Source organism: Homo sapiens, chromosome X (genome assembly GCF_000001405.40).
Source record: "Homo sapiens chromosome X, GRCh38.p14 Primary Assembly".
NCBI classification, from domain to species: domain Eukaryota; kingdom Metazoa; phylum Chordata; class Mammalia; order Primates; family Hominidae; genus Homo; species Homo sapiens.
The window spans coordinates 87,490,212-87,778,569 of record NC_000023.11 but is presented as its reverse complement, the minus strand read 5'-3'; the positions used below and the strand labels follow the sequence as shown (position 1 = coordinate 87,778,569).

At 36.0% G+C, this 288,358-nt stretch overlaps 1 protein-coding gene, 1 long non-coding RNA gene and 1 pseudogene across 4 annotated transcripts, besides 5 other annotated features; 2 read left to right on the top strand and 1 right to left on the bottom strand.

Moving 5' to 3' along the window:
- Positions 49,905-54,642, top strand: LOC124905233 (uncharacterized). The gene is made up of 2 exons (XR_007068363.1): positions 49,905-50,126; positions 54,358-54,642. It is a non-coding gene; the product is annotated as an uncharacterized LOC124905233 (long non-coding RNA).
- On the top strand, positions 74,264-75,297 carry RPSAP15 (ribosomal protein SA pseudogene 15; annotated as a pseudogene).
- Positions 75,654-75,854: a silencer, noted in NCBI's record as "peak7403 fragment used in MPRA reporter construct". NCBI's record gives its function as "represses an SCP1 promoter by STARR-seq MPRAs in K562 erythroleukemia cells {active_cell/tissue: K562}" and the evidence as "EXISTENCE:reporter gene assay evidence [ECO:0000049][PMID:32103011]".
- Positions 91,110-91,641: an enhancer, noted in NCBI's record as "OCT4-NANOG-H3K27ac hESC enhancer chrX:86941929-86942460 (GRCh37/hg19 assembly coordinates)". NCBI's record gives its function as "activates a minimal SCP1, AML or CMV promoter by ChIP-STARR-seq in primed H9 embryonic stem cells {active_cell/tissue: H9 hESC(primed)}" and the evidence as "EXISTENCE:reporter gene assay evidence [ECO:0000049][PMID:30033119]".
- Positions 98,274-98,821: an enhancer, noted in NCBI's record as "OCT4-NANOG-H3K27ac hESC enhancer chrX:86934749-86935296 (GRCh37/hg19 assembly coordinates)". NCBI's record gives its function as "activates a minimal SCP1, AML or CMV promoter by ChIP-STARR-seq in naive and primed H9 embryonic stem cells {active_cell/tissue: H9 hESC(naive and primed)}" and the evidence as "EXISTENCE:reporter gene assay evidence [ECO:0000049][PMID:30033119]".
- On the bottom strand, positions 108,520-260,768 carry KLHL4 (kelch like family member 4). Of its 3 annotated transcripts, XR_938403.3 has the most exons (12): positions 260,255-260,768; positions 164,526-164,693; positions 164,000-164,136; positions 160,442-160,638; positions 156,147-156,359; positions 152,774-152,960; positions 146,136-146,360; positions 144,659-144,821; positions 142,795-143,007; positions 113,635-113,806; positions 111,690-112,095; positions 108,520-109,241 (listed from the first exon to the last, which is right to left on the bottom strand). XR_938403.3 is itself a non-coding variant. In NM_019117.5 (11 exons), exons 1-11 carry the CDS (start codon positions 260,674-260,676, stop codon positions 112,036-112,038), a joined length of 2,157 nt encoding a protein of 718 aa, NP_061990.2. In that variant the 5' UTR covers positions 260,677-260,768; the 3' UTR covers positions 108,520-112,035. The 3 variants fall into 3 exon arrangements, 2 of the variants coding, with proteins under 2 accessions (NP_061990.2, NP_476503.1); NM_019117.5 differs by having other exon boundaries at positions 108,520-112,095; NM_057162.3 differs by lacking the exon at positions 111,690-112,095.
- Positions 260,037-260,812: an enhancer, noted in NCBI's record as "OCT4-NANOG-H3K27ac hESC enhancer chrX:86772761-86773536 (GRCh37/hg19 assembly coordinates)". NCBI's record gives its function as "activates a minimal SCP1, AML or CMV promoter by ChIP-STARR-seq in naive H9 embryonic stem cells {active_cell/tissue: H9 hESC(naive)}" and the evidence as "EXISTENCE:reporter gene assay evidence [ECO:0000049][PMID:30033119]".
- Positions 260,813-261,588: an enhancer, noted in NCBI's record as "OCT4-NANOG-H3K27ac hESC enhancer chrX:86771985-86772760 (GRCh37/hg19 assembly coordinates)". NCBI's record gives its function as "activates a minimal SCP1, AML or CMV promoter by ChIP-STARR-seq in naive H9 embryonic stem cells {active_cell/tissue: H9 hESC(naive)}" and the evidence as "EXISTENCE:reporter gene assay evidence [ECO:0000049][PMID:30033119]".

Genomic DNA, 288,358 nt, shown 5'->3' with positions numbered 1-288,358 from the left:
TGAACAGACTGTCTCGCTGGAATTCCAGGCACCACTGAGGTATGAAAAAAAACTCCTGCTGCTAGCTGGGTGCCTGCCCAAATGGCTGCCCAGTTTTGTGCTTGAAACCCAGGGCGCTGGTGGTGTAGGCACCCAAGGGAATCTCCTGGTCTGCAGGTTATGAAGACTGAGGGAAAAGCATAGTATCTGGGCTGGAATGCACCATTCCTCATGGCACAGTCCCTCACAGCTTCCCTTGGCTAAGGGAGGGAGTTCCCTGACCCCCTGCGCTTCCCGAGTGAGGCAACGCCAGAAACTGCTTCAGCTCACCCTCTGTGGACTGCACCCACTGTCTAACCAGTTTCAATAAGATGAGCTGGGTACCTCAGTTGGAAATGCAGAAATAACTTGCCTTCTGCGTTGATCTCGCTGGGAGCTGCAGACCAGAGCTGTTCCTATTTGGCCATCTTGCTAGCCACACCTTTAGGATGTTTTCTACAACCAAGTCAGAGTGATCATATTTTATTTTTTAACTATAGCTAAAACACCACAATCAGACATAACTTGTTATAAGCCTTAGTTTGGAAGTGGTTTATTTCACCTTTGCTCATGTTGCTTTGCCAGTAATTCAGTCACATGACCCCAACTGACCTGCATGGGAGGATGGACAACGTATACATGACAAAGAGGAAACAGAATTTTTGGAGTACAACTAGCAGTCTGCCACAGTTATATCAGTTGACCAAAGGTGAATACTAATGACAATTGAAGTCGAAAGAGAGAGATTATTAGTTAAAATGATTCAGATAGAGTTCATGAATAAAATAGAACTTGAATAGAACCTTTAAGAATATGTGGAATTTTGGCCAGCCGCAGAAGCTTATGCCTGTAATCCCAGCACTTTGGGAGGCCGAGGCGGGCAGATCACTTGAGGCCAGGGGTTCAAGACCAGCCTGGCCAATATGGTGAAACCCCATCTCTACCAAAAATACAAAAATTAGCCAAGCGTGGCGGCACACAACTTTAATTCCAGCTATTTGGGAGGCTGAGGCAGGAGAATCGCTTGAAGCCAGGAGGTGGAGGTTGCAGTGAGGCAAGATCATGCCACTGCATTCCAGCCTGGGTGATAGAGTGACACTCCATCTCAAAAAAATAAAAAAAAAAATAAAAAGAATATGTGGAAAGAATATGTGGAATTCAGTTCAGTGGAGAGATGAGGAAAGACTAATGCAAGCATTCACTTACTAAATTAAATGCAGGCAATAAATGTTTAAAAATCCTTAAAGTAAATATGTAATAACAGATAGAGTTAAGTGTTAAGACAAAAAAATCAGAGTGGTATAAGTGGGAATAATGTGGGGGGTTAATTTAGATTGGAGTGGCAGGGAATGCCTACCTGATGAAGTACTATATAAGCTGATTTCTAAGAATCAGTGGAATTTCATCAGTGTAAGGTGTTCTTTCTTCATAGTGTTTTCTAATTAGTGCTATGAGTCAGATTGAAATAAGATTATACTGAGAATTGTCAAGGAAACTTCATGAGTTTGTGGTATTAGAAAGCACATAACTTGAGTTTGAGCCATGATTTGCTCCCTGACTCTCTGTGGCACTCTGAAGAAGCTATGCAACTTCGGTGTTTTGCAGTTATCTTACTAACATATGAGAGGACAAGGGCCAGAATTCTAGCTGCTTCAAAATGATAGATGAATATCTAATTCTAAAATTGAGTGACAATGTTGTAATACAATTTGATATATTGGAAAAAGTTTTTGCTTAATATAAAATTAAACAAAGAAAGGAAGAACCACACACCGATACTCAATTTACTAATCTATGAGGAATCAGTTTATCAGATTTGATTCACGCATGCACATATGTGTGTGTTAACAACTGCTTTTAAAATTTTTATGTATCTCTTCTATGCATTAAATTGGCTTATGCATTAAATTATTTCTACCTTGCCCTCTTAATGTATAAAACCATCTTCATTAGAGATATTACTTCAAATAAAATGAATTTTTCTTTTGGCTTGCTTTTACTTATTATACAGCAGTGCACTTATGATAAATATTTTTAACATCTCCAAAAAAATCTTAAAGAAAGCAATCAAATGTGTGAATTCTATATGCTCCCTTTATGATCCTCTGTGCTAGAATATGACAATAAAGTTCTAAGGCACGGCAGAATAAAAAAAATACAATAACCTTGGGTACCTGAAAAGCCACTCACCTGCCAACAACATCTGTCCTGGGAGGCTATATGAGCCAGAAATATATTTCTGTTGCATTTGAATATTACACTTTGTAATTTATACTTGTTACCACCTTATAATTTTATTTAATAGTTTCATGTGTTTGTTTCATTTGCCCACCTAGATCATTGCTTTAAGTTGAAGAGAAACAGGTTAGGGCTTTCTAAATTGTGAGCTTTATAATGACACTAATTTAATTTCAAACATATTTTATGTGACTCATAGTGTTAAACATGGCAATAAGCACAAAAAATAGCAAAATTATATCCAAATAAAAAAGAAAAATTTGTATAATTATATTGCATCATATTGGTCTCATATCGGTCAGCTGTTAAACCTAGCTGTTCCGTCAACTCAATTTATGGTATTTTCTCTGACTTATCTTAATTTATTTCATTCTGGATCCCAATCTTTATTCCCATTTCTACCTAGTTTTAGACGTTTTGACTATGTCTAAAGTATCTTTGCTAGAACTCTTCCTCTTATATTTGATTAGAGAAGTTAGCTCCTCCAAATTTGATCCCTGGAGCTGGGCATGGTGACTCATCCTGTAATCACAGAACTTTGGGAGGGCGAAGCCAGCAGATCACCAGAGGTCAGGAGTTTGAGACCAGCCTGGCCAACATGGTGAAACCCCGTCTCTACTAAACATACAAAAATTAGCCAGGTGTGGTGGTGGGCACCTGTAATCCCAGGTACTCAGGATGCTGAGGCAGCAGAATCACTTGAATATGGGAGGCAGAGGTTGCAGTGAGCTGAGATAGTGCCATTACACTCTAGCCTGGACAACAGAGCAACACTCCATCTCAAATTCAAAAAAGAAAATGATTCCTGGAGCTCTGTATGACATAACATATATAACTTTTGGCTGTTGTACTTTCTGGTTTCAGTTCAGATACCTATCCTTTCAGCTCTATTCCTTGGCAATCCATCATGATACCTGCCTTGGCTATTGCTCCTGAGCTGGCTAAACCCGCTTAAAAATTTGAGGGTGTAGGAGAGACAAGCAAAATATTGTTTAGATTTGATTGTTTAGATGGCTTCAGCAGAAATTTTGTTTAACTGACAACCTCTGAAGAATATTTATCTCTTGATGTTTGCAGTTTTCACAATATCAAATATATATGCAATTTTTTTTTTTTTTTTTTTTTAGACGGAGTCTCCCTCTGTCATCCAGGCTGGAGTGCAGTAGCGTGATCTCGGCTCACTGCAACCTCCGCCTCCTGGGTTCAAGTGATTCTCCCTGCCTCAGCCTCCCATGTAGCTGGGATTACAGGCACCCGCCACCATGCCCAGCTAATATTTGTATTTGTGTGTGTGTGTGTGTGTGTGTGTGTGTGTGTGTGTATTTTTTTTCTTTTCTTTTTTGAGACACAGTCTCGCTCTGTCGCCCAGACTGGAGTGCAGTGGCATGATCTCGGCTCATTGCAAACTCCACCTCCTGGGTTCAAACAGTTCTCTACCTCAGCCACACAAATAGCTGGGATTACAGGCGCCTGCCACCACGCCCAGCTAATTTGTTTGTATTTTTAGTAGAGACGGGGTTTCATCATCTTGGCCAGACTGGTCTTGAACTCCTGACCTCGTGATTCACCCTCCTTGGCCTCCCAAAGTGCTGGGATTACAGGCGTGAGCCACCACCTCCGGCCTAATTTTTGTATTTTTAGTAGAGACAAGGTTTTGCGACGTTGGCCAGGCTGGTTTCGAACTCCTGACCTTAGGTGATCCGCCCACCTCAGCCTCCCAAAGTACTGGGATTACAGGCATGAGCCACTGTGCCCAGGGTATATATGCAAATTTAAAGTAAAAAGTATAGACTATTCAGAACAGTGGGAGAAAAAATATATTTTGTTTACCTGGATATTTGATTACAATTTGAAAAGATATGCTTTTTGGTATAAGGCTAGATCATGAATGGTGACTTCTAAGCACCTTACATGCTGAACCAGAAAACCGAAGTCAATTTGAAGCATTTGAAATTGAAGATATGAGGAACATGCTATTATACACAGTGTAGATTTATGCAATTTTATGACTTTTTAATGACATTTTTGACCATATAATTCTGCACAGTTGAAGTTTATGCTGATTAAATTAGAGAATACAAAACTCAACAGATTTTATCCATAAACCATGCATTTTATTAGAAATAATGAAACTAACCTCTGATTTTACTGGCCACATGCATATAATTTGCTTGTAATTATGTTAAAAAGCTTTTGATATAACTATTACTAATAAATTCTTACATTGGCATTTAGGGCCCAAAGCCTTAAATTAAAATGAAATTAACCCACTTTTCCCTTTTCCCATTTTTAGCCACATTCTGTATAATAATGATGTTGATGATTGTTCTAAATTCGCAAGAGCCAATAAAAGACTATCAAAACATCAACCTTCCTCTAACATCACATTTGGTGATTACTATTGATGTAAATCCCAGGAGACTCTATTAGCACACTGCAGATAAAAACATTACTGTGATATGAGATAGCAGTATGGGAGTTTTTTCTCCATAATGGCCTGTGTCATGAAGAAAATGTTTGGAACATTGAGATTCACATTGTCAAATCAAGTGCAAAGTAGGACTCAGAATATTCAAATGTTATAAATTGAGATAAGAAGTTACATAATGAGAAACTCTGAGTTAATCTTTTATGTTTATTTTAATCTGAAACTTATGTGGATTCTGGATTTGTAAAACATTAGTCTTAAAACATCCTTATAGGGATAATATTTTCTTTTTCAATCATGATCTTTTAGCTGTGTTGATACATAAAAAGAAAAGATGGAAGGAAACTTTTAAAATTAAAATTGAACCAAACCAGAACATTAACCTGTGGGTTAATATTAATCTAATCCTGGAAAGCTTTGTATTTTCAACTTTTAAATCTGCTTAAAATAACTAGCCTTTTTCTCTAGTTTTCTGCCATTATACCTATTTAAATATAAAAATATACATTACAGCATAGAACATAAATATCATAAATGTACACTCATGATGGAGGTTAAAGTTTATCTTAAATAGGAAAGAACCAAAGACTGAAAGATGAATTCACACAAAGAGGGTTATGCTATACATAGAAATAAGTAATATTTTAACCACAAAAAGGTCACTTTTATAAGTAATCACTAGGATAATGTCCATATAACTATTTTCCTGCCCCAAGAAAGCTTCAGGCCCAGGCCTTTCAGATCTCAAAAAAGGGGAAATCTCTGAAAATTACTGGTGGCTTGATAAAAGAGGTATATTTGATGTCCCGACAATGATGACTTATTATTTTTAAGAAAATGTGTCTAGCAATCACACTTCTTGTTGTATAGCTGAAGGAAATGAAATCAGTATCTCAAAGAGATATCCACATTCTCATGTTAATTGCAGCATTATTCGTAATAGTCAGGACATGAAAACAACCTAAGTGTTCATCTACAAATAAAACATGCTGTGTGTGTGTATACACATACATACATATATATGTATATATACTAGAATATTATTCAGCCTCTAAAAAAATATTCTGCCACTTGTGACAACACAGATGAACCTGGATAACATTAAGTTTAATGAAATAGCCAGATACAGAAAGGTAATTGTTGCTTATTATCCCTTACATGTGGAATTTAAAATAGTTAAACTTAGAGAGACAGAGAATATAATGGTGGTTGCCAGGAGCTATGGGGTGGGGGAATTTGGCAGATGTTGTTCAAAGGATACAAATTTTCAGTTATGAGATGAATAAGTTTTACTAGATAGCTAATATACAGCATAGTATATTAATACTATGTATATTAATATATTTAATACACTTATTAACTATATGATAGTTAATACACTTATTAACTATATGATAGTTAATACACATATTAACTATATGATAGTTAATACACATATTAACTATATGATAGTTAATACACATATTAACTATATGATAGTTAATACACATATTAACTATATGATAGTTAATACACATATTAACTATATGATAGTTAATACACATATTAACTATATGATAGTTAATACACATATTAACTATATGATAGTTAATACACATATTAACTATATGATAGTTAATACACATATTAACTATATGATAGTTAATATAGTATATTAATATAGTTAATAACATTGTATTGTATACTAGAAATTTGCTAAGAGAGTAGATCTTAAGTGTTCTCAACAGACACACAAAAATGGTAACAATGCAAGGTGATGTATATGTTAATTATCTTGATTGTTGGAATTATTACATGAGGTTATATCAAATACCACACTGTACACTTTAAACACATATAATGTTTTATTTCTCAGTTATTCTTCAACAAAGCTGTAAGAAATGTGTCTACTTGATGGGATTGAAGCTAAAAGTTAATGGTAAATATTTTAGTTAGATTTTGTCATTTTCACTATCATTATTAATATTTGGAGCTAATCACTCTAGCAAGCTTATAAAACTATAAATGGTTTATACAAGTGCCATAAGTATCAAAAGAAGCTGTAGTATTATGACCAGTTAATAATAATTTGGGTCTTTACTGGAAAGCATTAGATATAAATGAATTAGTGTAATGAACAGACTTGCAATAAACCAAGAATGACATAGATAGGTAAAGGAGAGCATAACTGGAAATCTGAAATGAAATATAATTATATCATATTAATAATGCTTATGGTATTTATAGTGAGCGGTATTAAATGTTATTAAAATTAAGTAGCTATAAAATTTTCTAAATAGATTAATGCAATCATTGCATTAGGAAACTTGATCACTGTGTCCAAAAATGGAGCTATTGATTACTTCAGTATGAATAATCACTTATAATAATATAGTTAAATTGCCTATAGATAATATTTGAAGAAAAATGTCTTGTTAATGATTGTACAGAGGATGGAAAATACAGAGATCTGTTCAGATTGCAGTTAAGGAATCAAATAACATTTTTTAAAAAATTAAATTTTATTTGTTTGCTTGCTAAATCCTACATAATATTAGTAATGCAGCATAGCAAAGGCTATGCTATTAAAAAATGTGTATACTTGTCTAAATTCCTAACATAGGGAAAACAGTTTCTCTTACCTTTCCCTTCTCACTTAAAACAACTACACAAACATAAGTCAGTCAATAGAATGGTTATTAGTATCATTTTATGCTAACAAATTAAGATTACCTAAATAAAATTTTATACATATTTATCTACTGAAAAGTTTCAAAGTTTTCTGTACAAAGAGAAAGCATGCTCTTGGTAAGAGGAATTATACAACTTGTATTTGGGGGAGAATAGTTCAGAGTTGAAGGGCAGACCTAGATTAAGAAAAGTGGAAGAATAAATAAATAACTCTAAAGTGTGAATAATCAAAAAATATTTTATTAAATTCAAGATGTAGATCATAACATATTAGTTTAGGGTATAAATCGTTTTGATGAAAAATTATTCTATTTAATGAAAATGAGTCACAGACAGATGGAAGTCTCTGTTGAAAATATCACAACCCTCATGGAAGTCCAGGAAAAGGTGGTGACAATAAATACAGAGAAAAAGTAAAGACCTTTCTATTAGTCTGTTTTCACATGGCTATAGAGAAATAATTGAGACTGGGTAATATATAAAAGAAAGAGGTTTGACTCACAGCTCCCCATGGCTAGTGAGGCCTCAGGAAACTTATAGTCATGGTGGAAGGTGAAAGGGAAGCAAGCTTGGACCTTTTTACATGGCAGCAAGAGAAAGAAGTGTGTGAAGCAAAGGGGAAGCAAAGGTGAAGCAAAGGGGGAAGAACCCCTTATAAAACCATCAGATCTCATGAGAACTCACTCACTATCACAAGAACAGCATAGAAGAATCACCCCCAGGATTCAATCCCCTCCCACCAGGTTCCTCTCCAGACATGTGGGGAGTATGAGGATTACACTTAGAGATGAGATTTGGGTGGAGGCACAGATCCAAACCATGTAAACCTTTTTACTCAATTTTACACATCATTTGCTGTAATTACACTGATTCCTTCATTAAATTGATATTTTCCAATATCACCAGACAGTCTGAAGGACTCAAAATTATTTTATGTTAACTGAGTTTTTCAAACTAAGTCATGGGTGAATTTTATAGTGTAAACTGCTGCTATTTTAACCTGCTTAATAAATGTTATGTCTGTTAAAATTTTGATTTTTTTGAAACTGGAGCTTTCATTATCACTTTGATTAAAAAGTTTAAAACTGTTTTTTCTCCCAAAACCTCTCTAGTAAAAAACAATCAAAAAGTCAAACCCTAAATCAAGAAAGGTAAATTTTCACAGGTGAATGATAGGGGCACTTTATAAATGGAAATATTAATAAGAATGTCCTCAGCATTCTAGAATTGTGTCAAAAGGCAACATACTGATAATACCTTTATGTTATTGCAAGCTTCATCTTTTAATATTAGTTGTAAATTTAAATTTTCCTGAATATATTGTTATAAATACTCATTGAGATATTTCTTCTATGCAATCTACCCAATATTGGTTAAAAACAAAAATTTTAATTGCAAAATCACTGAAAACCAATATCAGTAATATAAGTAACTTGTACATAGAGATAAATGCTATATTTATCTTGCTTTTCAAAATCCATCAACTGTTTTCTCTTTATTATAATTGCATTTGTTTATCTGTCTTTTAGTAAAGTACTATCTGCATTTAGTAAGTTGTAACTTGTAAAGTATTTTTAGTGTTTTACAAGATAATCTTAGTTTAGATTGTTGGTGAGCTGGTTCTAGAAAAAATAAATCCAGAAAGCAACTTATATTACAAATGAAATGTCGAAATGAATTAAAATAAACATTAGGCATGAAAATGAGAAGAAAATTTTAAATACGAGGTGCAAGCTACAGTATTTTATACAAAAAATTATAGTTTGTTTTATGTTTTACAAAAATGTTTAATTTTTAAAGATGCTTAATTGGCAAATAATATTTTTAAAAATTCTACTGTATTTTATCACTATTGCTAGGGCATATTTTAGGTATAAAATTATTCACAAGATATAAATACTCCACACTCCCTGGGAAAATTTTTGAAACATATTCTTTACATATTAGTGACAGTTTGTGAAGATGAGACTTGCTAATCATAGTTTAATATTGTGATTTCTCATTTCCTTTTGTTTACCTAAGGAGATGCATAATACTACATTTAGTTCTATCCAAATTATAGCTGATTCAAATAATGGGGTTAGCATTTTGTAGAGATTTCCTTTCATAAAATCATTGAGATCCCTGTTATTTATTTTAGTTTTAAAATTTATAAGGAAAGTAGGTAAGCTGCATTCAAGGAATTAATTAGAAATATCAAAAACAGTACTCACAGAAATCTTTTAAGTTGTTTTGAAAATAATGGTGCCTAGAAGCATTACTGAAGCCATTTTTGAGGTAAATTATGCTGATTTTACATAATCATTATCTATATCTACAAAACATTAACTTTTTTATGTATGTTTTTGTATATACATATATTACAGATTTCAAAAAGGGGTTCATGAATAAATTACCAATTTTACTGGTTTCACAATTACTATAATTCAGCAAGTCAAAGTGCAATGAAAACAATTATTATTTATAAGCAGGATTGTTTGGAATATATATTTTGTTTTTTGGGTGTGTAAAAATCAAATATTTCTGTAACAAAAGGTTGCTTCAGGATTTACAAAGAGTGTTTGAAATATAGTCTATAGTGTTTTAATGCCACATTTCTAAACTTCATCCAGAAGTTCATATAATTGATTCAGATAAAGGTGTTTATTTTAATTTATAAAGGTATTTATTTTAAATCTAAAGAGTAAATTAAATAGTTATTTGAGATTATTTCTTCTGTAAGTCCTTGAAAGCGTCTGAATCTGTTGTTAAATAAACATGTAGGGTAGTTAGAAAAAATCAATAACCATTCTCATGATACTCTCACTTTATTTTAAACCATTCACCTGGAACCTGCTAGGGTTCATGATAATTTTTATTATTATATAATTCTACATTATTTTGCTTACATTTAATCTCTAGTTTCTATGCATAAATACATTTAATATTGAAATACAAATCACACTGAGAAATATAAAATGATAATCATGCAAATTAAGATGACCTTAATCACATCCAAAAATTCATTAACAAAATCAAAATCGTATGCCAAGCATATACATGAATTTCTAGCGATTATAGGAAATGCAAAGAGTGAAAATGTATTGCAAAAGAAAGTTATATATCATGTCACTATTTTATTCAATTAAAGATGGCTCACACCCATAACATTTTTGTCATAAATCTTAAACCTAAATATTCTATCCTGTAATTTGCAAATAAAACATGATTATATAAAAATTAATTTAATTCTTAAAATGTGAAATACATGAGTAACAAACGTTAAATCCTAAAATAATTTTATTGCTAGAAGAGCCAAGATTGCTGAGTAGACTTCCAGGAAGAGCTTTTCCCATCAAGACAAACTAGATCATCAAGTAGACTGGCACACTATGAACATATCTTTGGAAATAAGGCATTGGAATGTGGATATGGGGAATACGCAGCCCCTGGGGTTAAATGAGGAGGAATCTTGGAACTCTACACAGGATTGATAAGCACCAGGACTTATTCATGGTGCTGAGCAGCTCCTAGAGAAGGAGTGAGTAAAATAGGCTTGGAGCAGCCCACTCTCACCATGGGCCTCTGGGATCCAACTGCAGGAGATTCTATAGCCCCTACAGACAATTGAGTTGGCAGAGGGAATTCTACAGAGAGTTGGGAGAGACAAAACTCAAGTCTGCACAGAGCCTAGAGAGTTTGGTGAAGAAACAGGGGCAGTGGAGCATGACCATGGGTGACCATTCTCCAAGGCTTGTCATATTCCCTTGGTGGCTTTTAACCTGTGTTAGGAGCTGTACCTGGAGAGAGCAGGGCTGTCTTGCCTGCAAGATGGAGGCAGGAGTGTTGAGCTGAGCACTGACCCCTGAAATCATCCAGAAATAAAACCAATCAACTGAAACCAACTTAAACCACTGTCAAACAATAAAGGGTGTCAAATATTATAAAAGAAAAAAGCACCAATCAAAAGACAGCAAATGCAAACATTAAAGAAACATCAGCTCACATCGATGAGAAACTATCAGCAAAAGAATTCTGGCAACTCCAAAAGCCAGAGTGACTTCTTACCTCCAAATGACTGCACTAGCTTCCCAACCATGGTTCTTAACCAGAAAAATGACTAAAATGACAGACAAAGAACTCAGAATCCAGATGCATGATCAAGAAGATGGATGAGAATTTTGAAACCCAATCCAAAGAAAGCAGTTGATATGGTTTGGATTGTGTGCCCACCCAAATCTCATGACAAATTGGAAGAAGACAGGTCTGGTCACAGGTGATTGGATCATGGGGGTAAATATCCCCCTTGCGGTTCTTATGCTAGTGAGTGAGTTCTCATGAGATTTGATAATTTAAAAGAGTGTAGCACTTCACTCCCTACTCTTTATTTCTCTCCTGCCACCATGTGAAGTAGGTGCTTGTTTCCTCTTCCCCTTCTGCTATGATTGTAAGTTTCCTAAGGTCTCCCAGTCATGCTTCCTGTTATGCCTGCTGAACTGTGAGTCAATTAGACCTCTTTTCTTCATAAATTACCCAGTTTCACATAGTTCTTTACAGCAGTGTGAAAACAGACTAATATAGAAAATTGAAACCAGGGCAAGGCATGATGGTTCATGCCAGTAATCTCAGCACCTTGGGAGGTCAAGGCAGCAGGATCACTTGTAGTCAGGAGATCAAGACCAGCAGGGCGAACATGGTTAAACCCCATCTCTGCAAAAAAATACAAAAATTAGTCAGGTGTGGTGGCACGCTTCTGTAATCCCAGCTACTAGGGAGGCTGAGGTACGATAATCACTTGAACCTGGTAGGCAGGGGTTGCAGTGAGCCAAGGTCACACCACTGCACTCCTGGGCAATGGAACAAGACTCTGTTTCAAAAAAAAAAAAAAAGGAAGGAAGGAAGAAGGAAAGAAGGAAAGAAGGAAAGGAGGAAAGAAGGAAAGAAAGAGAGAAAAAAGAAAGAAAGAAAGAAAGAAAGAAAGAAAGAAAGAAAGAAAGAAAGAAAGAAAGAAAGGAAAGAAAATTGAAACCAGGAGTGAGGCACTGCTATAAAGATACCTGAAAATGTGGAAGCAACTTTGGAACTGGGCAACAGGCAGAGACTGAAACAGTTTGGAGGGCTCAGAAGAAGACAGAAATATGTAGGTATGTTTGGAACTTCCTAGAGACTTGTTGAATGGTTTTGACCAAAATGATGATAGGATATAGACAGTGAAGTCCAAGCTGAGGTAGTCTCAGATAGAGATGAGAAACTAATTGGGAACTGAAGTAAAGGTCACTCTTGCTATGCTTTAGCAAAGAGACTGGCAGCATTTTGCTTTTTGCTTTTGCCCTAGAGATCTGTGGAACTTTGAACTTGAAAGCGATGATTTAGGGTGCCTGGAGGAAGAAATTTATAAGCAGCAATGCATTCAAAATATGACCTAGCTGTTTCTAAAAGTGTAGGCTCATATGCATTGACAAAGACATTCTCTGAAACTGGAATTTATATTTAAAAGGGAAGCAGGGCATAAAAGTTTGGAAAATTTGCAGCCCAGCCATGTGGCAGAAAAGAAAATCCCATTTTAGGAATCTAATTAAACTAAGGAGCTTCTGCTCAGCAAAAGAAACTCATCAGAGTGAACAGGCAACCTACAGAATGGGAGAAAATTTTTCCAATCTACCCATCTTACAAAGGTCTAATATCCAGAATCTACAAGGAACTTAAACAAATTTATGAGAAAGAAAACAACAACCCTATCAAAAAGTGGGCAAACGATATGAACAGACACTTATCAAAAGAAGACAATTATGCAGCCAACAAACATATGAAAAAAAGCTCTTCATCACTGGTCATTAGAGAAATGCAAATCAAAACCATGATGAGATATCATTTCATGCCAGTTAGAATGGCAATCATTAAAAAGACAGGAAACAACAGACTCTGGAGAGGATGTGGAGAAATAGGAACACTTTTACACTGATGGTGGGAGTGTAAATTAGTCCAACCATTGTGGAAGACAGTGTGGCAATTCCTCAATGATCTAGAAGCAGAAATATCATTTGACCCAGCAATCCCATTACTGGGTATATACCCAAAGGATCATAAATCATGCTGCTATAAAGATACATGCACATGTATGTTTATTGCAGCACTATTTATAATAGCAAAGACTTGGAACCAACCCAAATGCCCATCAGTAATAGACTGGATAAAGAAAACATGGCACATATACACCATGAAATACTATGCAGCCATAAGAAAGAATAAGTTCATGTCCTTTGCAGGGACATGCATGAAACTGGAAGCCATCATTCTCAGCAAACTAACACAGGAACAGAAAACCAAACACTGCATGTTCTCACTCATAAGTGGGAGTTGAATTATGAGAACACATGGACACAGGGAGGGGAACATCACACACAGGGGCCTGTTGGGGGGTGAAGGGAAAGGAGAGGGAGAGCATTAGGACAAATATCTTATGCATGCTGGGCTTAAAACCTAGAAGACAGGTTGATAGGTGCAGCAAACTTGTATACCTATGTAACAAACCTGCACATTCTGCACATGTATCCCAGAACTTAAAGTAGAATATATATAAAGAAAATCCCATTTTCTGGGGGAGGAATTCAAGCCAGCTGCAGAAATTTGCATAAGTAAAGAGGAGACAAATGTTAATAGCCAAGACAATGGGGAAAATGTTTCCAGGACATTTTAGGGACCTTCACAGCAGCCCCTCCCATCACAGGCCCAGAGGCCTAGGAAGGAAAAATGGTTTCAAGGGCCAGGCCAATATCCCAGCTGCTCTGTGCAGCCTTGGGACATGTTGCCCTGTGTCCCAGCCACTCCACCTCCAGCTCTGGCTAAAAAGGGCCAAGGTGCAGCTCAGGCCATGGCTTCAGAGGGTGCAAGCCCCAAGCCTTGGCAGTCTCTAAGTGGTGTTGGGCCTGTGGGTACACAGAAGGCAAGAGTTGAGATTGGGAACCTAGATTTCACAGGGTGTATGGAAACACCTGGATGTCCACACAGAAGTCTGCTGTGGAGGTGGAGCCCTTATGGAAAACCTCTACTAGGACAACGTGGAGGGCACATGTGGGTTTGGAGCCCTCATACAGAGTCCCCACTGGGGCACTGCCTAGTAGAGCTGTGAAAAGAGGGCCACCACTGTCCAAACCCCAAATTGGCAGATCCACTTACAGCTTGCACTGTGCATCTGGAGAAGCTACAGGTACTCAAAGTCAGACACAAAAGCAGCCATGAGGACTGTACACAGCAGAGCCACAGAGGTGGAGCTTCCCAAGGCCTTGGGAGCCCACCCCTTGCAACAGTGTGCCCTGCATGTGAGAAATATAGTCAAAGGAAATTAATTTAAATCTTTAAGATTTAATGACTGCCTTGCTGGGTTTTGGACTTGCATGGGTCCTGTATCCCCTTGGTTTTGGCAAATTTCTCCCATTTGGAACAGGAGCATTTACCCAATGCTTTTGCCCCCGTTGCATCTAACTAACTTCTTTATGATTTAACAACAAGGCAAGGAAAAAGGGACTTGCCTTGTGTCAGTCAAAAATGACACATTGGACTTGGACTATTCGGTTGATGCTGGAATGAGTAAAGACTTTGGGGGACTGTTGGGAAAGCATGATTGTGTTTTGAAATGTGACAAGGACATGAGATTTGGGAGGGACCAGGGGTGGAATGATATGGTTTGGGTTTGTGTTCTTACCAAAATCTCATGCCAAATTGGAAGAGGAGCCTGGCAGGAAGTGATTGGATCATGGGGACGGACTGCCCCTTTACTCTTCTTATAATAGTGAGTGAGTTCTCACAAGATCTGATGAATTTTTGTCTGTTTGCTTGTTTATGTGTTTTGAGATGGTGTCTCACTCTGCCACCCAGGCTGGAGTGCAGTGTTGTGATCTCAGTTCAGTGCAAACTCTGCCTCCCAGGTTCAAGTGATTCTCCAGCCTAAGTCCCTCAAGTAACTGGGATTACAGGTGACTGCCACCACGCACAGCTAACTTCTGTACTTTTTTTTTTGAGACCGAGTCTCACTCTGTAGCCCAGGCTGGAGTGCAGTGGCACAATCTCAGCTCACTGCAAGCTCTGCCTCCTGGGTTCACACCATTCTCCTGCCTCAGCCTCTCAAGTAGCTGGGACTACAGGTGCCCACCACCACACCCAGCTAACTTTTTTTTTTTGTATTTTTAGTAGAGACAGGGTTTCACCATGTTAACTAGGATGGTCTCGATCTCCTGACCTCATGATCCACCTGTCTCGGCCTCCCAAAGTGTTGGGATTACAGGCGTGAGCCACTGCTCCTGGCCTAACTTTTGTATTTTTAGTAGAGATGGGGTTTTACCATGTTGGCCAGGCTGGTCTTGAATTCCTGGCCTCAAGTGACCCTCCCAAGTTGGCCTCCCAAAGTGCTGGGATTACAGGCATGAGCCACCACACCCAGTATGATAGTTTAAAAGTGTGTGGCACATCCCCCTTTACTCTCTCCCTCTATCTCTCTCCTGCCACCCTGTGAAGAATGTCTTTGCTTTTCCTTCACCTTTCACTATAACTGTAACTTTCCTGATGCCTCCCAGTTATGCTTCCTGTTAAGCCTACTTAACTGTGAGTCAATTAAACCGCATTTCTTCATACATTATCCAGTCTCAGGTAGTTCTTTATAGCAATGAAATAATACAGCAGTAAAATGATTCAAGAGTTGAAAGATGACATAAGCATTTAAAGAAACAACCAAACTGAACTTCTGTAACTGAAATATTCACCAAAAGAATTTCATAATGCAAGCAGAAGCACAAAAAAAAAAAAAATAGAAAAAGAGGCCAGGCACAGTGGCTCATGCCTGTAATCCTAGCACTTTGGGAGGCCGAGACAGGTGGATTGCCTTAGCTCAGGAGTTTGAGACCAGCCTGGGCAACATGGTGAAACCCCGTCTCTACTGAAATACAAAAAAATTAGCTGGGCATGGTGGCATGCACTTGTCATCCCAGCTACCCGGCAGGCTGAGGCAGGAGAATCACTTGAACCTAGGAGGCGGAGGTTGCAGGGAGCCGAGATCACGCCACTGCACTCTAGCCTGGGTGACAGAGCAAGACTCTGTCTCAAAAAAAAAAAAAAATAGAAAAATGTTAGGAAAGAATCTCAGAGCTCAAATACTGCTCCTTTGAATCAATGCAAGCAGACAAAAATGAAGAAAAAGATTTAAAAAGGTACAAAACCTCTGAAAAATTATGGGACTATATAAAGAGACCTAACCTATGACCACTGAAATTTATGAAAGAGAGGAAGATAGAGTGAGAAACTTGGGGAACATATTTAAGAATATTGTTCACAAAAATTTCCTCAAACTTACTGGAGAGGCTGACATGTCTCTCTGAAGTCAGGAAATTCACAGAACAACTGAGAGATACTCTACAACATGACCATCCCAAAACATGAAATCATGAGATTATCCAAGTTCAATGCATAAGAAAAAATATTAATGATAGCTAAAAAGAAGAGGCAGGTCTCATATAAAGGGAACCCCATTAGGCTAAGAGCAGATATTTTAACAAAAACCTTATGACCCAGAAGAGATTGGAAGCATGTTTAAAGAAATAAAATTTTAATCAAAAAATTTTATATTCAATCAAATGAATCTTCATAAACAAAGAGGAAATAAAATCCTTTTCAAACAAATGAATGCCAAGGTAATTTATTACCACCAGACGTGCCTTGCAACAGGTCCTTAAGGGAGTACTAAACATAGAAACAAAAGATCTGTACCTGCCACCACAAAAATATACTTAAGTACATAGCCCATTGACAGTATAAAGCAATTACACAATCAAGTCTACATAACAATCAGCTAACAATACAGTGGCAAAATCAAATTCACACGTATAAATATTAACCTTAAATGTAAACAGGCTAAACATCCCACTTAAAAGACATAGAGTGGCAAAGTAGATAAAGAAGCAAGATCAACTCTGTGCCATCTTCAAGAGACCCTTCTCATATGCAATGACATATATAGGCTCAATGTAAAAAGATGAAGAAAGAACTATCAAGCAACAGAAAACAAAAAAGAGCAGGGCATGCTAGCTTCTTTCAGACAAAATAAACTTTAAACCAACAATTATTAAAAAGAGAAAAGAATGGCATTACATAATGATAAAGGGTTAAATTCAACAAGGAGACTTAACTTTCCTAAATGTATATGCACCCAACACTGAAACACTCTGATTTATAAAACAAGTTCTTAGGCACCTATGAAAAAGCTTATATAATCACACAATAATAGTGGAAGACTACAACATCCCACTGACAGTATTAGATCATCAAGGCAGAAAAGTAACAAAGATATTCAGGACCTAAACTTGACACTTGATCAAATGAACATAACAAACATCTACAGAATACTCTACACAACAACAGAATATAAATTCTTCCCATTTGCACATGGCACATACTCTGAGATTGACTACATACTTAGCTATAAAGTAATATCCCACAATTTTTTTAAAAGCTGAAATCATAACAACCACATTCTCAGACTACAGCACAATAAAAATATAAATCAATACAAAGAACATACCTTGAAACCATACAACTACATAAAAATTAAACAACTTGTTTCTGAATGACTTTTGAGTGAACAATAAAATTAAGGCTGAAATCAAGAAATTTTTTTAAACTAATGAAAACAATATAAAACATACAAGAATCTCTGGGACACATATAAAGCAGAGTTAAAAGAAAAGTTGATAGTATTAAATACCCACATCAGAAAGTTAGAAAGATCGCTAGTGAGCAACGTAAAATCACACCTGCAAGGACTAGAAGAACAAGAACAAATCAACCCTAAAGCTAGAAGTAGAAAATTACTAAAATCAGAGCTGAACTGAATAAAATTGAGACAGGAGAATGTATAAAAGAGATCAATGAAATAAAGAGTTGTTTCTTCACAAGAATAAAAAGAATTGATAGGCCAGTAGGTAAATTGATATGGAGAAAAAAAAAGAATGTCCAAATAAACACTATCAGAAGTGACAAATGGGGAAGTTACCACTGGACCCACAAAAATACAAAAATACCTCAGAGACTATTATGAGCACATAATAACACATGATAATCTCAATAGATGCAGAAAAGGGTTTCAATAAAATTTAATATCCCTCCATATTAATAGCACTCAACAAACTAGGCATTGAAGAAACACACCTCAAATAATATGAGCCACCTATGACAAACCCACAGCCAACATCTTACTGAATGACTGAAAACTGGAACCATCCTCCTGGAGAACCAGAACAAGCCAAGGATGCTCACTCCCAGCACTCATATTACCAATAGTTCTGGAAATCCTAGCCAAAGAAATCAGAAAAATAAAGAAATAAAAGACATCCAAATAGGAAGAATGGAAGGCAATCTATCTCTCTTCACAGACAATATGATTCTATACCTATAAAACCTCATGGTCTCTTCCCAAACGCTCTTAGAACTGATAAACAACTTCAGTAAAGTTTCAAGATACAAGGTTAATGTACAAAAACTAGTAGCATTTCTGTACAACAATAATAATAATAATAATAAGCTGAGAGCCACATCAAGAAACTAATAACATTCACAATAGCCACAAAAAAGAATAAAATACCTATAAACACAACTAATTAGGTAAGTGAAAGCTCTCTACAATCAGAATTACATAACACTGCTGAAAGAAGTAAGAGACAACCCAAATGCAAATCCATTCTCATGAATTAAAAGAATCAATATTTTTTAAATGACTATACTTTTTATGGCTGAATAGTACTCCATTGTGTATATGTACCACATTTGCTTTATCCTTTTGTCTGTTGATGGACACTTTGGTTACTTTCAAATTTCAGCTATTGTGAACATTATTGAAACAAATGTGGGAGTGCAGATATCTCTTTGATATACTGATTTCCTTTGTTTTAGGCATATGCCCAGCAGTGGGATTGCTGGATGATATGGTAGCTCTATTTTTAATTTTTTGAGAACCTCCAAACTGTTTTACACAGTGGTCATACTAATTTGCATACTCACAAAAATTAAAAATTAAAAAAAAATGTAGCTATACTATCCAAAGCAATTTATGGGTTCAGTGCTGTTCTTAACAAACTACCAATGCCATTTTTCACAGAATTAGAACAAACTAATCTAAAATTCATATGGAACCAAAAATAGTCTGAATAGTCAAAACAATCCTAAGCTAGAAGAACAGAGCTGGAAACATCACTTTACTCAACTTCAATCTGTATTAGGAGGTTACGGTATCCAAAACAGCATGATATTGGTACGAAAACAGACACATAGACCAAAGGAACAGGCTACAGACCCATAAATAAAGCCGCTCACCTACAACCATCTGATCTTCAACAGCTTCAACAATGACTAGCAATAAGCAATGAATTCCCCATTCAATAAATGGTGTTGAGGTAACTAGCTAGCCATATGCAGATAATTGAAATGGCACACAGACTAGAAAAGAACCTAGGAGTCATGATGGCAGGAGTAGTCAGAGGAATTCTCCACTTATCCCTTCCTTTTACCATATACAAAAATTAAACCAACGTGGATTAAATAGTTAAATCTAAAACCTAAAACTATAAAAACCCTAGAAGAAAACCTAGGAAATACCATTCTGGAATAGGACTTGGCAAAGATTTCATGACAAAGTATCCAAAAGCAATTGCAACAATGCAAAAATAGACACATGGGACCTAACCATAAAAAAAAGCTTGTGTACAGAAAAATAAACTATGAACAGGGTAAACAAACAACCTACAAAATGGGCAAAATATTTCCAAACTAGGCATCTGACAAAAGTGTAATTTCCAGAATCTATAAGGAACTTAAATCGACAAGCACAAAACGAACAACCCCATTGAAAAATGGCCAAAAAAAATGAACATTCTCCTCAAAAGACATACATGTGGCCAACAAGCATATGAGAAAATGCTCAACATCACTAATTATTAAAGAAATGCAAATCAAAACCACAATGAGATACCATTTCACATCAGTCAGGATGGCTATTATCAAAAAGTCAAAAAATAACAGATGGTGGAGAGGTTGCAGAGAAAAGAGAATGTTTATACAATTTTACTCAAAATGTAAATGAGTTCAGCCACCAAAAGCAGTTCGGAGGTTTCTCAAAAAATTTGAAATGAAGTTACTATTGGACCCAATGATCTCATTACTGTGTCTATACCTAAAGCAATATAAATCTTTCTACCAAAAAGACATACGCACTTGTTCACTGCAGCAATATTCACAATAGCAAGTCATTAAATCAACCTAGATGATCATCAATGGTAGGGTAGATAAAGAAAATATGGTACATATACATTATAGAATACTTTGCAACCTTAAAAAAATCATTTTCTTTGCAGCAACATGGATTCAGCTGGAGGCCATTATCCTAAGTGAATTAAGGCAGAAACAGAAAACCAAATACCACATGTTCTCACTTATAAGCGAGAGCTAATTTTATATATGATTTTTGGCCACAGGTGTGTCTTATTTTGAAAAGTGTTATGTCCTTTGCCCACTTTTTAATAGGGTTGTGTGTTTTTCTCTTGTAAATTGGTTTAAGTTCCTTATAAATGCTGGATGTTAGACCTCTGTCAGATGCATAGTTTGCAAAAATTTTCTTCTATTCTACAAGTTGTCTGTTTACTCTGTTGATAGTTTCTTTTGCTGTGCAAAAGCTCTTTAGTTTAATTAAATCCAATTTGTCAGTTTTTGCTTTGAGGTGCTAAAAGAAGAGAACACGTGAACACATGAGAGAAACAACACATACTGGGGCCATTCAGAGGGTGGAGAGCGGGAGGAGGGAGAGGATCAGGAAAAATAACTAATAAGTACTAGGCTCATTACCTTGGTAAAGAAATAATCTATACAACAAAGCCATATTACGAAAGTTTACCTGTGTAACAAACCTGCATTTGTACCCCTGAACCTAAACTAAAAGTTAAAAAGACCCATGAATATATTTATATTAAATATATAATATATATTTATGCCAATAAATAAGTGGGAGCTAATCACTGACTACACATAGACACAAAGATGCGAACAATAGACACCAGGGCCTCCTTGAACAGGGAACGAAGCAGGATGTGAGTGTTTTAAGTACAACCTATCAGGCACTGTGTTCACTACCTTGGTGAAGAAATTATTTGTACAGCAAAACTCAGTGCCACACAATTTACCCATGTAATAAGCCTGCATTTGTACCCCCTGAACCTAAAATAAAAATTAAAATAAAATAAAATATACTTTCAAAAAAATTAAATAAAATATAAAAAAAATTATTTATTTTTGGTGCAAAACCCAGAGTTAACTCTCTGTCTCTTTGTTACTATACATTATGTCCCAAAAGCAAGCACAATTTTTTCAATAAATCATACTTGTGCTTGCATAATACAAATGAAATAACATGTGAGTGTTGAATAATCTGAATTGACTTGCTCATCAGCCATCCTAACCTTCTAATGTGCATTGCTGTATTGCGAGTCTGAAAAGCTAAAAATTATCATTTTCCTATTCTGCTTACAGCAGAGATATGAATTTGTTTATCCAATCAGATACATATACATAAATTTTAATTTGAAAATGAGTTTAGTGGAGAAAAATTTATGCAAGTTTTAAGACATCCATTTGGCTAGTGAAAATGGTAGAATAGGCAACATGGGTCCTTGGCCATCAACCTTCTTATTCAGAAGCAATGGCAGCTTAAATGAGATAGTTTATGTCTCTCTCATGCAAACAAAGACAAAGTAGGCAGTTAAAGGACAAAGTTGAGGCAGGAGAATCGGGTCTGAAGGCAGAGAACTTAAGACTGATTCATGCTGACTTCCTAGAACTGAATCAAAAGGAAAACCCTACATCTCCCCCCAAGTGACAAAAGGATCAGAGGCTACTCCCTTTGCACCCCCACCCCCTTTTCTACTGAGTCTGGTCATGTGCCATGTCCCCATGTGTAACTTTGTAATTTCACTTCAGCCTCCGATTGGTTGTCTCCTGCAACCAATCAGACTGGTTACAGGTCAAGTCTTCATTTACATAGCATGTAGCCAAGTAACCAATGGGAAACCTCTAGAGGGTATTTAAACCCCAGAAAATTCTGTAACCAGCCCTCTCTAGCCACTTGCTCAAGCCGGCTTCCACTCTGTGGAGTGTACTTTTGTTTCAGTAAATCTATGCTTTCATTGCTTCATTCTTTCATTGCTTTGTTTGTGCATTTTCACCAATTCTTTGTTCAAAACACCAAGAACCTGGATGACTCATAGTCAAGACCCTCCCCTAGTAACATATTTTGGCAAGCCAGCCAGGAGTAAGCCCAAAGTTTGGGATTTGTTTTTCTTCTCTTCTCATTTTCCTTTTTCCTCTCTGCTTCATACAGGGGAACCCTTTTCTCTCTCTCTTTTTCCCTTTCTAACTAGGAACTCTTGATAGGCAGTGCCTAGGCACGAACACGACTGCAGTTTTCTGGCTGGTGCTACTCTCTGATGAAACTGAAAGGTTTCCATGTGGAAGCACCTGACCACCAATGCCTGGTTCGGGTGCGGGACCTGAGTTCTTTTCCTTTTTGAAACTCCTTAGTCTTTCAGTGGCCATTTCTTAGTAGCTCCTTGGTAATTGAAAGCAACCCGGCTAGGTCTACTCTTCAGTGTTTCCTGAAGGCCAAGGAGTGAATGGGGATAGCTGCCCTGCCCAGAAATGGGAAGGACTCTTTTCTGTCTTTTCCAGTTATAGTCCCTGATCCCTATGTTGATGCAATTGGCAGTGGCTGCTCGTCCAGGGCAAATTCACACACATCTCAGGAAAGTTAAACCCACTTTTCTTATGATAAATTATCCTATAAAGTTATCCTGTAATGGCAAAAGATAATGTATCTTAGGCATTGTTACCTCTCTTCTCCTACTTGATCTACTTCACTGGCTAAGGGCCTTTGGGACCAACAAGGTTTAGAATACATTCTACATCTTGGACCTCCACTGAAGGGACCACATAGCTTCATGGTCATTGCTTTGGCATCAATTTTCTTGCCCTGAATCCCACAGAAATTCTCAACCCCAGTTTTTTATATACTCCTTGGACCTTTCCGTAATGGGGAATACCCCACCAACCTTGGTACTGTTAACTCTGCAATGTTTGGGAACCTTCATTAAATCCAAGAAGATACAGCCTATCTAAACGGTGGGATGCTAAAAGTCAAGGATTACACCTAGGAGGCAAAGGAAAGCTCATAGTAGGCTATCACCTCTGCAGGAAAAACATACAAAGTGGCCCTAGTGCCCACCTAAGGTCAGAGATATCTGACACTCTAAGATTAGACCCCAAAGTGGGATGTCCCAGGGGATCCAGCTCCAGACCTCAACCTATCCAAAGTGGATGCCCCAGGTAGAGGTTTTAAGGTCTAGTACTAAGGCCTCCTTAGAATTTTCTCTGTCTTGCAGACCATTGGAATCTGAAGCTCCCATCAGCCACTACATCTGTGAACCTGAAGAAGACCTGAAGTACCTGTTTAAAAGACAGCCAAAAGATAGGTAAATGCCTACTAACTTTCCTTGGTGTCTTTGTTGCATAGTTACTGTAAGCTGGATAATAGTAGCAATTTTTATATTTTTACAATTCAGTTGCATTCTTCCAAATAGGTGGAATCCCTTCTTTTGTAACAATTAAGCAAAGTGTTTTAATTCATTTTTATAACAAGCATTCCTTACAGCATAGGTATCCACCCCCTGAAGTTCCCATTTTATAGAACAACAACAACAACAAAAAAAACACATAAAACAAGTATTTTTTGTTGTTGTTTCTTAATGGTCACTCACAGCCTGTGTATACTGGGACCATGCATATTGGGAATTAGCTTAATTTTACAGTGGGGCCTCACTTTATCCCTCTGGCAATTAATGGATTCTGGGTATTTATTAAGAACTTTAAATTTAATGCAAAGACTGTTAAATACCACCAGCCCAGCTCTGGTAAAGGACTGTTGGCATTGTTTGTCTCCATTATTATTCAAACACATTACCATCCCAATCCCAGCCTGATCTTAAGCCCTTGAAAAAAATAACCTACAATGGCAAGATGAGCAGTAAACCTTCTCCATTCCTCTCAGAGCAACCTTTCTGGGGTTGCATCCTCACGGAAACCCATTTTGGGCCCAATATCAACAAACACTGAACTAAAATTCTAGTCACCACTTTGTTTTAAGAAAAGTCAACATTTTGATCAGACTTGAAAAGTCATCAATGCAACTATGCCCTGGAAATTAACCCCTCACACAATCATGTAAGCTATGCATTTACCCAAACTGCATCATTTAGAAAACCTGTACAGTTTTAATGGAAACCATCCTTAGATATCAAAACTTTAAAGGATATATAGTCTAAGTACTGTCAAGGCAAGCCCATTAGTTGTGTTCATATTTTCTCTTGGCCACTTTAGCAGGGATCTGAACCACTTGGGAAGGCGAAAACAAAGAGCTGACCCATATGTTCACCATACAGAACAATTTCTGTCTTGAAAAACAAGGAGCCTTTTTCCTGTGTGCAACTAGTTCCTACTTATGCTTACCAGCCAATTGAACTGGAACCAGTATACTTGTTTATTTAGCCCCCAAGATTAATATAGCTCCCAAAAATCAATCCCTCATTATTTCTTTAACTGCAAACACCCAACACAAATGAGCCATCAACTCATACCCCTTTTGGTAGGACTAGGAATAACGGACTAGGAACAGGAGCTCGCATCCTTGCAACTTCCCTATCCTATTACCAACGCTTGTCCGAGAATCTTTCAGACAGCTTGGAAGACATTACCCAAAGTACTGTCATCATACAAAATAAAATGGAGTCCTTGGCAGTAGTCACTTTACAAAATAGAAGGGGACTGGATCTCCTTCTGAAAAAGGTGGCTTATGTCTTTTTCCTAGAAGTATGCTGTTTTTATGTCAGGTAAATAGATAACTTAGCATTTGTCAAATATGTTGATCATTTCAGAAAACAAACTCTAGTTTTACTGATCTTTTCTGTTATTTCATTAGTCTCTGTACATTTATTTCTGTTCTAATTTTTATATTTCCTTCTTTCTCCTACTTTGGGCTTAATTTGTTCTTCCTTTTAAGGCATACAAATGGCTACTTGGTATATAAAGCATGCTCATTATTATTAATCATCAAGGAAATATAAATTGAAACCATAATATGATATAGAATAGATATTACCAACAAAGAGAAATAATCAATTCAGTTTAAAAATAAATATTGATAGGGAAGTGCTAATATTGCCATTTTTTTAAATGTTCTCCATCTATTTTGTAATACTTTTGTTCCTCTTTTTCTCTCTTGCCATTTTCATTTGTGTTTCATTGAGTTTATTTTTTTTGGTAGTTCTAATATTTGTTTTCTTCCTTATTTTCTTTTGTGCATCTTCTGTATGTATTATTTTGGTGGTTACTATGAAGCTTACACAAAACATTTTATAGATATAAAGGTCAATTTTAAGCTGATAACAATTTAACTTTAATCATATCTACATTTTTACTTCTCCCCTATACTCTTTGTGTTATTGATGTCACAGATTACATCTTTTTATAGTGTATATTCGTTAACAAATTTTTGTTTTTATAGCCATTCTTAATACTTTGTTACTTAACTTTTATACTAAATTAAGTGTGATTTACACACCATCATTACCTAATTACACTATTATATATTTGTCTATATATTTACATTTGTATGGTGAGTGTTATACTTTCATATGCTTTTGTGTTGCTTTTTAGCATCATTTTGTTTCAACTTGCAGAACTCCCTTTGCCATTTCTTGTAAGGCACGTCTAGTGATGATAAACTTCCTTAGCTTTTGTTTGCCTGGATAAATCTTTAACTCTCCTTCATTCTTAAAGAACAGTTTTGTCAGGTATAGTCCTCTTTGTTGGCAGTGTTTTTCTTTCTACATTCTGAATATACCATTCCACTCCCTCTGACCTGACACATTTCTGCTGAAAAATTTGCTGTTTGTTTTATGAGGGTTCCTTTGTCTGTGACAAAGTGCTTTCCTCTTGTTGGTTTCAAAATTCTCTTCTTATCTTTGACTTGTGGCAATTTTGACTAGGTGTAGACTTCTGTGGATATATTGTTTAGAAATCTTTTGGCTTTATTAATCTGGATGTCCATTTGCCTCCTCACATTTAGTAATTTTTCAGCCATTATTTTTTAAGTAAGCTTCTTGCCTTTTTCTCTCTCTTCTCTTTCTGAGACTTCCATAATGGATCCATTGATTTGGTTGATGGTGTCCAATAAATCCTACAAAATTTCTTCACATTTTTCATTCACTTTTCTTGTTGCTTCTCTGGATAATTTCAAATGACTTGTTTTAGAGTTTGCTGATTCTTCTGTTTGATCAAGTCTGCTCTTGAAACTCTCTTTGGGATTTTTCAATTCAGTTATTGTATTTTTCAGCTGCAGATTTTTTGTCTCTTTTATATGGTTTTCATATTTTTGTTGATATTTTTATTGTGTTCATGAATCATTTTTCTGTTTTAGCATTCTATTTGTGTTCTCTTATACCACACTGGTCTTTTCAAATATGATTATTTTGAATTATTTGCCAAGGTTTTTATAGATCTCCTTTTGTTTAGGCTTGGTTACTAAAGATTTATTTTGTTCCTTTGGTAATATATATTTCTTATTCTTTATATTTCTTGTAGTTTTGTGTTGATGTCTGAACATTTCATGAAACAGCCACCTCTTTCAGTGTTATGGACTGATTTTGCCAGCATAAGATCTTCACCAACTGACCCTGCTAGAGATTCTGGTATTCTAACTATCCTTTTATTTTGATGTGTCCACTCCACTCTTCTCCCTACTTTCTGGAAAATTAGTCTAAGGATTGTATGCCTTCCACCAATCCCACATAGCCATACTAGGTGCTGAGATCTGCCTGCGCCTTTTTCCCAAGGGAGTGCACTGAGATGCTGGAGCATTGAGCGTAAACTTCACTTCTCTCCCTCTCTCCTGTAGGAGAAATCTCAGGATTGTCCACCTTCTTTCAATCCGCAGAGCCAAGCCAGCTGCTAAGAGCCATATAGGCTGCTGAGCGCCATGCCGAGTGTTGAGACCTGCACCAGCTGCTGAGATCTGCACATATGTGAGATTTGTGTGCCAACATATGCATGCCAGTTGCTGAGGACCATGTGTCAGCTGCTAAGATCCCCCCTACACCTCCCCTTTTCTTTGCTCTTAGCTACTTTCAGGCATTCCAACTATGCAGGTTTTCCCAACACTCTGAATGAGGTAAGACAGAGTGTTCAAGTGTTCTGGGCACTTCCCAAGATTTGGTCTCTGGGAAGTGCCCAGGAAAGCTGAGGAAGTTGTGATCATACTTAGCTCTCTCTTTTCCCTGGGGGAGAAACCACAGGCTGAGGGAACCTCTCTAGGCATGGAGCTGTGATGGCCTGCAGAAGGGATAATGTGAGTAAAATAAAACTGCTTTTCTTACCCATTTTAATACAGTGCTCTCAGTTTTGTACTTTTCTCGGGCACTGCAACTTCTTCATTGAATTCTACAATTCTCAATAAGGCATGTTGATACATGTATATTTGCCAAGTCAGTGTTTTTATACAGGAATTCATGCTGTGACTTCTTATTCTGCTATCTTGCCAATGAATTCCGGTACATTTTAATGCATGCATACAAGGTTACAAAACTATATTTCCATTTTGTAGTTTCAAAGCTTATGTAGAAAGTCTGAAAAAAAAATTTTCCATAGGCTAATGTATAATAATGAATGAATGCACTATTTCCTTGCATAATATATTTGGTAATGCCATAACTTAAAATTACAACTGACTTAGGATCATATTTTAAAGGCATATTTTTAAGTCTCAATAATATAAAAGACAAGATAATGACATCCCTTTTTAAGGGCCTCCAAAAGCTTAGTAAATTTTATTTTAAACTGATTTTAAGGATATAAAATGAGACACAAAAGGCAGAATATAAAACCATGTATACAGTATTACCCTAATACACATATACGAGGGAAAAAAATCATACATAAATATAATAGTGGTTATCTCCGGTATAACTAAGGTGATTTTTATTTTCTCACTTGTGCCTTTTGGTACTTTGTATTATATAATAAAATATTGTGAAGATATTTCTTAATAACCCAATTATTATTATGTTTTTGATAACTCGAGAAACTAGAGTATTTTCAAAGCAATCTTAAAAAAAATCTATTAATGTGAACTGAATAAAAACTTTTCTTCCCTTTGTGTGTGTGTGTGTGTGTGTGTGTGTGTGTGTATACACATGCACATGTATTTTCTTGGTAATATCAAAATAGAATTCTGAGTTATGAATAAGCTGAAAAGAATACTTCTAGGTCTCAGAGTCTCTCGTAATGGGAAGATTATTTATTCAGGGTGGTAATAAGTGGTTTATTCAAGGTAGTAATAATTCAGTTTCAACACAATAAATAGGCCAGGTCAAACACAATCACTGGTCCAATTTTACTGCATGAAATACAAATAAAATTACAAGGAATGGAAATCAAGTTCTGTCTTTTGCTACGTTATAAAGTTGTATAAGTCTTAAGGTGGATGATAGATGGAAGAATGAATTGTGTACACTGCTGCCACTGAAATGGTGTTAATACATTTGAACTTCAAATACAGTCGAGTTCCTGAAGCAATACATGACAGACTAGGATCCTCCTGGATTGTCAGTGTTTTCATTTAAGTCCTATATTATTATCTTTGTCCCTTTCTCTCGCAAGAAGTAAATCTTAAGACATTCTACTTTCTCATCAGTTCTTCCCATACCCAATTCCAGTATATGCATAAGTCTGCCCTCCACTCTTAATCTGCTTGTTTCAGAATTGCTATTTATTTCTAGAGTAGGGTTGGTTAGAATTGTACAGTAATTGTAAATTCCTTCTTTTGTTCTGTAAACTCTTGAGGATAAGAACAATGTCTTATTTAACTCTTGTTGTTATCTGTTATCTACAAGCATATACACATTGATTTTCACATAACAGATAATCAGTAAATGAATGATGTAGTAATTTACCGGTTTAGTAACCTAGTAATTTCTAGTAATTTAATAACAGGAATTTCTAGGTTTTCTTCCTGGTTTCTGGCAAGCCCAGGGAGAAGTAGAAAAGCCTTCAATCAGAATTGAAGGTTGTTTCACTAATAGTAACTTCCAATTTGGCTCATTATGATAATACTAAATTTCCTAATTAGTTTTCAGTATATATTTAGACAGCTGGTAATGAAATACCAATTTAAAAGCATGACCATTTCTATGACTTCAAAAGACTCAGCATGTCCTGTAAGAAAGCAAGCATTAGTTGAGCTAGTCTGATTTTTGACCACACTCTAATTTATGCCAATAGAAAATATGCATTAACACATTGAGCTGCTGCTAAGTGCTGAGGTCAGTTGTGCATTTTATAGTTCAGCTGCATAGAAAGAATTTTATTGCTTTTCATAGCCATGCTGCAGTAAAAAGGGTTTTTTATGATGTCACAGAAAATTAATTGAGGTACATTGCCTAGAAACTGAAAAAGGTCATATGTGGAATATAACTGACACCCCATAACCCCTATTACTGATTACTAAAATGCAAATTAGCGCTCTTCATTTCCCTATGAGTAGCACAACTGTTCTTTAAATTTAAATTACAATTTTATTTGCTTACACCATTTAAACTTAAAGCTTAATCTGTTTTTTCCAAGTAATGTCAATACAGCTTTACAAACTGTACATCGGTATTCATACAAAATATTTGAAAGTTACAATTCTATCTGTATAATACACAGGAAAAAGTTAATATTTATAGTAATAGCTTATTTGATGAATTTATCATCCTCCTTTGCTTACATTTAATCATGTGTTTTGATATATTACCCCTACACTAAAGAAATGCAGAACATATGAAAAGCCAATTTTAAACATAGATATGAGATAAAGCCCAAGAAATATATATCACAAGAAATGTTATTTAATATTGCCAACAAATCTTTTTACTGTTAACAGATCACGTATAGAATTTGGCAGTATCAGACCAATTATTTCAATTTTAACATATATAATTTTCCACATGAAATGACTTCTGTCTGCTTTGCAAACAACGGAAATGATAGCAAAGAGTGAATTTTGTCATATCACATCATCCGAGAAAGGCATGATTGGCTGATTCTGCTCCAGTTCTCCAAAGCCCATTGATATGGCCTATGGAGTCTTAGAAGATGGAGAACTTTCTCTGTATTAACTTAAAAATGAAACTAACTCTTGAATGCACGTCTGCCTGCACATAGCACAAAGTTTTTCAGCTGTGAACTCAAAGCGAATGCGGTAAAATGATAACACAATGCATGTTAAAGAGCTCTGACAGAAAAGTGAGGAAACAATTCAAGTTCATTCAAGAGACGAATAAAGGCCGGGTGTGGCAGCTCATGCCTGTAACCCCAGCACTTTGGGAGGCCGAGGCGGGTGGATTACCTGAGGGCGGGAGTTCAAGACCAGGCTGGGCAACATAGTGAAACCCCATTTCTACTAAAAATACAAAAATTAGCCAGGCATGGTGGCAGGCACCTGTAATACCAGCTACTTGGGAGGCTGAGATAGGAGAATTGCTTGAATGCAGGAGGCAGAGGTTGCAGTGAACTGAGATCACAGCACTGCACTCTAGCCTGGGCAACAAAAAGCGAAACTCCGTCTCAAAAAAAAAAAAAAAAAAGAGAGAGAGAGAGACAAAGAGGCTATTCTGCAACCATTTAGAGATCTATATATTCAGGGAAGATAAATTATGCTTATACAGTGTGGTATTTGCTTTATTACAGTTAACCACAAACGACAGATTCACATCATTTCTTATATTCATATACCTAAATCTTTTCACTTGCCCAGTGTTTCTCAAATTTTAATGTGCATATGAATCACCTGAAGTCTTGTTAAAATGCATTTTCATTCAGCAGGTCTGGGATGTGGCATGGAGTCTGCATTCGTAACAATCTTCCAGGTGATGCTGATACTGCCAGTTTAAAGATCTCACTTTGAGTAGCAAGACTCTAGAAAATAAACAATGTACTTCTTGCCTTATGGATGTAACTTACTGCTCAATACCATGGTTCTCAATTCCACCTACACTAGAGCTTTTTTTATACGTAAAGTTGTTCAGGCTCCAATTCAGACCTTCTGAATAAGAATTTTCAAGGTTAGTGTCTCTATATCTGTTTTTTTTTTTTTTTTTGACACTACACAAATGTTTTGTATACAGAGTTAAGAATTACTCAGACATTTTCAAATTCATGATTAAGAATAAAAAATTGTTATTTTGTGATTTTTCTCTGTGAGTCAAAGGTTGCATGGTATATGACCATGTTATTTGCAGTGTATGTTAATAATGTACATACATATTTCGTGCAACCTGGCTCAACATATATTACTGAAAATGGCAACAATGGGAATGAGAGAATTTTAGCATAATGATCAAACACATAGTGTACATCCAGGGTCTCTTTAAAATAGCCTTTGCATCATTGCAGGATTATTAAGCATGGTTCCATTGGGGAGTACACATATTCAGACATAGATTCCTGTCCTAGAACCCGGATAAAACCACCGCATAGATTATCATGCATACAGATTTCCTAATTCTTCTTTGATCGCACACCTAATATTTCCTGTCTAGGATATATAACTAAAAATCCTCCATAAGATATTATACTCTGAAAAACATGTCAGGGCAATTATAGAAATAAAGAAAATACCCCTTTTATCTGTAGAATTGGCATTTTTAAGTCCATCAAGGTTTTGAGTTGAACAAATTTTTCATGAGTCAGAAATTCATCTCTAAGCATCAGTAAAACACATAAAATTTGCAATTTAGTTATGAAAGGTTTGGGATGAAGGTCATATTATTTCTAACAATATTTTATTTGAAGAAGATGGAAACAGCAAGAGAAATATTCTGATGGCAAATAATGAGCTCTGCCATAAACACATTTAAATAATATAAAAATATAAATGACATAAATGCAATTAATACTATAAATTGATCATATACATTTCTGATATTAAATTTCAAATGAAAACCTATTAAATATAAACCCAAATTGTCTACTATGAAACTATATTTTATAATGAGTTCTACTTTGTTGCTCTATCAAATCCTTGATGAATCAGTATTGTTTCTTGTGACAAAAGAAGAAACCTTGATTTAGATATGCATACCTCTATTTAAATTCCAGATTACAACATTGCCATAATTATTGTAAAACTTGTGATAGAATGCAACCATTGTTCTGAATACAGACAAATAATGTAATGCTCTTGATCACATTTTCAACATTAACCTGACACTTTTAACAATTAGAATGTTAGATAGCCATTTATTGTGACCTTCCAGTGGTGTGCTGGAGCTAGCTGACACAAGCTTATGAGAGCTAATTATAAACATATCTTCCCAACTCTGTGTTCAGTGACATCACATAGATAACCTGAAATTGTCCATAGTGGGCATCTTTACACAATGGAAATAGTTACACTTCGGAAATTGACAAACTCTACAAATTAAAGCTTTTCTCTTTTTCAGAAAGCTGGATATTAAATATTTACCGCACACCATTGGACCCCTCATATATATCAGACACCCTGCTAGACAATTTACATAAATTCATTGTTATTTTAACCTCATAATGACTCTATGAGGTTAATATTATTATTTTTATTTAAAAATGTGGAATCTAAAGCTCAGAGATGTTATTGTCACTTATAGGTAATAAGTGGCAGAGCCATGATTAGAACACAAATCTGTCTGATTACAAAGCTCATATAAATATAAATATATCAGATTGTGCATTGTAACAAGGTACCTAAATGTTCCGTATGCACAGTAAGCTTTTTAATTTTTTGTACCTTTAATTTTTGTGAGTACACAGTAAATGTATATATTTATGGGATACATGAGATGTTTTGATATAGGCATGCAATGTCAGATAATCACATTATGGAGAATGGGGTCTCCATCCCCTCAAGCATTTATCCTTTGTGTTATAAACAATTCAACATTAAACTTTGAGAAGTATTAGTCTAAACCATTTTAGAATGCAAATGGTGTTCATGCCTACATATCTGTCTTGTAACATTTTAAATATAATTTCCATTTACCTTACCTCCTTTTCCCATTTTGGAAACTCAGATGTTTAGGACAATGTTATTTGATAAAAATGTTCATTTTTATGAAGACTTCACTGTGGCCATAAAGAAACTGGAGCCAGGGAAATAAAATTGGATAACAAATATATAAAGTAGGTGTTAAGTGCCTGTATGAAAATATACCTGGTTATAACCTTGCATATCTTCCATAGTCTTGAAAGAGATAAACTGGAGTATTGCCTTGAAAAGCTTCTCAAGACCAGTTATACATAACTACGGAATTATTTGACAAGAGAGGAAATGCTAACTATTCTTTTGTGAATTCTTTTTAGGGTTGGATGAAGATGTAATTGTAAGGAAATAGAAGTGGTGACTAATGTATAGGTCACATAAGCTTCTACTCTGCTTCATTATTTCTTCCTAAATTGCTCTAGACTCTTGATTACAGATCATCCATGTAATTGCTAGCATCAGCATAAATTATTTCATACAGTATATTTTAGAAATTACATCTCACCTCTAAATGTTTTGATTAGCTGATGTTGAAACCAATGTTAAAATAAGTTCATACATTTATCAATACAATTCTCTTTAAAATGCAAGCTTAGCCTGCTCATCAAGTGATAATAGAGAAAAGTTGAAGGACTTTGGCATTAAATATTTTCAAATAGCATATATTGAACTAATAAGATTTTGCCTTCATTCCCTTTAATCTGACATATTTTTTTTCATAATTTAGACAAGTATTTTTACCATAATTCTCCCTGCCTTTACAATTGTTAAAAAGCAAATTACATAGACATACAGTACTTTGATGGTTTTTATTCATCTTTAGCCTAAATATATAGTGCTCTGATATTTTTTACCACCATTTGCCTTTAAATTCAAAAGGGTTTTTTGTTGTTGTTTATTTGTCTTTAAAAATTACATGATCACCTCTCATTCACACGTGCAAAGCAAAAACTAAACGTCCACTAATTAAGAAGCTGTCACTTGTATCTTCTTGGTGTTTTTCTGTGTTAGTATATAATCTTGAAAAAGACTAACACTGAATAAGAGAAGCCTAACGAATAAGTTACTTGACAGATTTCCTTTATTCTTTGACTTCTAACAATCATTCTGGCCTATCTGTGGGGCTCTAAACCTAGGTTAATTTATTCCCACCAGTAGATAATTTGTATTTCAAAAAATTATGGAATGATTTGGAGATTTATGTAGCCATCAAAATGGACCTACAGGTCTGGGTTATTTGGAGTCCCAATCACCTCAGGTTGACCCAAACCAATCAGATACTTCATTATTCATCTTCTGACCTGGCGTTAAGCTGCTTTGAGCCAGTCCAGAACAACCATTACAATTTAGCATTTCCAGTATCAAGTATAAGGCATACACTACAGATCCTTTCTTTTGTATCCATTCTTTTGTTTACCTCATCATTCCATTGATCACATAAATCATTTTATATGAATTATAAAATTGACATTGCCTGTGCTGAATGTAATTGATATTGGGGTGTCAAATAGTTGTCTAATGAAAAGAGTAATTAAATAATAACAATGTAATATTTTATAATTTCCTTCCTATCGGTATATGATAGAAGGAATTAGATTTATACCTAAGCATTCATCCAATAAGATTTGGACATGTATTACCTAAATTAATTGCCTTGCCACTAATCTAGTCATACATTACTGGTTAAAAAAACAAAACAAAACAAAAAAAAACTAGGTTTACTGTCTTCTAAATAAAAAAGCCAAGAGTGACACATTCCTGGAGTGTGGAAAGAATCTTAATCAAGCTTAATTACCAACTATGGAATACTAAAAAGAAAATAAGTGTAAAGTGTTTGGTCTTAAAAATAATGGAATTTTTATAATTTTACTTGTCTTACTGATTTGAAATAAAAAGACAAAATTTTTTTAAAAATTTATTTTCTTTAAGGGAATAAAAATGAAAAAGCTGTAATGAACTAAAGATCTGTAAATAAATAAAAACATGACCAGATGTTTATTAAGTAAAGCAAATATAATACTGTGTTTTTACAGTGCAATGTTTCCAAGCAGGATTTACAGTCATTACTTGGTGAAATGAATTGTATGTTTGTGTCCTGCACAAATTCATATGTCAAAACTTTAATCACCATGCGATGGTAGTTTGAGGTGGGGCCTTGGAGATGTAATTAAGTCATGAGGCATGAATGGCAGTAGTGCCTTTATAAGAAGAAGCTAGAGAGCTAGCTGGCTCTCTTTCTGCTACGTGAGGATACAAGAAGAACTGTGAGAAATAAATATTTGTTGTTTAAGCCATTCAGTTTATGATATTTCGTTATAGCACTCTGAGCTAAGACATTTGATATGCTGACTTGATGAGTAGCAACAATGTGTGAAGAATCATCTCATTTCCCATGAAAGGATGGGTTAGAAATCATTTTTAAGATCCCATAAGAAAAGTAAAATGAAGGATGATTGGAAATACTAGATCCTCTGTATAAGTGTAACATAAAAAAAGGGGTAGAATCAGATTATGATTTTAGGTTAAATTAAGCCTTAGAAATTTGAAAAATCAATTTTCAAAAATAATTATTTTATTACAAGTTCAATAACTTCAAACCTTAAGGCTGGAAGATATCACTTGATTATTCTTTTTACTATTTTAAATCAATTTCCACACTTTTTTTTTTTTTTTTTTTTTGAGAAGGAGTCTTGCATTGTCACCCGAGCTGGAGTGCAGTGGCACAATCTCGGCTCACTGCAACCTCCACCTCCCAGGTTCAAGCGATTCTCCTGCCTCAGCCTCCCGCGTAGCTGGGATTATAGGCGCCCACCACCATGCCCGGCTAATTTTTTGTATTTTTAGTGGAGACAGGGTTTCACTAAGCTGCCCAGGCTGGTCTCCATCTCCTGACCTTGTGATCTGCCCACCTTGGCCTCCCAAAGTGCTGGGATTATCCCAAAGGGCTGGGATTACAGGCGTGAGCCACCATGCCCGGCCAATTTCCACACATTTTAATTGGCAAGATATGTGGAAATTTAATGTTTTGACTTGGGTCACAGCCATACACATTGTGAATTATTTTCACCATCCTAACAATGTTCTTCAGATCTATGCAATATACACTTTTAAATAGTACAATTACATATTATGAATAAATTTCTCTGGAAGGGCATAGTTATTGAAATAAAAATATATGTGCACATAAAGCATATATATTCAGAAGTATACTGAACATTTACCAGAAAAGTTTGTACAACTTTATAAAATGCTTCTTCAAGGTTTGTGAAGTTAAATTGATATCAAATATTTGTTTGAATTATCTTTTTCCAAATAACTAGAAGTTAAAGCCTGTGTATTTCCAGGGTTTGAATAAACGTATAATGAATTTTTTATTTCTTCTTTCTAAATCTACCTTTATAGCTGTAATAAATGCACAGTACATTGATGAATTTCTTAAATCACTTAGGTATTATATCAAATTAAAGTATCTGAAGAAGAAAAATGGACTGTTTGATCTTTGCTAGAGAAAAACAATGATTCGTTTTATCACAAATCACTCTCTTTTCTTTGATTTAAAAATGATATTCTGGCTGGGTGCAGTAGCTCACGCCTGTAATCCCAATCCTTTGGGAGGCCGAGGAGGGCGGATCACTTGAGGCCAGGAGTTCCAAACCAGCTTGGCCAACATGGCAAAACTCCATCTCTACTAAAAATACAAAAATTAGCCGGGTGTAGTGGCGCTTGCCTGTAATCCCAACTACTCCGGAGGCTACGACAGGAAAATAGCTTGAACCCGGGAGGCAGAGGATGCAGTGAGCCGAGATCGGCCTGGGTGACAGTGCCAGACTATCTCAAAAATGAAAATATACATACATAAAATAAAAATAATAAAATAAAAAATAAGAACGCTATCCTGGCATTTTGTCCAATCTCCTATGTTGTCATTCATCCACAGGGTGTTTTGCAGGTTACTATAAGTCAATTACACAACAGGTTTATGAATTTGGGAATGAATTCTAACATATGATGAATTTACACACATTTCCACAGCTTCAAAGAGAGTCATGGAGACTCTTCAGGATTTCAATTGAGCCAAAATGTATTTAGCCCAACTAGAAAAATAAGAAGATAAATATGTTTCTTGCCAAAAATTTGTATTATGGAACTTAATTAACTGTATTTTAAATTTCCAAAGTAACAGCTCAAAATTGCATACTCTGAGGTAATATGTTTGTGGAAGAAGGCATTATTATAGTTCAATGGAGGAAAAAAATGAATAAAGTTATGAAAGAGAACGTGATAGTTGGTATAAAAAATGCTGGAACAATAGCTGGAAAATTGAATCCTTACCGGCACTCACTATAAAGAGTAAAATTTGGCATGCATGAAATAAGATGCTACTTTACTTGTAATTTATCACTCAGTGAGTCTGTCTCAGTTCATTTAATTTCACTTTCATGGTACTTACCCTTTCTCCTTTTTTATTCCCCCTAATCTTAAAGCCACAGGCATGCTCCCTTCTTTTTGCTTTATCCTTTCTCACTTCCTTTAGTCAGCTTCAGCCTTAATCAGTCCAGCATTACCATTACTTTTTATAAAGTTAAAAAAAAAAAAGCTTGGTTTCTAATTTTAAGGCTGAGATATGTTCATTTTATTAAAAAAGATAAAAAGAAGAAAGATATTGACTGCCATTGCACTCCAAAGAGAGATAGCCGTTGTTAATATTGTGTTATGTTTCCTTCTAGTCATTTTGGTACACATATATTTACAAAGTTAAGATCATATTGTATATATACTTTCAATCATGGTGGTTTTATTGAATGTCATATCAGAAACATTTTCTACCTCACAGTTTTTCAAAAGTTCATTTTAATTGCTGCATATTATTTTGTTGTACAAATGTATTCTAATTTATATGACCAGTCGACTATGTCATTTCATTTCCTGTGCTATTAAAAATAACATTGTGTGAACAGTAATGAGCATAAATATTTTTATTTATATGATTATTTACTTAAAAATAGGTTTCTAGAAAGAAATTGGTGGGAGAATTCTTTTTTTTAAGGCACTTGATATTTTACTAGGTTTCTTTCCAGAAAGGATGTGCTAATTTACATCCTCATTAGCAAAATGTGAGACTTCCATATTTTTTTGATGAAAGACATACAATTCATCCTTTTTATTGGTCAAACTAAACAAATTAGTAGCGTTATATTAATGTTACGCTTGAGGAATTACATGAAGTGCCCTTTTTTATCTTGCATCTGAGCAGACTGATGTACTTGCTCTAGCTTTCAGAAGGAAACGCAATAAACTTGTGGAATCATGAAAGAGTATTCTCTCTTGGGTGAATTTGTTTTGGGAAGTAGCTAAATTCTACAAGTCTTCCAGGAACGTGTGGGAAAATTTCCAACTCTGTGGGGTTTTTTTTAATTTTTACTATCAAAGACTTTGATCTGATGACACCAACCTGAATTATCCCAATTTCTTTATTGCACAGTTCATACTTTTAAAAAATCTATTTTTCTTTACTAATACTTGATATTTTAGAGCCCAGTCATAGCATTTAGTTACATGTAGTTTAGTATGTGTGTTGCATTTATGTTTATATCTCCTGCAATGATTAAAAGACACTGAGAGCCAGGAACAGTGGCTCACGTCTGTACTCCAAGCACTTTGGGGAGGCCAAGGTGGGTGGATCACCTGAGGTCAGGAGTTCGAGACCAGCCTGCCCAACACGGTGAAACACCGTGTCTACTAAATACACAAATATTAGCTGGGCATGGTCGCGGGCACCTGTAATCCCAGCTACTCAGGAGGCTGAGACAGGAGAATCGCTTGAACTCAGGAAGCGGAGGTTGCAGTGAGCCAAGATAAAAAAAAAAAAACAGTGAGAAACAGGGTCCATATTTATATTTATATTTTCGTAAGTTTTGTAGAACACAAAATGGCAACTTAAAAATAGTTAAGGTAAATCCCAGGTGGGCTGAAGAATTCTGCTCAAAGAAAGAAAAGGAGAAATGTGCAAAATACCACTGCATATGCTTAGTTTTAAAATGTTATTCCAGAAATGTAGGGAGTGTTGATAAATGTTTTCTCTGAAAAGAGGGCTATTAGCTGTCTCCGTCTTATTCTTGTTGCTGTAACAGAATACCTGAGACTGGGTAATTTATAAAGAAAATACATTTATTTCTTATAATTCTGAAGACCAGGAAGTCCAAGGTTGAGGGACCACATCTCATTGCCTTCTAGTGAGTGTCTTGTGCTGTGTTATAACACAGTGAAAGGCATCACAGGACAAGAAAGACACTAAACTGGCTTTAATAACAGATCCACTCTTATGATAACTGACCCATTCCCATAACAACCATTAATCCATGAACAGATTAATCTATTCATAAGGGTGGGAACTTCATGACTCAATCACCTTTTAAAGTCCCCACTTTTTAATGCTGTTCTCTTGATGATTAAGTTTCAACATGAGCTTCATGGGGTACAAAGATTCAAAGCATAGCAGTAGCCATATGTTACATAAGTATTCTTATTGAATGACTCCTGAGATGTGCTCTCAAGATGGAGACATTATTGCATTGTTTGAACAACTCCTTGGAACAGAAAGCCTGCCCACTTCAAAACTGAAGTATAAAACAACAACTCAAAGCTGTATATCATAGATGACATGATTAAGAGCATATATATATATATATGTATATATATATATATATATATATATATTTTTTTTTTTTTTTTTTGAGATGGAGTTACACTCACTCTGTTGCCCAGGCTGGAGTGCAGTGGTGCGATCTCGGCTCACTGCAACCTCTGCCTCTTGATTTCAAGCGATTCGCCTTCCTCAGCTTCTTGAGTAGCTGGGATTATAGGCACACGCCACCACACCTGGCTAATTTTTGTATTTTTAGTAGAGACAGGGTTTAACCATGTTGGCCAGGCTAGTCTCGAACTCCTGACCTCAAGTAATCCAACAACCATGGTCTCCCAAAGTGCTGGGATTACAGGCGTGAGCCACCACACCCAGCCAATAGCATGTATATTAAAGATAGATTGCTGGAGATTAAATTTTTATTTTACTACTTACTAGCTGTGTAAACTTGGGCAAGACACTTTCTGTCTCTGTACCTCAGTTTCTTCATCTGAAACATATGGAATAATAATAGTATTTATATCATTGGGCCATTGATATGATTAAATTAGTTAACAGGTAAAATATGTTTAGTACTGTGCCTGGTTAATATTAAGACTTTATGAATATTTACTATTATGATCATATGCCATGACCAGGATTCACTAACCGTTTTACTTTTTCTTTCTATCCTAAAGTAGAAGCAGGAGACACAATAGTATTTTTGACCTGCTTTGTTTGCTTTCTTTTTCTAATCTGGTTCCTAGACCCAACTGGGTAAGCAAGCAGCTCTCCTTCATTCCTTTCAAATCACATTTTTTTTTCTTTCAGAAAATTCACTGATTGAGTCATTAGAAAGAGAGCTTCAAAGTAGAAAGTTAAGTTCTGGGACATACAAAATAACTCCAATATATATTGCCACTCTAGAGTGACTTTCCTGTGAGCCCTTACCTTGAAGCACATTCTGTTTCTTTATGTTATTATTTTGCATAGACAGTGAAACTATAAAATACCGTAATAAGATGCATACAAAATTTAGTCACTTACAATGGAGGTTCTGTTATTGTGAGCTTAATAAACTACCACCAATGTTGGTAGCCCGAGTAGCAATCTGTAAGGTAGCCCAGGGTCTTGACCACACTCTCCAAATCTGCTGTGGTTGTACCTACGATGTGGTGCCACTCAGTGGTAGATGTTTACTGTGTCTAAAGTATCTATCAGGATGATGATTCTGGATCTTGTCACTGGTTGGGCTTTTAGAACAGAGGCAGTGATTCTAGAAGTTCACAGTCTGAGTTCCATTGCCTCCATCACACCCACACAGACACACGCGCACACACACACACACACACACACACACCCTACATAAGCATATAAAGTCACAAAGACCCCTGTGTCAGGAAAATAGATTATTATGGCCAGAACAGCAGTAGCAAAATAAGTATCTTATTGCTGGCTTCCTGAGTCCAATTTTCACAGACTACATAGTGAGAACCAGATGTTACGAGTATATGCAGTGAGTTTGTATCACAGAAGAGGATCTCTAACATGATGAGACTCAGAGCTTATAAGGGACAACTAGAACATACGCTTTTTCTCATCTCTAGAGGGAGTGAGATACCTCATCTTTACTCTAGAATGCCAAAAATTCCTCTCCAGTGAGGTGAGGTTAAGATCTCCAGATTTATCACCCTGGCATGTAGGAAAATGTTTCCCAGGAGCTAAATCTCCAAATCACTCCAGAGCAATAAATTTCAATAAACATATTGAAATATTTTTATAGTCTTCATTTGAAACTTCCTATTAAACAAATGCATAGGTGACCCAAAACACCCTAATTCATTACTTTATAATGAGACACAGTGGCATTTTGAGCTTGATTATGCACATTTTTCAAAAACCATGGCATTGTACTTCTTTACTTTTTGCAATTACCATGTAAACCCTCAAATGACGTAAGTATGTCATTATCAATGGTACTCTAAAAATTTTTCTTTGAATTCTTAAGCAATCTAAAGGAAAGATTATAAAACTGTTTTTAAATAGTCACATCTTGAAACTAGAGTCCAAATTCTAAAGGATATGTGAAAAAAAATGTGTTTCAGTGGAAAATGATATATTGTAAAGAGTACAACTTTCTGACTTATCTGATTCAGATTCAACAACAGCTATATTACAACTGTGGCAATTATAAATAACTGATAAAATAGAAATAATTATTATCTACAAACATGAAAATTATGACTTATAAAGATTGCATTTCAATTTCTTTTTCCATTGTAGAAGTTAGTTTTGCCCCCATTTGTCTATTCATTTTAAAACTGTTGATCTATAAATGTGTCTGTATGTTTTATTCTTCTTTGAATTAGTTGTAACATCTTACCAGTTTTTCATTAATAGGTTAAATTAGATCTTTAATATGTGTTTATTCCATGCCTGAGAGTCATGGTTTTATCTTTTTTGTTAAAAAATTCTTTAATATGTAAAATAATTTAAAGGAAACAACAGAGTTTGTTGTGTTATGATTTTTAAAATATAATGTCAAATGAAGAGTAAAAGGAAATAATAGAAATTTAAAGGAAGGAATCATCATTGATTTCAAGAGTAGTTAAAGAGTTTAATCAGAGAGGTGGTACTTATAACACAGTCTTTGTAGGAAAATTATGATTGGAAAGGTAGCATTACATTCCAGATGAGGGCAAAGATTGAACAATGGCATTAAGGTAGGAATTTAGATGGGATTCATGGGGCAGTATAATGGATATAGAAAGCAGGCTGATGGGCATGCTTGCATCAACAGAACATGGGAGGCATGATATTAGCTGTTGGAATGAGAGTGAAGGTACAAAAAGTCAGGATAAAAGTCAACTTGTGGGTGATGCTTGGGAAAGCAGTGATGGCCCTATGATGAAATCGCATTTTTGCTTTAGTAGAAGTAGAATTAATTGTGAACCACTACTCATGTAAATATGAGTGGGCCAGCAAGTCATTTGTTTCCATGCTTGTCTACTTTGCTTTATACCCACTCTCTACAATATACTCGACAGGGCAAAATTTATAGTGAAATGAAAATTTCTTGTTTATTAACTTAATCTTGATCTTATACAAATATGCTTGGTAATTTTATTTAAAATAATAGATATTTTCATATATAACCAAGTTATTCTTTCAAATCTTATTGAGATCAGCACATTAGGATCTTTCCTTTGCAATAAAAAATAGTATACTAAGTTTCCTATCTATTAGATGTCATATTAGATGGGGAAAGAGGAAAGTCCTCTATTTTACAATGTTTTAATTAAATTTATTTGAAGAAAACATTACCTAAAATCAGACATATTAATCACATTTCTAAATATGAGCAACAATCCACATTTAGGAATCCTGATATCAGATTATTCACAATGTTTTCTAATTAGTGCTATGAGTCAGACTGAAATACGGTAATACTGAGAATTGTCAAAGAAACTGCATTAGTTTGTGGCATAAGAAAGCACATAACTTGAGTTGGAGCCATGATTTGCTCCCTCACTCTCTGTGGCACTCTGAAGAAGCTATGAAACTTCTCAGTTCCTTGGTTATCTCACTAGTATAATGAGAAGACAAGGACCAGAATTCTAGCTGCTTCAAAATGATAGATGAATATCTAATTCTAAAATTGAGTGACAGTATTTTGATACGATTTGATATGCTGGAAGATGTTTTGGCCTAATATAAAATTAAAGAAAGGAAGAACCACATATTGATACTCAATGTACTGCTCTATCAGGAATCAGTTTATCAGGTTTGATTCGCATGCACACGTGTGTGTGTTAACAACTCCTTTTAAAATTTTTATTTAGCTCTTCTATGTAGTTTCTCCTCTTGGCTTATGCATTAAGTTATTTCTACCTTGCCCTCTTAATGTATAAAACCATCTTCATTAGAGATACTCAAATAAAATGAGGGGTTTTTTTTTTTGGCTTGGTTTTACTTATTACATAGCAGTGCACATAAGATACAAATATTTTTAACTTCTCCAAGAGAACCTTAAAGAAAGCAAGTCACTAACTTTTTGTCTTCTACTGGAAATTGGTGGTCTAACAAGAAAATATAAGTTATTTTTTAAGAACTGTAGTTGGTGATCACCATAGTGACCTAAACAATTCTTACCTTTTCTACAGTTTATTCAAACTTTCATTCATTTTGTTGCCAATTACTTCCCGTATTCTCTATTTCCTATACACTCCCTATTAAGTTACAGCTGTCTAATTTCCACCGCCAATTCATTAAAAAATTACCAGCTTTCTTACCAAATCCAGGGAATGTTTCTGTATTTCTGAATGCTATTAACCAATCTCATTTTCCTAGAAATAATCACAATGCTTAGCTTTGATGGAATTTTAATTTCCTGATACTCATCTTTTTTGCCACTCCATCCTTTGCTTACATTTTCTCTTTCTACCACTTAATTATGAGTATACTCTAAATTTCATAAGTACTCCACTATTCTTTTTTTTTTTAACTTATATCTTAGGTTCAAGGGTACATGAGCAGGTTTTTTACATAGGTAAACTTGTGTCATGGGAGTTTGTTGTACAGATTATTTCATCATCCAGGTGCTAAGCATACTAACCATTAGTTATTTTTCCTGATCCTCTCCCTCCTCCCACCCTCCTATTCTTGATAGGCCCCAGTGTGTGTTGCTTTCCATGTGTTCCTATTATTTAGCTCCCACTGATGAGTGAGAACATGTGGTATTTGGTTTTCTGTTCCTGCATTAGTTTGCTTAGGATAATGGCCTCCAGCTCCATTGATCTTGCTGCAAAGAACATGATCTCATTCTTTTTTATGACTGCATAGTATTCCATGGTGTATATGTACCATATTTTCTTTATCCAGTCTACCATTGCTGGACATTTAGATTGATTCCATGTCTTTGCTGTTGTGAATAGTGCTGTGATGAATATATGCATGCATGTGTCTTTATGGTAGAACGATTTATAATCCTTCAGGTATATACCCAATAATGAGATTGCTGGGTTGAATGGTACTATTGTTTTAAATTATTTAAGAAATCACCACACTGCTTACCACATTGTCTTCTTTCTTATTTCTTCAACTACTTCTCCATGCAAATGATTCCCAAATTAACATATCTATGAACATGCATTGCAGTACTTCCGAGGACATATCCAAATGAATATTATACTGGTATCTCAAACTCAAAGTGTCTGAAACTGAAATTAATGTTCTAGTTAAAGTAGATCCCCTCTCTATCCAAATTATTTGTGTAATTTTCAGTTTTCTAGGTAAAATTTTTGAAGCTATTTAAATTCATTTATTTCTTTTTCTTCTAAGTCCAATGTCTAACTCAGATTTTTATGTTTTTTGTTTAAGTATCTCTCAGGTTTTCCTTTTTCTCTCTTGTTCTGCTATTCACTCTACTCCAGACTTGTGAAGTCATACTTGGATTACTGGAATGTCCTCTTTATTGTCTTTCTTCCATATACCACTGGCCTTGCACTCTCTTTTGGCATAGTGCTCTTCCCAAAGCATTATTGTCATTTTGTCATGCCTTTGATTCAAGAACTACTAATGCAATATTTTTATTTGCTTTCTTCTTCTTTTTAAAAAATGTATGTCATGTATGTCCTTCTTCTCAAAGTAGAATATGAGATAAAATTGTAATTGGATTGTGTGTAACTCAAAAGATAAATGCTTGAATGGATAGATACCCCATTCTCCATGATGTGCTTATTTCACATTGCATGCCTGTATCAAAACATCATGTGTACCCCATATATATAGAACTATGTACCCAGAAAAATTAAAAATTTAAATGAAAAAATTTGAAAGGGGACAAAATTATCTGAATAGTTGAAGATTTTAATTACTTGGGTTCTAAGTAATTATTCTGCTGCTCTAGATTTTTGCATGCTCTTCTACTCTAATTCCAATTCTTTTTTATCTTGTACATTGAAACATTACCAGCTATCAAAAATAGGTCTGAAAAAGTTTTAACTTCATTGCAACTCTATTCTAGTTAAAGTAGATGTGCTTTAGGGACTTAGAAGGTGTTAACTAGCAGTGCATCATCATCTCTCCAGTAGAGGGAGAGTAACAACCACTTACTCATTCTGTCATCAGAGAACCAGGCACTTTAGTGCTTACCAAGTGGTAAATGAATGTTGACAATTTTCTACTTACATTCATTTATAGAAACAGCCTGTTCTTCCCCCAGCACTGTCCTTTTTCTATCTAGTACTAAGATATGCCACTCCCCTTCTGACAGTATAACCCTGAATATAAGAATCTGAATTACATGAAAGGTTCATTAGTGTTACGTTCTGCAGAACTTAATTTGAATAAATCAAATTATATCTTGGTAATGAGACTACTAAATTTTAATGTTCTATTTAATGAGGAGTAAAATACACTCCAAAACAAACTGAACAAGTCTTTCTGACCCAGAAGCTTTTGGCGATTAATGCGGTTAATTGACTGATGTAAAAAATAGGGACAGTTGTGCATTATTCAACTAATTTTTCAGGAACCTCTGGAGCAAGCCAGATGTTTAGGATAGAATGGAAAGCATTCCTAATAACCTGGGAGAGCCAGAGGAAATAAAGAAGTCTCAACTATGACTGAAACACAGTGTAGGATATGGCTAGCTTGTTTGTAAAGTCACAAAATCATATGGTAAAAATCTAAGTGTTTTGGGGGGTGTGCTTGGTTGGAGTCAGGTGCTGATATACAGTGGATTGCCTGACATCCTACTATTTTTTTATTTGTCATTAAGACTCTGTATGCACTTCTGTTTCAACTAATCTTTCCCTTGCAAAGTAAAATGGAAATAGATTAGTTATAAGCCAAGATACCTTCTTTTAGAGATAATGGAACTTAATTCTTCCAGTGAACTCATTGCTTTTACTACATATAGGAAAAGGTCGACAAACAAAAGAGAATATCTTGAACATATGATGAAATGTATATGGTACAAGGGGTATTACCTAGGGCTTGAATTACTTTATGAAGTAATTTAAATATGTGTTTTTGGTCTACTATGTTGTCATTGTAAATTTTCTAGGTACGTGAATTATTGCTCATTTTATACTTGACAGTTAACCTGGGTTGTAACAGCTTTTCTCAAGTTAACAAAAACATTTGAACTTCGTATTACATTTTAAAATTTTGGAGTGTTTTTAAGAAAATAACCCATACGTTCACCTAACAATGATTTCTGCACTTTCTTTACTCTGTAGTTGTCAGTTAATAGTTGCGTGTGCTTGTATTCTGCAAGACAAAAGGATATTCAAATAGCAATATGATGACGATCAAATTAGCTCTTGGAACATGAGCATTGCCATATACTGACACTACTTCTCTGTGGTATTTTTTTTTTTTTGACAGAATAGAACAAAATTTCCTGCTGAAGTACATTTAATCTAGTTGGAGTGAAATTTCTGAAAATAAATATGAATACATTAAGAATTCATATATCATTTATATTTACTCATAATTTTCCATTTAAAATGTCAAATTGTATTGAGTTTTTTAGAATTCCATGTAGTCGTGGTACTATACAATATGATGTGTGAAAAGTATGACAGAGTAAAGAGAATAAGATATTGATGTTATTATTTCTCTTCTATATTGAATAACATCAGTTTCAGTTGCTGTATTAGCTAACTCCATTAACACTAATTTTGAACTAGTATATAGTAATGTAGGTCAAGGTAAGGCAGAAATAACTGGAAAAGAGTATATACAATTTGTGCTAATTGAATACCAACCAAAGGCATACATGCCAATCTAGTCCTGAAGAAAATTCCATTTACATAATGGTTTGTTGAAGGCAGCAGTTTTGAGGATAGATTAAAAATAATATGTGAAGTCAGGTTTCCATTGCTAGGTTTGCTAATGCAAACTTGAAAGAGGGTGAAAAGGATGGCATGCTACCATCTTGGCTTGAGATGTTCCCATTCACTTTGTCCATTTAAATTCACTTTTTATAGTAATTTATTATAGATTACTTTTACTTCAAAAATCTGGAATGTTGCTTTTCGCAAATCATGAGGAACTGGTAATAAAACAAGTAGTCATGAGTGTCATTGCTCTTTGGATTTGAGGGTTTTCTTTCAAGACTGAACTGTTGTACAATCTTTGGTTTGAACTTCATTCAATTTAGTCATTATTTGCCACTATTCATTGTGGATACTCAAAATAATGAGCAAGCAGTACAGTCTAAGCACCAACTAATTGAAGCAGATACTATAAACAATCTGTGCTGGTATCAAGGTGTTCTAACAGAATATTATACCTGCCACTTTTACTAAATTGTATTGTAGTGACAGCTCAGTAGCAACACACTAAACCTTCCACATTCTACTCTCTACCCTTGACACACTGTTCACTCCCATTCTTAACTGTTCACAGATTTTTTTCCTACAACATTTGAGTCCTCTTCTAACTTTTATCACAAATGTTTTGCCTCATTTCAACTACCATAGAGCCATATTTGGGCATTTTTTGTCTCCTTATCTTGGTAACATTAAATACCATATATATATAATATTATGTGTGTGTGTGTGCATGTGTGTGTGTATATATATGTTTATATATGTTTATATGTATATATACACATATATATGTGTGTATATATATGTTTATATGTATGTATATATACACACACATACACACACACACATACTATAGTTTAGATATTTGTCATCCACCAAATTTCATGTTGAAATTTGATACCCAGTGTTGGAGGTGGGGGCCTAATGGGAGGCGTTCAGGTCATGAAGACAGATCCCTCATGAATGTCTTAGTTCTGTCCTTATGGTAATGAGTGAGTTCTAGCTCTTAATTCCAGCAAGAGCTGGCTGTAAAAAAATAAAAGCCTGGCATCTGCCTGCCACCCCTTTGCTACTTCTGCACATGCTGCCTCCCCTTCACCTTCCACTATGTATTGATGCAGCTTGAGGCCCCCATCAGAAGCAGATGTTGTTGTCTTGCTTCTTCTCAAGCCTGCAGAATAATGAGCCAAATAAACCTCTTTTCTTTATAAATTGCCCAGGCTTATGTATTTCTTCCTAGTAATACTTAAGTTTTTCCAAAAGAAAAACCTAAGAAAAAAGATTTACACAGAGTAAAAAATAAGATGAAAGTTTAAAAAATATGTAATTTAAAAATGTATTGGCTATAAGAAGCATAATGTGCACTTACTGAGGCTTAAATAAGAGGTTTTTTTTTTTTTTTTTCCCCAAATAACTAGTTTTCAGAGAGTAAGATGCAGGCACTTGTTTAGTATCTTAACAAGGTCAGGGCTTTGAATAGTTATCTCTGCAATTTTCCTGACTTTTTCTCATAATCATAATATAGTTTCAATGGTTATATCTACTACATTTCATAAAAATGCACCCAAAGGCACAAAAGAGGTAGTGTCATGGAGTAGAATTTTTCTCCCATGCCCATCTTGTATCTGAAAGGGAAGCACTCCACGCCAGAAAAATTATCCTTATTTTTTATAGGACAGAACTGGATCACATGTCTGTCAGTAAGCATGTGCCCATTTTCCTAGAGATCAAGGAATTTTTACCTGATACTTAGAGAGCCAGGTGGGAAGGGGAGGGGGGTTCCCTGGAAAATCCCCGGAGAAACTTCATCCAGCCTGTGCAATGGGAATGTGCACTGGGGTGGAGCCACACAGCTTCATGCCATTTGCAGCAGGGAGGAGCCTGGCCCTTCCTCTTCCTGTGTGGAAACTGGAATTCAATTTGCTTGGTGAGAAGCCCTCTAGCAGGGGCTCTGGCCTTTCAAGAGTCTCTGTTTCCCCCTTTTCTTCCTTTTCACCCAATAAAACCCTGTCTTACTCATCATTCAAATTGTCTGCGAGCCTGAATTTTCATAGCCGTGGGAAAAAGAACGCCATCTTTAGCCGAACTAAGGAAAAGTCCTGCAACATTTTTAGCGCCCAACGTGGAGGTCGAGAAACGGTTAGTGAAATGGGGACTCAAAACCTCTCGGTGTCACTTTTAAGCCTTTAAATCCTTGGACTTCTGAGCTTATGGGAAACTGCACCCCCACGCTCTGTTGCTCCTGGGGATCTGGAACTAACCCATCCTTTCCATGACCTTTTCTGTCCTTCTTCCGGAGGGACGGGCAAGCAGAGGTTCCCCTCCACCCTCCCCTGCTTGCTAGAGCTCGGACGCATGGCCCAACGTGCCATGGGCAGCTGGCTGGCGTTTTCTGCCACGCACCAATGGAGTCTCCTCCTCCCAGCATCAGGGAGGTCAGCTCCAACCCACATCAAATAAACTTGTCTCCCCAGTGGAGGAACCATTTGCATAAGAATAAGAGATTCTTCCCCAGATATTTTTAAGCTGTTTCTTTTTCTTTCCTCCTTTCCACCCTGTCAGCAGTTAATCTTTAAAGTTTTTTTTTTTTTTTTTTTCTAGAAAATGTTTTACTAGGCCAGGCCCCCCAGCTATCACTGTGTATATTCTCTGTAAAACTTTAATTGTGAAAAAGTATTTGTGGGGCTGGTCTTGGGCTGCAGCCAATCTGGTGTGCTTTGCATGTCTGTATGGTTTGTGCTGCAAGCCTCCATCTTGTTTTACATCCTGGAGGCATGGCCGGTAACCACTTGGCAAGGCTTTGTTTAGCAATCCTACCTTAGGGGATGAGCCCTTTCTGGTTCAATATCCGCATGTTTTCCTAGCCCTGTCTCTTAAAGGGCCCCACCCGGTGACTGGGTATTCTGCCTCTCAGTGTGTATATTGTCTGTAAAAAGAGCTCTAATTAATTTGGCCTAAAGAAAGACAAGAACTTGGATATAATATTTTGTAAATGGAATATAAAATCGGTGTTACATTTCAGTTCACGTGACTTTATTCTCTAAGAAATGAAACCAGCTCTTAATACTATTGGTAAAATGCAGGTCAGATGCAAGATTTGCTAAGTGTTTTGAGGTTACAAACTGCTTTTTGAGTTTTGAGAACTATTTGACTTGCACGCTTCACAATTGGTAAGGCCTGGGACATATGGAACTAACCAAACCCTTAAGAAGGCAAACTTTGGCTGCAGTTAGCACACAATTAAAGCAACTTACCAAGTTTTACCTTAAAGTTCAAAATTGCTAGGAGTTAATTAAAACAACTAGAAATAGATTTACATGCAAGGTATATAAGAACATGCATAATTTACATGCAAGGTGTATAAGAACATGTGTTTTCTAGTAAAAGGTTATAAGAAGGCATGGAAATATAAACTTTCGCCTAGGGTTAAAGGACTGTTTTGAGTTAAATTAGGAAAAAGCTGAAGGTTCAAAGAAGTGGTGGAAGAATTGTGGCAATTAATCTTGCAGAAGAGGTTCTCTGTGTGAACATATTGACTAAATTCAAATAAGGGTATTATATGTTTTTTCTGTAAATTGAGCATTGAAATAAAAGCATAACAAGGTATTCCTAAGACGCTAATCTGCTCTTTGGCAAAATTTGTAAAGGGTTATAAAAGCTTTTTTCTTTTTTAAAACTTCTGGGTCATCATTTTGGCAAAATAAATAACTTATTGTAATCTGGATTCCATTTCATAATATTAAGTGTTTTAAACCTTGAACATTTAACAGCCTTCCCCAAATCAAACTTCAGTTTCAAAATTATCTTCCCTGGCGCTTGGCTTTTTGAATACTGCAGAGGGCCCCTGAAGTGTCCAGAAAAAAGAGGTAAACAGGATTATTTGACGTGTTTAGGTACATGGGATTGCCAAAATGATACTCAATCTTAATCTTTAGGTTGTATGTTCGTGAATAATGCTAATATATGTTCCAAAATTATATGGGATTTGTAAAATTCCAGTGTCTGAGTATATGCTATCAATCATAATTAAGGTTGTTATGTTAAGTTTTTGTGAACCATGGAGATAACCAAACTTTGAATCGTGTTTCTAACTGTAACTACTCTGGACATTTTCATATTCACAGAGAATTGTTGTCTTGTTTGAATCCTTTTCAAAGATGGCTTATAATTAGCTGTAGAACTTTAACAAGTGCTCTCAAATGCAGGCTTCTGATAACTTTGGAGATTGTAACATTGGAATAAAGAAAAATGTACAAGATTCTAAAAGAACTAAAATATTCATGAATATCAAGCAAAACAAGAGTTAACTAAATGGACTGAACTCAAGAAGCTGAAGCAAATATTTTTGACTTTTGCTTGCAATATAGCTGATCCTTGTTTTTTTTCAGATTTAAGTAAACTTACTTTGAAATATTAAAGCCTTTAATAATTAAGAAAGGTATTCACTATTGTGACTTTGTTTCTCTCTGCCTGGTTCCTCTAAAATTTGAAAACTATCTGTGAGTATTCTTATAGCAATATAGTTGTTTGCATCAGTGCTGTAAGGATCCATTTTTCTTCTGAAATGGAACTCAATTGGAGAGAGTGGTTATTTTACCAATGCTTTGATGGGAAGGCTATGCTTCCCTTTAAGGAGTCAGTCTCAACTTGCAGAGCCAATAAAAGCCCAGTGGGGAAACTGGCCTGATACCCTTGTCTACACAGTCCCTATACAGTGTTCCTGACCTATTGTCAGTAAAGAATGTCAATTTCTAATGGGTCCAGGAGCTCCAAGTTTATTACGGGACCTTAAGAGGAAAGGATAAACCAACTCACAGGTATTTGAGGATACAAACCCATGGTTGGCCTCAGCTTTAAAAGGTCTTATCTGAGATTCCTTGTGGAAGAAACTTCCATCAAAGCCAATCCAAAAGGCTTATGTGGAAATAATTATTCTTGCTGCCCTTAATGCAAATAATCAGGCCAAGTATAAGACTAAAGTCTATTTTGCAAATCATTCAGTCCTATGTTTTTTTTTTTAGCAAAATTGAGGACTGGAAAGAGAGAAAATATGTTCCAAAACTAATCATACATTTGCCTTTAAATTCTAAATTCATTAGCGGTTTTAAAGTTTTTGCCTGTATTTTTAGACTAACCCTGCTTCTTCCTGTGAATCAACAAACAATTTCCAGCTGCAGCTCAGAAAGAACAAAAGGGATGGGTAATGTAGAAATCTGGATCAATATTCTAGTTCTGAGCAATTATCCTGCAAATCCTGCCAGGTGATGGTAACAAATAGGATGCCCATCACTTGGAGGTTTCCTTTTTGGGAAAGTAAGACCAAGGGAGCTAACCAAAGTCAAGCACCATGCACCCAAATCCTAGCAAGCATAACTATAGCCACCAGCTATCTGAGTGTGTCACAAGACATCCTTTTCTCTCCCTTGTTGGAAGAGAACTCAATTCCACACTTTCACCTGAGCATTCAGCCCATGCAACCCCCCAGACACATTTTTGTCCCAAGCTTAATCCCAAACTTCAGGTCAAAGCCCTAGGAAGGAAAACTGGATCTGAGTGATCTAGAGGCAAATGATAACAGAAGTTAAAAGGCAGAGCACGGGTGAGTGTGGCTGATTCCTGCCGATTATGCCAAGCCCAGGCTTCTCGTTTCATGGATAATGGCCACGTTAGTATCCCTGGCATAAATGAGGTCTAGGGAACTCCAAGGCTACTGACATCAGGGGAGATGGCGGTACATGGGTAAGAGTGGATGATTTCAACCCCTAAGCCCCCCCCTGCTTCATGGGTGCAAGTTGCTTTGACATCCATGGTGGCACCTGCCAAGGTCACTGGAACTCAGGGGTGCAAGGATGGAAAAGAGAAAGAGGACACTTTTCCCTCTCTCCTTCACTTACCCCTGGGTATCTACCAGGAGGAGAAGGGAACCAGGGATGCCTGCTCGCCTCTTCTAGATGGGTAACCATTCATCTTCAGTCCGTACCCCTTTCCAATGCATCCTGAACCCCTGGGACTCCTTTAAAAGGCACCTTCTTTTTTTCTTTCTCTTCCTTGGTTCTCTCTTCACAGATAGGTAATTGTGTCTTCATGCTATGGGACACTCCCCTCAGATGCATCCTCAGAACTGGAAAGAGTTCATTTTTTAAACCCTAAACTGATTGGCTTAGGATTGGACTCAGGGGAAGGGAACCTAGAAGCCCAACATGCCGGCAGTAGGGTAAAGTTTTTTTAATACCAGTCAGGCTTTTGGCCTCCCTCTCCCTGTGCAAACTGGTAAAAGGCCTTGGAACTTTTAAGCTGTCCTTACCCCTCCCCTTGTTAAGTTTTGATACATGTTTTCCTAGTAACTCGATTTGTCTGTTCTTGCCTTCAGGCCGTCAAACTCCAAATGGTGATGCAACTGGAACCTCTGATGATGGCCCCTTCTGCCGGGAACCCTTAAATAGGCCTCTGATGGAGCCCTGACTGCCATTTCCCCCAAACAGCACCACCTATCAGCAGGAATCAGTTAAGATCAGTCCTCGTCTTATCCTTCATCTAATGGCAGTTAGATGTGCCTCTTTAGAGGAGGGAATGAACTCTGTCCTTGTAAGAGTCCCTGTTTCCCCCTTTTCTTCCTTTTCACACAATAAAACCCTGTCTTACTCACCATTCAAAATGTCTGCAAGCCTGAATTTTTGTGGCCCTGGGTCAAAGAACCCTATTTTTAGCTGAACTACAAAAAGTCCTGCAGCAATACCTTTGAGGAAGAAAAATGAGGGAGTGGTTTTTGAGCAGACAACCGTTTCTGCCACAGATAATACAGGGAGAATGTATATATACACACAGACACGCACGCACACTTTTATACACTTTCTTTAAAATCTCGTTTTTCTTCTTAGAAACTTATCAAAGCCTCTGAGTCAGTATGTATAGTCAAAAATAGGTTATTTAGATAATATTTATTAAATGAAAACAAAGTTCATGAATTTTTTAATCTACTTCAGGTTTTTTTCCAGAGGCTACCTTCCACGTTCTTAGCCTTCTTTCACAATTTAGTTTGTCAGTCATCAAAATTTACATGTTGTACATGTTTATTATTTATTTTATATTGTCTGCATGAGTGAAGTATTTTTTTAAATTAAGGCAAATGTAAATATGGAAACTTTCTTCCAAGATAATAAGTTTCCCTTTGGTTAGAAAATGCTAACATTAAAATGGGGTTTGGCCTTTGTCTCCCTGTGCTGCAAAAGGAGCTTTGCTCCCATCTTTACTGTTACATCTCCTACTCTTCAGAAGGCCCTAGGTTACTCTACCACAGTCTCTGTGGCCCTGTGACCTGCAAGTACTGGGAGATCTGTAGGAAAAATGCAGGGATATGCCAGAAGCTGGGAAATACGACTGTCGTCATTCAGGGATGTGGTCATAAAATTCTCTCTGGAGGAATAGAAATTTCTGGACCCTGTTTAGGGAAATTTATATAAGGATGTGATGTTACAAAACTACAGAAATCTGGTCTCAAGAACAGCCAAGATGGCTGACTGGATGTAGCTAAGAATAGCTTCTTTCCACTCAGGGACCAAGCCTCCAAGAAGACCAGCACACTAGAGCAAATCTTTGGAAGAAAGGCACTGAGAGTGGACAGAGGGAAGACACAAATGCTGGGATGAAGGGGGAGGAAGCCAGAAACCTTGGGTGGGATTTCCAGGCACCAGGACTAGTTCCTGCCCCCAGGCTGTTCTGCAGGAAGGAGTGAGATGAATAGGCATGAAGTGACCCATTCTCACCAAGGACCACCAGAGTCCTAGCTACAGAAGACCCCATGACCCCCACAGACAATTGAGGTGGCAGAGAGCTGCTTGGAGAGTTGGCAGGGATGAGACTTCAGCCTGTGCAGAGCCCATATCATTTGGCGTGGAAACAGCTGTAGTGGAGCATAGCCGTTGTTGCCCATGCCCCCAAATTTACCATACTCTTGGCCTTTGTTGACTGGTGGACCTGGACAAAACAGGGTTATCTTGCTGTGGGAGGGGACCAGTTTGAATGCACCACTGTATGCTGTTCTCTCCCAGAGTCCTTGCCTAGCCACGCTGCTTGCAACACAATCTCTGCTGCCCAACTTAGGTGCTTTCCAAGGGTCACTGCCATAGTTCCTTTGCAGGCAGACCCCACATTACCATTGGAGAGCTTCTGCCCCACCAGTGCACACCTGCCCACAGTGTCCCTCCACTGCTTTGCTGGCACACATTCACACAAAACTTCACCTCACTGCATCTGAAAATTGTTTTTGAAATTTTATTTTTTGAGACACATATTCTGTCTTTCATGGTATAACTTTCTTTTCGGACCTGTCTCAGATTTTCTGGTTTCACATACTAAAACATATAAAATTAAAAACACCAACAAGTACCAAATATTTATGAAAATGTTAATAAATGAAACTACCATGCCTTGCTGGTGGACGTGAAAAATTTTGGAGTCACTTCTGAAAAGGTTTCACAGGTCCTTATAGAGTTAAACATATACCTACCCTATGACCCAATAATTTACTCATAGTTATTTACTTAGAGCAATAAATCATACAAAGGATTACTACTATGCAAAAAAGAAACTATTAATATTTACTTTAAAAATTGATGGATGTAAAAAAATATTAAGTGAAAGAAGCCAGATAAAAATTGTATACACTTTATAAATACACTTTTATCAAGTTTAGGAGTAGGCAAAATCTATTCTTGTTATTAGAAATAAGAATAATGTTTGCCTATGGGTACTATACTTGACTAGAAGTGGGCTTGGGGAAGCTTCCTGGAGTTATGGAAATGTTCTATATCTTGATTAGGATTATGTCTACATGGGTATATAAATTTTTTTTAAAAAAATTTAACTTATGCACTTAAAAGTATGCATTTCACTTTGTTTAAATTTTAACTAAGATAAAAAATATAAAACAGTTATCAGGGATTAGAAACATATTCCGTCCCCATCTTGATAAGAAGACTTCTTTCTTGTTGTCTTAAATTTGTATCCCTTATTTTGCAAATTTTTTCTATAATTCTATAAGAAAGGCATTGGACTAGTATCAGATCATATGTATTTTCATCCTGTCATACTAGTTTAATGATCTTCAGATAATTTCAAAGTTTTCAACATCCATGGGATTATCAAAACTGAAGAACATTGTAAGGTACATAAAAAAGGTTAAACAATTAGAAAATTCCCATAGAATGCCTTGCGGGCCTTATGGATAAAGGCTTCTCTTTGATCAACAATTGAAATTTTTGATCCCTTAATAATGCAAATTAAAGCTTTCAACTTATTTTGCCTGTCATCCAGACTTAGAACATTTGTCCAGAGCCTTATGGAAGTTTATCTTTCTCTTGGTTCACACCCAAAGGTAATTGACTAGGACATTTCCACTGAAGCATCCTTTAGACACCCAAACTATCTTAATAATCCGTATAACTCTATGGGTACACCATTTCCTCTTGATAAAATCACTCAATTTATAAGAAAAGACTGGGTGATGATATTAGCATAAGAAAAATATCATTGACATTTTGAGATTTTATTTTTTCATGAGGTAAAATGATATTGCTCTTTAGAAACTGTGCCTCCTTTAAAGTAGTATAGTTAGCAATAGTCCTGAATAGGTATCAAAAGTAGACAAAATCCTCTTAGGAAATTGCAGCCAGGTAACAAACAAGTTCATTGTGGCTATAGTCACCCAGTTTTGAAGAAGTAGGAAACTTTTTCTACTTCATTGTTCCTTTCACATATTCTTAGGAAAATCTATTTTATTCAATCACAGTAAAGAACACCTCCGGCTGCTGATAAATTTTTTGAACACCTTCTTAGTATAAGAAGCCCCATGTGACCTGATGCAGTGTATTATTCAGGCAGACTAGAATTTTTCCATATGGAAAATGTCTTTATTGTCAGTTCCCTTGTTAAATCAAATACAAAAGCTGTTTTGGAGCCATTCTATTGTGTTGTAACTAGGTCTACCTGTACAGCAATTACATAATCTATAGAAATCTTAAAACTTTGTATATATATATTGTTATGATTTTCCATCCTGTTTTTGTTGGATTTATGAAGTTATAAAGAACTTAAAGATTCTTATGCTAGAAAACACCATATGATGTGAAATTTGCAAAAATACTTTATACATCAAAATACTCAGGTAGAAAGTGCCAAGTAGAATGACAAACACAATTTAAGTCAATCTCAAGTTTAGATCATTTGCTGTGTGAGACAATGCAAATATTTACAAATTATTTTCCTTAGGATATTTGCTATTTTTCACATTTTTTGTTCCAGAAGTTTAAAAAATTTTAAGATCACCATTTTTTAATTTATATCACATTTCTCTTAATCTCATCTCTAAATTCCTTTTGCTGCCATTTAAACTGTCACCTGCATCTCAAATGAAGCTTTGTTAGCTCATAAGAAGCTCTTTTATTTTCAAGTCTAATAGTCTCAAGAGTACTCCCAAAGCCATTACCAAAAATATACATATTTAGAAGGGCTGGCTATTAAAGGAGCACTGAAACCTCAATTTTACTTTGATATAAATGGAAGGACATGGTTGTTTTTAAAATATTTTTCTAAGAACATTCTTTATAATAATTTTACTTTCATCAACTTTGTTTTGTCACTTTTTTTTCCTGAAAATCCTTTTCAGTTAAAATACAACCTAGAAGTGAGAAATAGACTCACTTCCAGCTCAAATAGCTTTTTCCTAACCTATTCCTTAGTGCTAAGTTGCATAACTAATTTTCACATATTTACTTAGTACACTTAACACATATTTAGACACTCAAAGATACACAGTGCAAAAAAAACTACTACTACTATGTATTATTCTGATAGTATCTAACAGAGAGAGCTCATCTGTGTCTGAAAACTCATGTTTTTTAAAAAATTATGAGGTAGATGTCATTATTACCCCCATAATGTCACACGGATAGTAGGAAACAGATTCAATCCCAGGCTTATGTGACTCCAGCACATGTGTTCTTAGGCAGCCATGAGAAAAATGGCTGTTTTATTCACTATTGTATCTCCCAGTGCCTATGATGAATAGTAGGTTTTCAATAAATAGTTGATGAATGAGTGACTGATAACTGTCCTCAAACAATTTACAGCTTATTTGGAAAAAGGTGTCATATATAGTATATGTCATACAAAAAGTTATATAAGGAATCACAAGTTAAATATCACACATTGTTTGAAAACCGTATTTAAAAATATTCCTAAAATTTGAGATTTTGTGAAGAGTTGTTGTGGTATGTTTTGGTAGGGAGGAAAAATAGTTGGGAAAGGAAGTTTTCCTTGGGTCTCTAAATGGATGGCAGTCTTCATTAAAAGTTGATTAGCCAAGTTAGGGAGGAAAGCAATGTAAGAATAAAACAGGTCCACATATGTGGTCCATGAAGATGAGTAAACAAAATTAAAAAATCAGTACAAATAGTTGTGAATGTGATACCCTTCTATAAAATGAGATAATCAGTTGCCATTTAAAAACTTTCAAAATATCTTGTCTAATTCAAAAAGTACAACTATATATTTTTGTTGTACAGAATATTTTTAAATTTTCTTTTACTACACTTATATACTCTTCTCAAATTCATAGAAGTCTTTCTAAAGCTGTGCTTTTCTGGATTACATACCAAGCATTGAAAAGTAATGTTTCTAAAATATACTTTCCCTGTCTATATAATGCCTTCCAGACAATTTATATTCAATTTTCACCTAAGATTTGATTCAAGTTATTTCCAATTATGTTAAATATGTCATGTTGAAACAAGAAATTTCTCTGCAGAAGGTTTAATTTGACTCAATCTTTGGTGCAGAAGGATTATTTATAGTAATGCTTTGACTTAAATTCGTATGTGAAAAATAAGCTGTAAAGACAGAGGGAAAGCGTAAGCAAAAACCTATAGGAACATTTTATAATTTTTTTCTAAAGTCAGGTCAATATCATTATTTTTTAACAGCTTTTTGCATTATGATCAGGTTTTAATAATTAAAATTAAAGAAATGAAAAACGCAAAAATCAAATAAAGACCTAGATAATGATTAAGGAACATCAACATAAAATAAGTTACAACAAAACATTGTATTAAAATGGAAAAAAGAACCGATATATCCTTAACAGAACCCCAGAAATGTTCAGGACCTGGAGGAAGCATTTATAGTAAAAGTGCAGAGTGGAAAATAGAAAGATTCTTAGAAACTCTATTATGAGAACACATTTTCCAGCAGTACAATGGAGTATAGTAAAAAAGAACAAGACATTGGATTCATTAAGATAGGATGTTCAAAGTATTTATCAACAAGGATTGCAAGGCTAATGAGAATGGATTCTCAACCAATGAAGGGGGAAGCTGGCTACTCTGTTGTAAAGGTTTGTACCAGCTAAATATCAGTTCTGGGTTTAGGAACTATTGAGTCTCACTCAAGGAGGGTCAAGAATAGTCCCATGGTAGCAGCTCTATGGCCAGCTTAGAAAAAATCTGTCCATATAAAAGAAGACTGGTGAAAACCTCTGGAAAAAGATGTTCAGGAAAATTAAACTCAATAGAGAAGATGCTATGGTAAATAATATGATGGAGTATCTGGAATAAAATAAGGATATCTGGAAAATTATGAAAGGCAAGAAACAGCCAAAAATAACCTAAAGAAATTAAAAATGTAAATAAATATATCTGATAATAATCTATACCCAGCAAGTAATGTTGGCATAATAATTATATGCTTGCTGTTTAATAATTTAAGTAATATTGTGCTATATACGTGTTATATAGATATACACATATGTGTGTATAAACATATATACAAACGAGATGAGGGACAGTAAGAAAGAGAGAGGAGGTACAAGACAGCTAAATCTTAATTTATTATAATAGAAAGTCAATAATGCTACCTGGAAATAACTAAAAGAGCATAATTGAATTGTTCGTGACACAGAGAATAAATGCTTTAGGGAATGAATACACTATTTTGCATGATGTGATTGTTATTCATTGCATGCCTTTATCAAAACATTTCCTGTACTCCATAAATATATACACCTATTAGGTACCCACAAAAATTAAAAAATTTTAAGAAGACTATGTGAAAATGTTTAAAATTAATGAACCCAAGAAAAGGCTTTATTATATGTATATTGCTTAGAAATATGGACATCATTATTAGATGAAACAACTACAAAAATTAAAAGTATTTGCCTTTGGAGATCAGGGCTAGGATGGATGAGAGCAAGAAACCACTATATTTCATTAAAAATTATGTTTATAATTTATCTAGACACATTCAACCTCACATAAAAAAAAAGAAATAAAACCAAAACGAACCAAACAAAAAAAAATTAGAAAAAGAATAAAACAGAAACTTTTACAGAAGTGAAAAGCAAGAACTCATTGAAAAGCATTACTCTGTGGAAACTGAAATGGCCAGGGCAATTCTCTTTCATTTTCCCCTAATCTCACTAACCACATATATATATATACGTATATATATATATATATATATACACGTATATATATATGTGTATATATATATGTATATATATATATATGTATATATATATGTATATATATATATACATATATATATATAGAGAGAGAGAGAGAGAGAGGGAGAGAGAGAGAGAGAGAGAGAGAGAGAGAGGTATTCATAAATCTGAATGCCTCTTAAAAGAAGAGATTCAGGTGGTAGAAGTGACTGTGCTCTCTGGGCATTAGGTAGGTGCCAAGGAAAATATCCTCAGTATACAAACTGACAATTTTAAAATTAATTTGAGCACTGTGTCCCTGAAAAACAATGACAGTTTAAAAACCTTTCCCTATTTTGTGTTTCCAGAAATGGCTTACTGCAAAGAATCATACTTACTCCTGTAACTTAGATAAGACTCTAGATACCCCACTTATTTATTTATGACAAGGATAGACAAAGACCTTTCAAATTTTCATTATTTGCCTAATAGAACCTACTATGCACCCCCAAAAATTAAAATTCTAAATAAATAAACAAAAACAAAATAATAAGTCTTCTAATAAAGATATATAGAAGTTAATCTTCAAAGAAGATTGGATCTTGTTCCTCACTGAGCTAAGCTATAGGATATTCATGAAACCACAGAGCTCAAAATAATAATAGCTAACATTTACTGAGTTCTGAAAATTGGTGAGATGCTATTTACTTATTAGTTAATGCTTGCAACAACAATATGAGTAGGTACTATTATTAACGTCTTCTCACAGGTAAGCAAACTGAGATACAACGGGTTAAGTAACTTTCTAAGGTCACAAAACAAAGAAGTAATAGAGCTAGAATTTGAATTCAAGCAGTTTTAACTCTGTAAGTCTAGTTCTTAACCATTGTAATATACAAGCAGCATGGTAATAGCCTTCATACTTCATGCAACACCTTCTTCTTTGTATAGCTCTACTGTACTTGCACTCAAAAAAAGAAAACGCGATCTTTGAAATTAGAATTCAACATGTGATGTAATTTAACAGCATTCTCAAAGTAAAAGGCTTGAACATAAAATCAATCCAGGTTTCAACAATAGTTTTATTCATATGAATCTTGTATGGGTTTTTATTTTCTTCTTGCTTTTTTGTATTTTCTAATTTTTCTATAGTGAAAATGAATTGTTTTTATAAGAAGGAAAAATGTTGAAGGTATTGCTTAATTTAAAATATTCTGCCTATGCTGCAATGAGCCAGATTGCTTTTTTTATATGCCAGTTCTTCAAGGGCTATGCCATTTCCTTGTTGCTATGCCCACAGGGCTTCTGTTTCTGGTTTATAGGTTCTTTGATTATAGAAGTTGAATCTCCTTTCCAATGCACTTTTCAAAATTTATTATGTTTAGTAATCACAAGGGCTATTAAAAATTCAGATTCCTGGCTACCCCAGAAAAGCCTCATTCTGTTTTCAAAATCTGCATTTTTTAAACAGGCACTTCCAGTGTTTCTGATGCCCTTGGTCAAAGGATAGAGTGCCCATCAGATTTGCAATGTGTAATCCCAACTAAAGTACTTTGGAGAATGAAAAAGAATCTGAAAATATTAAAATTATATAATTAAAAAATGTGTATGCATTAACTGACAAATTAGCTTCACTGTAGTGGTGTGTCTATAAACTAGTTTTATTTAAAAACTATTTTTTTAAATAAAAATATTCAGTATTTGTCCTTTGCCTGGTTTATTTCACTTAACATAATGTCCTCTGGGCTTAGCCATAATCTCACTAAAATGTGGAATCTAAAAAAGTTGATTTCACAGAAGTACAGAGTCAAATAGTGGTTACCAGAGGCTGGAGAGGGTAGGAAAAAAGAGAAAGATGAAGAGAGTTAGAGTTAGACGTGAAGGATAAGTTTTGGTGTTCTGTTGCACAGTGAAGTGACTATAGTTAATGATAATATATTGTATATTTCAAAATAGCTAGAAAAGATGATTTTAAACATTCTCATCATAAAGAAATGATAAATGTTTGAGGTGACAGACATACTATTTACCCAGATTTGATTATTACACAATGTATGAACATATCCAGACACCAAATTTTACCCTGTAAATATGTACAGTTATAATGTTTCAATTAAAAAATACAAGCTAAAATAGCATTAAAGACATGTTTTGCTGTAAAATGTTTCATTTAGAACTTAGAAAGGCATAAATGTTTTGATTATAAAGCAAATGATAAAGTTACTCCTATTTCTACCATGAAAATAATCACTGTGAAAGGCAGAAAAGGAATAAATCATGCAGTTGGAATTAAGAATAAATTATATGCACACCAAAAAATAGTAAAATTATTTCAAAAGTAAGACAACATATTTGTATATTAAACTAATGTTAAAATTAAACTATATAATGTCTATAAACATTAAAAATAAGTTGAAAGACTTATTCTTGGTACATTTTCATGTACTTTAATCAGTTTCTTAGCTATATCTGTCTGTAATATCATGCAATTGTGTTTTCCAAAATGAAATACATTTTAAATGTGGTCTCATTCTTTTAATTTTTTTCCAAAACGTTCTTGAAAGTTGCATTTCATGGTTAATAAATTGGAAATGTTTTATATCATCAATTGATTCTTCTCTTCACTCTATGATAGTTATATTGAGACAACACTCTGTCAGTAACTCCTGAGTACCTGAAAAACCCAGAGAAAATTCTACTAAATGTAATATATTACTAATTATATTGTTTGAATTAAAATGTGCATTTGCTTTAGTTTAAATATACTATTTTGCCTCTATTCAGAGTATTATTTTTGACAAATATTTTTACAAGACAAAATGCATTGAAAACTTATTTTCTTTATTAACCTTTTTAATGTTTTACCAAATTTTGATGTTACAAAACTCTAGACTTCTCTATTTTACTCTATTCTGGTAAAGAATATAAATTTAACCAATTAAAATAGTTGCTCCTTTAAAAAATTACAAATTAATATATTACAAAGTGCCATTATAGAATTACAGAACTTCAAAATTAATTTTTTAACAAAATTTAAGTTCAAATGAGCTAGTTCAGACCCCTTTCTGTAATAATAAATTTCAACATTTCTGTTTACAAGTGTGTTAGTATATTTTGTATTGCCATGAAAGAATACCTGAGGCTGGGTAATCTGTAAACAAAAGAGGTTTATTTGGCTCAAAGTTCTGCAAAATGTACAAGCATGGCCCAACATCTGCTTGGCTTCTTCTACGGACTCAGGAAGATTTCACTCATAGCAGAAGGCAAAGGAGGAGCAGGCATGTCACATGAAAGAGAGGGAGCAAGAGAGAGAGAAGGAGGTCCCAGGCTCTTTTAAGCAGCCAGCTCTCATGTGAGCTAATAGAGTGAAAACTCACTCATTACTGTGAGGACAGCACCAAGCCATTCATGAGGGATCCACCTGCATGACACAAACAGCTCCCATTAGGCCTCACCTCAACATTGGAGGTCCCATCTCAACATTAAATTTGGAAGGGACAAGCATCCAAACTATATCATTAATTTGCTTTTAATCATTGTGATTCATTAAGTTTGAAAAGACACATTTTTTGGTGTTTTGTTTGTTGTGCATTAAATATTTCCAACTAAGATCAATAAAAATTTAAGCAAAATTTAAATAACTCATTTACAAAAACTAACTCATTACAATTGTAAGATAGGTGATCTTACAAAATAGTTATTCAAAACAATAGTTCTTTGAAAGTAGTTCTTCAAACATTTCTAAACTCTGATGATGTACAGCAAAAAGAGAAAGCAGGTACATGCAGATGTAATTTTGGGTGTCCATCACCTAAGGTATTTATCATTTCTGTGTTCTGTGCCCAGACACAGCATCATTTATTGACTTGTGTGTCCTTTTCCTAATGAATATTCTTGATGCTTTTTTCAAAAAAGAGTTGGCTGTAAGTACATGGACTTATTTGATTTCTCTATTCCATACCCTTTGTCTATGTGTGTTTTTATATGTATGTCATACTGTTTTGGTTACTATAGCCTTGTAACATATTTTAAAGTTAAGTAACGTGATGCCTCCAACTTTATTCTTTTTGTGCAGGATTGCTTTGGCTATTTGGACTCTTTTAGTTTCATATAAATTTGAGAATTTTTTTTCTATTTCTGTGAAAACTATCATTAGTGTTTTGATAGAGATTGCATTGAATCTTTAAATTGCTTTGGGTATATGGTCATTCCAACAATATTAACTCCTCTGTTCCATGTATATGAGATGTCTTTCCATTTGTTTGTGTCCTCTTTAGTTTCTTTCATCAGTGTTTTGTAGTTTTCTTTCCAGATGTCTTTTACTGCCTTAGTTTACTTTATTTCTAGGTATTATGTTTTTTAGCTATTTTAAATGGTTTTGCCTTCTTGATTTCTTTTTTCAGCTACTTTGTTATTTTGAATAGAAAAACTATTGATTTTTATATTTTGATTTTGTATCTTGAAGTTTTCCTGAATTTGTTTATCAGATCTAAAAGTATTTTGTGAATTTTTTTAGTTTTTTTCTGAATATAAATTCATGTCACTTACAAGGAGGAATTGATATGACTTTGTTGTTTTCAGTTTGGATGCCTTCTATTTTTTCTCTGGACTGATCACTCTCGTTTCCAGTACAATGTTGAATATGGGTGGTGAAAGTGGGCAGTATTCTCTTTTTCTAGTTCTTAGAGAAAAGAACTAGAAATTTCTTTTTTTTTTTCAATTCAGTGTGATGTTAACTGTGGGTTTGTCATGTCTGGCCATTATTATGTTGAGGTATGTTCCTTCAATACCTAGTTTGTTGAGAATTTTTATCATGAGGAGTGTTGAATTTACTCATGCTTTTTCTGCACCTATTGGGATGATCAAATAGTGTCTGTTCTTCATTTGGCTGATGTGATGTATTACATTTATTGATTTGTATATGGTGAACCATCCTTGCATCCCTGGGATAAATGCCACTTGATCATGGTTTATTGGCTTATTGATGTGCTGTTGGACTCAGTTTGCTGTTATTTTTTGAGAACTTTTGGATCTAAGTTCATCAGGGATATTGCACTTTAATTTTCTTTGTTGTTGTTGTTGTGTCCTTGTGTGTTTTGGGTATCAGTAATACTGGCCTCATAGAATGAGTTAGGGAGAACTCCCTCCTCTTGAATTTTTTGGAGTAGTTTGAGGAGAATTAGTGTTCTTATTTGAAAGTTAGGTAAAATTTAGCTGCAAAACTATGCAGTCCTGGCCTTTACTTTACTGGGAGGTGTCTTATTACTGTTCAGTCTCATATAATTGGTCTTTTCAGATATTTATTTCTTCCTGATTCAATCTCAGTGGGTTGTATGTGTTCAGGAATTTATCTATTTCATCTAGGTTTTCCCGTTTTTTAGTATATAGTTGTTCATAATAGTCTCTGATTACATTTTTTAAAATTTTTGTACTATCAACTGTAATGTTTTATTTTTCATTTCTGGTTTTATTGGGCCATCTGTCTTACCAGTGATTTATGAATTTTGTTTATTTTTTCAGAAAACCAACTTTTATTTTGTTGATTTTTTTATTTTCATTTTTTTTTTTTGGTCTTTATAGTGTTTAGTTATCCTCTTGTCTTTGTTATTCCTTTTCCTTTACTAATTTGGGGTTTTAAATGTTCTTGCTTTTCTCATTCCTTGAGGTGCATTATTAAATTCTTTATTTGGAATTTTTCTACTTTCTTGATGCAGGTGTCTGTTGCTATAAAATTCTCTCTTAGCACTGCTTTTGCTGTATCCCATAAGTTTTGGTATGTTATATTTCTACTTTCATTTGTTTCAAAGATTCATAAACTATTATCTTAATTTTTTTTTGTACCATGGTCATTTTTGTTATAGATTTCTAATTTTATTTCATTGTGGTCTGAGAACGTACTTGGTATGATTTTATTTCTAAAAATAAATTTAGGCTTGTTTTTTATCTTCATAAATGATCTACGCTGGAGAATATTACTTGTGCTGATGCAAAGAATGTGTATTTTATAACTGTCGGATAAAATTAAAAAAAGAATTCTAGCATTTTGGGAGGCCAAGGTGAGTGGATCAGCTGAGGTCCAGGGTTGGAGACCAGCCTTGCCAAAATGATGAAACCCTGTCTCTATTAAAAATATAAAAAAATCAACCAGGCATAGTGGTGCACACCTGAAATCCCAGCTACTAGGGAGGCTGAGGCAGGACAATTGCTTGAACCAGGGAAGCGAAAGTTGCAGTGAGCTGACATTGTGCCACTGCACTCCAGTGGGCAACAGACTGAGACTTTGTCTCTAAATAAATAAATAAATAAATAAATAAATAAATAAATAAATAAAAATATACATTTAGTCAATTTGGTCTAAAGTGCAGTTTAAATCCAATATTTCTCAATAATTTTCTCTCTAGATGATCTGCCTTATGCTGATCATGGGTGTTAATGTCCAAAACTATTATTGTATTAGAGTCTATCTCACTCTTTTGATGTAGCAATATTGGCTTTATATATCTGGGTTTTTTGATGCTGGGTGCATATATAGTTAGAATTGTTATATCTTCTTGCTGAATTAATCCCTTTATCATTATATAATGACCTTCTTTGCCTTTCTTCTACTATTTGACTTAAAGCTTGTGTTATCTGATATAAGTATAGCTATTCTTCCTCATCTTTGACTTCTGTATACAAGTAATATCTTTTCCCATCCCTTTACCATCATACTATATTTGTTTTTACAGGTGACAAGAGTTTCTGGTAGGCATCATATAGTTGAGTCAATATTTTCTCCACTCAGGCAGTCCATATATTTTAAGTGAAATATTTAATTGGTTTATATTCAATGTTATTATTGATGTTTGAAGGCTTGATATGGTTTGGCTGTGTCCCCACCCAAATCTCATCTTGAATTGTAGTTCCCATTATCCCATGTGTTATGGGAGGGACCAGGTGGGAGGTAATTGAATCACAGCAGTGGTTGCGGGGGGGGGGTTTACCTCCATGCTGTTCTTGTGATAATGAGTGAGTTCTCAGGAGATCTGATGCTTTTATAGGGGGCTTTTTCCCCTTTTCCTTGGCATTTCTCCTTGCTGCCACCATGTGAAGAAGGACGTGTTTGCTTTCCCTTCTGCCATAATTGTAAGTTTCCTCAGGATTCCCCAGCCATGCAAAACTGTGAATAAATTAAACCTCTTTTCTTTATAAACTACCCAATCTCGAGCAGTTCTTTATAGCATGTGAGAATGAAGTAATACAGTAAATTGGTACCTAGGGACCAATTGGTAGCGAGGGAGTGGATGCTGTTATAAAGATACATGAAAATGTGGGAGCAACTTTGGAACTGGGTAATGGGCAGAGGTTGGAAGAGTTTGGAGGGCTCAGAAGAAGACAGAAAAATGTGAGAAAGTTTGGAACCTCCTAGAGACTTGGAGGGCTCAGAAGAAGACAGGAAGACGTGGGAAAGTTTGAACGTTCATAGAGACTTGTTGAATGGCTTTAGTAAAAATGCTGATAGTAATATGGACAATGAATTCCAGGCTCAGGTGGTTTCAGGTAGAGATGAAAAAGTTGTTGGAAACTGGAATAAAGTTGCCCCTGCCCTACAGATCTGTGGCAATTTGAACTTAAGAGAGATGATTTAGGGTGTCTGGTGGAATAAATTTCCAATCAACAAACCATTCAAGATGTTACTTGGGTGCTGGTAAATGCATTCAGCTTTATGTATTCACAAAGATATAGTTTGGGATTGGAACTTATGTTTAAAAGGGAAGCAGAGCATAAAAGTTTGAAAAATTTGCATCCTGATGATGTAATAGAAAAGAAAAACCTATTTTCTGAGGAGAAATTCAAGCTGGCTGCAGAAATTTGCATAAGTAAAAGGAGCCAAATGTTAATCACCAAGACAATGGGGAGAATATTTCTAGGACATGTCATAGGTCTTCATAGCAGCCCCTTCTATCACAGGCTTGAAGGCCTAGGAAAAAAATAATTTTGTGGGCTGGACCCAGGGCCTTGCTGCTTTGTGCAGTCTTGAGACTTGGTGCCCTGCATCCCAGCTGTGGCTAAAAGGTGCCAATGTACAGCTCAGGCCATTGCTTCAGAGGGTGCAAGTCCCAAGCCTTGGCAGCTCACATGTGGTATTGGGCCTACGGGGGCACAGAAGTCAAGAATTGAGGTTTGGGAACCTCTGTCAAGCTTTCAAAACATGTATGGAAACACCTGAATGTCCAGGCAGAAGTTTATTGCAGGGGTGGAGCCCTCAGGGAGAATCTCCACTAGGGTGGTGCAGAAGGGAAATGTGGGGTTGAAGCCCCCACACGAAGTCTCCACTGGGGCACATCCTGGTAGAGCTGTCAGATGAGGGCCAACTTCCTCCAGACCCCAGAATGGTAGATCCACCGACAGTTTGCACTGTGTGCCTGGAAAAGCCACAGACACTCAACACAAGCCCATGAAAGCAGCCAGGATGGGGGCTGTACCCTGCAAAGCCAGAGGGGTGGAGCTGCCCAAGGCTGTGGGAGCTCACGTCTTGCATCAGTGTGACCTCAATGTGAGACATGAAGTCAATGGAGATCATGTTAGAGTTTAAGATTTGACTGTGCTGCTGGAGTTTGGAATTGCCTGGGGCCTGTATCCCCTTCACTTTGGCCAATTCCTCCCATTTGGAATGAGTGTATTTACCCAGTGTCTGTAACCCCATTGTATCTAGAAAGTAACTAACTTGTTTTCCATTTTACAGGCTCATAGGCAGAAGGAACTTGCCTTGTCTTAGATGAAACTTTGGACTTGAACTTGTTGGGTTAATGCTGGAATAAGCTAAGACCTTGAGGGACTGTTGGAAAGGTATGATTATGTTTTGAAATGTGAGGACATGGGATTTGGGAAAGTCCATGGGCAGAATCACATGCTTTGGCTGTGTCCTTACCCAAATCTCATCTTGAATTATAGTTTCCATTATCCCCATGTGTTATGGGAGCAACACAGTGGGAGGTAATTGAATCATGGGAGCAGTTACCTCCATGCTGTTCTCATGAAAGTGAGTGAGTTTTTGTGAGATCTGATGGTTTTATAAGGGACTTTTCCCCTTTTGCTTGGCAATTCTCTTTCCTGCCGCCATGTGAAGAAGGATGTGTTTGCTTTCCCTTCCACCATGATTGTAAGTTTCCTGAGGCCTCCCAAGGCCTTTGGAACTGTAAATCAATTACACCTCTTTCCTTTATAAACTACCCAGTCTCAGGCATTTCTTTATAGCAGTGAGAGAACAGACTAATATAAGACTGATTCCTGTCATTTTCTTAACTGATTTCTGTTTGTCTTGTAAATCCTGTATCCCAAGGACAGACTCTCCTACCTACAAATGCTGCCACTGCTGGATGCTGTCACCAGGACCAAATCATGAGCCACTGGCAGTAATTCTGCAACCCCCAACACTGGGGAAGCCACACATTTACAAATACCCCAAGGACAGATGAACTCACCCACAGATAACACCTGCAGCCAAAGCATGCACTCCCCAGCTGCCTGCCTACAGTTGCTCCAACAAAAAGCAAGCCCACGCTCCCCAACATCAGGATCACAGATCAGTGACTTCCACTTCTACCTGAGCATTCCACCAGAGGCCTAGGAATTAGCCTCCCTCTGCCTACAACTTCAGCACCTGTATGCATCACCAAAGAGACACGGACAAGACTGCCTGGCACAACTCCACTTCACCCAGTAACTTAGCATGCTATGCTCTCTGGGGGCCTGAATATTGCCCTTCCCCATCTACTACCACTGGCATCTAGGCAATCCTCTTGTAGGCCTGAGGATGGGCCCACCAAACCTGCTATTACCACCACAGCTGGCACTCACTCTAACATATAACCTGAGGGCCTGGGGACTGGCCCACCCAGCTCATTGCATCCACTGCCAACACCAGTGCATACCGCTTGATTAAATACATTAAAGTAAACTGGGATGTTTGATTAACCTCCACATTGTACTTCTGGCTTCCCCCATTATTTTGTCTAGTAGTGTTCACACATGTAGTGAACAGAGTCTCATTTTACCATTTGGGTAAATCTGAAAAACCCTGTCCAAACAGTGTTAATAACATCTCCTTTTAAGGACAGCATGAAGGATTCTTACTGTTAAAACAAAGTGAGTTGAAGCATGAGCAGCTGGAGATTGCTCACTACTTCTGTCCTCAAGTGGTATTACTCAGAGTAGGCCTGCCAAATGTAGAAATTAACTAGACTGGCAGTTGTTGGGGTAAGTGAGAAATAAAGGCTAGGTAGTTATGAAAGATGTGCTGGACAACGCTGAGCAGTCATGCCATAGAGCTGTCCTCTGTATTTGGTTGTAGCATGGCACTCTTGTTACAGAAGTTTTATCATTTATTATACAGTCTACAACTATTTATTAATTTTATCCTTTGTCAGCTCTTTTTACATTTTGTAATGTAATGAGCACTCTTATGAACCAATAAACTAAAAAGTGTGTGTTTATTGAAAAGTGATGTCAATTTTTCAAGAAGTAGATGATACATGACTCATTCTAAATTAATTTCACTTACATGATTCTAGTTTTTTATATGCAGAAACAAAAAATAAGTAGCATTGGCTGTAAGATGGGGATGTCAGTGGGGCTCTAGGAATGTAAAGATGCAGGGACTGTTGGGCCCCAGGGCAGGATGCAGTGTAGTGGGGACAGAGATCTCAAAGTAATACCAAATTGCAGTTGCTTAGGACTAAGATGGTTTGTGGGACCCAACATGAACTTTCTCTCTAGGGCAATGTTATTGCACAATCTCCAGGTAGCTCCCTATATTACGCTAAGGGCCCATTAGCATCAAGGCATTCTCTCATGGCTAGGATTGCAAGAGTTTCAGGGGGAATGTGGACCACTGGGGATCTCTCACTAACCCTTTACTTGCATTATGGGGGCTCACCAGTCTCCTAGCCAATCCCTGCCTAGCGGGCTGCCTTACTTCCTTTTTCTTCCTTGCTTCAGGTGTTTTCTGTCACTTTGCTGTTGAATTCCAATGTGCTTTCTTAGATAATCTATTAGAAGTATGATTATCTGTTCATTATTTTGAGGAGATAAGTAACAGATGCCTTTGGTCAAACATCTTGAAGCCACTCTGCCGAAGATTACAAAATATTATTCAACACCATCTTTATCACATGAAAGATTATAGTTCAATCAATTACTTTTTGTTAATGTAAGTATTTGTAAATGTTGACAGCTATGTTCTCTACATTGATAGAATATCACAGCATTTTATGAGGCAATTCTAATTTATGTGTGTGAAAGGTAGAGGGTTGTACCACCACTGCTAACATCATCTCTCATCCCATGCCCTCTGCCTGGGAGCTCAAGGACCTGCCCATTCACACACCCACTGCCACCACTACCAGAACCAAGGCAAGATGCCTGTAGGCCCAAGAATTGGCCCACATGGATTCAATAGCACTGGTGACAATGTTTGTCAGCCTGGGGCTCAAGAACAGATCATGATAAAATGTACTCTTACTAAATTATAGATCCTATACAATAATTTATTTGGTATTAATGTGTTAAAATGAAATGTCTAAGCAATAACTTAAAACAGACTGAATCTATCAGTGAACCATTTTTTTGGGAAACACTCTTCTAGAGCTTTCCATGTTGCCTCATCCTCAATTAGTGTTAAATATTTCGTTAGGTGAAGTATCAATTCCTGTTACTGCTTCTCCCACTGTAACCCTTTGAAAAGTTCCAGGTTCTGGGAGCCAATTGAGGGTCTCATAAATTATTTCAACCACAATGGCAAACATAAAAGCAAGCACAGTATAGCTATCTGCCCCAAGATATTTTCTGAAATAAGGGACTGCTCACTAAGGGGTGAGTAAGGGACTTATTGTAGCCCCTTAGTCACCCATTAGTAAGCAATCCCTAGCTGCTCGAAAACAGTAGATTTTATTATTAGTCATCAAATTGTTGTTTATGGTCTTAATTGGACATTTTCTGAGCCTGAACTGTAAAATATGGAACCTGATATCCTATATATACATATAAAATTATATTTTTAATATTTCAATTTGGTCTTCCAGAGAGAGCTTTTAAAATCCCAATGTGTATGTTGTTATGATAATCTATTTTTCTTGTCTTCACAGTACTGGTAGAAAATCTTTTACATCCATATGATGAATCTCAATTTATTTTTTAATTTCTGCAGTGTCAACTATGTCAGCCTTTGGAAATCAAATGACATCAGTAAAATCATAAAACTCCTTGTTTATAGATTTCAGAACATAATGCTTTATCTACTTTGACTTTAATCTGTACTTGAGAGCATTCAAAATTTGGTTATTTATAGGAGTACTGCTTAAGTCTATTTTTGACAAGGGATCATTTAGGTTTCCAAACTTCTTTCTAACTTCTCTTAGAATTTGAGAATTATCTAATAACAGGTCAATATTTATCTTATTTTGTAATCAAATATTAGCAATGAGAGTGTATTGGTGGTGGTGATGATTACATGCACTTTGCTCATTTGAAAACATCAATACCAACATCAAAATTAAACAAAACATTAAAATTAAAACAAAGTTAAACTTTGACATTAAACATTTAGAGAAGGAAGTATTTAAAAGACTATCATAATCATCACTTTTTAAGAGGTCCACTCTGGCACTGTACCAAGCCAGGGATTATCTATCTCTTGATTTCTTCTTACACAATACATTTTAAATTCTGGCTTAAGCCACTCAGTCAATTGTTCCCTTACCTGCAGCTGACATTTTACCGATATATACACACATTAATGTTATAAAATTACTTCTTGGTCTTTCCGCACTACCTACAGAGGGGTCCATAGGGGGTTGTTCTAGATTCCCGTCGTAACTTAAAGGGAAACTTTCACAATGTCCGGAGCCCTTGATGTCCTGCAAATGAAGGAGGAGGATGTCCTTAAGTTCCTTGCAGCAGGAACCCACTTAGGTGGCACCAATCTTGACTTCCAGATGGAACAGTACATCTATAAAAGGAAAAGTGATGGCATCTATATCATAAATCTGAAGAGGACCTGGGAGAAGCTTCTGCTGACAGCTCGTGCTATTGTTGCCATTGAAAACCCTGCTGATGTCAGTGTTATATCCTCCAGGAATACTGGCCAGAGGGCTGTGCTGAAGTTTGCTGCTGCCACTGGAGCCACTCCAATTGCTGGCCGCTTCACTCCTGGAACCTTCACTAACCAGATCCAGGCAGCCTTCCGGGAGCCACGGCTTCTTGTGGTTAGTGACCCCAGGGCTGACCACCAGCCTCTCACGGAGGCATCTTATGTTAACCTACCTACCATTGCTCTGTGTAACACAGATTCTCCTCTGCACTATGTGGACATTGCCATCCCATGCAACAACAAGGGAACTCACTCAGTGGGTTTGATGTGGTGGATGCTGGCTCGGGAAGTTCTGCGCATGCGTGGCACCATTTCCCGTGAACACCCATGGGAGGTCATGCCTGATCTCTACTTCTACAGAGATCCTGAAGAGATTGAAAAAGAAGAGCAGGCTGCTGCTGAAAAGGCAATGACCAGGGAGGAACTTCAGGGTGAATGGACTGCTCCAGCTCCTGAGTTCACTGCTACTCAGCCTGAGGTTGCAGACTGGTCTGAAGGTGTACAGGTGCCCTCTGTGCCTATTCAGCAGTTCCCTACTGAAGACTGGAGCACTCAGCGTGCCACGGAAGACTGGTCTGCAGCTCCCACTGCTCAGGCCACTGAATGGGTAGGAGCAACCACTGACTGGTCTTAAGCTGTTCTTGCATAGGCTCTTAAGCAGCATGGAAAAATGGTTGATGGAAAATAAACATCAGTTTCTAAAATAAAATAAAATAAAATTACTTCTTGGTTTATACATATTAATTGCCATCATTTAGCATTGTTTTCCTTTTCTGTTTACTTCACGAAAAACATTTCCAGAACTCCAAGTTGCTAGAATAGTCTGATTGGTCAAAGTTTTTATGAGGCCAGTATAGTAGATCCTAATAGAGTTATGTTGCCTTGACATTTATTTTGAATATAGGGTTGGCTTTTTCATACCACAAGCAAGGCTTAGTCATCCTTGACACAGTTCCCAGTTCTCTGCCTCCCGTAGTTCCTCAAGCAGATCTATCCATATATCTTTCTTATACAATCACCTCCTACTGACCACATCTTTATGGGACAGCTATATACTACCTGACTGATCCCCACATCCTACACAGGCTTTGCAGATAAGCCATAGCGGTCACTTTTCAGTCACAGTGGGAATCCATGGAACACATGCCTGCATATTCATAACCCACCAATTAGAACTCCACACAGAAAACTTGCTTGGGTAACACCTTGGATCTCAATGAAGGCTTTGGCCCACAGGCTCCTTTTTCTCTCTCTCTTCCTCCCCACCTGTTGGTTGAACCAATGTGTCCCAGAAAGCTTCCCTACTTCCTGTTTTCCCTGTGAGGCATGCTGCCTTCTTCTCTCCGGGATTTGTAAGTAATACACTGCTTCTGTTATCTTGTGCATTTTGTTGAGTTGCCTTCTCTGTGTCACACCTGATTCTCCTCCTGGTCAGGACTCTGCTGTGGAGTGGCTATCTTAGTAGGAATAAACTGGACACAGGTCAGACAAGAACCAAAAAGGATTCTGACAGCCTAAAAATGTTCTTTCTGTGAGGAAGATACCTGGGTATGATCAGGCACAGGCATTTGGTCATCCACCAGGATAAAGAACTATCATGAAAAACACATAAATATTTACCACCAAATTTATGGGAGCCCTATCTGAGCAAAGCTAGAGTTCAAAGCCACTCTCCAGGGAGAGATTTAAAAAAATATATTTGAGAAAAAATACAATGGTCAGACTCTTGAAAAAATTTTCTAGAAGCTGGTGATGCAGTGCCTTTCCCAAAATGACTATTCACCTACTTCCCCTGGAAGACAGCAGCAGTACATTGCTGTTCAGCTTACATTGGCCCCACCTCACCAGATCTAAGTGTATCCTTCTTTTCTATGTCACGCTGTAACAGCAGCACAGAAAGAGAAATCAATGACCACCAGAAACCTGGAGTGAGGCCTTTAAGGTTTAATGATTGTATTGTTAACCAAAGTGTACTTTTACTCTTAAACTACTTGTTTCTTCTTAATCTAAACTTCTTATTTTGTACATCCAAGTGAAAAGAGAAAAATAACTTTAGTTTCTTAAAAGGACATCTGTTTCTTGCCTCACTACTTGTTAAAAAGTGGAAAAAGTTAACTTATTTTGTCTATAATTCCAATCTTTCTCTCATTCTATCTTACTAACTACTTATCCTATGCATCTCAGCTCATCATCATTGTCTGGGGAAACTTTTCTTTAATCAAATCAGGTTTCACACTTTATTTATATGCTCTCATAACATTAGGTAATCTCCTTAATAGCACTTACCATAAAGTACTTTGCAATTATATACTTAGTTCTGTGAATTTTGATTAGCATATCTTTTTAATTATGCTTTGAGCAAGGTCCATAATATAATTGGCTTACAAAGATATCCTAGCACAGAGCACCACGTTTAGAACTTAATAGAAACTACACGATCTGGAGATTGCCAGACTGACTTCACATTGTACCACACATTCCCTTGCTCGCTATGTTCCAGTCACACTGACTGTTTTTCTGTCTCTTGATTCCACTTATTCACCCTGCTTCAAATTTGTGTCCTCTAGATATTTCACATTGTTCAGATATCTGGTTAAATACTAACCCTCAGAGAAGTCTTCCCTGACTGCACCCATTACAAAGAATCATCTCTCTATATTACAAGTCACATTATACTGTTTTAGTTTATTTCAGATGAATACTTTTATTTGCTTATTTTTTTTCCTCTCTTTTCCAGCTATTGGGGAAAAGGTCTTGTCTTACCTTGCCACTGCTATATCTTCATTTCTCAAACAACTGCCTAGCTAACTACTCAATAAAATTTTTGTGTGATGAGTTGTGCTCAATAAATATGTGTACAGCAGTTGAATGAAGTAATCAATTGTTTATATAGCAGAAAATCTTTATCCGAGGAAAAAAGTGGCCCACAGAAAGGTTTGGGTGTAGCTTATCATATTTATAGAGTTGCTAATATGTGTCCATTATAGATTAAAACCAGGGACTTAAAGTACTCTTGGGAGATAATTCATTCTAAGGAAAAAGTAGTTGAGGAAACTAAGCTGTTTGTAGAAAAATAGACCATTCAAAGTAAAGAGTAACTTTGAGTACAACATGGTAAATATCAACTAAATTGTTTCCTGCATCTCAGGAAGAGAAGGCTGTGAAAAAACAGCAGGTAACGGGTACAATTGTACAGCAGGTACAATAATTTGTTGTACATTTTAAAATAACTGAAAGAGTATAACTGGATTGTTTGTAAGACAAAGGATAAATGCTTGAAGGGATGGGCATCCAATTTTCCATGAAGTGGTTATTACGCATTTGCATACCTGTTCCAAAATATCTCATGTACTCCATAAATATATACACCTACTATGTACCAAAAAAAAATTAAAAATAAAAAAATTTTACAAAAAGAATAAAAAACCTTGAGCAGAGTAGGAATGATGAGAGAGCAGAAGACTCTGGTACTGGAAACAATAGTTCCAGCAGTTCCAGCAATGATGATAGGTGATATCTTCAACACAGACACTGGAATTCTAGATATTAGGCATCTGTAGCCTCATCTCAGGTAACAACATGTATTAGAAATAGCATCTCTACATACAGCAAGCTCCAACACCAGTGTTGAGCACTTCTTAGACAATGATTCTATAGTTACTACTATTAGCACTGGCAGCAAAAAAGGAATCAAAGTGAAACGGAGCATTTTTGTTCCTACCTGGCGACTCCAATAAAAATTTGAAAAGATTTTGAAGAGACTGTTTCCTATAGATAAGCTTTCCTCAATTTTGGAAGTATGACATTTTAGGATGAATAGTGCTTTGTCGTGGGGGGTTAACCTTTGCAATGAAAATATTTAGCAGCATCTCTGATATCTGCCTACTAGATTCTAGTTGTACTCATCAGCTGTGTCAACCAAAAATGTCTCCACGTATTGCCAAATGTCCGCTGAGTAGGCAAAATTGTCCCCAGTTGAGAAATGCTACTATAGAGTAAGAGAGAAGAGCCAGAGAAATCCTGCTTTGCAATTGTTGCTATCACCTAAATTTTCCCCTAAGATAGAGAAGCTAGAGAAAGCCTAGTTATATGTACAAATGAAGACAAACCTAGTTTTTTTTTTAGCGTGTTAAAACTTTACATCTTTATCCAAACATCTCATGTACCCCATAGATATAGACACCTAGTGTGTACTCACAAAAATTAAAAATTAAAGAAAACACATTGGCTTATATGGTTTTGGGAGCTTCTAATTCTGAAATTTGTAAGGCAGGCTGATAGACTGGAAACTAATGTTGCAGTTTTGAGGCTGCTTTTTTTTTTCTCAGGAAAATCTTATTTTCTTTTAAGGCCTTTCAGTTGACTCAGTAATGTTCACCCATATAATCAAAGTAATCTCCTTTACTCAACTTAACTCATTGTACATGTTAACACATCTACAAAATACCTTCACAGCAGCACCTATATCAGTGTTTAAACAACTGGGTACCATAGCCTAGCCAAGTTGACACACAAAACTATCATAACAACTATATTTTTTGAGTTTCACAAGCTATTTTGTATAAAACACAAATTAGTATGTTGATTGTGAATCTCAGTAGCTCCTAAAAATATAAATTTTGTCTGGTTATAGTGGCTCATGCCTGTATTACTAGCACTTTGGGAGGCCAAGGCAGGAGGATCACTTGAGGTCAGGAGTTTGAGACCAGCCTGGGCAATATAGTGAGACCTCATTTATACAAAAATATAAAAAATAGCCAGGCATGGCTGCACACACCTGTAGTATTGGCTACTTGGGAGGCTGAGGCACGAGGATCACCAGAGCCCAAGAGTTCAAGGTTGCAGTGAGCTATGATCACACCATTGCACTCTAGCCTGGGTATAAGGGTGAGAATCCGTCCCAAAAAGAAACAAAAATTATGACTAGCACTATTTAACAAAGAGTTTGAGACTTTATCCAGAGCATTACACAAATGAGCTCAAGGAAAAGGTAAGCAGAGTGGCAAAGCATGAGCGTGGGGTAAAACCTGAGTGTGACTTCAAATTCAGGCCTACTGTCTACTGGCTATGTAACCTAGAGCAAATCACTTACCTCTTTGAGTTTTGGTTTCCTTATCTCTTAAGGAGACATAATAATACCTACATCAAAGCATTATTATGAAATTGAAGTGAGGTGATGTGTTGAAAATGTCTAGAAAAGGATTTAGCCTATAACAATAGTTATAATGTACTGGCTGCTTTCCATACATTCTATGCTATTCTGAGCTCTTTTCACAAATCAAGTCATAATTATTTCAATAACCCTAAAAGGCCTTTACTATTATTACTCCCATTATAGAGATAAAGAAAATAACGCTTGAAACAGTTAGAGAACTAACATTCCCAAGCCAACACTTGTTCCCAGACTGCCAGACATCAGAGTCTAAGCTCTTAACTACAGTAACTTTGGTTTCAACAAGTATAAATATATAGACCAAGGGTCATCAAATTACAGCCCACAGACAGCAGGCCAAATGTAGGTCACTCTCTGTTTTTATATAGCCTGTGAGCTATGAATGGTTTTTACATTTTTAAGTGGTTAAAAGACAATCAAAAGAAGAAAACTATTTTGTGATATCTAAGAATTAATTGAAATTGGGCCAGGCACGGTGGCTTATGCCTGTAATCCCAGCACTTCGGGAGGCCAAAGCAGGCAGATCACTTGAGGCCAGGAGTTTCTTACCAGCCTGGCCAACATGGCAAAACCCTGTCTCTACTAAAAATACAAAAGTTAGTTGGGCATGGTGGCGTCGCCAGTAACCCCAGCTACTCGGGAGGCTGAGACACAAGAATTGCTTGAGCCTGGGATGTGGAGGTTGCGGTGAGCTGAGATAGCACCACTGTACTCCAGCCTGAGCAACAGAGCAAGACTGTGTGTTAAAAAAAATAAATTACTTGAAATTTAAATTTTAGTGCCCATAACTAAATTTTTTTTGGAACAGCTCTACACTCATTTTTTTAAACATATTCTGTAGGGTTGTTTGCATGCTATTTGGCTGAGTTATGTAGTTGCAATAGAGATTATGTTTGGTAAAATGCAACATATTTCCTCTCTTGCCCTTTATAGGAAATGGTAGCCAATTCTGGCCTAGTAACTTATTCTCCTAACTTTGGACTACTCCATTTTATACATATTGTGTGTGTGTGTGTGTGTGTGTGTGTGTGTCTTGAGAAAATAGAACAGATGAAGCTAAGAAAATGCAAACTTACCAAACAGTGAAAAGAGTATGGAGAGAAAAAATTTGCTACCTTGTTTGATGCTGATGAAAAACTATTAATATGATGACAGAAATAGAGAAAAATTGTTTGACAACACCATCTACTGAGAAAATCTGATATTACAGAGAATGTGACAAAACCAGTTTCTCTCAACTTTTTGTATGCATCAGCATCACCTGGATTCTTGGTATGAAATAAATATTTCTGAATTAACATTCCTCACAGAACTTAATAGAAAACAATGCTCATACCCGAGGTAAACATGGCACATGGCCATTTGTATTTCTTCCTATTTTATGTATTTCCTTCATTCAGGTTAGTATTGTTGTATCTTCAGCAGTGGACTTGGTGGGTAAATATTCCATTGATGCTCTGGTTGGAATCAGGGAGGCCTCAGGCCTTTATCCAAGCCTTATTGAGTCCCATTGACAGAGATCATTATACAATGGTTGTCTGCAAGGAAAGGGATGTTTACTGCAGCTGTGCTAAGCCAGGAATCAGAGGGCAGGGTCAGGTAATTTAAGTGAGAACAGCAGTATTGGCTATCTGAATGGGAGAATGAAGCCTGATGAATTCCACTAATAGGGTGTCTACTGATGATTTTCCCCGATGTTCTCAGCTCAGGAGTATAGGCTTGTGGTCTGAAGGCATCATAAATGCACCACGAAGTTTCTGATAAGACATAAGCTGAAAGAGCTTGCTCTCTAACTTCCAGTGTGCCTTAAGGTGCTATAAGGATCAGTGTGTGTGTGTGTGTGTGTGTGTGTGTGTGTGTTCATCTGTGTTCCTTCCATGGCAATCCTGAGAAAAGAACAAGATTGCCAAGTTGTGGAGGGAAGATGCTAGTTAGGAAAGGTGAGAAAAGGTAGTATCAGTGAAATTATTTGGCAATAGTAGTAGTGGCACTGCTAACTTTTCTTTCTAATTTAGAAGATGTTAGGGGCATATGACCCTTTGAGGTAGATATTATTATTAAAGTCAAACATTACTGATGAAAAAATTGAAGCTTTGAGAGGATAAAAAACTGTTAAGATCACTCAGCTAATAAATGATGATTCCAGCCAAGACACAAATCCAGTTTTTATTTGATTTTATTTTTTTACTTTAAAGCCCATGTTTCTTTCATAATGTTAAGCTATTAGGCTGGCATATACATATATATATGTACATAAAACTATCATAATAATAATTACCATTTATTGAGCACTTTGTAGGGCTAGGTTATATATGACATATATAATATCATATGTATATATGATATATATATATATATATTTTGTGTGTGTGTGTATTCTTTGCTTAATATAATTACCACCATAGGTCTGAAACTGAACTAACAAACCATTATTTCCTCCATTCTATTGATGAAGAAATAAGTTCTAAGAGGTTAAAGTGACTTTCTCAATATCACTCAGCTAGTATGTGCAGAGTCTGGATTTAAACTCAGGTCTCTTTGACTCTATATCTTTCCATTATATTAAGATATATTCAAGAGTTGGTATAGTATCCCAATACCACAATTCCCTTTCTTAAGACTTATATAAAGTATGGAGCTGGTTCTCTTATGCAGTCAAACCAGGAACTATAATTAGGAAAAACGCCAGGAATGATGTATGCCTAACATAACCCATAAGGACTACGAATGAACACAGATGATTTCTAGGAAATTTTAATATTCAGAAGCCTATTTACTTCACAGCAAATAAATCATTGATGATCATTGACACATTGCCTGGGTATTCTGTGAAACATCAGGATGGGTTTACACTTCAAACCTTAAGATGATTTAATCCACAGCCTACAGCTTGATCGCAACCTCATGAGAGACCATGAACTAGAACCACCCAAGGAAGCAACTCTTATATTTCCTGACCCTCTGAAAGTGTGTGTTGTAATAAGCATTAATTTTTAAGATGCCAAATTTGGGATAATTTCTTACACAGAGAAAGTAACAAAAAGATGTTAATTTTTAAGATGCTAAATTTGGAATAATTTCTTACACAGAAAAAGTAACACATAGGCACATTATTTTAATGCAGCTATATCATTTTGTTTCTAAAGGTAATATTAAAATGTAGCTGGTTTTTGGTACTATCTAAAGCCAAAAGATTAGGTGATATATTATGTCTCAACTTTCTGCAGGAATAGTTTTGCAACATTGCTGTTAATTACCATCCTTCTCCCTACGTCCTCCCTGTGGTCTTCCAGCTTCCTTGGATTGCCAATGCAGGCCACATCTTAAGTAAAAACCTGTTACTCCTCCATCCCCGATACTCGCATCCCGAGCATGCAATGAGTTTTATAAACACACAGAATAACCACTAACTTACCCAAGATAACAAAGCTTTTATCTCTGCTGGCCAGGATCTACTCTTACAGGTGTTTTACTTCATCTTCTCACCTTTCTGGATCCACAGGTAAACAAGTTTCTCTCTCCAGCCTCCTCTCAACCTGCATCTCACTTGTAGTCTCATCTCATGCTGGGGATATTGGGAACATTTATTTTAATTGGCAGTCCTCATCTTTCCTCTCTAGAGTCTCTTAGATATCCTCAATCACTTTCCTTTAGTGTCAGGTCAAAGTATCTCTCATTCTCTTCTGTAGACATTTTTTTTTTCCTGCCATTCTGATGAATAGCTGCATGGGTTTTCATCTTTAATAGTTCTTTGCTAGGGCTTGGATATAGTTTGTCTGTCCTCATCAAAACTCATATTGAAATTTGATCACACACTTGGCAGTGTTGGGAGGTGGATTATAGTGGGAGGTGTTTTTGTCATGGGGGCAGATTCTTCAGAAATAGGTTAATGCCCTCTTTTGGGGGTCAATCAGTTTTTTCTCTCCCTGGAATGGATTAAATACCAAGAAAGTGGGTTTTTAAAAATAATCTGACTTCCACGATTTCTTCTCTTCCTTCCTGTTTCACCATGTGATCTCTTTACACATGCTGGCTACCCTTCCATTTTCTGCTATGAGTGGAAGCAGCCTGAGGCCCTTGCCAGATGCATCTGTGCAATCCTGGATTTTCCATCCACCACAGTCATGAACCAAATAAACCTCTTGATTTTTATAAATTACCAGTCTCAGATACTCTGTCATAGCAACACAAAATGGAAGAAGAAATTATCATAATTCAAATGTATTGCTAAGAAAGTTGGAATGGTATAAAATTTAATCAAAATGATTAGAAAGTATGTTCAAGTCCTTAATATAATTAGATAATGAAATATATGTAAACTAAATAATGAAATACATTTCTAGATACAAAATTGTATATATATAACTATATATGTTTTATATAACCAATAAAGATATAATTAAATTATTTTATCTTCTGCTGACAGAATGTATAGCAAAACCTCAATAACTTATATGAAACCTAGTAAAATGAGAGCTAAATAATAAGAATTAGTGATTGTATAACTGTAGGGTCCATTGAAGAGAAATTGTGGCTGGTAGGCAAAAGTAGTTCAGTTATTAAAAGATGAACTACAGCTAGAGTAACATATCTCTCACAAGCAATAGCTGCTTTTTTTTCTTGAGACAGAGTCTTGCTCTCTTGCCCGGGCTGGAGTGCAGTGGCACAATCTCAGCTCACTGCAACCTCCACCTCCTGGGTTCAAGTGATTCTCCTGCCTAAGCCTCCCGAGTAGCTGGGATTATAGCAATAACTGCTTTTGCTCTGATGACTAATTTAGTTTCCCAAGAACATTGGTATAAAAAGTGCTATCTTGGGTAATTTTGGCTACTGCAAATGTGTATTTATTATCTTATGATAATGATATACAGATGCTCCTTGATTTATGATGGTTCTATCCAGAAGAAACCCCTCATAAATTAAGGAGAGTACTGAATGTGTATCACTTTCCACAGTTGAAAAATCATAAGTCAAGCCATCATACATCAGCGATTTCCCTGAAAAGCCAGAAGGCTTCTCATTTAAGTATTTTTTTTCAAAATTTGATACTGAACAACAAATGAATGTCAAATCTGGCTTGCAACTTGCTTTGTTCAGCTTAGAAAACATTCTAAATTGAATTTGATTGCCTTCAAAGAAGTTTGTAATCTCAATCCCAAAGCGCTATAACTCAATTTTGTTTATATACGGTGCCATTCACATATTTATGTTACCTATATGGCCTATGAAAACATTTGAATTTGCAGGCCCTTAACCTAAATAATACTTTGATTTTACTTGTTTAAAGTTAATTAGTTTGGGCTCTCAAACAAATCATCTGATCATAGGTCCTCTACATCTCAAGCCTGGTTTGTTGTCCCTCTGCTACTACTGAAAAACCAAAGATGAAACCATAGGTTTCAGGTAGTGAATGCAACCCCTTACAGACACTTAACTTGCTCAAGTTCTTTATTTACTTAACAACTGTGAAAAATTACAGAAATCACAAGCCTATGACTGTGGGTGAAGGATGCCTCCTGTATCATCAAGAAATATCGATTCCAAAATGTAAACCAATTTGATTTTTCTTCTCAGTCTATTCTTTTCACAACTTAAAAAATAACTTCAAGGTCTGTGTATTCATTATTTGAATAAATTACTTTGCACCTGCTCCCCTTAGACTTTAGTTCTGTAAAAGTATGTTTCACAAATAGCAACAGAGAATGTTTACAGCTTAACTTCTCAGAAAGGTAACAACATAATGTCTGTTCTCTCTAAACTCCCACTCCTGTTTCACGGAGAAAAACTGAAGACCCACACTCTCATGCTTTTACTGACTTTGTTTTTATAGTAGTATTCCTGGTGACTAGAAGAAGGATGGAATATTTTTTCTTATTTTCTCTAAGTCATGTCCATCTTCTACCCTTGAATAGTAAGCCATAAAATCACATCATCCTAGAAAAAAATGACTTCCTTTTTAAATTTCAACTTTTATTTTAGATACAGAAGTACATATATTGGTTTGTTACATGGGAAAACTGTGATGCTGAGTTGGGACTCTGTCACCCAGGTAGTAAACACAGTACCCAATAGGTAGCTTTTCAACCTATGCTCCTTCCTTTTTCCTCTAGTAGTCTGCAGTATCTATTGTTCCCATGTTTATGTCCATGTGTGCTCAATGTTTAGCTCCCAGTTATAAGTGAGAACATGTGGCATTTAGTTTTCTGTTTCTGCAGTAATTAGCTTAGAATTACGGCCTCCAACTGCATCCATGTTGCTGCAAAGGACATGAATCTATTCTTTTTTACATCTGCATAGTATTCCATGGTATATATATGCCACATTTTCTTCATCTAATCTTCTATTGTTGGGCACCTGTATTGATTTCAGGTCTTTGCTATTGTGAATACCATAGTGATGAACAAAATGAGTGTGTGTCTTTTTGGTAGAATGATTTGTTTTACTTTAGGCGTATGCCCAGTAATGGGATTGCTAGGTCAAATGATAGCTCTGTTTTAAGTTCTTTGAGAAATTTTCAGACTGCTTTCCACAGTGGCTGAACTAATTTATATTCCCACCAGCAGTGCATAAGTGTTCCCTTTCCTCTGCAGCCTCACCAGCATCTGTTGTTTTTTTGACTTTTTAGTAATAGCCATTCTGACTGGTGTGACATGGTATCTCATGGTGGTTTTGATTTGCATATGTATGGTGGCCACTTATACGTCTTCTTTTGAGAAGTGTCTGTTCATGGATATGTCCTTTGCTCATTTTTTAAAGGGGTTATTTGTTTTTTGCATGTTGATTTGTTTAAGTTCCCCATAGTTTCTGGATATTAGGCCTTAGTCAGATGCATAGTTTGTATTTTCTCCCATTCTGTAGGTTGTCTGTTTACTATGTTGATAGTTTATTTTCCTGTGCAGAAGCTTTTTAGTTTATTTAGTTCACACTTGTCTAAGTTGCTTTGTGTTGCAATATTTTTTGGAGATTTTGCCAACAATTATTTGCCAAGGCCAATGTTGAGAAGAGTAATTTCCATGTTGTGTCTTCTAGATTTTTTGTAGTTTGAGGTCTTACTTTTAAATGTATAATCCATTGTGAGTTAATTTTTGTATATGATGACACGTAGGTGTCACGTGTGTCCATGTGAAGAGACCATGTGAAGAGACTTGTTGCTTTGTGTGAAGAGACTTGTTGCTTTGTGTGAGCAACAAGGCTGTTTATTTCACTTGGGTACAAGTGGGCTGAGTCTGAAAAGAGAGTCAGCAAAGGGAGATAGGAGTGAGGCAGTTTTATAGGATTTGGGTAGGTAGTGGAAAATTACAGTTAACGGGGGTTGTTCTCTTGTGGGCAGGGGCGGGAGTCACAAGGCGCAGGGTGGGGAGATCATGAGACTCATGGTCCAGGGGAGGAACATCACAAGGTCGATTGATTAGTTGGGGTGGGGCGGGAACAAATCACAATGGTGGAATGTCATCTTTTGTGGTTCTTCAGTTGCTCCAGGCCATCTGGATGTATACATGCAGGTCATAGGGGTTATGATGGCTTAGCTTGGTCTCAGAGGGCTGACAGTAGGGGTCCAGCTTCAATCTTCTACATATGGCTAGCCAGTTATTCCAGCACCATCACTATAAAAATCCTCAACAGACTAGGCACAGAAGGAACATACCTCAAAATAATAATAGCCATCTGTGACAAACCCCCAGCCAACATCATAATGAATGGGCAAAAGCTGGAACTATTCCCTTTGAGAACTTGAACAAGACAAGGATGCCCACTTTCACCACTCCTATTCAACATAATACTGAAAGTCCTAGCCAGAGCATTTGGGCAACAGAAAGAAATAAAAGCCAGACAAACAGAAAAAGAAGAAGCCAAACTATCTCTCTTCACTGATAATATGATTTTATACCTAGAAAATCAGAAAGACTCTGCTAAAAGCCTCCTAGAACTGATAAACTACTTTCATAAAATTTTTGGATACAAAATCAATGTACAAAAATCAGTAGCATTTCTATATATGAACAATGTCCAGGGTGAGAGAAAAATTAAAAACACAATCCCACTTACAATAGCCACGAAGAATATGAAATAACTAGTCATACAGCTAACCAAGGAGATGAAAGATCTCTACAAAAAGAACTACAAAACACTGCTGAAAAAAATCAGACAACAGCCGGGCGCGGTGTCTCATGCCTGTAATCCCAGCAGTTTGGGAGGCCGAGTTGGGCGGATCACGAGGTCAGGAGACCCAGACCATCCCGGCTAACACGGTGAAACCTCGGTGAAACCTCGTCTCTACTAATAATACAAAAAAATTAGCCGGGCGTGGTGGCAGGCACCTGTAGTCCCAGCTACTCGGGAGGCTGAGGCAGGAGAATGGTGTGAACCTGGGAGGCGGAGCTTGCAGTGAGCTGAGATCGCGCCACTGCACTCCAGCCTGGGCGACAGAGCAAGACTCCATCTCAAAAAAAAAAAAGAAAAGAAAAAAAGAAATCAGACATAAAACATATATATGGAAAAACATTCCATGCTCGTGGATTGGAAGAATCAATATCGTAAATATGGCCATACTGCCCAAAGCAATGTACAGATTCAATGTTATTCCTTTCCAACTACCAACATTATTCTTCACAGAGTTAGAAAAAAAACTGTTCTAAAATTCATTTGAGACCAAAAACAGCCTGAATAGCTAAAGCAATCCTAAGCAAAAAGAATAAGGCTGGAGATATCACACTACCTAACTTCAAACTATAAGACTACAGTAACCAAAACAGCATTGCACTTGTGCAAAACAAACACACAGAATAATGAAACAGAGTAGAAAATCTAGAAATAATGCTGCCACACCTACAACCATCTGATCTTTGACAAGGCTGGCAAAAATAAGCAGTGGGAAAATGACTCCATATTCAAAAAATGACTTTTTTTTTTTAACAGTACAGGAGAACCGTAACAGTGGATTCTTCTGGGATCATCTTATCATGCAGTAAAGAAGGGGTAAAGGATAATTTTTAAAAAATTACTTCTAAAACCTACCACAGATATCGGCAAACTGTTTTTTCTGTAAGAAACCAAACAGTAAATATTTTATGCTTTATGGACCACAATCTCTGTTGCAACTACTCAATTCTGCCATTGTAATACACCAATAAATAAGCATGACTGTTTCCATGAAACACAAAACAAAAAGCAAGTGATGAGAAGCTGATATGACCAAAAGAGTGCTGCTTTTTTTTCTTTTTCTTTTTTTCTTTTTTTGGAGATGCAGTCTTGGTCTGTCACCCAAGTTGAAGTGCAGTGGCATAATCTTGGCTCACCGCAACCTTCGCCTCCCAGGTTCAAGTAATTCTCCTGCCTCAGCCTCCAAAGTAGCTGGGATTACAGGCGCCTGCCACCATGCCCGGCTAATTATTGTACTTTTTGGCCAGGCTGGTCTCGAACTCCTGACCTCAAGTGATCCAGCCCCCTTGGCTTCCCAAAGTGCTGGGATTACAGGCATGAGCCACCGTGCCCAGCCAAAAGAGTGTTGCTTTTCTTTTCTTTTTTTTTTTTTAGCAATTTTTTTTTAATTATTATACTTTAAGTTCTAGGGTACATGTGCACCACGTGCAGGTTTGTTACATATGTATACATGTGCCATGTTGGTGTGCTGCACCCGTTAGCTCATCATTTACATTAGGCATATCTCCTAATGCTATCCCCCCCCACTCCCCCAACCCCACGACAGGCCCCGGTGTGTGATGTTCCCCACCCTGTGTCCAAGTGTTCTCATTGTTCAGTTCCCACCTATGAGTGAGAACATGCGGTGTTTGGTTTTCTGTCCTTGAGATAGTTTGCTCAGAATGATGGTTTCCAGCTTCATCCATCAGTGCTGCTTTTCTAACACTGAATATCCTTACATTGTCTCATTTAATGCGTGTGACTTTGAAAGGGGCTCATTTTAGTGAACACTTTTTACCCAACATTCCAGAGATTCAAACATGCCTAGATAATAAACGTACAGTATTTTTCATGCGCGTCCGTGTGAAAAGACCACGAAACAGGCTTTCTGTGAGCAATAAAGCTTTTTAATCACCTGGCTGCAGGCAGGCTGAGTCCGAAAAGAGAGTCAGCGAAGGGAGATAGGGGTGGGGCCGTTTTATAGGATTTGGGTGGGTAGTGGAAAATTACAGTCAAAGGGGTTTGTTCTCTTGCTGGCAGGGGTGGGGGTTACAAGGTGCTCAGCGGGGGAGCTTCTGAGCCAGGAGAAGGAATTTCACAAGATAATGTCATCAGTTAAGGCAGGAACTGGCCATTTTCACTTCTTTTGTGATTCTTCACTTGCTTAGGGCCATCTGGATGTATACCTGCAGGCTTGGGCTCAGAGGCCTGACAGTATTAAATCTGATATTTAGATTTCTGACTTCTAATTATATACCAAAGTTGTTCTCTTTTTAAATTTGTTTCATTTCATCACTGAAGCATCTCTCAAAATCTCTTGATTAAAATCTTTTTGTCCTGCCAGTACTTTTTTACCTCTATTATTACGCAACTGTGTGATATGAAATGTTATGTTTCATTCATCATTAGGGATGATATCCAATAAAATTTAAATTGGCTTACATAGGCCTTCTGTTTCTGTTTCATCCAGTGCTTTTAATCATATAAAACTATGTTGAATTCTGTCAAATTCTTTCTCTGAATCTACTGAAATCATTATGTGTTTTATCTGTTTATGTAATATAGTGTATTACATTGATTTATTTTTGTATGTGGGCTTCAATGTTGACACATAATAACAATTTAAAATATGTTGACTTACAGACCACTGGAGAACTGTAGAAAGCCCTAGTGCTTACTCATACCTAGTTCTCATTTGTTTCCCAAACTAATAAGAAGACCATTCTATCTTGCTTCTTTCCAGTTATTGATGGTTGTCACGTGACTGGTTCTACTATATTGTGAATATGTTCCCTAGAATTCATGTGTTGGAAGCTGAATTGCTATTGTAACAATATTAAGAAGTGATGCTTTTAAGGGATGATTAGGCCATGAGGGGAATGGATAAATGTCTTTATCTTGGGAGTCAGTTAATTACTGTGGGAGTGAGTTCCTAATAAAAAAAGATGAGTTCAGCCAGATTTTCTCTCTCGTCTCATGAGCTCACTTCCACTTTCCACCTTTCCCCTATGTGGTGACTTTCATGCACGTCCATGTGAAGAGACCACCAAACAGGCTTTGTTTGAGCAACATGGCTGTTTATTTCACCTTGGTGCAGGCGGGCTGAGTCCGAAAAGAGAGTCAGCGAAGGGAGATAAGGGTGGGGCCGTTTTATAGGATTTGGGTAGGTAAAGGAAAATTACAGTCAAAGGGGGTTTGTTCTCTGGCGGGCAGGAGTGGGGGTCGCAAGGTGCTCAGTGGGGGTGCTTTTTGAGCCAGGATGAGCCAGGAAAAGGACTTTCACAAGGTAATGTCATCACTTAAGGCACGGACTGGCCATTTACACTTCTTTTGTGGTGGAATGTCATCAGTTAAGGTGGGGCAGGGCATATTCACTTCTTTTGTGATTCTTCAGTTACTTCAGGCCATCTGGGCATATACGTGCAAGTCACAGGGGATGCGATGGCTTGGCTTGGGCTCAGAGGCCTGACATTCCTGCCTTCTTATATTAATAAGAAAAATAAAACAAAACAGTGTTGAAGTGTTGGGGCGGCGAAAATTTTTGGGGGGTGGTATGGAGAGAGAATGGGCGATGTTTCTCAGGGCTGCTTCAAGCGGGATTAGGGGCAGTGTGGGAACCTAGAGTGGGAGAGATTAAGCTGAAGGGAGGTCTTGTGGTAAGGGGTGATATTGTGGGGATGTTAGAAGAATCATTTGTCATATAGAATGATTGGTGATGGCCTGGATACAGTTTTGTATGAATTGAAAAACTAAATGGAATAACAAAAGGAGAAAAACAGGTATAAAATGTCTAAGAATTGGGACGACTCAGGATATCTGATTAGAGAGTGCTTAAGCAGATTCAGCATAGTCCTGCCAGCAAAGATTATTTATTTACTTCAAGAGTTAAGAGCGGCAGTCTGGGGATAGCACCAGGAGATATCAGCTGTGATGTTTTGGAAAAACAGTGTAAACCGGCAGTGTAAACAAGAGCAGGGCATGTATGAGTAGTTGAGAACGGTGAATAGGAGTATGACTAGACAGAAGATAGTAGGGATGACAAGTTTTTTTGGGGACACAGTCTAAGTTGGTCTGGTGTCTGGAATGAGACTGGGGCCTAATAAAAAGGAGCGTCTATACAGGAGCTTAAATGGGCTGTACCCTGTAGCATTCCGAGGACAGGCCTGAATTCTGAGAAGGGAAAGTGGTAAAAGTATTGTCCAGTCCTTTTAAGTTGGTGGCTGAGCTTGGTGAGGTGTGTTTTTAAGAGACCTTTAGTCCATTCTACTTTTCTTGAAGATGGAGGACCGTAAGGGATATAAAGGTTTCCCTGAATACTAAGAGCCTGAAAAACTGCTTGGCTGATTTGACTAATAAAGGCTCGTCTGTTATCAGACTGTATTGAGGTGGGAAGGCTAAACTGAGGAATTATGTCTGACAGAAGGGAAGAAATGACTGTGGTGGCCTTCTCAGACCCTGTAGGAAAGGCCTCTACCTATCCAGTGAAAGTATCTACCTAGACTAAGAGGTATTTTAGTTATCTGACTCAGGGCATGTTGAGTAAAGCTAATTTGCCAGTCCTGGGTGGGGCAAATCCTGGAGCTTGATGTGTAGGGAAGGGAGGGGGCCTGAATAATCCCTGAGGAGTAGTAGAATAGCAGATGGAACACTGAGAAGTTATTTCCTTGAGGATAGATTTCCATGATGGAAAGGAAATGAGAGGTTCTAAGAGGCGGGCTAGTGGCTTGTACTACAGCATAACCTGCCTTTGTTGGTGTGTGGTGATTAGGCCTGGTGGAACCGCCATCAATAAATCAAGCGTGATCAGGGTGAGGAACAGGAAAGAAGGAAATTTGGGGAAATGGGGTGAATGTCAGGTGGATCAGAGAGATACAGTCATGGGGGTCAGGTGTGGTATCAGGAATAATGTGGGAGGCCGGATTGAAGTCTGGGCCAGGAACAACGGTAATTGTGGGAGACTCAACGAAGAGTGAGTATAGCTGAAGGAGCCAGGAAGCAGAAAGTATATGCGTCAGGTATGAGGAAGAAAATAGATTTTGGAAGTTATGAGAACTGTAGAGAGTGAGTTGAGCATAGTTTGTGATTTTGAGGGCCTCTAAAGGTATTAATGCAGTGGCAGCCGCTGCACGCAGACATGAGGGCTAGGCTAAAACAGTAAGGTCAAGTTGTTTGGACAGAAAGGCTACAGGGTGTGGTCCTGGCTCTTGTGTAAGAATTCTGACCGCACTAACCATGCCTAGGAAGGAAAGGAGTTGTTGTTTTGTAGAAGGTGCTGGGGTTTGAGAGATCAGTCGGACATGATTGACAGGGAGAGCACGTGTGTTTTTATGAGAATTATGCCAAGATAGGTAACAGATGAGGAAGAAATTTGGGCTTGATTGAAGTAATGGGGGCTGTCTGTGAAGCTTTGCAGCAGTACAGCCTAGGTAATTTGCTGAGCTTGATGGGTGTCAGGGTCAGTCCAACTGAAAGTGAAGAGAGGCTGGGATTAAGGGTGCAAAGGAATAGTAAAGAAAGCATGTTTGAGATCTAGAACAGAATAATGGGTTATAGAGGCAGGTATTGAGGATAGGAGAGTATATGGGTTTGGCAGCACGGGGTGGATAGGCAAAACAATTTGGTTGATAAGGCGCAGATCCTGAACTAACTTGTAAGGCTTGTCTGGTTTTAGGACAGGTAAAATGGGGGAATTGTAAGGAGAGTTTATAGGCTTTAAAAGGCCATGCTGTAGCAGGCAAGTGATAACAGGCTTTAATCTTTTTAAAGCGTGCTGCGGGATGGGATATTGGCACTGAGTGGGGTAAGGGTGATTAGGTTTTAATGAGATGGTAAGGGGTGCATGATCGGTCGCCAAGGAGGGAGTAGAGGTATCTTATACTTGTGGGTTAAGGTTGGGGGATACAAGAGGAGGATGCAAAGGAGGCTTTGGATTGGGAAGAAGGGCAGCAATGAGATATAGCTGTAGTCCAGGAATAGTCAGGAAAGCAGATGATTTAGTTAAAGTGTCTCAGCCTAATAAGGGAACTGGGCAGGTGGGGATAACTAAAAAGGAGTGCTTAAAAGAGTATTGTCTAAGTTGGCACCAGAGTTGGGGAGTTTTAAGAGGTTTAGAAGGCTGGCCGTCAATACCCACAACAGTTATAGAGGCAAGGGAAACAGGCCCTTGAAAAGAAGGTAATGTGGAGTGGGTAGCCTCCGTATTGATTAAGAAGGGGACGGGCTTACCTTCCACTGTGAGAGTTACCGGAAACTCGGAGTCTGTGATGGTCTAGGGGGCTTCCGAGGTGATCGGGCAGTGTCAGTCTTCAGCCGCTAAGCCGAGAAGATCTGGGAAGGAGTCAGTCAGAGAGCCCTGGGCCAGAGTTCCAGGAGCTCTGGGAGTGGCTGTCAGGTGAGTTGAACAGTCCGATTTTCACTGGGGTCCCACACAGATGGGACGCGGCTTAGGAGGAATCCCGGGCTGTGGGCATTCCTTGGCCCAGTGGCCAGATTTCCGGCACGTGTAGCAAGCTCCTGAGGGAGGAGGTTCTGGAGGAAGGCCTGGCTGCTGCGGTTCAGGCGTTTGGAAGTTCTTGTGTGCTGGAGACGTGGCTGGGGTTTGTCTCACAGTGGAGGCAAGGAATTGCAACTTTTTTCTGTTATTGTACACCTTGAAGGTGAGGTTAATTAAATCCTGTTGTGGGGTTTGAGGGCCAGATTCCAATTTTTGGAGTTTTATTTAATGTCGGGAGCAGATCGGGTAATAAAGTGTATATTGAGAATAAGATGGCCTTTTGACCTTTTAGGGTCTAGGGCTGTAAAGTGTCTCAGGGTTGCTGCCGAACGAGCCATGAACTGGGCTGGGTTTTTATATTTGATAAAAAAGAGCCTAAATGCTTCTGATTTGGGATAAAGAAAAAGGAGCATTAACCTTGACTATGCCTTTGGCTCCAGCCACCTTTTTAAGAGTCAATTGCTGGGCAGGTTGGGGAGGGCTAGTCAGGGAACGAAACTGTAAGCCGGCAAGGTGTGAGGAGGGGAGGTGATAAAAAGATTATAGGGTGGAGGAGCAGAGGCTGAGGAAGAATTGGGACCTAGCTCGGCCTGGAGAGGAGAAGCCTGGGGAGGAAGGCAGAGGTCAGATGGGTCTGTAGAAAAGGAAGATTAGAAAGACTCAGCGACGCTTGGGGTTGGTACTGAGGGGAGAGGCGGGAGGGAAAGAAGGAAGATTTGGGACGAGTTGCACTGGGCACAGAGACTAGGAAGGGACTGATGTGTAAAAGAATGCCTGGACATCAGGCACCTCAGACCGTTTGCCTATTTTACGACAAGAATTATTTAGATCTTGCAGGATGGAAAAATTCAAAGTGCCATTTTCTGGCTATTTGGAACTACTGTCGAGTTTGTATTGGGGTCAAGCAGCATTGCAGAAGAAAATAAGGCATTTAGGTTTTAGGTCAGGTGTGAGTTGAAGAGGTTTTAAGTTTTTGAGAACACAGGCCAAGGGAGTAGACTGAGGAATGGAGGGTGGAAGTTTCCCATAGTGAAGGAAGCAAGCCTAGAGAAAAGAGAGAGTAGAGAAATGGAGGGAAGGGGTTTGGGGGTTCTTACCTTCCAGAAAAGGGGTTGGGGTGCAGAGATAAGAGGTTGGGGCATGGAAATAAGGGATTGGGGCACAGAGATACGAGGTTGGGGCATGGAAATAAGGGATTGGAGTGCAGAGATACGAGGTTGGGGCGCAGAAATAAGGGATTGGGGCACAGAGATATAAGAGGTTGGGGTGCAGAAATAAGGGATTGGGGCACAGAGATATGAGGTTGGGGTACTTGCCCCTCCCCCAGAAAAGCAGGACTTGCTGCTAAGGGTGAAGGAGAAGGGGTTGATGGTTACTTGCCCCTCTCCCAGAAAAGCAGAGAAGGGGTAGAGACAAGGAGAGAAGGGGTTGGGGTACTCACCCTGTTCCTGGAAAAGCAGAGAAGGGGTAGAGACAAGGAGAGAAGGGGTTGGGGTACTCGCCCTGTCCCTGGAAAAGCAGAGAAGGGGTAGAGACAAGGAGAGAAGGGGTTGGGGTACTTGCCCCTTCCCCAGAAAAGCGGGACTTGCCGCTAAGGGTGAAGGACCAAGGCAGGCATCCCTGTGTGGTCTGACACCCTTGAAACATGGGTGTATAATCAGAGAGGCGTCCCTGCAATGATTAAACACCAAGGGAAGGCTGCCTTCCCAGTCCGTGACCGGCGCCAGAGTTCCGGGTCCATGGATAAAACGTGTCTCCTTTGTCACTATCAGAAAATGAAAGGAATTGAAATTAAGAGAAGGGAGAGATTGAAGTGTGGTGCAAGATTGAAAGGAGAAAGAGCTTGAGGGATAGTGAGGGAGGTAGGAGAAGAGAGTAAAAAGAGGTCGCTTACCGGATTTGAAATTGATGAGATGTTTCTTGGGCTGGTCGGTCTGAGGACCTGAGGTCATAGATGGATCTTTCTCATGGAGCAGAGAGCAGGAGGATGGGGGATTTATCTCCCAAGGGAGGTCCCCCTATCCGAGTCACGGCACCAAATTTCATGCGCATCCATGTGAAGAGACCACCAAACAGGCTTTGTGTGAGCAATAAAGCTCTTTATTTCACCTGGGTGCAGGTGGGCTGAGTCCGAAAAGAGAGTCAGCGAAGGGAGATAAGGGTGGGGCCGTTTTTTAGGATTTGGGTAGGTAAAGGAAAATTACAGTCAAAGGGGGTTTGTTCTCTGGCGGGCAGGAGTGGGGGTCGCAAGGTACTCAGTGGGGGTGCTTTTTGAGCCAGGATGAGCCAGGAAAAGGACTTTTACAAGGTAATGTCATCACTTAAGGCAAGGACCGGCCATTTACACTTCTTTTGTGGTGGAATGTCATCAGTTAAGGTGGGGCAGGGCATATTCACTTCTTTTGTGATTCTTCAGTTACTTCAGGCCATCTGGGCATATATGTGCAGTCACAGGGGATGCAATGGCTTGGCTTGGGCTCAGAGGCCTGACAGTGACCTTTGCCCGATGTTGGTGCCGTGCTTTTGAACTTCTCTACCTCCTGTACTGTGATCCAAATAAACTTCTGTTCTTTATAAATTACCTAGTCTCTGGTATTCTATTCTGGCAGCAGAAAATGTACTAAGACATAAAATTAGTACTCAAAAGTGGGGCTGTTGCTATAACAAATACCTGAAAATGTGGAAGTGACTTTCAAATTGGATAATGGGGAGATTTTGGAAGAATTTGGAGAAGTAGTCAAGAAAAAATCTGTATTACTATAACTCCAAAGGTTCTTGCCTTAGCCACGCCAAAGATATGTGGCGGCAGCCCGCGGTGAGAGACAGACACGGATTGGACCAAGAGAAAAAAGCTGTAGTTTTATTGAGCAGAGTGACAGTACAAAGCTCCCACAGCATGGAAGGGGTCCCGAGCGGGTAGCCAGTGTTAGATTTTTCGATCACCTTTTCAACTCTTTGAGGCGGGAACTACCTGCAGTGGGAAGATGTTACCAGAGCGAGAAACAAAGACAATTAACATGTCTCAGATCTTGAGGAAAACCGGAATTGCAACTTAAGTTTTATCTACTTTATAACCTTGCAGCGGCATGGCAAAGGAGACAGGATCTCACAGGATTTTACAAATTGTGTTACAAGGAACTGGAATTGGGAGCATAGATAAGGTCTGCTGGTCACAGAAAAACGGGCTTTTAACATTTCTTTTAGTTTCAGGGGATGGGGAAGGGAGAGAGGGAGAGAGGACACAGGGAAGCTTACAGCAAAAGTTTCGCTGTTTATAGCTTTCTTGGGGAAGAAAACACATGCACAAATTCTGATGTTAGGAATATTTTAAGCATATATCTTCAATAGTATTCATCCAGGACCAAAGTAAGCCCTGATCCAGGAAATGAGTGAGTTTCACAGCTTTCTGAGCCGCTACTCCACCCAGGAGGCCCAGCTGGCACCTCCTCTCATTACCATGAATGAAGCATTAAAGGCAATTTTAGTTAGGGTTCAGAAGAAGAGGGGAGGTGTAGGGAAAGTCTGGAACTTCTTAGAGATTACTTAAGTGATTTTGACCGGAAATCTGGTAGAAATATAGATAATAAAGGCCATTCTAAAGAGGTATCATATGAAAATGAGGAACAAAGTATTGGAAACTAAAGTAAAGGCCATCCTTGTTATATAGTAGCAAAGACTTTGGTTGAATTGTATTCATGTCCTAGGACTTTATGGAATACAAAATGTAACCATGAACTAGAATATCTGCCAGAAGAAATATATAAGCAGTGAAGCATTAAGGCAGCTATGTGACTACTTTTAACCACATACAGTGAGATGTGAGACAAAAGGAATAACTTAAAGATGTCATTTATAATTAAGTAGGAAGCAGAGCAGAAAGATTTGGAAAATTCACAGCCTGGTCAAGTAAAAAGTGAAAAAGTATATTTGAAAGAGAATATTCAGGGTGTGGACAAGGAACCAAACCCTTTGCTAAAGAGATTAACATGAATAGAAAGAAGCCAGGTGTTATTTAGCAAAACAATGGGAGAAAGATCCTAAAGGCATTTCAAAGATCTTTGATGCTTCTCCTCCCATCACAGGCCCAAAGTTCTAGAACAAAAGAATGGTTTGGGAGGATGGGCCTGGAGCATCCTCCACAGGTTCACTGCCCAGAGCCACCTTGGGACTCTGCTCCTTACATTCCAGTACAGTGTTCCTTGGCTACCCAAGCTGTGTCTTAAATGGGCTCAGGTGTGGCTAAACTACTTCTCTGGAAGACACAAGCAGTAATCCTTAGCAGCCTCTCACTCATTCGACTCTACATGAGTGAGAAGTAAATATCTAATATTGTAAGCCAGCTAGGTTTTAACTTTTTTTTTTTTTTAATTAACATAGCCTTGGGCCAGGCGTGCTGGCCTACGCCTGCAGCCCCAACACTTTGGGAAGCCAAGGCTCTGCCTGATCACATGAGGTCAGGAGTTCAAGAGCAGTCTGGCCAACATGGCAAACTCCCATCTCTACTAAACATACAAAAATTAGCTGGGCATGGTGGCATGCACCTGTAATCCCAGCTACTCAGGAGGCTGAGGCAGGAGAATCATTTGAACCCTAGAGATGGAGGTTACAGCCAGCTGAGATTGCGCCACTGCACTCCAGCCTGGGTGACAGAGCGAGACTCCATCTCAAAACAAAAAACCAGAAAACATAGCCTTGTTTGGCCTATCCTAATGACTGTAAATATTGTTACAATGTCATCTTCTAGTGGCTAATAGACCAGATTCTTTGAATTACTTGCACATACTATACTATACTGTTTTCTCCCCCAGAGCATCTCTGTAATTCTAGATAGTAATTCTACAGTCTTGCAGAATGCAAGAGCTGTTAGGGCATGGCTATCTCCACCAAGATTTCAAAGGATTTTGCAGATAGCCTGGGGGGTCAGGGGGCCCAGGAAAAGACTTGTCGTAGGGGTGTAGTTGCTGCAAAGATCCCTTACTCTCTGCAGCATACATGTTACAGGGGCAAAGACCACTGCAGAGAGCCCCTACTATCATGGACTAGGGAAGTCATGGGAATGGGCCATCCCAAAGACCCCAGAATTGTAGCACCACCTGTGTGCAACTCCAGTCCTCCAGCCTGGGAAAGCTGCAGGCATGAGACTCCAAGTTTTGAAAGTTTATGGGTGGACCGAGCTCAGAAAAACAATAAGGGCAGGGCTGCCCAAGGCTTCAAGTGCCCAGCACTCCCAGTGTGACCAGGGTGCTTGGCATGGATTCAAATGAGATTATTCTGAAACTTTAGACTTTTGAGTTGGTGCTTTTAAAAAGTATTTTGGACTTGTTGGGATGGAATGAGTATACTTTGTATATGAGAAGGACATGTATTTTGGGAGCCAGGGGTGGAATGCTATGGTTTGAATGTAACCTACAAAGTTCATGTGTTAGAAACTTGATTGCAATTTTTAAAAATTTAACTTTTGTTTTAAGTTTGGGGTACATGTGCAGGTTTGTTATATGGATCAACTTTGTGTCATGGAGATTTGTTGTTTACCTCCTACTTATAAGTGAGAACATGTAGTATTTGGTTTTCTGTTCCTGAATTAGTTTGCTAAGGATAATAGCCTCCAGCTCCATTAATGTCCCTGAAAAGGACATGATCTTGTTCATTTCATGGCTGCGTCGGTATATGTACCACATTTTCTTTATCCAGTTTGTCACTGATGGGCACTTAGGCTGATTCCACGTCTTCGCTATCGTGAATAGTTCTGCAATGAACATGCATGTGTATGTGTCTTTATAATAGAACGATTCTTTTTCTTTGGAGTATATACACAGTAATGGGATTGCTGTGTCAAGCGGTAGTTCTTAGCCCTTTGAGGAGTTGTCACACTGCTTTCCACAATGGCTGAACTAATTTACACTCCCAACAAAAGTGTATACGCATTTCTTTTTCTTTGCAACCTTGCCAGCATCTGTTATTTTTTGACTTTTTATAATAGCCATTCTGAATGATGTGAGATGGCATCTCATTGTGGTTTTGATTTGCATTTCTCTGATGATCAATGATGTTGAGCTTTTTTCATATGATTGTTGGCTACCTGTATATTTTCTTTTGAAAAATGTATGTTTATGTCCTTTGACCCCTTTTTAATGGGGTTGTTTGTTTCTTTCTTGTAAATTTATTTAAGTTCCTAATAGATGCTGGATATAAGACCTCTGTTGTATGCATAATTAGTGAATACTTACTCCCATTCTGTAGCTTGTCTTTTTACTCTGTTGATGGTTTCTTTTTCTGTGCATAACTCTTTAGCTTAATGAGGTCCTATTTGTCATGTTTTGTTTTTGTTGTAACTGCTTTTAGAGTCTTCGTCATAAAATATTTGCCTGTTCCTATGTCCAGAATGGTATTACCTAGGTTATCTTCCAGGGTTTTTATAGTTTTGGATTTTACATTTGTGATGGTTAATACTGAGTGTCAACTTGATTGGACTGAAGAATGCAAAGTATTGTTCCTGGGTGTGTCTGTGATAGTGTTGCCAAAGGAGATTAACATTTAAGTCAGTGGACTGGGAGAGGCAGACCCACCCTCAATCTGGGTGGGCACCATCTAATCAGCTGCCAGAGTGGCTAGAATAAAGTGGGCAGAACAAAAGTGGAATGAAGAGACTTGCTGATTCTTCCAGTCTTCATCTTTCTCCCGTGCTGGATACTTCCTGCTCTCAAACAACAGACTCCAAGTACTTCAGCCTTTGGACTCTTGGACTTAACACCAGCGGTTTGCCAGGGGCTCTTGGGCCTTTGGCCACAGACTGAAGGCCACACCGTTGGCTTCCTTACTTTTAAGGTTTTGGGACTTGGACTGGTTTCCTTGCTCCTCAGCCTGCAGGTGACCTATTGTGGGACTTCACCTTATGATCGTGTGAGTCAGTTCTCCTAATAAACTCCCCTTCATACACACACACATCATATTTGTTCTGTCCCTTTAGAGAACCCTGACTAATAAAACATTTAAGTCTTTAAACCATCTTGAGTTAATTTTTGTTTATGGTGTAAGAAAGGGGTCTAGTTTCAATCTTCTGCATATGGCTAGCCAGTTATCCAAGCACTGTTTATTGAACAGGCAATTTTTTCCCCATTGCTTGTGTTTGTCAGGTTGTTGAAGATCAGATAGTTGTAGGTGTGCAGCCTTATTTCTGGGTTCTCTATTCTGTTCCATTGGTCTATGTGTCTGTTTTGTACCACTACCATACTATTTTGGTTACTGTAGCCCAGTAGTATAGTTTGAAGTCTGGTAGTGTGATGCCTCCAGCTTTGTTCTTTTTGCTTAGAATTACCTTGGATTTTGTGGGATATGATGAGGTTTCTCTTCAAATAGCCTGATCAATCTTTTAATTCATGGTATCCCCCCTATTTTCCCCCCCTTTTTCTCCTTTTTCCTTTCTGCCTTTATTAGATGCCCAGGCATGCCACAGTACCAGGCGTTATCAGTACCAGCTCACATTCCTTTCCTTACTTGGAAAGAAGACTAACTTTCTAGCTCACTACAGACACCCCTTCCCCTTTCTCTCTCTTTCTTTTATGTGCCCACCTTATCTAAAAACATTCAAATGTTTAGCCAACCGGGATTAGTTTAGATTGTAAGACCCAATCCCGGCCAATGGGGAAAGTGTACTGGGGCAGGACTTGCGCCAGGAATAAAGGCTCTCATGCCCCTTGTTCAAGTGTGCTCTCATGGCGACTGGCCAAGAAGGCACCCCTTTGCGCAGAAGTAAAATTGCTTTGCTAAGAATCCTTTGTTCGAGTGTTCAATTTCCTTAGGATTTTGAGCATTATTCCTAACAATATTTAGGCTCTTATTTTGTTCCATATGAATTTTAAAATAGTTTTTTCTATGATACTGATTTTTCATGTCTATGAGCATGGAGTGCTTTTCCGTTTGTTTGTTTCATCTTTGATTTCTTTGAGCTGTGTTTTGTAGATCTCCTTGTAGAGATCTTTCACCTTCCTAGTTAGCTGTATTCCTACATACTTTATTCTCTTTTTTTGGCAATTGTGAATGGAAGTTCATTCCTGCTTTGGCTCTTGGCTTAGTGTTGTTGGTGTATAGGAATGCTAGCGATTTTTGCACATTGATTTTGTATCCTGAGACTTGCTGAAGTTGTTTATCAGCTTAAGAAGCTTTTGAGCTGAGACTAAGGGGTTCTCTAGATACAGGATCCTGTCATTTGTAAACTGGGATAGTTTGACTTCCTCTCATTCTGTTTGCATGCCTTTTATTTATTTCTCTTGCCTGATTGCCCTTGACAGGACTTCCAATATACTATGTTGAATAGAAGTGGTGAGAGAGGGCATCCTTATCTTGTGCTGGTTTTCAAGGGGAATGATTCCAGCTTTTGCCTATTCAGCATGATGTTGGCTGTGGGTTTTTCATAGATGGCTCTTGTTATTTTGAGGTATGTTTTTTAAATACCTAGTTTTTTTGAGAGTTTTTAACATGAAGCAGTGTCGATTTTTATCAAAAGCTTTTTCTGCATCTATTGAGATAATTAAGTGGTTTTTGTCTTTAGTTCTGTTTATGTGATAAAGCACATTTATTGATTTGTGTATGTTGAACCAACCTTGCATCCCAAACTACAAGAGGTACAGAGGTACTGCCACCTGAATTTGCTCCATCAGAGAGGAATGACAGAGGTGGCTAAACCTCAGAGGGGATGGTTAAGGATTGTATACAGGGAAACTAGAAACTTGAGAGTATAATTTTATTTACTCCGAGTAGAAATTTATCTACCTTTTAGAAAATAAAGAAATATAATGTGACTTTATGGAATAAGAATTGTACCTACTACACACGTGCAATTACTTATTTGTGATTTTTCAATTCATGACAAAAAATTTAGTTATTTTTTTCTGTTAAGATTTATAGGTTTTGTCTAACTTATTCCTCAGAAAATAGACTACTAGATATTAAAAACTTACACCACTATGTATGTGTTAACATTTTGCCATACTTTTTTAAGTCTTTCTTTTGTAAAAGAGCCAACCACTACCATGAGGGTAATGTGCATCCTTCAAGTCAATTGTTTTCTACTTTTACATACACATATGGTGAGTTTTAAAAATTCACAAAAGTGGAATCATAGTGTCTTATCTGTTTTAACAAACAACCTATTCTATCTGGTTATTCAGTGTGCTCTGTTTCTGTCATGACATCTACAGAAAGGTAAAGGCCTCCTCATCTGCTTGCCAACTTTATGTTTCCTTCCATATCCTCTGCATTAGCCACATAATTTTTACCTCCACAAGACCATCCTGCAGGTCCATTGGTAGTTTCCATGCCTCTTTTAGTAATCCATGAACTCATGAACACTTATGTACCCGATTTATGGTCATGGCAGACACAGGTTATCTTCAGCCCTTTTGGACCTAGACATACTACATAGTTATTTCTGATTTACAACTACTTCATGGTATTGAAACTTGCTATCTTTGCAGGTATCATCTTTGAAAAGAAGGTGGTGTACATATTCCCTCTTCTGGGATCCTTAGCCCTATCTGGGGCTTCTATTTGCTCCTAGGAGTGAGTTGAAGAAAGTGGGTACATGGCAAACGTCTCCACACACCCAACATTCACTCATGTCTTTCTTGCTTTATTATCAACTTTCTGCCCAAGAGTCTTTCCCTCCAAGCCCGTGGTATCTTTATCCAGTCTTAGTGGGGAACCAGGAAAAATCTTCTGACTTAACACACCCTCCTGTTAAATATTTTTTTCTTATACCATAATTAGTGATCTTTGAATTTATGATGTAAGATTTTAGTCTTACAACTCCTGAGTAGGGCTATAATGGGCCAGATTAGAGATGGTTACAGGATAAGAATAAATTCAGAGAAATAAAGAACACCCCAGATAATATGTCAATTCATTACACTATTATACAAGCAAAAGCAAAAAAGTGTATCTTCCTTCTAACAAAATTGGAGCATGTTTGGCATAGATGTCTGAGTTAACAAGTCCGGCTAATGAGAAAAAAAAGTTAGCATTTAAGGATTTGGCCTAAGACTCCCAGAAAAATTAGAAAAAGAACATCTGGGCCAGACACAGTGGCTCATGCCTGTAATCCCAGCACTTTGGGAGGCTAAGGCGGGTGGATTACCAGAGCCCAAGAGTTCTAGACCAGCCTGGGACTGGTCTAGATGTGGGACCCCATCTCCACAAAAGATAAAAATAAAACAATTATCTGGGCATGGTGGTGCCACGCCTATAGTTCCAGCTGCTTGGGAGGCAGATGCAGAAGGATTTCTTGAGCCTGGGAGGTCGAGCCTGCAGTGAGCCATGATGCCACGATTGCACCACTGCACTCCAGCCTGGGTGACAGAGTGAGATCCTGTTTCAAAACAAAACAACAACAACAACAACAAAAAATAAAGAAAGAAAAGAAAAAATATCCTTGGGGTTGCAATGTGAGACATGGTACAATTTTTACTTTTTCATATTTTTACTTAAATATAAATTCCTACAGCATAATATTCATCCACTGAAATTTTAGAATCCATGTTTTGAAAATTATATTCATAGAGTTGTGTAACCATAACCACAATCTTAGTTTAGAACATTTTCATTACCATGAAAAGAAACCCCATAAACCTAAATAGTCACTCATTTCCTATTTCCTGCCAGCCCTCATCTCCAGCCCTAGCAAACCATTAATCTACTTTAAGTCTCTATAGATTTTCCTATTCTGAACATTAATATAAATAGTATCATAAAATATTGGGCCTTAGAAACCAAACCCTTGCCAAGCAAAGCTGTGGGGACAGGACCATCACGCGAGAGAGTCTAAAAGGTGGGAACCCTTGCTCCAGTGGATCCAGAAGGTTAGACGTCTGCCCCAGTGTGTATTGATGTTGGTACCTCCAACCCTGTTGGGCCTGGAGGGCAGAGCATCTAGCCAAAGAGGTTTATTCCTGAGCCTTAAAATCTTATGGAGTTTCCCTTATAGTTTGAACTTATGACCTGTCACTCCTGTTTTTCTTTCCTACTTCTCCATAGCAGAATGGGACTCTCTCCTATGCCTGTCCCATTGTTATATTTTTATAAGCAAATTAACATGTTTGGTTTCATAGGTTCACAGCTGAAGGCAAATTTGCTGTACAATAAGTCATACCTTACCGGGCATGGTGGCTTATGCCTGCAATCCTAGCACTTTGGGAGGCCGAGGTGGGGGAATCACGAGGTCAGGAGCTCAAGACCAGCCTGGCCAACATGGTTGAAACCCCGTCTCTACTAAAAGTACAAAAGTTAGCCTGGCATGGTGGCAGTGAGCTGAGATCATGCCACTGCACTCCAGCCTGGGTGAAAGATCGAGACTCTGTCTCAAAAAAAAAAGAATAAGTCATACCTTGAGTCTCACCCATATCTGATTTAGATATTTAGATGAAACATGGGAATTTAGGCTTTTGAGTTGATTCTGGAAACAGTTAAGAGTTTTGGGACTGTTGGAATGGATTAATGTATTTTGCATATGAGAAGGACATGATTTGGGGGGATTAAGGAGGTGAATGTTATGGACCGAATGTTTGTGCCCCTCCAAATTCCTATGTTGAGACTGTTCCCACCCCCAACACGATGATATTGGAAGGTGAGGCCTTTGGAGGGTAATTAGGATTAAATGAGAGCAGAACCCTCATGAATGGGATTAATAAATTTCTAAGAATCTTGAAAGAATGTCCTTTCTGCTCTTCACTTTGTGAAGATACAAAGAGAAATTGGCAGTCTAAAACACAAAATAAATTTCTGTTGCTTATAAACTAACCTATCTATGGTATTTTTGGTATGGAAGCCCAAGCTAAGACAGTGTCTGTTCAGGTTGTTTGTTTTATTATTGTTGATTTCCATGTATATTTTGGATAACTGTCCTTTATCAGACACGCCTTTCGCAAATATTTGTTCCCAGTCTGCGGCTTCTCCTTTCATTCTCTTGACAGTGTATTTTACACAGCAAAGTTTTTGAGTTCAATGAACTTCAACTTATCAAGTCTTTCTTTCATAGACTATGTCTTTAATGTTGTATCTAAAAAGTTATTACCAAACCCAAGGTGATCTAAAGTTTCTCCTATGTTATCTTTTAGGAGATTTTAGGTTTACACTTTACATTTAGATCTGTGATCAAATTTAAATTAATTTTTATGAAGAGTGTAATGTCTGTCTAGATTCATTTTTTAAATATGGATGTCTCGTTTTCCAGCACCATTTGTTGAAAAGCCCATCTTTTTTCCATTGTGTTGCCTTTGGTCCTTGGTCAAAGATCAGTTAACTATATTTATGTGGGTCTATTTATAAGGTGTCCATTCTGTCCCATTGATCTATTTGTCCGCTATTTTGCCAATTTCACACTCTCTTGATTACTGTAGCTTTATAGTAAGTTGTAGTTGGGTTGTGCCAGTCCTCCAATTTTGTTCTTTAATTTCGTGTTGACTATTTTGGGTATTTTGCTTCTCCATATAAACTTTAGTCAGTTTTGCAAGATCAATGTGCTTTTAAATGTGAAGAATCTCAAATGTGACCATCTCGTTCTATCTTCTACTCCTCTTTTTTTTATATATTTCCCATTATTAAACGTTTTGTGCTGTACTCTGTGTAGTGTACTCAGGCTTTCCCTCCAGTTTATTATCTTCTTATTTGTGCGTCATCTGCTACTTTACCTCCCCAGTGAATTTTTAAGTATTTAAAGTGTCCATTTCTGGATGTTCCTGGCTTTCTTCACCTAGGAGAAGTCTCAAGACCATGTCTCAAGACCAAGTCTCAAGACCTTAATGATTCTTGTCTACACATTGGTATTAAAATCTTTGCCCTTGGTGGTTATAACTAAGTTCATTAACTCCAAGATGATCTCTATTACCATCTGAGTTTATTATTGTTTTCTAAGTTCCCTCTGATTTCTAGCATCTAAAGATTTGCCTTTATTTCTATGGAGTGTAGCTATGTACCTAAATTTTGTGTTATCTCATCTCTCTGTGTTTTTAATGTGTGTATATATTTGTGGATAGAATCAGAGAGACAGACCTCTGCCTTTACTTATTTGGCCATGTTTCCAGTGCTGTTATTTGAATCCCATTCTCATAAAATACCCGGTCTTTGACGCCATCAAAAATCTATTCATTCATTTTTTCCACAATTATTTACTGAATACCAATTTTGTATTAGAATCTGGACAGACACTGGGGATACTATAATGAATAAAACTAAAATTCATGTGAGAGATTATAGTTTAGAGGAGGAGAATTGTCTGTGTCTACTGGCTCAGATGTTCTCTCAATTGGGCAACTCACTATGCATTGGATTAGCCAGGATGGTTCTATGAATTCATATGAACTTGCTCAGCCTGACTGGCTTTTCAGCCTCATCTCATTATGTAGACTTGACAAAATTGAAATAAGTCTAAGTGGTTTTGTGAAGATATGACTTTCAAAGATCTCCATATGATATTATCTTTCAGCTTTATTTTAAAATAAGACTAATTGTGATTTGATGGCCAGAATTCATGTGTTCCCATTCTGGTAAGATATAATTAGCTCTGGTCAAGTTAGGCTTTTTTAACCACCCAGCTATAAACTGAATTTAACATATGAAACAGGGCTATTTAAAGGAAGGTCTCCATGGCCTTAGATGAAATGTAAATTTGGCAAACTCAGGTGGCTTTTGTGTAGGCGAGGCCATTTAATTCTGATTCTCCATCACTTAAAATATAATCCAAATTTTATAGGCTTGGATTTGGTACAAATTTCATAAACTTAGTTTTAATTAGTGTATATCACTAGGGTCCTAAACACAGTAGATCTTTAATAGATGTTTATGTCAAGGGGCTAATATCTGAAAAATACTAATGTGCTTTTATTTTTTAATATTTACCCATTTATAACCTTCCCCATATTTAGCTATATGTACCCATTTCCCTCATTGTTTACATGTGCTCTGTGTGTGTGTGTGTGTGTGTGTTTCTGTGTGTGTGTGTTAAGGGAGGGGATTAGGATTATGAGAGAAAAAAAGATAGTGTCAATATTAAACACTTAGCACCATGAGCAGGACTTTTTCCTAGTCTGTAGCAGGCCATAATCTTAAAAAGCAAGCATTGTCAAGAGAGAAAAAGCTTTAACACTTTTATTAATATTACTATAATTCATAAATCATATATATTATGGCATACAAAATGATATTTTGGCATATGTATACAGTGTGGGATGATTAAATCAAGCTAATTAAACATATTATCACCTTACCCATAATTCACTGTGGTGAGATATTTGAAGTTTTAAAAACATTTTTAAAACTTTCCTTTGAAATATGGAGATCCATGCTTGAAAATTAGGTAGTTCATGTGATATCTTCCACAGACAAGAGGGGAGATGCTCCTTCCATCATTTAGGTTGGGACTTAGTATCTCCAGCAGTGTGGACAGGATGTAAAGAAAATTCATTACGAAGAGAAATAGCAACTGAAAAATCTCTTCTACCTCAGGTGATGTGATTGGGAGAAAGTAAACATAGAATGATGACAGTTGAGGACATTTGTGTTTCATGACCTTTTTTTTTTTTTCTTTACCTAGACTAAGATCTCAAGGTAGGAGTCTTGTTAGAGAACTTAAAATAAAATCCAGAGTCACAGGGTTTTTTTTTCTATATTGCATTTGGAACTCCAGAAGGAAACTGTCTTTCAGTGTTCCCTCCATATCAAAAAGGGGCAACAGCCACACCTGAGTCAGATTGATAAATGTCATTGCTGTGTGGAGAAAGGATCTGAATTTAGTGCCCCAGAGTCTCTTTCAGCTTCTGTGTGGTATAGAAGTTTTGTAGAAGTTCTTGCATGCTCTGTGGAAATACAGGAAGGTGACAGACAGTGTTAGAGAATCATCATGATGCATGCTGAGAGTTGCAGAGTAGGGAATCGTGAACACGGTCATAGTGATTATAGAAAAAAATCAAGAAGCAACATTGTCTTTCAGATCTGAGTACAGTAAATGTGTGAGCCCTTACACTCTTGTAAGAATATATAAATAACATCCTTTCCTATACACATTTGTTTAAACTAGCCCTGATAAGTTATCTCTGCTAAAGCATGTCAGAAAGGGCCTGCTCTTACTCCTCCTTTTCCCAATTAAGTTTGACTGAGACAAGCACAGTTATGTTTGAGTGCCCTGGGCCTCTGCAGGTCTCTATTCTGATGGCTCATATCTGCTCAGATTTTGGCAGCTCATCTAGGGCATTGTCTTAGTTCATTTTCTGAGGCTTAAAACAGAACCTGGGTAATTTATAAAGAAAAAGAATTAATTTCTTACAGTTAGGCAGGCTGAGAAGTCTGAGGTTGAGAGGCCATATCTGGGATGGCCTTCTTGTTGGTAAGAGCTGTCAGGTAAGTCCCAAGGTAACACATAGCATCACATGACCAGGGGACATACGGTGCACCCTGAGCATGCTAGCTTAGGTCACTCTTCCTTCCTTTTCATATAAAGTCACCAGTCCCCCACTCATAATAATCCATTAATCCATGAATGGATTAATCCATTCAGGAGGGCACAGACCTCATGGCCCAATCACCTCTTAAGGGCCCTGCCTCTCAGTACTGCTACATTAGGAGTTAAGTTTCAACATGAGTTTTCGAGGGAAAAAAATATTCAAACCACAGCAGCCATAGTGGCCTGAACACCATTTTTAAATGCAGCTATGAAGGGGTAGCCCCGGGAAACATACATGTCTCTTCTATGAGTCAATACTTAATCAAGTCCAGCTATGCCATTGAGAAGAGAGTATTCAACTTTCACTTTCCTCTTGTCCATGCATGACTCTAGACACAGTCTGCCTATTGGTAGCACCTCGTTGTTACTGGAAGATTGGCAAGCTAGGCTGCAAAAGGTCCTTTGATCTTTTCCACTGGTTGACACCCACATTTAACTTAACAGGCCAAGCTGTGCATTGGCGATAAAGGTTTAGGTAACTCTACTTCTACACTGATTTCAATAAGGTGTGAATTCAAAAGACCTAACAGGGCTGTATGTGTGTTTCACAGCCTCTCTATGTCTCTATCTTCACCTCTAGAACTGCAGAAATCTATAGCTCTCTCTTTAGAATTAGAGACAATGGCAGGTGTAAGAAGAAATAAAGGAGTGGAATTTTATTTTTGTGTTTAAGTATTTTAGTGATATAGGAAATGTAAAATCAAAAAGTCCATTCAGGTTGTACTTGATATATTCTAAAGCCACACTATAGTGAGAGGAAATAAAGTTTATTTAAATTCAGTTTGTCAAAGTACAAATATCTTTGTACAACTTACGTTCTTCTTTCTTAAAACTTAAAAGCTAGTAGTATATTTTATAAGCATTTCTCCAGATTTTGATTTCACAATCCACAATAAAAAGACTGTTTAAAAGAACTTATTTGTAGAAATTCTAAAGTTGTGCATTTACTTGAAAAGTTACTTTCACAAAGGGTTTTTCAATATTTCATCTTAGTTGTATAATTAAACAGAATAAATGGAAGAATTACACATAAAATACTATTCAACTAGCCATTTTTGTTATTTTAAAACTTAACAAGTCTTTTTTTTTTTTTATATAGCACACATATCCTAACATTTTCTACTGGATAATATAACAGTAACAGAAAAGCATGTGTTGGTACAAAAAAGATAACTATAGAATTGACCAGGCTTATTGAATATTTTGGTGTTCCCATGTGTTAACACTGAGTAACATCCTCAATTTTAAGGTACTTTAAAAATTGTTTTGTTTTTGAAAACTTGTTTAACTTAACGATATTTGTTTATAGAGTTAACATAAATGTTTGAGGAGAACATTACATTCTATACAAGTGAGGCCCTGACACTCTGAAGCTGAGGTCACAGTTTGTATCAATATGATAAATATTCATTATTTCATTGTATAGACTGTGTATATGAAATTACAGTAATATTTTACTGGTAACAAATCTAACAAGATAATATGTTAAGAAATACCAAATTTATATGTGTGCTCTGGCAGATGAGCAAACCTGTAAAAATTTTGACATACCGCGATCAACATAACAAGTTTTGTCAAAGAGCCATTATTTTTTTAGCTTCAACACAGTAAAAGCTTTCCTCTTGGTAAATGTAAGGAATTGTTTAGCTCTTTGGGATATTATTTGAATAGGAGAATAATGGCTTACTAAAAATCACACTATTCTAAGCTTTAGATGTTACCTTTTATATTTCTATGTTCCAGATAATAAGAGTACGTTTTTTAAAAAAAAACTGAAAATGTTTTTAACTTTTAAGGCTCTTACCTTGAAATGTATTAATGCTTTTATAACCTGCACACTGTGGCCACCATCAATTTTCATTAAATATTTTAGCATTTTGTAGTAATGGGGCTATATCTAGACTGTGGGATTTCCTTTTATATTATCAGCTGCGAAAGCACATATGCTTAATAATTCATATGTAATTCATGTTTAAAAACGTTTCGGCTTCACGAATGAAAGCAATTGTAACTACAAATTAAAATGATACAACAATTTTCCAGTCTGATTATTAATTGCAGGAAAAAGAACATGTATTTCTTTCTCCCTTTGTCCTACTCAGTTTCTTGAAATTATCTAGTTTCATTCCATTTGATAAAGATAGATAGCTTTAGGGTAGCTTCACCACTACAACACATGCACCAGCTCTTCCAATGTTAACAGGAACTTCCTAAAACACAAAATAAGAAACAAAACACTGTTGGAACTCTGATTTCAGCATAATATAAAATATTATATTCAATATAGTTGAAGAAGTCCTTACTTAATTTGGTCTAACATCACCTTGTCTAAAGATGAGATAATCTGCAGCCTAGAAAACAGTGTAGTGTGCTGGAAAAAACATAGCCTTTAGAATGGTAAAAACCTGAGTTTGAGGATCAGGTGATCTTAAGTAAATTTCATCTCTCTGATAATATTCTCACTTGAAAAATTACACCAAATTATACTAACACGTCAAGGTTTTTGTGATGATTGAGTGAAATAATGAATGACAATTTGCACTTAGTAGTTATAATCCCACCATCTGTTAGTTCTCTTTCACTCTTTTCAAGATCACACGATGAAACAGTGACACAGCCAAAAATATAATCCAGGACTCTTAGCTACTTGTCTACAATCTTCAGAAAAATAAATCCCGTAAGCTGGTCAAACATCTTGATTATTGTATTTGTCCTAACACCTTGCATGATATTTTTTTTCCTTCGATTTCTGGTTGGTCCTAAGCATTGACAAAACAGCAGCTACCTACATTGTAGCATTTGAGGGTTTCTGAGTCTTAATGAATCAGATTATTGGAGGAGAGAGATTAAAATCTCATTATCAGCTGTCATTATATTAGCACCAATTTATTTAGAGCAATAGATAGCTGTACCCTGTAGAATATAGAGTAGCATGAAGTCAGTAGAAAGGAAGATGAAGTTAGGTACCAAATACAAGGTTTGCCTTTTTGTGGAGATGGTAAAGAGTTAATCATACTTTATATTTTTTGTTAACTCATCATTTAATTGACAAAGTATTAAATATTTTAGAATAAATCTAGGGCTATCACTGGCAAAGCAGTCAAAAGGGTCAAATTTGCCTTTAACATCTCAAAGATGCCATTTCAATGCTATTTTTTGTACTCTCTTTGAAATTAGTTCTAATAGATGCCCAGCACTTTTGAGAGGTTTTAATTCTGGTCCCTTATTGTTTACTAAATTATTGACTGACTGAAGAATTTAGGAGTATTGCAGTCTACACAGTCTCTATATGGTAAAGATTGAAGGCTTGTCTCCTAGGTGCCAGCCAATAAAAAGGGCAGATATTTGCGGAAGAAGATGCTGCCCTTTGGTTCTCAGGTCACAACATATACATAAAAAGTTGGCCATGGTAAAATGCTTTATTTTATTTATTTATTACTGAAGTATTTTATTGGATTCGCTTATTTTCTTTAAAGGGAATGCTTTCATGAAGTCACGAGAATGGTCTGTCCCCTTTTATATAAGATGGGTTATAAGTTGATGGGTCCTGCTATCAACTATCATGTCATATCATATCAACTAGATCAACTTGTAATTCTCTAAGGCATAGATAGAGCACATACTATAAATTTCACTAAAAGATCTTGTTAGGGCCTAGAGAAGAGAATACAACTAATTTCAAAAATATAATTTAATATCTTCTTTTTAAAACCTGAAATATAGTAATTTGAATATTTTAATTCGAATACCTCTTTCCATTCATTTCTCTGTGCATCATATGACTCAACTGTGTTCAAATAAGTATGTCCGTCATATCCTCCAACCACGTAGAGTTTGTCTCCAAGAGGGCACACAGCAACAGCATCTCGAGGAACACTCAGAGGTGCCACAGTTGACCATGAATCACCTTTTGGATCATACCTTAAAGGATTTAGAAAGATAATTGGGAGGAAAAGTCCAATAGAGTTACAACTGAAAATAACAGACATTCTTAAAATGTATACCTATCTGAAACATAGGATTAAAAACACTATACAAATATCAAATGTAGATTGGATAATATTAAGGATATGTACGTGACAAAATTACCTTCAGCCACTAGGTGTCTCTCAAAGCATATTGAAAAAGTTTCCCTTTCCAAGATACCATGCACTTCATTAATCAGTGCTCAGATAAACTTTGAGGAAATTTCACATATTGTGATCCTGGCATTATATAAAAAAGTCTCCTCTCATTTAGTAGTCTGATTGAAGGGCTTTTGTTTTTCTTTTATTATTTATTTGTCGAAGTTATACATAAGATGCCTGATCCATTTTATATGAGAACTCATATTTTAAAGTAAACCTGAATATAATTGCCTTTCTATTTTTGCTGTATGAAATGTAGTACTTTGGTTTTAATACTATTTGCAGATAGAATGGTCATAGACTTATCCTGTGTTTTTCCCTGCTGAGAGTTCTTATTTATCTTCAGTGGAGTCAAGGTTTATTGTTTTCTATTTTAATCTGAAGTTAACTCCTTATCCCCAAACCTCTTTAGTAAGCAAAATGAAAAATAATTCAGTAAGTAATATTAACATATTTTCTAGAAATTCTTTCCTAACCTTTGAAGCTTATTTTTAAAAATATATAACACTAAAATCTAAAAGGTGAACAATGAAGAAAACTCATAAAATTACACACAAAAATGCTCCCTGACTTTATATTGGCCTATTTGTAAAAGCCTAATGAAATATATTTATTTTACAAAGAAGATTTTCATTTATCACTTTCCACTGATATATTTGTATTACCCCCTCTGACCACTGTTTGTATCTCTTTAATGATATTCTAAATCATCTGATTTCAGTTTCCATCTGAAATTGCTCTCACATCTACAATTTTAAAAATATTATCTGAAATCAGCAATAACTCAGACAACTTAAATTCTATATCATTGAGTGTCATGTAGCATATCACTTTAAATTCAGATGTTATGGTAAAAGTCAGAGCCAGAAAATTCATAGCTGCATGCTCTGGCTAAGCCAAATCTTCAAAACAATTGCTATTGTTAATTGATGCTTCACTCAGCTGACAGTCAGGGTACACACACAGATGAATCATGAACCAAAACTCATAGAAGGATTTCCTCATAAATTTGCATCCAAAGACCCAAGACTTTTCTGCATGGGCATAGTACTAATGCTCAAAATCTGGCTAACATTATTATTATCTGGATACTGCTTGATTAAGAAGAGGAGTTTGGGGAATGTTGACTCTTTTGAAGAAAAACTAATTGGTAATATGGTTATCATCTGTAAAGATACACAGGAGCAGTTATAAAAGACAAAAGTAGTCACCGCATATTCAAATTAAAATAGCATTACTTCTCTTTCTTGTTTCTCTTTTGCTTTTCTGTCTCCCCTTACTTTGAATGTAAGTATGTATATTCTAGTGGAAATGAAATTGAGCCTGAAGTCAAGAGAATGAGTCATGGTCTTATTTTCCCACATAGAGTAACTAGGAATCATTTGCTTGATTTATTTGCCTCAATTTTCTCATTAACATTATAGTAATAGTGATCCCTGACCCAACCAATGTGATGGTTTTAGAAGACTTTAATTTGAATTATTATCATAAGTAATTGGGTATGCCAAAAGTGTTTTAGCAAAAAAAAAAAAAAAGCATCAGAAAAATTGTTCAAGACATGGAAATGAGGATTATCTGATTCCGTAGAGGGTGGATGGACCTTTAAGTGGCTTTTTTTTTTTTTTTTTGAGACGGAGTCTCGCTCTGTCTCCCAGGCTGGAGTGCAGTGGCGCGATCTGGGCTCACTACAAGCTCCGCCTCCTGGGTTCACGCCATTCTCCTGCCTCAGCCTCCCAAGTAGCTGGGACTACAGGCGCCCGCCACCACGACCGGCTAATTTTTTTGTATTTTTAGTAGAGACGGGGTTTCACCGTGTTAGCCAGGATGGTCTGGATCTCCTGACCTCGTGATCCGCCCGCCTCAGCCTCCCAAAGTGCTGGGATTATAGGTGTGAGCCACTGCGCCCAGCCCCTTTAAGTGACTTTCTACTGACAAGCCTGTTTTACAACTTTGCGTGTGTGGAAGTTAAGTTGTAAAAAGCTGAGTTTCCTTGTGATTTTTTTCTATAACTATACAAATTCATTTTGCCTGATAGAAATAGAATTGATTTCCACAATGTAGAAATACTGACTCCCAAAGATTAACTTTTATTGTTCTATATGATTTCAACTACTTTTGCATCTATTGAGAAATTATTTCAGCATTCAAAGTTGTCTAAGTACCTTTTATTCAAATACCCTTTTGAACTTGTTTTAACATCTTATAATTGTTTTCTTCATCTATGAATCACATAAAATGTTTAACACATGTTCATTTTATATTTTTTAATTTTTTAATTGATATATATTTGTACACATTTATGGGGTACATGTGATATTTTGTTACATATATAAAACGTGTCATTTTATATTTGTGTGAATGCCATGATTTTAACTTTTTGAAAATTATATTTTAGCACTGGTCATTTTCTCAATGCCTTTTCAAGGAAAATGACAATAATAGCGTAATAATAGGTGATAATGTTAGTAATAAAAATAATACGAATTATAGCAATAATACTAAAATAAAACAACCATACTCACTTAGTCACTCCTATTGAGTAATTAACATATGACAAGCAATGTTGTAAGTGCATTACCACATTTTATCTTGTACCCTACGCGGTTGATACTATTATTATTCCCACTTTACACATGACGAAACTGATGTTTAGAGATGTAAAGTAACTGGGTCAAGGTCACATAATTAATAAACAGTAGATTTAAAGTTTGAACTCAGATCTATCTGACATCTAATCTGATGTGTTTAACTACTATACTATGCATTTGTTTAGTATGTGTAAAGTTCTCGTTTTTCTCTTTTTAAAAAAATTTTAAGAGTATGAGAATTTTAAAAATTAGTAAATTTGGGAGTGTAATTATGTCAGAAAATGAGGTTAAACATCTACTTATAGGATATGTATGTAAATATTTAATTTTGTAGTCTGTGCCACAGATTAGATCAGAAAATATAAATTAAGTTTATATTTTTAGTGGCTTGTGTAAATACATATTTAAATTGATATAGACATTTTAAACCATAATAAGGCTTGTTCTGCTGTCAACACTCTATGGTGCTAGAATATGCAGCCCAATTTATTTTTTTCAAGTTTTAACACAGAATTCCACAATTTCAAGGGTTCACAGAATAAAGCTAAGAAAATGCTGGCATTATAATAATGGGAATAAAAATGATTATTTAATTAAAATAGTTGTATATTCCACATCCTTTTTTTGTTATGAGATGTATACTTTTTTGTGATAAAATCAACTTATATAGTTTCATACATTTAGATACAGGAAGCCAAGCTAATGCAACGTAAGTTTTACCACGAAGCCCCAACAACAAGCTTCCAAACCGCAATAGAAACAAGAAAGCACAAACTATAATAAATGAAAACTATCTTGCTAGGACTTATTACAAGAAAATTGCCATTATAAGACAGAATTATTTGTATCTCTGATTATATATTTACATGATTTACTTCTTGACAGGTACAATTTTTGTGAAGCCAGATGTGATTTTCATAGCAAAAAACCTTCACAGCTTCTTATTTACTCTGTATCTTTGTACAGTTCTGTGTTATTTTGGATAAAATCCTTTAGGCAACTTTTAACATTTCTGTAAAAAACAACGTGGGTTTTCCATATCAATCTTTCTCCTTGACCTCTCCCTCCCATGAGTTTCGCACTCCGATGCAGTTTTTTGTTTGTTTGTTTGTTTGTTTGTTTTTTAAAGACAGAGTCTCATTCTGTTGCCCAGGTTGGAGTGCAGTTGCACGATCTCAGCTCACCATAATCTCCGCCTCCCAAGCTCAAATGATTCTCATGCCTCAGCCTCCCCAGTACCTGGGATTACAGGCATGCGCGACAATGCCCAACTAATTTTTGTATTTTTTTAGAGATGGGGTTTTGTCATGTTGGTCAGGCTGGTCTCAATCTCCTGGCCTCAAGTGATCCACCCACCTCGGCCTCCCAGAGTGTTGGCGTTACAGGTGTGAGGCACCGCGCCTGGCTCCAATGTAGTTTGAAGTGTCAATGAAATCTTAAGATACCATAATTATTTTTATACAAATTCATTAGCACTTTTGATCAAGACATTTTTTCCCAAATATAGTAATTCCAGATATTATATGTTTATGTTATATATGATTTAGTTTTGCCAACTATCAAGAGTTTTATAAAGAAGTTATAAGTATATATGGCTTTTAGGTGTAGAACCATAAATACCTTCACAGGCATAAGAATAGAATTCAATGCCTAGGTACCATTACTTAAAATAAAAACTGCACTTACCTTTGTTGAATACAATTATGGATTTTTAAAATATCTGTGTACATTCTCTGGTAGTCAGGCTTGTACCCTAACTTTTATGAGTTGTGTGCTGTCTATGACTTTTTGTAGTCTACAGAAGGCATCAATAAATTATCTAGGCAATTTAAAATTTTTGTGGAATCTGTCCTTTTTAAAAAAATGTCCTGCAGTGTTGTTTAAACACAGTTTAAGTCTACTGTATTCTTTGGGTTTTTCTAAAAGGAAACATGATTTGGGCCATGAATTTGGGCCATGTATTTGGGGAATCAAATACACACACGTGCACACACACACACACACACACACTCATACGCGCACACACACATCCGGAAAGCACGCATCCCTAGAAATGCCCAAGAATACATCAAGCCTTTATACTGAGCTGACCTCAGGCACAGAACATGACCTGCTAATGTGTGATGGTCTAATGCATGAAGCCAGTCCTGAAAGACTGGGAAGGTGTATGTTTTTTCAAAAACCCAGTTTTCAGCAAAAGATCAAAAGGCATACAAAGAAACAGAAAAAAATAAAAACAAAGTCAATTTTAAAATAACAAATTAAGTCTCCAGATAATCTTCCTGTAGAAATATAAAGATCTTACTTACAAGACAATAACATAGCTGTTTTATGCTAAAGCCAAGAGAAAAACAGAAATAATGGAAATAAGTTAAAAAAAATATAATAAAGAAACGTAAAAATTTTTGAGCTGAAAAATAAAATGACAATTTAAAAATTCAGTAGAGGGATTCAATGAGAGACTCAAGAAACAGAAGTAAGAATAAGTGAACTTAAAGATAGGTCATTTAAAATTATTGCATCTGAGAAGCAAAAAGAATAAAGAAAAATGAGGCCGGGCATGTTGGCTCATGCCTGTAATCCCAGCACTTTGGGAGGCCGAGGTGGGTGGATCACAAGATCAGGAGTTCAAGACCAGCCTGGCCAATATGGTGAAACTCCATCACTACTGAAATAACAAAAATTAGCCCAGTGTGGTGGTGCACACCTGTAGTCCCAGCTACTCAGGAGGCTGAGGCAAGAGAATTGCTTGAACCCGGGAGGTGGAGGTTGCAGTGAGCTGAGATTGCACCACTGCACTCCAGCCTGGGCGACAGAGTGAGACTCCACCTCAAAAAAAAAAAAAAAAAAAAAAAAGAAAGAAAAGAATAAAGAAATATGAATAGAGCCTAAGGGACTTATGGGCTACCATCCAGTGGACAAATATATGCATTTCAAAAATCTCAGAAGAAAAAAAGAAAAAGAGAAAAGAACAGAAAGAATATTTGAAAAAATAATAGCTGAAAAACCATATCAAGACACATTATAAACTGTCAAAAGTCAGAGATAAAGAGACAGTATTGTAAGCAAGAAGAGTAAAGCAACTTGTCACATAAAAGGAATTCTCAATGAGATGACTAATAAATTTCTCAGAAAAACCTTAGAAGACAGAGGCATTTTTTTTTAAAGAGGGCAAATTAGGGGCTTTGCTGGCATGCCTCACTCACGAGGAAGTAGCAAAATAGTGCGTAGAGATTCACACTGAAAACTTTTATCCAAGAAGGAACACAGGTGATTAACATAAAAGCAAAAGAAACCTCAGATTCTTTGATGAATTTGGTGGCAGCAGCCTGTGCTGTGGGTTCGGTGGAAAATTGAGAGTGAGTCCCCAGTGCATGAGATGGGGAGAAAGTGTCTCCACAATACACATTCCCACTGGGGAGCTGGGTAATCTAGGCCAAGGGGGAGCTCCTTGACACTACCAATCGCTGAATCTGATGTTGGGAGCAGTGGGGAGACCTTGAGAAGGGGTAGCAGCAGGAAGTGTGTTGCACGCATTCCAGACCCTGGCTCCAATAGAAGGTGGCCAATAAATATCCTAACTATAGGAGTCTCTACTGAAATCTGTAAGCCACATGGGCAGCAGTCACTAGCTGGGCAAGTCTCCAGACTGAGATTTGTGATCTAGTCTCAAACAGGAGAGGAGTCCCCATGGCCAGAACTGAGAGAAGACAGTGGTATGGGATTGAAGTGTGCGTGCAGGAGGTGGGTGACCTCCCCTTTGCAAGACCAGGCTAGGAAGGGTATCATCTGGGAGCCCCAGTTATTGTCCCAGCCAGGAAAGTCTTCAGCCTGGGACAGTTTTGCAACCTGAGATGTTCTGTTTGTAACTTAGCTGTTTGTTTCAGCTTGCTGCCAGTAGTAGGCTTCAGGAGGGAGCTCTGCAGGGTGGTGACCCAGGAAGCAAGGCAGGTCTCACTGCCGCCTGCTAAATTTTGGAGTCCAAGCCACTCCTCATTTCCTATGCTGGCTGTTTGGAATGACAGAGGTTTCTCCACTCCTTCTAGTATTGCCCCAATGGCCTGAGAACTACTTTTTTTCACCCATCAGGGCTAGCACTTGCACCTGCTACTGGGGAGCCTGATTATGGGTATGCCTGATGCAGCCCCATCAAAATTTTACCCCATTACCCACCTCATAGGCAAAGCATGGGATCAGAACCCCTGGGAGTTCCACAACCCAGCACATTCCCTGGGACATTAGAGTACTTCTCCTTGTTAGTAAAGATCAAGCACAGACCTTACTACCACCACCCCAGCTGCCTGTCACCTGCAAGTGCCTTCAACTGGCCAGGAGGTCAACCTGCACAGCCCATTACAACTGCTGACATAAGTGCACAGTGCTCGGGAAGGAAAAGTGCTTTGTGCAACCTCTGCTACCATCATCACCCACACCACCCCAGCTGCTTAGGAGGCCCTGAACCTGCTCACCTGCCTTGTACATTAATACTACAACTGGCATTTGAGCAAGTCACTACACTAAGGCTATTTATAACCAAGGAAATTATACAGCGCCTACATCACTCCTCCACCATCTCTGTCAGGGTTAGTGCTTGTGTCCACCACTGGGATACCTGAGGGTGGCCCCAGCTGGTCCAGCTCTGCCCAACTTCACCCTCTTCATGGTGCTGAGGATAAAGCCCAGGCCACTGGGTGTTCCACAGGCCAGCCCACTGCCTGAAGCACCAGAGGCCTTCTCCTGATAAGCAAATATAAAGCATAAACCCATCTGCTACCACCACCACCACCACTGGCTCTTACCTCCTTCAAGTGCCACGTACTGGCCTGTAGGTTAAAATGCACAACTCAATACAAAATCCATTGACACCAATGCAGATGAGCTTATGGAGAGCTCTGCCACCCCAGCTCCAATGGAGGCAGTGAGCCTGCTCACACACCTAGAATATTGCTATGACAACTGGCACTTCAGAAAATCACCACACTAAGGCTACCTATAATGAAAAAAATTCATACAGAGTCTTTGCCACTGAAAACACTGAGACTCAAAGCCTGATCTTGAATGATCTTATTCAAAATAGGTTATATTCACATCCTTAAGGGAAAAAAATGTCTCATCCAAATAAAAGTAAGTTTAAAAATAAGAAGATGTGATATTTTTCTTTTCAAATGAGAAGGAACCAATGGAACAATTCTGGAAGTATAAAAGAACAGGGCGTTATAATAACCCTAAAGCATTGCACTAACTTTTTAGCAATAGTTCCTAACCAAAATGAAATACATGAAATTTCAGATAAATAATTCAAAATATTGATTTTAAAGAAGCTCAACAGGATTCAAGAGAAAGCTGAAAACCAATACAAAGAAATCAGAAAACCAATCCAGGATATGAATGATAAATTTGCCAAAGAGATAGAGTTTTTAAAAAAAGAAAAAAAAAGAAACTCCTGAAAAGGAAAATTCATTGAAGGAATTACAAAATACAGATGAAATCTTCAACGATAGACTAGACCAAGCAGAAGAAAGAATCTCAGAGCTTGAAGACAGTACTTTTTAATTTATCCAGTCAGACAAAAACAAAAAAAAATAGAATTAAAAAGTGAGCTAAGATTTTGATAAGTATGGAACTATGTAAAATGTCCCAACTTACAAATTATAGGTATTCCTGGGGGAGAAGAAGAAACCCCAAAGTCTGGGAAACTATTTGAGAAAATAATTAAGGAAAACTTCCCTAGTCCAGGAAGAGATCTAGGTATCTTGATACAAGAAACTCAAAAAACTCCAGAGAAACATTGTAAGAAGAATCTCACCAAGACATACAGTCATCAGACTAAGTTCAATATGAAGGAAAAAAATCCTAAAATCAGCAAAAGAAAAGCATATAGTAACCTATAAAGGAAACGCCATCAGACTAACAGTGGACTTCTCAGCAGAAGCCTTACAAGCAAGAAGAGACTGGGATTTTATTTTCAAGCCATTTAAGGAAAAAAGCTGTAAACCCTGACTTGGGTATACTGCCAGAATAAGCATCATAAATGAAGAAGAAATAAAGTATTTTGCAGGCAAGCAAACACTGAGAAAATCTGTCACCACTAGACCAAACTTACAAGAAATGCTCAAGGAAGTTATAAACATGGATACAAAATTTGTTCAATACTTGCCATAATAAAAACATCTGAAAGTATAAAACTCAAAAGTCTTATAAAACAATTACACAAATAAGGCTACAAAGTAGCTATATAACAATTAATATTATGACAGGAATAAGACCTCATGTGTCAATATTAACCATGACTGTATATGGATTAAATATGCCAATTAAATAGGTTGACAAAATGGATTAAAAAAAAGGATCCGACCATACACTTCTTACAAGAAACTCACCTTATTGATAAAGACACTTGGAGACTTAAGTTAATGGGGTGGAAAAAAATATTCAATTTAAATGGAAAACAAAAGCAAGCCAGAGTAGTTATATTTACATCTGATCAAGCAAACTTTAAATAAACAACAGTTTAAGAAGACAAGTAATGTCATAATATAATCATGAAGAAATCAATTCAACAAAAAGATGTAACAATCCTAAATATATATGCACCAAATACTGGGGCACCCAGATTTATAAAACAAATATTACTTAAGAAAAGAGCTAGGAAGCAATGCAATAATAGTGGGGTACTTCAACATCCCACTGACAGCACTAGGCAAATTATTGAGGCAGAAAATCAACAAAGAAACACAAGAAAATGGCCTTGGCAAAAAATTCCTGACTAAGACCTCAAAAGCACAGGCAATGAAGGCAAAAATATACAAATGGGACTTAAGTAAAAAACTTCTGCATGGCCATGGAAAGAATCGATAGCGTGAACAGAGAATCTTCAGAATGGGACAAAATATTTGCAAAGTATGTATGTGGCAAAGGGCTAATATCTGAAATTTAGAAGGAACTCAAACATCTCAGTCATAATGAGAAAAACTCAAATAACCCTATTAAAAGTGGTCAAGTAATATGAAGAGATAATTTTTAAAAACGACATATAAATGGCCAAAAAGCATATGCAAAAATGCTCAACATTACTAATCATGAGAAAAATGTGAATTAAAACCACAATGAGATACCATTTTATACCAGTAAAAATGGCTATTAATAAAAAGTCAAATAATAACAGATGTTGGCAAAGATGCAGAGAAAAGGGAACACTTACACACTGTTGGTGGGAATGCAAATAAGTACAATCTTTATGGCAATCAGTATGCAGCTTTCTCAAAGAGCTAAAAATATATCTACCATTTGATGCAGCAATCCCACTACTACGTATCTACCTGAAGGAAAATACATCATTACACCAAAAGATACCTGCACTTATAGGTTTAGTGCAGCACTATTCACAATAGCAAATATATGAAATCAACCTAAATGTCCACCAATGGATGACTGGATTAAAATTATTATACACACACAAACACACACACACACACACACATATACATACACCATGGAATACTACTCAGCCATAAAAAATCATGTTTTAAATAATCATGTCTTAAACAAAATAACTCAGAAACAGGAAGTCAAATATCACATGTTCTCAGTTATAAGTGGGAGGTAAATAATGCATACACATGGATATAGGAAGTGGAGTAGTAGACACTGGAGACAGAATAGTGAGGCAGGTGGAGGGTGGTGAGAAATGAAAAAGTACTTAATTGGTTCAATATATACTATTCAGATGATGGCTACACTAAAAGCCCAGACTTCTCCACTTTGCAATAGGTCCATGTTGCAAAACTGTACTTATACTGCCTAATTTTTTTAAATTTTATTTTATTTTATTTTATTAATTTCCAGGGTACATGTGCAGGATGTGCAAGTTTGTTACATAGGTAAAGTTGTGCCACGGTGGTTTGCTGCACCTATCAATCCATCACCTAGGTATTACACCCAGCATGCATTAGCTATTCTTCCTTATGATCTCCCCGACCCCCACACTCCCCTGACAAGCCTCAGTGTTTGCTGTTCCCCACCCTGTGTCCATGTGTTCTCCTTGTTCAGCTCCCACTTATAAGTGAGAACAGGAGGTGTTTAATTTTCTGTTCCTGCATTAGTTTGCTGAAGATAATGGCTTCCAGCTTCATACATGGCCATGAGAAGGATATGATTTCATTCCTTTTTATGGCTGCATAGTATCCCATGGTGTATATGTACCACATTTTCTTTATCCAGTGTATCATTGATGGGCGTTTGGGTTAATTATATGTCTTTGCTATTATGAATGGTGCTGTAATGAACATATGCATGTGAGTATCTTTATAATAAAATGACTTATATGTCTTTGGGTATATACCCAGTAATGAGATTGCTGGGTCAAATGGTATTTCTGGTTCTAAATGTTTGAGGAATTGCCACACTGTCTTCTACAATGGCTGAACTAATTTTACATTCCCACCAACAGTGTAAAAGCATTCCTATTTCTTCAGAACCTCACCAGCATCTATTGTTTCTTGACTTTCTAATAATTGCCATTATGATGGGCATGAGATGGTATCTCATTGTGGTTTTGATTTGCATTTATCTAACGATAAGTGATGTTGAGCTTTTTTTCATGTTTGTTGGTCTCATGTATGTATTCTTTTGAGAAGTGTTGACAAAGCTGACAAAAACAAGCAATGGATAAAAGATTCCCTATTTAATAAATGGTACTGGAAGAACTGGCTACCCATATGCAGAAAATTGAAACTGGACCCTTCCTTACACCTTATACAAAAATTAACTGAAAATGGATGACATGGTTTGGCTATGTCCACACCCAAATCTCATCTTGAATTGTAGCTCCCATGATTCCCACGTGTTGTGGGAAAGACCCAGTAGGAGATAATTGAATCATGGCGGCAGTTTTTCCCATACTGTTCTCATGGTAGTGAATAAGTCTCACAAGTTCTGATGGTTTTATAAGGGGAAACTCATTTTGCTTGGCTCTCTGATTCTCTCTTGCCACCACCATGTACGAAGTGCCTTTCACCTTCTGCCATGGCCTCCACGGCCACATGGAACTGTGAGTCCATTAAACCTCTTTTTCTTCCCAGTCTTGGGTATGTCTTTATCAGCAGTGTGAAAATGGTCTAGTACAGTACATTGGTACCAGTAGAGTGGGGCACTGCTGAAAAGATATCTGAAAATGTGGAAGTGAATTTGGAACTGGGTAACAGGCAGAGGTTGGAACAGTTTGGAAGACTCAGAAGAAGATAGGAAAACGTGGGAAAGTTTGGAACTTCCTAGAGTCTTGAGACTTGCTGAATGGCTTTGCCCCAAATGCTGATAGAAATGTGGACAATAAAGTCCAGGCTGAGGTGGTCTCAGATGGAAATGAGGAACTTGTTGGGAATTGGAGCAAAGGTGACTCGTGTTTTGTTTTAGCAAAGAGACTGGCAGCATTTTGTCCCTGCCCTAGAAATTTGTGCAACTTTAAACTTGAGAGAAATTATTTAGGGTATCTGGTAGAAGAAATTTATAAGCAACAAAGCATTTAAGAGGTGCTATTAGCATTCAGTTTTATAAGGGAAGCAGAGCATAAAAGTTCAGAAAATTTTCAGCCTGACAATGTGATAGAAAATTTCTTTTTCTGAGGAGAAATTCAAGCCGGCTGCAGAAATTTGCTTAAGTAATGAGGAGCTGAATGTTAACTGCCAAGACAATAGGGAAAATGTCTCTAGGGCATGCCAGAGATCTTCATTGCAGCCCCTCCCATCACAGGCCTGGAGGCCTAGGGGGAAAAATGTTTTCCCCATGCTGTGTGCAGCCTAGGGACTTGGTGCCCTGCAATTACAGCTGCTCCAGCTGTGGCTAAAAGGAGCAAATGTAGAACTCAGGCTGTGGCTTTGGAGGGTGCAAGCCCCAAGCCCTGGCAACTTCCATGTGGTGTTGAGCCTGCAAGTGCACATAAGTCAATAATTGGGGTTTGGGAACCTCTGTCTAGATTTCAGAGAATGTATGGAAATGACTGGATGCCCAGGCAGAAGTTTGTTGCAGGAATAGGGCCCTCAAAGAGAACCTCTGCTAGGGCAGTGCAGAAGGGAAATGTGGGGTCAGAGCCCCCACACAGATTCTCTACTGGGGCATCACCTAGTGGAGCTGTGAGAATAGGGCCACTGTCCTTCAGGTCCTAGAATGGTAAATCCACTGACAGCTTGCATTGTGCACCTGGAAAAGCCTCAGACACTCAATGCCAGTCTGTGAAAGCACCTGGGAGGGAGGCTGTACCCTTCAAAGCCACAGGGCCAGAGCTGCCCAAGACCATGGGAACCCACCTCTTGCATCAGTGTGACATGGATGAGGGACATGGAGTCAAAAGTGATTGTTATGGAGCTTTAAGATTTGACTGCCCTGCTGGATTTTGGACTTGCACGGGGCCTGTAGCCCCTTTGCTTTGGTCATTTTTTCCCATTTGTAATGGATGTATTTACTCAATGCCTGTACCACCACTGTATCTAGGAAGTAACTAACTTGCTTTTGATTTTACAGGCTCACAGGCAGAAGGGACTTGCCTTGTCTTGGATGAGACTTTGAACTGTGGACTTTTGAGTTAATGCTGAAATGAGTTAAGAGTTTGGAGGACTGTTGGGAAGGCATGAGTAGTTTTGAAATGTGAGGACATGAGATTTGGGAGTGGTCAGGGGTAGAATGATATGGTTTGGCTGTGTCCCCACTCAAATCTCATCTTGAATTGTAGCTTCCATGATTCCTACATGTTGTGGGAGGGACCCGGTGGGAGATAATTGAATCATGGGGGCCTTCCCTACCTGCCTCACCTAAGATATTGTTTGCAAAAGCCATTTTGTTAATTTCCAACGCGCTGTAATTCATACGAAAAGTGACAGTCTATAGTTATAACAGGTGAATGTGCAATAATCTGTCTTGGAAAATTACAGACAGGAAGATAAATAGTCTAAGTAACTGAAAACCCAGCTTAGAGTTAGCACATCTGTGAATACATGTGCAGTGCAGTTTCCCTCATACTGTTCTTTTGCTAGTGAATACGTCTCATGATCTGATGGTTTTATAAGAGGAAACCTATTTTGCTTGGCTCTCTGTTTCTCTCTTGCTGCTACCGTGTAAGAAGTGCCTTTTGGCTTCCACGATGATTGTGAAGCCTCCCCAGCCACGTGGAACTGTGAGTCCATTAAACATCTTTTTCTTCCCAGTCTCAGGTATGTCTTTATCAGCAGCATGAATATAGACTAATACAATGGATTGGAGACTTAAATGTTTAACCCAAAACTATAAAAAACCCTCACCAGACTAAGAATAAAAGAAAACTACCTCACCCTGATGAAGGTAGTATATGGAAAACCAAGAGCTACTATCATACTTAATGTAAAGTATTTCCTGTAAGAACAAGAACCACATTTACCACTTTATTTGACAATTAGAAATTTTAAACCAGAGCAATTAGGCTAAAAAGAGAAATAAAAGTCAGGCAAATTGGAAAGTAAGAGATTAAGAAAGACATCAATAAAGGGAAAGATAGCTTTTGCTTATGGAGCGGAAGCCTTAATATTGTTAAGATATCAACACACTCAGTTGGGTGTGTTGGCTCACGCCTGTAATCCTAGCACTTTGGGAGGCTGAGGTGGTCAGATTGCTTGAGTCCAGGCATTTGAGATCAGCCAGGGCAACATGGCAAAACCTTGTGCCTACAAAAATTACAAAAAATTTTGCCGAGTGTGGTGGCACATGCCTGTAGCCTCAACTACTAAGGAGGCTGAGGTAGGAGGATTACATGAACTTGGGGAGCATGCAGTGAACCATGATGGCACCACTGCATTCCAGCCTTGGTGACAGATGGAGACCCTGTCATTAAAAAAAATATATCAATACACAATGTGATCTACAGATTCAATGCAATTTCTATCAAAACTCCAATGGCATTTTTGGCAGAAATAGAAAAATTCATCCTAACTCCATATAGAATCTCAAGAGACCCAAAGTAGCAAAAACAATCTAGAAAATGAACAAAGTTGGAGGTTTACTGCTTCCCTGATTAAGAAGTTTAGTATACTAGCTACACTAATCAACACAGTGAGGTACTGGCATAAAGACAGACATAAAGACCAATGGAACACAGTACAGAGCCCAGAAATAAACCCTTACATATATGGTCAAAAAAATTTTGACAATGGTGCTGAGGCCACTGAATGGGGAAAGGAGAGTCTTTTCAACACATGCTAATGGGAAAACTGGATATCCACATGCAAAAGAATAAAGTTGAATCTTTACTCAATAAAGAACAAATAAACTAATGGGTCAAAGGCCTGAAGGTAAGAGGTACAGTTATAAAATTCTAGGTATAAAATATAAATAAAAAGCTTGATGAACTTGTATTTGACAATCATTTCTTGGATAAAACACCAAAAGAACAGTCAACAAGAAAAAATATATAAATTGAACTTCATCAAAATTAAAAATATTTGTGCATCAGAAGACATTATCAACACAGTGACCAGGAAATCTATGAAACAGGAGAGACTATTTGCAAATCATACATATGATAAGGGACTAATTTCCAGAATATGTACGGAACTACTATAATAATGATATTCAGCCTTAAAAAGGAAATGAAATTCTGACACATATTATTACATAAACCTTGAAGAGTTATGCTAATTGAGATATGACAATCATAAAATAATAACTATTTATGATTCCACTTTTATGAGGTAACTAGAATAGTCAAATTCATAGAAACAAAAAGTAGAACAGTGGTTACCAGTGGCTGCGGAGAGGTAAAAATGTACAGTTATTGTTTAATAAATACAGAGTTTCAATCTGAGCAGATGAAAAATGTTGTAGAGATGGTTGGTAGTGATATTTGCAAAACAGTGTGTATATGTCACTAAACTGTACACTTAAAATATTTAAAATAAAATATCCTTATTATGTATAATTTGCCACAAAAATTAGCACTATTAAGAGGTGATTGTTTATTGCTTATGCTAACTGTAGAGAGAACTAATGTGGTTTTCTTCAGTGTCACATATATTTGAATCTAGTACATTATAGTATTATAGTGTATTACAATCAAATATGTATCATCTGAGGCAGTGATTGACCATGTTTATGGTTTGTATAATCTTAAAAAAATAAGTTGCATCTCTTAATAACTGATTTTAGAAAAGGCATTCCAGTTATACACTGAGTGCTAGAGAGCCAGTCATTGAGAATAAAGTTTTTAAAGTGCTACAGATCAGAATTCCCTATAAGAAACTATTAGCTTTAATTATCAATTATGTGTCAGTGGTACATTTATCAGAAAAAAAATAATATTCATCCTTTTTCTTTAGACTCTTCTGCCTAAATTCTATCCTTTATGTCATTGTTTGACCAATTTCTTCCAAGTTGCTTTTTTCATGATATTCCAGCTCTTCTCAGTTTAATTTTCCCTCTGCCTAAAAGATAAAATCTCAAAACGTCTACCTTGGCATTAAGGGACATCAGACACTGTGGTCCTTAATTCTGTTCTGAGTTGCACTTCCAACTGAACTGAGTTGCCTATTTCCACCCAAAGTGTCTGTTCTAACTGAAAAAGCTGTCTCCTTCTTTGCTTCAATGGTTTTGATTGTGATTTTTTTCTCCTAAATTTGTATGCCTGCAAAATACAAATTCTACCCATTCTATAAATTTTCCTTGAGGATGCCATTCCACAATTATGTCTGTTTCCAAAATTATGCTCACCTTACTGTAAATTTGTCATTTGGTCTTAGGTTAATATTATTTAACTATTTCATGTATGTATACAGTTTTTCTGTCTTGAAAGGGAATGTAAATGGTGTAACTACACAGTCATAACATTTATTTTAACCAAGATACACACTAGTCATACAAGTGAGTGTCTCCCATTCAATGAAATTACCTTTGGGAAACAAAATACTTATTGCAATAGAGTCATTGCAATAAATACTTCTGTATATTAATAAAATACAGAATTATATTATTAATTTCTGTATAATAATTCTTTCTGTATATTTTGTGATGGTAAGTCATCATCTCTTTACAGATTAATTTCATTTGATTTTAAAACCAATAAATTTATTTTTATGTTGTTAATGCTATTTTTGAAATTTCTATTGGTGTTTAATGAACAGGTGGTATTTAGTTGCATGAATAATTTCTTTAGTGGTTATTTCTGAGATTTTGGTGCACCCATCACCAAATGTGTAGACTTTATCCCTCACCCTACTCCCACCCTTTCCTCTGAGTCCCCAAAGTTCATTGTATCATTCTTATGCCTTTGCATCCTCATAGTTTAGCTCCCACTTATGAGAGTATATAATGTTTGGTTTTCCATTTCTGAGTTACTTCACTTAGAATAATGGTCTCCAATTCCATCCATGTTGCTGTGAATGCCATTATTTCATTCCTTTTTATGTCTGAGTAGTATTCCATATATCCCATTTTCTTTATCCACTCGTTGATTGATAATTGACAGGCATTTGGCTGGTTCCATATTTTTGCAATTGCAAATTGTTCTGCTATAAACATGTGTGTGCAGGTATCTTTTTTGTATAATTACTTCTTTTCCTCTCGATAGATACCCAGGAGTGGGATTGCTGTTTCAAATGGTATATCTACTTTTAGTTCCTTAAGGAATCTCCACACTGTTTTCCATAGTGGTTGTACTAGTTTACATTCCCACCAATAGTGTAAAGTGTTCCCATTTTACCACATCCATGCCAACATTTATTGTGTTTTGATTTTTTGATTATGGCCATTCTTGCAGGAGTGAGGTAGTATTGCATTGTGCTTTTGATTTGCATTTCCCTGATCATTAGTGACGTTGAACATTTTTAAAATATGTTTGTTGGCCATATGTATATCTTCTTTTGAGAGTTGTCTATTCATGTCCTTAGCCCACTTCTTAATGGAATTGTTTGTTTTGTTCTTGCTAATTTGTTTGAGTTCCTTGTGGATTCTGTCCTTTGTTAGATGTAGATTGTAAAGATTTTCTCCCCCTCTGTAGGATATCTTTTTACTCTGCTGATTATTTCTTCTGCTGTGCAGAAGCTTTTTAGTTAAGTCCCATCTATTTATCTCTGTTTTTGTTGCATTTGCTTTTGGGTTCTTGGTCATGAAGTCTTTGCCTAAGCTAATGTCTAGAAGGGTTTTTGCAATGTACCATCTAGAAATTTTATGGTTTCAGGCTTTAGATTTAAGTATTTGATTTGATCCATCTTGACTTGATTTTTCTATAGGGTTAGAGATGAGGATCCAGTTTCATTCTTCTATATGTGGCTTGCCAATTATCCCAGCACCATTTGTTGAATACAGTGTCCTTTCCCCACTTTATGTTTTTCTTTGCTTTGTCAAAGATCAGTTGACTGTAAGTATTTGCCTTTATTTCTGGGTTCTCTATTCTGTTCCAGTCATCTATATGCCTAGTTTTATACCAGTACCATTTTGTTTTGGAGAGTATGGCCTTATAGTATAGTTTGAAGTTGTGTAATGTAATGCCTCTAGATTTGTTCATTTTGCTTAGTCTTGCTTTGGCTAGGCAGGCTCTTTTTTGGTTTCATAGGAATTTTAGAATTGTTTTTTCTAATTCTGTGAAGAATGCTGGTGGTATTATAAAGGCAAATGCATTGAATCTGTAGACTGCTTTTGGCAGTATGGTCATGATCACAATACTGATTCTACCCATCATGAGCATGGGATGTAGTTCCATTTGTTTGTGTCATCTATGTTTTCTTTCAGTAGTGTTTTGTAGTTTTCATTGTAGAGGTCTTTCACCTCCTTGGTTAAGTGTATTCCTAAGTTTTTGTTGTTGTTGTTGTTGCAGCTATTGTAAAAGGGGTTGAGTTCTTGATTTGATTCTCAGCTTGGTCACTGTTTTTGTATAGCAGAGCTACAGATTTGTGTATATTAATTTTTTTCCATAAATTATTGGAGTACAAGTGGTATTTCGTTACATGAGTAAGTTCTTTAGTGGTGATTTGTGAGATTCTGTTGCACCCATCACCCAAGTAGTATACACTGCACCATATTTGTAGTCTTTTATCCCTGGCTACCTCCTACTCTTCCCTTGCCCAGTCCCCAAAGTCCATTGTATCATTCTTGTGCCTTTGTGTCCTCATAGTTTAGCTCCCACATATCAGCGAGAACATACAATGTTTGGTTTTCCATTCCTGAGTTACTTTACTTAGAATAATAGTCTCCAATCTCATCCAGGTTGCTGCAAATGCTGTTAATTGATTCCTTTTTATGGCTGCATAGTATTCCATTGTGTATATATACCATAGTTTCTTTATCCACTTGTTGATTGATGGGTATCTGGGTTGGTTCCACAGTTTTGCAAGTGTGAATTGTGCTGCTATAAACATACATGTGCAAGTATCTTTTATGAATAATAACTTCATTTCCTCTGGGTAGATGCCCAGTAGTAGGATTGCTGGGTCAAATGGTAGTTCTACTTTTAGTTCTTTAAGGAATCTTCAAACTCTTTTTCATAGTGGCTATATTAGTTTACATTCCCACCAGCAGTGTAGAAGTGTTCCCTGTTCACCGCGATCACACTGGCATCTACCGTTTTTTGATTTTTTGATTATGACCATTCTTGCAGGACTAAGGTGGTATTGCATTGTGGTTTTGATTTGCATTTCCCTGATCATTAGTAATGTTGAGCATTTTTCACATGTTTATTGGCCATTTGTATATCTTCTTTTGAGAATTGTTTATTCATTTCCTTAGCCCACTTTTTGATGGGATTGTTTGTTTATTTCTTACTGATTTGTTTGAGTTCATTGTAGATTCTGGATATTAGTCCTTTGTCAGATGTACGGATCGTGAAGATTTTCTCCCACACTGTGGGTTGTCTGTTTACTCTGCTGACTGTTCCTTTTGTCGTGAAGAAGCTCTTTAGTTTAATTAGGTCCCACCTATTTAGCTTTGTTTTTATTGCATGTGCTTTTGGGCTCTTGGTCATGACATCCTTGCCTAAACCAATGTCTAGAAGGGTTTTTCCAATGTTATCTTTTAGAATTTTTATAGTTTCAGGTCTTAAGTTTAAGACCTTAATCCATCCCAAGTTGATTTTGTATAAGGTGGGAGATGAGAATCCAGTTTAATTCTCCTATATGTGGCTAGCCTATAATCCCAGCATGATTTGCTGAAAACAGTGTTCTTTTCCCACTTTATGTTTTTGTTTGCTTTGTCAAAGATCAGTTGGCTGCATTTGAGTTTATTTCTGGGTTCTCTATTCTGTTCCACTGGTCTATGTGCCTATTTTTACACCAGTACCATGATGTTTTGGTGACTATGGCTTTATAGACTGGTTTGAAATCAGGCTGTGAGATGCCTCCATATTTGTTCTTGTCCTTAGTCTTGCTTTGGCTATGAGGGCTCTTTTTTGGTTCCATATGAATTTTAGAATTGTTTTTTCTAATTCTGTGAAGAATAATGGTGCTATTTTGGTGGGGACTGCGTTGAATTTGTAGACTGCTTTTGGCAGTGTGGACATTTTCACAATATTGATTCTACCCATCCATGAGCATGGGATGTGTTTCCATTTCTTGGTGTCATCTATGGTTTCTTTCAGCAGTATTTTGTAGTTTTCCTTGTAGAGGTCTTTTGACCCCTTGATTATGTATATTCCTAAGTATTTTATTTTATTTTTTTGCAGCTATTGTAATAGGGGTTGAGTTCTAGATTTGATTCTCTGCTTAGTTGCTGTTGGTGTATAGAAGAGCTACTGGTTTGTGTACATTAATCTTATATCCAGAAACTTTGCTGAATTCTTTTATCAGTTCTAGGAGCTTTCTTGAGGAGTCTTTAGGGTTTTCAATGTGAACGATCATATCATCAGCAAACAGTGAGAGTTTGACTTCCTTTTTACTGATTTGGATGCCCTTTATTCCTTTCTCTTGTCTGATTGCTCTGGCTATGACTTCCAGTACCATGTTGAAGAGGAGTGCAGACAGTGGGCAGCCTTGTCTTGTTCCAGTTCTCAGAGGGAATGTTTTCAACTTTTCCACATTCAGTATTGTGTTGGCTGTGGGTTTGTCATAGATGGTTTTTATTACATTAAGGTATGTCCCTTGTATGCTGATTCTGCTGAGAATTTTAATCATAAAGGTTGCTGGATTTCGTCAAATGCTTTTTCTGCATCTTTTGATGTGATTATGTGATTTTTTAAAAATTATTTTTATGAGTTGTACCACATTTATTGATTTGTGGATGTTAAACAATCACTGCATCCCTGGTATAAAACTAACTTGATCATGGTGTATTATCTTTTTGACATGCTGTTGGATTCTGTTAACTAGTACTGTGTTGAGAATTTTTGCATCTATGTTCATCATGGATATTGTGCTTTAGTTTTCTTTTTTGGTTATGTCTTTTCCTGGTTTTGGTATTAATGCTGGCTTCATAGAATGAATTAGGGAGGGTTCCTTCTTTTTCTGTCTTGTGGAATAGTGTCAAAAGAATTGGTATCAATTTTCCTTTGAATGTCTAGTAGAATTCCACTGTGAATCTGTCTGGTCCTGGACTTTTTTTTTGTTGGTAATTTTTCTAGTTACCATTTCAATCTTGCTGCTTGTTATTGGTCTGTTCAAGGTATCTAATTCTTTCTGATTTAAGCTAGGGGAGTTGTATTTTTCCAGAGATTTAGCCATCTCTTCTAGGTTTTTTAGTTTATGTGAGGGAAGGTGTTCATAGTACCCTCGGAGGATCTTTGGTATGTCAGTTGTAATATCTCTTGCAATTCTTAGTGAGGTTATTTGGATTTTCTCTCTTCTTTTCTTGGTTAATCTTGCTAATGGTCTATCAGTTTTATTTATCTTAGCACCAGCTTTTTGTTTCATTTATCTTTTGTATTTTTTTGGTTTCAATTTCATTTAGTTCTGCTCTGATCTTTTTGTGATAAAATTTCCAGGTGTTTTTGTGCTTCTTGTATTTGGATGTCTAGGTCTCTAGCAAGACCAGGGAAGCTTTCCTCAATTATTCACCCAAATATGTTTTCTAAGCTTTTAGAATTCTCTTCCTCAGGAACACCTATTATTGTTAGGTTTGGTTGTTTAACATAACGCCAGACTTCTTGGAGGCTTTGTTCATATTTTCTTATTCTTTTTTCTTTGTCTTTGTAAGATTGGATTAATTAAAAAACCTTGTCTTTGAGCTCTACATTTCTTTCTTTTACTTGCTCAATTACATTCTGAGACTTTCCAGGGCATTTCACATTTCTGAAAGTGTGTCCAAAGTTTCCTGGATTTTTGATTGTTTTTTTCTTTAAGCTGTCTATTTCCTTGAACATTTCTCCCTTCACTTCTTGTATCATTTTTTGGATTTCCTTGCATTGGGCTTCGCCTTTTTCTGGTCCCTCCCTGATTAGCTTAATAACTAACCTCCTGAATTCTTTTTCAGATAAATCATGAATTTCTTCTTGGTTTGGATCCACTGCTGGTGAACTAGTGTGATTCTTTAGGGGGGTGTTGAAGAGCCTTGTTTTGTCATATTACTAGGCAGGGTTGGTTTTCTGGTTCCTTCTCATTTGGGTAGGCTCTGTCAGAGGGAAGGTCTGGGGCTGAAGACTGTTTTTTCAGATTTCTTTTGTCCCACAGGATGTTCCCTTGCTGTAGTGCTATCCCCCTTTTCTTATGGATGTGGCTTCCTGTGAGCTTAACTGCAGTGATTGTTGTCTCTATTCTGGGTCTAGCCACCCAGCAAGTCTATCTGAATCCAGGCTGGTACTGGGGGGTGTCTGCACAGAGTCCTGGGATGTGAACCATCTATGCGTCTCTCAACATGGATACCAGTGCCTCTTCCAGTGGAGGTGGCAGGGGGTGCAATGGAGTCTGTGAGGATTCTTAGCTTTGGTGGTTTAATGCTTCATTTTTGTTCTGGGTGGCCTCCTGCCAGGAGGTGGCACTTTCCAGAAAGCATCAGCTATGGTAGTATGGAGAGGGACTGGCCGTGGGTGGGGCCCTAAAACTCCCAAGATTATATGCCCTTTGTCTTCTGCTACCAGGGTAAATAGGAAAGGGCCATCAGGTGGGGGTGGGGCTAGGCATGTCTGAGCTCAGACATTCCTTGGGTGGGTCTTGCTGCAGCTGCTGTGGGAGATTGGGGTGAGATTCCCGGGTCACCGGAGCTGTGTACCTAGGAGGATTATGGCTGCCTCTGCTGAGTCATGCAGGTTGTCAGGGAAGTGGGGGAAAGCCAGCAGTCACAGGTCTCACCCAGCTCCCGTGCAAACCAAAGAGCTGATCTCACTCCCACTATGCTTCTCCCCAACAGCCCCAAGTCTGTTTCCAGGTAGAGGACGAGACGGGCTTGAAAACTTGCCCCAGGATACCTGCTTCCAAGCTGCAAAAGAAAAGGGCTTGGTTCTTCCCCCACCTGTGGAGTCTGCACACCAGATTTGTGCCCTCCCCCGATTTCTGGCCAGGAGGCTTCTCACAATGTTCAAATTGTTACAAAGTTCAGCTAAAGATTTCCTCCTCCCTGTGGAGTTTTACTCCCTGCTTCTCTGGCCAGCCTCCAAATGTATCCCTGTGGTACCAGGCAGGAATGGCCTGCTAGGGGACCCAGCAAGCTCACAGGGACTTTCTGCTGCTTCCTCTACCCCTGTATTTCACTCGGCCCTCTAAATTGCCTCAGCTCCAGGTAAAGTTGGAAACTTCTCCTGCAAACAGACCTTCAGCTTCTCCAGTGGGTGTGTTTGGGAGAGGAGGCTCTCCCTTTCACACTTCTGCAGTTGGGCCACTCACAGAACTTGGGGTGTCTCCTGGGTCCTGCAGGAGCAGTTAGTTTTCTTCAGATGGTCTGTGGGTCCTCTCAGGATTGCTGGTTTGTTCTTGCAGTCCATCTGGAGCTAAAATTCACAATGCGAGCCTCTGCATGCTGCTCTGTCTGTAGCTGCAATCTTCTCCTGCCTCACGTCCACCATGATGATTCCAATTCTGATTTGTGTACATTAATTTTGTAACCTGAAACTTTGCTGAATTCATTTACCAGTTCTAGGAGCTTTCTGGATGAGTCTTTAGGGTTTTCTAGGTATACAATCATGTCATCAGCAAACAGTGACAGTTTGACTTCCTTATTACCAATTTGGATGCCCTTTATTTCTTTATCTTGTCCGACTGCTCTGGCTAGGACTTCCAATACTATGTTGAATAGAAGTTGTGAAAGTGGGCATCATTGTCTTCTTCCAGTTCTCAGGGAGAATGTTTTCAACTTTTCCCTGTTCAGTATTATGTTGGCTGTGGGTTTGTCATAGATGGCTTTCATTACCTTAAGGTAAGCCCCTTCTATGCTGATTTTGCTGAGGGTTTTAATGATAAAGGGATGCTGGACTTTGTCAAAGGGTTTTACTGCATTTATTGAGATGATTATGTGATTTTTTAAAAAAATATTTTTATGAGGCATATCACATTTATTGACTTGTGGATGTTAAACAATCCCTGCGTCCCTGGTATAAAACTAACTTGATCATGGTGTATTATCTTTTTGACATGTTGTTGGATTCTGTTAACTAGTATTGTGTTGAGAATTTTTGCATCTATGTTCATCATGGATATTGGGCTGTAGTTTTCTTTTTTGTTATGTCCTTTCCTGGTTTTGGTATCAGGATGATACTGGCTTCACAGAATGATTTACGGAGGATTCCCTTTTTCTCTATCTTTTGGAATAGTTTTAGTATCATTGGTACCAATTCTTCTTTGAATGTCACATAAAATTCACCTGTGATTTCATCTGGACCTAGACTTTTTTTGTTGGTAACTTTTTAGTTACTGTTTCAATCTTGCTTCTTATTATTGGTCTGTTCAGAGTTTCTATTTCTTCCTAGTTTAATCTAGGATGGTTGTATATTTCTAGGAATTTATCCATCACCTCTAGGTTTTCTAGTTTGTGTATGTAAAGGTGTTCCTAGTAGCCTTGAATGATCTTTTGTGTTTCTGAGATATTGGTTGTAATATCTCCCATTTCATTTCTAATTGGGCTTATTTGAATCTTCTCCTTTTTTTCTTGGTTAATTTTGCTAATGGTCTATTCATTTGGTTTATTTTTTTCAAAGAACCAGCTGTGTGTTTTCTCTTTTGTATTTTTTTGTTGTTGTTGTTTCAATTTCATTTAGTTCTGGTCTTTCTTTTCTTCTGCTGGGTTTGTTTGTTGTTTTTTCTCTAGTTCCTTGACGTGTAACCCTAGATTGTCTATTTGTGCTCTTTCAGACTTTTTGATGTAGGCATTCAATGCTATGAACTTTCCTCTTAGAACCACTTTTCTGTTTCCTAGAGGTTTGGAGAGGTTATATTATTATTATTGTTCAGTTCAAATAATTTTTTATTTCAATCTTGATTTCACTGTGACCCAATGATCATTCAGAAGCATGTTATTTAAATTCCATGTACTTGCATGGTTTTGAGGGTTTCTTCTAGAGTTGATTTCCAATTTTATTAGACTGTGGTCTGACAGAGTACTTGATAAAATTTCAATTTTCTTAAATTTACTGAGACTTGTTTTGTGGCTTTTACTGAGACTTGTTTTGTCATATGGTCTATCTTGGAGAATGTTCCATGTGCTGATGAATACAGTGCATATTCTGCAGTTGTTAGGTAGAATGTTCTGTAAATATCTAAGTCCATTAGTTCTGGGGTATAGTTTAAGTTCATTGGTTCGTGTTGACTTTCTATCTTGATGACCTGTCTAGTGCTGTGAATGGAGTACTGAAGTCCCCCACTATTATTGTGTTGCTGTCTATCTTATGTCTTAGGTCTGGTAGTAATTGTTTTATGAATTTGGGAGCTCCAGTGTTAGGTGCATATATATTTAGGATTGTGATATTTTCCTGTTGGACTAGTTCTTTTATCATTACATAAGGTCCCTCTTTGTCTTTTTTAACTGTTGTTGCTTTAAAGTTTGTTTTGTCTGATATAAGAATAGCTATTCCTGCTCATTTTTTTGTGTCCATTTTCACGGACTATCTTTTTTCCACTCCTTTACCTTAAGTTTATTTGAGTCCTTATTTGTCAGGTGAGTCTCTTGAAGACAGCAGATATTAATTAGTGAGTTCTTATCAATTTTGCCATTCTACATCTTTTAAGTGGAGCATTTAGGCCATTTTACATTCACCGTTACTATTGAGATGTGAGGTACTATTCTATACATTGTGCTATTAATTGCCTGAATACCTTGGTATTTTTTTCACTGTTATTGTTTTATATGTCCTGTGAGATGTATACTTTAAGGAGACTCTATTTTTCTGTATTGTGAGGATTTCTTTCATGATTTAGAGCTCCTTTTAGCAGTTCTTGTAGGGCTGGCTTCATAGTGGCAAATTCTCTCAGCATTTGTTTGTCTAAAAAAGACTCTATCTTTCCTTCATTTATGAAGCTTAGTTTCACTGGATACAAAATTCTTGACTAATTGTTTTGTTTAAGGAGGCTAAAGATAAGGCCTCAATCCCCTCTAGCTTGTAGAGTTTCTACTAAAATATCTGCTCTTACTCTCACAGGTTTTCCTTTTTAGGTTACCTGGTGCTTTTCCCTCACAGTTCTTAAGATTATTTCCTTTGTTTTGACTTTAGATAACCAAATGAATATGTGCCTAGGCGATGATTTTTTTGTGATAAATTTCCCAGATGTTCTTTGAGCTTCTTGTGTATGGCTGTCTAGATCTCTAGCAAGGCCAGGGAAGTTTTCCTTGATTATCCCCTCAAATATGTTTTCCAAACTTTTAGATTTCTCTTCTTTGGGAACACAAACTAATCATCTGTTTTGTCATTTAACATAATCCCAATCTTCTTGAAGGCTTTGTTCATTTTTTTAAAATAATTTTTTTCTTTATCTTTGTCGGATTGGGTTAATTTGATACACTTGTCTTCAAGCTCTGACATTCTTTCTTCTACTTGTTTGATTCTATTGCTGAGACTTTCCAGTGCATTTTGCAATTCTGTAAATGTGTCCTTCACTTCCAGAAGTTGTAATTGTTTTTTATGTTTTCTATTTTATGTATGTGTGTATTTATTTATTTATTTTTTCAATGGAGTCTCGCTCTGTTGCCCAGGCTGGAGTGCAGTGGCATGATCTCAGCTCACTTCAACCTCTGCCTCCCAGGTTCAAGTGATTCTCTTGCTTCAGACTCCTGAGTGGCTGACATTGAAGGCAACTGCCACTGTGCCAGGTTGATTTTTGTATTTTTAGTACAGAAAGGGTTTTGCCATGTTGGCCAGGCTGGTCTCAAACTCCTGATCTCAGATGATCCTCCAACTTTGACCTTCCAAAGTGCTGGGATTATAGTTATGAGCCACCATGCCTAGCCTGTGACTGCTTTTTATTTATGCTATCTATTTCACTGGAGAATTTTCCATTCATATTCTACATGATTTTATTTATTTATTTATTTATTTGATGTGTTTAAGTTGGACTTCACCATTCTCCCGTACCTCCTTGATTGGCTTAATAGTTGACCTTCTGAATTCTTTTTCTGGCAATTCAGATACATCATCTTGGTTTGGATCCATTGCTGGTGAGCTACTGCGATCTTTTGGGGATGTCAAAAAACCTCATTTTGTCATACTACCAGAATTGTTTTTCTGGTTCCTTCTCATTTGGGTAGACTATGTCAGAGGGAAGATCTGGAACTCAAGGGCTGCTGTTCAGATTCTTTTGTCCTATGGGGGTGATCCCTTGATGTGGTGCTCTCCCCTTTCCCCTAGGGATGGGGCTTCCTGAGCACCAAACTGCAGTGATTGCTATTTCTGTTCTGGATCTAGCCACCCAGCAGAGCTACTGGGGTGGGGAGTGTCTGCCATGAGTCCTGTGATGTGATCCATCTTCAGGTCTCTCAGCCATGGATACTAGCACCTACTCTCGTGGAGGTGGCTGGGGAGTGAAGTATGCTCTGAGGGTCCTTGGTTGTATTTTTGTTTAGTATGCTGGTTTTGTGTTGGTTGGCCTCCAGCTAGGAGGTGGCACATTCAAGAGCCCATCAGTTCCGTTTGTATAGGAAGGATACAACTTTGCCTTAGGCTTAGGCAGTGGGCAGGGCCATAGAGCTATCAAGAAATTATGAGCTTTGTGTTTGGCTACCAGCGCATAAAGAGAAAGACCATCAGGTGGGGGCAGGGTTAGGCATGTCTGAGCTCAGACTCTCCTTGGGTGGGGCTTGCTGCAGCTGCTGTGGGGGATGGGGTGTGGTTTTCAGGCCAATGGAGTTATGTTCCCAGGGGGATTATGGCTAGCTCTGCTTTGTCACATAGGCCACCGGGAAAGTGGGGGAAAGCTGGCAGCCACAGGCCTCACCCAGCTCCCATGCAGCCTGCAGCCAGAAAGGCTGGTCTCACTCCCACTGCACCCTCGCTCAACAGAACCTAGCTTATTTCAAGGCAGCCAGTGAGCAGGGCTGAGAACCTACCCCAGGCCATAAGACTCCCAGCTGAGAAAGCAAGCAGGCTCACATTGCTACGGCTATCCCTGCGCAGCAATCCACCTCCCTCAGAGGGTCTGTGGATTCTCTTGACTTTCCTGTTATGTTCCTGCGGTAGTTCTTAGAGCAAAAGTTCACGATATGGTTCTCCACACACTGCTCTGTCTATATGAGTGGGAGCTGCAAGTTATTCCTGGCTCCTATCTGCCATTTTTTCCCCAATCTCAGTAAACTTATTTTGATTTGAGTCTCCTGAATTGGTTGAGTGATGTAGCTTGGCATAAAATTTATTTGTTTACCACTTTGTCTTATTATTTTATAGTGTGACTATTTAACAATAAGATGACATATTCTTTTTACATATTCTATGCTGAATCTGAAATGTATACGGAATATTTAAAAAATATATTTTTAGTCTAAGAGAAAGTGTACAATTGTACAGAAGATAAATCCACTACAAGGATTAGCATTTATTGGAAGACTACTTTCTGGTTGTTTAAAAATGTAATTAAACACTGTCCATTAAAAATAAAAATAAAAAATTAAAATTAAAATTAGCTAAGATCCCATATTTGAAAGAGCCTAGAACAGGAGGGGACTAGAGTCTTAGAGGATCTCAGCTGGGAAAGGACTTGTTCTCCCTAGATTCCCGTTGTACTATTTAATTTTCTTACAGTGGGCATAGAACTAAACTGATTTCCATTTAAAAGAAAAAAAATCTTTCTATTTCTAAAAAATTAAATAACCAAATAATTACATACAGAAGGAAATAGAAAAAACTTACCGTTCCACACAGTCAGAAAGCCTGGAGCAATGGTTGGAAGCAGGGGCATCATGCCCCCCTACAACATATAAGAATCCATTGTATGTGGCAACTCCCACACCTCCACGTCTTTTGGACATTGGAGCACACAAACTCCACTTGTTAGTGTGTGGGTCAAAGTATTCCATTGATTTGAGGCAGGAACTTCCATCACGTCCACCAATAGCATATAATCTAGATAAAAAGACAGAATTGTGTGTATGTATATGTGTGTGTATACATATACACACAAAATGCATGCATAGAATGAGAGTGAGAGAACTTTGTACAAAGCTTTTCAAGTTTCTGAAGGGTCTGACTATATATTCTACTCCTACACTATTATGCAGTGAATAGCAGAAGTTTGTGAATAGATCGTAACCTGAGGGCACCTGTTAAAATCTATCCCAACCCAAATCTCCCTTTTTCACTATCTTTATCACAGTCATTTTAACATAATTGAATAAAAGATTCCATGGGATATGAGGCACAGAAAAAAAGAGGGAAAGATCAAAGGGATTGGCAGGATAGTTCCAAAGACCAACTCCAACAACTTTACAATTTTAGCAGGGTTAAACTACCTAGGAGCAGAATCCATTGTTTTTATGTATGACTTTATATTTGCATTAAAAAATTATCACTTAGAAGACATTAGCTTAATAAACAACTAAGGAAAGAGGATAGAACCTAGAAACTAGATTTTTTTCCCTCGTAAGTGATATTGGCTATGACATTTCTCCCATACATTTTAAAATGCCATTCTTTTGATAAGTAGTATTTTTAATATAATTTTAAAGTTATCATGTATTAATAAAGAAGACAGACATTTATTAATCCATATTCCTATAACTTCCCTTCATGCTGAGTTGTAAACAATAGCAACTCAGCAAAGCACAATTAAATAGGTCAAATTTCATGTTTTCATCCTGTTCTGTATTAGGTAGGAGATTACATAACTGAATCACTTGACATTATTCAGGTGAGGCCACGGATAGATTTAGGAGTAGCTTAAGCTCTAAGACACTTTAAAACTGGATCTCCTCTTAACTCTGGACATTTCCTATTTATTTCTGTGCAAGGTTCTAAAAACAATGCGTTGACATTTTGACTGAGACCATATCTATGATAATGTATTGGCTTCATGCATAGTCAATATAAACACACAAGGCTGTCTCTGGCAACTGACCCAACCTATTGTCTAAAACTCGCATGATTCATGACCCTCTTATATGCTGGTCATTGTCTCCAAAGTTCCCTTGTCAGAAAGCACATAATACCTGGTAACAATTCAAGCTCTTAGAAACTTCTAACATCATCATGTTTTAGTATAATATCTCGGAAGTGATAGGCAAGTGACAGGAAGAGGTAAATATTCAGGAAGGGTGAGACTAGGTAGGATTCTATATTTAGGAACCCTGAACACTCAGGAGAGGGATTGTTGAAAGAATAAAAGAATCACCTTGTTATATCCATAGACAGACTAAAGTTTTGATAAAAATAAATCATAATGTAAAAAAGTAGTAACTTCTTGAGGGTAAAATTAGAACTGGCTTGCCTATAAAAGCTGGGTCGGGGCTAGGATTCAGCATTTCTAAATACGAAAGGTGGATGCTGCTGGTCCCAGGACCACACCTTGATTAGCAAGGGCATACAGAATATTTAATCAAGTATTTATTTTAGACAAGTATTTTCAGTCCTAATGGAGAGTTCCAATGAAGACCTTTTATTATTGATAACAAGTACATCCAGGTTATTTGGAATGCTAATTGATTGGATGGATCATGTCACCGAAGTTCTATACTATATGACCTGGGAGCAATGAACATGTGTGTTTCAACTTACTCACTTGTTGTTTAATGCAACAACACCAACTGTGCTTCTAGGAGTTGACATACTGGCTACGTAATTCCACTGTCGTCCCTCAGGGTCCCATCTTTCTACAGTATTTAGATAGCTCCATCCATCATGACCACCTACAGCATACATTGGTCCTTCAAGAGTGGCTACACCTAAAAAAATTAAAATAATATGTGGGTTCACCTAGGTATGCCACACACTGAATATTGTTTCATTTTGCAAGCAATTAACTGCTTAAATTTTTTTGTTTTGCTTATTAAACGATTTTGCATACATATGAATAGTTTACTGACTCTGTTGTAAAGCTAAGTATGGTTTTCTAACCCTGTGAAACTTTCAGTTTTAGTTACTATATCATAGAAGGGTACTATTGTTGTAACACTGAAGTCAAAAGAGGCAGTAGAATGCACCATTTAAATTACACTAGATATGTAATTTAAAAAGCTGGCTTTTTCTGGCAAAATTTCAATATTGTTTGTTGATATAACATGTAGATACAATGTGATGTTGATTCTTAGATAAACCTTAGAATTACAGGCTGACTGTAGTAGGTCTTTATAACCTCTGGTGTTTAATATAGGGATAAAAAGATTCCTGTGAGCTAACTTACAGACAGAGCTTTTTAATGTTTAGTTAGAAGTTTGTTTTTTCAAATATTATGAATAGCCCATTTCTGCTTCGCATCTGCTTTGATAATTTACATAATTGTTTTTTTCCCCACCTTCACTATCCCAATCAACCTCTCAGTGGTATATCATCATCACCTCTCCTACCTATTTGCTAATATCAATTATATTGAAAAATAAGCTTGCTCTGATTTCCCTGCAGGACCTTTCTAAGCTATGTCTAGGAATAACACTGACATAACTGAACTGAATAATTATATCGTGTATTATTTGGCAGAGTCAATTTATCAGGATAATTGGGGCAAGCAATACCATTCCTGGATCTGCTGCTTTTTAGCTCTATAAAAATCAGATTAAAAAAAAGGAAATTTTTCTGTTGTTCAGCCAACTCTTATGATATTGCAAAAATATGGAGCCTAGTATAAAGAACGAGGTATCCTGACAAATATTCAGGAGAATCAAAGTTCTCCACTGTGGGCACATGATTCATCTAACTAGAAACACAATCCCTCGCAATAGTCAAGTACTTTCCTCTCTAAATTGAGCTTAGAAGAAAGCTCCTTGCTGTAGTTGTATATTATTTTATAATAAATCCCTTTGAAATGTGGTTATCCTTTTTAGAATGAAACCCCTTTAAAATACTGGTGGAAGGGAATCAGGAGTAACCTGCAACAATAACAAATGTCTCACAGGCTTTTATCATTTCCTTAAGTTTTTCATCATTTTGGAGACATTTTCACTAAGGATTTGGCTAAATCCCAATAATGTGCTGCTAGATTTAATTTTTAAAAACTCTACTTACTATACATTCTTGAAAAATACATTACGTTAAGCTCTTACCTAAGCCGTGCCGATGTGTTGACATGGGAGGCATCACAGTCCAGATTTTGCCAACTGGATTAAAACATTCCACTGTATTCAAAGTTTTTAAACCGTCTCTTCCTCCCACGACATAGAGCTTATTATCAATAACTGCGACTCCAAATTGAAGCCTACGGCCATTCATGGTGCCAATATGTAGCCAACTGTTGGTCCTGAGGTCATATTTTTCAATAGTAGTAGTACCTGACAAAGGGATATTGAACAACGGTAAAATCTACTTCTATTGAAATTTTGAATTGGTATTATTCACATTATAATTATGTACCCATAACTTACAGCACAGTATCAGTGATTACAATTCAAATTAAGTAAGTAGCTCAGGTAATTCTACAACCTGGGAGACAAAGCAAAGGATAATCTTTTACCACTTCTGGACCCAAATAGAAGAGTCAAAATAAAATGTTTTATGTAATATGTTTGGTTTATACCCTTATAACACTGGCTTTGGCTATACTATTCTACTGGTAGTATCAACACAAGTGTCAAATGACATAATTTACAACAAAATACCTTGGATTCTATTATTGAATGTTTGCACATCTGTTACAGATTTAATTACTTATGACCATTCAACATACTAATTTATGCTTTTTAAATTTGTTTTGGGTGTGTGTGTTTATTTGTGTGTGTGTGTTTGTGTGTATGTGTGTGTGTGTTTATTTAAAAGACACGTAACTAAAGGACCAGGAATGAAAATTATTTTTAAACGGGCCTTTAGCTGTGTGTCGTGGCATGCACCTGTAGTCCCAGCTACTTGGGAGGCTGAGGTCGGAAGACCACTTCAGCCCAGGAGGCGGAGGCTGCAGTGGGCCAAGATCACACCAGCCTGGGTGACAGAGTGAGACTCTGTCTATATAAATAAATAAAATTCAAAAAATGTTAAATGGGCCTTTGGTGTTGATTCACATAATGTTCCATGATGGTAATGATACAAGAGGTAGAGAGAAATTATTTATGCAGATAGTGAGGTCAAAAGAATCCTTGGTGGAATTACCTTTCTAATCAAAAGCAGCCCCCCAAATCATTTATTTTCTAACAAAGAGCAGCCTGAAAAATCAAGCTGCAGACATAGATAAGCAAGCTGGAAGCTTGCACAGGGGAATGATGGCAGCTGCACCGATAGGAAAGGGCTACCTTGGGGGCAGGCATTTCCAACATGGAGGCTTCATCTTCCCTTTTATTGTTACCACGTGTACAGTAAGAAAGAAATGGGTATCATGGCGAGTTTAGGCAGAAAACCCACCTGCATAATAAAAGATTGGTGTGGGGGCTGCCAGAGATTCGTGCCCTATGCAAATAGCACACCTGGTCCTAACCAGTCTTTTGCGCCCTATGTAGAACAGGCACCACCTCCTCACCAGCTCATCTATAAACCCCCCTGCATTTCAGCACAGATCTGGAAACCCATTTTTCCAGGACCCTTCTCTGTAGCGGAGAGCTATTCTCTTTCTTTTGCCTGTTAAATTTCTGCTCTTAATCTCACTCTTTGTGTGTCCATGTCTTTGATTTCTGTGGCCAAGAGACAACGAACCTCAGGTGTTACCCCAGACAATGAACCTGCTTCAGTAGCACAAAATATTACAGTTGAGAATATAGAATTACAAGGTATTACTTTCTTTAAGTGTTAATATAATTGTATTTTCTATTCAATTACTAATGTGCAAAGTTTACTGCCATAGTATACTGTCACTATTGACAAAGTAAACTATCACTACTGCCATAATGAATTGTCACTTCAGTAGGCAATGCTTCTTACCATTCATTCATAATAGTTGTTGCTATTTTTTAGTAAAAGCTGATTTTGCACAACAGGGAAACTTCTGAATAATAACCAGGGTGGAAAATAATAGAATTATTTTTTACATCTATATAGTATATCTAATAGAGTTTGTGGCAGGTTTAAAAAATTTCATAGTTAATGGGTGCAGCACACCAACATGGCACATGTATACATATGTAACAAACCTGCACATTGTGCACATGTACCCTAAAACTTAAAGTATAATAATAATTTAAAAAAAAACCTCATTTGCTAGAAAAGAAAAAAAAATTTCATCCCAATTACACAAAATCAGCCACAGTAATAAGCAAAAATACTTTCCAGTTGCTCCTTTATTGGGAGATTTGTGAAGAAAATGCAGTTCATTAGTTATAATGAAGATGTAGTTAATTAACATTTGAAGCATAACCATTGGCAGTGTCAAAATTTAAGCAGAGTGTATATTAAATATATAACTGCTCCTTGATTAGATTGAATTAGTGGAAACAGTGTTTCCTTCCTCTAAGTTTAAATATTTTCTGGTGAATAGTGCACTGCAAGTATTTGTGTTCCAAGATTTTGGATTTTCTAGCACAAACTTGTAAATACACAGGGACTTATTTACTCTTTCTCTTTCATTATTGCCTCCTTCACTGATAACATGGATTTGACTGAATACTGATTTATACATTAGCAATTGCTCTACTGACTATATTTCCTGCTAAGAGGTCAAATTATAACACCTATCAAAATATGTTTTCTACACTAAATATCTTTTGATGGTAATGTTAAAACTGAAATAACTAGAAACTCACACCTACTTTTATTCTATGTTTAACCAGTCAGTTTTCTCTGAATGTTTTCCAATTCTTTCCATTTCCTCATCCCAATCTTCCTACTTCTGTATTCTTATCTGCTTGTTCTAATTTTAACTTTTAGTTCTCTTTGTGTTAGTGCAATTTACGGATGACCTAATTTAGATTAGGAAATAAAAGCTAGTCTGCACTCATTGTTATGATTATGAAGATACGAATGGTGGGGTAATTAGAAAATTGTAGAAATCTACATTAGTCAGCTGTATGTAGAAGATTTACACTGAGAGATGTAGGTGTGTGATTCATGCCAGGTTAAACTTTTCAAGGCATTAGATTCAATAAAGATAAAATGATCCCATAACTTTTGACTGCAACATGAGCATTTATGACTAGTAGTTCTACATATTGAATTCTGAAGACTTCTCCAGCCCCTTTGTCCACCCCCACCAATCCTTCAACTAATCAAAATGTATATTCTCTAGCTGCTTTACTAGGACAGCTCTATATTAGATGGAAAAACATAAATTCAATTTTTTTACCATCTTTTCCTTTAAAATTTTTCTGTATGAATAACTCTCTGCCCCAGAACGTTTGATATATTCTCAATTCATTTCTAAGCTCTTACCCAATCTTCGTTCATAATGTATTCAAGAGTGAACAAAACCTGTCAAACTTATCAGTGTTGCTGAGAACACTGTAGTTCCTGCAGTAGTGAATATATCTGATGTAATGATTTCCTCCATTTACTTTACAAATGTTCCAAAAGCGACAGTATTAGCCTTTACCTTGTCTCCTGCCATATGCTTTATTCAGAATTTAGTTTTTAAACAAATACAAATTTACAAAATATTATGTACGTACAAGACATCCAAAGTTTACTAACTGGCAAGTTAACAATTTTGACTCTATGATTATACTTAGCACTTTCTAATGATTCTTTCAAATACATTGTAGGAGTTATAGTTAGCCCCAGCCATTTGTGTGATATCTGTATTTAACAGCAATTCTGAGCTTGTTATATGAGTCAGAGAGGAAATTAGAGTCTGAGGAAGCCCTGTATTTCCTAAACATCAAAATATAAAAGTTAAATTTTTCAAATTTTTAAAATTTCAATAGTGTTGGGGGTACAGGTGGTTTTAGGTTACATGGGTAAGTTCTTTGGTGGTGATTTCTGAGAATTTAGTGCATTCATCACCCAAGCAGTGTACACTGTACTCAATATGTAGTCAAAAACATCTTTTAAAAATAACTGAAGCAACACACAATAAGAAAAGGTGTATGTATAGAAATTAATGTTTATACTTTTGTGAAAATATGTAAAGTAGTACATTTTTCAATGTCATACTGCTTTATACAGATAAATGCTGCCCATTTAATGTTTTTGTTATACTTCTTAGGTTTTTTCTTTCTTTTTCTCTTTTTTCTTTTTTTTGCTACTACGTGTTTACCCTGGTTTTCCAATAGATTCTAAAACCCCAAAGAGTTTTGTTGCTGTTCTTTTGTCTGTAATAGTGGCAGTGTAGAAAAAGGAACATCATATTTGAATAAGAATTTCATCTCCAGCCTTTCTTAATGTTTGTCCTTTGGTTGGCTATCTAAACTTAAGATGTGCAAAGTAACGGTAACATTATTGTAACATTATTGTGAGGATTAGGAACGATGTTTGCAAAATGCCAAAGATTAAGTAATCAAAAATGTAAGGTTTTACTATTCTTTTAATGGTCTGCAACGTCCCGTGAGCCTTTTATAGTGTCTCCGTATACCAGGAATTCAAAGTGTCTCATGCCTTCATTTACTTCCATAACAAACTTTGGTAATAGAGTCCAGAGATTATAGGTTCATATTTCACTCATTTTTAGAGACTGATAAGGAGTTATAGATACTTATAAACATTTGTTGTAATACATTCCTTTATGGTAACAATAATTTAACCAAGATTAGCCCGAAAAAAATGCCAAAAATAAAAAATAAAAAACAAACACAAAAACCAAACAAACACAAAGTTTTCCATTTCTCACAATGCAAATTAGGCTTTTTTCAGAGTCAGAAACGAAAGATAACTGTACTTGCATTTTTAAATTAGTTCTCTTGTAATTTAAATGCCAAACAAAAAACCTTCTAATATGCTATTAATATTCAATTTAGTCAATAAAAATTCAATAAAACCTCAAGTTGCCAGACTGGAAATTAATTATAGGATCTCATTGCCCTATAAAACCTAGCTTGTAACATTATTGTTACAAAATACAAAAACATTGTTATCTGTTATTTCCTGAAGCACATCAGTTCTTGAAGTAACCCTACAAATCTGCAAATAATTGCATTTGCAATCTCTTGTTTTATGGGCTTATGATTAATAAGCATTGTTACTATGTAGTCTTCCAATTTTCAATTATATATATCAAAGAAAATAATGTGATTCCAGTAGGACTTCAAACCAAGTTTTTAAACTTTTTTTTTTCTATCCCCTTTCCTTTCCTCATTTCCCGTCACCCACAGTTTCAAGATGTAGCTCTGAGATAAACTTTACATCCTTGGAATGTTTTCTTTCCTCCACTCCCTTTCTTATCCCATTCTATGCTCCCATGCCTTATGCACACTGGTTACCTAGATGCTTGATAAACACACACCATACTCACTCATCTGGTCAAATATTTCCTGAGAAGCTTCAGGGGCCGGATGCTGATACAGACCAGACACCTCTGGCCATGATGGCACCAGCCCCTTTACCAGATGGAACGATAAATAATTCAACACAAGCCATTGAAGGGTGTCACAACACCTGACACTTCCTAGCCACCCTGCCTATTCTGCATTCCAAACTCTCTCTTTAAAGCCCCCACATTCCTTCTACAAATGGAAGAGTAGACATTTTTTGGAAAGAATTCCACCCACTCCTCTTCTTACTAGCATGGAAATGAAAATCTTGCTCTCTTTTTATCGCACCTCACTCTTGTTATTATGGCTTCTTTCTACAAGTGGCCAGCAGCCAGACCTTTTGCCAGTTACAGTCTCTTCCTTTCTGATTAACATGTGAAAGGAAAATAAGTCTTGGGACCCCCAAATCACTAAGCCAAAAGGAAAAGTCAAGCTGGGAACTGTGTCAGGCAAATCTTTCCTCCCTTTTTATTCCTAAATAAGATAAATACTGAGTTTTTTTTTTTTTTAAAGCTACATACATCCCTCACAATTTGCCCACAAGGAAATTCCTTGTGGGCCTCCAGATGCTTACCCTTAAAAAGTTACGTTGAATTTCACAACGGCAGTGTAAATTGACAGCTTATTTTCATAGGTGCAGGACAAAGGAATGACAGAACTCAATGTCATCCCTCTGTTCACCTGAGACAAATATGCATCTGATTGCTTCCTCTGCTTTATTGTTTATGAAAAAAATGCATATTCTCTAAGCCAGACTAAGGCATAAGTGACTATTCTTGTACCTCCCTCATATGTAAATTGTGTATTCAGTGAAAAGCTAATCAGATGCTCAAAAGAATGCAACCATCTGTCTCTTACCTACTTATGACCTAGAAGGCCCCCAGTTTGAGTTGTCTCGCGTTTCCGGACAGAACCAATGTATACCTTACACGTTGATGTCTGATATCTCCCTAAAATGTATAAAACCAAGATGTACCCTGACCCCCTGGGGTTAAGAATGGGCGCATTCTTAACCTTGGCAAAATAAACTTTTTAAATTAATTGAGACCTGTCTCACATACTTTCGGGTTCACAAACATTAAATAAGTTTTCCTTGAAAAGATAAAATATGGCAAAGTAAATATTCAAATCTTAAAACAGCTTCTGTAAAGTAAAAGTGCCTATTAAGAGTTCAACACTAATTGAAAGGTTATGTCTCATAAGGTAAGTAGAAAAATGAGGTCACAAAAATCATATAATGCACCCTATTTATGAAAATTCACTTTAGGTGCACTCATTTAACATGGCTTTAATATCACCCTTATAATTTGGAGGCTGTTAAGAATGTATCTTTTTTGAATGAAGACACTCTAAGTTATTTTTACCTTTCATAGCATCCATGCCTCCTACAGCATAAAGTGCCCCCACAGTTGATTTTCTAGGCTTTGTCCGAGGGCTTTGCATCATGGATCTTCTCTCAGGCAAAAGATGATACTTCATAGCTTCCATCAGGAGCTTCTGACACTCAAGATCACCAGTAAACATGGAACTGGTTTCAAGATCTGCCAGTAACTGAAAAGTAGTGATGCATGGTATATGAATGGAGAGTTCACCATTAGAAAGAACGTATTTGTATTTATATAACTTTAGAGGCTGGGCGCAGTGGCGTACACCTGTAATTCCAGCACTTTGGGAGGCCAAGGTGTGTAGAACGCTGGAGCTCAGGAGTTTGAGACCAGCATGGGAAACATGGCAAAACCTTGTCTCTACAAAAAAATACAAAAATTAGCCAGTTGTGGTTGCATGTGCCTGTAATCCCAGCTACTTGTAGGCTAAGGTGGGTTGATCGTTTGAGCCCGGGAGGTAGAGGCAGAGAAAACTTGAGCAAACCGAAATGTAGAAGTTTGAATATTTCATGCTTTTTGTTATTTAGTATGATTTTTATTTTCACTTATCAAGGAAAATAACTAAAAATCTGCTGGTAGTAGCTAATGACCTCTGCATATTTATTCAATTGACACATTATTCATCCTTTGAATATGTACACATATAATTTAAAGGAGCAAACATCAAAAAGCACTCATAGAAAGTATTGCTGAAAGCAGTTAAAGAGAATGGCTCTGTCTGCACAAGCAAGAATCTCCTAGTCTACTGCATGTGGCTAATACAAGTAGCAATCTTTTTGGCGGATTTGGGGTAGTTGTGTTGGTAGTGGTGGTCATGCAAACATGCTCAGTTAAAATAATAACAGACATGGTGGATGGTATCTGTATCATCTGATCACTTCTGCAGAGTATTCTGAAAGCAGGTGCTTTTTAACTGAGTTGAGATACATGCCTTAGTAACTAGCCAGCATATTAACAAAAATAGATGATCAATTCTTTTTAACTATCATTACCTGGCAGACAGTGACCTTATTTAACACTGATAAAAGTGAGGCAAAGTATTTTTCATGAGATGAATTGGAGAGAATTCAAGAGTATATTTCAGAATGTTGTCAAGAGTCATCTTAGATTGGTTCCCTTGGAGTTTTGGGTCCACAGTATCATGGGACATTGAGAGGAATAGTGAGCAGGTTGCTGGAATAGAAGAGGCAATCTTATTACATTAAACTTATCTGAATTTTCCTGCTCTTCATGTGTTAATTTCAGTTCTGTTCTCACTCCACCTGTGATATCTGATGGATCTTTATTTTGACTTGCCTCATGAGAGCCCAGGCATTTGCTTAATGCATATGCTTTCAGAAATAGGTCTAAAAACTAGGCTATGTATTTTTCCCTAAAAATACTCTTCAGAGATTCATCACCATCCTTTTTATATATTTCATTTCTAAGATATTTGTAAGGTCACCTTTTAAATTCTTTTGGAAAGCCTATATTTGCATGACATTGCCTATCACTACTACGATCAGGAAAAGTTGACACAGTCCATATTCTAGGTCTAAGGCATACTCAGAGGTGGGCTACCACGGTACTGTTGGTTGTACATTTGGGCTAGAAATTTCCCTCCATTCCAATAAAATAACAGAAGTTCAAACTAAGTTCATTTTGCTGAAAGTGTCATATAGACTTAAGGCTCTGTAAAGATACCAGCCTCTGATCTTACACCAGTGCATCTTAAGTTTTTTATGCCTAAAATCACAAGGAGAAATTGTTAATACACAGATTCTTCAGCCTGTTTCCATGAAATTGGTTAACTGGGTCTGCAGTGGGGCATGAGAAATTGTGTTTCTAACAAGTTCACAGGTCAAGGAACATTTTCAAAGGCAGCCTGAGAATCTCATATGTCATAGAACTTTTCTTGAAAATAATACATATAAGTGTATACCTTCACCCAAACATAAAATTTCCATAGATTCTAAAGATCATCTGTCAATCCAAAGATTTAGAACCCTGGATCTAAAATTACGTATATATTTATTATTTCTGTTTTTGGCGTTACTATTGCCTTCCTTGCTCTTTGGATAAATTTGCTATAACCAGAAGGGTAATCAACGTTCTTTCATTGCATATGGATAGATTCTTAAGAGCATGCATATAGTTCTATGGAATTTAATTAACAGCTGGAAGTTTTTAAAATGTGGAAAAATCAACTGGGCACAGTGGCTCACACCTGTAATCCCAGCACTTTGGGAGGCCGAGGCAGGTGGATCACAAGGTCAGGAGGTCGAGACCATCCTGGCCAACATGGTGAAACCTCATCTTTACTAAAAATACAAAAATTAGCTGGGTGTGGTGGCACATGCCTGTAATCCCAGCTACTTGGGAGGCTGAGGCAGGAGAATCGCTTGAACTAGGGAGTCAGAGGTTGCCGTGAGCCGAGATAGCCCCACTGCACTCCAGCCTGGCAACAGAGCAAGACTCCTTCTCAAAAAAAAAAAAAAAAAAAAAAAAGAAAAAAGGAAAAATCATCAACAGATTAACAATCTATTTTTCAATATTAACATTTAATTAGTAACTTTGTTATAAAAGTGAATTCATGTTAATATTTACAAAATTATTGATCCACTAAATCTATACGTCTCTGTTTTTAATTTGGATGATGTTTGAGGCCTATAGCCACAAATTCAATAGATATTACATGCATATGTGCAGTATATCCACATGTATTATAAATTTTATTGATCAATTTGCTACAGAGAAAAATCTGTGGTTATCACCAATGGTGAAATTATGTGGTGAGACTGCATTCCAAAATTCAGTATGAGTTGAGTTAACCCTGGATCTTATTCAAAGGTGTTTGTTCTTAGAATCATCTTTGCTATAATCCTTCAATTCAACATATATGGTGAGGATGCCTTTATAATTATGCTATAGTGCATCGAAAGTATGATAGCATTCTTTTGATCGTAGCGGATAATATTAAAAGATATTATTCAGTACCTGACTCCTTCCTAGACTCTCCTCTGGAAGGCTATTGTACTAATTACTAACATTTTGCCTAGAAGTTGTGCAGGAAAAAAAAAAAGAGTTAGCCTAGTCATTTTCCCAGCTTTTTACAAATATTATGTGGTGAAACTGAAACTAATGAGTATTCTGATGTTTATGGTTTAACGGTAGCTTTTTTTAGCCGTGTTTTTTTCTGTCTTTTATTAATGCCTCTAATTGATGGCTGAATATGTTCTTCTGTGAAACGAATCTTGTACACTCAAATTACCAGGAATCTTCTGAAAAAATAAAATTAGGCAAATAAGAAATGGATTAGTGCCTAGTGGTAGTTCAGAACTATATTTTAAATTACCTAGGTAATTTTCCATACCTGTGGTGGGAGTAATGGCAGTCTGATGTAAGAAAGCAGCATCCCCAGTTCTCCTTGCCTATTCTGCACATCATGCCCCACCCACTGCATTAGAGCATGAAAAATGGTCTCTTCATCAGGCACATTAATGTCATCACTGCACAGAAGTTTTGAAATTTCATTAGCTGGAAGCAGGAGGAATTCTTGGTTTTTTATTACCTCAATGAAGTGTTCCTAGAAAAGAAAGGTCATCTACTAAAACTTTGCACTTTAGAAATTTCTTAATGGAATAAGCATATCAAAGAATTTCATGTTCTTAAACTTCAGAAAATGCAAGAGACACAGATGTATTCACTTATAAAAAATAGGTGCTCCTGCTACCTGTGACATGGGTAACAGGGAGCCTTCTGGAGCTGAGAGGCCAAATGCTTCCACTGGGAATTATTTATAGAACATACAAGGTTAGCTTTAACTGCTTCACAGCCCACATAGGCAGAGTGTTGGAGCCAAAAGCGGCAGTTTTTGCTCCCAGCTGCCGTATGTGACAACAGCAGCTCATGACTTCAGAGCTGACTGTCTGGTTGGTCTTCAGCCAAAAGCCATAAGAAAAAGGCTGAAACTTTTTAAGGTGGTGGCTGTCTTGAAAGCCTAGGAGAGTTAACTCTGGCTATGTATGTGAGGCAGAAACAAACTGAATTCCTTGGAGATAAGAAAAAAGAATGATGAAAAACTCTTTCCTTTTATGGAAAAGTATGATCTTCTATTGACCAAGAGAAAAGTACTCTTTTGCAGTTGGTAACAATCTATGGGTTCAGGACAATCTAAAAATGATTCCTATAAAGTTTTTTCTTTAGGAAAGAGTGAGGATGTCTTTTAAATTTATATATTATCCCCGGCTAATATTTTCGTATTTTTTTTTTTAGTAGAGTGAAGCTCCTTCTCAAAAAAAATAATAATAAATTTATATATTATATCTCAATTCTTCTTTCATTGTGTTGTATTTTGTCAAATATACAATTTCAAACATCTGTGTTTCATTTTTTTAAATCAAAACACCATTATATTTTTTTCTAGTTTATAAATATTACATGTTCTTTCTTTGACAACAGAATGATCATTTTTAACATTTCTCATAGTGAAGATCTCAAGTTTTAAATGAAATAAAATATATTTCTAAAATGAAGATAAACATACCTACTTGGCAATTTATGTTGCATAATAAACAGATATTCCAGGAACAGTTTAAGCTAGTCTCCGAATAATTGGGGTCTCTAAATAAATCAAATCACCACCTCAGCTTTACTTTTAGTTGAGTCATTGTGGAAGTGAAACAATCAAAGAAGAAAGTTATCCAGACAGCAATAATCAATGTTGATACACCCATCAGAAAGCTCTGATGCCGTAAGTTTCAAACTGGCCTATTTAGACAAATAACTCTTTGTGATTAAGACAAACAACTGAAAGAGAACTGCTGTTCTTACTGTAGCAGATGTCTCTGGGTGAAGACCCTCCCACTTATACAAATAATGGTGATAGTAGTGCAACTATTAATACATTACACTTGTACAACACTTCACACTTTACTGATTTCTTTCACAAGCATTAAGTCATCACCAGTGTGATCTTGTGAGAAAGTGGAATTAGTCTGATAAGAAAGCAGGTCATATGAGTTGTCTGATTCCCTATGGAGTAAGTGGCAAAGTCTGGATTCAAGCATAAGCCTCTGAAATCATGCTTACTGCGTTTTGTTTGCTATTGCAACTGCTTTTCATAAGTGATATGATTTTTGTGAAAGAGTTTAGACAAATATAAAACTATAAAACTTAAGGTTATATAGTACCGATATTGTATATAAACTCTGAAACTGCATTAATATTACGGACACCTCAATATCTCCTCCTTTTTACCCACTCTCCAATTAAAAAATGAAGAGGAAAAACCTAGATTTTCTGATAGAATTTGTTATGACTTCAGAATTGCTTCCTAATGGGACTATTGAAAATTGCTGGGCAATATAGTAGATTAGTCTAAATAAAGAATAAGTGTAATTTTAAAGTATCTATATATTACATTGCAGTATCCAGTACTGTATAGAATTAATTAGTTTCACTTAAAGATTAATTTTAAATTGTTTTATTTTGGAATTATTTTGCTCCTAATTTCAAGGTAAACACTTTATTCTATGCAACTTCCAAGGGAGTCTTCTTTTGTGCCCTGGCTTAACTATTCATTTTATAAAAATCTACACTTATATTGTTGCAAAATTTACCAAATGACTATCACATATTTGATAAATGCTTCATTGATGCAGACAACTATCTGTATGATTTAAATGGTTAATTTTATGTATGAACTTGACTGGGTAACGAACGGGGTACCCAGACATTTGGCCAAATAGCATTCTGAGTGTGTCTGTGATGGTAGTTCTGGATGAGGCCCATTCACATTAGGGAAGGCAATCTACCTTGTTCAGTCTACCAATGCACATGATTACAATTGAATCCCTAAATTGTTTAGTATTATTCTTAGACATTAAAATTATTTGCATTATTAAACTATCAATCCAGTACTGCAACAACATTATTATAGCAAGACCTTTATATATTTTACTGTATTTACAATAGATACTAACATAACTAAAGAAGAGAGATTAAGAGAGACAACAATATTACATTTTTATGCACATTCTGCTTCAACACTCCGTTTTGGTCACATAATAGGAAAAGGAAGACAAGTTCATTTTGAGCAACAAAAATAATTCAAACTTTTTTCGGAATGTATTTTGCTTGCAAGTGTGTAATACTAAACAGGAAACTGCTAAAACTTAGTTCAAGAATTTAAGTAATTTAATAGGAAGTTTTCATGTTTATTTTTTGTGGTAGAATAAACCTTTGACCTTCATAACTGCTGTTCCTTTAGATTATATGGCATCTGTATTTAGGACGCAGGGACATAAATGGTGTAATTAAATGATATATTTTAAAATGTCAATCCATTATAATATGATTCTCCATATAATGGTATTGTTTTAGGAATACGTTTCAAACTTCAAATTTTGAGCAATGGACCTAGGGTGGGAAGTAGGAGGGAGAAAGATTTGATAAGAAGTTTTTAAACAATTGAAATTTTAGAAATTAAAAAATTACCTTCTGTATAAAACTCCAGAAAAATACTCTTTATATGCATCTCTATTCTAAAAAATGCTACTTTTATTTATGATTTCAATGTGTGCCTTTCTATTGTTCACTTGTATGCAATTGCTTTTTGTTTTTTAATATTAAATAACTGAAGCAATTTCATTCTTTGAAATATTTATATTTTGATTGGGTTTCACAAAATGATCCATCTCTTGTGTCCTTCCCTTCTTCAGAGGTTAAAAAAGTTTATTTTTACTCTGTCTCAGGGAAGTATTGGCATCTATTGTAAGGCTTTATTGAATATCCTCTGTCCATTTAATATGCTCTATCTTATCATATGCAACATTTAAATAATTACCACCTATGAACATTTGCATTAGATTTAATTGTTAATAGAATTGAAAGGGATTTTAAGTTAGTTGCATTAATGAATTGAGCTGTAAGTTATTTTTAACCAAAGTAAAATTTGTTACTAAGACATAAAGAAGTTCATTCAATAAAATTATCTGGGCTGGGCGCAGTGTCTCATGCCTGTAATCCCAGCACTTTGGGAGGCTGAGGCAGGTGGATCACAAGGTCAGGAGTTCGAGACCAGCCTGGCCAATATGGTGAAACCCCATGTCTACTAAAAATACAAAAAAAAGCAGGGCATGGTGGCGGGCGCCTGTAGTCCCAGCTACTCGGGATGCTGAGGCAGGAGAATCACTTAAACCCAGGAGGCGGAGGTTGCAGTGAGCTGAGATTGCGCCACTAATTTTGGTAGTTTTTAAGCTCTGACAATTATTGACCCATTAATATTAGCATTTTTCCTTACTGAATGACACCTCACTTTCTTTATAAATCATAATTCGTACAATTTTACAAACTAAAGCTCTAATTGTGCAAAAACATCAGGGAATTAACATTTTCTTAATACTATAGATTCTATTTGAAATACGCAGTTGTACAATTTATTTTTTGGCAGTATTTTTATTTCCTTAAGTTTGGGGATTTAATTAAACATTTGTAATTCAGAAAAGGAAAAGCTTGCCTGAGTGCAGCTCAACCAGACAAATGTTTTTGTTGAATATATCATATGTGAAAGTCATCTACAAGTTATATAAGTTTATGTTGCTTATTAATTTTATTATAACATTAACATATTTTTACTACAAGTTCAGTTGAAGCAATTGATTTTACCATAGTGTATTTGTGTGCCACGTTCAGAAGTTCTGTACAGCCTTGGGCATCTCCAAATGATCGAATCCCTAAGCAGTTTGAAGGATGGAGCTGCTTTATGAGAAAATTGGAGCAAACATCAATGACCTGAGTCAGCTGCAGAAGACAAGCTGCAGCCAGCAAACTTTCAATGGTATCTTCTTTCAATTGCAGGACTCCTAGATGGTTTGAAAAAGCAAAGAATGATTATAAGTTCCATAAAGTAAAAACTACGTCAACTAGTTGACATTTTTTTTTTATTTTCCTCTCTAGTAGAGCTATGATTTTCAGCAGATTTGGAGCACATTTTGAGGCTAATATACGCAAGAGAGTCTGTCTGTAAACACTAATAAGATGGCTGAAATGAACCAGATTAGGTTATCAAAAATGACTGTAACAAATAAACAGTGAATAACACTATTGTAAAGAACAGCAACTTGTCACTTCTTTATCATCTTAGGCCTGCATTTAAATCTTATATTAATCATTTCACATTGTATATGTACATGAGAATATTACGTTGTACACCTTAAACACATACAATTTTAATTTTTAAATCATACCTGTATAAAGTTGAAAAAACTTTCATTATGACTCAAAGAACATTATGTCATATTGTATAAGAATCATACAATTGGCCATGCAAGTAACTGTCATTGTGAGGAGGTAAACATCTTGGTAAATAAAAAAAGCATTAAGCTTAATTGTCCGTTTATTTTGTAAGAAGAACACTGAACTTTTATGCCTTTTTTTTTTGTATCTACATTAGCTGGTAAAGATGTATTTGCCCAAAATATTATCTCTAGAATTGACCCCTGGCACTGTCTCAAGAGGAAGAAAATGTTGCCAAGAGTCCACAAATGAATAATTACTTATTTGCTTTGTTATAAAAAAAAAAACAGTCTCTTTTTGAAAATATCTGTAATGAATTTTACAAAACAGAATCAGAAGCAATTTGAGTTAGTCCGTTTATATTTATATGTCTGTATTATTTTTAGAACAAGTGTTATTGAATAGTTATTGCAAAAATTCTGCGATTTTATGAGACATTCCTACTTTTTATTGTTTTAGCCAAGTTATAAAGAATGTTTCAAATGGCTGATATCAATTACAAACTATTCCCCTAAAGTTTTCCCTTCTAAAATACCTTAATATGGGGCTCATATAGTTGCATAACCATAAGGAAAAGGGTAATACATATTGTGAGGTCCTCTATACATAGTTCAACCTGTAAAATATATTGTAAAGGGGTCCAGCCCATCAGCAGACTCTCTTGTATTGTTCTTGTTTTGATTTTGAAGGGAGAGCCCTGCCCATATCTCATGAGACCTAGAGAAGTATGATCTATTCTCCAATTCAGATATAAATATTCATCTGCTATAGACATTTAAATTTGGTCTGGTTATTAGGAAGAATATTCATTCAGAGGAATAGTTATAAATGTCTTCGATACAGTAGGAAAGCATTGTATATTACAGTGTACAGTATTCAGTTACAAGCATGCTTAAGAAAGGCTGTTTGGAGCTGCTTCAAGTTTCACTTCATTAAAGAGTAAAAGGATAGTCAAGCCAGCTGGCTGAATTATCTTATCCTACGAATGCTTACTGGAAACAAAAAGATGTTTTCTAAAGATTAAAATGTATCAGGTGGAAGAAATAAAGTTCTTTCCATTTCACTCCTGATTTTAAAAAGCTTATTGAAATTTTAGAGCATAATGAAAATTTAGGGAATATTTTTGCTTAAAGGCTTGTCAGGAGAAAGGTGAAAGTTGAAGGAAGGAATGAAACACTGTAAAATTTCAAAGTAGTTTTGTTAGAACCGTGGTCTTCAAATAGCATGCATACCGCTAGAGTTACATAAAACCCATCTGAGACGCAGATCAATTTCATGTAAAGAAATTTCAGTACCTCAAATTCCATACATATCCCTCCTAAAAAATGGTCTGCTCCCAAAACAGTTGTTACCACACAGGTTTTACTTTCCCAGTGTCCTTTCCATAATTTTCTTTTTTCTCACCTCATAAAAGGAAGTCACATTGCTCACCTATCCCAAAGTATACTATGCTACATTATGGGGTTGTGGCATAGGAACAACTTTGAAATAAAAGTTTATTCATACATATTTTTGTTAGGATCTAAATCATATCATATTCACACTTTCAAAATGTACAATCTGGTGTTTTTTAGTATATTCAAAAAAGCTTGCAACCTGTATCACTATCTAATTCCAGAACATTTTCACCACTCCCAAAAGGAACTCCATACCTATTAACATTCATTCCCAATTCCCTCCATATTCCTACAACCAATAATATATCTTCTGCCTCTACAATTTTTTTTATTTTGTACATTTAATGTAAATGGTATAATAAAATAAGCGATCTTTTGTGACAGGCTTCTTTTATCTGGCATATTTTCACACTTCATCCATGTTGTAGTATCTATTACTACTTCATTCCTTTTTTATTGCCTATTAATATTACATTGTGTTCATATACCGTATTTGATTTACCCATTCCTCAGTTTGTAAACATTTGGGTTGTTTCTACTCTTTAGTTATGAATGATGCTTATGTGAACATTTGTGTACACACTGTTGTGTGGACATGTTTTTAACTCTTGGGTATATAACTATGAATGGAATTGCTAAGTTATAAGGTAACTATTTTGTTTAACTTTTGAGGGACTGTCATACAGATATATTTTTAAATGAATTGTTGTTGGTACCAAATTCTCATGGGATTGAGATTTGTTAGATACATTTAAAATGCAAACTTAATAGTGCTTTATAAAAAGATTAATATTTACAATATTTTGGGGATTATATACTTTACAAATATTTAAAATTACAACATATTTTAGTCATTAATGGAAAAATGTAAGGAGAGCATATCGCTTTTCAAAATTATTTTACAGACAGTGCAAGCAAAAATGTTTGAAAATGACTCTGTTGGAGAAAGCCAGGAGGTAAGCTTTTAGTCTTAAGAAGAGCCTAAGTATACATAATCAAATAAAAATATTTTAATACTAAGAGACCCTGAGGATGAATTAATCATTCTGGAATAAAAGTCAAAATACTTTTTAGTCCCCAAATTCATTGTTACCTTTATTTGCAGTTTGAATAGATATGAAAATTATTCTGAATGAACAGAATGACTAAATCTCTACTGTAGGATTGGAAGATCCCATTCCCAACTCTACTTTTTACAAACAAGAATGTGCCCACACCATTCCAGAATTGTTCCTGTATGTTTGTGTTAAATAGTTGTCTGCTCTCATGGTTAAGGTATTTTCTACATATTATATACCTCTTCTTCTTTTATATTATCGAGTTTATATCCTAACTATGCCTTTTTATTACTTTAGGAAATTTATTTAACTGATCTATTCTTTAGTTTCCTCACCTTTGTAGTTGTAGTAGCAGTATTACTACTATGAAGAATAGTAGTAGTATTAGTAGCAATAATAACTACTACTACTACTAATAATAATGTGTTATGTAATGTAGGGTCATTATGAGTTAATGTGTATTTGGCACTTACCTGTGTAAGCATACTGCACCAAGGAATTTAGTGCATTTGGATCTACTCCTTCCATCCTGACCTCTTCTTGTTTGGCTTCAAGCACATCATTAGTAAACATTGCAGCAAAATAATCAGACACTGCGCTGAGAACCAACCTGGAAATAGGAAATATTTGTAGGAATTTAAATGAGTCAATAATTTCACTGAAAAGCATGAAATGGATTCAGCAAGTTTGTAACACTAGTGAGTCTGTTTTCTCCATAAAATCTTTATAATTCAGTTAAATGTAGTGAAGTTAGAAAGGTCAAATACATAAACTGATCTTTTTTAGAGGGTGTGTTTGTGCTGTACTTTCCATCATCAGTCTTTTCCAAGTTTGGATCTTCTAAATAATACACAGAGAAACAGATCATATAGGCGAAGACTTTTTCAATATAGGAAAATAAATATTTTTACAATATTCCAGTTTATAATCCATGTACTCATTATCTCTTATTTATAATTGCCCTACTCAAAACCATTCTGTATACATAAAAATACTTACCTATGGGCTGGGATGCGGAGGTGTCCTGCAATCAGTAGCACATCACATAGTTGTTTCTCTTTCAAGTAGTTCTCCATTTTACGAAGAGTTTGCTCTGCGTGGTTTATAACATGGAACTGCTCTTCAGATCTGGTGGCATTCATGTCTTCAGAGTGTTGTGTATCTAATCTGAAAAGGAAGTAAGGATGAGAATATGGTTCATCATATAATTTTGTAAAAAATTTAATTTTTCTCTAATGAGAGTACAAACATGTAGTGGAAATTTAGGCATACCAACTTCTAAAGGAAATATGTTGGATTAAAGTAAAATTAAAATCTGTTTTCCGATCTTAGATATTTTACTATAATTACTACCTAACCTCTCATTAAAGTGAAGTGTGCTGGTTATTATTTATATCTGAAATGTAACCAGAACTATGTACAATTCACCAATAGGGCTAGTGCTGGTTGTTATATTCACAGACATAAAACCTACATTCTTTGATTTATATGGGTATTATAATTACGTCAATAGGCAGGAAACCCTTAGACCTGAGTCAAAATACTTTTAAAATTTTTGATTATGTCCTGAAGCTTCTCCCTGGAGTACTCATTACACATCAGAAATATTCCTCAAAGAATTTCAAGCCTAAGGGTTTCATAGCATTCTTTACACTATCAATCCCATTAAGAAACTGGACATAATTCCACCTTTTATTTCTTAATATTTAGTCAAACGTGATAGCTATTGAATTTACAATAATAAAAGCAAGCTACCTGTATTTTCAACATCACACAATGGTGGAATTTAAATCTCAACACAAGTACACACAGGCTTACAATCAGTAGGAGATGAACAATTGATTGATAAGATGAATGCACTTAATTATTTTGCTTATTACATTTCTTGCATCCAGGCATCATTTTCTAACCACCAGTTAGGATTAGTTTTAGATCTCCTCACTCCCGATTCAGTCTGTGTTTCTTTTAAGACAGTTGGTCCAAGGTGATATTACTTTCTCTGTTCAATTCAAATATATTATCACTCTTTAAATCTTCAGTCATAATATTGTACTGATAAGAAGGGATCATGGTATGAATAGCTCAAAAATTGCCTGCTACCTCCCTTCAGATGCACTCTTGTTGACTTGTTCTGGAAAAGAACAATTTCTTGGCACCGTAGACTGAAAAGCATTCAGGTTGCACTTAACTCAAATTATCCTAATCTTTTCTCTTTTCTAGTAATGATTCAGTTCACATTAATTGAGTCAAACATTCAATGTCGAATTAGCTTAGCTCCCAAAGTGCTGGGATTACAGGTGTGAGCCACCGCACCCTGCCATGCTTACTGGATAATTTTATGTGAAGAAATGATGTATCCCTATTTGTGAAATAAGTATTTTAATATACCACATGTGATTATAGCGTAAAATATGCTGTTGTAAATCACGAAAATTATTATTTGAATGACAATATTATGCAGTCTTGTGTCACTCAACAACAGAGATACATCTGAGAAATGCATCATTAAGGGATTTGTTGTTGTGCATCATTATAGACTGTACTAACCCAAAGCTACATGACCTAGCCTACCACTTAACTAGGCTATGTGGTTTATGGTATAGCCTATTGCTTCCAGTTTACAAACCTGTACAGCATGTTACTGTACTGAATACAATGTAGGCAACTATAGCACAATAGTAAGTATTTTTTCATCTCAAATATACAAACATAGAAAGAGCACAGTAAAAATATAATATAAAAGATGAAAAATGGAATACCGGCATAGAACACTTACCATGAGATAACCTTTTAAAGACCGAAACTTGCTCTGGGGGTAAGTAAGTGAATGGTGAGTTAATGTGAAAGCCTAGCACATTTCTGTACATTACTGTGGAATGTATAAACACTGTACATCTAGGCTGCACTAAATTAATAAACAATACTTTTTCTTTAATAATAACTTAATCATAGCTTTCTGTAACTTTTTTTACTTTACAAACTTTAACTTTTAAACATTTGATTTTTTAAATAACACTTAACCACACTGTACAGATGTAAAAAACATTTTCTTATATCCTTATTCTAAAAGCTTTTTTCTATTTTTAATTTTTTTAGCTGTTAAACTCTATGCTAATTGTTACACAAACATATGCATTAACCTAGGCCTATACAAGGTCAAGATCATCAATATCACTGTCTTCTGCCTCCACTTCTTGTCCCAGTGGCAGGTTTCTAGGGGCAATAAGACACGTGGAGCTTTCATCTCTGCCTTCTTCTGGAATGCCTCCTGAAGGACATGCCTGAGGTTGTTTTACAGTTAACTTTTTTTTTAAGTAGAAGGAATACACTCTAAAATAGTGGTAAAAATAGTATAGTATAGTATAGTATAGTATAGTATAGTATGTACTTAAACCAGTAACATAGTCATTTATTATCATTATAAGGTACTATGTACTGTACATAATTGTATGTGGTATACTTTTTTATATGACTGATAGTGCAGTAGGTTTGTTTACACCATTACTACAAACATGTGAGTAGTGCATTGTGAACAATGGTTGCATTGTCACTAGCTAATAGGAATTTTTCAGCTCCCATATAATCTTATGGGGCCATCATCATATAAGCGGTTTTTCATTGATCAAAATGTCATGATGCAGTTCATAACTGTACTTGAACCAGTTCCATCATGTCCCAGAGTATTTGATCTGACCACTATGCTCTACCACCTCCAATCTTAAACACTAGTATAGAAACCAGACACTAAGATGTTAACACTTGAAAAATATATGAATGTTTTTACTTACCAAATACCCTCTTTAATATTTTTGTGGTTATTTCTATAGCCCTTGTAAAATATGCCATACATTAAGGAAATTGTCTTAAATCATTTGTGATATTTTCAGATTCATTAACAGTTTTAATAAAAGCAATTTTTTAATTTAAATAGAATTTATATTCTCAGAAGCTTTTTTTCTTTTTTTAAGAAGAGACAGAATCTCGCTGTGTTGCCCAGGCTGGAGGGCAATGGCCTGATCTTGGCTCACTGCAACTTCTGCCTCCTGGGTTCAAGCGATTCTCATGCCTCAACCTCCCAAGTAGCTGGGACTGCGGACGTGCACCACCACACCTGGCTAATCTTTGTATTTTTAGTAGAGACAGGGTTTCACCATGTTGGCCAGGCTGGTCTCGAACTCCTGGTATCAAGACATCCACTAGCCTCAACCTCCCAAAGTGCTGAAATTACAGGTGTGAGCCACTGCGCTCAGCCACAGAGGCTTGTTTTAATCACCTAATCCTTTTTCATTTACACTGCTCAAAGTTAAAAAGAAAGTGAAGAAATTTCACAAATGCAGTTAAATGTCTTTCAGTTATGTGTTTTATTGGAATGGAATGTTTAAGAAACTCAGCAATGATTTTGATATTTTTCTACTATCATATATATTAATATGTAAATTTAAATAATTATATTTTGATAATTCTAAATGCAGAAATGTTCAGAAAATAACATACAGAATTATTGTCTATGTCAAATTAAGAAGACAGAAGAAAACTATACATACAATTTGGAGTCAGTAGAAAAAGTAAGCCATCAGATATTCTTCCTGATACCCAAATACTACCCAATATGGTTAATATTTAGACTCATTGTTTCTGCTGAATGTGTGTGTGTGTCCTAACTTTCAATAGAACTTTGCATTTAAACATCTCAGGAGATTTATTCATTCCACAGCTACTTATTGATTTCTTAGTGCCTGAACAGAACTATTTTAGGAAGTGAAGATATAGCAGTAAACACAACAAACTCTGATTCTCATGCACTTTGTCTCATGGGAGGGCTTAGAATGTAAACAAATAAGTATGTCAGGTAGTGTTAAGGTCTATGAAGAGAAACAAAGTGAGGGAAGAGAGTCGAGGCTTTGGGATGGGGAGGCTGGTGGCATTTTATGTAGAGTGGTAATGGAAGGCATCTATGATAAGATTAATCAGCTGAGAAAACTGAGAAAGCAAGCCATGTAAATATCCTTGATATAGTTTTGACATTTGTCTCCTCCAAATACCATGTTGAAATGTGATCCCCAGTGGTGGTGGTGGGATCTAGTGGTAGCTGTTTGTGTCATGGAGGTGGATCCCTCATGAATGACATGATGTTGTCCTTGGAGTAATGTGTGAGTTCTCACTCTTTTAGTTTATGTGGGAGCTGGTTGTTTAAAGAGACTAGCACCCTTCAAGGACTTCATGTCTAAAACACCAAAAGCAATGGCAACACAAGCCAAAATTGACAAATGGGATCTAATTAAACTAAAGAGCTTCTGCACAGCAAAAGAAACTACCATCAGAGTGAACAGGCAGCCTACAGAATGGGAGAAAATTTTTGCAATCTACTCATCTGACAAAGGGCTAATATTCAGAATCTACAATGAACTCAAACAAATTTACAAGAAAAAAAACAAAAAACCCCATCAACAAGTGGGCAAAGGATATGAACAGATACTTCTCAAAAGAAGACATTTATGCAGCCAACAGACACATGAAAAAATGCTCATCATCACTGGCCATCAGAGAAATGCAAATCAAAACCACAATGAGATACCACCTCACACCAGTTAGAATGGTGATCATTAAAAAGTCAGGGAACAACAGGTGCTGGAGAGGATGTGGAGAAATAGGAACACTTTTACACTGTTGGTGGGACTGTAAACTAGTTCAACCATTGTGGAAGTCAGTGTGGTGATTCCTCAAGGACCTAGAACTAGAAATGTCATTTGACCCAGCCATCCCATTACTGGGTACATACCCAAAGGATTATAAATCATGCTTCCATAAAGACACATGCACACATATGTTTATTGCGGCAATGTTCACAGTAGCAAAGACTTGGAACCAACCCAAATGTCCAACAATGACAGACTGGATTAAGGAAATGTGGCACATATACACCATGGAATACTATGCAGCCATAAAAAAGGATAAGTTCATGTCCTTTGGGACATGGATGAAGCTGGAAACCATCATTCTCAGCAAACTGTTGCAAGGACAAAAAACCATACACCACATGTTCTCACTCATAGGTGGGAATTGAACAATGAGAACACATGGACACAGGAAGGGGAACATCACACACCGGGGCCTGTTGTGGGGTGGGGGGAGCAGGGAGGGATAGCATTGGGAGATAATACCTAATGTAAATGAGGAGTTAATGGGTACAGCACACCAGCATGGCACATGTATACATATGTAACAAACCTGCATGTTGTGCACATGTACCCTAAAACTTAAAGTATAATAAAAAAAGTCATGGGTACACTAAAAAATAAAATAAAATAAAAAGATACTAGTACCCTTCCTCTCGCTTGATCCCTTTCTTGCCATGTGACATGCATGTTCCCCTTTCAGCTTCTGCCATGAGTAAAAGCTGCCAAGGCCTCACTAGAAGGCTTGCAGATGCTGGTGTCCTGCTTGTACAGCCTGCAGAATCATGAACCAAATAAATCTCTTTTCTTTACCCCGGATCAGGTATTCCTTTATAGAAATGCAAAATGGACTAATAAAATCCTAGTAAAGGTAATTCCTGGGGAAAAAAAAAAGCCCTTCAGAAGGGAAACTGTGCAGTGCATCGTTCAAGGAACTGCAACAGTCCAGTGTGGCTAAAGCAGAACTAGTGAAAGGAAGAGAATGGTGAGGTCAGAGAGCTGGTGATACACCAGGTCATGCAGCAACACTGGGAATTCACATTTTGAACAGAAGTAGCATGATGTGATTTAAGTCTTTAAAATCTCCTGGCGTTTATGAGGCAAGGGTGGAAATGGGAAGAAGAATTACAAGTGTATTGTAGTAATCAAGATTATAGAAGTGGTGGTATTGATAGAAGTAGTTAGGAGTTGTTAAATTCTGAATACATTTTAAAAGTAGAACCAAATAGATTTTATGATGGATTACGTAAAGAATGCTAAAGAAATAAACCAAAGATGATTTCTAGGTTTGACATCAGCAACTGCCTAAATGGTAAAGATGGTTACTGAGATAGGGAAGGATAGGTGTAGTAATCATAAGTGTGTTAGGATATATCAAGTTGGTGATACCTATTATAATTCCAGGGAGATAATTGAGGAGAATGTTAGATTTGTGACTCTGGCATTAAGGGGAACAACTGACATATAAGTGGGGCCATTGCCAACAATGACATTTAAGGCCATGGGACTAAATGATATCACCCCAAAGAATGCATGTTATTAGGAAAGGGGTTTGAGGTCATCTCTGGTGACTTCTACATTTAAAGATTATAAAAAGAATGAGGAGCAAGTTTTGGAAGTTGAGGATAAGAGATGAAGGTGAAGAAGAGCCGTTTATGAGAGTCAAAGGGTAAACTGACTAGGAAACTACATTAGGACTATGTAGCATTACAGGTCCAGTTGATTTTTGTGGTAATGTTTAAAATTAGACTATCAGTATAGTTCTTATTAGATACAGGCACAAAATACATGGCAAGCTAAACTTAACCAAGGTTTTTGTTTTTCTAGAAAAGCACAAAGGAAGAAGAGAATTTAAGGGCATATGCAGGTATGTGATTCTGATTATGCTACATGGAGTGTAAGCTGGGTAAGTAGCGAACTGAGGACATTAGGTATGTGTGAAAGTTAGTGGGTTGGCAGACCCAATAGGGCTAAAATAATTTTGAAGGAATGAACTGAAAAGGTAGGAGGAAGTGACCAGAGACTTGATTGCTTGAAATCAATGCTACGGAACATATGCCATTGTTGATAATGACAAGATGATGGAGTGTGGCCACAAGATTTGAGAGTTGCGCTAGGGTGCAACATGTTATTGCTGGAGGTGAAGCAACTGAGAGGCCAGGCTACTCTAAGTTTCATCTACACAGATACTGAGATTGCCAGGAATAAAAAAGATGGCATAGATCAGAAAATATATATGATAGGCCAGAAACTAAACTTCTCAAGAAATGAAGAGGAATAATCCGTAAATTGTATAAACAGGTTATTCATCTCTAGGATCTATAATATCCACAGAAGATTTAAGAAATGTTTTATGTAAGTCCTCAGATATGTCTTCAAAATATTGTCATTATTTGCCAACTAAGCCAATAGTGTTATTTCTTACTTTCAGAAGCATTTGTTTTCTAAACTTTTTATTTTTTGCTTTATATGTATTAGCTTGTATTTATTTCTTTATATCTCTGTGCAAATGTAAACTCTGTCCAAATGTAAACTCTTGAAAATAAAGAAAATAGTTTCTACATTTTTAGAATTAATAATGCTGATAAACAATTGACTTTCAAAAGACATTTGCTACATTAATCAAGACCTGGGTCTTTTATTGATGAAAGACTTTTTTTTAATGATTTAATTTTCTCACTCATTACTTGTCTGTCTAGAGTTTCTATTTATTCATAATTTAATCTTGATAGGGTGCATGTGTCTAGGAATTTATCCATTTTTTATGTTCTCAAATTTGTTGGCCTATACTTGTTTATAATACACTTTTATGAATTTTTTTGTATTTCTGTGATACTAGTTGTAATGTCTCCCTTTTCATCTCTGATTTTATTTCCATATTTTCTCTTTTCTTTAGCTAATGATTTTTGTTTAGTTTTTCAAATAACCAATTCTTAATTTCATTGATATTTTGAATGCTTTTAGTCTGTATATTGTTTATTTCTAGTATTAGCTTCATTGTTTTTTTCTTCTACCAATTTTAGGCTGAGCTTGTTCACTGCTGAATTCTACCAAACATTTAAGTAACAACTAATACCAATCATCCTCAAACTAATCCAGAATATAGAAAATGAGAAAAAAAAACTTTCAAATTCATTTCATATACCAGTATTACCCTGATTTCAAAACCAAACAAGAATACAACAACAAAAACTATAGGTTTCTTGAACATAGATGGAAAAATTTTCAACAATATACAAGCAAACCAAATTCAACAGCACGTTAAAGACATCATCTATTGTGATCAAGTGGGATTAATCCCAGGGATGCAAGGAGAGTTCACCATATGCAAATTAATATATTTGATACACCGCATTAAGAAAACAAACAAGACCATATGATCATCTTAATAGACACAGAAAAAGTATTTAATAAGATTTAACAAGGCTTCATGATTAAAAAAAAACTCTCAACAAATTAGACATAGACTGTATGTACCTCAGTACAATAAAGGCCATATATTACAAACCCAAAGCTAACATGCAAACTAGTGAATTGGGAAAAACTAAAAGCTTTTTATCTAAGATTAGGAATAGGACATAGATGACCACTGTTACCACTTCCACATAGCACTGGAAGACCTAGCCAGACCAATTAGGCAAAAGAGAAAAATGAAAGGCATCAAATTGGAAAGGAGGAAGCCAAATTGTATCTATTTGCAGATGGCATTATCTTATATATAGAAAACTCTAAAGACTACACAAAAATCTGTTAGAAGTAATAAACAAATAAAGTCATGGTATAAAAAGTCAACGTAACAAAAATCAGTAGTGTATCTACATGCTAACAGCAAGCTATCTCAAAAATAAATCAAGAAAACAATTCAATTTAAATATATATAAAAATAAAATACCTAGAAATAACCTTAACAAATAAGAACTATAAGAGAGTAATAAAGAAAACAGAGACATGAAAAAATGGAAAGATATCCCATGTTAACAGATTGAAAGAATTAATTTTCTCAAATGGCCATACTACCCAATGCAATCTACAGATTTAATGCAATACCAATGAAAATACAAATGACATTCCTCACAGGAATACAAAAACAAATCCTAAAATTCATATGGAACCACAAAATATCTTGAATAGCCAAAGGAATCCTGAGCGAAAAAAATGAGGTTGGAGCCATCATGCTACCTAACTTCAAAGTATATTACAAGACTATAGTAATCAACAAAGTATGATATTGGTATTAAAACAGGCACAAGGAATAACGGAACAGAACAAAGAGCCCAGAAATAAATTCACACATCTATAGTCAAGTGGTTTTCAATAAAAGTTTCAACAACACACACTGGGAAAAATTTCTTCAATAAATGGTGTTGGGAAAATTGGATATCCAGCTGCAGGAGAATGAGACTAGAATCCTGCCTCTCACCATATACAAAAATCAACTCAAAATAGATTAAAAACATGCATATAACACTCAAAAGTATTAAAATACTAGAAGAGAACATAGTGCAAATGCTCTGTGACATTGGGAGGGGCAAGGAGTGTTTAAATAAGACCTCAAAAGCACAGGCAACAAAAACAAAAAGAAACAAAATGAACTACATCAAACTGAAAAGTTTTTTTATAGCAAAGGAAACAATTAACAAAATGAAAAGATAATGTTCAAATTGTGAGAAAATATTTCCAAGCTATACAGCTGACAAGGGGTTAATACCTAGAATATATAAAGAATTTAAACAACTCACCATAAACCAAATAACCTGATTAAAAATGGTCAAAATACTTTAATAGTCATGTCACAAAAATGGACATATAAATGGCCAACTGGTATATAAAAATGTTTAATATCACTAATTATCAAGGAAACACTAATCAAAACCACGTTGAGATACTATCTCACGCCAGCTGGAATAACTGTTAACAAAAAAAAGAAGAAAAAAAAGAAAAAAAGAAAAGTCTTGGTGAGTTTGTTGAGAAAAGTGAACACACTGTTGGCATGATTATAAATTAGTACAGCTACTATGGAAAACAGCATGTAGATTTCTCAAAAAAATACAAATAGTACTACCATATGAATACCTATGTGACTGATAGATACCATAGGATCTTTCAATCCCACTACTGGGTATACATGCAAAGAAAATAACATCAGTATGTCAAAAAGATGTCTGCACTTCCTTCACTATTGCTGCACTAGTTAGAGCAGACAAGATATGGAATAAACTCAAGTGTCCAACAATTAATGAATAAATAAAAAATGTAGTATATATACACAATTAAATACTATTTAGCCATAAAAAGGATTAAAATCCTGCCGCTTATGAAACAAGGATCGACCTAGAGAACATTATGTTAAATAAAATGTTAGACACTGAAAGACAAATACCACATGATCTCACTAATACGTGGAATTAAGAAACAAAAGAGTTGATATCATAGAAGCGGGGAGTGGAACAGTGGTTACTAGAGACTGGGAAGCAGTGGGGAAAGGGAGGGTGGAGAGAGGGTGGTTAAAAGGTACAATGTGACAATTAGATTGGAGGAATGAATTCTGATATTTCATTGCACAGTAGAGTGAGTGTGGTTAACTGTAAAGTACTGTATATTAGCAGATAGCTGGAAAAGAAGCTTTTGAATGCTCAGCACAAAGAAATAAATACATATATTTATTTATATGTATGATGCATATAAATATCATGCATAATAATGATGCATATAAATATCATGATTTGATCATTATATAACATATATGTATTTAAACATCAAATTGTACTTCATAACTATATACAATTATAGTGTGTAAATTTTAAAAAATAAAAATAAATAAATATTTGTTGTTTGATGATGAAAAACTATTACATAGATTAGGACAAATTCTGCTTAATTATTAAATCCCCCATTCTCCTAATAGTATTACATGGCACCACTAAAAATACTAACGACAGCAGCAGAATTTTATTTAGTATTTATCAACATTCCTGTAGGTAAAAACATGCTAATTAAAATTGTGGTGTAATTCTATACAATCTTCAATTTTACAGTGGGTTTCAGACCCTTAATTTATCTTTTCTGTATTCTTTAAGAATTTTGATGTTATGCTTGCCTCCCAAGTTCTTACACACTTATTTTCTTGAAATAACTGATATGTCATATCTTTAACAAAAATTCAGTTAAAACGCATGCAAATGCTAAGATTTATGTATTATCCTTCACTGTTTGTTACACAGAGGTAGTCTCAATTAAATTATTACTGGTGCTACTGTTTATTTGTCTTCTGAAGTTTGCCTTCTGCCCCATAATTCCCTGCTCTGTTGCTCCTCTAGCCTCTTGAACCTCATCTTACAGACACTGTCTTGACTACTAACTCCCAATTTTAAAATATGCCCATTCTTTATGATTTAAAAGACAATTTTAATAATAAAATGTGAGATTTTCTTCACATGTGTGTAAGAATTTTAAGTGTCAGGGCACCTTACATATTCTTATGATTCTAAAAAGATATCTGCCCAGAAATCTAAAAGCAAGCTAAATACTATGCCAAATGAGGTAACAGCAGACAGGATTCAAGTTATTAGACCTCTAGAACCTGCTTTCATTTTTATATACACACATGCATGTATAGAGACAAACATACAAAGATACACTATATATACAGACACAAGTTGTTTAACAAGAGGGATACCTTCTGAAAAACGCATCAATAGGCAATTTTCTTGTGCAAACATCATAGAATGTATTTACACAAGCCTACATGATATAACCTACTACACACCTAGGCTATACAGTACAGCCTATTGCTCCTCAGCTACAAACCTGTACAACATGTTACTGTACTTTTAATACTGTAGACAATGGTAACACAACAGGATTTGTCTGGCTAAACATATCTAAACATAAAAAAGTACAGGAAAATACAGTACAAAATATAAAAAAATGGTATACCAATATTGGACATTTACTGTGAATGGAGTTTGCAGGATTAAAAGTCGCTCTGGGTGGGTGAATGAGTGAGTCAGTGTTGTGTAAATGTGGCAGACTACAACATTACTGAACATTACTGTACACTACTGTGGACTTTATAAGTAGTGAAATTTATTTTAAAATTTATCTTTAATAATAAATTAGACTTAGCTTACTGTAACTTAGCTTATTTAGTTACAGTAAGCTAATTTATTACTGAAGAAAGATAATTTTTATGTTGATTTTTAATTTTCTCTGTAATTTTTTAATTTTTTGACTCAAAACACAAACATTGCACAGCTGCACAAAAATATTTTGTCTTTATGTCCATATTTTATAAACATTTTTTCTATTTTTAATAATTTTTAATTTTATTTATTAATTTTGCTTTTTAGACTTTTTTTGTTAAAAACGAAGACATGAAAACATATATTAGCCTAGATCTAAACTGAGTCAAGATTATTAAGATGTCACTAAACAATAGGAATTGTTCAGGTTTCATGGGACTACCATGGTATACTCAGTATGTAGTTGACTAAAATGTTAGGCAGCACACGGCTCTATAAGAATAACATAAAGCAAAAGCCTACAATTCTCCCATAAAATCCAAAGCATATGAACTGCTATGAAAGCATATATGTTTTTAATATTTAGGATATTTTTAGAGTAGGTAGCCAGGCACATGAGGCCAGGAGAGGATCCCTCCCCTGAGGAATGTCTGACGACCATCAGGTGATGGTCAGTTAGTCGTTAAACTCTCTCTAAAATAATAAATGATCACAGCCTGTGCCAGGGTAAGGCAGTCTTCCATTAATAGGAAACAACTGAAGCTTGTTATCAGCAGATTCTTCATAAGATCTCAGGGCTTGGGTGAGCAGGCTCAAGCATGCACACTAAGAGACAAAATGGTAGTTTAACCAGCATATGACCTTCCTCTAGGAACAGTCCACTGGTAAGGGAAAAGCATTTCAGGTGAGCATGCACACAACTTCAGTAAACACCCTGCACGTGGCCCCTCATGCTGGCAGGCCACCATGCATGTGGGCAACCTGCTTTAAGGAAAGAATCTGGGGAGAAGAAATGCAAACTCCGGAACCATGCCAATGTATGAAACCCCAAGTCAAGAGTTGGACAGGACACTTGGATCTCTCAAGTAACTCACTCATCTGGCCCTCTTCCAAGGGTACTTTACTTTCTTTTGTTCTGGTTCTAAAACTTTTACATAAACTCACTCCTGCCCTAAAACTTGCCTTAGTCTCTCTCTCTGCCTTATATCTACGTTTGCTTCTTGGCCAAATTATTTCCTCCAAGGAGTCAAGAACCAAGTTGCTGTAGACCTGTATGGATTCGCTGCTGGTAACATACTTCGGTGCTGCGACTTGGATACATTCCCTAGTATTATGGAGCCACAAGATGAGATTAGGGTGAGGACACAGAGCCAACCACATCAAAAAGCAAGGAATAGACGTTTCTTACCACTATAACTTGTTTCTCCTATCTAACTGAAACGTTGGATGCTTTTCTATGGATATCTTTAATGAAAAAATAAAAACTGTGTTCTTCACTATCAAATCTTCGTGAAGATACACGAAAATAAACAGTATTTCTCACTGAAATAATATTTCCAGATTAGTGGTGAAGTCTGTTGATTTAATTTATATTTTTTAGACTTCTTGTGTTAGGCTATTCATGCATTTCTATAAAGAAATACCCGAGGCTGAGTAATTTATAAAGAAAAAAATGTTTAATTGGCTTATGTTTCTACAGGCTGTCATAGCTCTGGCATCAGCTTCCGTGGAGGTCTCCGAAAACTTAAAATCATGGTGGAAGGTAAAGCGGAAGCAGGCACTTGACATGGCAAAAGCAGGAGCAAGAGAGAGAAAGAGTTGTCGGGGAGGTGCTACGCACTATTTTTTTTTTTTTTTTTTTTGTGAGACGAAGTCTCGTTCTGTCGCCCAGGCTGGAGTGCAGTGGCGCCATCTCAGCTCACTGCAAGCTCCGCCTCCCGGGTTCACGCCATTCTCCTGCCTCAGCCTCCTGATAGCTGGGACTACAGGTGCCCGCCACCACGCCCGGCTAATTTTTTTGTATTTTTAGTAGAGACGGGGTTTCGCCATGTTAGCCAGGATGGTCTCAATCTGACCTCGTGATCCGCCCACCTCGGCCTCCCAAAGTGGTGGGATTACAGGTGTGAGCCACCTCCCCGGCTGGTGCTACACACTTTTAAATGACCGGATCTGTGAACTCAGAGCAAGAGCTCTCCTATCACCAAAGGAATGGCTCAAGCCATTCATGAAGATCTGCCCCCACGATCCAAACACTTCCCACTAGGCCCCATCTCCAGCACTGAGGATTCCATCTCAACATGACATCTGAGTAAGTACAAATATCCAAACTATATCACTTCTGTATCAAGTAATTGAAACGTATTTGAAAAATAGAAAATACAAGAAGAAACAAAAGCAGAATAATGGGATTCCTCCTAATCTAATGTAATTGAATGGCTTTATTGCAATTTCCATTTATGGTTTATTTGAACACTTAGGCCACATACAGTTTTCTTGGTTTGTTTTTCACCGAATGCTGCTATCACCAAATCCAAAGTAGAGCCATGGATGGAAGAGTGAGAGAGGTAGTAGTGGTGAACTAAAATAATCACACCCTCTCAGTGATCTAAAAATGCTCATTCAAAGCAGCACAGGTGGTACAATCCTCCAAGCCTGTGTTTGGTAATCTCTAATAATCATATCGCTGTTTTTTTCTTTTTTTTTTTGCTACCTATTTTTTTCTGATTCCTAAACCATTTATAGGATAAAGTAAATTTGATTATATGTGTACTTCAGATGTTTAAAATATTTAGGGTCTATGAATGTAGAAAAGGAACACAAGTGGTATTTTTCAGAAACATTGTTGTATGAATAGACCTAAAAGTAATTCATATACAGTACATATGTTTTTGAAGAAGCATAATAATAGGTTATTTCTGTTCTCAAAGCTGGATTAAATTTGAATCTAAAAAGCAAAATATACTTTCTAGGCTGAGTTTAACGCATCTAAGAAATGTTTTATTTCTTTCATAGTATTTGTAGATTTGATATGTAGAATAATTAAGGAATGCAACATATCAGCTTGCAGTCTGGCAGTGGGGACTTAAGGAGAACAGATGAAGTGGAAGTCTCAGAAAGCAAAGAGCCAACTCTCTAGGCAGGTAAATGAGAAGAAGTAGACACATATTTATGGAAAGACAAGTCATGTAGTCAAAAGTCTGAGCATGTGCTCAAGAGGAACCAATGCAAAAGAAGAATGTTGCTATATTATTATATATTATATATAAAATAAAATATATTAATTTTGATAACTTATACAACAAATTATGTTATGTAAACACATAATGACTAAATATGTTTGAATTTTTTTTCCTATGGTTATTATTTCTGGATCTCACATAAGGTTACAAAATGTTGCACTACGCATGTGTATATTGGAAGTTTTAATTTTCCATTGCATAAAATATTTCAGGACTCACTACTATTCGACAGAGAGGTATACAAAAATCTAGCATTTTTTCTAGTCTTCTGATGGAAAAAATACTAAAATAAAACAACCAGAATCTGTTATGTTAGGGTCATAGATTTTTTTAACATCCTTATAACAGGGAAAATTTAAATTTTGTCCCCACTTATTTGACTTGGTCAAAAGCTAAGCTGAGAGTTTAAACAGTTCTCAAAAAATCTATTATTTTCTTGCCAATATGCCTAGAGATTTTATTGAGTTCTATCTCTTTCCTAGATTGGTAAATTTTCCCCTAATTATTTTGTAAAAATTAAATATGATGGCATTTCAGGAAGTAGATAATAAAACTGTATTCTCTTGCTGCTAAATTGTTGGATTGCTTTAGTTAATTCATGTATTCATGGTGGCTCTAAAAAGACCTATGACCATTTGTTTGTACCAAAATTAAATGTCAAAGTATCAGTATATCCTATATTTATATCTCTATTCACATTAACTATAATAATAATCCTGTCAAACCTCATTAATTTGGAATTCTCTAATACAGAAATTGTAATACTTCAAACAGGTGGTAGATTGATACTGTTTAAAAGAGTGTATCAAGCAAATTAATAAAGAACAAAGGGAAATACCACATACAGAGAAGACATAATTTTAAAATATATTAGAAACATTAATTTTACATACCAAAATATAACCCTAGTATAAGCAGAGAATAATAGGTTGAAATTTTATATACTCATTACAAATAATCTCCAAATGCATATTCAATTAATATTCCTACTAGGCTAGGGTATGAATTTAACACAATATGTTTTTACTTTTCAAAACAGAATAGAAATAGTAATAATTCTATTCCTATATTATTCTATCACCTAAGACCAATTAGTGAAACAAGAACAAATTTGAATTAAAAAAAAAAAACACTGCTTTTTTTCTGCACTGGAAAAGCATTATAAAGTTAGTGCTCTCGTCATTGAGATGATCTCTCTGCACCAAATATCCAATTACTAGAACATGACACTTTCTAAATACTATTAGAAGGTAATATGACAATACTGATTTATTCAATTTAGCAAATATTTATTGAAGACTCACTATGTACAAGGCACTGTCCTGATATATGATGCATAACAACACAGGTGCACAGACTACCGCTTTCTATAGCCAGTCTTAAAGTTGGATTCCCAAGAAACAATGTTTACCACCTAGTATAGCCCTTAGTTTCTACACGCAGAAAAACAAATATGAATCAAAAAGGAATGCTTTCGCTTTGAAGTAACCACTATCTAATAGCCTTTCCATATGTACCTAACTCGATATGCCTAAAACTTATCATAATTTATTTATCTCACTGAATTGCAATTAGAATAACTTTCTGAATATTGGAAACAAACTCAAGAGAAATAAAGTTTAAGACCTGTATGTCGTGGGACCTTTAAAGTGGTTTTGTACCAGAAAACCACTTTAAAGTGGTATTAATACCTGTGCCACCTAGAAATATAAGCAGAGACCTAGACAAACCATGTTTTCATTATTGTTTTTATCAAAGAAGGGTTAGAAGCAGGTATGATAATTTCAATTTTTATGTTAATACAATCTTTCTGTTCTGGAATAAATTCTAGCTACAGTGTCAGTATCAATAATAATCACACTTAACAGTGAGTGATCACTTACTATGCGACAGGTACAAAGCAGTCCATATAAAGTAACTCATTTAATCCTCTCAAAAGCTCTATTATACTAATTTCACTGATGAGTAAACAGGCTGTGCAGAATGATTATGTAAACTGTGGATACACGTGTCCAATTATTATGTATCAATTTAAAAATAATAATAAAAATCAAAGCTGCTAAACAAACAGCATTTCAATCTAGGTAGTCTTTCTCTAGAAAGCCAGGGTCTTAATTACTAAACAAAACCAATCTCTTTCTAGATCATCTTGTCTTAATTGTCTTTTTTCTTGATTATTTAAAGATTAAATGCAAACTGATAATGATAAATCATATATTAAATCTTGTCAGGATCTGGATGTTTATAACGCCTGGCATATGCCATATCCTTTGCGATATCCCAGAATTTGGATGGTTGCCCAAGAGACTGTTTGTGTTCAAATTTTCTTACATATATACTAGAAGTGATAGTTGCAAAAACCTATGGAAAGAAGCAAAACGTCGAGACCCCTGGGTTCTGCCCTGCCTCCCTGTAATCATGTTTTAGCTCAGTTAGAAAGGAACTGGTAATGTATCCATACTGTATTTGGAGGTCAGCTACCCCCTGCAACTCTTGTACAATTTAATTCCTAAACTTTCTTCAGATAGACTTATGTATTTTATTTACTGAAGATTATCCAGTCTTTTGCTAACTGAGTGATTTCCTAAACAAAATGTAGAAATTCATTCATCCATATAATAAATATTTACTGAATGTCTGCTCAAAATGAAAGGAATACACAAGGAATACACACAGTCCTTCACAATGGTTTTATGTTGTAAAATACGATATCCCATGTAGTTAAAATAAGAGAACAAAATAAAATTCATACATTTACGAATAACCAGCATACTTAGTTTTACAGCATTATATATGAACATGGAAAGGAAACATTGCATGTTCTATTAGTCCATTCTCACTTTGCTATAAAAAATTATCTGACACTATGTCATTTATAAAGAAAAGAGGTTTAATTGTCTCACAGTTCTACAGGCTATACAGGAAGTATAATGCTGGCATCTGGTCTGCTTCTGGGGAGACTTCGGGAAACTTATTTATGGTGGAAGGTGAAGTGGGAGCAGACATGTCACATGGCCAGAGCAGGAGCAAGAGTAAGAGGGGGAGATGCCACACACTTTTAAATAACCAGATCTCATGAGAATTCACTCACTGTCATGAAAAAGGTATCCAGAAGATGGTACTAAACCATTCATGAGAAATCTGCCTCCATGATCCAATCACCTCCCAACAGGCCCCACCTCCAACATTGGAGAATTAAATTTGAACATGAAATTTGGGTGGGGACAACATCCAAACTATGTCATATGCATTAAAGTTTATATTTATATTTAGTATTATTAGCTCGCATTATTATATTATAATTAGCTATTATTCACCAGCAATCTAATTGGGTACTAATTTGAATTTTTTTCTAATTTCTAATATAGTAGACATAGAAACAAGTATGAATTGACACTATATTATTCAAAGGGCACTCATTTTTCATTGGGAAATTATTACTCAAATGGCCAAGTAATGTAAAAATTGAAAAATATATCTGAAATGATCTGGTGAAAAATGAACATTTCTATCCTCCAAAAATAAATTGGGGAATGTATGACTACATAATTAGTGACATTATGCTCATTCACTTCACATAAGATAATGAATGAGACAACTTAAGAATATAGAAAGCAATGTAATTTATAATTTACTCTTCAACTAATGGCATTTTTCAATAAAGAACACAGGATGAACTAAGTTGAGGTGGGCTGGTTTGAGTTCCACTCCACAGATCATGAAGAATGTGTACACATACTGTGCATGGTAGATTGTCAGAATGTATAAGCAGAAATACTCAAATGAATCTCTTCAAATCAACAGTTATAAAGAAGGTTTGGAACTTTCTTACCGTGGAAACGGAAATGAGTTTAGCACTAAGTATCACCTAATGAGGAGCACAATGGACACAGGAAGGGGAACATCACACACCAGGGCCTGTTGTGGGGTTGGGGGAGGGGGCAGGGATAGCATTAGGAGATATACCTAATGGTAAATGACGAGTTAATGGGTGCAGCACACCAACATGGCACATGTATACATATGTAACAAACCTGCACGTTGTGCACGTGTACCCTAAAACTTAAAGTATAATAAAAAAAAAAAAAGAGAGAAGGGTAGAGGAGGAAAAATGAGTGATAGCCTTTTACTACCCCCTGGAACAAAGCTTGACCTAATATTATGACATTGTTGAAGCCAGTTCCCTTCTCTTCCTTTTGAAGAAAAACATTTAGTCCCAGATATTCCTAGAAAACTACTGGCAATTTCTTTAGCATAGAACAAACAAGATCAACTTTGGTGAGACAAAAGAGATTTTAATGGTGATTTTGAAATACAATATGAAAAAATCCACAAAATAATAGAAAAATCTTATGATTTTAATGTAGTTAGAGATCCAAGATACAGTATTCTTCAGGAGTCATCTCTGAATTCTAGTGGATCTGTATTGCAACAGCAATATGTAGTTTGTGGGACAAGATGGGGGATGGAGATTGGAGATCACGCAGATCAATGTGTGAAAACCCATAGTAAAAGTGGCAAGACAAAAGGCAGGCCCTGTTCTAGTTGGTTTTGTTAGAAGGGATTTAGGAAAGACATAGGAAAACATGAGTGAGCAGAAATAAAGTGTGAAACTACACACTGCAGTTTAACACATGAGGGCAGATGAAGTGAATCAATGCAAAAAGTTTGTGATTCAGCATAGTAGTTGTTTAACTGGATCATTCACAGGTACCTTGAAACCGTATAGGAATTAGAACTCAAATTCATCTTCACTCTGAGGCCATTGAATGTCAATATATAGTAGAAAGATTGAAATTAAATTCCCTACTAATATATAAATAAAACCTATGAAACAGGATGCATACATTTATATTATAAAAACAGCATGCATACATTTATATTATACTGGATGTAATGTAAAGAATTGAAGCTGGCAAAGTTTATTTAACTGCTTGAACAGAGCCATTCTGTCTGTGAGAACCCAGAATGAATCAGACCACATAAAACTATCAAATACAATTGTTTTCAGTCCCATATAAAGACTAATTAAATATGGCCTTCAATACTCTACTATTCTTTTGGTGTCAGAGAATTAAAAAGCAATTCACTTAATAGGCATTTTAGTTCCATAATCATTGAACAGGTGAGGTATATCAAAGCCAAGTGTTGCCTGTATAAAATGAATTCATGCATAATTCATATGCCTTGTGATATCATTTTATGAAACAAAAATAATTTAGATTATTTCCAAATAATCCCACCCTTTCTAGCAAGGTGATGGCTGTGAAGATCGTAGCCCACATTTATGTTAGGTATTGCTGGTGATACAGGGAGCAATGTGAACATTAATTTTGGAGAACTACAGTTGTGGACATGGACCTCTCTGGTGGCTCCTTGAAAGATCATCAATAGAAACTGTCTCTAAGGAAGCCTACACATTGGACTCACCAGACAATGACATTAAATTATGTGTCAAAATATTCAAATATCTAAAGAAACTCATGAACAAAGCCTAAAAGAAACTAGATGAATGATGCCTTACCAAGTAGAAAATACAGCAAAAGAGATAAAACTTATAAAAAAGACCCAAAGAAATTCTGATAAAATTCTACAACTGAAAAGTACAATAACTACAATTTTAAAAATATACTAGACTAGTTCAACAGTAAATATAAACAAGTAGAATAATCAACCAACTTGAATGTAATTCAAATGATATCTAGTTTGAGAGCAGAAAGTAAAAAATAATGAAAAAAGTAAACAGAGTCTAAGAAACCTGTTTGACAACATCAAGCATGTCAACATACACACAGTAGAAGTCCTAGAAGGAAGAAAAATAGGGCAAAGGACAGAAAGAATATTAGAAGAAATATTCACTAGACACTTTCAGAGATCTGAATCTACACATACAAGAAGTATAATGAACTCCAAGTAGGACAATCTCAAAGATATCCACAATGAAACATTTTATAATCAAAATGTTGAAAAGTAAAGAGAAAGGGGGGATCTTGACAGCATCAAGAGAGGCAATATTTATCACATACAAGTATTCATCAATAAGATTAACAGCAGGTTTTACATCAGAAAAAATGGAGAACAAATGACAGCGGAATGACATGTGTAAAATGCTGAAAGAATATAAAACATCAAACAAGAAGTCTGTATCTAGCCATACCATTCTTTAAGAATAGGCAAGTGGGATCCCATCAAGTTAAAAGGCTCTTGCACAGCAAATGAAACAATCAAAAAAGTGAAGATACAACCCACAGAATGGGATAAAATATTTGCAAACTATTCATATGGTAAGGAATTAATAACCAGAATATGTAAGATGCTCAAACAATTCAACAGGAAATAAATCTAACAATCTGATTTTAAAATAGGCAAAAGAACTGAATAGACATTTCTCAAAAGAAAACATACAAAGGGCAGAGGGGTATGTGAAAAAGTGCTCAAAATCATTGATCATTTGAGAAATGTAAATCAAAACTACAATGAGACATGTAACGTCAAAATCATTGATCATTTGAGAAATGTAAATCAAAACTACAATGAGACATGTAACCTCAGTTAAAATGGCTTTTATCCAAAAGGCAGGCAATAACAGTGCTGGTGAGGATGTGGAGAAAAGGGGGCCCTTGTACACTGTTGGTGGGAATGTAAATTAGTAAGTCACTATGAAGCACAGTATGGCTGTCTCTAGAAAAACTAAAAATAGAATTATCATATTATCCAGCAATCCTACTTCTAGGTATACACTCAAAAGACAGGAAATCAGTACATCGAAGAGATATCTGTACTTCCATGTTTATGGCATCACTGTTCACAATAGCCAAGATTTGAAATCCATGTAAGTGTCCATCAACAGATGACTGGATAAAGAAAATGCAGTACTTATACATAATGGAATACTATTCAGCCATAAAAATAAATGAGATCCTGTCATTTGCAAACACATGGACAGAAGTGGAGGTAACTATGTTAAGTGAATTAAGCCAGGCATAGTAAAACAAACAGCACGTGTTCACACTCATTTGTAGAAGCTATAACTTAAAACAGTTGATCTCATGAAGGTAGAGAGGAGAATGATGGCTACTACGGGCTGGCAAGGATAGTGGGGGTGGGGGGGGAAGTTTGGATGGTTAATGGGCACAAAAATATAGTTTCATAGAGTTAATATCCAGTAATTAGTAGCACAACGGGGTGACTGCAGTAAATAACAACTCATTGTACATTTTAAAATAACTTAAAGAGTATATTTGGAATGTTGTTAACACACATAATTGATAAATGTTTGAGATTAATACCCCATTTATTCCAGTGTAATTATTAGACTTTGTATGCCTTTATCAAAATATCTCATATACCCTGTAAATATCCCACCTAATATGTTTGCATACAAATTTAAAAATGTTAAATTAATAAGTCCTTAAAAGCACAGACAACACAAACAAAAATAGACAAATAGGATTATATCAGACTAAAAAGCTTCTACACAGAAAAGGCAACCATAGAGTGAAGACACAATCTGCAAAGTGGGAGAACATTTTTACAAACTATTTGTCTGACAAGGGATTGATATCCAGAATATACAAGGAGCCAAACAACTCAACAGAAAACAACAAATAATCTGACTAAAAAAATGGATGTAAGAAATTACATAATGAGTACAATGTCAACTATTCACCTGATTGTTACACTAAAAGCCCAGACATCATCACTACACAATATATCCTTGTTAAAAAAACTGTACTTGTACTCCTTAAATTTATACGAGTAAAAAGTTACAATTATTCATTTAAAAATTGGCTAATAATCTGAATAGACATTTCTCAAAATAAGACATACAAATGACAAATCACGTATATGAAAAAATGTTTAACATCACTAATGTTGGGAAACTAATCAGGGAAATGCAAATCAAAACCACTATAAGATATTAGATAGAATGGTTTTTATAAAAAAGGCTGAGAATAACAAATGTTGGTGAGGATTGGGAGAAAAGGGAACTCTAATACACTGGTGGGAATGTAAATTAGTACGGCCATTATGGAAAACAGTATAGGGATTCCTTAAAAAACTAAAAGTAGAATTACCATATGATTCAGTAATCTCTCTACTGAGTACATATCCAAAAAGAGAAGTTACTATGTTGAAGAGATATCTGTAGCCTCATGTTTATTGCAGCAGCATTTACTATAGTCAACATATGGAACCAACCAAAGTCTTCATCAATAGATGAATGAAGAAAATATGGTGTATATACACAATGGAATGTTATTCAGCCTTTAACAAATGAAATCATGTTTCCTGGACAAGCCTGGAAGACATTAAGTGAAATAAGCCAGGCAGTTTTTTCAGCATCATTTTTTGCAGGAACTATCTTTTTCTCATTATGTATTCTTGGCACCCTCATCGAAATCAGTTGACCTTTTATGTAATGGCTTATTTTTGAACATTCTATTCTGTTCCTTTGGTTTATATATATGCTTTTATGCCAGTAACATAGTGTTTTAATTACTATCCCTTTGTAATATATTTTGAAATCCAGAAGTATGACTCTTCCAGCTTTGTTGTTCATTCTAAAGATTGCTTTAAATGTCTGATATCTTTTGTAGTCCCTCATAAATTTAAGGTTTTCTTCTGAGATTGTAACAAATGTCATTGTAATTTTGATAGGGATAGTATTGAATCTGTAAATCACTTACAGTACAAACATTAAAAAATATTAAGTCTTCCAATCTATAAGTACAGGATGTCTTTCATTTCTTCAGGGGTTTCTTTGATTTTTTTCATCAGGATTATATCGTTTTCTGGGGGGGTTTGGCTGATTTTATTTTTTATGTTTGTGGGTACATAGTAGGTGTATATATTTATGGGGTACATGAGATATTTTGCTACAGGCATGCAATATAAAGTAAGCACATAATGGCGAATAGGGTGTCCATTCCCTCAAGCATTTATCCTTTGAGTTACAAACAATCCAATTACACTCTTTATGTTATTTTAAAATATACAATTAAGTTATTATTGTGTATAGTCACCCTGTTGTGCCATCAAATAGTAGGTCTTTTTTTTTTTTTTTTTTAGAAGGAGTTTCGCTCTTGTTGCTCAGGCTGGAGTGCAATGGCACTATCTTGGCTCACCGCAACCTCCGCCTCCTGGGTTTAAGTGATTCTTCTGCCTCAGCCTCCCACGTAGCTGGGATTACAGGCATGTGCCACCATGCCCGGCTAATTTTTTTTTTTTTGTATTTTTAGTAGAGACGGGGTTTCTCCATGTTCATCAGGCTGTTCTTGAACTCCCGACCTCAGGTGATCCACCTGCCTCAGCCTCCCAAAGTGCTGGGATTACAGGCGTGAGCCACCATGCCCAGCAAACAGTAGGCCTTATTCATTGTGTATAACTATTTTTTTGTACTCATTAACCATTCCTCCCTTCCCACCCACCTTCCCACCACTCTTGGCAGTCTCTAATAACCATCTTTCTACTCTCTATGTCCATGAGTTCAATTGTTTTGATTTTTAGAACCCACAAATAAGTGAGAACATGCAATGTTTGTGTTTCTGTGCCTGGCTTATTTCACTTAACATAATGATCTCCAGTTCCATCCATGTGGTTGCAAATGACAATATCTCATTTTTCTAATGGCTGAATAGTACTTCATTGTGTATAAGTACCAAATTTTCTTTAGCCACTTATTTGTTGATGGAAACTTAGGTTGCTTCCAAATCTTAGCTATTGTAAACACTGTTGTGACAAACATAGGATTGCAGATAGCTCTTCAATATACTGATTTCCTTTCTTTTCTGTATATACTACCATCAGTGGAATTGCTGGGTCATATGGTAGCTCAATTTTTAGTTGATTGAGGAACATCCAAATTGTTCTACATAGTGGTTGTAATAATGTACATTCCCACCAACAGCGTACAAGGATTCCCTTTTCTCCACATCCCCACCAGCATTTGTTATTGACTGTCTTTTGAATATGTTGTTTTAACTAAGATGAGATAATATCTCATTGTAGTTTTGATTTGCATTTCTCTGATGATCAATGATGTTGAGCACCTTCTCATATAACTGTTTCTTGTCTTTTTTTAACAAATGTTTTTTTCAAATCTTTTGCTCATTTTTTGATCAAATTATAAATTCTACTTATTAATCTCTTGTCAAATGAGTAGTTTGCAAATATTCTCTCCCATTCTGTGGGTTGTGTCCTTTGCTATGCAGCTTTTTAACTTGAAATAATCTTATTTTTCTTCCTCTTCCTCTTCCTCCTCTTCCTCCTCTTCCTCTTCCTCTTCCTCTCCTTCTCCTTCTCCTTCTCCTTCTTCTTCTTCTTTTGGTTGCCTGTGCTTGTGGAGATATTGCTCAAGAAATTTTCGCTCAGACCAATGTCCTGGAGATTTTACCCAATGTTTTCTTGTAGTAGTTTCATAGTTTAAGGTCTTAGATTTAAATGTTTAATCCATGTTGCTTTGATTTTTTTTAATATGGTGAGATATGAGGGTCTAGTTTTAGTCTCCTGAACATAGATATCCAGGTTTCCCAGCACCACTTACTTAGGAGACTGTCTTTTCCCCAGTGTGTGTTTGTGGCATCTTTGTCTAAAATGAGTTCACTGTAGGTGTGTGGACTTGTTACCTCATTCTCTATTCCATTTCATTGGTCTATGTGTCTGTTTTTACACCAGTAACATGCTGTTTTGGTTACTATAGCTTTGCAGTATAATTTGAAGTCAGGTAATGTGATTCCTCCAGTTTTGTTCTTTTTGCTTAGTATAGCTTTGGCTATTCAGGGTCTGTAGTGGTTCCACATTAATTTTCAATTTGTTTTTCTATTTCTGTGAATAATGTAATTGGTATTTTGATAGAGACTGCATTGAATCTATAGATTGCTTTGGGTAGTATGGACATTTTAACATTATTGATTTTTTCAATCTATGAACATGGAATTTGTGGGAGTGTGTGTCCTCTTTAATTTCTTTCATCAGTGTTTTATAATTTTCCTTATATATCTTTCACTTCCTTGGTTAAGTGTTTCCTAGGTATTTTATTTTATGTGTGGCTATTGTAAATGGGATAACTTTTTAATTTCTTTTTCAGATTCTTCACACTGTTGACATATGGAATGCTACTGATTTTTGTATGTTGATTTTTTATCCTGCAAGTTTACTGAATTTGTTGATCAGTTCTAGTAGATTTCTTGTGGATCCTTTAGGTTTTTCCAAGTATATGATAGTATCATGCACAAAAAAGGATAATTTGATGTCATCCTTTCCATTTTGGGTGACCTTTACATCTTTTACTTGTCTGACTGGTCTATCTAGGACTTTAAGTGTTATGTTTAATAAAAGTGATGACAGCAGGTAAACTTTTCGTGTTCCAGATACTAGAGAAAAAGCTTGCAGTTTTTCAGCACTCAGTATGATAATAGTTCTGAGTCCATTGTATATGGCTATTAATATGTTGAGATACGTTCCCTCTATCCCCAGTTGTTTTAGGGTTTTTATCATGAAAGGATGTTTAATTTCATCAAATGCTTTTGCTTTTTCAGCATCAATTGAAATGATCATATGGATTTTATTCTTCATTCTGTTGATATGATGTATCACATTGATTAATTTGCATATGTTGAACTATCCTGACATTCCAGAAATAAATCCCTCTTGATCATGATGAATATTTTTTCTAATGTATTGTTGAATTCTGTTTGCTAGTATTTTGTTGACAATTTTTTGCATCAATATTTTCCATCTATATTGGCCCCTACTTTCCTTTTTATTGATCTGTTTTTGTTGGCTTTTGGTATCAGGATAATACTGGCCTAACAGAATGAGTTTCAAAGTGTTACCTCCTCCTCTATTATTCAGAATAGAATAGCTTGAGTGAGATTGTTATTAATTCTTCTTTAAATATTTGGTCAAACTCAGCAGTGAAGCCATGGGTCCTGGGCTTTTTTTTTTTTTTTTTTGCTTTATTTTATGGAGAGATTTTTATTATGGCTTTCATCTCATTACTTGTTATTCATCTGTTCAGGTTTTAGATTTATTTTTGGTTCAATCTTGGTAGGTTTTATGTATCTAGGAATTTGTCAAATTCTTCCAGATTTTCTCATTTATTGGCCTATAGTTGCTCACAGCAGCCACTATTGATCCTTTAAATTCTGCAGTATCAGTTTTAATGTCTCCTTTTCATTTCTGATCTTATTAATTTGGATATTTTCTCTATTTTTCTTAGTCTGGCTAAAAGTTTGTCAATTTTGTTTAACTTTTTAAAAAACAAATTCTTGTTTCATTGATCTTTTGTATTGTGGTTTGCATTTCAATGTCATTTATTTTAGCTCTGATTTTTATTATTTATTTTCTTCTGCTAATTTTGGATTTCATTTCCTCTTGCTTTTCTAGTTCTTTAAGACACATTGTTAGATTGCTTATTTGAAATTTTTCCTCTTTTTGATGTAAGCACTTATAGCTGCAAACTTCCCTCCTAGTGCTGGTTTTCCTGTATTCCATGGGTTCTGATATGTTGTGTTTCCATTACCACTTGTTTCAAGAAATTTGTTAATTTCCATCTTAATTTATTCATTGACCAACTTATCATTCAGGGACATATTGTTTAATTCCCATGTATTTCTATAGTTGCTAAAATTTATCTTGTTATTAATTTCTAGTTTTATTTCATTGTGGTCAGAGGTGATCCTTGATATTATTTCAGGTTTTTTTTGAATGTTTTAAAACTTGTTTTGTGACCTAACATATGACTATCTTTGGGAATTATCCATGTGCTAAGGAAAAGAGTGTCTATTCTGAAGCTCTTGGATGAAATGACTATAAATATGTATTAGATCCATTTGTTCTTCAGTGCAGATTAAGTCTCATGTTTCTTTGTTGATTTTCTGTCTACACGATCTATCCAATGCTGAAAGTGGGGTGTTGAAGTCTCCTGCTATTATTGTACTGGGTCCTATCTCTCTCTTAAGCTCTAACAATATTTGTTTTATGTATCTGTGTGCTCCAGTGTTGGGTGCATATATATGAAAAGTTTTTAGATCCTCTTGTTGAATAGATACCTTTATCATGATATAGTGACCATCTTTTTCACTTTTTATAGTTTTTGTCTTAAATTATATTTTGTCTGATATTAGTATAGCTACTTATGCTCTTTTTTGGTTTCCAAAGGCATGGAATATATTTTTCCATCTCTTTATTTTTCATCTATGTGTGTCTTTATAGGTAAAACTTGTTACTCATAGGCAAAAGATCAATGAGTCTTGTCTTTTTTATTCATTCAGCCAGTCTATGTCTTTTGATTGGATCATTTAGTCCATTTACATTCAATGTTATTATCGATGAGTAAGGGCTTACTCCTGCTAATTTGTTTGTTATTTGTTTTCTGTTTGTTTTGTGGTCATCTCTTCCTTATTTCCTTTCTTCCTGTCTTTCTGTAATCAAGTTAATTTTTCTGGTGATATAATTTTGTTTCTTGTTTTTATTTTTTGTGTATCCATTGTATGTTTTTTGGTTTGAGGTTACTGGGAGGTGTGCAAATACTATCATCTTCTAATCCATTATTTTAATCTAATAACAACACTATTTGCATAAACAAACAAACAAAAAGAAAACTAATAAAAAAAATCTGTTTTAGCTATTACCCCTGCTTTAACATTTTGTTGTTTCTATTTATATCGTATTGTACTATGTCTTGAAAAGTTGTACTTATTATTTTTCGTTTTGTCTTTCTAATTAAGAGTAGTTTACACACCATAGTTAGTGTTATAATATTCTGTGTTTTTCTTTTTACTTAATGTCATTAGTGAGTTTTATACCTTCAGGCAATTATTTATTGATCATTAATGTCTTTATATTTTTTATTGAAGTTCTCCCTTTAGCATTTCTTGTAGGACAGGCCTGGTGTTGATGAAATCCCTCAGCTTTCATTTGTTTGTGAAGGGCTTTATTTCCTTTTCATGTTTGAATAATATTTTCACCAGATATATTATTCTAGAGTAAAAGGTTTTTTTTGTTATTGTTGTTCAGCACTTTAGATATATCATGCCACTCTCTTTTGGCCTGTAAGGCTTCCACTGAAAAGTGTGCTGCCAGATGTATTATAGCTTCATTTAATGTTACTTGTTTCTTTTCTCTTGCTGCTTTTGGTATCTTTCCTTTATCTTAACCTTTGGAAGTTTCATTATTAAATGGCTTGAGGTCGTCATTTTGGGGGTAAATCTACTTGATGTTCTATAACTTTTTTTTTTTTTTTTTGGATACGGATAACTTTTCCTAGGTTTGGGAAGTTCTCTCTTATTATCCCTTTAAATGAACTTGCTACTTCTATCTTTTCCCTACCTTCTCTTTAAGGCCAATAACTTTTAGATTTGCCCTTTTGAGGGTTTTTTCTGGTTTCTGAAGGTGTGCTTCATTGTTTTCTATTCTTTTTTTTTATTTTGTCTTTTCTGACTGTGTATTTTCAAGTAGCTGTCTTCAAACTCACTATTACTATCTTCTGCTAGATCCATCCTGCTCTTAAAAGACTCTGGTGCATTCTCCAGTGGTAAAATTGCACTTTTATGCTCCAGGATTTCTTCCTGATTTTTTCAATTAGTTAATCTCTTTGTTAAATGTATCTGATAGAATTCTGGATTCCTTCTCTGCATTATCTTCAATTTCTTTGTGTTTCCTCAACACAGCTCTTTTGAATTATCTGCCTGAACGGTTACATATCTCTGTTTACCCAGAATTGGTCCCTGGTACCTTATTTCGTTCATTTATTGAGGTCATGTTTCCGTGGATGATGTTGATGCTGGTAGATGTTCTTTGGTGTCTGGGCATTGAAGAGTTGGCTATTTATTGTAGTATTTATTGTCTGGGCTTAGTTATAGATGTGCTTCATGGGAAGGGTTTCCAGATATTCGAAAGGACTTGGGTATTGTGATTTAATCAGTATCTACTTTAGGGGGCACCTCAAGCCCAGTAGAACTGTTGTCCTTTCAGATTCATAGAGGTACTGCCTTGATGGTCTTCAACAAGATCTGGGAGAATTCTCAGATTTACCAGGCAGAGACTTTTGTTCCTTTTCCTTTTGTTCTCCCAAAAATGTAGAGTCTCTCTCTTTTCTGAGCCACCTAAAGCTGGAGGTGAAATGACACAAGCACCATTGTTACCACCACCACTATGTGCTGGGTCACATTTGAAGCCAGCCCAGCACTGGTCCTAGCCCAAGGCAAGCTGTAAAAATTCACTGGCTTAAGAGCCCACTTTGTGCTCTGCCCCCTTGTGGTCATGCTGGTACCTAAGTTGCTATGCAAAGTTCCCTTTACTTTTTCCTCTGCTTTTTTCAAGCAGAAGGAGGTTTGTCCTATGGCCATTACAGCTGGTAATGTGCTGAGTCTTACCTGAAGCCAGAAAGTCTAAGGGCTAACCCAAGGCCGTCAATGTACTACCTGGGTATTGCTTCTGGTTATTTAGGGACCAAAGGCTCTTCAGTTAGCAGATGTGAATACTGCCAGGGCTAGGTCCTTTTCATCAAGGCAATGGGTTTCCTTCTGGCTCAGAGTGTGTCTAGAAATGTCTGGGAGCTAGGGCCTAGAATGTGGGCCTCACAACTCTGACTGATGCCCTATTTTGGTATGGCTGACATGGCATCGAAGATGCAAGACAAAGTCCTCCCCACTCTTCCTTTACTCTTCCTTCTCCTTTCCTAAATCAGAAGGAAGGAGTCTTATTTAGAGCTGCAAGCTGTGCTACGTGGCCTGGGGCCAGGGGAGGGTGATGCTAGCACTCCCATGGCTGCCCCAGTTGGTGTCTCACTATGTCAAATTGAGAGGTGAAGCCAGCTGGACTTCCTGTGTCGAGTGGGGACTTGGAGAACTTTTCTGTCTTACAAGAGGATTGTAAAACACATTAATCAGTGCTCTGTAGCTAGCAAAGGGATTGTAAAATGCACCAATCAGTGCTCTGTAAAAACGCACCAATTAACACCCTGTAGCTAGCAAGAGGATTGTAAAATGCACCAATCAGCACTCTGTAAAAACGCACCAATCATCACTCTGTAGTTAGCAAGGGGATTATAAAATGTACTAATCAGCACTCTGTAAAATGCACCAATCAGCAGGATCCTAAAAGTAGCCAATTGCAGGGAGGATTGAAAAAAACGACACTATGATAGGACAGAAACAGAACATGGGAGGGGACAAATAAGGGAATAAAAGCTGGCCACCCCAGCCAGCAGTGGCTACCCACTCAGGTCCTCTTCCACACTTTGGAAGCTTTGTTCTTCCGCTCTTCACAATAAATCTTGCTGCTGCTCACTATTTGGGTCCGTGCCATCTTTAAGAGCTGTAACACTCACCACGAAGGCCTGCGGCTCCATTCTTGAAGTCAGTGAGACCACAAACCCACTGGAAGGAACCAACTCTGGACACAAAATGATCCCCCCACCAGCCCAAGTCCACTTTATCTTGGCCTAGTTCTGCACTAGATGTTGCCTAAGAGATGTAGTCATCATGCTCTAGACTGCCTTTCAAATTTACTTGGGGACACAGAGTGCTGTAGTTCTTTCGTGGTGAGGTTTCATGAACTCAAATTTGGACTGCTTAGATTGGGATTTCCCTCTGGCTAGGGCTGGTTTAAATGTTCCCTTTCTGAACGGCCATCAGCTGACTTTGTTCTGGTTTTTCTTTCTGCTCTTACAGGACAGCACCAAGTTCTATTCCCCACAATTGCTGTGTTATCCCTACAAAAATACTCAGACAGGCTCGCAGCAACAAGCTGCTGCTGCTGGATGTTGGGGAAGTGGTGGCATCCGCGATTCCAGACTGTTTTTTTCTATCTCTTAGGTGCTTTTTTACAGTGATATAAAGTTAAAACCAGGTACCATGAGTGCTCACCTAATTTTCGTTTCTTATGAAGGTGTTTTTTCTATGTAGATACTTATTAACTTGTTGTCCTTGCAGGGGGGATGATCTATTTTTGTCTGCCTGTCTTACTTCAGAAAGATAGGCTTCAAGCTTTGAGATTCTTTCCTCTACTTGATCTATTCTGTTATTAATACTTGTGATTGCATTGTGAAATTCTTATAGTGTGCTTTTAGCTCTATCAGGTTGGTTATGATCCTCTCTATATTGGCTATTTTGGCTGTCAGCTCATGCACTGTTCTATCATACCTCTTAGCTTCTTTGCATTGAGTTACAACATGCTTCTTTAGCTCAGTGAAGTTCATTTTTACCCACATTCTGAAGCCTAGTTCTGTCATTTCAGCCATCTCAGCCTTATCCCAGTTCTGAACCCTTCCTGCAGAGGTGTTGCAGTTATTTGGAGGAAAAGGGGCACTCTGGCTTTTTGAGTTTTCAGCATTTTTGTGCTGATTCTTTCTCATCTTTGTGGGCTCATCTACCTTCTGTTTTTGAGATTGCTTACCTTTGGATGGAGTTTTTCTGGTTTTTTTTGTTGTTTGTTCCTTTGTTTTTCTTTTAACCATCTGGCCACTCTTCCATAGGGCTGCTGCAGTCCGCAGTGGGTCTGCTCTATATTTTAGTCACCTATGTTTGTCCAGTACCTGGAGGTATCACTAGTGAATGCTGTGAAACAGCAAATATGGCCTTTTGCCACTGTCTCTGGAAGCTCTGTCCCAGGGGGGTACTGACCTGTTACCAGACTGAACGCACCTGTAGGAGGTGGGTGGAGACCCTGGTTGGGACGTCTCACACAGTCAGAGGAATGGGATCAAGAAACCCCTTAAAGATGCATTCTGATTGCTTTTGCGGAGAGCAGCTGTGCTGTGTTGGGGATCTCTTCAGCCCCCAATTGGTTTGGCCTCTCCAAGGCCAATAGGCTAGACTGGCTGAGATGCCCAAATAGCCAACATGGTGGTCTTCCCCACCCCCCGGCACTCCACCCCAGGGAGAAATTAGCACTCCGTCTCAGCCTTAAAACATAGGCAGGGGTGGCCAGAAGCCCTGGGTGAGAAAACCCTTATCACAAGAAGTGAACTGCAGTCCCACTTAAAAAAGCAGTCTGGCCATGCCTTGACAAAATAGCCATGTCATGCTGATGAACCAACTGTGACCCTGTCAGCTTGGGCTCTTTAAAGCCCACAGGCTGGAATGGATGAGTTGTCCAAACAATCAACCTGGCAGCCCTCCCCTACATTTAGGTACTCTGTCCCAGGGAGAGATCAGAGCTCTGTCTATAGAATACATGTGAGTGGGGGTGGCTGGAGGCCCTAGCTGGGAGGTCCTGCCCAGTGATGTCTATTTCTTTTATGTTCATTTGGTCTATATAGTGTTGTGCAAGTCTGTTTCCTTTTTAACTTTCTGTCTGGATATTCAATCAATTATTTCAAGTTTGGTATTAAAATCTCCTACAATTGTATTGCTATCTATTTCCCTTTAATGTTTATTTTATATATGTAGATGCTCTGATATTGTGTAGAAATAAGTTTATAATTCTTATATCTTCTTGATAAATTGATATTTTATTATTATAAAATTACCTTCTTTGTATGTATCTTGTGACACTTTTTGACTTAACATCTCTTTCATCTGATGGAAGTATAGCTCCCTATTTTTTTTGTTGTTCTTATCTGTATAGCATATCATTTTCTATCACTTCACTTTCAGCCCGTGTGTGTCCTTGAATCCAAAGTGTATCTCTTCTAGGCAGCATAAAGTTGGATCTTGCGTTTTTATCCATTCAGCAACTCTGTCTTTTCATGGGGGAGGTTAATCCATTTATGTTTAAATTATTTTTGGTAGGTAAAGACTTACTCTTGCAATTTTGTTGGTTTTTTTTTTTCTGTCTTGCAATTATTCTGTTTCTCTTTCCTCCCTTACTGGTTTCTTTCCCTTTTTACTAATTTTTTTGTAGTGATATGCATTAATTCCTTCCTCCTTTCTTTTGTGTATATTCTATATGTATTTTGTTTGAGATCACATGAAGCAACATAAAATATCTTGTAGTTATCACCATCTAATATAAGCTAATAGCAAGTTAACTTCAATCATTTACAAAACTCTACATATTTACTTCTCTTTCTACACACTTTATGTTTTTGATGTCACAATTTGTATCTTTTACATTGTGTATCCACTAACACATTTTTGTATTTATTGTTATTCTTAAGACTTTTGTCTTTTAATTAATGTTATACTAAAATGAAAAGTGATTTACCCATTATCGTTGCATTATTATGGTATTCTGTATTCACATATTTACCTTTACCAATGAGTTTCATACTTTCCTATGCTATCATATAATGTTCAGCATCCTACATTGCAACCTGAATAACTCTTTTAGCATTTTTGTAAGGCAGATCCAGTGGTGATGAACTCTTTCAGTTGTTGTTTGTTCAGATATGTCTTTATCTCTCCTTCATTTATGACAGTTTTGCCAGGTATAGTATTCTTGATTGGCAGTTATTTTCTTTCAACACATTGAATATATCATCCTACTACCTTATGTCCTGAAAGGTTTATGCTGGGAAATCTGCTGATTGGCTATTGATGGTTTCTTTGTATATGACAAGTTGTCTGTCTCTTACAGATTTCAAAATTCTCTCTCCTAGACTTTTTATAATTTGATTATAATGTGTCTTGGTGGATAATGTTTTGGATACTTTGGGCTTTGCTAGTCTAGATGTCCATTTCCCTCTTCAGATTTGGCAAATTTTTGGCCACTATTTCTTTAAATAAACTTTCCACTCTTTCTCATTCTCTTTTCCTTGTGGAATTTCCATAATGTATGTATTTGTTTGATGGTGTTATATAATTTCTGTAGGCTTTCTCACTCTTTATTATTATTCTTTGAATATTCTGGAAGCTTCTCAAACCTTTTCTATGCGTATGTTTTCTCTGTACTGCTGTGTATAGATTTCTAATTAGAAGAGATTTACAGACTGATTTTTTTTTCAGTAATTTGTAATCTCTTGCTCCCTCTGGTGTCTTCCTTTTGTACCATAGGCTGGAGACATGCTCCACTCCTCTCCCTTCTTGCCTTTGGAGAAACTACAATTACTGTACCATCTTTGAGTCTCACAGAGCCATAATGAGTACAGCAAGCCACTTGTCCCTTTTCCTTATTTCTTAGCTGCCCCTACTAAACTCTGAAAGTTCTATTACTGTTCTAGTTGAAGAAAGAATATAGCACATTGAGATTTAGACTGGAAGTCCAGGATGTTAGAGGCACACTTCACTCCTCTCTCTCCCTCCTGAGAAAGAAGCCTCAGGTTCTGTGACTTCTCTCAATCTGACAAAGCTGTGTTACATTGTAAGCCAACTACCCCCATTTTTTTTGTTATAATTGCCACTGGGCATCCAAACTGTGCCAGCTCCTTTAGCACTCTGTGCAAAAAAAGACAGAAACTGTCTTGAGTGGCACACCAAAAGGCTGGGAAATTGGAGACATACTTAATGCTCTAATTTTCCCTAAGGAGGAAGTTGCTTACAGAGGGAGTCTCTCTCAGTGCTGAGCTGCTCTGGCTTAAGAAGGGGCTAATGCAGATAAATTAATATTGCTTTTCTTATTCATTTCAATGCAGTTGTTTTCAGTTTTGTGCTCATCTGGAGTACTGCAACTTCTTAACTAAATTATGGTCTTCTCATAAAGAAGTTTTGGTCCACATATCATTGTTAAATCAGTGTTTCTGTGGGGAATGAGGGCTGTGGCTACATATTCTACCATCTTGCTGACATTATTCCTTCTTAGTTAAGTTTTACCAAAATCTAGATAAGGCAATGATCCATCAAAGTGGATTCTTAAATTTCTCACATTGCCTCTACTAATTAGTCTATTAGAATATATAACCTTGTAAAAATTACCATTCCATAAATTCACTTTAGTAAATGAGGAAAATATATTTTATTTTAATTTAATTTAATTTGAATTAGGGATATATTTGGAAATACAATCCAAATTCAATTAAAAAAGAGAAAAGAAACTTTATAAAGAAGAATAAATTCCAGAAATTATCAGCACATTTTAATCAGAAAACTATATAAAGGAACATGTAATATTTTGCTGGTATTTAAATACAGGTATTGTACATAGGTATCTCATCAAAGTCCCATTTATTTTGCAATGAATTAGAACCAAATGACAGAGATATAAATTTTTGTAAGAATATATTTGTAGGATTTTTTCTAGTATAATTTTTTATAATCATATTAGCAAAGTAATATCAATTAATTTATTGATTAAGACCCTTGACAATCTTGTGTAATACCAATGTTATTTTAGTGTTTACTTATTTAAAAGAAAGCATTACATTCTTTAAAGACACAGGGAAGAAGAAAATATAAAGACATACATGCTAGAATCAGGAAGGCAGTTGTAAAACGAAGCATAGCATGATTCTATTAAGTGACAATCACTGGAGTTATTGATTATATATTTATTTTTAAGAGCTTTAATCCTTTTCCCATTTAGAAAACAAATGTGCAGCTTACTGTCAGCTCTCATTTAATTTTACATAAATGTGCTCTGAGGCTGAAGCAAATCTGATTTTCAATATGAAAATAAAATATAAAAACCGTTCTTGGAGTTATTTCTAAAGAGATCTAACGTCAGAATTGTCTGAGTCATCAGAATCATCTATTTCAGACAAATTGCCCTCATCAAATGAATCTTCAGTCAACAACTGTTTGAGAATGATGTTAACATCATGCGTAGGAATGTTACATTTCCTAGGATTTGACATTTTTGGCAATCAAGAATTACCACATAATGTAAATGGAAATACCACTACTAAAAACAGAATGTTATAAATAGAACGATGTCTTTTGTTTTCAAAGCTGATATACTAGAGCTATGTGAAAATAAGAATAAAAGCACGATATTTTATGTCAAAATTATCTCAGCGTAAATGCTGCAGCCACAAGTGCCACCGGCGTGTATGCTCCGGGAAAACAGGAAAAGGAAAAGGGTTAAATATATTTAATGTTTTAGCATAACCTGTAAGTTTTAGCATTTTAGCATACACTTATCTGTATGTTGTAATCTAATGCAGTGTAGCTTACTTAGTGGCAAAATTTCCTGCTGTTTAACTTTATAACAGTATTTCAATGTAAAGTGACTTAATTAAGCACATGACATTTTAAAATATTTTCATTGTTCATGAAGTTTTAATCAATACCATACTTAAAGGCCAGCTATTATTCTTTCTCATGGACTAGATTTATTATTTTGTAATTTTAATAAAAATGCTTTATTTAAAATATGATGTTTCATTTCAATCTAGCAGGTTAAACTAATAATTTTCTATATATTTGGTAAGTATTTTTAAAAATAAAAGTATATCCATATCTATGTGTATGTAGAGAGAGTCCTCATAAAAAATATTGTCTTGAAAGATTCTGAATAAGACTGCATACAATTGATCAATTCGACATATTAACTAGTAAATAGTTATATAAAACCGTCACAAGTGTAAAGATTTCGTAACAGGATAGCCACATTACAAAAACTATAGTTTTATGTTACTTTAGAAACACATCAAATAAAATAATTTTATAATGGTAAATACTCCATATAAATCATCAATTGTAGTTCATTTTATTTTTAGATAAACTTCATTTATCATTGAAGATTTTTGTTTTTATAAAAACCGCTTTTATTTGAAACAATAATTGTACATATTTACCAGGTCTAGAGTGACATTTCAAGACATATACAAGGTGTAACTAGGATATGCATTACTTCAAACATTTATAATTTATTTGTTTGGGGAATATTTAAAAATCCTCTTGAGTATATTGTGTTTTTAAAGCTGTCTTCCTTGGCATATAAAGTTTTTTTTCTTATGTTTTATGGATTAAAATACAGGTACATATAATGTATTTTTCAGCTTTCACATATTACCTCAAATATCCAAAACTACATGAAATAGAAAATACAATTATTTCTCTTTTTGGCTATCAAGGGTAAAGAGTAAGGATGATCACCAACCTCATCAGAAATTATACCTCCCAGTTATCACTGTTTCTATTAAAACAAGAGCTTCTGATTACTTTCCAATATCATAGTATTGTAGAAATCTCACTGGAGGGGCAGACTCCAATTTTTATAATTGCAACATGGATCTCCTTATAGGTTAATGTTAATGAAGTTTCTATGTTATCACAGTATTTCCCAAATTTTCAAACCAACACTATAAAGTTTCACAAATATTTAACTTATGGACCTTATCTGAGATGTTATCTTTTCAGTATTGCCAGGATCAAGTATTTTCAGTAGTTTATATTAACTCAGCTATTTGCTTTTTAGCCCCTCATTTTTAGTTAAATGGAAGTGAAATCCAAGATTTGCTGGCTCTAAATATATAGTTCTCCCCAGTACGCACTTCTTTTTACAAATTTCATTCTCACTGCCCAGATTAGATTCTGTCTTTCCCCTAATACTGTTACCACTTCAGCCCACAATGTTTTCCCTCTGCTAAATTGTAAAACATCTATGTGTCTTGCATTTTTCAAGTTTCCTTATATCACCTGTTTTTCCTGACTTCTGACCATCTTGGAAAATCTACTCTAGATATATCTTCAGTTTCGATTTCCCTCATTTACAGGATAACTATAACTAGACCTAAAACTGAAAATGTAATATGACTAGCAGAAAGTCTAATATGTCATTATCACCTATACCAGCAGTCCCCAACCTTTTTGGCACCAGGGACTGGTTTCGTGGAAGACAATTTTTCCATGGATGGGGGATGTTGGAGGGGATGGTTTCGGGATGAGACTGTTCCACATCAGATCATCAGGCATTAATTGGATTCTCATAAGGAGTGCACAACCTGGGTCCCTTGCATGCACAATTCACAATAGGGTTCCTGCTGCTATGAGAATCTAATGCTGCTGCTGATCTGACAGGAGGCAGAGTTTAGGAAGTAATACTCACTTGTCCGCCACTCACCTCCTGCTGTGCGGCCTGGTTCCTATCAGACCGCGGACCATTACTGGTCCTCACCCCTGTATCAGGAAACTTCTAGTAAAGAAGCTAAAGATTGTATTCATTGATTTTGTTAGCCATATTACACGCTATTCGTTCATACTGTAATTGTGATCAACTGATCTGGTAAGATTTTTAAAATTTGAACTGTGGATGACAATTTCTTCTATTTCAAATGTTTTAAACCTAAACATCAGACTTTTCATTGAATCCTGTTACATCACTTTTTTATCATAACATTCTAGGCTAGAAATAATATTAATAATAACTGCCATTCAATGCATGAGAATGTTTTACACTTTACAGAACAGTGGCACACATGTTATTTCGTTATATCACCAACACTGCAAAGTAAGTTATGATCATTACCTCCTTTTAAGTTAATAAGTTAATAAATGGAAGATTTTATATTCTCAGTTCTTCTCACTTCAAATCCAGTATAGTACTTCCATACCATGAAGCCTCTCCAGATAATTCCAGTCATTACACACACAAACATATGCCCACACTGATTAGCCTCCTAATTTCGTGGTGGCACAAAATTGAATTTATTTACTTATGAATTTCTGTCTTATTTCAAAAAAAGTGAGGCGATTTTAAGTGTGCAAACTTAATTGCACACTTTAAATAGGTGAATTCTATGGCATGCTAATTATAACTCAATACAGTGTTTAGAAAAAGTGCATTGCCAGCATTCTTCTTGACAAACTGAGTGGGTTTCTCAATCTAATACATATTTAGAAAACAACTATTAGTTTGGATGCTATCATTGTTTCATTTCCCCTGAAAAATAATTAAAAACAACACTTGATTTTTTTAAAGCATAATTTGAACTCTTGTTAGCCTTGGATTCTGTAGATTAGAATTACTCATGAACAATGACACATTTTCGGTTTAAATGGGCATTAGTACTTCTTTAGCACTTGTTCTATAACATAATGCTTCTGGAATCACAATAGTTAAGATTATTGGATATGATGAAATTTCCATTTCAAGGATTATAGCTCAACACTTGTTTTAATATATTTTACATTTTTAAATTATATTCACTGAACTGCATAGGCTACCTACTATTACAAATAGGAAGTTAAATGCTTCCCTCCAAGGTGATAATTTTTTTTAGTTTTGAATAGACTTGGCTTTAAGAATAAGGTTAATTATTTAGCTATCTGTTGTCACAAAGAATAGCTTACATATTTAAATGATATTGTTACATTTAGCATCCATTCTTCAGGATTTAAGTGGACAGTAGTAAGTGATTCCATCTAAATACTGAAATCATTCAATACCTTGTGGTTGTTAGCTTATTATGTTATACCTATGAAGACAAAGACTTGCTGAAATTATTTTAAGACTTTCCTTTATAATTTTTACTCCAAAAATATTTGTATGGCTTAGCACATACAGCCAAGTATGTATTCAAATCATCAGGTATAGTGAAACATTTTATTGAGCACAAAGTTTTATAATATCTCTGGGTGTTTCTGCAGCACATTTCTATAGAGAGTTATGATTGTTCTCATATCAAGCAAAATAAAATCAGTCTCTAAATCTTTACCACAGAAATTAAACACAACATTGGGTCTTTATTATTTAATCAACAACATATAATACTAATACTTCATATACTTATGCGCCCCCATCAACTAAATTCCCATCCATCTATTCATTCTCTATCTCATATCACCTTGTTCTATTTTCTTAATAAACTAGTCACTATTGAAGTTATCTTGTTCACTTATTTGTTTATTTGTATATCTATTTTCCCTCACTTCAGTATATAACCTCCACATGAGCTGAGATTCTACCTATCTTTTTCACCTCTTAATCTCATTGTCTATATAGTATTTCAAAATCAATTGGAGACTATTTGAAAAAAAGAGAGAAAAATTTATGGGCTATGCACTAGGTACAGGGAATTAGAATCTCTGGGAGTATGGCCCAGGGATCTGTGCTTTTCGAAAATTTCACCAAGTGATACTAATGTAACAACTCCTCTGAATAGTTCTGATTGTCGTTTAAAGCCCACTGGTCTAGGGCACATGCCAATTGTAAATTCTGATTCTATTAGCTCATCAAAAAGCAAGAATCCTGCATTTCATAATGTGGTAACTCAAACAAATGCCTTTACTGAATTTATGATTCAAATATGGCCTTTAATCTTGATAGAAGAGGATTAAGAAAAACATTTGTATGAGAAATATTTGTCGCTTTTATGAGATTAACCAAATAAATTGTCCTTTGAATAACATAATGGTCAGTACTTTAATGAGTCAGCAAACCAATTCTTCTTTATCTTAATGGTAAGAAAAATTTATCTCTCCCTATGAACTTGTGTGCTTTCATTTATTTTTTTTTTTAAGTTTTCCTTCCTAGTTTTTTTTTTTTATTATACTTTAAGTTTTAGGGTACATGTGCACAATACGACCCAACATATTTTCCTTCTGCTTTAGCATAAGACAATATCAAAATAAGTTTTACTATTCAACTATAGAAACTAATTGATGCTAAGTGCCAGGTAATTCACTCTTATTTTCCATTATTTATTTGCTTGTTTCCAGAGCTGTCTTTTATAAATGTAAATCTGATTGTAATGGTTCTTCAGTATATGTTTTAATATTTTCAGCTACCACAAGTCCTATCTGAAAAGAGTGGACTATAAAATGATAAATACAGAGCTTTTTATATAAAAACATTGAACATATGTCTTCTCATATCTATTTGGATGTGTACAAGTGCATATTAGCTCATTAATAGAGAGAAAGAGAGAGAGAGCTCTTTTCAGAGAGCTTTGTACATTGAGTGCTTATTTTGTTAAATAAGTGACTACATGTATAGATTACTGATCAAACTGCAATTTATACCTAAGGAAGGAAGAAAGGGTAGACAATTTGTGAATTTTATCTCTTCATGTGCTTTACTTTCCAATGGCACTTTAAGTAATATTTTATACTTTATTTAGAACTGTGTGAATGTGAAAGCTTTCGCAGAAACTAGTTCTTTGGTATGATGCAAGAAGATGTAATTCTCTTGGTAAACAATTTCTTTACCAAGAACCACAAATATTCACATTAAAACTGTTATTCTTGGAAATAGAAATGCAAACAGAATTTCAACTGATTGCTTGGCTAACTGTTATTTTTTATTTTTGTTAGTAGCAAGAGTTTGTTCCTTACCCTGTGTGTTCACCTGCCCCCTCAAGCCAAATAGCAGATTTTGTATTTTATTTTGCAGGATGTTATTGGGGGTTATTTTTTAATTCCAGTAAACATACATTGTTAAGTGTGGAAAGAATAGCTTCACTAAAATAATCAACACTTTTCATACAGACATAAACATGACAAATAAATCAACAAATCCATTAGGGATAAATACACTCATGAGAAAAATGTCTCTATATCAATTGACTTTTCTGAGAAAATAAATGACAAATACTTCTGTTTCATAGGGGATGGATAAACTGTAGTAAAATCATAAACATAAAGGATAAGGATGAATAAATTTTATGTGTTATAAAAATATAGGGAAAACTATGTTTTTGAAGCATTAAAGCTTTTTTAAAATTAGAAACATTTTTACTGCTGTCATGATCCTATTTCATGCAGTGATTTCTTGTCTAAATCAAATCAGTGAGCCACAAATTCTTCACAATACTGAGGCCAAATGTTTCTTTATACAGTTAAATTATTTTCCCAGTAGCAGACTTTGTGAAACCATGAAATAGCTTTGGTTTTCTATCTACTTGTCAAATAAAGTTGAGGATTTTCTAAAATGATCTTTATATTCTTTAAGTTTTGACAAAGTGGCAGGAAGATGTTAATCTTGGTGTTTAAATCACCAAAAGAGTGGTTTTCGAGAATATTTTTTGTTGTAGTAAGGTAAAAAGTATAATGTAAAAAGGGTTCATTTAATCTAGAAATTTAACAAGATTGATGGAAACTATATTCAATGTTCTAAAACTATAAAATGCATACGAATTGATTAAAAATTTATTTATACACTACAGTTTAACCCTTGAAGCTCACAGAAGTATAATATATGGCAAACAGCAGAATATATTTCAGAGATAAATGAGTTGTCAGATTATAAAATATGTACCCTGAGAGTTGATACAGGTTTAAAATAAATAACAGTTTGCTTAAATTACTACACAACCATCTCTAAGAATTACGTTACTGAAATCTGATCATGGTACTGCCTTTTTGAAAGCTGTTAATGAATCCCAATTTCCTACTAACTTAAGCACAAAATTGAAATGACAGCATTCATCATCAACATGCCACAATATATATCTTTCCTGACATACTGCCAAATTCCATTTAATCCTACCTCCCAAATATTTTCAAATCCTTGAACTTCTATACTTATTTCATCACCTATTTCATACACTTCGCCTTCACATTGCCAGTAAAATGATGTTTAGAAGTATAAGTCTAGTCACTCCATTGCCCTTTGCTAAAATGCTTCCCCTTTCCTTTGGGAAAATATTGAAAATAAATACTATCTTCTACAAACCCCTGATTAATCTCACCTAATTTGCTTGAATTCATGTGATAACTCTCCTTCTTTTACTCTCTCTAGCTATACCTGGGTTAATTCTAAATCGATTTTTACTATGGGAAGTTCCAATGTATTCCTTCTGTCTTGGCATAATTACTGAGAGCAGCTCCTTTTCAGTCTAAAAATTGTTCATGTTTGGAAGATAAATGATACGGTCATTCTCAGTATACTTCTCTCAATTCCATGAACCTGCCATGCTCTATCAGGTTCTTACAACTCCCTCTGTCTAGAATGTTTGTTTCTATAATCCTCATTGAGCTACCCTACTTATAACAGGCAATCTATATATAATTATCAACTAACTGGCCACTACAGATACCTGACATATGCCTATATAAAGATTAAAACATTGTCCAAAGATTATGTAAACTACCACCTCTCTTTTGAAGTCTCTTTCTCAAATCTTCTAAAGTAGATAAAATAGCTCCTTCCTCTCAAATACATACATTTTGTACCTCTTATGATATTCTGTTTTTGTACTAATTTTCCCTTAAGATCATAAATTCCTTTAAGAAAGGGACCATGACTCACTTAACCTGTTCTCTGAAATGTATCTAGTACATTACTTATCTAACACAGTACTTTGAACATAACAGACTTGTTCAATTAAAAAAATTGTTATTGTGGTAAAATTCACACAACATGAAATTCAGCACTTTAACCATTATAAAATGTAAAATACAATGGCTTTTAGGAAAGTCACAATGTTGTGCAACCATCATCAACATTTATTTCCGAAACATTTTCACCACCTCAAAAGGAAACTCCATAACCAATAAACAGTTACTCCTCCTTCATCTCTCTCCCTATCCTTCAGCAACCATTGATCTGCTTTCTGTCTCTTTACGTTCGTCTATTCCAGGTATTTTATATAAATAGAATTACACAACATGTGACCTTTTGTATCTGCTTTCATTTAATTAGCATAATGTTTCCAGGGCTTATCCATGTTTTAACATGTATGTATTTCATTCCTTTATACGGCTGAACAGTATTTCATAGTATTTACCACATTTTGTTTATTCTTTCATTGGTTGAAAGAATTTCATTGATTTTGGTCAGTTCCACCTTTTGACTATTGTGAATAGTGCTGCTGTGAATATTCCTGTACACATTACTGTTTGAAAAACTATTTCAGTTATTTTGAGTATATACCTAGGAGTGAAATTGTTGGGTAATATGGTAATTGTATATTTGACTTTTTGAGGAGCTTCTAAACAGTTTTCTACAGTGGATTCACCATTTAAAATTCCCATCAACAATACTTGAGGGTTCCCATTTCTCTACATTGATGCCAATACTTGTTATTTTCCTCTTTGGTTTAATTGTAGGCAGGCTAGTGGGTATAAATTGTTATTTCATTATGGTTTTGACTTGCATTTCCCTAATGACTAATGATGTTGAGCATCTTTTAAATGTGCTTGTTGCTCATTTGTATATCTTCGTTGAAGAAATGAATCCTTTGCCTATTTATGAACTGTATTATTCATCTCTTAGTTGTTTAGTTGTATATGTTCTTTATATATTCCAGACACAAGCCCTCTATCAGGTACATGATTTGCACATGTTTTTCCCCCTTTTGTAGGTTATCTTTTTCATTCCCTTGATTGTATCCTCTGAAGCATAAAAAATTTATTTTGATGAGTTCCAATTAATTGATGTTTTCTTTGTTTCTTGTACTTTGGCGTCATATTTTTAAAAATGTGAAATCCAAAGTAATGAAAATGTTTGAGTTTTATAGCTTTAGCTCTTATATTCAGGTCTTTCATCCATTTTGAGTTATTTCTTATATGCTTTGAGCTAAGGATCCAACTTCATTCTTGTGCATGTGGAAATCCAGTTTTCCCAACAGCATTTACTGAAGAGACTATTCTTACCCCATTGTATAGTCTTAGCACACTTGTCAAAAATCAACTGACCATAGATGTATGGGGTTTAGTTCTGAAGCTTCTTTTTTATTTTGTTGGTCTATATGTCTATCCTTATGAAAGTACTACACATATTTGATTACTGTAAGCTTTTTATCCTTATGAAAGTACTATACATATTTGATTACTGTAGCTTTATTTTTGATTACTGTAGCTTTATGCTAAGATTTGAAATCAGAACCTATTAGTCCTTGAACTTTGTTCTTCATTTTCAAGATTGTTTTGACTATGCAGGGTCCCTTGCTATTATATCTAACGTTTACAATTAGTGTTTCTATTTCTGCAAAAAAAAAAAAAAAAAAAGAAAAAAAGAAAAGAAAAAGAAAAAAAGCTGTAGGGATTTTGATAGCGATTGCATTGAATATGGAGATTGCTTTGGGGAGTATTACCATTTAAAAAATATTAAGTCTTCCAATCCAGGAACACAGGATATCTTTCCATTTATTTACCTCTGCTTGAATTTCTTTTAGAAATGCATTTTTTATTATAATAACAATAAAGCCCCATTTTCTCCCCTTCTTAGCTCCAGATAATCACTATTATACTTTCTGCCTGTATTAATTTGACTCCTCTAGGTACATCATGTAAATGGAATCATACAATATTTGTCCTTTTTTTGTATAATTTATTTAACTTAGCATAATTTCTTCAACATTCATCCATGTTGTAACATGTATTAGAATTTCAGTTTTTGAAAAATAATCAGAATGATTTTTAAAAAATAATTTCAACTTTTATTTTAGATTCAGGGAGTAAATGTGCAGGTCTGTCTCATGGGAACACTATGTGATGCTGAGATTTGGGGTATGGATGATCCCATCACCTAGACAGTGAGCACAACACCCATTAGGCAGTCTCTCGCTTTTACTCCCCTCCCTCCCTTCCCCCTCCAGAAGTCCCCAGTGTCCATTTCTCCCATATTTATGTTCATATGTACTCAATGTTTAGCTCCCACTTATAAGTGAGAACATGCGGTATTTAATTTTCTGTTTCTGCATTAATTCGCTTAAGAATAACAACCTCCAGCTGCATCTATGTTGCTGCAAAGGACATGATTTCCATTCTTTTTAAGGCAGAATAGTGTTTCACTGTATGTATATATAAATTTTTGTTTATTCATTAATCAGTTGATGGATATTTGAGTTATTGCTAACTTTTGACTATTGTGAATAATGCTGTTGCACAAATACCTACTTGTCCCTGCTTTCACTTCTGTGGGCGTATACCCAGAATTATAATTGCTAGATCATGCCATAATTCTATGTTAATTTTTCTGAGAAACTGCCACATTATTTTCCATAAAATGCATTGTTTTACATACTTTATATACTCACCAGAAATGTACAAGAGTTCCAGTTTCCCCACATTCTAATTAATACTTGTCACTTTCTTTTTTTTATTTGTTTATGTTTTGTTTTGTTATCGTATCCATCATAATGAGCATCATAATGAGCATGAGGTAATATCTCATTGAAGTTTCTGTCACCTAAAATGCTATGATATATGATGTTAGCTGCCGATTTTTCATAAATATCCTTTGCCAGGCATAGGAAGATCCCCTCTAATCCTTAGTTCATTGTTTTAATCATGAAAGGGTGCTAAATTTTGCAAAATGCCTTTTTTTAACTTCTATTTTAAGTTCAGGGGTATAAGTGCAGGTTTGTTACATAGGTAAACGTGTCATGGGAGTTTATTGTACAGACTATTTCATCACCCAGGTATTAAGCGTAGTACTTATTAGTTATTTTCTTGATCCTCTCCCTCCTCCTGCCCTCCACCCTCCAAAACGCCTCATCGTGTGTTGTTCTCCTCTATGTGTCCATGTGTTCTCATGCCAAATGCTTTTTCTGCATAGAGATTGTAATGATCTTTTTTCATTATATTAATATGACTTATTTCATTGATTAATTTTTGAATGTTGACCCAACTTTACCAGAATAAATCCCACTTGGTGGCTGTGTAAAATCCTTTTACTATGACGCTAGATTCGGTTTGCTAGTACAGACGTTCTCACTTAAAAGAGTTTGACTTATGATTTTTCAACTTTATGATGGTACAACAGTGATACATATTCAGTAGCAACTGTACTTCAAGTATCCATAAAACAATTTTATTTTTCACTTTCAGTAGAGTATTCAATAAATTATGAGATATTCTTCACTTTACTATGAAATAGGCTTAATGTTAGATGATTTTGCCCAATTTTAGGCTAATGTAAATGTTCTGAGCACATTTAAGGTGGATTAGGCTAAGCTATGATTTTCAGTAGGTGTATTATTTGCATTTTCAACTTACGGTATTTTCAACTTATGATGGACTTTTCATGACATAACTCCATTTGTTTTTAGGAACAATTGTATTTTTTTTCAATGATTTTTTGTATCTATTTTCATGAGGGATGATTTTTATGTTTTATTGTGAAATCTTTGTTTGTCTGTTAACATAATAATGCTGGCTTTATGGAACTAGCTGCGAAGTCTTCCCTGCTCTTCCATTTTTTGGAAGAGTTTCAGAAGGATTGAGGTTTATTATTTTTAAATGTTTGGTAGAATTTACCAGTGAAGCAAAATGGTCCTGGCTTTTATTGTTGAGGGGGTTTATTTTATTTTACTTTAAGTTCTGGGATACATGTGCAGAACGTGCAGGTTTGTTACATAGGTATACGTGCGCCATGGTGGATTGCTACACCTATTGACCTGTCCTCTAAGTTCTCTCCTCTCGCCCCCCACCCCTCAACAGGCCCTGGTGTGTGTTGTTCCCCTCAGTTGGGAGTTTTTTGATTAATAACTCATCTTTAATTGTCATATGCCTTTTCAGATTTTCTATTTTTTCTAGAGGCAGTGTGTTATTTTGTGTGCATTTACAAATTTGTCCATCTCATCTAGGATACCTAAAATGTTGGGAAACAATTGTTTATAATCAACTCTTATAATTATTTTTGTATCTGTAAGATCAGCAGTAGTGTCCCCTAATTCATTTCCTTTTTTTTTTTTTTTTTTTTTTTTTTTTGGCACAATCACGGCTCACTGCAACCTCCACCTCCAGGGTTCAAACAATTTTTGTGCCTCAGCCTCCAGAGTAGCTGGGTTTACAGGCATGTGCCACCAAGCCCAGATACCTTTTGTATTTTTAAGAGACAGCGTTTCACCATGTTGGCCAGGCTGGTCTCAAATTCTTGGCCTCAAGTGATCCACCTGCCTCAGCCTCCCAAAGTGCTGGGATTACAGGCATGAGCCACCACACGCGACCTCTTAATTCATTTCTGATTTTGGTAAGGCCTCTCATATTAACTTGGTCAGGCTAGCTAAAGGTTTGTCAATTTTACTAGGTCTTTTAAAGAAGTAAATTTTAGTTCAATTGAGTCTATTATTTTTCTATTCTCTATTTTAATCTCCACTGTCTTTTTCTGCACAATTTGTGCTCTTTTTGCTCTTATTTTTCCATTACCTTAAGCTATAAAAATAGGTTATAATGTAAAATTTTATTCTTTTTCACGTAGGTGTTTATGGATATAAAATCGTATCTAATCACTGCTTTCACTGCACCCCATAAGTTTATTATGTGTGGTTTTTACATTCAGCTGGAAATATTTTCTAATTTTCCTTGTGGTTTCTTTGTTCACCCATTCCTTGTTCAAACGTGTATTCTTTAATTTCTAAATATTTGTGAATTTTTCACTTTTCTTTCTTTTCTTGATGTCTACTTTCATTCTGATGTGGTCAGAGAAGAAATTTTTTGTATTTACATACTTTTAAAATTTATTTAGACCTTCTTTATTGGCCTAATACATCGTTTTCCCTGGAGAATATTCCATGTGCACTTCAGAAGAATGTGTAATCTCCTGTTGTTGGATGGAGACTTCTATGTATGTCCATTTGGTCTTGTCAGATTATAGTGCTGTTCAAGTTCTTTATTTCTTTACATTTCTTCTGTATAATTGTTCTATTATTGAAAGCTGATATTGAAGTCTCCAACTATTATTCTTGAACTGTCTATCCCTCCCTGCAATTTTATCGGTTTTTTCTTCATATGATTTGTTGCTGTGTTGTTAGCTATGTATGCTTTTTGATGGTTTAGTCCTTTATCAATATTTACTATCTTTCTTTGCCTCTTAAATCCATTTTTACTTTTAAGGTCTATTTTGTCTGATATTAATATAACTACACCAGCTCTCTTTCTGCTACTATTTTCATTAAATATATTTTTACATTATTTCACTTTCAACCTGTTTGTGTCTTGATCTAAAAGTGAATCTTTAGGTTTATTTTTTTTTTCCTGAAGTTACCATTAGGTGCAAATAACATCTTATATCCTATTATTTTAAACTGATGGTAATTTAACTCTAATTGAAAAGTAAAGAAACTAAAAAATAAGCAAGCAAAAAACTAATAAAAGCTCCACACTTTTTAACTTGTTTCATTTCTATTTACATATTATCATAATACATATATCTTAAAATGTTGTTGCAGTTATTATTGATAGGTTTGCCTTTTCATCTTCATACTCAAGATGAGTAGTTTACACACCACAATTACAGTGTTATACTATTCTGTATTTGTCGGTGTACTTACTATTACCAGTGACTTTTGTACCCCAGGATGAATATGTGTTGCTCATGAATGTCTTTTTCTTTTGTACTGCAGAACTTTTAGCAGGAGGAGTTCTGTCCTTTTAGCAGGAGGAGTTCATCAACATCAGATCTTTCAGGGCAGGTCTGATGTTGATGAACTCCTTCAGCTTTTGTTTGTCTAAGAAAGTCTGTCTAAGCTTTTGTTTGTCTAGGAAAGTCAGCTGCCAGACATATTAAGAATCCTTCATGTGTTATTTGTATCTTTTTCCTTGTTGCTTTGAGCATCCTTTCATTATCCATGACCTTTGGGAGTTTGATTCTTAAATGTCTTCAGTTAGATCTGCTTGGTGTTCTATAACCTCCTTGTACTTGAATACTAGTATCTTTCTCTGGTTTGGAAAGTTATCTACTATTATCTCTTTGAATAAACTTTCTACCCTTATCTCTTTGCCTCCTTTTTGAGGCCAATAACTTACATTTGCCCTTGTAGGTGTGCTTCATTCCTTTTTTTTTTTTTTGTCTCCTTTGGACTGTGTATTTTCAAATAGCCTGTTTTCAAGCTCACTCATTCTTTCTTCTGCTTGATCAATTCTACTGTTGAGAGACTCTGATGCATTCTTCAGTTTATCAATTGAATTTTTCAGCTCTGGAATTTCTGCTTGATTTTTTAATTATTTCACTTTCTTTGTTAAATTTATCTGGTAGCATTCTGTATTTCTTCTCTGTGTTATCTTGAATTTCATTGACCATTTCAAACAGTTATTTTGAACTATCTCTCCGAAAGGTCACACATCTCTTTCACCCCTGGATTGATCATTGTTGTCTTATTTAGATTTTGTTTTTATTTTTGATGAGGTCCTGTGTTCCTGGATGGTCTTGATCCTTCTTTTAAATGTTTTTCAATGTCTGGGCATTGAAAAGTTAAGTATTTATTCTGATCTTCACAGTTTGGGCTTATGTGCTCTTGTCCTTCTTGAGAAGAATTTTTTCAGTTATTCAAAGGGAATTGAGCATTGTAATCTAAGACTTTGATCACTGCAGCCATATCTGTATTAGGAATATCCCATGCTCAGTAACTGTGACTCGCAGACTCACAGAGGTACCAACTTGGTGGTCTTGGTTAAAATCAGGGAGATTGCCTGGATTACTAGGCAAAGTCACTTGTTCTCTTTCCTTACTTTTTCCCAAGCAAATTAAGCCTCTTTCTCTGTGTTGAGCTGCCTGGAATTGAGGAGGGTGTGATACAGGCACTCCCATGGCATTCACCACTGGGACTATGTTGGTTCACAACTAAAGCCAGCACACTATTTGTTTTCACCCAAGGATGGTGATAACTAGTGCCTGTCTACTGCTAATGTTTATTCAAGGCCCAAGGGCTCTCTAGCCAGCAGGTGGTGACTATTGCCAGGCATATGTCTTTCCCTTCAAGGCAGTAGAGTCCCTTCTATCCCAGGGTGTGTCTAGAGATGGCACGTGGGAGCTGGGGCATGGAATCAGGAACTTTAGGAATATACTGTGTACTTTGTTTTACTGTGGCTTAACTGGTACCCAATTTGAAAGACAATTTTTTTTTTTTACTCTTCCCTATCCTTTCCTCAAGTAGGAGTCTCACCCCATGATCGCTACTGTCCCAGTGCCATGGATACTACTACCTGGCAGCCACTGGTGTTTATTCAAGGCCCAAGGGCTTTTTAGTCAGCAGGTAGTGACTCCTGCCAGGCCTAGATCTCTCCTTTGAGGGCAGCAAGTTCCCTTCTGGCCCACATTTGGTCTATAAATGCCATCAAGGAGCTAAGGCCTGGAATTGGGGATCTTAAGAGTTTGCTTGTTGATTTTACTGTACTGAGCTGGTACCCAAGTGAAAAGCCAAAGTCCTTTTTACTCTTCCCTCTCTTTTTCTCAAGAAGAAATCTCTCCCAATGGCTACTACAGCTGGGAATGTGCTGGGTCACACTGTGACTGAGCTGGTACTCAAGGTGAAAGCAAAAGTCCCTTTTTTCTTCCCTCTCCTTTCCTCAAGCAGAAGTCTCTTCCAAGGACCACCACAGCTGAGAATGTGCTGGGTCACAAATGAAGCCAATATGGCATTAGGTCTCATCCAAGTCCTATGGTGATTACTACCTAGCTATCATTGATGTTTATTCATGGCTGAAGGGTTCTTTAGTCAGCAAGTGATAAATCCTGCCAGGACTGGGTCCTTCCCCTTGGAGTAGCAGGTTTCCGTGATGCCCAGAGTGGATCTAGAAATGCTGTCTGGGAGGTGGGGCCTGGATGGGGTCTTTAGGGCTCTGCTTGGTGATTTATTTTACTGTAGCTCAACTGGTCTCCAGATTGCAAGATAAAGTTCTCTACTTTTCTCTTTCCCTACCTCAAGCATAAGGAGTCTCTCCCACAGCTGCAAGCAGCACGGCCTGAAGTTGCAGGAGGGGTGACAGTGACACAAGCACTCCTTAGGCTGCTCCAGATCTCACTGGGTTGCATCCACCCCAAGTCCACTGACTTTGAGCCCAGAACAGCACCAGGACTTACCCAGGAACTACAGTCTTTGTGACCTAGACTGCTTTTCAAATTTTAGGATCCCATAACACTTTAGCCTGCAATGCTGGGGCTAGCCATAACTCAAGTTCCAGTCTAATCACTTGTTTAAGTGCTCCCTCTATGGACCCAGTATAAATTCTGCCTTGTGTTGATTTTTGCTGTGACAGGTCGGCACTGCGTTCCAATGTGAAGTCCTACAATCACTTTGCTTTCCCCTCCCTCAAGCACATAGATTATCCCTGCCCCAATGTGGCACCGTGGGCAATGGGGGCGGGTAGTGTAGGCAATTTAAGACTGTCTCTCCTACCCTCTTCAGTGGCTCCTTTCTTGATATGAAGTTCAAACCAGGTGCTGTCGTAACTCACCTGGTTTTGGTTCATATTAGGGTGCTTTCTTGTGTGAAGAGTTGTTTAACTTGGTGTTCCTGCAGGGGAGGCGAGACCATCATTGGAGGTTCTCTTCGGCCATCTAGCTCCAAGGTCTTATTCATTTTTGCCAACACCAATGTCCTGAATCAGTTTCCCTATGTTTTTTTCTAGCAGTTTCATAATTTCAGGTTTTATGTTTTGGTCTTTAATCCATTTTGATTTTATTTTTATATATGGTGATAGACAGTGGGCTAGTTTCATTCTTCTGCATGTGGATATCTAGTGAAATCAGGCTTTTAAAGGAATATCAGCACTTACATGTTTATTGTAGCACTATTTACAAATATGGAAACAATCTAAATAATCACCTACAATTGAATAAAGAAACTGTAGTTTACACATATAAAAATATTGTTAAGAATTAAAAATGAAATATATCCTGTTGTATGTGACAAAAGCATGAATAAACCTAGAGTGCATTATGTTAAGTGAAATTAGCCAGTCACAGCAAGATATGCTACATGATTCCACTTATATAAGGTGTCTAAAATAAACTCATAGAAACGGGGAGTAGATTGCTGGTTGCCAGGAAGTGGGAGTGGGGACAATGGAGAATTGCTATTAATTGGGTATAAAATCTCAGTTATATATGAATAATAAGTTACGGAGATCTGCTATACAACATCGTGCCTAAAGTTGACAAAAGGCTATACTGTGCACTTAAAAATTTCTTAAAAGGGTAGATCTCATATTAAGTGTTCTTGCCATTATACAAAACAATCAACTGACAACATATGAAAAATTATATCAGCAGCCTGCAAATGAAAACATTCTTATTGAAAGCAGTAGCAGAGAGGCTACAGCTATTTGTGTCTTAACAAAGAACAATTATTGCCTTGCAAAAGAGGAAGTAATCTCCAAAAATAAATGTGGAAAATAGCTACACGGATAAGGGTAGAATATTTGAAGCATGAGGTATTTTTCTAGTACTCCTTTAATTACACTCCGCCTACTTAAAAGATACAACAAGAAGTCTTAAGGAAAGATAGAAGCATTATTGTCACAGGGTTTAAAACCAAATGCTGGTTGGCAAAACTCCCTTTAGATATTTGGACCTGATCTTAACATAAATACTTCTCCTATATATACAGAGGAACAACTAGCTACGTACGAAATTACTAGTTACTTAATTATTGCCCAAAGGAAAATATGTCTCACACATATAAACACAATATTCATCAGTAGTCTACATATTGAGATTAAGGGTACAGTTTTTGTAAGAAATTGTTTTTTATAATTTACAGAATACATTATGGCTTATTGGATATAGTATTATTATACTACTGTATACAAAATCTACCATCATCTATGGCTTATTGGATATATTACCGCTGTAGCACTTATTATGTTCCATCTTAGATTATAGTTATTAGTATACAAATTTTATGTTATATACTAGAGTGTAAGCAACTTAAAAGCAGTTGTTTTATACACCTTTTTCTGTGTCAAGGTGTCTTGCATGTATTATGCATTCTAAATGTTTATTGAATTCATCAATAGAGTAGTTGTTTCGGGGAATTTTTACTTTTAAGTGTGTTTGGTTCTCTAAATATGAGAAGAATTTGCAGCAATACACTTTCTTGGTTTTTATTTACTGTGTTGTATAAGTGCAAAAATCTTGCAGTCAGAATTATTTTACCTTCTTTAACAATAGTGGAAGCATCTTGATATATAAAATTGAATCCAGAGTGTCAAATCAAAACACTGCTGTAAAGTGAGCAAGATTGAGCCGATGGGAAGATACAAAGCTCAAAGAATCACAACTAAGGCTGTCAACGTAACAGGATTTTCATGGTTTTCTGTTGTAGAAAACATTGCCTTCAAGTCTCACAAAATGCTTCCAGAACAGGCATTGACAAACTATGGCTAGTGGGCCAAATCCAGTCACTCATCCATTGTGTAGGGTTTGTGAGCTAATAATGGACTTCACATTTTTATATGGTTAAAATAAAAAGAGGTAAATAAACAATTATACAACTCAAAATTCAATGTCCATAAATGTGGTTTTATTGCGACCCTGTCACACTTATTCATGTATGTGTTATCTATGGCTGCTTTCAAGCAAAAATCAAAGTTGAGTGCTTGTAACAGAGACCTTATCGCTTGTAAATCCTGAAATATATACTCTTTGTCCCTTTAGAGATGTTTACCTACTACTGTCCCACAACATGCATTGCAATCATGCTTCACAGTGTGCTTCTATAATATCCAACAAAGACTTTAAAGTTTTTATTACCCTATTTTAAAATATTTTCTTAGTTTGTTTTTACCACAATCCAAATAAGACAATGATGTATCAAATGGATTCTCAAATTTCTCTATCCACTCCTTGGATTACTAGAAAATGTTAGTTTCTAAACATTACTATTCCAGAAATCCACTTTAGGAAATGAAGGAAGGATGTTTCTAATTGACTGGATTATGGAGATATGTGGAAATCTCTGCAAATGAGAAATTAAATGAAAGGATAGAAAAAACAATTTATAGCTCTTATGAAATAGCTAACTGAGTCAATAAACAATGACTAAGTAATTAGAAGGCAGTTTGTTTGTTTGTTTTGTTTGTTTTTTGAGATGGAGTCTCGCTCTGTTGCCCAGACTGGAGTACAGTGGCCGAACTCGGCTCACTGCAACTTAAGAGGTAGTTTTAATCACCTCTAAGCAACTATGCTTAAATATACACGTAATAATACATTACCATATAAGATGATTGAGGTGTGATAAAAATTATTCAAAAATATGAAATAATGTTAATATTTATTGAACACATATATGTGAGCCACTTTTCCAAAAACTTTGCATTTATTCCCTCAGTTATTCTTCCACACAGTCATATAACATAGGTACATGTACCGTCCTCATTTTACAAATGAGAGAAACTGAGGCTTAAAGAGGTTAAACAGATCACTCCAGTCACAACAGCAAATAAATGGCAGAACTGGCATTTGAACTCATATATTCTGATTCTAGAATGCAACTTATTGTGCCTTTTTAGATAGGGTGTGATCGCAAAATGCCCTAGAACAAAAACACATTTTACTTGGGGTAGACATGGGGCCATAAATAGCTTTTATGTAGAAAACTGAGAAACAGTAAGGCCCAAAGTGGCCCATGATCTTTAAGCAATTTCTTAGACAAGATGGGGAATTTCCAAGGCATCTGTGGATTTCCTAGGCTTTTAGAGGCCCTGTAGTTTCAAGTTGCAATTTGAGTCCTTGAGACAATTCTTAATGACCAATAGAAGGGATGGCTCCACATGCCCAGAGCCAGGAGAATGGAAGGGCATGATCCCTTACGGCACAAAGTGTCTATTGGGATAAAGAAAGAGGACTGTGATCCCTTCCTAATTCAAATTTATATCCATGTACCCAACAAATATTTTCAAAATAACTTTTAAAACCGTATCTATCACATTTTAAAATAACTTTTAAAACCGTATCTATCACATTTTAAAAGACTGAATATTCCCATTAATTTATTTTTAAAACTGGTGCTTTTGGAAATGTGAATATAAATAAAACAGAAGATTGAAGCAAAAAAAATAATAAACATTTTAGGTTGGTAAGCATGACTTAAAGATTAATTACATTGTTAATGTCAAGTAATTGATTTGTTCTTTTAGCATATAAGACATCGCATCAGAGTACTGTTTCATTCCCATTCATTTCATAAAAGAAATGATGTCTGGTATTTTGAGCAGATTGATTACAAACTGACATAGAAAATAATGATTCTTCTAAAGAGAACTAACCATAAACTACAAAGTCACACATTGCTGCTATCCATAAAAGTTGCCAATTGTTCTCTACATCTGGAGCCAGCAGAATAAGGAAAATCAAAAGACAAGAAGAAAACTGTCTTGTATTTACCATAGCAGCAAAACAATTTCTATTCACTGGGTACACAATCTCAGTTATAAAAGAATAATAAGCTCAGGCCTGACTTTTCAGTGATATCTAAATCAATCATAGATCTTGATTGAAAAAACTAATATTAACAAATTTGAATTGCTGCTTTTCAGTCACAGTTTATTCTAAAAATCAACCAAGTATATTTTTATGATGGCATATAATTTTACATGTTTTGTAGACCAAGTTTATTTTCTCACGGTTATTTCTACTTTGTCAGTATCTAGGCTGTCCTTATGGATTCTCTGCTCATCTGTTCAAAGTGTTATATTTGCTGGATTGCCTGGAAGATATTCAGTGAAACTAACTGTCAGTCACAATAAAGCGCATCAGGCTTTCCCCTTCCTTTTTGAATACCTGGCTTCTATTAGTGCCCCTCCATTATCAAAAAAATCCTGCATGATCAAATACAGTTGCATATATAAAGAAGACTGACTAGGAAAAGAGAAAACTTACTCTGCCATGTGATATGGCACATGGTAGCACTTTCTCAGAATCTCAGAATGGTTCTCAAAGAGGTCCAATGTGAAGCTGTTTTGTTTTGTTTTGTTTTGTTTTGTTTTGTTTTGTTTTTATTATTATACTTTAAGTTTTAGGGTACATGTGCACAATGTGCAGGTTAGTTACATATGTATACATGTGCCATGCTGGTGTGCTGCACCCATTCACTCATCATTTAGCATTAGGTATATCTCCTAAAGCTATCCCTCCCCCCTTCCCCCACCCCACAACAGTCCCCAGAGTGTGATGTTCCCCTTCCTGTGTCCATGTGTTCTCATTGTTCAATTCCCACCTATGAGTGAGAATATGCGCAGTGTTTGGTTTTTTGTTCTTGTGATAGTTTACTGAGAATGATGATTTCCAATTTCATCCATGTCCCTACAAAGGACATGAACTCATCATTTTTTATGGCTGCGTAGTATTCCATGGTGTATATGTGCCACATTTTCTTAATCCAGTCTATCATTCTTGGACATTTGGGTTGGTTCCAAGTCTTTGCTATTGTGAATAGTGCTGCAATAAATATACGTGTGCATGTGTCTTTATAGCAGCATGATTTATAGTCCTTTGGCACCACACCACACCACACCTATTCCAAAATTGACCATATAGTTGGAAGTAAAGCTCTCCTCAGCAAATGTAAAAGATCAGAAATTATAACAAACTGTCTCTCAGACTACAGTGCAATCAAACTAGAACTCAGGATTAAGAAACTCACTCAAAACTGCTCAACTTCATGGAAACTGAACAACCTGCTCCTGAATGATTACTGGGTACATAATGAAATGAAGGCAGAAATAAAGATGTTCTTTGAAACCAACGAGAACAAAGACACAACATACCAGAATCTCTGGGACACATTCAAAGCAGTGTGTAAAGGGAAATTTATAGCACTAAATGCCCACAAGAGAAAGCAGGAAAGATCCAAAATTGACACACTAACATCACAATTAAAAGAACTAGAAAAGCAAGAGCAAACACATTCAAAAGCTAGCAGAAGGCAAGAAATAACTAAAATCAGAGCAGAACTGAAGGAAATAGAGACACAAAAAACCCTTCAAAAAATTAATGAATCCAGGAGCTGGTTTTTTGAAAGGATCAACAAAATTGATAGACCACTAGCAAGACTAATAAAGAAGAAAAGAGAGAAGAATCAAATAGACGCAATAAAAAATGATAAAGGGGATATCACCACCGATCCCACAGAAATACAAACTACCATCAGAGAATACTACAAACACCTCTATGCAAATAAACTACAAAATCTAGAAGAAATGGATAAATTCCTCGACACGAACACCTTCCCAAGACTAAAACAGGAAGAAGTTGACTCTCTGAATAGACCAATAACAAGCTCTGAAATTGTGGCAATAATCAATAGCTTACCAACCAAAAAGAGTCCAGGACCAGATGGATTCAAAGCCGAATTCTACCAGAGGTACAAGGAGGAACTGGCACCATTCCTTCTGAAACTATTCCAATCAATAGAAAAAGAGGGAATCCTCCCTAACTCATTTTATGAGGCCAGCATCATCCTGATACCAAAGCTGGGCAGAGACACAACCAAAAAAGAGAATTTTAGACCAATATCCTTGATGAACATTGATGCAAAAATCCTCAATAAAATACTGGCAAACCGAATCCAGCAGCACATCAAAAAGCTTATCCACCATTATCAAGGGGGCTTCATCCCTGGGATGCAAGGCTGGTTCAATATACACAAATCAATAAATGTAATCCAGCATATAAACAGAACCAAAGACAAAAACCACATGCTTATCTCAATAGATGCAGAAAAGGCCTTTGACAAAATTCAACAACACTTCATGCTAAAAACTCTCAATAAATTAGGTATTGATGGGACGTATCTCAAAATAATAAGAGCTATCTATGACAAACCCACAGCCAATATCATACTGAATGGGCAAAAACTGGAAGCATTCCATTTGAAAACTGGCACAAGACAGGGATGCCCTCTCTCACCACTCCTATTCAACATAGTGTTGGAAGTTCTGGCCAGGGCAATTAGGAAGGAGAAGGAAATAAAGGGCATTCAATTAGGAAAAGAGGAAGTCAAATTGTCCCTGTTTGCAGATGACATGATTGTATATCTAGAAAACCCCATTGTCTCAGCCAAAATCTCTTTAAGCTGATAAGCAACTTCAGCAAAGTCTCAGGATACAAAATCAATGTGCAAAAATCACAAGCATTCTTATACACCAATAACAGACAAACAGAGAGCCAAATCATGAGTGAACTCCCATTCACAATTGCTTCAAAGAGAATAAAATACCTAGGAATCCAACTTACAAGGGACGTGAAGGACCTCTTCAAGGAGAACTACAAACCACTGCTCAAGGAAATAAAAGAGGATACAAACAAATGGAAGAACATTCCATGCTCATGAGTAGGAAGAATCAATATCGTGAAAATGGCCATACTGCCCAAGGTAATTTATAGATTCAATGCCATCACCATCAAGCTACCAATGACTTTCTTCACAGAATTGGAAAAAACTACTTTAAAGTTCATAGGGAACCAAAAAAGAGCCCGCATCACCAAGTCAATCCTAAGCCAAAAGAACAAAGCTGGAGGCATCACACTACCTGACTTCAAACTATACTACAAGGCTACAGTAACCAAAACAGCATGGTACTGGTACCAAAACAGAGATATAGATCAATGGAACAGAACAGAGCCCTCAGAAATAATGCCGCATATCTACAATTATCTGATCTTTGACAAACCTGACAAAAACAAGCAATGGGGAAAGGATTCCCTATTTAAAAATGGTGCTGGGAAAACTGGCTAGCCATATGTAGAAAGCTGAAACTGGATCCCTTCCTTACACCTTATACAAAATTAATTCAAGATGGATTAAAGACTTAAACGTTAGACCTAAAACCATAAAAACCCTAGAAGAAAACCTAGGCATTACCATTCAGGACATAGGCATGTGAAGCTATTTAGGTTTTAAAAACAAAAGTTGTCATTTGACAACTTTGTATTATTTCAATGAAGTTACAATTATTTTTAAATGAGTCCAATATAAAAGCTATATAAAACATTATATCTTCAGGAAAATTAGCCACAAATGTGACATGTGTGTGTGTATGTGTCTGTGTATCCATTTAAGAACTTTTTAACCGCTGTAGAGACCACTGTTAATGAGAAAGTGATATTAGAATTAAGATATTCTCATATTGAGGTTTACCTGTACATGAAGACATCCAGTACCTAGAATGCAAAAATTGGTATTTGTCTGATGTTTGTATTTGGGAATAATCATATTGTGTTCAAATTGCAAAGTTCACAACTACTTTGATCAGGCAATGGTATAAATATAAATTAATATATTTTTAAATAAAATGAAATATTTAATATAAAACTTTTAGTAAATGTTTCATTAACTAATTATTGATTGATAACATTTGAATTACATTGAGTCAAAGTATGATAATTGTATTCTTATTTCTTTATTTGCACTTGGTAAAACTTAAGAATGTAAATGTATTGATTTCTACTTTTTGTTTCAAGTCTGTCCTCCACAAACACTGTCAAATATACTACAAACCGCCAGAGCTAACCACATTATCAAAGCCCAAACTGAATATTATCATTTTTTAATATTACTTTATTTATTTTTAATTATTGTGGATACACAGTAGGTGCACATATTTAGTGTGTACATGAGAAGTTTTGTTACAGGCATGCAATGTGAAATAAGCACATCACAGAGAATGGGGTGTCCATCCCCTCAAGCATTTATCCTTTGAGTTGCAAATATTCCAAATACATTCTTAAAGTTATTTTAAAATATACAATTAAGTTATTATTAGCTATAGTCACCCTATTATGCTATCAGATAGTAATTCTTATTTATTCTTTCCATTTTTTTGTACCCACTAACCATCTGTACCTCCCCTGGATCCCTCACTATCCTTCCCAGCCTCTGGTAACATCCTTCTACTCTCTATGTCCATGAGTTCCATTGATTTAATTTTTACCTCCTACTAATAAGTGAGAAAATGCCATGTTATATATATATATATATATAATTTAACAGTTTCTTTATCCACTCGTTGATTGATGGGCATTTGGGTTCATTCCATAATTTTGCAATTGCAAACAGTGCTGCTATAAACATGCATGTGCAAGTATCTTTTTTGAATAACAACGTCTTTTCCTCTGGGTAGATACCAAGTAGTGGGATTGCTAGATCAAATTGTAGTTCTTCTTTTAGTTCTTTAAGGAATCTCCACACTGTTTTCCACAGTGGCTGTACTAGTTTACATTCCCACCAGCAGTGTAGAAATGTCCCCTGATCACCACATCAATGCCAACATCTGCTGTTTTTATTTTTATTTTTATTTTTTGATTATGGCCTTTCTTGCAGGAGTAAGGGGGTATTGCATTGTGGTTTTGATTTGCATTTCCCTGATCATTAGTGGTGTTGATCATTTTTTATATGTTTGTTGGCCATTTGTGTATCTTCTTTTGAGAATTCTCTATTCATGTCCTTAGCCCACTTTTTGATGGGATTGTTTTTTTCTTACTGATTTGTTTGAGCTTGTTGTAGATTCTGGATATTAGTCCTTTGCCAGATGTACAGATTGTGAAGATTTTCTCCAACTCTGTGGATTGTCTGTTTACTCAGGTGACTGTTTTTTTGCCATGCAAAAGCTCTTTAGATTAAATAAGTCCCAAGCTATTTGTTTTTATTGCATTTGCTTTTGAGTTCTTGATCATGAAATCCATGCCTAAGCCAATGTCTAGAAGAGTTCTTCCTATGTTAACTTCTAGAATTTTTAGTTTCAAGTCTTAGATTTAAGTCCTTAATCCCTCTTGAGTTGATTTTTGTAGAATATGAGAGATGAGGATTCAGTTTCATTCTCCAACATGTGGCTAGCCAATTATCCCAGCAACATTTGTTGAAAAGGGTGTCCCTTCCCCACTTTATGTTTTTGTTTGCTTTGTGGAAGATCAGTTGGCTGTAAATATTTTGATTTATTTCTGGGTTCTCTCTTCTGTTCCATTGGTCTATGTGTCTATTTTTATACCAGTACCATGCTGTTTTGGTGACTATGGCCTTATAGTATAGTTTGAAATCAGGTAGTGTGATGACACAAGATTTCTATTTCTATCTATCTATCTATCTATCTACCTATCTATTTATCTATCTGTCTATCTATCTATGCTTAGCCTTGCTTTGGCTATGCAGGCTCTTCTTTGGTTCCCTATGAACTTTCGAATTGTTTTCTCTAATTCTGTAAAGAATGATGGTAGTATTTTCATGGGGATTGTGTTGAATTTGTAGATTGCTTTTGGCAGTATGGTCATTTTTGCAATATTTATTCTACCCATCTGTGAGCATGGGATGTTTTTATTTGTTTGTGTCATCTATGATTTCTTTCAGCAGTGTTTTGTAGTTTTCTTCATAGAGGTCTTTTGGTTAGGTATATTCCTAAGTTTAATTTTTTTTTGCAGCTATTGTAAAAGGGGTTGAGTTATTGATTTGATTCTCTGCTTGGTCACTGTTAGTGTATAGAAGAGGTACTGATTTGTGTACATTAATCTTGTATCTGGAAACTTTGTTGAATTATTTTATGATTTCTAGGAGCTTTTTGGAGGAGTCTTTAGGGTTTTAGAGTTGAGGTAAATGGTTATATCGTCAGTAAAGAGTGACAGTTTGACTTCCTCTTCACTGATTTGGATGCATTTTATTTCTTTCTCTTGTCTGATTGCTCTGGCTGGGACTTCCAGTACTATGTTGAAGAGGAGTGATGAGAGTAGGCATCCTTGTCTTTTTCCGGTTCTCAGAAGGATGCTTTCAACTTTTCCCCATTCAGTATTATTTTGGCTGTGGGTTTATCATAGACAGGTTTTATTACATTGAGGTATGTCCCTTGTATGCCAATTTTACTGAGAGTTTGAATCATAAAGGGATGCTGTATTTTGTTGAATGCTTTCTCTGTATCTATTGAGATGATCATGTGATTTTTGTTTTTAATTCTTTTTATGTGGTTTATCACATTTATTGAATTGCAGATGTTAAACCATCCCTGCATCCCTGGTATGAAACCCATTTAATCATGGTGGATTTTTTTTCGATATTTTGTTGCATTCAGTTAGCTACTATTTTGTTAAGGATTTTAGCATCTATGTACATGAGGGATATTGGTCTGTAGTTTTCTTTTTTGGTTAAGTCCTTTCCTGCTTTTGATATTAGAGTAATGCTGGCTTCATCAAATGAATTAGGGAGAGTTCCCTCTTTCTCTATCTTGTGAAATAGTGTCAAAATGACTGGTACTGATTCTTCTTTGAATGTCTGGTAAAATTCTGCTGTGAATCCATCTGGTCCTGTACTTTTTTTTGTTGGTAATTATTAAATTACCATTTCAATCTCGCTGCTTGTTATTGGTCAGTTCAGAGTATCTAATTCTTCCTGATTTAAGCTAAGAGAGCTGTATTTTTCCAGGAATTTATCCATCTCTTTGCTTCAATCATATTACTTGTTATTGGTCGGCTCAGGTTTTGAATTTCTTCCTGGTTAAATCTTGGTAGGTTGTATGTGTCTAGGAATTTGACCATTTCTTCTTTATTTTCCAATTTATTGGCATTTAGTGTCCCATAGCAGCCACTAATGATCTGTTGAATTTCTGCAGTATAAGTTGTAATATCTAGTTTTATTTTTGATTTTATTTATTTGGATCTTCTCTATTTTTCTTAGTCTGGCTAAAAATTTGTCAATTGTGTTTAACTTTCCAAAAAACCATCTTGTTGTTTCATTGATCTTTTGAATTGTTTTCTTCATTTCAATGTTATTCCTAAGGTCATCTTTATTATTTTTTTCTAATAATTTTGGATTTGGTTTTCTTTTCTTTCCTAGTTCTTCAAGATGCATCTTTAGATTGTTTATGTGAAGTCTTTCCTCTTTTTTATGTAGGCACTTAAAGCTATAAACTTTCCTCTGACTACTGCTTTTTCTGTATCCCAGAGGTTTTAGTATGTTGTGTTTCCACTATTGTTTTTGTCAATTTCTTTTTTAGTTTCCTTATAAATTTCCTCATTAACTCAGTGGTCATTCAGAAGCATATTGTTTAATTTCCATGTGCTTGTATAATTATCAAAATTCCTCTTGTTATTAAATTCTAGTTTTAATGCATTATTTTCAGAGAAGATCCTTCATATTGTTTAAAATTTTCAATGCGTGAAGACTTATTTTGTGACCTAACATACAGTCTATCCTTGAAAATAATCCATATGATAAAAAAAGAATGTGTGTTCTGCAGCTCTTGGATGAAATTGTTTCTAAATATGCATTAGATCCATTCAGTTTATAGTACAGATTAAATCTAATGTTTCTTTGTTGACATTCTGTCTGGAAAATCTGTCCAATGCTGAACATTGGGTGCTGAAGTTTTTAGCTATTATTATGTTGAGGCTCATATCTCTCTTAAGCTCTAATAATATTTCCTTTATAAATCTGGGTGCTACCATCTTGGATGCATATATATTTAACGTTGCTATTATGTATCCTTTTTAAAATTGATCATTTTATCATTATGTAGTGGCTTTTTTTCTTCTTATAGTTTCTGTATTTAATTCTATTTTGTCTGATATAAGTATAGCAACTCCTGCTCTTTTTTAGTTTCCATTGGCATGGGATATTCTTTTCTATCCCTTTATTTTCAGTCCATGTGTGTCTTTATAAGTGAAATGTGTTTCTTGTAGGCAAAAGATCAATAGGCAATTTTTTTCATCCATTCACTTAATCTATGTCTTTTGATTGGACAGTTTAGTCCATTTACATTCAATGTTATTATTGATAAGTAAAGACTTACTCCTGCCATTTTCTTATTAGTTTCCTGGTTGTTTTGTGATCTTCTCTCTTTTTTTTTTTTTCATTCTTTCTTCTCTTCCTCTAGTGAAGATTATTTTCTCTGGTGATATAATTTAGATTCTTGGTTTTTTTATGAATCCATGTATGTTTTTTGGTTTGAGGTTACCATGAGACTTGTTAATATTACCTTTATCAGATTATGTTAACCTGATAACAGCTTCACACCATTTTCATAAATAAATCAAATTGAAAATGAATTTAAACCCACCTTAACTTCATCCCCCAACTTTTTAACTTCTTATTGTTTCTATTTATATCTTATTGTACTGATTATGTCTTGAAAAGTTGTAGCTATTATTTTAGATTAGTTAATCATTTGGTCTTTCTACTTAGAATAAAAGTTGTTTACACAACACAGTTACAGTGTTATAATATTCTGTGTTTTTTTATGTACTTACTATTACCAGTAAGGTTTGTACCTTTAGGTGATTATTTATTGCTCATTAATCTCGCTTTTTGTTTGTTTGTTTGTTTTCCTGAAGTACTTCCTTCAGCATTTCTTGTAGACATGTCTGGTGTTGAGGGAAATCTTTAGCTTTTGTTTGTGTGAAAATGTCTTTATTTCTTCTTTATGTTTGAAGGACATATTCACCAGATATACTATTCTAGGGTAAAAGTTTTTTCAGTCAGCACTTTAAATATGCCATGCCACTCTCTCCTGGCCTGTAAAATTTCCACTGAGGAGTCTGCTGCCAGACATATCAGAGCTCCATTGTATGTTATTTGTTTCTTTGGCTGGTTTTAGGATACTTTCTTCATACTTGACCTTTGGGAGTCTTCTTTTTAAATGTCTTGAGGTAGTCTTATTTGTGTTATATATGCTTGGTGTTCTGTAACCTTCTTATACTTGGATATTGGAAAGTTTTCTCCAGGTTTGAGAATTTCTCTGTAATTATCTTTTTGATTAAAATTTCTACCCCATCTCTACCTTTTCTTTAAGGTGAATAACTTTAAGATCTGCCCTTTTAAATTTATTTTCTAAATCTTTTGTACATGCTTAATTTTTGTTTGTTTGTTTGTTTGTTTTTAGATGGAGTCTTGCTCTGTCACCCAGGCTGGAGTGTGGTGGCTCAACCTTGGCTCACTGCAAGCTCCACCTCCCGGGTTCACGCCATTCTTCTGCCTCAGCCTCCTGAGTAGCTAGGACTACAGGTGCCTGCCACCATGCCCAGCTAATTTTTTGTACTTTTAGTAGAGACAGGGTTTCACGTGTTAGCCAGGATGGTCTCGATCTCCTGACCTCATGATCCACCCGCCTCAGCCTCCTAAAGTGCTGGGATTACATGTGTGAGCCACCGTGCCTGGACAATTGTTTTTGTTTGTTTGTTTGTTTGAATTTTGTCTCTGTTTTAGTCTGTTTTCCCATGTCTGTAAAGAAGTGCTCAAGACTGAGTAATTTATGAATAAAAGAGGTTTAATTCAATCACAGTTCTGTATGGCTGAGGAGGCCTCAGAAAACCTACATTCATGGTGAAAGGGGAAGCAGGCACCTCTTAAACTGCAGCAGGCCAGAGAACACGTTTAAGAAGCAAAGGGGGAAGAGCCACTTATAAAACAATCAGATCTCGTGGGAACTCACTCACTGTCACAAGAACAGCATGGAAAAAACCACCCCATAATCAAATCGCCTCCCACCAGGTCCCTCCGTCAACACCTGGGAATTACAAATCAAGATGAGATTTGGATGGGGACACAAAGCCAAACCATATTATTCTGCCCAGGCTCCACCCAAATCTCATGTCTGAAACCAATTGTGCCTTCCCAACAGTACCCCAATTCTTAACTCTTTCCAGCGTTAACAGAAAAGTCTAAGTCTAAAGTCTCACCTGAGTCAAGGTAAGTCCCTTCCATCTAGGAGCCTGTAAAATCAAAAGCAGTTTATGTACTTCCAAGATACAACAGAGGTATAGGCATTGAATAAATGCTCCCCTTGCAAATGGAAGAAATTGGACAGAACAAAGGGGCTACAGGCCCCAGGCAAGTCTGAAATCCAGCAGGGCAGTCATTAAACCTTAAAGCTCAAAAATAATCTCCTTTGACTCCCTGTCTCACATCCAGGGCACATTGATGCAAAGGGTGGGCTCCCACATCCTTGAGCAGCTCCACCCCTGTGGCTTTGCAGGGTACAGCCCTTAGTCCTGGCTGCTTTCACAGCTGGTGTTGAGTGTCTGTGGCTTTTCCAGGTACATGGTGCAACCTGTTGGTGGATCTACCATTCTGTTGTCTGGAGGACTGTGTCCCTCTTCTCACAGATCCACTATCCAGTGCCCCAATGGGGACTCTGTGTGAGGGCTCCAACCCCACATTTTCCCTTTGCACTGCCCTGACAGAGTTTCTCCATGAGGGCTTTCTCCCTGCAGCAGCCCTCTGCCTGAACATCCAGGTGTTTCCATACATCCTCTGAAATCTAGGTGGAGGTTACTAAATCTCTATTTTTGACTTCTGTGCACCTGCAGGTCTAACACCACGGAAAAGCCACCAAGGCTTGGGGCTTACACCCTCTAAAACAATGGCCTGAGCTGTACATTGGCCCCTTTTACCATGGACTAAATGCAGGGCACCAAGCTGTCAGGCTACCCAAAGCGGCAAGACACTGTGCCCAGTCCATGAAACAATTTTTTCCTCATATGCCTCTGGTTCTGTCATGGGAAGGGCTGCTGTAAAGTTGTCTGACATCCCCATTGTTTTGGTGATTAACGTTTGGCTCCTCATTAGTTATGTAAATTTTTGCAGCCAGCTTGGATTTCTCCCTAGCAAGTAGGTTTTGTTTTGTTTTGTTTTGTTGTTTTTTGTTTTTGTTTTCCTATTGCATCGCCAGCCTGCAAATTTTCCAAACTATTATGCTCTGCTTCCCCTTTAAACATAAGTTCCGATTTCAGATCATCTCTCTCAAGTTCAAAGTTCCACAGATCTCTAGGGCGTGGGCAAAATGCTGCCAGTCTCTTTGCTAAAGCATAACAAGAGTCACCTTTACACCGGTTCCCAATAAGTTCTTCATCCACATCTGAGACCACCTCAGCCTGGACTTCATTGCTCACATTACTATCAGCATTTTGGTCAAAACCACTCAACAAGTCTCTAGGAAGTTCCAAACTTTCCCACATCTTCCTGTCTTCTTCTGAGCCCTCCAAACTGTTCCAACCTCTGCCTGTTATCCAGTTCCAAAGTCACATCCACATTTTTGGGTATCTTTATGGCAGTACCTCACTCTGTGGCACAAATTTACTTTATTAGTCCATTTTTACACTGCTACAAGGAACTACCTGAGATTGTGTAATTTATGAAGAAAAGTGGTTTAATTGACTCACAGTTCTGCATGGCTGGGAAGACCTCAAGAAACTTAACAATCATGTCAGAGGGGGAGGCAGGCACGTCTTACATGGCAGCAGGCGAGAGGGCATGTGTAGGAAGCAAAGGGGGGACAGCCCCTTATAAAACCATCAGATCTCATGAAACGCATTCACTATCATAGGAACAGCATGGCAAAATCGCCCCCAATATCCAATCACCTCCCACCAGGCCCCTCCTTCAACACTTGAGAATTCCAATTTGAGATGAGATTTTGGTGGGGACACAAAGCCAAACAATATCAGTCTCCTCTGACTGTGTATTTTCAAATAGTCTGTCTTCAAGCTAACTATTCATTTTTCTGCTTCTTTCTGCTACTAAATAACCCAGACATTCTTCAGTATGCCAATTGCATTTTCAGCTGCATAATTTATGCTGATTCTTTTTAATTCTTTTAATATCTGCTAAATTTATGTGATAGAATTCTGAATTCATTCTCTTTGTAATCTTGAATTTCTTTGAGTTTCATCAACACAGCTATTTTGAATTCTCTGTCTGAAATATCATGTCTTTCTCCAGGACTTAGTCACTAGTGCCATATTTAATTCATTTGGTGTTGTCATGTTTTCCTGAATGGCATTGATCCTAGTATGTGTTTTTTGGTGTCTGAGCATTGAAGGGTTAGGTATTTATTGTTGTTTTCACTGACTGGACTTATTTGTAGCCATCCTTCTTGGAAATGCTTTCCAGATATTTAAAAGCACTTGAGTGCTATGATCTAAGCTATATCTGCTTTGGTGTGGGGCCCCTTAAACCCTGTAATGCTGTGGTTCTTGAAGACTCATAGAGGTACTGCCTTGATGGTCTTGCACTAGATCCAGGAGAATTCTATTACCAGGCAGAGACTCTTGTTGTATTTTCTTACTTTCTCCCAAATATACAGTCTCTTTCTCTATTCTAAGCCACTGAATGCTTGGTGTGGACTGACACAAATACCCTTGTGGCCACCATCACTATAAATGTACTGGGTCAGACCTGAAGCCAGCACAGCACTGGGTTTCACACACGGCCTGCTGTAACTACTCCCTGGCTACTGCCTGTGTTCTTTCAAGGACTTGACTTGAAAGACAGCCAAGACTGTGTCTTTCCCTTCAAGGCAGTGAGGTCCCCCAGGCCCTAGGTGGGTCCAGGAGTACTGTCTGGTTGACAGGGACTACTGTCGAAACTCTTTAGAAACCTACCTGGTATTTTACTGTATTGTGGCTGAACTGGCACTCAAAACACAAGACGCAGCTCTTCCCACTCTTCCCTCCCCTTTCCAAAGGCAGAGGAACCTCACTCTGTAGCCACCACTACCCCTGGCCACAAGGTATACAGCCAGAATAGCACCAATGTTCTCTTAAGGCTCAAGGTCTCTTATGTCAGCTTGTGGTGAGTGCTCCCTGGCCTGTGACTCAACCTTCAGGGCAGTGGGCTCCCCTCTGGCCTAGGGCAGGTCCAGAAATGTGATCTAAGAGTCAAGTCCTGAAATCAGGGTCCCCAAGGATCCACATGGTGTTTCACCCTCCCTCCCCTGCTGATGTTGATACCTGAAGTCAAGAAGTCTCAGAGGCATACCTAGACCATAGAGGTAGTACCCGAGTATCACTGCTGGCTTATTCAGGGCTGAAGGGCTCTTCACTTAGCAGATGATGATGTCTCAGTAGGGCATATACCTCACAGTCCACTCTCTCTGATCCTAGTTCTGCCCTAGAATTCACCTATGAGTTGCAGTCCTTATGGCCTAGACTGCCTTTCAAGTTTAGAGACTGAGAGCATTTTGGCTCTTTGTGGCAATGTTTGTGGACCCTAGTTCAGACCCCTGGGACTGATGATTCCCCTCTGGCTAGGGCTGGTTTAAATGCTCCCTCTGTGGGTGGGCATCAGCTGAGTTTGGTCTGGGTTTCCTTTGTACTCTAACAAAACAACAGTGAGTTCAATGCCTTATAATTGCCGTGTTCTCCCTCCCCCAGCACCCAGAGAAGCTCTCTGCACCATGCTACCACTGCTGGGTGTTGGGGAGGGGTGGCATCTGAGATTCACAGCTATTTGTTTTCCATGCCTTCAGTGCCTCTTTCATGTACATGAAGTTAAAAGCAGGTATTGTGAGTGCTTCCCTGATTTTTGGTTCTTATGAAGGTGTTTTTTGGGTGTATATAGTTGTTAACTTGGTGTCCTTTTTTGGGAGGACAATTGGTGGAACTTTCCATTCCACCATCTTGCTCTGCCTCTCCTTCTATTTTTCCAAAACTGAATATTAAATATAGTAATGTTCTGCTGTATTAGTCCATTCTCACACTGCTATGAAGATTTTATCTGAAACTTGGTCATTCATAAACAAAAGAGGTTTAATCGACTCATAGATCCAAATGGCTGGGGAGGCCTCAGGAATCTTACAATCATAGTGGAAGGCAAAGGGGTAGCAGGCACCTTCTTCACAAGGCAGCAGGAGAGAGAGAGAATGCAGGGGAAACTGCCACTTTTAAATCATCTCCCGATAACTCCCTCACTATCATAAGAACAGTGTGGGGGAAACTGTCCCCATGATCAAGTCACCTCCCACTAGGTCCCTCCATGGATACAAAGGGATTACATTTCCAGATGAGATTTGGATGGGGACATTGAACCAAACAATATCATTCTGCCTCTGGCTCCTTCCAAATCTCATGTCCTTTTCACATTTCAAAACCAGTCATGCCTTCCCAACAGTCCCCCAAAGTCTTAACTCATTCTAGCATTAACCCAAAAGTCCAAGCTCAAAGTCTCATATGAGACAAGGCAAGTCCCTTCTGCCTAAGAGCCTGTAAAATCAAAAGCAAGTTATTTACTTCCAAGATACAATGGGGCTGCAGTAATTGAGTAAATGTTCCCATCCCAAATAGAAGAAATTGGCCAAAACAAAGGGGCCACATGCCCCATGCATGTCCAAAACAAAGGGGCCACATGACCCATGCATGTCCAAAACACAGCTGGGCTGTCATTAGATTTTAAAGCTCCAAAGTAATATTTTTTGGCTTTATGTCTTACATCAAGGGCATGCTGATGCAAGGTCTGGGCTCCCAAGGCTGCACAGTGCAGCAGGGTCCTGGGCCTGGTCTACAGAACAATTTGTCCTTCCTAGGCCTCCAGGCCTGTGATGAGAGGGGCTGCCACAAATATCTCTGACATGCCCAGGAGTCATTTTCCTCATTGTCTTAGCTATTAATATTGAGCTCCTTGATTCTTTTGCAAATTTCTGCAGCAGGCTTAAATTTCTCCCCAGAAAAGGGGTTCTTTTCTATCACATGGCCAGGCTGCAAATTTTCCAACTTTTATGCTCTGCTTCCCTTTTAAACATAAGTTCCAATTTCAAATCATCTCTTTGTGAACACATACAACTGTAAGCTTTCAGGAAAAGCCAGATCACCTCTTGAATGCTTTGCTACTTAGAAAATTCTTCTGCCAGATACCCTAAATCATCTCTCTCAAGTTCAAAGTTCCACAGATTTCTAGGGCAACAGCAAAATGCTGCTAGTTTCTTTGCTAAAGCACAGCAAGCTTGAATTTGGCTCTAGTTCCCAATGAGTTCCGCATCTCTATCTGGGACTACCTCAGCCTGGACTTCGTTGCTCACATTACTATCAGCATTTTGGTCAAAATGATTCAACAAGTCTCTAGGAAGTTCCAAACCTTCCCTCATCTTCCTATCTTTTTCTGAGCCCTCCAAACTGTTCCAAGCTCTGCCTGTTACCAAGTTCCAAAGTCGCTCCCACATTTTCAGGTTATCTTTATAGCAATGCCCCACTACCAGTACAAATTATCTGCATTGGTCCATTCTAACACTGCTATAAACATACTATCAGAGACTGGGTAATTCATAAACAAAAGAGATTTAATTGACTCACAGTTCTGCATGGCTGGGAAGGCCTCAGGAAACTTACAATCATAGTGGAAGGTGAAAGGGAAGCAAGCACCTTCTTCACAAGGTGGCAGGAGAGACAGAGAGAACGCAGAGGAAACTGCCACCTTTTTTTTTTTTTTTTTTTTTTGTGAGATGGAGTCTCTCTCTGTCACCCAGGCTGGAGTGCAGTGGCATGGGGATGATCTCGGCTTACCACAACCTCTGCCTCCTAGGTTCAAGTGATTCTCCTGCCTCAGCCTCCTGAGTAGCTGGGACTACAGGTGTGCACCACCACACCCAGCTAATTTTTTGTATTTTTAGTAGAGACGGGTTTCACCATGTTGGCCAGAGTGGTCTTGATCTCTTGACCTCATGATCCACCCCCCTCGGCCTCCCAAAGTGCTGGGATTACAGTCGTGAACCACCGTGCCTGGCCAAAACTGCCACTTTTAAACCATCAGATCTCATGAGAACACCCTCACTATCACAAGAACAGCACGGGGGAAACTGCCCCCATGATCCAATCACCTCCCACCAAGTCCCTCCCTCAACACATGGGGATTACAATTCCAGGTGAGATTTGGGTGGGGACTCAGAACCAAATCATAACAGCTACATAATAATGTTTCAGTCAACAATGGACTGCATATATGACAGTGGTTCCCTAAGATTATAATGAAGCTGAAAAATTCTTATAATCTGGTGATATCATAGCTGTCATAATGTCATAATGAAACACATTACTCAAATGTTTGTGATGGTGTTGGTGTAAAGAAACACTACACTGCCAGTTGTATAGCACATACAATTAGTTATATATAATATTTGATAATGATAATAAACAATGATGTTACTGGCTTATATATATACTGTATTTTACTTTGTATCATTATGGTAGAGTTTATTCCTTTATTCCTTCTACTTATTAAAAATAGTTAACTCTAAAGCAGATTCAGGCAGGGCCTTCAGGAGGTATTCCTGAAGAAGGCATTGTTATCATAAGAGATACAGCTCCATGTGTATGATTGCCCCAAAGGCCTTCCAGTGATACAAGATGTGGAGGTGGAAGACAGTGATATTGATTATATTGATTCTGTGTAGGTCTAGGATTATGCGTGTGTTTGTGTTTTCATTTTTAACAAGAATATTGAAAAGAGAAAATAAAAATGTAAAAAACAGAAAAATACTTATAGAATAAAGATATAACAACATTTCTTACAGCTGGAGAATGTATTTGTGTTTCAAGGTGTGTTACTACAAGCATCAAAAGTTAAAAATATAAAGTTAAAAAATATATAAAGTAAAATAATATAAAAGTTAAAAATATTAAGTAAAAAAGTTATAGTAAGCTGTAATTATTAAAAACATATTTTAATTAACTTAGTGTAGCCTAGGTGTACAGTGTTTATAATGTCTACAGCAGTGTACAGTAATGTTGTAGGCCTTCACAGTCACTCACCACTCAATCACTAACTCACCTAGAACAACTTCAGGTCCTGCAAGCTTCATTTATGGTAAGTGCCCTATGCAGATGTACCCTTCTTTAATCTTTGATATCATATTTTTACTGTCCTTTTTATTTTTAGACATGCGAATATGTACCATTGTGCTACAACTGCCTACAATATTCAGTACTGTAATATCCTACACAGGTTTGTAGCTATATAATATACCATATAGCCTACATGTGTAGGCTAGCCCATCTTGGTTTGTAAATACACTGTGATGTTCAGACGAAGACAAAATTGCCTAACAATACATTTCTAAAACTGTATTCCCATTGTTAAGTGATGCTTGACTATAATAAGAAAATGGCTCTTCATAGATGGAGATAAGGGTGAAAGGACTGACTAATCAATTTACCAGGGAAGAAGTTTACTAAATAGAGTAATGCTGCATGTTAGGATGTGCATTATTTTATTCGTGCATTATTATTTGCCATTAAGTACAGGATTGTTACTTTCCAGCACACCAGATGTTCTCATCAGATGTTGGTATCTCATCAGATGTTGGTAATGGCTAACACTGTCATAATGTGAGTTTTTGATGCAAAAAAATTACATATATATATAATAATCCTAGAGAAATAGCAAGTTATAAAAAAGTAATAAAAAAAAGTTGTTCAGTATTTCTGAGGCCCAGAATAAATAATTGGGTCCAAAAATCGGATGCATTGAGTAAAAAATAATGAAAAACTTACCAAGAATATTTTTAAGTAGAAAAAATAAAGTTACCTTCCAGATAAGAAGAAGACATTAAAGGAACTCTAGACCCTGGGGAGAAAAACATGGTATATTTTTTATTTTAAAATAGTGATTACAAAAAGGTTGAATAGAGGAAAAAAAACAGTTTTATGTCTTCTTTACCACATCTCATAAAGTGCAGCAGATACTGCAAAATGATGAAAATCTTCAGGACTGAAAGATTTTAGAAATACTAGTATGGCAACAGTCTAAAACAAAAATGACACAAATGTCTTAACCATTTATATACTGTATATTATACTGTATGTATAATATACAGAATCGAATTTGTATATTTCTGATTTCTTTGGGATTTGCTAATTTCGTGAACATTACAAATTATTTTATCTTCTATGCAGTACTTCCTTTCAAATGTTAATGTGTATTTTAGCCATAAATATTCATAAAATTTAAAAATGATGAAAAGTTTTATATTTTTTAACTTAATATTTGCCAAGTCTATGTTCCTGAATTAAATGTGAGAAAATGCAATGGTTTCAACAACAATGTCCAGCAAGAGAAGCAATTCAAATATAAGATTAAGTTCAGCTTTGAGGTCTGTGATATTGTTTCTCTAAATTTCCAAGTTTTCTAACAATAAATTCCTGAAGTTTAAGAGAAGGAAGGTGAAGGATTGAAAATGAAGGATGTGGAGATAAGTGAAACTCATAGCAAAAATTGCATGAATAATATATAGTGGCAGAATTTGAGACTTTTCTTTAGATCTTGCCACACGGTTCCAGGAAGCTACCACAAAATAAAGCTCTAATAAAAATGTGAGCTCCAATTGGGATTTCCCATGGTGATTGGTAGGAATGGAATTTACTAAACTTCCAAAGAAAGTTTTCTCATTTAATTAGATATTCTGAATATAGTAATATATCTCTAAAAATTAATTACCACTTTTTCCAAGGATATTTCTGATACCCTAAATTATGTTTTATGTCTGTTAATAAAAGGAACACTAAAAAACAAAAATTAGTGGAATAATTATAATAGCTTTCAAACACAAATACCAGTAATCCTAATAGTTCACACTCAGATATTTAGGCACAATCTTTATAACATAGTCAGTTTCAATGCAACCCTGACGTTATGACATAGTCATCCCTAACATATATGGGCTCAGAATAACATCCCCCTTTGATTCATGTGGACTTCTGTTGCACCCTGGAGACACTTTCTTGAAGGAAACCTACAGTTGAGATGCCTCTGCGTGTATCAATTCTTACTTCTGTTCATCCCATCTTAGGAAAGGAATTAAAATAATGAAGAAAGAAATAAGGAGTTAAGAAAGGGAGAAAGAGAAAAGCTCAGACTTTGGAAAATAACAGGAGCTTTGATGTTGTCTATGCCGAGCATAAAATGAAGATCTGAAGTGAGACTCTCAACCTTTTTATTCATGCGTTAGTATTTGGCATTAAGTACAGGATTGTTGCTTTCCAGCACACCAGATTCATGTACAGTTAAATGCGTGCCCTAAAAAGCATTTCTTAATGAAATACCAACTAAGTGATTTGAGGTTGCCTTCTTCTCAATTCTTAAAATGCTTGACATTAATTACAAGTACCATATAAATATAAAAATTTCCAATATCCCTCTTTTTTGGGATATTGTGATCTTAGTTTTTATCAAATGAGAAGAATGAGATTACAGCTACTGACACAGATAACTAAATAAATATGGGCATATTTTTAAAAACAAGTAAATTTAAAGGAAATCTCTTCATATTTACATTAGCCAAGTTTCATTTAAGCATTCCACTAGTAAAACAAAATATATTTAGTTAGTTATACCTTGATAACAGGGCATGGTTTTTGAAAGTGTAATCTTTTCTAAGAAGTGTGTATGTATATGTGTGTGTATCTACATCTATATATCGACCTATCTATATATATATTTATATAAACGTGTTAAATAGTATTGAAACTTTGAGGTGACTGTCATCGAATCATTGTTGTAATTTCCATTTAAAGTTGAAAACATAAAATCAAAACATTAATATAAAAATAAAATAATTTGAAGAAAACCTCCTTTAGAATTCAAATTAATATTATAAATAAACATTGTGTTTTATTACATCTTCTTGATTTAGTCAAACAGATGATGTGTTTTCAAAAAACACATTGCTCCAAGCCAATGATCTCTTGGTTTCCACATATTAACTAAGGCAAAAAGGCAGGGGAAACATCAAGCTATCTTTAGTGTACTCTTTTTCTCATAAATGCACTTCATTATTTTCCAGTATTGTAGATGCAACCTTGGCTATAGCAGCTCTCTTAGTGAGCATTGTTCTTTGTTCTTAGATACACATTTAAAATATAAACAATTATAGACAAATATAAACAATCATTCAACAAATCAGTAGCAATTCTTTTTATATTTATTTGTTAATCACAAACTAATGTTTGTGATACAATATGAAAAGTAAATATAGATATTTAAGCTGTTTTTCAAAAACCGATAAATTAAATTTTAAACTTATGTTACAATGAAGCTATTTAAGAATGATTTAATCAACCACCTATACAGTTCTTTCTTAAATTAATCTTAGGAGCACTATTATATTTTTCCTTCAAAATGAAAATATAATGACATACTATATATTAATTTTGCACAGAATATCCCCCCACTTGCACCTTCTTCATATTTTTTTCAGATTTGTATTTTCACTAAGTGACTAATATTCACATAGCCCTGTAAACTTTTATGCTATGCTAGAATGGCAAACGAAAATTATTTTATGCAGGGAAAATATCTATTATTTGAGTCTCGGTGGCAGCAGTATCAGCTATTTCATATTTTCATGTTTTGGCAAGTATTCTCTTCTCTTTTAATGACCTAAAATTTAGTGGAACAAGTAAATTGTATTCATTTATTTTTGCAAGCTACTTTTAATACAAAAGCAAAAAATACATGACAATCACACTCTTACTACAGTATAGCTATCAAGGGAAGACTAATTAAATTATCTACAGGGATGACAAAGGGAATTTCAAGAATCTTACATCATTTGTGACAATTTGGCTTAAAGAAGAGAAAAATTGCAAGGTAACTTTAAAAGTCATCATAGAAATTTTTACATATTTATATTTATCATCAGCTTTATACTGCTGAAGGGAGAGTAAGAGAATAGGGCCAAATTTGTTTTAGGGTAACTGTTGGTTAATTTTCAGAGAACTTGTCAGTAGTATTCAAATTAAGTCCTTATTTCTTGAACAAAGTTGCAAAATTGATCTACTTCAAAATAGTAACAGTTTAAATGGGAATTCATTTGGTTCTCGATTACCCAAATGTATTAGTTCGTTCTTGCATTGCTATAAAGAAGTATCTGAGACACAGTAATTTATAAAGAGAAGAGGTTTAATTGGCTCATGGTTCTGCAGGATGTACAAGAAGCATAAGCCTGGCATCTGCTTGGCTTCTGGGAGGCCTCAAAAAACTTAACAATCATGGCAGGTGAAGGAGTAGGCACCGCACATGGTTGGAGAAGGAGCAAAAGAGACGGGGAGGCGCTATACACTTTTATCAACCAGAGCTTGCAAGGACTCACTCACTATCATGAGAACAGCACCAAAAGGATGGTGCTAAACTATTAATATTCATAAGAAACTACCCCCATGATCCAATCAGCTCCCACCAGGCCCCACTCCCAGCATTGGAGATTACAATTTGACACGAGCTTTGGGCAGAAACACAGATCCAAACCATATCACAAAACAACTAATGAACAGAAGCTGAAAGACCGGATGAATCCCCAACCAGAGACCCTGTTGCCTTGCTGTTGAACTGAGAGTATAGAGAAGCCCCCAGGTGCTAATAGATAATTTACAGAGTATAATAGTTGCTCCTGAGTTGGCTGAATGTTTTAGATATTTTCTGCAAAGAGTGGAATAAAATGATTTAACTATTTTTAGGATACTAAGGTTTGTAAAATGTCCTAATTTGGTACGGTAGTTATAGGATTTAAAGTGTCACAATTGTATCACATATTTAACTCCAAATAATTTTGTGATCAGCCTAATCTAAGCACTTTCTAGTATCTTCAGCTATCGTGATGATTGAACATTCATAATTTTATCAGAAGGAAGAAGTAAAATATGCTGCTGTGAGAAGCCAGGCATTAGGAAATTTGTCTGATAGTCCCAGTTTTGCCACTAATTAGGTGTGGTCATTCTTTATAAGTCCCTTCTACTTCTAAAATGCTAATGTATCTGTAAATATGCAATTATTATAAGGTCAATTCAATGGAAGTAGAAAGGATGAAAAAAATTCAGAGCAAATATTTTCTTCATCCTCAGATATGTACTAGCTGTGAAATTATAGCATATGTACTTGTTCTAATCATTTATGGTAAGTTCAAGTGTATCTACAATACTTCATATAGAAATAAAAGAAAATCTTGATCAGGTGCAAGAAGTATACAAAGTGCCATCAAACTTTCTTCTCCACTTTATTAAGATCCGACAAGTGCTTCTGAAAGGTGATTATTTAACATATTAAATCTCTTTATCAGATTCATAATTTGTAAAGAAGGGCTTAATTTTTCATCTCATTTTCCACCTTCTATTCTTGCATTAAACTTTCTATGTTTGCATCTTAAGAGGTCTTGAATCATTAACCTTACTTCCATCTTAGTTATCCTGAATAGCTTCCATACTGTTAAACACAAGGTGATCCATGCCAAGTTGCTGTTTTGTAATTGCTCTTAAAGCTTTTATGAGTGGTTGTATTTTTTATTCCAACTTTATTATGAACTCCTTCAGGGAAGGACCTCCATTTCTGTTTCTTTGCCATCCTTCCACATAACATGTAGGAGGGGTGTGAGGTTACATTAATGCTGTTGACTCTATTGTTTTTAAGCATCCGCCTGGTCAACATGAGGGAACTTGTAAGTCACAGATTCAAGTCTTAGATTTCTTTCTTTCAAATTTACCATTATCAATATATCAAGCGTTAGGTTTCTGTAAGAATCCTGATAAACTGGGCTGTCAGGAGTTAATAAAGTGTTTTTTTTAAAGTTTGGTTCCTGAGTCAATATTACCTGAGAAGTTTGTTAAAAATTCAAATTCCTATGTTCTACCCCCAAACCAATAAGTCAAATTCTGTGATACTGGATACTGAATAACTACATTTTTAATGAGCTCCCTACATAATTATTGGGCATAGTGAAGTCCAAGATCTTATTTAGCAATGTCAGGAAAGAGAATTGTCCCAGGAGTAGCTACATTTACTAGGGTCTCTGAAAATGAACTGCCCCCATTATTCTACTCTGTTACAACCTTTATAACTTTATACATTTAACAAACGTGTTTTCTTTTATTCCTGCTGAGTATTTAACCTTGGTTTTCCACTCTTCTTCTTTGTGTCACGTTTATCACAGACTCCTATTTCCGGTTTTGTGGTCTTGACTAGATAAACTGATCATCACTCCTAATTGAAATTCCCTTTACTTAATAACCTGGTTTCAATGTTCTCTATTCTTGGACTATACCCAGATTTTTGTTTAATTCATTCATTGTGGCTCTACAGAAAGCTCTTGAATTCCTTTCCCTCATAGAAGGTTTTTACTGACAAATTTTGGGGGTGAAAATAAGCAAGTTCATTACTAACAATGAGAAAATTGAGTAGGTTTTAAGATCTAAGCTATGTGTTTGTTTTAAGGAGATGAATTTTTATTTTATTTTATTATTATTATACTTTAAGTTTTAGGGTACATGTGCACAATGTGCAGGTTAGTTACATATGTATACATGTGCCATGCTGCTGTGCTGCACCCATTAACTGGTCATTTAGCATTAGGTATATCTCCTAATGCTATCCCTCCCCCCTCACCCCACCCCACAACAGTCCCCAGAGTGTGATATTCCCCTTCCTGTGACCATGTGTTCTCATTGTTCAATTCCCACCTATGAGTGAGAACATGCGGTGTTTGGTTTTTTGTCCTTGCGATAGTTTACTGAGAATGATGATTTCCAATTTCATCCATGTCCCTACAAAGGACATGAACTCATCATTTTTTATGGCTGCATAGTATTCCATGGTGTATATGTGCCACATTTTCTTAATCCAGTCTATCATTGTTGGACATTTGGGTTGGTTCCAAGTCTTTGCTATTGTGAATAGTGCCGCAATAAACATACGTGTGCATGTGTCTTTATAGCAGCATGATTTATAGTCCTTCGGGTATATACCCAGTAATGGCATGACTGGATCAAATGGTATTTCTAGTTCTAGATCCCTGAGGAATCGCCACACTGACTTCCACAATGGTTGAACTAGTTTACAGTCCCACCAACAGTGTAAAAGTGTTCTTATTTCTCCACATCCTCTCCAGCACCTGTTGTTTCCTGACTTTTTAATGATTGCCATTCTAACTGGTGTGAGATGGTATCTCATTGTGGTTTTGATTTGCATTTCTCTGATGGCCAGTGATGGTGAGCATTTTTTCATGTGTTTTTTGGCGGCATAAATGTCTTCTTTTGAGAAGTGTCTGTTCATGTCCTTTGCCCACTTTTTGATGGGGTTGTTTGTTTTTTCCTTGCAAATTTGTTTGAGTTCATTGTAGATTCTGGATATGTTGATAAGCAACTTCAGCAAAGTCTCAGGATACAAAATCAATGTACAAAAATCACAAGCATTCTTATACACCAATAACAGACAAACAGAGAGCCAAATCATGAGTGAACTCCCATTCACAATTGCTTCAAAGAGAATAAAATACCTAGGAATCCAACTTACAAGGGATGTCAAGGACCTCTTCAAGGAGAACTACAAACCACTGCTCAAGGAAATAAAAGAGGATACAAACAAATGGAAGAACATTCCATGCTCATGGGTAGGAAGAATCAATATCGTGAAAATGGCCATACTGCCCAAGGTAATTTATAGATTCAATGCCATCCCCATCAAGCTACCAATGACTTTCTTCACAGAATTGGAAAAAACTACCTTAAAGTTCATATGGAACCAAAAAAGAGCCCACATGGCCAAGACACTCCTAAGCAAAAAGAACAAAGCTGGAGTCATCATGCTACCTGACTTCAAACTACACTACAAGGTTACAGTAACCAAAACAGCATGGTACTGGTACCAAAACAGAAATATAGATCAATGGAACAGAACAGAGCCCTCAGAAATAATGCTGCATATCTACAACTATCTGATCTTTGACAAACCTGAGAAAAACAAGCAATGGGGAAAGGATTCCCTATTTAATAAATGGTGCTGGGAAAACTGGCTAGCCATATGTAGAAAGCTGAAACTGGATCCCTTCCTTACACCTTATACAAAAATTAATTCAAGATGGATTAAAGACTTAAACGTCAGGTAGTGTGATGCCTCCAGCTTTGTTCTTTTGGCTTAGGATTGACTTGGCGATGCGGGCTCTTTTTTGGTTCCATATGAACTTTAAAGTATTTTTTTCCAATTCTGTGAAGAAAGTCATTGGTAGCTTGATGGGGATGGCATTGAATCTATAAATTACCTTGGGCAGTATGGCCATTTTCATGATATTGATTCTTCCTACCCATGAGCATGGAATGTTCTTCCATTTGTTTGTATCCTCTTTTATTTCCTTGAGCAGTGGTTTGTAGTTCTCCTTGAAGAGGTCCTTGACATCCCTTGTAAGTTGGATTCCTAGGTATTTTATTCTCTTTGAAGCAATTGTGAATGGGAGTTCACTCATGATTTGGCTCTCTGTTTGTCTGTTATTGGTGTATAAGAATACCTGTGATTTTTGTACATTGATTTTGTATCCTGAGACTTTGCTGAAGTTGCTTATCAGCTTAAGGAGATTTTGGGCTGAGAAAATGGGGTTTTCTAGATATACAATCATGTCATCTGCAAACAGGGACAATTTGACTTCCTCTTTTCCTAATTGAATACCCTTTATTTCCTTCTCCTGCCTAATTGCCCTGGCCAGAACTTCCAACACTATGTTCCTTACACCTTATACAAAAATCAATTCAAGGTGGATTAAAGACTTAAACGTTAGACCTAAAACCATACAAACCCTAGAAGAAAACCTAGGCATTACCACTCAGGACATAGGCATGGGCAAGGACTTCATGTCTAAAACACCAAAAGCAATGGCAACAAAAGACAAAATTGACAAATGGGATCTAATTAAACTAAAGAGCTGCTGCACAGCAAAAGAAACTACCATCAGAGTGAACAGGCAACCTACAAAATGGGAGAAAATTTTCGCAACCTACTCATCTGACAAAGGGCTAATATCCAGAATCTACAATGAACTCAAACAAATTTACAAGAAAAAAACAACCCCATCAAAAAGTGGGCAAAGGACATGAACAGACACTTCTCAAAAGAAGACATTTATGCAGCCAAAGGACACATGAAAAAATGCTCACCATCGCTGACATCAGAGAAATGCAAATCAAAACCACAATGAGATACCATCTCACACCAGTTAGAATGGCAATCATTAAAAAGTCAGGAAACAACAGGTGCTGGAGAGGATGTGGAGAAAAAGGAACACTTTTACACTGTTGGTGGGACTGTAAACTAGTTCAACCATTTTGGAAGTCAGTGTGGCGATTCCTCAGGGATCTAGAACTGGAAATACCATTTGACCCAGCCATCCCATTACTGGGTATATACCAAAAGGACTATAAATCATGCTGCTATAAAGACACATGCACACGTATGTTTATTGCGGCATTATTCACAATAGCAAAGACTTGGAACCAACCCAAATGTCCAAGAATGATAGACTGGATTGAGAAAATGTGGCACATATACACCATGGAATACTATGCAGCCATAAAAAATGATGAGTTCATGTCCTTTGTAGGGACATGGATGAAATTGGAAATCATCATTCTCAGTAAACTATCGCAAGGACAAAAAACCAAACACCGCATATTCTCACTCATAGGTGGGAATTGAACAATGAGATCACATGGACACAGGAAGGGGAATATCACACTCTGGGGACTGTTGTGGGGTGGGGGGAGGGGGGAGGGATAGCATTGGGAGATATACCTAGTGCTAGATGACGAGTTAGTGGGTGCAGCACACCAGCATGGTACATGTATACATATGTAACTAACCTGCACAATGTGCACATGTACCCTAAAACTTAAAGTATAATAAAAAAAAAAAGACTTAAATGTTAGACCTAAAACCATAAAAACCCTAGAAGAAAACCTAGGCATTACCATTCAGGACATAGGCATGGGCAAGGACTTCATGTCTAAAACACCAAAAGCAATGGCAACAAAAGACAAAATTGACAAATGGAATCTAATTAAACTAAAGAGCTTCTGCACAGCAAAAGAAACTACCATCAGAGTGAACAGGCAACCTACAAAATGGGAGAAAATTTTCGCAACCTACTCATCTGACAAAGGGCTAATATCCAGGAGATGAATTTTTATCACACTATGCTGGCTACTATAATTCTTTGATTATAGTACTTGCTGAAATTTCTAATGTAGTATCCTAGTTGCCTAATTAACATGGAACATTAAGTGCCTCTGGATTAAGGCATTTAAATTATATTGACCTAAATGTTTTATAACTGGACATTACATCCTCAAAGAAAATGAATCTCTTTATTGTCTTATCAAGATACATTTTATTTTTTACATTTGACACGGTCTTTATTCAAAAAAGGGAATTTAAAAAGTATGGTTTTATGTCTCCAAATCTTCTCTGAGATTATCTGCTATGTCCAGCCATTTTTTGAAAAACACAATATTGCAGTATCATGACTGTTCTGGAAACAAACATTTTCTTTCTGAAGCATATGCAGTCTACACTGCAGGGCTCACATATAGAGAATTTAATAATAAAAGATCAAGATTAAAGACTCTATACTCTCCTAGGGAACTACAGAAAAGTTTTCCTGATTGTTCTCATGACTAGGTTTTTTTGTCAAAAGGAATACTTTTCTCTTCCAGTTAAGGTATAATATTAATCATTATATTAAATGTACTCAATTTGAGTATACTAAAACTTTTCTGTATTACTTAGCCACTAATCCTAAATCTTCTTTTTCACCATTTTGACTTTAAACCTTTACACTAGAATATTGAATGATGCACAGAGTACCATTATAGCCCTGGAGTATTTTGAGTTGGATTATGAATTAATATTTACTGGTGAGTTTCATAATTTCCTGTTTTTGTTATAGTAATTATCATCTTTTGATTTCTAGTTGCAGTAGTCTCAAGTATTTCTTATAAGGCCAGTCTAATGGTCATAAATTCCCTCCGCTTTTGTTTAGGAAGGTCTTTACTGTTTCTTCATTTGTAAAGGTTAGCTTTGCTGAATATGGGATTAGTGAAAGACAATGGTTTTTTTTTTTCCTTTTATCACTTTGAATATATAATTGCATTTTCTCCTGACGTGAAAAGTTTCTACTGAGAAATCTGCTGAAAGTCCAATGAGTATTCCCTTAAATGTGATTTGGTGCTTACCTTTTGTAGCTTTTAGAATTCTCTCTCTGTCTTTGATTTTGGACAGATTGTTTATAGTCTGCCTCAGAGGGGATATATTTGGGTTGAATATAATTGGAAACAGTTGAGCTTCCTGAATCTGGATGATCGTGATAAGATGCCATACTTGGAAAGTGTTTAGCTACTTCGTTAAACAGGTTTTCTGTGACTTTCTCCATTACTTCTCCCTGGAACTCTTTTTTTTTTTTTTTTTTTTTTTTTTTTTTTGTCTCGCTTTGTTACCAGGCTGGAATGCAGTGGCGCAATCTTGGCTCAACTGCAACCTCTGCCTCCTGGGTTCAAGCGATTCCCCTGCCTCAGCCTCTCGAGTTGCTGGAACTACAGGCACGTGCCACCACGCTGAGCTAATTTTTATACTTTTAGTAGAGACGGAGTTTCACCATGTTGGCCAGGATGGTCTCAATCTCTTGACCTCGTGATCCACCTGCCTCGGCCTCCCAAAGTGCTGGGATTACAGGCATTAGCCATGGCGCACAGCCTGGAACACTGTGCAACTGTGAGTTTCTTTATTTAATGGTGTCTCGTAAGTCCCATAGGCTTTATTCATTCTCCTTTATTATTATTTTTTCTCTGACTGAGTTATTTCAAAAAGCTTGCCTTTGAGTTCAGAAATACTTTCTTCTGCTTAATCTAGTCTATTATTAAGCTTACAATTGTATTTTTATTTCATTATGAAATTCTTCAGCTCCAAAATTTCTGCTTAATTCTTTTTCATTATATCTATCTCTTTGTTGAATTTTTCACTTAGATCACAAATTGTTTCCCTAATTTTTCTGAATCATTTGTTTGAATTTTTTTGTATCATGTTGAGTTTCCTTATAATCATTATTTTAAATTCTTTTTCAGGCATTTTGTAAATATTATTTCTACATTCTCTATTCTTTCTAGGCTTTGGATGCCTAGGTCTTAGTTTTACCATCAGGTGTAGGCTCCTGGCAGCCAAGGTTGTGATGTTACAGAATTTCATTCTCCAGTGATCTGTTACTGGAAACTTATCATGTTTCTTTGTATGTATTATGTTTCCTTGCTTTTTCGTGTTTCTTGTGTGCTCAGGTTGGTATCTGTGCATCTAGTAGAACAATTGTTTTTTTTTTTTTTTCCAATTTTGTGAGTAGCTTTCCCAGAGAGAGTCTTTCTTTCCTACAGATGAATCCTAGGGTGTCACTTTTATATGGTATATATGTCAGTGGCCTAGGCTGTGGAGCTCTGGGATGGCAGTGTCACCGTTTTGCTGGGAAGGAAACACCAGGCTGGTTTTTATGCTGGATGTGTGGGGGTGGAAAGCTCTCCAGGGGGTTGGAACAGCCACTAAACTGGCTATGAGGATGGGCATGGGCACACACATATATGTGCGGGTGTGGGAAGCTGGCAAGTTGTTCAGAAGATTCTCTGCTGTGCAGGTCCAACTGTTTCCTAGGGAGGAGAGTGTCGCGTGGCTTTGGTTGCTTAGGTCTTAGTTTTAACATCAGGCCCAGGCTCTTGGCAGCCAGGGTTGTGGTGCTGCAGGCACCCATGTGAATGTGATAGAATGATGATGAGGTCTCAGGGACAAAGAGTATAAGTGGTTATTGGCCTCCAATGCAGGACACACTGTAATGGTGAGTCCAGTTTCAAGATGGTGCTATGATGCAACAGCTTACGATACAGGGTTGCAGAACTATATTTTTAAGAATGTTCTCAAAAGCTTGGAATCTTTTATAGTAGATTAGGTAATCCATGTCAAGATGACAATTAGTGTAAATATATAAAAGTGAGGTGTTTCTAACTGCCTGGGAAAACTTCCTTGCAAAAATCTCATTAACTAAAAATTGCAGACTATTTTCGTCTCTTGTTCAGGAATTTCAATGATAAATTTTTCCATTGTTTTCATTATTTCATTCCATAGTTTTATAGTTTTCACTGATTCTTCATTGTCTACAACAGTACCTCTTAAATTTTCTTGTAAAATGGAACTTTTTGAGAACCTGAGGAAAGTGAATGGAACCTCTCCCTCAAAATATTCACACACACAATATATTTTAGAGATTTCTTGAGGATTAATACGCTCTGACTTCTAAGAAAATGTCCAGAGTCCCTATCTTGTCTTTTAAGAGCCTCCATAATATAGCTCTGACCTTCTTTTTTGGTCTCCTCATTTTGTAGTCTTCTCCAATATATGTCTTTCATTTCGACAAAACTGAAGTCTTCCATTGGAGTATACATTAAACTTCTCTGCTTCATTACCTTTTTCCTTAGAAAGGCAATAGAAAGGTTTTTCGTTCTTCCTATAATTAATTATTTCCCATAGTTGTATTAAAATGTGTCCATTCCTCAAGCTTAATCTCAAATTATGTCACCTCCATGAAACATTCCAAGATTTTTCTGGCCAGAAAGACTTTCTTTTCTTTGAATGCCTATGGAGCTCAATGACTAAGCAATTTAAAGTTTTCTTACATTGCACTTCTTTTTTACGGCCATGAAACCTTTCAAGGGAATACACTTTATCTCTCCAACTATGCCATAAGCCTCTGGTGAAAATTAGCACATATTATTTACCTTTTTATTCATTTGTATGAGTAGGAAACCATCATGCACATAAATGAGGGCTCAATAAATAATTCTTGAATGGAGGAAACATTAATAGAAAACCAACATCTTAAACAACTGAATTTTGGCACGTTGCAACATACTTCAGACTAAATTAAGTAGCTGTGTTGCTTACAATTTTATGTGACAGTCTGTTACTCATGCGTTGTTTTCAGTTTTGTTACAGGTACTGTAATCAACATTAACCAGAAAAGGACACCTAAGTCTCACTGTGCTGATAGCAGTCTAGTTTTACAGGAAAAGGGTAGACAAGAAATGTAATAGATAGCTTGCCTTTAGTAAGCTACCCAGGGCTTGATGAAGAACCAATTGCTTCTGTTACATAAGTGCCGAGAAAATTGCAAGGTATTTAGTATGGCTGCTGATGAAGAAAGAGCAATAGACAATGTGGGGAGGAGGGCAAGACACACATTCTGTACAGTAATATTTAAAAGCATGCAAGGGATGAGTCATAGTGACTAATAGTGATAAGCTAAGAAATGTTAACCAGAAGTTACAAAGAACTATGAATTCACTGCTGATAGTTTCAATAAATATGATCATTGATATTTGGTCTCTTTCAGTGCAAATGATAGTGTAAGTATAATATATATGTATTGATTTAGAAAATACATACGTTATAGTGTTTCCAGAGTAAACCTTTATGTAATGGTTAATGTTCAAAATTTCAATGATGCTCATTTAATCCTAAAACATCAGATAACTGAAAACGATTTGATTTAAGTTTTCTCACTTCTAGTCACCTTTTCTTAGATAGTTATTTTTAGTCTACTTGTAAAATCTTATTTCTCAAACAAACACCATAGCTGAAAATTTTCCATTCTTCATGGTGAAATGATTATCTAAATGGAATAGAAACACTGTAAGTAAGATATACTTAATGACTATATTTTTCTTTTAGCATAGGAAGATGATAAAAATTTTTATATAATAAAGACTGTCTTATATCTGTCATTGTTTTTCTTTTGAGAGATAAATCGCAGCAATGTAAATATTATTTTAAAGTAGCAGGCCATATTTTTATTTGAAAATACTAATAAATATATACCACTTCATTAGTGTTCGTGGAATCCTCAGTGATAAAAAAATAAGTTTTTCTGTTATACCCAACTGTGATTTAATTAGTTGCTACAGCCTTAAAATTGATATACACTGAATGATAGCCACAATTAATATCATGTTAGTCAGATTTGATACTGCATGTAGTTACTAGATGTTATCAGAACTTTAGCTAACTTCTTTAGGATTGCCTTTATGATATTATCTTGTTTCTAATGTGTAGGATTTATGCATTAGAGACAGTAACAGCCCATTGATTTTGACTCAGTATTACGTTAACTAGTTGCCAACAAGCAAAACAAACAACAACCAATACCCAGTTTTCCCAATTGGATGGTCCTTTATTGCTGACTTAGGAAATTGATTCACGCAGATAACCCTTGCTAAAATATTGCATTTTTTTTAAAGAAAAGCTGTGATAGTTTAATCATAGAATAGAGTCCCCACATACCCCGCACTCAATTTATTTTACTATTAACATTTTGTTAGTATCGTAAATATGTTACAATTAAGTAACCAATATTCATACATTATTATTAACTAAAGTCCATTTTTGTTCAATTTCCTCAGTTTCCACTAAAGGTCCCTTTTCTGTAACACATCACATTTATATTTCATGTCTCCTTTGGCTCTTCTTGATTGTGACAGTTTCTCAGATTTTCTTTTTTGATAATACTGACAGTTTCAGGAGTATAGACCAGGTATTTTGTAGAATGTCCCCCTATGTAAATTTCTCTGATGTTTTTCTTATGATTAGATTGGAATGATGGGGATGGGGGAGGAAGATAACAAAGGTAAATATTATTGTCATTACATCACACTAAGTGTACATACTGTCAACATGATTGAACAATATTTTAATGTTTAAAATGTTTAATTGACAGTTAATAATTGTGCTTATTTATGGGGTACAATGCAATGTTTTGATCTATGTATACATTAAAAAGATTTGATAAACTAATTATCATATCTGTCACCTCACCAATTTATTTTTATTTTTTGGTGAGAATGTAAAAAATTTTAGCAATTTTGAGCACTTTTGATGTTAAACTTGAGTATCTGGCTAAGCTCATATTTGTCAGACTTCTCCGCTAATGGTGTAAATTTACACTTTCCTGCCCTTCTTTCATACCGTACTCGACCCTTTGGAAAGAAGTCACTATGTGCAGCTTACACTTAAGGCCCAGTATTCTGCTCGACCTCTTTGAGGGCAGAGTGCTGGCATAAATTATTTGAAATTCTTCTGCACAAAAAAATTGTCTTTTTTCTTTCATTTATTTATTTATTTTTATTTATTTATTTTTTTGAGACGGAGTTTCACTCTGTCGCCCAGGCTGGAGTGTAGTGGCGCAATCTCGGCTCACTGCAACCTCTGCCTCCTGCGTTCAAGCAATTCTCCTAACTCAGCCTCCCGAGTAGCTGGGATTACAGGTGCCTGCCACCACGTCTGGCTAATTTTTGTATTTTTAGTACAGACGGGGTTTCACTATGTTGGCTAGGCTGGTCTCGAACTCCTGACCTCAAGTGACCCGCCTGCCTCGGCCTCCCAAAGTGCTGGGATTACAGGCATGCGCCACCACGGCCGGCCTTCTCATTTACTCAGTCATCTATTTATATCAGTATGGACTCATGGGTGTTTATTTTATATTATGATTTGCAATCCAATAGTACTTCCTTTTGCTATTGAAATTGTTCCAGTTTTGGCTATTGGGAGCTTTTTTAGTTGATCCCTGTGTCCCTTTGACACACCTACATCATTTTTTTGAATACTTATTTTCTAGCACTACAAGATGTTTCAGGTTTACCTTTCAGAATATTGATTTTGACTTAAGTTTTTTAACTGAGGATCCAGTGTTCCCCAGTGCTCCTCCTTGATTTCGGTTTTTCTTTCTCCTTTAAATAAAATAATTTCACACTGGTACAAATACATACATATACATATACGTGTACATATATGTATAAAACACTGCAATTATTTTCACTAATAAAGTCATATGACTTATAATGTCTTAAGGCATCAACAAGATTAGCATTAGGGGCAAGGGTCAGAAAGAAGACATACAAGTTTCCAAAAAAGTCTTTAAAGTACAAAGTGACTGAACATTTGTGCAATTTGCAACACGTCAATATAATTAATATGCTGCTCTTGACATCACATGTTATATAATACAATGCATTTTGAAGCCTTTATTTCTATTTCCAAATGCAAAAATTAAATGATGTCTTTCACATATCAGAAATAATAACTATGTTTAATCATAAAAGAATATGTCTCCAAAGTATCACCAAGATCCTTAAATGAGAGTCCCCAAATTTTGAAATATTAAATATATTTTAATGAATGTTAACTTAATTATATACGTGATACCGTACTGTCAAGAATGAGACATGAAGACCATGGTACCACACTCTCAGGATTGAGGCAATGAGTAGCAAGGATTTGCAATCAACCAGCAAAGCTTTCATCTCTAAAAATGTTAGGAATCATTGCAATAAATTTAAATTTTTTGTCGTAATGTTCTAAATGTAGTAAAGCAATTGAATAACTTATGTAATTTTGTGCGGTGTGTTTTAAACCATAGGCAAAAAGATTTAACCTTAACCTTTCTGTAAATAACTATATAATTGTAGTTCATTTCTCATTCCTTCATTTGACATAAAAGTCTCTACTGAATAATGCAGTGTAAAGTTAAGTGAAGCAGGCCTAGTTCTGAACTTCAGAAAATCACACTATTTTCACCTCGTAAGAAGACAGGCAACAACATTAACAGATATAATGCCTGGAGAAATACCAATTGTAGATATGAGCATCAGCTTCACATTCAAAGATTTTCCTTGGGGGCAGGAGAAAATATATGTAAAGTGCTCCATGCTTGGCACACAGTAAGCATCAACAAAAGGTACTTCTTATTTTTAATGTTGTATTAGTATTGCTTTGTTATTGTTACCTTTCCAAAGTCATTTCCTACCACTCTCTCTGTTGAGCGTGCTTCTCCAGATACACTATCAACCACACTCCCATCTCAGGTCCCATGAAATTGATTTCTTCCTGGAAAGCACTCCCTGCAGATACCCACATATCTCATTTTCTGCTTTATGGGAAATAATTTTACAATAAGTTTCACTGTTTTAGACTTACAATTTCTCTTATGCATGAGTATTTCCCTAGCATATTTCATAAAACAGATGGGTTTGTGTTGAGGATGAAGACCTACAATACATTTGACCCTATCTGAATCGTTTTGTTAAAAAAGGCAAATACACTATCATGTGTCTGTTTTCATAAAAGGCAGAGGTCTCTGTATGAGGCATGTGCCACGCTGGCTGAATAGCCATATCCCCAGAGGGCAAAAGAGCAACATGGTTACAGGATGGCTGGAAAGTCACCTCTGTGGTCATGGACCACACATGTGATCCTAAAATCACTATAATGAATAACAGGGCAGGACATAATTTTTAGTTCACCGGTTAAGGAATATTTTGAACATTAATCAATGGACTCTGTGGGGACATGTGGCATTGATTTGTATAGAAAAGCATATATGGTGGTTAAGTACTCCCTTGGCACAGGAGAAGTACCCTCTCATTTGCTTCAAATTCTTGAGTCAGACATTCTGTCTTCTTTTCACTTCATTTAAATATCTACTCAAATATTACCTCATCCAAAAAGCCTTCTCTATCTGAAGGAGTGCCCTCTACTTCACTCTATTCTTTCAAATTAATTTTTCTCATATTATTTATAATCACCTAAATATTATAATTTGGTTTGTTTTTATTGCCTCTCTCTTCCCATTAGAATGTATATTCAATGATTCAATGAAAACAGATTTCTCTGTTTTGATCCTGTTTTATCCCTAACATCTAGAAGAGTGCCTGGAACACAATGAATGCTCAATCTTTGTGGAATAAATTATTAATAAATTCTAAGTCTTATTCATCCAATCCTACTTTCTTTTGGATAGCAACATATACAATAACATCTGCTCATTTTTTCTAGGCAAACCTCACTTGAAACTTGGAAAGGGCTCTAGTAAAGAAAGAATGGAGTCTTTTCTGGCAGTGCACAGATGACAAAAATATTTAAAGTCACATATCAGTACAGTTGGTAGGTTGTGCAAAAGCCTGAAACCCCAACAGGTAAAATAAGGGCATGGTCCCCATTCCTGACAATTCCTTAGAATTAAACAGCTCTGTAAATGTCCAATTTTGTACTGGGGCATGTTCTTGGCCCATAAATGGTTCATTTGCACTTTATTCAATGTCTTCGAACACAAAGAGGAAATCACGACATCTCTTTCAGTAAATGCAGTAAGCATGATTTTTCATGTTAACACTGTGACATCCATCTGTATACTTATGCAATAATATGTTTATGAGCAATTGCAAATACCTATATATATTATTTCATAATTAAATACTCTGTCACATAGGAAGCATTATCATAATACAATGTTAAAATATGTGTTCTTTTTGTTGGAATGCTATGGTTGAAATAAGGAAAGGGAAGCAAAGATGCAGAGTTAGTTGATAACTAGGACAAAAGTAAAATGATAATTGAGCACAGGTCTCTGATGACCAGCATACTGGTATATGAATACTCACAGTGTGGGATCACAATACAGAGCTATTCCTAAATGCTCTATGTATTTATAATTCAATTTCATATGAATACATTTGAATTTTTAACTTTCCAAACCAACATGTCAACATAACTTTAACAATGTTGGCTTTAATATCCCTTCCAGGACTAACTGTGATTTATTCTGCTATATTGTATGTTTGCAATTTAGTCCATTCTCTATTTATTCCCCATAATATTTGTAGAAATCTGGATGGCTTAAAGAGCCTTACTTTACTCTGAGCGTCATAGCTCATCTTGTGCTAGTATGATAATTCTCCACACTCACTACTGTTTTCTTTTTTAAAAAACCACTGGAGTCATATTGAGGGGATGGCAGCCTGCTGCCAACTTGTTGGGATCTTTTCTTCCTGCTCCTCAATATTGCTCAAGAAGAGAGGCACTGGAGAAGCAAGGCATCAGAAAGCTCCTTCTCAAATGATGCTGGACCAAGACAGGAAGATTTAGAATGGTTAAGGAGAAGGTAATAAACCATCGTATTTCAATTAATAAGATCTTCAATTTAGCCCCTCCTGCCTAAGATATCCTTGGCACACCTATAAAACCATTTCCTGTATGTATATTAAGAAAACGTTAGCTTTCCAATGAAACCATAGAATAATTAACAAGGCATTTCTTTAGAAAATAAAAAATGTCAGGAATAAAATCAAAGGATAAATGCGCTTTTTAAACTGTCACTTGATGACGCTTTAAATGTGACATTTTACCTAACATTTTTTCTAACATCTATTTTATTGTAAATATTCCCATACTAGAAAATTAATTCATGTATTCTCAAATAATTTTGTTCCAAAGTTACAGTTGGTAATTTAAATTTCCCTACAGCAGAGTTAAATTCATTTATTAATCTCCAAATTCAGCAGTTTTTTAAAAATTGTTCTTGGTGACGAGAACAAATTTGAAAGCCTGCTGAATTTAAAATTATGGACTCTATATTACTTTGAGAGTCTTATTTGTTGTACCAAATGCAACCTGCAATCCCTACAGTTATATAGCTTTTCCACGAGCAAGCACAAAATATTTAGGAAAATTTCACACATACGTGCTTTATTTCCTGAGAAGTTTATATGACAGACAATCTAACATTATTATTAATGTCATTTCACAAAGTCTTCTGCATGTTTATATTTCAACAAGACTGAGTTCCTATAAAGGCATCATTTTGCTGTAATGTTATTAGGCTGCTTCTTCTTCTGATAAACTGTTTTGAATTTATGAAAGCAAGACACTGTGAGGTTGTTTTATTGGGAAAACTTATATTAAGAAGCAAATCTGCCAGTCCTTCTTCTCTATTTTTAGGTAGAGACATAGTATGCCAGATATCCAGGTTTCCAAATAAATTAGCATGTTGAACTACTATATGATCTAAAATGCATAAAAACACTTATTTTTCTATAGTACTACTGAATATTAATTACATTGCCAATATTATCAACTGTGTCTAAAACACGTTGGGACTATAAAAATGTCTGATAGTGAAAAAGCAAAAAACAAAGAGATAAGGATACACTAGGTTAAGTTATAGTTGACAGTATTAGAGAACAGAATGTAATTTTCTTGCACTCAAACAATACCGGTGGGCATAAAAGTAAAGACAAAATCAAATGTTTTATGAACTATACCCAAACTACACTATATCGTCACTGTTTATTCAATTTTCATTTTATGTAAAAGCTGAAATGCTCCATTTCCCGCTTTAAGATCACATTGCTGTAAGTAGCATCTTATTACCTGCTTTATGTAGAATATTTTCATGCTTGCAAAAACTAGCTATGAAAGTAATACAACTTGAAATGAGTCTCCGAACGCCAAATATTCCATATTGTCACATAAAGATAACACAGTTTTAAGAGTCAATATCGCAACTATGTACTAAGGAAACAGATAAGGATGTGCTGATCAGTCACAGCTTTTATTTTGTTAAAGTTGGCCTAACTCACAATGTCAGAAAGAGTTCTCCGTGATTCATAACACTTGCACAAAGAATTGCATTTAAACATCTGAGCCACGGAGTGTATTTATAGAACATTAGTAATTACAATAAACATCTCTTAGAATTGAAACAGAATTCTTAATGAAAATAGGAGAAGTAAACTCATAACCCACCCCCCAAATTTCCGGTAATTATAAAGACGTATTCATTATTGCTGTTTTCTTTTATAAACTTAGAGGAGACGGTTTCTGAGAGACTCTGATTGGCTGAATACAAACTCAGAGATTATTATGACACTTTCTATTTAAACACTAAACATGAATTGTAGAGGATAAGTTAACTGAAGTTACGGCATTCAGTTATGCGACCAAAAACTCTTACCTTGCTGTAGAATCTTCTATATTGTCATCAGCCATCATCTCCAAATCTTGTGCGCGTTTCTCACAAGCTTCTTTGAATAAATTCTTCTCTGGAACTGATTTAGGAGTATCTTCATTTGCTTGAAAATGTACTATCAGATTATGTTGCTGCAAATTCTGAACGGCTCTCTGATGGGCAGGGGCCGGTCCTGGCACTGGTGCCAGTATATTGTGGTGGACAGGACTGTTGCTTTTCTTCAGTCCGTTTCTGTCCCGAGAGTGGCTCTTCAACCTGCCCTGAACCGGGGTCCCTCTATGCTCATATCCTTCCTGCTGAAGACAGCTTCCAGTGTTGGTGGAACCTTGAAAAGGATGACTAAACCACCTCCAGCGTAGCCTTAGGATCTGTTTCACATCAAACTCTTTCTTGCCAGACACTGACATCGTAGCAGGAGGAAAGACAAAAGCCTTCTCTCACAGAAAGGAAACGGAGCCTTTGTTATCTCTTGTTTTTCTGCCTCTTCTGTAGAACTAACAAAAGCACAAGTGCCGAGAGCAGTCTTTCTTGCTTTCTCTCCCCTCCCCCACTGCCTATGATACACTGTGAATACTTGTAGCCTTCTAGCAGAAGCAGAAGGCTGCAGCTAACAGTGTAGGTGGGAACCCATGCTGACAGGATGATGAGGTCAGACCTTAAACAAGTAAATCAGCTTACCACAGGAAAGCAGCCACCACAACACTCTCCAGCTGTTAGATTTGCAGGCTTGCAGCCCTCCTGCTTGGACTTGCAAATATCTAGCCCTGCTTCTTCAGTATCAAAGTACAGTAGCTGCAGCTGAAACCCAGGCAAGTGAGCCAAAGCGAAGTGTTTAAACTTATTTTCTTCTAGATTCCTTCTACTCACGCCTCCCCTGCTAGATTCATTTCTCAGTAGCCCACTTCTAAAAATGTGCCACTTTGTTCCATGATAATATGCGACAGAGGAATTCATTATAATCTATTTTGAGATTCCTTTTATGGAAACTTTGAAAATGGTTCATTAAGGGAAAGCATCAGTACCCTCATGCGGGTTCGTAATTAGTTTTTACAAAATTAATCTGAAAATGTGAAAGTCTCTATATGAATATTTACCTGAAAACTTGACAGATTTTAGAAACATGTAAGAAAGTATTGGTTACCCATGACCACTCACACAAACACGCCATTTGGGAATGTAGAAATGGTATTTTTAGTCTACATATGGAGGAAGAAAGCAGTGCTTTTCCAAGCTAGTTAGGTTAAAAGAGATGTCTTCTCTCAGTTACCACAGCTTGAAAATGAATAGTTCATTCTGGCTCCATGCCTGGATACAAACCTTCTTATCATGCCTTTTACTTTCACAGGCAGTGTTAAAGGTTTATTTTCTTTGTTCAAAAACCCTTATGAGAGGATGAACAGAGTATGTTTTGAATTAATTCCAAATCATCACACTGTTCAGGAATAACTGTGCCCAAAGTACTTTGAGATCTGAATCATAATCACTACTTTGTACAGATGGACATGTTTACAAAAGACAGTCATGTATCAAGAATGCATTTATCATTGACATTTTGAAATTCAGTTTGTACTTTATCCAGTTCTCATATCATGCATACAGGTGATAAAGGGGAAATTATACTGGTGTATGACTAGAAAGAACACTGAAGTTGTAAGATTTTGCTTTTAGTTTGACTTTATGGTTAATGAACTGTGTGACCTTGGACAAGTCACTTTACTTTTTTGCATCTCAATTTCTTCATATATATTATACGGAGTCTAGACAGATTTCTATGTTTTCAAAAGCACTCAGATGTGATGGATTTAAAAACAACTGAAGAGAGAATAAAATGAATCTAAGTTTTGATAGGCATTTTATCTGTGGTTTTCTTTAAATTCAATTATACCTCTCCCTTTCCCCTCTTGTTTTTGTAGGTGTGATAGTTAATTTATGCATCAACCTGACTGAGCTATGGGATGCCCAGATATTTGGCTAGTCTCGATGTTTCTGTGAGGGTATTTTTTTTTTGGATGAGTTTAACATTTAAATTGATAGACTGAGTAAAGCATATTCTCCTCTCTAATTGGGTGGGGCTCATCCAATCAGTTGAAGGCCTAAATACAACAGAAGGCTGACCTTTCCCTCAATAAGAGAGAATTACTCTTGCCTCACTGCCTTCTATCTGGAACATGGGATTTCTTCCTGCCTTTAGACTTTAACTGAAACACTGCTTCTTCCTGGATTTCAAGTCTGCCAGCATTTGCGCTGGAAATACACCATTGGCTCTCCTCAGTCTCCAGCTTGCCAACTGCAGATCTTGGGACTTGTCAGGCTCCATAATCATGTCATCTAATTCCTTATAATAAATCTGTGTGTGTGTGTGGTGTGTGTGTGTGTGTGTACATATAGAGGAAACAAACTGTAAATATCAGGCAGAATAAATAAAATGTTGTAACAGAAATGTAAATAACATGTGGTAGGAGCAAGAAGTACTAAATTATCCATTTAAGTAACTCTAAATAATACTTTTTCATATATCAGGAGTCTATAACCTTATTTTTCTAACATGTTCTTTGAGCTTGTTATGATTTAGATATAATTGGGGATTTGCCTGTGTACCTTTTACCATAAGATGAAGATTAACTAATATCTGTCAGAATCTAACCTTTGATAGCACAATTTTCTGTAAGAATTTGCCAAGAATGTGCCAAGAATGTGCTTTTTAAGTGTATGCTGAATATGGTCATTTTCCTGGATCTTAAACAAGGAATCATAGAATGACTAAGAAAGTTTTAGGTCTCCTAGAAAAAAATAAAAAGAATAGTATTTTTATGAAACATGAAGATTCCTTTTACATTTCTGATTACAAAAGAAAGATTTAAGCATATTCAAACAAAAATGAGGAAAATGTCTGTAAGGATAGAAACTATGTCTTATTAATAATTTCCTTCCCTTTGCCTTATTATCTACTTTGCACCTGGTAATATTTAATCTATGTAGATTTAATGCATAACAAATTCTAAGTGGAATTCTTGTATTAGGGTTCCCTAGAGGAACAGAATAGGATATATATATATATATAATATATATATAATCAATTGTATATAATAATATACAAATGATATAATATATATAATAATATACATTATTTGTATATTATTATATATATAAGTTATATATATAATTAACTTCCATATACAGGAAGTTAATTAAGTATTGAACTAATAGGATATACACATTATATAATCAATTGTATATTTTAATATACAATATAATATATAATATATATAATACTATGTATAATTAATATATATTAATTGTATATTATTGTATATATTAGTTATATATATAATTAACTTCCATATATATGTGGAAGTTAATTATATACATATATGTGGACATTAATTTTATATATATATATATATATATATATATATGGAAGTTAATTAAGTATTAACTTACATGATCACAAGGTCCCACAATAGGCTGTCTGCAAGCTTGAGGAGCAAAGACAGCCAGTCCAAGTCTCAAAACTGAAGAACTTGGAGTCCGATGTTTGAGGGCAGGAAGCATCCAGCATGGGAAAAAGATGTAGGCTGTAAGACTAGGCCAGTCTCACCTTTTCACATTTTTCTGCCTGCTTTATATTCGCTGGCAGCTGATTAGATTGTGCCCACCAGACTAAGGGTGGGTCTGCCTTCCCCAGCCCACTGACTCAAATGTTAATCTCTTTTGGCAACATCCTCACAGACACACCCAGGATCAATACTTTGCATCCTTCGATCCAATCAAGTTGACACTCAGTATTAACCATCACAATGATTATCATATAAATTATTATCATATAAATTTACTTTATCAATGAATGCCAGAATTGTAAAATAAAAGAAAAATGCAAAATAGCTATGGGACTAAAGTGCCATCTAAATAATTACTGATTATACAGGTTGGGGAATAAGCCTACAAACCAGTTGAATATTTAGGGCAATGTAAAAGCCATGAGCTCTCTCGATATTGTATTTTAGCAAAACCTTGTGTAGCAAATTAAGTTAGTCAGCTACTAGGACACTATGGTAGTTAACATTATTGAAAATTACTTGGGAATACTTTGTTTTATTTCTTTCCCATAATTATCTGATTATACAACTGAAAGAAAAATTACATAGCCATAGACATCTGTGTATTAAAAGCTACACATCAACAACCTTTCATGTGCTTAACTGGAACTATTTCACTTGGCATGAGACACATTATCCAGCACTAAAATGGTCAAAATAAAAGTAATATCTAATTTTGAAAGGTTGTATGCTAAGCACACAACTTTAAAACAAGTCTGTCCTAAATCACTGCATCAAAAATCATTACAAAATTTTGAAATAGGTAAAAAACATTAATGTTGACTCATGGCTCAAATCACCCCAGCAAAAAGAGATCAAAGAATGGAATAACATTGCTATAATAAAACTCCTTCCATTTACATCCACTTATTTAGGTAAACAAACATTTTCAACACTCATGTCTGTAAAAACAAACAAAAATAAATTAACTGATGCTGACTCCTGTCTTATTCTTCCTCAATAAAAATTATATTTAGAGTCAAAAAATTTAAAAACTAAAATTTATGTATTTGTTGTAAAAATATGATAAGGTAATCAACAAAATACTTTCAAGTAAAAATGTGTTACGAAATAATTATCTTAGGAAACTTAAATGAAAATGTGGATTCGAGGAGAAAAGGAACTATTTGAAATTTCTGCTCCTAAAGAAAAAAATTTCATGTATTATTGAATTATAAAGGTATTAAATCACTACAATATATAGATTCCATTGAATATGTTTGAAAAAGTAATTTAAAAATTTATTTTGAAATACTAACGTTTAAAGTATGATAGAAAGTGCATTTTTTGACACTTTAAAATTATGATGTAATATTTCAAATGTGAGCTTCATATTGTATCAGACTCTACATAATTTTTCAAATTTTTTTGTAGAGGATGTGTGGAGCAAAATGTTTGAAGACAATTCCTGAAGGCTAACGCAAGTTTGAAAGATTATCACTTAATTTTAATCCCTTTTTTACTCCATTCCATAGTTAATTTGAGCATTCTGCAGTAGCATTTTACAAACCTTCCTCATTTATTCCTCCCTTCTTTCCTATGGAACATGACGGCTATCCCCTTTTCTATATTGAAACCATTCACTCTCGTGCAACTGTTCTCAAAGTTCAGTGAGCTATCACTTTATATTTTTTACTTATTAAATGGGCAGATTCTGATTAGCAGTTTTAAGGAAGGGTCCAGAAACCCATTTGTTCAATAATCACTTAGGGCACCCTTTGAAAGTGGCCCACAGACATTTTAAGAAATAGTGTTTTAAAGTAGCCAACATGTGGTCTTAGTTGAATAGAATTCTTTCTTCTAATTTTTAATTTCCTTGATTTTTTTTTTACTCATTCATTCATTAATCCATCCAACAAAGGCTTATTGAGTGCCTACTACGTGCTGGGCTCTGACGATGCAAATATGATTACACTGTTCTTGCCCACAAGAGCTTACCTTTTGTACTCTTGACCACCTCATCTTTCCTGGAACAGTCTTCTCTTGGTTCTTAATAATATGCACTCTTTTTCTCCTGTCTGTGCCTTGATATCCATCATTCTCTCCTCTTCACCTAGAAATATATATACGTCCAGATTTCAGGTTTCAGCCTTGTCTCACTGCTTTTACTTCTTTATTATTAACTATCATATAAAGTTTATTTACTCCCAAATTTCAGTGGTAATCTCTGTGTAGGTAATTTTAAAATCTTTCTTTTAAGCCATACTCTCATTAATATTTTAGTTCCAAATCTCTAGCATCCTACAAGATCTTACTTTATAAAGAAACCTTTATCTCTGTCTTTATGCTGTAGTAGCAATTTACAAGAAAAAAAATATATCAGTTATTCCACAAACTGATTACCTTCAGTTAAACTTTCTCTGTATTTCAATTAAACAGAACTGGTTTTAGTGTTCTAAGGATCAAGATTTTACCCTAAAAAGAGTTTTTAAAAATTATCTTGGCCCTCAGCAGTGTAAAGTTGATTGTAAATATAGACATGGTCACTGGCTTGAATTACACGAAGTTAAAAATATCTTTTAATGTTAGCCACCATAACTAAATACATTTTCTATAGAAAACCTAATCAATCAGCACATTAAAAAGCTAATCAACCACAATCAAGTAGGCTTCATTGCTGAGATGCAAGTTTGATTCAACATATGCGCCTGACCCCCCATCCCATCATGGGCAAGCATGCAATTCGTAAGGTTACTCTGGGGTCCCCTTGGCCAGGAAGTGGTCCGTTCAGTCAGTTGGGTGGATTTGAAATGATGAGCTGCATGAAACACTTATAGCTTACAGGTGAGATGCTTTAAGTAAAATTCTATTTGAAAAGAATGCCCTATGTTTATCATGGGATCTGGCTTCATGAACATTTCTGGAATAAACAACAATGTAAATTGGAAGCCACGTGGTTTTCTAGAGGGAAATCTTTGCACTGATCTTATTCTCAGTTTTCTTACTGACTTCTTGTGTGAGAAAAATTATAAAAAATCATCTTGTGCCTCAGGTTTTCGTTTTATAGAAAAGTACAGAACAATATGCCTTTCCTCTAGATTTCGAGATGTTGTGAAGAAAGGCAATTTAACATATAAGGTATGTATAGCCATCTAGAAGTAAGTAGGATAAAAATACAATTTATTATTGTTAAACTATTATTTAAGAGGATTTTATTGTTGGAAAGAGTACTTTGGATATGCGCTTATGTCTCATGGATTGTTCCAAAAAACCAAGAAAATCATAACATTCAATACTAAGTAAATTGTTAACTAATGGTATTTTAACTAGTGGGATCATTGGAAGGGTGGTTATGAGTTATAACAGCTAAAGACAGTTACAGTTCTCTCATCTAAAAAGGTGAATAAAGTGTTCTTCCTAGAGTTACTAGTTCCTATAAATGACATATTTATCGCTTCTAAGTAAGCTCATAAGCATGAATGCAAGTTCAGAAAGATCAAAACAAAGTAACAAGGCAATGTAGAAAAGTACACTATTTGTACTGTCCAAGGAGAAAAAAATGCTAGTCTCTTACAGTCCAAAATATGAGAAAAGTACCTTTTGTTCCTGCTTTTTCAAACTGCAATCAGTGCTTAGATAATTTTATATTAGAAAACAAAGTTTTACAAAAAATTGTATCAAACTTTGTTTTGTGTTAACTTTATTCTCACAAAACTGCTCTCTCTCTCTCTGTATACACACACACACTCACACACAGCTTTTGGTATAGAAAATTTGCACTATTTGCAAATTCTTTGCAAAAAATATGTTACATTTAGCCAACAAACCATGTGTAAATGGGTAACGAATGTTGACAGAAAATCCACAGAAGAGAAAAGCTGATTGTCCAATAAACATGTGAAAACATGCTCAGAATCACACATAATGAAATAATGCAAATGAAATTAACAAATATAATTTTATATTCATCAAGCTGGCACAAATTAAAGTATCTTAAGATATTGATATTGGCTAGGATGTAAAGTTATGGAGCAGAAATTTACTCTCACTGAAAGTGGGAGTTTACATCAATAAATAATTTTGGCAACATCTAATAAAGTTGCAGATGTATATACCCAATGGTCGAGATTTCCACTCCTAAATATAAGACCATGAAAAACTCACATAGACACATGAGAAGACATGTACAAAATATTAGTTTTAGAACTGTTTGTAGTAAAATGAAACCAGAACAAAAAACAGATTTTTATCAATATGAGAATAGAAAAACAGGTTTTGATATAATTCTACAATAAAATACTACTCAAAAATAAAAATAAATGAACTAGAAATAAATCAACATGAATCTAAATATAAAAATCATAACACTAAGTAGACTAATTTGTTTAGTCACAAGAGAGTGTGTACAAAAAGAATACTATGGAAGGTATTATCCTTTATGATAGCCTCGTGTATGTGGTACACATACACTGAGAAAGAGTTAAAACTGAGAAAGAGAAGAAGGCTGCACAGTGAGATATGAGGGTAAAATGTTAAGATTTGCTGCATAGCAACATTAAGCAACACAAATTGATACATATGAGTATATATGTGTATACATGTACATATTTAGTAAATATTTGTGTCTATATATAATTAATATATATATTTAAGACATTCATATTTAGAATATACATATTTGAAGTATATATTTATTTAGGAGTTATATATATATATATAATATATCTATATATATACACACACAAGTATTTGATACACAAATTTAATGAAATTCTCATCAACTCCTGCAAAAATTTTTGTATACATAGACAAGCTTCTTCTGTAATTTATAAGGAAAGGCATAGGCCCTAAAATACCTAAAACAATCTTGAAAAATGAGAATACGGTTGGAGAAATCTACCTGATACCTATTAGTAAGGCCTTTTATATAACTAGATTAATCAAGACTGTGTAATGTTAGCATAGAGAGAGATAAATAGATCAATGAAACAAAATAGAGAACCCAAAAGTAGGCCCACATGTACATGCTTGAATGATATTTGACAAAGTTGCAAAAGCAGTTTAATAGAAAAGAGATAGTCCTTTCAACAAATAGTACCAGAGCAAATGTACATCTATAGCCAGAAAAATGAACGTTGACTTAAATCTCACACTTTATACACACAGTAACTCAGAATGGATCACAGACTTAAATATAAAATGCAGAAAAATGAGTATTAGAAATAACAGAAAATCTTAGAAATAACAGAATGTCTACAATAACAGAAAGTCTACAAACAAATAGAATAGAATAACAGGTTTTGTTAATAACAGTCTACAAACAAAGTGTTTTTAGACTTGACATCAAAAGCACGATCCATCAAATGAAAATTTGATGAATTGGACTTGGTCAAAATTTAAAACTTTGCTTGGGTAAAAGAATCTATAAAACGGATGAAAGGACAAGCTAAAGTCAGAATATTTGCAAACCACATATCCAAGGAAAGACTAAGATCTAGACTATTTAGAGAACTCAACAATATTAAACTAAACAATCCAATTAAAAATGCACAAAGGACACCAAGAGACATTTTACCAAAATTAATTTTAAAATGTCAAGTAAGCATGTGAAAAGATGTTCCGCATCAGTAGCCACTGAACAAAAACAAATTTCAATCACAATGAGATGACTACACACTTATCAAAATGGCTTCAATAAGAAATAGTAACAACACAAAGTGTTGAAGATAATGTCGTAAAAGCAGATCACCCATATCTGGTGACAATGTAAAATGGTATTAGCCATTCTGGAAACCAGTTTGATAGTTTTTTTGTTTGTTTTCTGTTTTTTGCCCTAGGATGGAGTCTTCCTCTGTCACCCAGGCTGGAGTGGAGTGGTATAATCTCGGCTCACTGCAACCTCTGCCTCCTGGGTTTAAGCGATTCTCCTGCCTCGGCCCCCTCCGAGTAGCTGGGATTACAGGCATGCACCACCACACCCAGCTAATTTTTGTATTTTTAGTAGAGACAGGGTTTCACCATGGTGGCCAGCCTGGTCTTGAACTGGCTCGTCTTGAACTCCTGACCTAGTGATCTGCCCGCCTTGGCCTCCCAAAGTGGTAGGATTACAGGCATGAGCCACCGCGCCTGGCTGACAGTTTCTTATAAAACTAAATATGTGACCACCATATTACCTGGCACTGAACTTTGCATTTTTTCCACATAAATTAAAACTTATTTTAATACAAAAACCTATACATAAATATTCCTAGCAGCTTTATTTTTAATTGCCAAAAAGTAGAAACAACACAGATATACTTCAACAGGAGAGTGGTTAAACAAACTGTCATATATCCATACCATGTATTATCACTCAGCAATAAAAATAATGAACTATTGATACACAGAACAACTTGGGTGAACCTCAAAGAAATTGTGCTGAGAGAAAAAGAACATTTCCAATAGGTTACATATTACATGATTCTTTCTATATAGCATTACTGAAAAGACAAAATTCATGTATTTTACCCATTTTTAATGGGGTTGTCTTCTGCTTTTTAAGTTCCCTGTAGATTCTAGATAATAGGTCTTTGTGAGATGCATTTTAATGAATATGTTCTCCCAAAAGTTGAAATTTAAAAAAAAATACAAAATTATACAAATGGTCGAGCGTGGTGGCTTATGCCTGTAACCCTCAGCAATTTGGGAGGCCAAGGAGGGTGGATCTCTTGAGGTCAGGAGTTCAAGACCAGACTGGACAACATGGTGAAAACCTGTCTCTACGAAAAGCACAAAAATTAGCTTGGTGTGGTGGTGCACACCTGTAATCTCAGCTACTCAGGAGGCTGAGACAGGAGAATTGCCTGAAACCAGGAGGCAGAGGTTGCAGTGAGATGAGATCATGCCACTGCACTTCAGCCTGGGTGACAGAGAGCAGGACTCCATCTCTCCCTCTCTCTTTCTCTCTCTCTCTGTGTATATATATATATGCATATATACACACACACATATATATACGCATACACACACACACACACACACACACACACAGAGAGAGAGAGAGAGAGAGTGCAGATTAGTGGTTTCCAGAAGTTAGGAATAAGAGTGGGGTGTATTTGGATGTAATAGGGGTTCCATTGGGTTAGAAACTGCTCTGTGTTTTGTCTGCATCCATGCCATCATCTTAGTTGCAATATGTATTATAGTTTTGCAAGGTATCAGAAAACTGGATAAATGATACGAAAGATCTCTCTGTATTATTTATTACAACTGCATGCAAATAAACAAAATAAAATGTTTAATTCACAAAATTCACGATATATCACTATTGTGTAGAACAACCATTAAGTTTTGTTTGAACAGGTAAATCACTTAGGAAATACAACTCAACTAAACATTGCAGTAATCTTTTTTTTGCAAAGTATCTATAAACTGAATTATATATATATACTGCTGAATTGTTCTACTAGCTGGCTTAAATGCGATGAAGGAGAATCTTGAGAGAATATTGCTAAGTTTTATTGAAAAATCATCATTTTGGATCAGTTATATATTGTACTTTATGTTGTTAGACTGTCAGCTCTCGTGTTGGAAGCATGACCTGTACTCAAGGGCTAGGCAGACAGAAGTATTACTGGAGAAAGCAGGCAGTACCCAGATTTATTTCACATTTAATAATAATAGGTTCATTTTTTGAAATCTGACTCTATGAACAGCACTAAAACACTATACAAGAATTACATCATTTGGTCTATGGGGTGATCCTACTTCTAATAATAGTGGACTAGCTCCTATTGAACCAATACTTCTGTAGATAATAACTGTAAACCCTGGACAAAATATTATAAAAAGTACTTGAAGTCACTGAAGAGTGAAAAAAAGCAGGAAAATACTGGAGAAGACTTTATACATGGAAGGTGGGAATGGCAACATCATTGAGTGATTTTTTTTGATGGCTTTGAGCTTGAGGACAGGACATATTACATATACATGAACCAGCTACTACTTGGATATAAGCCTGTAGTTTTATTGTCTTGAAGAATTGGAGAATAGGGTTCAGGTTAACCACATAAGATGCACAAGAAATTAGAAAATTCCAGCAATAGAGGCACAAAGATGGTTTCATTAATTTTTAACATGAATTCAACTCTACCCAAAGTTTTGGCTTAACTATGTATGTATGGTGTTGGTTTTAGCAGCTTAGCTATGACTGAAGGAATTGAACAAAGACTTAAGCTGCATACCACTGAAAGTGAGGCAGTTTAAAGCTTGATTTCAAACAATATAACTGACTACTAAAACACACGGGGAAAATCAATACTCTTTGAAAAATGATAACGCAATCCAAAATCTATGCAGATGTATAATCAAAATGTCCAAGATAAATTTCAATTTCTAGACATGTAAAAATGTGACTTAAGAGAAAAGGCAACCCATGAGTATTAACCCCGACATATACCAACCAGATATTCGAATTAGCAGATAAGAATTTTAAAGCCAGTATTGTAACTATGTTCAAAGATGTAAAGAAATATGGGAGAGGCCGGGCGCGGTGGCTCACGCTTGTAATCCCAGCACTTTGGGAGGCCGAGGCGGGCGGATCACGAGGTCAGGAGATCGAGACCATCCTGGCTAACACGGTGAAACCCCGTCTCTACTAAAAATACAAAAAAATTAGCCGGGCGTGATGGCGGGCGCTTGTAGTCCCAGCTACTCGGGAGGCTGAGGCAGGAGAATGGCGTGAACCCGGGAGGCGGAGCTTGCAGTGAGCCGAGATTGCGCCACTGCACTCCCGCCTGGGCCACAGAGCGAGACTTCGTCTCAAAAAAAAAAAAAAAAAAAAAAAAGAAATATGGGAGATATCAGCAGAGAAATAAGTCATTAAAAAGAACCTAATGGAAAGTCTAGAGCTGAAAAAAATACAATATCTGAAATAAAAAAAAATTCCCTGGATGGGCTTAGCAATAGAAAGGGATCACAGAAGAAAGAGTTAGAAAATCTGAAGATAGAGACTGATAAATTATCCAATCTGAATAACAGAGAGAAAAAGAATTTAAAAAAAAACAACATTGATCTGTGTGACAATATGAAAATGTCTAATATATGTGTAATTTTAAATCTCAGAATGATAAATGATAATTAGTGGGTCAACAAAAATATTTGAAGAAAAAATAGCCAAAAAATTCTTTAATTTGATGAAAGACTTAAAATTACAAATTCAAGAATCTTAGCAAAACCTAAGCAGAATACATACAATGGCAATCACAATTTGGCATATCGTAATTAAATTGCTGAAAACAGATGTGTGTGTGTGTATGTGTGTGTGTATGCGCGTGTGTGTGAGAGAGAGAGAGACAGAAATTTTGACCAGTGAGTTTATACTAGGAAATAAATGGAAAACTGAATATTTTGTATACTGAATGAGAAAAAAAATTCAACACAGAAGCCTGTATCCAGAGAAAATATCCTATCAGAATGAAGAGTAAATACATACATTTCCAGACAAACAAAAACAAAGATAATTAATCACCAATAGAACTGTACTATTAGTATAAATGCCAAAGGATGTTTTCAGGCTAAAGGAAAATGGTACCAGATAGGAAATGAAATCTTCAAGAAGGAATGAAGTGTACTTGAAATGGTACATGTGTATGTCAATGTAAATTTAAATATAAAGTTAATATTTTAAAAATACATATGGCTGGTTAAAGCAAAAATACGTATGATATTCTATTGTGGGATTTATAAGGTGTGTGGTGGTAATACATGTGACAAATATAAATGATGAGATTGGTAAATTGATGTAGATAGTTGCAAGATTCTTACAATTTACTAGAAGTGACAATATTAACACTAACTAGGTGGTAAAAATGTAAGGGTGTATTTTCTAATACCAAGAGATACCACTAACAAAATAACGAAAAGAATATATAATTAATTAAAAAGCTAATAGATGTATTTAATTTCAAAAAAGTTCAATTGATCTCAAAGAAGGGAAGAATGCAACAGAAGAAAAAAATAGAAAAAACAAATAAACAAATGATAAAAAATAATAGGTCTAAATTCAACCATATAAAAATTTCTTTAAAATAAACATACTATATCGTGTATATGTGCCACATTTTCTTAATCCAGTCTATCATTGTTGGACATTTGGGTTGGTTCCAAGTCTTTGCTATTGTGAATAGTGCTGCAATAAACATACGTGTGCATGTGTCTTTATAGCAGCATGATTTATAGTCCTTTGGGTATATACCCAGTAATGGGATGGCTGGGTCAAATGGTATTTCTAGTTCTAGATCCCTGAGGAATCGCCACACTGACTTCCACAATGGGGAAAGGGAACATCACACTCTGGGGACTGTTGTGGAGTCGGGGGAGGGGGGAGGGATAGCACTGGGAGATATACCTAATGCTAGATGACGAGTTAGTGGGTGCAGCACACCAGCATGGCACATGTATACGTATGTAACTAACCTGCACAATGTGCACATGTACCTTAAAACTTAAAGTATGATAATAAAAAAATAAATTAAAAAAAAATAAAAATAAAAAATAAACATACTATATCATCTAACTAAAATAAATCTTTGAAGTTAGTGTTTCTTTTGTTTTCTTTTTACAGGTGAAAAAAATTAATCTATAGAGAGGATAATCACACAAGGTTATACAAGTGGTTCATAGAAGTGGTAAGTAGAAGAGCCAGAATTTAAACCCAGCCAGAGTCCATGTTTTTAAATCTCAAAATTATATCACTTAATATTTACTTGGGTCTGACTCACCATAAATTAATGTATACACACAAACACACACATATATATATATATAAAACTTGTGAGATAATAGTTCGAAACACAAACCTCATTAAGTCATTGTCATGATAATAGTGAAACAGAACACACACAAAACAATGAGAGAAAGACAAAAGACAGAATGCAAATATGTATTGAGTAGTACAGTGCAGTCTAGAAGTGGAAAAGGAGATGTACTTCCCTTAAAAAAGACGTCAGTGGGGATTGAAGTGTTCTGGTACACCTATGTGGAAAAGGCAAAACTGGGCATTGGAGGACAAAGGAATTCTAAATAGATGAAGAAGTTACCTTCAAGCTAAGAGAATAGCATGTGCAAGCACATTTAAATGAAGGCACTATCTTGTGGAGGACAGTGATAATATTAGTCTATTTGGCCTTATATCATATGCATGGGCAAGTCAATAAGACAGCTAAGTATTTGTAAGTGCTTGGATAACTATACACAAATAATTAATCTATCAATGTTCCAGTAGAAGAACCTATCTTATAGTGTGGCCAAGGGCTTTCTTTTGTCCTGTCTTGTTTTATAGTTTTTGAGAATGACTGGATTGGGAGCCATGATGACCACACACATATGCATTGAAGCTGAGAGGATGGTCAAACACATTGTTTAACCTGTTTAATGTGAAAAATTCTCTTATTTCACTGGAAAAAAATGGTCAAATCTATCAAGAAGACATTTAATATATACTTCTAATTGAACAAGTACAAAATATAGTGAGATGTTTTATAAAAGTTAGTATTAAAATTACTTCTGGATTGTATTATACGTTCATTCCTTCAGTTTCAGTTTCCTCATCTCCGAACACAGCTGACTGGATTAAATTATTTCAGTACTTCTTTGCAATTCTAAATTTCTATGGTTCTTTGCATCACAGTTGAATGCAACTGCAAAATTAGCCTATGTGATCTTGAGTGAATTAATAGGAATTTGAAGAACAGAGAATCTAGTCTGTGCTAGTCTGTGCACCACACTTGGGCACATTTCTAAGAACATGACAGACTGGAGTTTGTCCAGAGGCAAAGGATTCCTTGGTAAAGAAATAGAAACAATGATAACTGAAATATCAGAGGTTATTTATCATCATCCTTCAAAGCTTTTTCATTGCACCTAGGATAATTATTTTAAGAATTACTATGGTCTGCAGAGTTCTATGTGATGTGGCTCATACATTTCAGAACCAAACATAGAAATGTATCCATAGTGCAACTCAAACAGCAAGGAACCATTCAAAATAATCTTTTTATCTTTCATAGGAATATCATTAAAGACAGAAATTTTGATATTGATTTTAATAATCTTCAGAAAAGGCAAGTAATATGCACCCTCAGATCTCCCACTTGAAAACAGCCCACCTACTCTTTACCATCACCTTGGTTGACTCAGCCTTTAACTCACTGAATTTCAGCCAACCTGCTTTCAATCCACTAAATAAACGAAATTCTTTTTTGCCTTATAGTTTTCAAATATTTGATTTCTTCTTCTTGGAAAATTCTATTGCCAATTTTTCACTTGGCTAAATATTACATATTCTTCAGGTTTCAGCTTAAAATCACTTCCTCAAAGAAGCCTTCTAAAATATGCCATAGAAAAGAGGCCACCTGTTTTCTAATGAATCACCTAATTCTCTATTCTTACGCTTTAAGATTTTTTCATAGCACTCATCATGAGGTATAATTGCATAATTGTTTGAACGCTCTTTGAGATGAGAATTTTTTTTTGACAGAGTGTAATCTGAAATCCTTTATTTTTGGTTTACTAGCACAACTTAAATGGTTTTCAGTCCTGAGGCAGACCTCATACAGAGTAAAAAAAAATAAAATAGGAAATTAGAAAGCTAATTGTTTTGTACAGTGAATTGAAGAAGGTTCTAAATTCCTAGGGAGAGCCTGAGAGAATGGAAATTAGGTGCCGGAAAAATGGAGAGAAGAGATGATATGAAAAACGAGATCAGGTAGATAAAAACATAGGGTGCGACTCAATACTGAAAGAAATGGGAAATGAAAAATCTCTGGTGGTGGCAAAGGCCAAGGGATTTTAAGAATAAAGATGTCTAATGTTCTAAGTTGTTTGCTGGGCTGTAAATGAATTCCCTGAGAAACACTAGGTATACCAGTTTATTAGGGCTGCCATAACAAAATACCACAGACTGGGTGGCTTAAACAATATAATTTATTTTCTCACAGTTCTGGATGCTGGAAGTCCAAGATAAAGTTGTCAGCTGGGTTGTTTTCTCCCCAGATCTCTCCTGGGCTTGCAGATACCTGCCCTTTTGCTGTGTTGTCTCCTAACATTTTTCTGTGCACTGGCCTCCCTGGTATCTTTCTTTGTGTGCAAATAAAGACCATTCAGATTGTATTAGAGCCCATCCTAATGGCTTCCTTTAACTTAATCACCTTTTTTTAAAATTATTATACTTTAAGTTTTAGGGTACATGTGCACATTGTGCAGGTTAGTTACATATGTATATATGTGCAATGCTGGTGCGCTGCACCCACTAACTCGTCATCTAGCATTAGGTATATCTCCCAATGCTATCCCTCCCCTCTCCCCCCACCCCACAACAGTCCCCAGAGTGTGATATTCCCCTTCCTGTGTCCCTGTGATCTCATTGTTCAATTCCCACCTATGAGTGAGAATATGCGGTGTCTGGTTTTTTGTTCTTGCGATAGTTTACTGAGAATGATGATTTCCAATTTCACCCATATCCCTACAAAGGACATGAACTCATCATTTTTTATGGCTGCATAGTATTCCATGGTGTATATGTGCCACATTTTCTTAATCCAGTCTATCATTGTTGGACATTTGGGTTGGTTCCAAGTCTTTGCTATCGTGAATAATGCCGCAATAAACATACGTGTGCATGTGTCTTTATAGCAGCATGATTTATAGTCCTTTGGGTATATACCCAGTAATGGGATGCCTGGGTCAAATGGTACTTCCAGTTCTAGATCCCTGAGGAATCGCCACACTGACTTCCACAATGGTTGAACTATTTTACAGTCCCACCAACAGTGTAAAAGTGTTCCTATTTCTCCACATCCTCTCCAGCACCTGTTGTTTCCTGACTTTTTAATGATCACCATTCTAACTGGTGTGAGATGGTATCTCATTGTGGTTTTGATTTGCATTTCTCTGATGGCCAGTGATGGTGAGCAATTTTTCATGTGTTTTTTAGCTGCATAAATGTCTTCTTTTGAGAAGTGTCTGTTCATGTCCTTCACCCACTTTTTGATGGGGTTGTTTGTTTTTTTCTTGTAAATTTGTTTGAGTTCATTGTAGATTCTGGATATTAGCCTTTTGTCAGATGAGCAGGTTGTGAAAATTTTCTCCCATTCTGTAGGTTGCCTGTTCACTCTGATGGTAGTTTCTTTTGCTGTGCAGCAGCTCTTTAGTTTAATTAGATTCCATTTGTCAATTTTGTCTTTTGTTGCCATTGCTTTTGGTGTTTTAGACATGAAGTCCATGTTCAACATAGTGTTGGAAGTTCTGGCCAGGGCAATTAGGCAGGAGAAGGAAATAAAGGGCATTCAATTAGGAAAAGAGGAAGTCAAATTGTCCCTGTTTGCAGACGACATGATTGTATATCTGGAAAACCCCATTGTCTCAGCCCAAAATCTACTTAAGCTGATAAGCAACTTCAGCAAAGTCTCAGGATACAAAATCAATGTACAAAAATCACAAGCATTCTTATACACCAACAACGGACAAACAGACAGCCAAATCATGAGTGAACTCCCATTCACAATTGCTTCAAAGAGAATAAAATACCTAGGAATCCAACTTACAAGGGATGTCAAGGACCTCTTCAAGGAGAACTACAAACCACTGCTCAAGGAAATAAAAGAGGATACAAACAAATGGAAGAACATTCCGTGCTCATGGGTAGGAAGAATCAATATCGTGAAAATGGCCATACTGCCCAAGGTAATTTACAGATTCAATGCCATCCCCATCAAGCTACCAATGACTTTCTTCACAGAATTGGAAAAAACTACTTTAAAGTTCATATGGAACCAAAAAAGAGCCCGCATCGCCAAGTCAATCCTAAGCCAAAAGAACAAAGCTGGAGGCATCACATTACCTGACTTCAAACTATACTACAAGGCTACAGTAACCAAAACAGCATGGTACTGGTACCAAAACAGAGATATAGATCAATGGAACAGAACAGAGCCCTCAGAAATAACGCCACATATCTACAACTATCTGATCTTTGACAAACCTGAGAAAAACAAGCAATGGGGAAAGGATTCCCTATTTAATAAATGGTGCTGGGAAAACTGGCTAGCCATATGTAGAAAGCTGAAACTGGATCCCTTCCTTACACCTTATACAAAATTAATTCAAGATGGATTAAAGACTTAAACGTTAGACCTAAAACCATAAAAACCCTAGAAGAAAACCTAGGCATTACCATTCGGAACTTAATCACCTTTTTAAAGGCCTATCTTCAAATACAGTCACATTCTGAGGTACCGAGGAGAATCAGGGCTTTAACATATTAAATTGTTGTGGAGGGGCACAATTAAGCCCATAACACTGGCACAGAAGGTAAATGATTTGGTGTCTCATACCAAACAGAATTAGGACAAGAGTAACTGAATTTAAATAGCTAGAAAAAAGATAATCTCATAAAACAGACTTTGGTGTTATTCATTTAAGTGGCACTTTTGTTTCACTAGGTATTCTCACTTGTAAACATTTACAAAAGCTTAGTCACATAGTATAACTTTCTTTAATCTCAATCTTATTCTCATTTAACCAGTTTTGGCCTATTTCTGATCATGAATTTTATAAACTTGATTCCTATAAAATTACTTCAATTAAAAGAGCAAACATAAGAAAGAGGTCAACATATGAAAAAAAAATAACTCAAGATGGATTAAAAGCTTAAATGTAAGTCCTGAAACTATAAAAATTCTAAAAGAAAACCTAGGAAATACAATTCTGGACATCAGCTTTGGTAAATAATTTATGATTAAATCTCCAAAAGCATTTGCAACTAAAACAAAAATTGACAAATTAAACATAATTAAATTGAAAAGCTTTTGCATAGCAAATGAAACTATCAACAAAGAAAACAGACAACCTACAGACTGGGAGAAAATATTTGCAAATCATGCAGCCAACAGATTAGTAATATTTAGAATCTCTAAGGAACTTAATTCAACAAGCAAAAAAAAAAAAAACTCATTAAAAATAGGTGAAGAGCATGAACAGATGCTTCTCCAAAGAAAACATACATGCTGCAAACAAATACATTTAAAAAATGCTCAACATTACTAATCATTAGAGAAATGCAAATCAAAACCAAAATGAGATACTGTTTCACACCAGTCAGAATGGCTATTATTAAAAAGTCAAAAATAACAGATGCTGGTGAGGTTGCAGAGAAAAAGGAATGCTTATACACTGTTGGTGGGAGTGCAAATTCATTCAACCATTGTGGAAAGCAGTGTGGTAGATCCTCAAAGAGCTAAAACAGAACTGTCATTTGATCCAGCAATCTCATTATTGGGAATATACCTGCATTAGTCTGTTCTTTCACCGCTATAGAGAACTACCTGAGACTGGGTAATTTATGAAGAAAAGAGATTTAATTGACTCACACTTCTGCAGATTGTACGGGAAGCATGGCTAGAGGACTCAGGAAACTTACAATCATGGAAGAAGGGCGAAGGGGAAGCAAGCAACTTCTTCACATGGTGACAAGAGAGAGAAAGCGAAGGGTGAAGCTTTACACACATTCAAACAACCAGATCTCATGAAAACCCTATCATGAGAACATCAAGAGGGAAGTCTGCCCCCGTGATTCAATCACCTTTCACGAGGCCCATTCCCCAACACATAGGAATTATAATTTGACATGAAATTTGGGTGGGGACACAGAGCCAAACCATATCAATATCCAAAGGAAAAGAAACTGTTCCACCAAAAAGGTAAATGCACTTGTATGTTCATCACAGCTTTATTCACAATAGCAAAGACATGAAATCAGCCTGGATTCCCATCAACGGTGAACTGGATAAAGACATGTGGTATATAAACATAACGGAATACTACACAGCCATAAAAAGGAACAAAATTATGCCCTTGTAGCAACATGATTGCATGATTGCAGCTGGAGGCCATTATCCTAAGTTTATTAATTCAGGACTAGAAAACCAAATACCACATATTCTCACTTATAAGTGGCAGTGAAATATTGGGTACACACATGGACATAGAGATGGGAACAGTAGATGCCGGGAACTACTAGAGAAGGGAGTGCTTGCAGGGAGAGTTGAAACACTACCTATTGGGTACTATACTCACTACCTGTGGGGCAGAATCATTCATACACCAAATCTCAGTTACATGCAATTTACCCATGTAAAAAACCTGCACTTGTTTCCCCTGAAACTAAAATAAAGTTGAACAAAAAGAGGTCAAGTAATACAGTTGTGTTTATAACTCAAAAATTACTTATCATAAGTATTAAAAATGTAAACATATAAAATGTTTTATAGGTAAGTTGAGGAAAAACAAGAAAAAAAAAGAAAGTGAAAACAAAATTGTGGCACATTACCAGAGGAGTATTGAATCTTATTTTTAGGATCACATTTTAAAAATCACTAAAATTCTTCATGAATCACCAAGGAGCTTATAAAAATTAGACTTATGTAGTGAATAAAGTTGATTCTTTTAGAAAATGAGATCACTTTCTTCTTTGATAGTGACTATACGAAAATCACATAGTTTATAGAGATTTCTAAAGCTTTGAAATGTATTTTTTTCTTAAGCTTTACTCTCTAAAGCCATATTTCTCTTTCCAGTAATTTAAAATTTGTCATAATTCAAATAATCTTTACTGAGTTTATGTATATAAATGTCAAAGAATACCCAGAAAATTTTATTATTCATATCTATTCTTGGCACTACTCACTAGTTGATTATGGTGCTTTTCATTAATCTTTATAAAGTATAATATGATTCTCACAACTTTTCAAAACACTCTATTGCTCATATACATCTAAGAAATTATAAGATTCATGGCGTACTCTTCTTAGGCTGCTATGACAAAATATCACAGACTTACTGGATTAAACAACAGATATTTATTTCTGACAGTTCTGGAGTTTGAGAAATCCATAATCGAGGTGCCACCACAGCCGGGTTCTTGGTGATCTGTCTTTTCCTGGATGGCAGAGGGCTGCCTTCTTGCTATGTCTTCACATGGCAGAGGCAGAGAGACAGACAGACAGCTTTGGTTTCTTTATCACCTTACAAGGACACTAATCACATATTATGGGCTCTATCCTCAGGACCTCATCTAAAAACCACGCAGAAAACCCACTTCATAATACTATTACATTTGGAGTTGGGGATTCAACATGATAATTTTGAAGGAAGACAAACATTCATCCTCTAATCATTTGTGTAATTGTAGTTCTTTTGGTCACAAAAAAAGTTTCATTGCTTATTAGTGTACACCCATACCTCAGAAATACTACACCTCTGGTTCTTAATCACTGTAACAAAGTAAATATTCCAACAAAGCAAGCCACGCAATTTTTTATGGTTTCCCATTGCATATAAAAATTATGTTTACACTATACTGTAGTATATTTTTATACAGTTATGTTTAAACTGTACACTATAGTGTGCAGTAGCATTATATCTAAAACAATGTAAATACCTCAACTAAAAGTATTTTATTGTTAAAAATGCTGATGATCATTGCAGCCTTCAGTGAATTGTAATCATTTTGCTTGTGGAGAGTCTTGCCTCAATGTTGATAGTGGCTGAATGATCAGAGCAGTGGTTCTAAAGGTTGGGGTGGCTGTGACAATTTTCTTAAAATAAGACAATAAGGAAATTTGCCACGTCGATTGACTCTTCTTTTCATGAAAGATTTCTCAGTAGCATGTGATATTTGATAGTATTTTACCCACAATAAAGTTTATTTCAAAATTGGAATAAATCCTCTCAAACTGTTGCTGCTTCATCAACTAAGTTTGCGTGATATTCTCAATCCTTTGTTGTCATTTCAACAATGTTCACAGCAACTTCAACAGCTGTAGATTCCATCCCAAAAAACCAAATTGTATGCTCATCACTAAGAAGCATCTCCTTCTACATTCAATTTCATCGTGAGATTGCCGCAAGTCAGTCACATTTTCAGGCTCCTCTTCTAATTCTAGTTTTCTTGTTATTTGCACCACATCTGCAGTGACTTCCTCCACTGAGATCTTGAAGTCATCCATGAGGGTTGAAATCAACTTCCACCAAACTCATGTTAATGTTGATATTTTGACCTCCTCTCATGAATCATGAATGTGCTTAATGGCATCTAGAATGGTGAATGCTTTCCAGAAGGCTTTCTATTTACTTTGCCCAGATCCATCAGAGGAGTCACTATCTGTGGCAGCTATAGCCTTACAAAATGTATTTTTCAACTTTTAAGTTCATGGGTACATGTGCATGTTTGAGTAACTAATAGGTACTAGGTTTAATACCTACGTGATGAAATAATCTGTACAACAAACCTCCATGACACAAGTTTACAAAATGTATTTCTCAAATAATAATACTCAAAAGTTCAAATTCTTCCTTTAACCAAGGGCTGTAGAATGGATGTTGTGTTAGCAGGTATGAAAATAACATTAATCCCCTTGTACTTCCCATCAGAGCTCTTGGTTGACCAGGTCCATTATTAATGAGCAGCAATATTTTGAAAGGAATATTGTTTCCAAAGAGTAGGGTTCAAAAATGGGCTTAAAAAATTCAGTAAACCATGATATAATAGATGTGTTGTTATTCAGGCTTCATTGTTCCATACATAGAGTACAAGCAGAGTAAATTAGCACATTTCTTAAGAGCCTTAAGATTTTCAGAAACATAAATGAGCATTGGCTTCAACTTCAAATCACCAAATGCTTTCGCCCCTAACAAGAGAGTCAGTATGTCTTTTGAAGCTTTCAGTCCAGGCACTGGCTTCTTCTCTCCAGCTACGAAAGTCCTAGTTGGCATCTTCTTCCAAAATAAGAGTGTTGCATCAACATGGAAAATCAGTTGTTTAGTGTAGCCAACTTTATCAATTACCTTAGGAAGATATTCTGGATAAGTTGCTGCAGTTTCTACATCAGCACATGCTGTTTCATCTTGCACTTTTATGTTGTGCAGACAACTTATTTTCTTAAACCTTATGCACCAAACTCTGCTAGATTTATACGTATCTTCTGCAGCTTTTTAACCTCTCCCAGACTTCACAGAATTGAAGAGAATTAGAACCTGGTTCTGGATTATGCTGTGGCTTAGAGAATCTTGTGGCTGGTATGAACATCTGTCCAGACCACTAAAACTTTCTCCAGATCAACAATAAGGCTGTTTCACTTTGTTATCATTCATGTGTTCATCAGATTAGCACTTTAAATTTCATTTAAGAACTTTTCATTTTCATTCACAATTTGGCTCTTTGGCACAATAGCCTAGCTTTTAGCCTATCTTGGTTTTGACATTCCCTCTTCATAAGTTTAATTACTTTTGGCTTCCGATTTAAAGTGAGAGACGTGTGACTCTTCTTGTAACTTGAATACTTAGAGACCACTGTAGGTTTCTTAATTTCCCAATTATGTCTCAGGGAATAGAGAAAGGAAAAGACAGCGAAATATCTGTTCTGTGGAACAGTCAGAACACCCAATACATTTATTAATTAACTTGTCCATCTTATATAGGTGAGGTTGTGCTCCCCACAAACAATTACAACAGTAATATCAAAGATCACTGATTACAGATCACCATAACAGCTCTAATAATAATGAAAAAGTTTGAAATATTGTGAAAGTGATCAAAATGTGAGATAGAGACATGAAGTGAGAAACACTGTTGAAAAAATGGTGCTGTTATATTGCTTGATGCAAGGTTGCCACAAACCCTCTAATTATAAAAAAAATACACTAACTATATAGCACAATAAAGTGAAGCACAATAAAATTAGGTGTGCCCATAAAATAATATAGTTCTGTATATAAGTGGAAGAGGACTTTTACTTATTATTTTATGCCCTTTTATGTTGATTGAAATTTTGAAATGTGCATGTATAACTTTAATAATAAAATATTATATATGTCATGACATATGCAGACAAGATGGCAATCTTTTCAATAGTTTTGATCTGTGGCCATTTGTCTGGTAAAATACTTAGTGTTTTCTAAGTGGGATTGGTGTTGAAATGATAATAACACATTAGTAATGGATGCTGAGTAAGCACAAGTATCATAGCAGTAACAGCATATTTGCCAACTCTTATTGTACTTCTGTGGTAAAACCATACTTAATTCCCAATAACAGTGAAGTAATTAGACAATAGAAATTCACTAAAAGTATCATTTCTAAAGGAATGTGGCTATATCCAAATGTGGCTATATAGATTTCATCAAATTTCTATTTTTTTAATTGACCAAGTATGTGGCCAAGAAAGAAAAAAATGCATTCTTGGCTGGGTGCAGTAGCTCATGCCTGTGATCCCAGCACTTTTGGAGGCCTAGGAGGGTGGGTTGCTTGAGGCCAGGTGTTCAAGACCAGCCTGACCAACATGGCAAAACCTCATCTCTATTTTTAAAAAATACATTCTTAAAACTTATTTGCTGAATGAACGTTAGAGAAGTTATGATCCTAGAAACAACCCCAAAGCCCCTGTTCGCTTAATGAGTAAATAATTGATCATTGGCTTGTGTTCACCTTGGTTTCAGAAGTTAACTTCTCCCAAAGGTATAATATGAAATGTGCAAAGAAAAGTAATTGAGTTTCCCACTAAATTAAAAACTGCATGGTCATGCATATTAAGTGATCCAGGAAAAGTATACTATCAATAGGAATACATTCTTTAAAGGCAAAAATAAGTTCTATCCATCTGCTGTCTAATGCTTACCAATTTTTAAGTTCTTTACTTCAGTGTCACTTCTTTAGGGACACTGTTCATAGCACCATACACCAGACGGGGGAAAGTATTACACTCCTTTTACACGTGGTAATTTTTCTTCATAGCACTCAGCAGAAACTATTACTATGTAATGTTATAATTATCTGTTATCCTCCACTTTACGCAAACAGGGACCTTGTTTATTTGTTCATCATTGTACCATGAAAATTCATCAAAATGTCACATGGTTAGTAAACAACCCATAATTATTTGTTGAATGAGTAACTTGGGATGATAACACCAGCTCTAATACACTGCCATGAGCCATAGTGACCTAGTTTCTCACTTCTTAAAGGTCATACCAGCTTGAGGCCAGGTATACTTCCTACAATGCAGAAGGCAGTCCCTGCAACAGCCCTAGCACCAAATAGCAATAATGCTGAGGTTGAGAGTTCCTGGATCACATAAAGAGCTTGTATTATTATTTTTAATTAAATTTAGGTTCAAGTAAAGAATAGTAATATATGATAAGTATAACTGGAAATTATTACACCCACTTATTTCTTGCAAAATATTTTATTTCTACATAATGTATATAAATGTATTTTACCAATTGGTTTTGAAATACATACAACAAATACCGTATACATCTTTTATTTCATAGATACCAACTATGAAATATACTTTAAAATTTATAAGCAGGATTCACAGGTCACAAACACAACAGTTAACACCTTAAATCTTGAAAAAAAATTATGTGGTAGAGAGCTATGAGTTATGCTGGATGGAAAAATATGAAGGATCATTTACATAAAGAAATATCACTATGTAAGATTGCCTTTTGTTGACATCATTCAAGGCAACAAAGTCACAGTTTTTAAACAGCTACTTTCAATGGGTAATAGTTTTTTTAAATTTTTGCTTCAATAATCTATTCTCAGCATAAATTAAAGAAACAATATGATTATTTCACCTTGTTTCTTGCAAATATTGGGTATATGAGGTTATTAACTTAAGTATTTTGTAAAAGTTACACTGGTGTAGGACAAGTCTTTACACATGTGGCTAAAATATTTCATTGGTTTAATTATTCAAGCTTGGCTCGCTAACAACAAGGTTGCAGAATGTGTTTTTTTGTTGTTGTTGTTTGTAGTACAGAGTCCTATATAAAGATGTGTGTTGGAAATTAGCCCTATCATTATAAGCCTTATTCAATTCACGTATCCTTGGATAGGCAAAGTCTGGATTTTGTGTAATGTCTCTTTATTTATTTATTTATTTATTTGTTTAGGAGACCGTGTCTCACTCTCTCGCCCAGGCTGCAGTGCAGTGGCACAATCTCGGCTCACTGCAACCTCCACCTCCTGTATTCAAGAAATTCCCCTGTCTCAGCCTCCAGAGCAATTGGGACTACAGGCGTGCGCCACCACATCCAGCTAATTTTTGTATTTTTGGTAGAGACAGGGTTTTGCCACGGCCAGGCTAGTCTTGAACTCCTGACCTCAGGTGATCTGCCCAACTCGGCCTCCCAAAGTGCTGGGATTAGAGGCGTGAGCCACAATGCCCCGCCAGATTTTGTGTAATGTCTCTTTATTACAGAATACTGGGTAAGAGATTTGACAATACATTTAAAAATATCCAACCAGGAAAATTTCACTCGATTTTATAGACTGAGAACATTAGCTTGTCATGCAAATTCAACCCCAGCTTTCCTTAAAAGAGCTATGGCTTTAATTATTACAATTTATGCTTCCCTGCTACTCATTATCTTCTTACTGATGTAAAATTCTCAATATGTCTTAGCTTTCCATATCTTCTAATGGTGTATAGGAACAAGCATCATGGGCAGAATATTAAGTACATTCATATATTTTTCCTCATAAAACATGGGCTAAATTTACAAGATCATATCTATACTTAGATTTTATATTTCTAAGGAGAGGTAATAGAACATGGCCTGGAGTAGTGCGTTTTCTGAGGTACCATTAGCTTTGATTTTAATATTTCAGACTCGCGGACATGAACAGATATATACATATTTTTATTAATAATAAGAAAAGATTTAGGGCTTTTTATCATTCCAAAACAATCTCTCTTCGTACTGAGAGACTGTGCTGACATAAGTGGAGTTATGATTAATTAGAGAATATTGACTTGAGCTAACTTTTTTTTCCTATTTGGCATAAATGGGGTGGAGGAGAGAGATAGGCACATGTTACTCAGGACACTTTCACTAGCAGTATTTATTCTAGCATTGGGTTTCTTTGTAAAATATTCCACAATGTTATGTTTCAGTGCTACTCTCATCCTCCCTCCATCATCATCATCATATTTTTTAGAAAGTATCTTCCATGATTATCTATACTCCAACTTATCTGGAGCTAGATCCTTTCAATGTTTTCAAAAAATTGTTTCTGAGAAGTGCACTTGATTATCTGAAACATTTTCATTACTGACATTTTTTTAAATGGCTCTAAAAAGCCAGTATCAAATCATCAAATATTTAAGAGCTGGAGCCTGTCTAAAAAAGTTATCATACCAGAGTAATATATATTGTTGTGAAAACAAAAGCAATACTAACATTTGAATGAAGACAAGGAAAACAATTAGTACATATAGACAAATATAACAATACCTTTTGGATATCTGCACAAACAATAACTATTTTATTTTAGTTATCTCACAATAAGTTCCCAGAAGTAATACTATATTTAGGGTTCTGTACAGATCATTCCCTATTTATTTATATTTCTCTATTTGGCCTGGAAATAGTTGAAAGATGGAACATATTTTGTTTACTGTCTTATACTAGAGAGTGTGCCATTTAAAAATGAGATATTATTCTCACCATTG

Coding starts and splice junctions, on each gene's coding strand:
- KLHL4 (NM_057162.3), bottom strand. CDS start 260,676: ATGTCAGTGTCTGGCAAGAAAGAGTTTGATGTGAAACAGATCCTAAGG. Junction 143,008..144,658: donor GTTGTTGCATTAAACAACAA/GTGAGTAAGTTG, acceptor CTTTTTATCTAG/ATTATATGCTATTGGTGGAC. Junction 109,242..113,634: donor AGAGAAATGAATGGAAAGAG/GTATTCGAATTA, acceptor GTATTTCCACAG/AGCATGCAAGAACTTCTACA.